The following is a 223,260-nucleotide window of genomic DNA, read 5'->3' on the forward strand; positions in this document are numbered from 1 at the left end:
GAACTGCTTTCATGTTCCAAGTATTTTTCAAGCTGGAACTCCTAGATTTTACTAAGAAACTTACAGGCTTTATTCTGGGAAAATTTGATACTCTGAAGACATCTGGAAATACAAAATCTTCTCTGACTCAGAAATGTTGGTCCATTTATGATACCCCAGAATATTCTGAGAAAAATTTTCTTCATGTGAGCTCTCAAACCATTTGAACAGTTTCATTTCTACCACGGAATCTATTTTGTTAAATAAAACTAATTAAAAGTCTAAAATGAAAAATAACAAAGGCCTTAGCAGTCTTAAAATCCCTGACATGAATTTATACTGAACCAAACAAAGCATATAAGCTCTTGAAAATTTGGCTAGTTATTACTATTATGGAAGACTTGCAAAACAAATATGTAGGAACAATTCTAAAAGGTTATTCCATGTTCTACCAGCAAGAAAGCAAGAACACCACCAGAATAATCACAACCTTGAAAAGCCTGAAAAGACTGAAAAAGTTAATAAACACCCCATTTAGAAATAAGTACCTATCAAAGAGCTCACATAATTACCGTGTTTAAAAGGATGTGATTAACCTTGGTCAGTATTGAAAGTTTTGCAAAACCAGACCCCAAAGATGTTTCTGATCTGGGGAAGGTCAGCAGTGTTTAGTAAGTGTGCTACATTTTGGTATTGGCATAAAATGCATTGCTGGACTTGAAGTTGTTTTAAGGGAAGTTCAGCTCATGGCACAGAGTCCAGGCTTAAAGTATTACTAATTGTCATGGGAAGGTCTTTTATCAGATAAACAGCCATTGGAATTTTATTTTTTTGAATTTTTTTTTTTTTTTGGCTGGAATATGCACCCTCTGGTTTCCTTTGCTTTCCATTTCACATATGTGGCTTTGCTTTGGTGCTACACATGAGAATGTCCCAGTTTGCTTCCTAATGCAGTCAGCAGCATCAGCAGCCCAAGTGACAGAGAAGACAGCTCACACACTCCCTACCACACTCAAAACTAAGCAAGGAAAAAAACAACCACCAAGTTGTGTGGGACATAAGTTTGTTTTTAAGACACCCTGAACTGCTCCTGACACTTGAATGGAACATTGTGGCAATCTGCTTTGACTAGAATCTGCTGTTGAGATTTTAGCTGCCAATCTGTGAAACCAGGGGTGCAAGCAGTGTGCCCAGGAGAAGACCCTGCCCTCACCAGACCCACAGCAGAGTGCAGGTACCTGTGTGCCCTGTCCAGAGGTGTCAGCCCTGCCTGTCAGCAGCAAGCCTGGGCTTTCCTAAGAGGATCAAGTTGACTTCTGGGCTCCTTTGGCACGCCCTGAGAAAGCCTTGCTGTGTTTTCCAGAACCGCGTCTTTTCACGCTCCGCGTTAAGAAAAACAATCTAGAAAGTTTAGCTCTGAGCACAGGGTTTTAAAGATGTGTAGCAGCTGCCAGTTCATTGCATGAATTCCCTGCCCTGCCAAGAGCAGTGCACAGCTCTCTCCTGCTCAGTGCCCCAGCAGCCTGTCCCACCAAGGGAGAGGAGGGAGGCTGATCCCCATGGGGCTGCAGGAGCAGCGTGGGCACAGACCAGGCTGCACACACAAGTTTGTGCCCACGAGGAAAACATGAGCAAAAGCACACATAGCTGTGGCTTTTAAAACAGACAATTATCAGTTTATGTGCTATGGAGAAACCTGAAGGAACAAAGAACGGCAAGCTCAGTTTTGAAACAGGAAAAAAGAATGTCAAGACATAAATTAAAATCTGTATTACTGTCAATTACCCACCAAGAGAAAAATCCCTGAGGCTTCCCTTTGGTGTTAATGTAAGTATTAAAATATTCATTGTTCTTTTCATATACAGCATGTTTTCTTTTGTACTTTTCTTCAAGAGAGTCACTGAGATAATTACTTAATTACATAAGCAAGAACTTTAAATTCATAAGGGCTCTATTCTTGCAATGCTAATGCGAGAGATAATCTCGATTCTTTTGTCATAATATGTCAGTATTTACTTACAAGCAGCTATTTCTTAATCAATTAATTAATTGTATCTTAATCTGACACATCATTGGTTTACACTGGTTAATAAAATTCCTCATCACAGATCAACTATTCACAGAGTTCAAATGAGGAATCATGGCAACAAAACTTAATCCATCTGTAAATTCAGCAAAGCTAGAAATGTTATTAATGCAATCATAAGCAGAAAGTAAAATGTCTAAAAAGAACTGCATTATAGTCACTCACTTGAAGAAATTCCATTTATTCAAACAACTCAAAATAAAAGGGTTGTAATCTTTGATGGGAAAAAATTTACATTTTCACCAGTAAAGCAGTTTGAATAAAAAAATTAAATTTTAACATTGCTAAAATTTTGAACATTTACCAGATAAAGGACTTTTCCTAATACTTATTCATGTAAGACCAATCCAATTAAATTTTTAAATAAAATCCAATTGCTGCAATGTGATTGATTTGGACTATGAAGTACTTCAAAAGATGCACAGCAGGGTGGCAGAAAATGTACACCATCTTCACTGCAACATTTAGCACAATAAAAACAAGTCTGCTTTCCCCTCCATATCTATCCCAAGTAATGGTTGTGTCAATCCAAACACCACACCACAAACACCTCTGTCTCCCAGTGAGGTTCATCAGTATGCACCAGCTTATTACCCTATAAATCCAGCAAGCTCAGAGCACATCACCAAACTGCAGTACATTGCAAGCCCAGTAACTGAATGTCTACTTAGAGGAGATTTGCTTTGTTCTAATATATCCTGGTAATGGGGCAGAGAAGAGTCCAATAAAGGCAGGTTAGAACAGAATGAGCTTTGAATCCAGTAATAAGGCCCCTGGTTTTTACATGCACACTCCAGAACCTGCCTTTAGTTCACTGACAGACAATGTGGCTGGATGGCAAAGCTGGTACAATGACCAGCTACAAATCATCTCACCTGAAAAAAGGGCTCTTTTCAGTTTGTGAGGAATCACCAACAGACTTGTACAACCACACAGAGTGATGGTGGCTACCAACACAGCCAGGTCACACCCTATGGGCTCTTCCACCTCACATCCCTCTGACAAGCTGTTCTGAGCATGAATGTTGCTTCTTTATTGCAGTTTGATTGCTACAGCACCAAGCCAATCCAACCAGCACCAGGCTGCTGCTCCTGCTCTTGAAATACTAACTGATGAGATGCAGACATTTCACTAACTTCAGTAGCACTGTTAGATATCCTATACTTTACATATCTTGCTTGATTAAGTTGTACAACCAAGATAAAAGTAGCTGCAAGGCAATGCCAGCTTCATTTAAAGTGGGAGTGGTGATAATGGAAAGAGTGTTCCAAGGAAAAACTAGAGAATAGCCAGAGCAAAGCTAACAGGTGCTAAGAAGGAATAACAAGAAAACCCTCAAGTGTCATAATTGTAGATTATTTTAAAGATGTCTAGTGACACCTGTGTGAGATGTTTTTCATCATACTCTCTGATAAAAAAATATCTTTTTTAAGGTTGAACATCCCCTTTATCCTGAGGTAAAGGAAACACTTGGAGAGAAGAGGGGAAAGGGGGGAAAAAGCAAACCCTGAAGTGTTGCAGCACTGGCAAATATTCCACTAACAAAAAAATAATACACACTTAATTTGTTGCTAGTAAAAAGAGCACTATCTTCCCAACCTCGCTTTCTCTTTTTTTTTTTTTTAGGGTGAGGTATTTATGAGGCAATAAGAAAAAAGTGCCAACCAGACAGGCATGGAATGACATATGAGCATCTAGGTAAATGGAGTAGGTTGAAGAGAGGAGATTTAGTGGTGGAACTCACAGGCAGCAAAAGACTGAAAAAAAAAAAAAAAAAGAAGCAAACCAATCAGGGGGAAATATTTAAATTATTTAAATATTTAAATTATTTGCAAAATCAGGCCTCGAGTCATGGATCCCTATCCCATGGGAACACAGGCAGTACTGGAATACTGCCTTGTATATGGGTTTTCTTCAAAACGTGTTGTGTAAAAACAGCCCTTTTCACTTCTTCCACCCTTATTTCCAGAGGAGGCAGTGCACACAGCATTTCCCAGTGACAGTACTGACCTGGCAGCAATGTCATGCAAGAAAATGCAAGGTCACCAAATTACTTCCCTGTACAGAGAAGAAGTGAAGAAAGATAAAATATAGATTTGGACAGGCTTAAAAAATTGGCAAGTGAGGATGAATGCATTAGGCAATAACAGAATATGTTCTCTGCTCCATTAAAGCACACCAATCCACAGATGATTATTTCAAGCTGAAATATTCAAATAGCAGTTGGAAGCCATGGTAATATCTTGATTTTAGTATCAGCTACTGATTAAATTTCAGGAATATTGCACTATTTAGAAAGACTGCAAGATCTAACAATCAAAAGAGAGAATGCTTCAATTCTTCTCACCCTAGCAGTCCAAGGGCAGCTGATTTTATCATGGGAGGGAGGAATGTGACTATATGCCCTGGGGGATGGTCCAAGATAGAACAGAATATTTCTTTCAGAATCACATGAGCTAAAGAGGAACAGAAGATAGGATATTTTAGCTTAAACAGATAACTACAAATTAGTGGACTGAATTTAATGTAGCTTAAAGTGCTGTTAGAGTTCCGAAGATAAAGTCACCATAGACTCATGCAGCTTTGTACATATTCTGTATTTCTGATCTTTGTACATATTCTGTATTTCTGATCTGCCCAGGAGAGAAGTCAGACACAAGCATACATATATGTTGATTTTTCTTATTCAAACACTGGCTCAATATTGGAGCAGAATGCCAAATTGGATTATAATTTCTTTCAGTATCAATAGCAGCTTCTGAAAACCAAATTATTGTTCTAAGTTTTAACTCTCCAGCAGAGCTGCCCTTAGGGTGCTCCTTGCTGTTGCAATGGTATATTCTGCTGGCAGCAAACTGCCACAGCATTACCAAGCATGTAATTTGGAGCCATCACAGTTCATCAAGCATTGCATTGAAACATTATTAACACCTGAACGGGCAAATCATTATCACCTCTCTAGCTCACCCAACTCAAGGTCTGCTTCTGCAGGGCTGGCAGTCATACATTTCATTTTAATGACCATTAGGGTGGATAATGATAGGAGACTGAGGGGACAAGCAGCCCAGCTGAACTCACAGGTATTCAGGAGGATTCTCCTCTTTCCAAGATTCATCTTTTCTCTCACAATATTTGTGCCTAATGATAAGGAAAACATTCCATCTTTCATCAGGCCATAGAGAAAATCCTACTTTCAATGCTGATGGCAAACCTTAAAAATGCTGTTCTCCTTTTACGAGTAAGGCTTCTGCTGCGTGGACTATTTTAAAACACTGCATTCTTTAAAATAAGTTTGTTCTTGTTGCAATATTCCAGATTTAGTGAACCACCAGGCCTCATCCTTTTATACCATAACTGCTTGTAACTGCTCAGGAGACATAAAGCAGTGAAAATCTGGTATATAAAGTGTTCTATTTGTATCTGATAGGATGTTATTTAATTACTAGAAATATAAGAGAATTATGATTAAATTAGAATATTCTTCAGGGTGGTAATATCATATCATAGGGGAGATCATGTTTTTCATCACAGTAAATCAGGATGTATTCTGTCAGTTTGAATTAAAATTGATAGCCTTTTTTATTAACTTCAATATCTCTCATACCTCCAAGAGTTATTCTTGGTGTATCAATCTAGAAGTTTTATTAAAGGTGAAAGTGTGTGAATGTTATAAATCTGTTTTTTATTTCCAAAACATAATTAACTCGTTCCCCTGCTAAAAAATTTATCAGAGAACCGCATGTAGAAAAAAGAGATTATACTGAGGAAAAACAGATTCTTCTTTTGTATCATATCAATGTACAAAGCAGTTTTGTTCAATGCATTTCAGTCAGCAACAAACTCCTCTCTAAGTTTTTATAAAGTTCCTTCAAAATTTTTTAGTATTTTAGGGGTTGGGGGAGAGGGGAAGCCCTCCACAGATGAGGCACAACTTCTTCCTTGCAAAATTGTGAAAGGAAAGGTAGACCACTATTACTCCATGTCTGAGTTCCTATTCCAATTCTTTTCTGTCTCCCAAGTGATCACAGTCCTGGTCTACTGATCAGGAAGGGGTTTATTGCACAATTATTTGCCTTGGCCTACATCCTTGGGCACAATGTCTCCATTATCACATTAATGTATGTAGAGATTTCATTGCAGAGAGATAATGCAAAAAACATAGAGCAATCTAGATGGTTAATGACTTCTCCTTAATATGCAGGCTGTGTGTCTCTAGTGACAAACACTGATAATTCACTTAGGAGAAATGTGACAAGATGTAGGGTGATTTAAGTCCAATACAACAACACAAATTGTCCTTGCTGTTAATCATCCAGCATCTTAATGCCTTACCCATTTTCATACCGGTGTTTCAGTAGCTCAGTGAGATTGGCTGCAGGCAACCAACATTTCCAGTCATCCCAAATATCCTTCCCACTGCTACAAATCTGCCTGAACACCCTCAACAAGAGATGTGCCTCCTCTTATTAAAATATTTCAGTATTTCATTGATCTGATGTTTTAGATCATGAGGAACAAAACCATGACAGACAAGAACATCACTAAAGCAAACTCCACAACAGGGTTTTCTGCCTAGTGTTTCAAGGAAAATGCTCACAGCAAAACTAGCTTTCAACACCACTGACCATCTTTCATTCTGAAGTGCTAACTGAACAGACTTTTTAAAAATGAACACAGATTATCACTAATATCAAAAGACCCTCCACAGTATAATTACAACAGCTAGAGGTGTAAAACCAGCCTGCCACTCTAAATTCAGACCAGACTCCCTCCCTTTTCACAGGAACTTCATTTAGTACAAAAAATAACCAGACACATCTATTTTGAAAAACCAATTTGAGTCTCTGCAAGGAGCAAAGAAAGTGCAGCACTTCCTGAAAACCTAGTTTTTTAAAACATTCTTTTCTTTTCTATGGCACATGAGATGAAAGCAATCACGTTCAAACACCTTTTAAATTCTTGCCCTAGAACCTCCAAAGACTCAGTACCATGAAAATTATTCCGCAGCCACAATCCAAACTAAAATTCTGGTAGTGCAAGGAATGTTTAGGGGCTGCTGGACCTTCTGTAGTGAGATGATGAAGCTGCTGCCTTTGTCACTTTTCTCTGGTGAAGTTTGGCCCAATTCCTAGTGAAGGCCATTGTCTGCTGGCAGGACTTTACTCAGCAATATACATGGGACTTGCCCAAGGTGTGCACAGCATCCTGCTGAAGACTGCAAAGCTTAGTCCTGCTGGATTGAGATCTTCCATCTCAAAGCTTAGTCCTGCTGGATTGAGATCTTCCATCTCAAAGCTTAGTCCTGCTGGATTGAGATCTTCCATCTCAAAGCTCAGCAACATAAAAAAGACCATGTAGGAACACCTTGCAATTGAATATTGTTCTTGAATAAATACACATTATTTCATTTCCAGTACCACAAACCTTATATTTTTTATGAGGTAGAATGTTAAAAAAAAGAGTAAAAAAAGAGGCCTCTGTCCTGTCTGAGCAAAGAGGAATTACTCCAAGAGATTGACATAGTATATTGATAGGATTATTTTCTCCTGAGACTTTTTTAATTCATCTGGCCTACAGCATAGTGCCTTCAAAGTTCTCTCCTTCTTTTTAGAACATCATCCATTCTAAAGCATATTTGCCCTGTAACCTGATATGTGCCCTCAAGCTAAGGAGTCAGAAAGTATTTCATCTAAAATATTCTTCTCAGTCATTTTCTCCTGCCAAATTGCACAATGTCTGGCTTTAGCATGACTCACATAGCCAGCACTCTGCAGTCTGGGTTGTGCTGTTGCTGCTAAGACAATTACAGAGCTGCAATATTTTGGCTGGGACCATGCTAAAATCAGAAAAGCAAACTTCTCTAGTGTAATACACTAGGACACTCTAGTCAATGACCCAAAGATTCCCAGACCAAAACCCAAAAAAAGTCCTTTTTTTTTTTTGTTTTTGTTTTTCTAACAAAGTAGATGAGAAATGAAATCATTTTTGTGTTGCAGGATTGTTTTCTTCAGGATGAAGAGATAATGACTGCATAACCCTTACATCTCCCTCACTCAGATTATTTGATTTGGGGCATTTCCTGCTCCAAGCATCACATCTCAATATTGCAAAACAATTTGCTTTTTCTCAGACTTCACTATAGTATAGGAAATTGAACAGATCTGGGAGATTATGACATTAAAAATCTGAATAGAAATATTTGTGTAATGTTAAATATGGATTTAAATGGCATAATTTAAATAGCATAGTCAAAAGAAAGCTAAAAGAGATTAATCACCAGCTGGATAGCCAAAATTTATTAGTCAGCTATTGTTGTGAAACTAAAGGTGGATCACAAAAGGCTTTGGCACCTATGGTTGTTTTTGTGTTCCTCCCCCATCCCACAGTGGGAAAACAACTTATCCCACTAACATGACATTAATTCCTCTGTTTCAATTTAGGCTTCACTACATCTGTCCAAACGCTGGTTCTGCAGCACCTTTTGAATGGTTTTCAAATTCCCCCCTGGCTGAATAGAATTCATCATCAGAAACCAAAGAAACTCTTCTGATAACAGCTGAGAAAAATGGGACAAGTTTTGAAGTTACAGGGAAATGGTGGAAGAGGAACTGAAGGTGACCATTGGTTTGGTCTTGTCATGTGTGGCCAATACATTTATGGAGCAATTAGCAGTAACCTGGTTGCATGAGTGTGGGTTTTTGAGCTATGTGGAGAGTTCAAGGAGTTTTTTTCCAAAACATTCCCTCATGTCGCCAGGAAAGAAAATGTAATTCTATATTGAAGGCCTAACAATATCATCTAGTTAGTTTTAAACCCTTCCATTTCCCTGAACTACTATCCTGTACACTTGCAAGTAATAAAGAGATGAATAGCTTCCTAATTTGAAGAATTGAGGATGGAGGAGGTCCAATCCTTGTACATAGAAATAAGGGAGAGAGTTTGGAGGTGTGTCATCTGAGGACCAAAATGTCTCTAAAAATTCTCAAGCTGAGGTACTGCTACCCTCAGATTCCACACATAAAACCAGGGAGCCACAGCTGGCTTACATAAATATGAGCAAGGCAATAACCATTAATAAATAAAAGACAATGTACAATCTAGCAATTTGATCTACCAAATGTGAAAGCTTAGACTTGCAGGTTCTGTTTGAAAAGTAGGGATATCTAAGAAATACTTGAGAGCTAAATTGCAAAGTCATTATTTACAAGAAAGGCAGCAGATTCTCCTTTTCCATCCAGTGTCTCAGCCAAGAAACCCCTCACACTCTAGGGCATATCCTCAGCTGCAGTAAGTTAAAATAGCTAGGGGGGCACAGACACAGATTTAACATGATGCTAATTTTCCCCATTGAGAATTTTGAATCCTCAAAACTCATCCCTCTGTACCCATTACTAAGAGGCTTCCCACCAGTGCTCTCTGGAGCATGCACAGCCAGAAACATGCCTCTAACATTTAATTCCTGAAGTTAGTTCAGCCCATAGGTGGCTTCTACAGAGGAAGCAGGAGTGTGCAGGGTTTCTTGAGTCTTGAGGTCTTTTAACGAGTTTTAGTTAACCAAGAAAGCAAAACTGGTCTAAGTTAATGCCAAGAGGACCCTGATGGTACTGATGCAGCATAAAGGATCCCTCCCTGACTGGGAAAGAAGAACATCTGCACGAAGAGTGTCTAAACCCATACAAACATGACTTAACTTTTTGAGAGACCAAAGCACTGAGCTCTACAGACAGCAAAGTGAAGCTCCTGAGGGCCACAGAGAAAGCAGAAATTGATGCACAGGCAAGTCTCCTCTGCCTCTGGACCAAATGACACTGCTTCTAAATGAGCAACAATTCTTCCTCTTTTTAATTGCTGACATTTGTTAGCATGGCTACAAGAGTTGTATTTGACCACACAGTTTTACGTCGCTACGATTTTTCATTTGAAAAATAGCACGGTAATGTTTCCCAAGAGCTGCAAAAAATAGAGCTCAAATTTTAAAGGAAAGTCGACTTCATGGATTTCTTCAGTATTTCCCTCACATAACAATTAAAGCAAAGCAGAAAGCTGCTTGCATCTTTAAGCAAACTGCTGCGGGGGAGGAAGGGAAGAGGAAATCATGTAAACACTCTTTAAATGTTAATTCCAGAGTTTAATTGTAGCTCACTGCAAGCCTATTAAACCCTGACTAAGTGCACCTGACAGACTGACAACAGCATAATGCTAATGCATGCCAGTGAAGAGCAGTAATTAGCTTCTTTAAAAGGGTGAGATTTGGGGGAAACTGCTCACAGAACAAAAGAAAATGGGGGGAGGGAGAAGGAAAGGAACGATAAGTTTTTTCCCTGTTATACCTTTCTACATCTTATGTAAATCTCTGCAGAACTCAGGCAACTCTCAGAACTGTGCTCTGAAAGCTCATGAAATGGCAAAAAGATCTCCAGACTACTGGGCTGAAGACAAGGGCTGCTTAGTTTTTATACCATGATTTTTTGCATGGACTGTGAAAACAAACTAAGGTAACAGAGAAAGCGATGTTTAAAAAAGACACAGAAAGAGGGTGACTGGCCAGTCTGATATTTCTGCCAACTCCAGAGCACTGGAAACTTACTTATAATCTTCTACTGAGCAGTCTTTCTTTCTTGCTAGCTCTCTTGCATAAATATCTATAGACAGAACTCCTTCAGCAGAATGGGAGGGAAGCAGAACTGGTTCATGTCAATTAATTCATGTAAATTAATATCTCATAGCAGGTCATCTTCTTTCTCTGAGTAGTTACATTTAATTAGACATCCAACTTAAGAGCCAGTAACTGTGCTTCTGTGCTTTACAGCACAAGCTTATTTGTTTAATTCTAACCAAAGATCAGATCCCTTCTCCAAGAAGAGGCTCCAGAGGATTAGAGTACAAAAAATTTTACAGGGTTCAAGTGTAGCTTTTAAAAACAATACAGAAGAATCTCTTGTTACCTGTACATTGCATCCAGCCCACTGTAACACTGAAAACATGGGAAATTCTAGGAGGAGTCTGAGCTAATATTGTTAAATGATACATTTGATTAAAACTTTTCACTCTATGTTGTTATTTCAAAACTTGAATGGAGAATTTCACATTATTTGTATGTTTCTTCCAGACTGGCCATTGCAGCCTCCTTCCTATTGGGTACACTCTCAGGATGTTTAACGATAGCAAAAAATAATCCTATAAAAATCCACACCACTTCCAAGATTCCAAATGCAAGAAGTATTTTTGGTCCTGAGACTGTTTAAGGCTACAAATATTCTTTCTCATATCAGTACATGAGTGGTCTAACAAAGGCATCATCCTATTTTGACAAAAAGCTGTGGCAGAAATCTGTGGCAGTGAAGAAACTCCAAAAAGTCAACAAGCTGAGACCAATGAGAACATAACTTATCTGCCATTTACAGCAAACATTTCGTTAAGACCCAGGAGCACATTTATGAAAAGGAGTTCCAATATCTTAAACCACAGTAGACTGATTTCCCACTGCAGGAACATTTTTGTGCATTTGCTTCCTTATTTAGCTACCTTAGTGGAATATACTTAAACCACATTTAAACTAAAGAAATTAGACTTCAGGAACATTTCTACTTTTATTAATCTTGCTCTGAATTCTTGCACATATCAAAGCAAACTGCCAAGGAAACTTCAGTATCTCAAGTTATGGCTCCTCTAGACCATGGTCCTCTCCCTGGCTCTGAGGTTCAGAGGCAGAATGAAAGCAATTAGCTTGCATTTCCTTGGAAGAGTATTTTGTGCACCTGGTGGGAGACCTGTCTCTTAAATGGCTGCCCCAGGAAAGGGGGCAAGTCCAAGAATTCAAGTGCCTCAGCAGCAATAACTGCACAAGCTGTTCCACTGGCTCTGTGCTTGCTCTTTGTTAGACAGCACCTTGCAAAAGAACAGAAGGCAACAGAGCCCTAGGAGATTAAAAATAGTAATGAAATAAAGACCTAGATTGTGTTCTACACGAGAGGATACTGAAAGCTCATGAACAGGGTTTTCTGGGTTTTTTTCAATATTCCACTCCACCTGTTTCAATTTTTTCAATTCACTGTAGGATACAAATTCCACATTGGAACACCAGTTTCTTAATTTGAGAATTCTTGCACAAGTGGATAATACATTTGTAGTTTTCTATGAGCTGCACTGCACACTGAAAGGCACTGAGATTTTGTAGGTCCATATGCCTCTCTCTCTGGTTGGTGGCAAAGCTCATCTGTAAGCAGGAATCAGAGGACTTAGCCTGCCTTCAGTTGTTGTAAGGAAATTTCCTCTAAAACTGATCCTTTTACTGTTGGACTCATTTTGTACCTTTAATGATGCACTAAAAATTGGAAGCTTTTGTTCACAGCTGCCTCTGTCCCTGAATCTGGACCTTTTCCACCATCTCAGACACCTTGCAGGGGGCTGTGGTAATTCATTTGATCATGCCAACTTCCTCACTGTGCCACCATGTGTCCATGGCAGAGCAGCCACTTGGCAGGCCTGGGGTTTCTCTCTCAGCTTTCTCAGTTATCACTTGAGCCACGCGGCAAACTGGCAGAAAGGGAAGACATTTGGCCTTAGGAGAATCTCTCAGTGTCAGGTGCTCTTTGGCATTGGTCACCTTCCAACTGAGAGACTCCCTAGAAACAGGTAGAGAAATTTCAAATGGGATGGCAAGGCTGCCCATCACTCCTTTTGTCCCTTGGAATAATAATTTTTGGTTTTTTGTACTAGGAATGATTGCCACAATCCTCTCCAGATAGCAGCATTCAGTGCCCCATCCCAAGAGCCAGGAACCAGCTTCTATTTGTCACAGCTAGAGGGGTCTGAGCAGCAGGGGCACCTAATATGTCCAAATAGGATCTCTGCAGTAAATTACAGATCACCACAGTAGACACAGCCATCCTGCCAGATTTGTGAACAGAACTCCTGATCAAGTCAGCTGACTTTCACCCACCATGTGCTGTACTCTCACTCAAAGCACCAAGCTGAGAAGTCTCTCAATCTCTCATTTTCTATTTTATTTTCCCATGACACCTGGGAGGACAGCCAGAGAAATCTAGCCAAATTACTAGAACTGTGCAGGAATAGCACTGAGGAGTACTGTAGTTTTCCAAAACATGTCTAAGGACAGCATGTTACAGTTTTCTGAGCATGAAGTACTTAGGAAGCTTTGTCTTTTCTCTTCCTCTTGAAGATTTCCCCCATTTACTTTTAAATAAGATCACCCCTTTAAATAAGCTGTGACTTCCAGCCTTAGTCTTGTAATGAGACAAATCTCTTGCCAGGTTTTCCTACGTACACCACATACTTATTCAACTCTGTACTTTAGAGACCAAGGAAGAATACCATTAGGAAGAAAAAAAGTACCAATCTGAAAATGAAGGCTATTATCCTTTTTTAAGCATGAGATTTGATTTCTGATATCACAAAGTATGATATCCTCTGGGGACAACAGACAAGGTGGTTGATGAGAACATAGTTAGTTTGGGGAAAAACGTCTTCTAGAATTTTTTTAATGAGCTCTGCCTTTTTAAAAAGTACCTTTATAATGCTCTGGTGCAATTTGCAGACAATAGTAAATCAGAAAGACTTGTGAATATCAGTCAGAGCTGAGAAATGTTAGTGACAGAGCCAGAGGCACTAGTGGGCAGAAAATGACAGCGTGAGTTTCAATTTAGAAAAATGCACATAAAAAACACCTAGGGACATAGAAATCAACGTGTGACTGGCTATTCACTGAGTGGAAGAAATCTAGAAAATACAACAAAAGAGAAGTGTGGGTGATAGAAACTCCCACATTGCAGAAATACCAAAAAACAACACAGAATGAGTGCGGTTCCACACTAAAATCCATGAAGACAATGCATTGCAGAAATGATAATTGCCTGACCTTTGGCCCATTTTTGGCATGAACACACTACAAAGAATTAATTCAGTGCAGGAAATAATGTTAGCTGTAAGACTGACAAATTGCAGTGTGTTAAGAAAAGACCAGCAGAACAGATTAAAACATGGAAGAAATGATTTATGACAGAAAATTTATATAATTAAATATTTATCAACCTGGGTAGCTGAAAATGGAGACAGGATGGGAAGACATAACATTCTGAAAGGGTATTAACAATGAAAAGAGAAGATGAATTGCACACTCCCATGTCTGCAGTGTGCTGGCATGCAGGACTGGGTTCTAGCCTTAGTTTTCAATACTGAGCCCTAGGGCTGTTGCTTAGGGAGGCAAAGAATCCTTCATTCCTTGAACTCCCACCATTTTTCCCATCTCATTCCTCAAACATCATTTAACACATTGAGCCCTGTTCTGACTCATTTTACTCTCCCTCAACTCCTTTGCTCCCAAATTCCCACAGCTTGACACCGTCTCTATGGTCTGGGATGGGGTGGCCACTCAAATTTTCCCACTCCAATTTTGTTCTGTGGAAACTGCAGAGCAAACTTCTGTAAGGACACTTCAATCCTGTCCAGGTCCAGATGCAAGCAGGACACAACCATTTCCCTGTCTCCCAGAGATGAGCCATGAGAGCAGAGGGGCTGATGGCACAGCTGTGGATGAGAGAGGGCAGCTGTGCCCAGTGCCATGGGAAGCCCCTGTCCCAGGGTGACTTAGAGCAGAATACTCAGTGCTGTGCAAACATAGCAGAACTTCCACTCCTACTCCTCTGTTAGACCTTTAACCAACTGATGGAAAAACCAGGAAAGTTAACCAAGTTCAACCTTCATCAGACATGCCATTAAATGCACCAAGGATGCTTGGCTTCAATGTTTCTGATATTCCACTCCAATATTTCAAATTTTTAATCATTCTCACACTTAGTACTTTTCTGTGATAATTCAGATGTACATTCTCAAGGTATGAGATATATGACACTAACTTACTAGGCTTCAGCTGAGAATCCCCTGTATTTACACAGATATCTTGGAGGTGTCCTAAAAGAATTAGGTTTATTGAAGAATCTATCCAGAGCTGATAACATTTGCTCAAGATTTAGAAAAAATTCTGGGAATCTTATATTCAATATCTGAGAAAACTGATGAGTGATGATGCTGTCTTCAGAAGGAGATTTCTTTTTTATATAAGAATTACAAAAATCCTTGCACTACTCCAATTCTCATAATGTTCACAATTGCAAGTAACAAGTCCTCTAATGATGTATAAAGTACTTCTGATTATCTTGCTCACCAGATATGGGATAAAAAATGCCCCAGATTGTCATTTCCATTTTTTTAAGGCTCCCTACAGACATATTCCTTGGCCATCTGTTCTCTGGACCTGCTGTAAATGGATGTCTGTGCCATGCCCAACCTGCTGAGACAGACAGCTACCCCTGGCTTCATGGCACTGCCCTTGCCTCCCAAGGAGGGCATTTTTCAAGGAATTAATGACTGGGAACTGTCACAGAAAGCCATACAATTATGAATAATACCACAAAAGCAAGTGGCAAATTAATATTTACTATTTCCCATCATACAAGGCATAGGAAAATCAGTGTTATTGCGAGGCAGCTCACTAAAACAATCTAAAGAATGTACAAAACAAGAACATTTTGAAGCTCCTTATTCAGATAGCACCAAGACTCAAAATACACATTGATCCAAAACAGAAGGAGAATAACTAATGGAAAACACATCCAACAACATCCACAAAAAATTATTCATGCGCAGCTTCTGATTTGAGATATCCAAAAGTACTTCCCAGAAGCAAGAAAAATATCCCAAAGACAGGTTTTATATATGTGTAATGTTTCTTACCTTCACAGGTTACTGGCAAAAGCTGGATGCTGAGCAAGGAGAACTTTTAATCAAACTCAGGATCCCAGGATTTCAAAATTCTATACTTCAGCGTGAAATACATTAACTATCACACCATCACCTCTCAAAAAACCCCTCCTCTATCCTAGGAGTTAAAGTGCTTTACTGTACAATTATGAAAGTATCAATCCCTGAACAGAACCATTGTATTCAGCCTTTTGAGCAATTTTTCTGACAGCATTTGACTGATTTCCTCCCTTTTTAAGCATAACACCAAGGAGCTCTTTCTTAGTCACACAGGCCATATAAATTACAATGTCTGCACCTGAACACACTGAGCTGAATCCAATTCAGAACCACATCACAATTTCCAGACCTTCTCTACCTCTTGTTGTTTCTTAGCTTTTGAGAGTATCTCTTGATGCACCACTTCTCTCTTGCTTTAGCATCTGAACCCTTTCCACATTTAAGAATTTGTCTTTTAAGTTGAATACCTTGAAATTACCCATTTCCAAGTTCAATCATCTCCCTTATGCTTTGAGCCTACTGTTCCTTTGCTTTAAAGAAACTTGGCTACCAGACAAATCAGACCACTGAGGCCAAGAAGGGAAAAGAATATGAATTCAGCAGAAAATATCATCCTATAAATCTAGTTCTCACTTGATAAAAATCATCTAGAGAAAAAAAAAGCTGAAAACACTTTACTTTTTTCTAACAATACAAAGATTAATCCAAAGGATAATACCTACTGCAATTTATGAATTAGTATTATGTCAATCTACAGCCAGAAATTATTTTAGAAGAATACAATTTTTATTAATTATCTTTAAAAAATACTGTACATGTGCTAATTATTAATTACTGTGCATTACTAAATTATATTAAAATGACAACACAATCTCTTTAAAAAGAAGGTCAAATTCAGTTCCTTGCCTACTACTAAAATTATATTTTGCTTCACATACGGAGCTGTAAGAAAAAAATCTAAATTATGTGTTCCCATTAGCTGCAGATGCTGATAGATTAGCACTATCAAAACAAGAAATAAAGATGTCAGTGTTGCTAGACAACCACTTCTCTTTTTAACCCTACCAATGACGCAAGCTGTAAGAGCAGTGAGAAAAATTTGCTGTCATGCTTTAGGAACCTCTGCAGTTATATTTGTGATGAGATTATTTTTTCTAGGTTTTTTTAAATATAAAAACAAACATTCATAGTCCACTTAAGGGACACCTTAGATTTGGCACTTATTGATAAAAATGCTATACATAAGGTTTCTGTGCTATAACAATTTCATTATGGTATTAAATTGATGCAATACCAATTAACAGTATGGGGCTTAAAAGTCAGTTTAAATCTATTTTTATTAAAACATATGTATGGGACTTGAAAACATGTATTCTGGACCTACCTGTATTATTTCTGATTATCTAGCTGATAGTAAACTACTGATTTTGCTAGTAGCTTCTCTTAGTATATAAGGAAGCATGATGAATTCATAGGCAAACAGAAATCCTGATGCTCTCCAAGGTCATCATATCTATTTCTAGCTCCCCTAATAAAAACCCTGTTAGTGGAGAAACCAAATATTCAAGAGCTGAGGAATGTTAAAATTCCATTATAATAATTATTTTTACTCATCCCTGCTTGGATGAAATTGCTACTGGTACTCTATACTGTGGAATCATTTCAACAATGGTAAATATATTGAGTAAATAGAGGATCAGCTCTGGTGGAAATGTTATATGTGATATATATAACCACAAAAGGTTTAAGTGCAGGTATTTTGTTCTCTAGTATAGCTTTTTATACATCACTAAAAATCGTCTAGAATTTTCCATTTTTGCTCCAGTCTCTGTCAGCAGAGACATGTCCAAAAAACGTGTCCTACATCACTAACTTGTTTCCCTACCCCTCTTCCAGATTTGCATTGATCAATAACTGTAGGTATTGAAGAAAATGCACTAACACTCCTTCTCTCCCACAGGAACACACAATAAAAATAATTATTTAGTTAACTCAAATGCTAATGTGGCTCAAACAAACTTTTAGAAGCAGATTAAGCAAAGCATTCAAAATCAAGTGATGCAGCAAATGTCTCACCAAGTTTGAAAAATTATCTATTTCAGCCATTTATGATGGGAATTGAAAAAGATTGACACCTTTGAGTAAATGTGAGGGCAGAAAATATTGCAAAAAATTGGTTGAAATTCACACAAACTTTACAACCTTTGCAATATATCTTTAAGTGATGGTAGGGAAATACTATTCAAATCCCCCTTTATTGTAGATTCTCTTGCTGGTTGGAACAATCCAGTTAGAAGGAAGCCCAAAAGCAGAAGGATGATGGGATCAATCTCAGAGGAGGTTCTGATGTCTCAGATGAGCAGCTGAAGAGCCCAGCACCCAGCAGCCATGCTCAGGTAAATCCTGCAGCACCAAGTTTGGCTTTTTCAGCTGCATCATGTCTCTGTGCAGCTGAAGGGCAAGTAGCAGCACAGAGGGACTCAGCAGCACTAAAAAGATGGAAGAAAAAACTCCTAAAGGGTTCTTATTTTCCTCCAGCCCAACCTGTTGAGTTTGTGAGGGTTTCCAGGATGAGGTGAGAGATGGATGAATTTGACTCTATATTTTTAGAAGGCTAATTTATTATTTTATGATATTATATTATATTAAAGAATTTAAATCTAAAACTATACTAAAAAAAAAAGATAAAGACAAAAAGCTTAACAAAAATGAAAATAAAAACTTGTGACTGACTCTTCAGAGTCCAACACAGCTGGATGTGATTACTCATTAAATTAAAACAATTCACATGTTAGAGAAAACAATTTTTAGACTACATTTTAAAGTAACAAAACATGGAGAAGCTGAGGCTTCTCAGCTTCCCAGGGGAAAATCCTGAACAAGGAAATTTTTACAGAAAATATGACAGTAACACCAACCTTTGGTGGCAGTGCAGTGCACGTTTCAGAATAATGTACAAAAGGGAAGATGAAAGACAGTGTTACATGGAACCTATGACAAATTTCAGACTCTTGTCTAAAATATGTTTTGTCTTGCACGTATTTTTTTCCCAGTCTCATTTTCGCATTGAGATTCTATTAGTTTGGTGCAGGCCAAATCATTCAAGCAAGATTTTATCATCTTGCTGCTCATCTATCTCATGAAAATACTGAACATTTACCTCTCCTGCTTTAGTATGCGAAATGACCTCAATAAACACTTTAGAAAAATAGATAAAAGTGCATTTTCATCTTGAAACTGGCCAAGAAAAATCAATTCTGCATAGATCAGGTTTATTAGACACAGGGAAACTGATAGCATGTGGGTTTAATCTATGAAATTATACACACTCAAACATGCATCTCAGACAGGAAAGCAACTCAGCCAGGGTTCACAGGGGGATTTGCAAGTGCAGATTTTAAAGTTCTGTGTTAGTATCTTCTTTCATAATATCAATTAAAAAAAATATTTTCAAATTATAATCCAAAAATCTGTCAGTTTTATTGCTGTTTCCAGCCCATATTCCAAAGCTGTGGAAACTTTTTCACAAGATCAGCTAGCTGGGTTTCAGCTTTCCTTTGGTGAAGAGCTACATGCTCAGTACTAATGAGTACATAAAGGCTCAAAAATTTCATCCAGCTGAGACAGGCATACTACAAAGAGAGGTAAGCAGAATTTTGCAATAAATAGCAATAAAAAGTTCATCTATTGAACTTCCATGGTTATTTTTCATTGTGGAAATAGAAGTGAAGTTTTTACTTCTCAGCACATAATTCTGAGATGTTTGTTCTGCTCCCGTATTCTGGTTCTGCGAGGTCACCTGAAGCATTGCCAACATCTTTAATAAAAGCAGGTTGTCACCTTTCATGTTTAAACTGATGTAACAGTGATAGCTACTAGGGGTCATTTATTCAACTGCATGACTGGAAAAATGAACATTAGAGCCTGTAGAAGGCCTAATCTCCTAAACATCAGATACAATTTTCTCACATATAAACTGCCCTTTCGGTTTGAAGAAAGGATTTAGGTGTTGATTACTCGCCTCAATATTTTTCATAAATCACAAAGCAAAAATCATTACAGAAAACAAATTCCCAAATAACAGGATGATTTATTGCTGTGTATATATATATATATATATATATATATATATATATATTTAACATCAAATGTGAAAAAAGCATATTTCCTTTAAGACTCTTTGACAGTTTTTGAAACCCATATTCAGATGTTTTATGCTGTTTTGCTGATGAGATGGAAGACACACATGGTTGTGAAACAAAAATAATGGTAGCTGACCCTTGGATCTTTCAGAAAAATCTTTCCTTCACAAAACAGACTTTCAAACAAAATGAAATTGATAAATAAGCAAACCAAAACTACTGTTATTTGCTGACATTATTATAAATGAATTGAACATTCAGGTATTTGAAAAGAAGCAGACACCAAAACAGAAATAATGTGATGGGGGTTCTTGAAACCTCTGATTCAAACAAGCAAAGAACATTGAAGCAGAAAAAAAATGACAAAAACCTCCCAGCCAAACTTGCTAATCAGTTAATTGAGAAATACTCACAGAGAAAACAAATTTTTCCTTCTAATCAAACATCATTTGCAGAAGAAATGAAATCACATTTAACTGAAAAATGGCACAAAACCAGGTGAACAAAAAGATAAATTTGAGATAATTGAAAAGATAACTGCAAAGTCAGGGAACAGAACACAGATTTGAGGTCTAATCAGTTTCTTGGACATTTAGAAGCATGGAAGAGTTGGTTCAACAAATTGACAAGCTAAGGTGGGGTACATGGAGACTAAGATTGGTAAATTTTATATCAATGTATTTTAAAGTTGCACATATTTTAAATTCACACAGATCCTATTTGGAAAAATAGCAATATTTCTTGCACTGGAAAATATGACCATATTCCCTCCTTTTTTTAGAAAGACTGTGTCTTTGAAGTCTTAAATGCTGATATTGTAAAATAAATATTAATGACATGTTTTATTTACAAAACAAATTCTCTTTTAAGTAAACAGATTGAAGCTTTCATTGTGTTCTGGAGAAATATTAGCTAGTTGGGGAATAAAAAAAAAAAAAAAAAAGATTAAAAAAACTAAACCAAACAAAATCACAAAAGAAAAATCAAGAACCCAACCAACACCTCTAACCCAGTTTGTTTGGGCTTTTTGACAACGCCCTGAATCAAAGAACCTCTCCTGATTTATACTTTCGAACTCTCTCCTGATTTATACTTTCTAACTTCAAAGCCTCTCCTAAACACACTTTCTGACCAGAAATTGTGAAATAATTTTTAATGTAGATGGACTGAATCTGGAATACAATGAAGCAAAGTATCAGTCAAAGAAAAGCAATGAAAGGGAAAAGCAATAAATTTTCCAAAAGCCTACACTGAAAGAGGTTACCCATGCAAGATGTTTAATTATCTCCTTTTATTAAGTAAATTTATTTGATAAAGTAAACTGTTCACAGCTCCTGCATGTCCTGTTCCCATGGGATGCTGATTCCCCAGCACACAGAGCACAAGCAGGACAGCAGCTTGGTGGCTGGGGCTGTCTGTCAGTCCCTGGAGAGCAGCACAGCCAAAATTCACCAGGACTGCTACAGCCCAGTCTTACAAACTGGGACATGTTCAGCAGCTCTAAGCACAGATATTTTTGGTGGCAAAATTGAAAGTAGTGCTAATAAAGGCTTCTTAGCAGCCATGTGATTTGTCTATGGCTAATAAAAGATGGTTTGATTCAAGTGGCTCCCTGGGTGTAGCTCTTCCTATACATCTGTTCTGCTGAGCATCTGCTGTCCCTCCCCTGCAAATAAAAGGCCTGCTGACAGCTGATCTTATCATCTTGGATAGAAAGATATCTTTATAGCCATCAACCAGTCAAATTATTAACTATTATTTCTGAGTTATGTGCAAAACCAAAACTTCTACAAATCCAGCACATGGACCTGTTGCAGTGAGTCCAGAGGAGGCCACAGAGATGCTCAGAGGCTGGAGCCAGGCTGAGAGAGCTGGGGATGGGCAGCATGGAGAAAAGGAGGCTCCAAGGACACCTCATTGCAGCCTTCCAGAACTAAGAGCAGCTTGCAGTAGAGGAGGGAGAGGGACTTTTTACACGTGCAGATGGTGATAGGACAAGGGGGAATGGTTTAAAACTAAAAGATGAGGGATTTAGAGTAGAAGTAAGGAAAAAATTCTTTATTCATATGGTGATGAAGCACTGATGAGGCCCCAGCTCTGGAAGGGTTCAAGACCAGGTTGGATGGGCTCTGAGAGGAACCTGACCTAGTGGAAGGTGTCCCTGCCCATGGCTGGGGGGCTGAAGTCGATTATAACTTTATAACTTTAAGGTCCCTTCCAACCCAAACCATTCTATGATTCTATTGTTCTCTGGTCTGGAAAGAGCTCTGGCCTGGCCAGACAGAAGGACTCCTCAAGTAGTTCCCAAAGCTGGATGGAAGTCCAGAGTTACTCAGTTTTAGTTATTGCTTCTCTCTGACCAGAATAATAAGAGGAAATGGGAAATATTTGCTCCACTGCAAGCCTTGGATGTAAGAATAGCTCTACTTAACATTAATATTATGATTATTTTTCCACTACTTGAACTATTTTGGAAAGAGAATACAATGTTGTTGCATGCAGAAATAGCAGACAGATGTTTGGGTTAAACTTCTAAAACACTGAGGCTTATGTAAGTTATCAGCATTTAATTTTATAGTTTATTCTTCTGATCTGTATTTGCATGATCACCTCAGGGTATGAAGGACAAGGACCAGACAGAATTCAAACTGCTGGATGCCACACCTGAGAAAAGTTGATAACTGCTTTGTTCATTTTTAACTGCTATATCAATACCAATGAAAAGATGTACTTTAAAAATTTTATCAACAACATCCTAAGCATGGACGTTCAGATTTCAAGTTCTGCTGATATCAAAATTAGCACATGATCTGACAAAACTCTTCAGGTTTCTCCTTTTAGGGAAATTACCCAGATTATTTATTTTTAAACTTTAAAATCTTACCATACTTAATAAAATAGTGATTGCACTTCTGCATTGAAAAAAAACTAGATGCAAACTTACTCAGCAGCCAGGGGAAAATATTTCTCTCTAGCTCTCAAATATGCATGACAGGAATACAGTTGCACTTAAAAATCTCTCACCATTCAATTAGGTAACTGAAAGAAACAGCCATGGCTTGTCTAACATATGTACAAGTCTGGTCTTGATGAGGTTGGAAAGGCTCACACTACCATGTCTTCTGGGTCAAATTTGGGAAAATTAAAAATGGCATCAAATGTCATAATTGGGCAAGGCTAAGAAACAGCACACTCAGAAATGTCACCATCAATCCAGCTGTCACCCTCTTTACGCCTCTCTCCATTTCTGCCATTATATAGAATTATATTCTACAAACCACTTCTGACCAATATATGTAACAGTTAAGCATGGGACCTTTCAACAAGATTTCCCAATTCACAGCAAAAATAGATGCACTGCACTTGGTTTAGAGTTAATTGCATGAACTATTATCAATTTTTGCTATTACTCATATTTTTAATAGGGTCACTGACTATTATAGTACATTTTAGAGGACAAAATATTAGAAAGACAGAATAAAGCTTTCTTCCAAATTCCCCATTATAAGACTAATTTTCACCTTTACCAAACTCTAATCAGCTTGACTGATTTTCTAGGCTGAGCACTTTTCTGAAAAGATTTTGTGTTCATGTATGTTCATGTGCAAGGGGAAAAAAGAGAAAACACAGTTTTCCCTTTTAAAAAGTCATATTATAACTTTGACACACACCTAGTCTAGCAGACCCATCATGTGCATTGCAGAGTAGTCGTTTTGCTTTGATTAATAACTCCATAAAAATGAACCTTCTATGAACCTCACGGCTTTTCAGTTAACAGAACTCAGTTTACGTTTGCAAGTGAACTTCCCTGAAGAAGTTTTTTTCCTATTTATTAGTCTCAGATAGGATTTACTACCATATAAATAAAACTTAGAAGAAAGTTAACTATTCTAATTAGATATTTAATTAATCTGTTCTTGAAAGATATTTTAGGAGCATGTGCAAGGAAGTTTTCTCCTTACATACAAGCTTATTCAAGCTTAGAAACAAACCAGTGAATTTGCAATGAATAAAATATGAAATTATTTTGACATAAATATCAATACAAAAAAATAAATTATGTAAAAGATGACAAATATAATTTGATTTATAAAAATATTAAGAATGAGGGAACATTTCTACTCCTAAAACGACACTGTGGATAAACCAGAGTCAATTTATAGAATAGGCCCTTGGGGAATGATTACATAGAGGTGCTTCTGGAGGAAAACTGAGACAGCTTTACATATCATCAGGACAGAATATAAGCACCTAGATATCTCTGTATTATAACTAGAGGCACAAAAAGAACCAAGATTTGTGTTCTAGAAGAATCATTTTCCAGGTGGAAATGAAATGAAAAAGAGAGCAGAAGGAGGGGTAAAAATTAACAAAGCAAACCCAGATATTTATTTATTTTGAAATTGACAAATGCCTTTCCTTTATTGTTAGACTGGCTTTGAAGAAAAGCAGTCTTAAGCTGGAAAATATTTTTAGATGGAGTAATAGCAAGTTGGTTTGGAAAAAAAAGGAGCAATGGTACCCTTTGGATGTCAAAAATGTAGAGACATATACCACATATTTTTAAAATTGCAATAGGAAAGATAATAATTGTTGAAAGTCAAGCTAGAAGAAGTCTGGAAATTATACTGAAACAAATATCAGTAGTCACACATTTGGAAGATGACCAGGAAAAGTTAAATAAATCCTTTGCCTTTTTTCTATGGACGACTGGTGAAACAGCAACTGGAGCATCTGTGTACTGAAATGGAGCCATCCACATGGAGGTGGAAGCAAAATTTAAAAAAGAAGCATGAGGGTAACAGGCCTGGATGACCCCTGGCCCAGATTGCAAAGGAACTAATGTATGAAATTATAAATGCATAAACAAGGTTTGCAAATAACATTAACTAACCTGTTCTGCAGGTCTCCAGCAGGACTAGAGAAGAGAAAAAAAATCACACACTTAACCAACTTAAAGAAGTGATAAAAAACTGACTGGCTGAAGTCTGGCTTCAATAATACGTAATCTTCAGGGGAAAGCAGGATTTAGGAGTAAATCTATAATTTAAAAGGGTGAATTATTTCAAAATGGTATTTTACCCTAAAACCAAAAACCCTTTTGTCACTATGACTTCAATACATCTATTCAGTGAGCTTGAAGAAAATTCACTCCTTTAATGAACACATTAAACCAATTATAAGATATCCCATACTCCAAGCAGATCTTTCTCAGTCCTGTGCTTCGTGTTCAAAAATCAGATTTTAAGCAGGTAAAACCAGAATCATCTGGCACATGAAATTTTCCCAGAAATTTCACTTGCATTGAAAAGGAGCCTGATGCCATGGTGACTGGACTATGCTGTCACTATGATGCCTAATGTATCCAACAGGAAGGGAGGGAATCTTTAAAAGGCTGAGCCACTGGGAGGGATGGAGGAGGGGGCAGAAAGAGAGTGTCAACAGAAAGTAAATGAAGGGCAGACAAGAAAACCAATGTGAACTTCACCAGGATTTTAAAACAAAGTCACAGCTAAGTCATAACAAAGGGTGGGTTTACTTAGAAATAACAGCAAGCTCTAACCACTGCTAGTGTTGTAAAAATAGAATATCTCTTTCAGCTGGTTACCCTATTTCTGGACTTTTTTTTAAACCAAACCCAGTTGTTCTGTATTGCTGTGACCTGGGAGGCCAGACTTCAGCCAAAGCAGGCATCCCTGTGTGAGTGCTCCAGCTCTCCTCAAGTCTCATGCAATTAAAAGCATCAATACTGACACACTTTAATGACAAAAGTTAATGCAAGGGCTAATTGAGAGCATCTCCCTCACAGGCCATTTCCCAGCATTATTAGCACGGAAAGCAGCCGTTAATATGTAATTAAATTTCCAGGATGCATGGGCTATCAAACCAGGTAGCTGGAACCCTTCTTCACACCTTTTAACCTCTCATTACCTCTGGAGCCCAAAATAGCCACTGTGCTTGGCAATTCTGTGTTAATACCTTCCCCTACAAAAGCAAACTGGCCAGCACCAAGGACAACTCTGCAGCAGCAAAAGCCAGCTGGGTGAAGCAAGCTGCATTTTCTGAGCTTTACTTGTCAGGGAGATAGCAAACAACATATTACTAACTACCCTTTCAGGGGTAAAGGTATGTAAATGTTTTGCTAACAGCAGATACCAACTCCTCAGAATTTCTGGGCTCTGAACAACTAATTCTAATGTACAATTATATTCCTCTAACAGAAATTAACCGATTTCATTAACAAAACAAAACACTGACATTTTAATTCCTTCTGAATCTGATCCCACACTGCATGAATCAAAAATGATTCCAGGTGAAAATGGCTAGTGTGGGGTCGAGAGGGATGCTTCCACAGTGTTTTAGGGAGAAGACCAAGATTTTGAGAGACAGGTCCTCGTGTATATCACCATTACAAAAAAGGGAAATCAGAGGTACACTTTCCCATTTTGGGCACACAGTTTGAGCTCCCTCAAGTTTCTGGAACAGTCAGCACTACCCAAATATCAGTCTGAGCATTCATCAGTAGGAGTGCACTCGCCACAGGGCTCTTCTAATGCTTTTGAATAAACAGCAGACAATCACTCATGCCAGCCTCTGATAAGAGCAAAGCCAAAGTGTACTGCAGAGAAAAGGCATCCAATTTATCCCTGAACCCACATAAATACTCCTTATTGAAATATCTGTTCCCCTGACAGCAGACTCCTTGGGCTTTTGGGGTTATTTTAAACTTAAGATTTATTTGGGTTTTATGGCAATCTGAAATGAAACCTTTTAGTATTCTGGAACAACAATTGACATGGCAGACTTCCCTCTCAGTCTCAGTCCTCTCCTCTCAGTCAAGGATGGACTCTTTGTCGTTCAATTTAAGATATAAATTTAAAGTCAGTTTCCAGGAAAGGTCTTGACTCCAAATACTAGCTGCATCTGAATCCATCATTCAGCTGAAGCAAATTTTCATTCATCTAGATGAACTATTTCAACTATTTCCAAACTGGACACATTTCTGGTGTGAAGAAAAGGGGAAGAAAGAACTGCTAGCCTAGCGTTTGAGTGGATTGTCAATTTTTCAGTTAAAAAAAAATTGTTAAAGAATTTTCAGCCTTAGAGATTTGTATCTTTCTCAGTTCCAGGTAAATGTTGGGAGTTTTGGTTTTATAACCACATATTAGTTAGTCTTCTAAAAACACCAATGGCCAATTTTTTTTTTTTTGGTCCCAATTAAATAGAGAAAGAAAAACTAAAATTAAGGCTCAGGTCTTTAAAAACAACTGAACCAAAGGGATCTTTTTCAGGAATGCTTCAGACACCAAAATACTGCTTCACAATGGAAACTTCAACCAAACTAAGCTACAGTATTAAAAACACTTCATAAAATCTGTTGTCAAGGGCTCAGCATCCTTGTAAAATCAGGTAGTGCACATTATATGTCAAGGCTATTGCTTTAGAAACCTGAGATCATCTCCTTGCTGAGCAGGGAGATTGAGTCACTGGTACAGCACTGAAGAATTAAGTTCACTTGAGCACTCCGTAGGAAGGAGCATCCCTCTGTTTTCCAAAGTGTCCTCTCATGTGAGACAGAGTGAGAGGCAAATGGTTTTGGAGATGGGTTTCCCACCTCATAAGCTGAGATGTGGGCAGACACAACAATTGCTTAAAAAGCTGCTGCAGGAACAGAAAAGAATTAATCAGCTCCCCTTACTCATGCTGAGGACAAACAGAGACAATCAATGTATTTTGTCAGGGCTATTTTGATGAGGTATTGTGTTAGACATCAGGAAAAGAAACCAACCCCAAACTTCCTAATAACAAAAATACTAAACTGCTGCAATAGGATGATGACAGAAACTCAGGAATCCATAGCACTGGAGCATTCAGAGAGTGCAGGCAAAACCAAAATCCAGAGGTTGAGCTGCATTGTGGAATAGGAATGAAATCAATCCAATTCAGTACCTTTTCTCTAAACTGTGATTTTAAAAATCTTAATCTTTTCACAAAATGGAATTGGAAAAAAATATTACCATTTTCAGCTTTTCCACCAGCTTCATTCTCCCCAGTTAATATTACAGCTTATTTATCTACAGACGAAATGTCCTTGTTTTTTTAACATGGTCCTGTGTTCTATCTTCCATGTGGTTCTTCACATTTCAAAAGTAAATAGAAACACAAATATCTACACACAGCTAATGGCAGCTGTGTGCAGCCACCTTTTCAGCCAAAGTAATCATTCATTCTATTTATTTAATTGGTTCTGAAAACATCATTTTTCTTCATAACAGACATATGGACATCATAACTGCCAGTCAAAAAAACCCACTGGCATTACAGTAAGTTCAGATTCTTGAATATAAGTACATTTCTAACAGCAAATGTAATATTTTGGGCTGCAAACTGAAGAAAGAAAAGATACAACTTTTGTAGTGGTTTTGCATTCTGGAATTGAACATTTTAAGTCACTGATTTCTGTACACACCAGATCACCACTGCAGTGGGTTTGCCCTTAACAGTCAAGATTAAAGTTACGCTCAAGTCTATTTTACTTTCCATAACTCAAATTTCATTACTTTAACCTCAAAATAATGCTTGAGAGAGAAGATATAGCAGGTCTAATGCTTGGAATTTGGAGTTTGCTTGGAATGCTTGGAATTAGTGGAGTTTAAAATAACAAAATTTTCAGCACCTAAACTGAAGTGCAAAATTTTGAGTTAAGAGTGGAGGCTTAACAATGACTAAGCACAGAAGCATAGGTCTGTAAAAGAAAAAGGCAAAATAATAATGAAAAATGCTTTGTTCTCTCTTTATTTGTAACAAAATAGGTATGAGGGGATGAAATGTGGCAGGATATGGGAGGGTAAGAAATAAGTACATGGGTTACATTGCTTCAGAAGAACTCAGGAAAATCACTGCTTTGCACAGACTTTGCCCATTTCTTGGAAGGCACCCAGCCACTCAACAGATAAAACTGACCCATCTAAAGCATGATCCTGCAATGATGTGATTTTCACAGAATCACACAATTAACTAGGTTGGAAAAGACCTTTGAGATCATCAAGTCCATTTTGTTGCATTCAATGATAAGTCAAGGAAAAAGACCATCTCTGACCTCATTCCATTTGTATATTCTGTGACTATTTAGCATGTGGGGAAAAAAGAAAATCACAGTCACCATATTCTAAGTAAAAATACTTTTTTTTTTTTTTTCTGGATGCCCTCTTGTGTTCTTGTGTTTGTCTGGGATGGTTTTGAGTGCTGCAGTGGCAGAGATGTCACAGCTTCCTCAGGCAGCCTGGGCTCTGTGGCAGCTACAGGCAAGTGCAGTTGCACTGCAAGTTTTTGTATGCAACACTGCCAACTTCTGCCTTACAATTCAATTAGATTCTTGACCTCCTCCTTGACTCTGCAGCAGAGACTCCCAATTATTTTGGCAATAAGTAACCTAAGGACTACTGGCATATGCAAATCTTCACTATCTGATCTGAAGAAGTTGTCAATCAACTGCTCCAGAAAATAATGCTCCTGTCATCAGCTAGAGCTTCTAAATAAATAGACATCTGAGAGAGTTTTACTCATGCAGCTTCTGTAATATGTAGCTTTACAAGTTTAACTGGAATTGGAATTTACTCCATATTTACTCTGACAAAAACAGTCATTGACAAAACAATAGCAGCAATCCTCCCAGCCAAACTGGGTCTATTCTTCCCTAACTTCTTGCATTGGGTCAAATTTCAATGGAGAATGGAATTTGCAAAGAACTAATAAAGCATCCCCATTGGAATTTAAAGGACAAGGCTATAGAAAGATATAAGGGAGTCCTTCCTATTTTTAATAAGGCATATAAGGGAGATATAAGGGAGATATATTTTTAAACTCTTTTCATGATCACTTTTATAATAATGTTAATGTCTTATTGATATGATCATGAGTGGGCGATTTAGTGACATTTCTATCAATGTGAAAGGTAGAAAGAACTGTACTAAAGAATGAGCTACCAAGACTGTGGTTCTCTGAATGTGCAAGAATGTCAGTCACAGTCACTTTAGTTGCTCTATTCACTCCTATCCTGCCGTGCAGGACACCCAGCTTCAGCCACTGCCATCTGCCACCTCAGAGAAATGAGTTTTAAAATTTGATTATATCCTCTGCCATTGATACCTGTCCCTGCCCTCTCTCCACTGAATATTCCCAGTGGTGCAGGACCTTAAGGGACAATTCCAGAACCACAAAGAGTGGCTGAAGCATACCATTTGTTACAGCAGGTGTCCTCCATGGCACAAAATCTTTTTCTTCTCCTACCCAACCATTTTCCACTTGAAGTCTGTTGCATCTTGAATACACTTTCAATTCTGGTTGACTTCTAAGAGACCTGAATGAACCCTGGATAGACATCCTAAACACAGCTGATTATCCAGAATGATGCCCTTCTCCATGGCCACTGCCCAGCAGTACCAAAGATTATTTCTCCTGATGAATTTAGGGCCACAGAGAGTTCAGATTAAATTCTCTTATGGATATACTTCATGCTGTTCACTCACAGGCTGCAGGAGAAATCTCCTTATACTCTACAGCAGCACATGGCTCACAGGTATTTACTATTCATGCCACCATGCAGAGTAAGATGTGGGAATTAATGGGGTTAAAAGAAGGTTGCCACATTGTTTCAAATTTTCAGGGGAAAAAACCCCAAAGTATGATTTTGCCTGCAATCAGACTAAGGAAACATTTCCTAAGCTCTTGGATATGGGCTGCAGTTCTGCTTCATTATGAATTAGAGTCCAGAAAATCCCTAGTATACCTTTAGCACAGTCAGAAGTATATATATAATTAAATAAAATGAAAAAAAAATCTGAAGAACTCATATCTCACTCTCACAGGACCATCCTTATCCAATAAGACCAGAATAAAAAAAAACCAATAATTTTGCACTCTGCAGAAGGAAACACAGGCAGAACACCTAATGGATATTTAAGTGGTACAATCATTTGTACTATCCTTCATTCAGTTTTCTAATCAAGAATGTATACCTATCTCAGCTCTTTCACCTTTTGCTGTAATTCTTTTCCTAGTTTTCTTGGGGAATTTTGTGCCAATTCATCAGGATTAAAATCATCCACACACAGTCATATTGCAGGAATATAAAATATGAAACACCACGACCCTTTTTAGACACAGATAAACTCGGCAAATATTCAGAGCATCTGAGCATAGCTTGACACAAAGATAGTAGTACAAATAATTGAATAAAGGCCATTCAAAAGCCCACAAAAGCCTTCCAGATTTAGCAATCAGTTAGCCAACAGTGAAAACCAAAACATTTCTTCCACTTTTCTAGTGACACCAAAGTATTTACAGCCCTCACCAAGTTCTGTGAAGCTGTCCTCTATTAGCTTCCTAAGAAAATATTTGTATAAACAAACTTATGCATTCAAGGGGTGTGAGTGTAATGAAATGATTAAGCCATACTTTGGAGACTTACAGTAATTAGAAACTAGCTGTGTTTGCCCAGAGAAATCTTTGCCATTTAGTGCAAGCAACCCACTCTAACAGCTTCACTTTTCCTCCTGAAAATTATTTTGGGAATCCCCAGGAGGGGTTCTGTCTGTAGCACCAATCTCTGATCTGCAGAAACCTGAGATGATAAACCAGAGACTCAGAAATTATCCCAACCTTGTTGTGTTGGGAGTAACCAAGAAATGTTTCTGTCCCCGACAAAATTGTGGCTCCAAACATCTTTTCCTATTTTTCTCTCTCTGATGCCAGAATTACCGCCCTTGCCCTTGGTTTCCCACTCCCAGATACACAGCCTATAAAATTGCTGCAAGGAGCCGAGTGCTGCTTTTCACACAGCCACAGGCAGAGCATATTCTGCACAGAGCAGCCTCCAAAGGAGACAGAGGATCATGTAATCGCCGAGATGCCGAGGAGCTCCTGCGAGCGCGGACTACAGAGGAGACACGAGCAGGGAGGAGGCTCTGTAGCCGGAGAGCGCATCACAAATTAAGAAGTAACTTCGGGCAGCGCGTTGCGGGGCCGGGCAGCACAGGGAAGGGAGCACATGGTACATTCCTGCCTGGCCGTGCTCCGTGCCGCTCCTCCTGCCGGCTCCCCGCGCCGTGCCGTGCCCCTGCCGCAGGCTGCAGGATGGGACGCGCTCGCTGCCCGGCCAGCCCGCGGCTGTCACACGGCGCTGCCAGCCCGCAGCCCCTGCGAGCAGCGAGCCCTCTCTGCCGTTTAGGATGACTCACTGGAATCTGCCGCTAATTCCTCTTTTGCTGATAGTGGACGGAGAACAACCAAAAAGCTACACTGGACTAGACCAAGGTAAGAGATTTAAGTGTCTTTTTTACCCTACGGCCACCTGAGGCTGTGTAGGAAAGCCGGCAGTGGCACTAATTCGGTGGGTGTCTGAACACCTGGCATTACATGCCATCAGTGTGTCTTTCTGGTGTTAACCCTGCGTGCACCACCCAGCCACCCCCGAGGGGATGGAGGCAGGTCAAAACACAGCCGAGTGACTGCATTTTCTCCCCTTAACGCAACTTTTGCCGCTGCACTACCACCTGCTCCCGTGGATACGAGGGGCTTCTCAATATTGCTGAACGATGAGGCTTTTGTGCTGTGCTGCTGGGAATGGAGCGTACCCGGCGTCTGTCATGGACTCCGGGAGGATTCATTCCCACAGCAGTTGTTTCATCACTTTAATGAGTTGAAATTCCACAGTCCACAGAAACGCTTCCCTGTCATTGCCCCTCTCTCTGAGGGCTTCTCAGATAGATGTGATCCATTTTGGGGCTTTTCAAAAGTAGTGCTCGCTGAAAGCACCAGGGCAAGTCTGCTGGAACACAGGCAGTGCTGCACTACATATTCTGTCTGCATTCCTCTCTGCTGCTTCTGCTGTGAATCAAAAATTCAGCCTTGCAGGAGGGTTTTTGCAAGGACAGTAAATGTCTCTGGCACAACAATTCAAAGTAAAGGGAGAAGCTGTTTCTCCCCATTCTGAAATCCTGGCGAAATATTCTTCCATTTTCCGAGGAGGTACGATATTTCTAGCAGAGTTATCTAAGCAGGTTTCTGCTGGGGCTGATTGACAGTTTTTAGTTGTGATTTTAATGGAAATCTTTCACTGAATGTCTACAGCTTCATTTCTGTCAATCCAATGCTTTTTAGCAAATGGCATTCTTTGGAGGGTGACACCTTTAAAATTAGCCCAGGATCATATTTTTCTAGACCTATAAACAAGAGTATCAGACCAGCCAGTGCTCATTGCAGAATCTCACCTTTGGATTTTAATGGTACAACTGCAGTGGAAGACATTTGATTTGGTTTCCAGATTTTCTGTACTGTGGAAAGAGTCACAACTGCAACTGAATTTATCTGTGTTTCCTGTACATTTTTATGGTGTTTCTCTGCAATATCCTACGTGTTCTATTTGTTCAGACCTTCTGTGTACTGGCAATAGGTTTATTAAGAGTTGACTTTTAAACCCTTTTAAAAAAACTGCCCTGACATTACTGCCATGAAAAGGACTCTGTGCTCAAGGAAGATGACATGTCCCACATTGATCCCACCCCTGCAGGTGACCAAACAGGTACCAGCAATTAACAAGAAAAACACCACTCAGCTTCCCAGCAACCACCAAGACCCACATGCCATTGACCCAGCATGAATATTTTTGGAATGAACTCAAACATGACGCCCATAAACACTCCCCTTAGCTACTACCCTCTCCATGCACTCTTTAAAATAGATTAGGGGGAAAAAGGTTCTTCTTTCAGAGAATTTTCAGGAATTTAAAACAGAGCTTCTGCAAGAGGTAGGACATCAACATCTTGACGTGTCAGCACGGATTCTACATCATTTTCCATCAGAATATGGTACAATTTTCCACTTGTAAAAGTGAAAAGCATTTACCAACATTATGTTTTAAGATTATTTCTAGTCATTTAGAGAAGTGCAGAGACTTTGATACTTTTTTTAAAATTTACCTCTTTTTCCTAGCATTTCAGTATGGTGCCTGACTGCAAGGGTATCAGATTATTTCCAGGAAAAGTAATTCTAAAGTACAATTTAGACAACAATAATTGTGATTCCATTAAAAGTTGATAATATTAATCTAATTTATTTTTAAATTAGCACCTATTTATTGTATTCCAGCTCTTAGCCACTTGCTAGTGAAGCATATGTCATAGTCTCTGGGGTCTGAGCAGCTATTTTTGAGCCTGTCTGGCTAATGTCTGGAATACAAAATTACCCTGTTCACAATTTGGCTTTTCTGTGTTATTTTCCTTTCTTCTGAGACATCAGTATATCATCAATTCTCATCTGGGTGGCTCCTTTCAGGTGGAATCTTAGTCCATTTAAATGCAGACAATTTACTGTGATAACAGTTTATTGTAACTTAGCAACAAGAGCTAAAAAAATCAAGTTACAGCCATAACACATGCAAACCTTGTATTGCACTGCCCTGAACTCAGCAAATTAAACCCTTGAGATAAATTACATTCTAGACCAGTCAGTTTAATATCATTAGCTGGGCTGGCCAGTTGCTCTAATTACAGAAGTCAAAGAGTGCAGGAAGCAGCTGCCAAGTCAGCACATGTGCAAGGAGCTGTTTGTAAAGCAGAAACACATGCTTTAGCTTGAGTCTTTTTGTTGCAAGATGAATTATTAAGGACACGTATGGCATTTAGTATCACTGACAGAAAAATGGTCTGGCTGGGGTCCAGGTGGCAAGACTTGTATGAGTGGCATGGGGTTATCACTGGTCTCTCTGTGAAGCTTCATTTCTGGCATAATATTTTCACCAAAATAAACAAACAAACACTTCCAATGCTATTTCTCTGTGATCAGACTCTTGGGTCATTCATTACTGGTGAGCTGGGAGGACAGCACAAGGAAAATCAGCACAATGCTGATAGGTGCTGTCCTTCCTATTTTACTCAAAATAGAGAATCCATTGTCAGTGAAACATGTTCAGGGAGCAATAAGAGGCAGAGCTGGTACCCTGGAAATGGGAAGAAACATCCCTAAGACATAGACATGGTCAACACTGGAGCTCTGCTTGAGTCTAGAAGATTAAACCAGCCACAAACAGCTGAAAGTAGAGTAGAGTCAGGCAGCTGCTCTGATGGGTGGCCAGGGATCCCCTCTGCTCTGAGTTTTACATCCCTCCTGGCATTTCGCCTCCAGAAACCGAACTCAGGAGAGGCAGGAGTTTTGCTGTGGTTAGTTAGGTGGATTCAGTCTTATAACTGATTTCATTTAGAAAAGAAAAAACATTCAGCTAAGTTCTTCCCCTCAAAAAATCAGCTTGAATAGAAGGTTCTTCAGTTGTCTGGTACTGCTGTATATTTCATTTGAACATAAAGCTCCACCCAAAATGAAGAGCTCTAAACAAAACAAGGTTTTACACATTAGGAATGAACAAGCTCTTGATAACAACCTCTAGAAAGGTATCAAAAATCCATCCCAACTGCTTGGTAAAGCACATTCTACACAGACAACTGCAAAAATGGACTAAGTTTCATCTCCTTTGAAACAACCATACTTAACCACTTTCATAGTTGTCTGTTAATGTCACTGGAGCTCCAGCAGCAGTAGATTTATTCCCTGCACCCTGAACAGAGTTAAGGTTACCTCCTCCCCACTGCACAGTACTTTGTTGTAAGGTAAGCCAACTGCACTGACAAGTAACACTTTGAAAAGTTTTGGTTTTTTTTTTAATTTGACTAGATTGGAAGAGACCTTAAAGATCATTGAGTCCAACCCATGCCCTAACACCTCAACTAAACCATGGCACCGAGTGCCACATCCAGTCTTTTCTTAAACACATCCAGGGATGCTGACTCCACCACCATAATTAATCATAATTAAGATGCTATTTCAATATAGCCCTATTTTTAGAATAGGAAACACTTTGCACACTTTATTTTGCTTTCCACAACCTTCTTGTAACATGCTCTCATCAACTGATATCAAATCTAATCTCAGTCTAAGACTGAGGACATTTATTGGGGTTAAAGTAAGGCACACATGTGATGCAAAACAGGCATCCAACCCTCATGTTTAGGCATTACCTTCTGAGGAGAGCATTTTTCTTTAAGTAAAAAAGTCTTAGAATTATAAGATAAGAGAATATTCTGAATTGGAAGGGACCCATCAGGATGGGAGTCCAACTCCTGGCCCTGCACAGCACCATCCCCAAGGGTCACACCACATGAGAGTTGTTCAAGCACTTCTTGGACTCAGCCAGGCTTGGAGCTGTGCCCACTGCCCTGGGGAGCCTGTTCCAGTGCCCAGCCACCCTCTGGGTGAAATACTCTCTCCTGGCATCTTTCAAACACTCTGTGAGTTAGTGATGAATGTACTTGGGTGTAAGAGCTATTGCTTTCTTTACCTTCAATTCTTGCATTTTCCAACAAACTTTCATCACACTCTTTTAGCATTTTCAGTCCAATAGAATTGAACCTTTGACCACCAATACTGGTGAAGGGTTCATCACACTGAAACAAAAAGGAGTAATGTAACAAACGTGTTGTGTATCTCAGTATATATGTATGGAAATAGTGTCAGAATCTATTATAAAAGCAAGGTAATTTGTCCAATTTTATTCACAACTGACTTTGAACAGACTTCTTCAAAATAAAATCAGGAATTTCAGGTTTGTGTTTAATTATTTTGTTAGGACTGATTATTTGCCACTAAAATATATATTATTTCTGCATTTATTTAATCCAGTGGTCTGCATTTTTTCTACAATTAAATACAGATGATGTAGATTCCAAGGCACCCTTTTAGTTCTTTCTTCCTCAAACAAAATAAAAACAATATTGTGTTCATCACAAAGTAGCTTTTCCCATACTCAAGCTTTGTCAAATAATCTGGATTTTTGAAAACTGAAGTCTTTAAAATCTGAACCAACAGGAAAATAACTTTTTTCTTCTCTTTCATTTCATTAACATGTGAAAAGACTTTTCACTCAATATCAGCTTGCTTGTTTGTATTCCTGTGATTGTAATTCAAATCTCAAAAATGATGAGGAAGCTAAGTATGCTGACCATGTATTCTCCTTAGGTTTTGAGGCAATCTCATTACTGAGTTGTTGGCTAGTTTAGGAATGTTGTGTTAAAGACAATCTGTGTGAATAACCTGACTGTCCAATGGGAAGCACTTCTGAGAGCAAGGAGTACACTCTAGAGCAGTTCTCCTGGATGACACTTCTGAAATGGATGTTAGACAATCTGAATTTTCAGTTCTACTCAGCAAAGTCTGTGTGGCTTTTCCTTCTTATTTCTCCTCATGTCTTTCCCAACCTTTTCACATTAATGGTATGTATTTCAGAAAAATGTTCTTACTCCTTGGGGCACCAGCAATGTTGGGTAACATTTAGTGAAACATGCATCATCCAAGTGATCTGTAGGTTATGCAGAGGGCAATGGCAGGATCCACATGGTGAAGCAACCAGAGTAAAAGCCAAGTAAATTGTTCATTTATAAGGAAGCTTGGAGCCTGGAGCCACATGATACTCAAAATCATGTAGCAAATGATTTTTTATGTTTTAAAGATACTGAAGGTTTATGGGCCGAGATCAATGCATCAAGATGTACAAGAGCACAAAGTGTGTGGTGGTGACAGAAAATGAGATACATAACTCCCTGTTAAAGACTTCTTTCCAACTTTTGCAATGAAAATACTCAAGTTTTTTCCTAAGTTTCAAACATTACAGATTCTGTCATGAAACTCAAAACACTCAAAAATCCTATGAAACTGTGTGCTGTATACACATACAGTATGGTACATGTGTGACACCATGAAGTTCCAGAAACTAAAGAAGCCAAAACCTACTGTCAAAACAGAAATACAACCACAGTTTTACTAATCACATTTGAGGCAAGGTTCTAGGAAAATAATAAATTTAAATAGGTATCCTCACATAAATAGAAAAGAACATGGAATCTTTGAGCTGAGTAGCCTTTCTTCAGTTCCTAAACACCTACAAACTCTGCCTTCCTCACAATTTTACAGTCACTACTGTGTCATGCCTAATATACTGAATATATAATAAACAAGAAAATATCCCATTAAACTCCAGGGCACAGTTCAGGTCATGAAACACATAGGTCCTGCCATGCCAGGACATGGTTCAGGGGACACCTGGGGACACCAGCGGGGTGTGTGCAGCAGAACAATGCCCTGCCCTGCCCGGGGCCACCTGGAACTGTGCATATCCCATCTACTGCTCTTGGAGAGCAAAACAGAGCAGAACTGGGCCAGGACAGAACTAAAATAGACAACCTCCATGTCACCAGGAACTGCAGAAAGCACCTACTATGTTACAGTTGTTAACTTCTTTATAGCTGGTGACTGATTTGAGAGGAAAGGAAGCAATACAGAAAGCCCTGCATGTCTAAGAAAGCCAAATATTGCTACAGCTAGTTTCTTCAGGAGGGAAGTGAAAGAAAGAGTTAATTAAGCTTGCTGTCTGTGGTGTGAAATATTAACCTGACATTGGTGTTTATCCCATGTGAAACAGCTTTAATGATTTTATTTAAGCCTTTACATTTCTCTCATTGTTTTGCTCACTGTCCTCTGTTGCCACTAGTATTATTACACTTTCAGTAGTAGTAATAAAACAATTACTGAGCCTCTCTGCTGTTTAATGGGCTTGAAACCTCAGGAGATGTAAATAACTAAGTTGGATTTTTGTGCTTGCAATGAAGTTTGATATTTGATGGAAAAAAAAAAAGAAAATAAAAACAAAACTAGCAGAAAGATCCATAAATATTAAAGTCAAATGGGACCATTGAATGAGTTTGGCTTCCAGCATACCACAGCAACCCTGTCATTTCATCCAATTTTACCTATGTCAAACCTAGTATCTTACATACATAACTCCATTATTATAAAAATAGTTTCAGATCACAAAAATGATAATACAAGCTGCAAGTGCAGGACCTTACAGCTGCTGATCACAACAGAGTGGGATCATTCCTGTCTCTTCACACCAGCTAACCTCAAGCCCCCTACCTTGCAGCACATTCATCCTGTCTGAATGTGGCAATTTAATCTTAAAATGCATTTCTCAAAGAAAACTACTGTAAGAAGAAAGGGAAACTGGTTAGAAGACCTGAGCTAGAATTCAACAGAGATGACGGGTGCTTCTACCACTTGTTATTAAGAAAAACCCCAAAACTTATCATTTCAGAAGTCTCAGGAAAATTGCAGCCACATCACACTACTAATTTTGGGAGTTTCCTGCCTGAATAATGTTCTTTTTCCTGAGCATTGTTTCTTGGATAACCTAATGGGGAAACATGCATAACTGCTAGGTTCAACATTAATCAAAAGATTATCAGTGTTGCACCTCAAAAGGTAAATGTAAATGTTAACTCTGTGCAATCTCTTGCAAAGAGAATGTATAAAGTTATCAGGAGCCAAATGCATACATAACATATAGGATTTAACAAATGAAAGGATGGCTTTTACACAGTAGAAGATAACAGGACAAAGAGAGACAGCCCTGCTCAGCATTATAGTGGGATTTACAGAGGAAACTCCTCAGTTCCCTCAGCACTCACTACAGCTGCCTGAAAAATCTGTTTGCAGGATTGCTTCTGCACATGAATAAAATGAACACAGCTGGGGCAAGAAAGGGAGCAATAGGGCACACATGGAAATGAGGGAAAGAAATAAGGGAAGGAAAGGGAGAAAGAAAAGAAACAGGTATTTTCTCCATCATTACTCTCAGCACTTCTGACATTTATAGTGGATTTAGAGGCAAATCAATAAAGGAATAAGGATTAAGATACAGATGAATGCAAAAGAAAACAAATACAAATTACTGAATCATTAAGGTTGGAAAGACCTGCAAGATCATCAAGTGCAATCTTTGGCCAAACACGACTTTGTCAAATAATCGTGGCACTGAGTGCCACATAAGGTCATTTCTTGGACACTTCCAGGGATAGTGGCTCTACAACCCCACTGGGCAGCCCATTCCAGTGCCTGACCACCCTTTCAGTGAGTGAAGAAATTCTTCCTGATATCCAGCTTGCCCTGGTGTAGCTTGAAACCATTCCCCCTTATCCTGTCACTGGTTGTCTGGTAGAAGAGACTGAGACTGATCCCCTGGCTCCAGCCTCCTTCCAGGCAGCTGTGCAGAGTGATGAGATCTCTCCCAAGCCTCCTTTTCTCCAGGCTAAACACCCCAGCTCCCTCAGCTGCTCCTCACAGGACTTGTGCTCCAGACTCTTCACCATCTCCCCTCCCTTCTCTGGACACACTCCAGCACCTCAATGTCCTTCTGGACACAAATGGAATGGAGCAAAGTTCCAAATACAACATTTAGGTGATGTAACAGATGCCCCCTACCCAAAAGCCAGGTCCATTACTGTGGGCAGGAACTGGAACACAAGTCTTTAGATCTAATCCCTCTGCCAAGGTACCTGGCCCTTCAGCTCGCAGTCCTCGTGCAATGGGAGCAGGGATAATGCCTGCTGGAGGTGGGCTGGGGCAGGGATGGGGGCTGCTGCTGTTGGAGCCCAGACACCACAGCAAAACACGCTTGGCACTCTGACTTTAGTTCATGGCACACTACAAAATCAATGCAACACCTTTCATCTCCTGTCAATCACATTCCGAAGCGCTGCAGGACAAATGGATTTCCTCTGTGACACTGGGATGGGGATCATGAATTCTGATCCTTCTGCTGGATAGTTCAGTACCCACAAATTGTCAAGACAGCAGAAACCACACAGCATTTTAGTCTCCCCTTGTGCCAGTGCACAAGGGTGTCCATCCAGAAGGAGCAGATTACAGCTCTGCCCTGCAGTAGTACAGAACTGTAGTTTGCTGAAGAAAGAAATACTGCAGAGAAGAAATGTGGGTGCCAGGATATCAGTAGTATAAAAGTGGAAAACTGTAGAACTAAGTGGGGATTTGATTTTCACCTGTTGTGACTCAGTGCCATGCTAAATCATTACAACCTCTTTTCACTGAACATCTTAGATTGCCAGAGCCAAGCTTTCTATGCCAGTTAACCTGCTGGGGATGAGAACTTCTGTGATACTAGCTGAGCACTTCAAATAAGGAAAACCAGAAGAAAAATCAACAGAAATGCAACCCAATATGTATTATTTAATCTATCATCAACATATAGTCACTAAATAACAGCATTGGTTTTATCTTCAGATCTGTACTGTTAATTCACAGTGATTAATATCCCATTTATATCACTTCTTGAGATGTTTTGACAGCCAGAAAATCACTCTTCTGCCTGAACTTAGGAAACAATTTATTTTCTGAGGTGAAAATGTAAATACAAGGCACAGTAGAAATAGCCCAGTCATCCTTTGGTAAATATGAAGGTTATTGTTACATACACATACCCCTCATTAAGAAACTTGCAATCATACATGTTTGTGAGTACTAAACTGCTTAGAAAGTAGAGCCTAACATTGCTAAAATGTTATTACTGTTATGACAGCACAAGAGGGACAGGCACAGAAGAGAAGAATAAACCAAACTTTTCCAAAACACAGATGGTATGGGAATTGTCCCAGAAATAGGGTAGAAGTAGTAAAGAAATTAAGCTTAAGGTCCCCACTCTGGAATGTAGACTGATGTCCTGTAAGTGGCATCTTATGCAGTGAGTCTTGTGTAATTCAGTGTTAGTAAATCCTGTGCTTTCCTCACCCACCCCTCAGTTCTGATCACTGCCAGCTCTCACCTCTGTGAGCATAAATAACCAAATGTCTCCAATAGGCCAGGCAGCAGCTGACTCCAGGCTTTTAAAGGTCAATAATTTCCTCTTAAAAATCAATATATTTGTAACTAGTGTAAAAGCCTTCAGCCTAAAAATGTGCTTAAATGGACAATCCAACAGGGCTTTTTTCCAAGCCACGTGAATTTTAACAATGCTCACACTTGTCAGTTTTCCGATTGTCAGAAGGTTTTTTATAAGGGATGGGGAATTCTGAAGATTAATTCTGCTCCTTTCCAGGAAACCACCACTTCATCATCCCCTATTCACAGTTTATCACAGACAATGGTTACTATTCAACTGTGATGACTCAGGTACATTGAAACAGGACAAGTGTGGAAGCAATAACCAAACAATGGCATTTTGCTGTGCCAGAGGGAAGGGGGCACGGTGTGCTTAGCTTCCCTGAAAGGAGCACTTTCTTTTAGCTCACTCTGTTCTCCAGCCATCTCTGTAAGAGTCATCACTGCTTCAAAAAAAGGAGGGATTGTCTGGAATCCAAGAGAAATGGTTCAAGCTAACACCCTCCCCCACTTGTATAAATGCTTGTGCAATAAATATCTAAGTGAGTGGAATCACTTGCTCTTCTAGAAACTGTTTGGTAAGTTATGATACATTTAATTTATTATTTATAGACCTAAGCTTTCACATCATAATGAGCCATATCAAGCAGACTTGAATACTAGCACTTGAAATACATTGAGAAATGTATTGGGTTGAAAAGAATTCAGATAATTTGATTTCCCTTTGTGCCCCATCTTTTACTGCATCCACAAGCAGCAATAAATCAGAATACCTGTTACCTAAAGAAAGCCTTGAGAGAAAGGTTACAGCAGGGTAGAGCTCATGCAAGCAACAAGTGCCTACATGAAAACAGCTCTAAGTGTTACCTTTGGTGAAGATTTTTAGAGTCCAAGACAAGCCTCATAATTCCCTTGTAAAAGGGGCTCAGAGAAAACAGACTAGAGAGTAACACAGGACCCATAGGAACTCAGTTTCCTAAAATTAGGTCAGCACTGGTCTAAAATTAGATTCAGTGTTCTGCTGACCGAACTGAAAAGAGGAGGAGTAATTTTTAATCACAAATTCTTGAGGGTAATGATCTATCTTGCTGGAAGTCACCAAGTACAGGCCACAAACTTGCACAGTGGTTAGCAACTTCCTCTTCCCAGCACTGCTAAAACTCATTGGAAGCCTCAACACAACCAAAACTTATAAATTAACAATGAGGGACAAATTGTTTCAAGTCAAACATGCAGCACTATTTAGACAAATGATTACACTCCATAGTAACATGGCATTCACTATAAAACTAATTTATCTACTACAATTGATTCCTCAATTAAATTGTCTGATGAAATTGTTTTTGTTGGGGGGCATGGGGGGCTGTGAAACTAAAAAAAGAAAAAAGAACAACACATAGAAACCATAGTGTGCTTCAATTCAAATCACCCAAACATCACAAATAAATTGGTGGAGATTGTAATTATAAAAAAGTATGAAATAGCAACCTTGGAACATAGTGAACAATGATCTTGAACAATAACTGTCTAAAATTCATTCTAACCATCTATTGCCCAGCAGATTGAACCAGCAGATCTGAGGTTTAGAAATTAAACTCTGGGGAGAAGGAAACGTTGCATTCTAGTAATGAACAAACTGACCTTGTACTACAGAATCACCTGAGCAAAACATCTAGACTCAAGCAAGAAAGAAGGCAACATTAAAAACAATGCCCTCTTCTACCTTACCAGTATTGCAGGACTATTTCAAAATATTTTATTATAAACTTGTTTGACAGAGTAATTGTCTGATCTGCAGCAAATTGCATTCCTACCCACTCCACTGCTCAGTCCCACTGAGGTCACATCCCCTGTGGATCTCTCTGCAGAGGTGCCTGGATCTCTGGGGGATCCTGCTGACTGCAGCCAGTGAATACAGAAATCCAGAATGATGTCCAGAGCAGCATCTACTGCACTAAAAGTCCAGAAAAGTCATTTTGTGGATTGCCATAATGTGTGAGGATACTGGAAACTGCCAAGGTTGTAAAGCAGACCTTGACAGCTCTGGGACAGAATTTCCCTGTGTACCTGGGAAATAGGCTAACTAGTGAAATGTAGGATTTTTTTGGTTTGCAGACATAGTTACTCCAGAAGATCAACATGAAATAATCTAACCTGAATGTATTAAAGACTTGGACAAAAAGAATTTTCCAATTCTTCCAGCATCACAATATGGCAAAAGAAAGGCCTACCCAGTATAAAAGTCTAAAAATTTCCTTCTCTCAGACATCTAGCATTGATACTAGTTCATGGTTAATAAATGATAGGTTAGGAAATAAGATCCTGGGCTACTGGCCTGGATCAGCCTGGAATGGAGATTCTTAATACTTCTGTAAGCACTGTTCAGCTGGAACAGTAAATTGCAAGGAGTGTGCCTCCCTCATTGTGCAGAGCTTGTACAGCACATCAGAAGAAGGTTAATGAATGCCAGGGTGAGAAGCACTAATGAGCTAGCAAACAGTGCTTTGAAGAGATCTGGCTTTTGGCAGCCAGAGAAACACGTACTTTCTTTTCATATGATCATGACTGGGAGCTGAATTCCCAGCCAGGTCTCTGCTGAGGTGCAGGGTTGTGGGGGAGCTCCTCTAGCCTGTGCTGCCATAGCTGTTGAGGCTTTGCCATCCAACTTCAGATCCAAATGAAAAATCACATTATTTCCCTTAGCGTTCTCCAGGGGCAGTATAATGGGTACTTGCAATGCTGATTCCTTTAAGCTTCCACAGCAAACTTCCCTGTGCAGGCTCATCCCCTGCTGTGCTCCAAATAGCTTATGTGAAACCAGGAACAAGCAGCTGCCTAGGGAAGGGACAGCCAGTGACAAGGGATGCCAAACCAACCCGTGCCAGGAACAGCACAATGTGTGTGTGCATTTACTGCAGGTGTGACAGCCTCAGTGGGCAACCAAGTGCTACAATGCATGCTGCTTTATCACAAACTGCTGGGGATCTGAAGTGCCAGTTGTGCTTCTTTTCTAAAACTTCTTGGGGGAAGAGCTTGGCAATCTGCATGGGGTATTTTGTGGCTGATTAATTTTATAGATAGTGCTAGGTAAGAACCCTCTAACTCACTGAATCCAATAGCAATTTTAATCAAACTCTAGTTGCTTGCTGATTTGGAGACATAGGGTGCCACTTTATTGGCTTATATAGACTGCTTGCTCTCCCTATATTGAAGTAGTTTGGAGAAACCTTCTGGCATACCTGTTTCTTTCCAGAAGAATGGACCTACACAAGGGCTTGACTGCAAACCTCAAGATTTCATACAAAAAGCAATTTAAGTACAGTGCAACTAATAGATTTATACTCCTTTTTTCGGTAACTTTTTAACATGATAGCAACTACAAAAACAAACTTCAAATTTGAAAACAAATTGCAAACTGAAACACAAAAAATCTAAGAATGACAAAAACATTACTTGTCATGTAGACTACTGACCAGAGCCTAATTGGCTTAATTGGTTTGTAACATTGTGGAATGTTACAAACAATCCTATCCCATAAGCAGACAGCTAATATTCCAAAATATGTGAGAACTTGTGTTTATCCTGTTTGAGGAGATGTGGAACTGAATGAGGACTTGTAGGGAATTCTGTTTCAGCATCATGATCAACAAATAGTACTGTGTGGGCTCCTGGGTCTGCTCCCTTTCTATAATCTGTTTTTCTATAATCTTACTGTGTAAATCAACAAAAGCAGCTTCTGAGCCCCTGTTCACAGCATGAAACAGTAACTACAGGAATCCAGTGAATCTCTGAAAGTCATTCTCCAGAAGGGAATTTCCTTTTGTTTTCTGATGCAGCATCTTTGTGCCCAGACTCATTTGAAGGTGTCTATGCTTCAAATCTTACAAAAACTTTACAATTAACCATTTTCTTAATTCCAGATTTAGATTCAGTATAATTTCCCCTATATAGTCTACACAAGCCCATAGATTCTTTCAAAATCAGGGCTTTTATCCTCTTGAGTTTGTAAGAGTTTTGGGCAGGTATCTTTGTGCTTTAGCATTTGCTACTTTTTTCTACATGGCATATTATAGGTCAGAGACAAAGAAGCTTTTCTGAAGGGTTTTATTTATTAGCTTTTCTGAAGGGTTTTATTTTGTTTTTCTTATTTGTTTTAAGTTGCATTGTCCACTGACACGCACATTATGGAGGTGCTGAAGTAGGGAAAAAAAACTGTTTCAAACCAGGACAATGGAGATTTTTGACAACACAACACATAAATGAAAAGCTATTTTTCTTATCACTGGGTACTCAAATAGCAGCCTTGAAATAAAACTTAAGAACTCAGAAAAGCCTACAAACAGCAAAGGACTTAATTTGTTAGTCAGCCCTATAGAAAGAAATGGGAACAAAGCCTTGTGCTCACTAAAAGTGATAGATATAGGTCATTAACTATGCTACACTACCTCTAAGAAAAGTACAATTTTTTGAATTCCATGCCTTTCCCTAAACTAGAGCATATGATTCCATGGATATTGTACAGATCATGACATTGCTTTGGACACATTGGCTGATCTTCCCTTACAAGTCCCAGAGCAGAGGCAGCCTGGAAATTCCCATGCAAACGCACAGGTTGTGCCAGCCTGCAACATCCACCACAGATGTTTTTAGTAATTTGTACTACAACTCCAGCAAAGGACTGCAGGCTCCAAGAGGCTCCAATCCAGCTCTCTCAAATGGATTCATACTGTCTTAGCTATATTTTACTTTAAAAGCACAGGTACAAAATCAAGTCATCAGCTGAATGTGTATTTGCTGGCTTTATCCAAGCCCCTGTTCCACATGCATTGCCTGTGATAAGCCAATTAGGCTCTTTTGAGACCTGATACCATCTGTTGGAGCCACTGGCAGCCCAGCAGGCAGTTGTGTCTCAGTCCCTCAGTGGGTTTCACATTTTTTACCACTCAGAACTCCCAATTGCCCTCCCCAGCCCCAGAATGAAATAGAAAAGAGAAAAGCTTTAGTCTTTCTCTACTGTGAAATGAGGAGTAAGAGACAAAGCAGACATTTGTGTGTGTGTGTGTAAAGTCAGTTCTTGCATTTCCACACTCACCACACTTCTGATTTTACCTCAAAGAGATGAAGGTTTCTGTTGCCACAGCAACCATGTTAACAAATAGCAGCATAGCTTTTACACAAATGATGTGATTGTCAGGAGTTGGAGATAGTCTAACAGGCTGTTTATTATATCCCCCAAAATACACACTTTTTACCTAAAACAAATACATCACCTTTTTTCCCGTATTGTATATTTCTCATTTCACAACAGCAAAGGTTTTTGTTTGTATAGGATACACCTTTACCAAGAGCTTCTAAATTTGATATACCTTATCTTTTGTGCCTTAGGAAGGCATCACATGACTGCAGCATTCTTTAGAAGGCATAAACTGATTTGCATTAATGCTTCTCTCAGTGAGGTAACTGGGGGGCTATAAATACAGCTCCTGTCTTCTGATTACTTAGCAATTTTGCTGCTCTGAAGGGGAAAAATAAAAGCAGAGGAAGGGATAATCTTCACCATCAGATAGAAGGGGGGAGAGATTGTTCTGTACATCATCCAAAAATTAATGATGAATCTGTTGCTTCCTTTAAAAAGCAAATATTTAGAAAAGCTAAATTCTGCAGTCTTCAACATTTGAACATTTCCATTGCATGGGTTTAGAATAAATTACTAATATCCACTACGACAAATATTAACTTTGGCAGATTTTACTTCTAAAGAGAGCAAATTTTGGTTTTAGCTGAAGTATAATAGGAATAACAGTTTGCACTTCTTTGGTCTCTTCCTTCTTCATACTTTCCTTCAAAGCACTTCAAATAGCAGATAGAAAATATCAAGTATTAATTGGAAATATGGCCCCATTTTAAGGATTAATAAATTAAGATTCCACCTCAAGGGGATGGGAAAATTCTGGGACATAACAAACCATAGACCATGGTAAACAAGAAAAGGTGATTAACTATTCTGAACACCTAAGCACTTGCTCAGCCTTTTATAAGCTGAAGAAGACAGAAAAAGTTCCCCAAACAATGTCATATTTAAAAATTTATGGATCTGTTTAAATACAACCACAGTGTATGTGTACAGACACTTGCTTCAAAACCAGCCACAAAATTTAGCTGGCTGAAGTATCTTTTTTGAATTCACATCTCATCTCCTCAGCCAAAGCAATGACTTAGCTCCTGCATTAAATTTATTTTCCACTTCACACAGCTATTATACCAGCTCAAAAAATGGCTTTCTTCCAAACTCTTGACTAACACCATGTCAAAAACTGTTCAATAGGACTGCTCTCTCCTGACACCCAGCAGTGTTTTAGACTCTACTTACATATTTCCACTTCCCTGTCCATTCCTACCTGAGGGAGATACTGCAGTCCCAAGATACAATTATACAGCAGAGAGAGTAGGCAAATTAAGTCCTGTTTTTACTTATTTGGTATCAACCAACTACAGAGAGGAAGGGTCTACTCTTGTTACATACAATTTCTTTTCACCTCTACAATAAATCCTGTTTCTATTGGGCAACTTTCATCCATATCTGGTTGTTTTGGTAAAACAAACAAGCTGTAGATAAACTTCTGTTCAGCTGCTTAAGTTCATTTTCCTCTTTTTTACACACATGCTACAAATCCAAGATGAAATAGGTGTTGCTAGGAAGACATATTTCTGAGAGTTTTCTCATTCCTTCTCATATTAGCCTCCCAAGTCTCTGTAAAGGGTCAGAAAGATCAGCTTCAACATTTTGAAAATTTTAGCAGCAAATGTTCCTTGCCAACAAATAGTAAAGGAGCCACCAGAGCAAATTTCCTTTTTTTATATCTTTGCAAGCTATATCCTTGCTAGGGTAAGCAGATGCTTATTTCACCTGCCCTTAGAGCTGACTGAGCTCTTGATGTGTTTTATGTGTCTCTGGTAGGCAGCACCTTGCAGAGCCTGCACGAGCCAATCACTCTGTGCTTATTTCCATTGGGATTTCTCTCCCAGTATATTCTAATTATGCCTAGAACATTTCTAGAACAGCTTCCATTTTTAAAAAAGAGCTCACAAGCCTAATATACCTTAGAGCAGATTCACTTCACCTACACCAGGCACACAGAGCAGTTTGACAGCTTTCAATTCTACCACAATGAGCATTTTGAAGATTTCTGTGAACAAAGAAAAAATATGCCCACCTAACACTTCAGAGAGAATTTATATATATTTATATTTATATATATATATATATATATATTAGGCTATAACTGTAGAATATAGGGTGATATTCTGACTATAAGGACTAAAAACTACCAACGGTGTAAAGACTGTCAAATGGATGTTAAATGTCCATCAGCTTAAACAGTATTGATTCTATATCTTATTAACAGTAGCTTTCACAAAGTAGCATTTTTCACCAGTTTTGCTATAAGGTTAGGGGTTATTTTATATTCTTTGTTTAAAGAAATTGAACTTCACATTTAATTGAAAAAGCTTGAACTTTTTCCAGTCAAGAATGAACATTTTGATTTATAACAAAACATGTTCACAATAATTAGTAGGCCAAGGTACATCAGTGGGACAGGTAAGTCTCTATTTCAAAGCTCTAAAAAATATCTCTGGAAACCACACTGCCTCTTTTCAGGAAAGTTCCCTTCCTAATTTGACAAGTGAGAGAGGTTTTCTGCCAGTGCCTCTGTGCTGCATGGTTCAGGTTTAACTGTGGTGTGCATGAGATGCAGCACTTTCCCTGGCTTTCCTAGGAGTTCCAGATGGAACTGGCTGGATTGGAGGAGAGCTGGGATAAGTCTGGAGGGATATGGCTCAAGGTTTTCACCTCTATTTACTTTATACATATTGGAATTGCAAGGCAAGTGTCTGAAATAAAAGCGTATGAGGACAGGGGGGCCAGACCCATTCAACATAGGCAATAAAAAGGGTTTTCTGCAGCTGCTTTTTCCACCATACAAAAGCAGACAATCTCAAGCCAGAGTTGCAAGCAAGACCTAAATATTCAGGTTTTTGAAGCTCAAGCAGAATGTCATACACTGAGTAACTCAGAGACCTTGGCAGTGGAACATCAAAACTAAACCACAGGAGGATTGAAAGTGTGGCTTGACAAAAAGTTATTCTTTAGATGTACCATGCTCTTTCCACATTTCCATTACCACATAATGCAATGCTATGTAGAACACCCAAACCTAGCCTAAGCATGCCAGCTAATAAATTAACTGAAGTGCCTTAACCTTAATTACTTGCCCATCCTAATTCATGAATTCTTTTGAGAAGCATCTTGCAGAAATGTTAAATATAGGCATCTCTGCATGACACTTAATTATGTCCCAAAGATTTAGAGCAGCAGGAAGTTTTGGCAGATTTCAGATTTTAAGAAAAATGAAGAAAAAAAATAAGCCCTTTGACTTTTGTTACTAACTGCCTGCCCACTCAGATCACACTCTATATGAGAAGTCAGTTAGTATTGGATTTTTATTTATTTGAGAAATGCTGTTATGGTAATTAAGTAAAAGTGCTCATGTGTTCAAGCAGCTTTTATTGTGCTTGAGAAAGAAGCCAGGCTAATACAGCCATGGAAATTGAACCACTCCATTAAAGCAGAGACAAGTACAGCATGGATAGTAGAACTGCAAACTGCCTCCACAGCTCTGACAGCCAAGTTACATCAATCACAGCCCTGAGGGGGTGGATTTAAGCACAGCTCTGCACCTCTCCAGCCATACAAAACCTGGCCTTACTGGGTGCTCCTCAGGGAGTGCCGGCTGCATGGTGAGGGCAGCTGCCCACCACCCATCCGGTACACCCATCAGTCTACTGAACACAAGGAGCCAAGCAGATGACAGATAGTAACACATTTTTGTCATAATAACCAGAGGAAAAAAGATTCTTCATGCCATTACCAATCTTGTGAGCCCTTTTGTTTTGTTTTTTTAGCAGACACCCATAAGAGACACCCATATTTTAGCTGGCACCCAGTTTCATAGTTTGTTGATGATATGTGGAAAGCAGAACTTTATTCAGCCATGTACAGTCCTAAACTTTGCTGCTATAGTTTTCTGCTGAAAACTTTTAAAAGCCATTAACCCAGTTCAATACTGCTACTGCCCAATTCTTGTTGTTCTCATTCCTGCACCAAGAAAAAGGAATCACCATCAATGTTGCATGCCTTCCTGCTATCTCAACATGCACAGAATGCAAGACCTTTTGCAGAGGACAGCAATAATATGAAAACAGAGAGAAATTAGAAGATTCTTTGCCATTCTATCTTGTTTTTCATACAACAGATACTTCTGATTTTTGTAAACAGTGACATTAAGACCCTTCCTGGAAGCCATGAAATAGAACAGTCATTTTGGTGGATTCAGAAGTGGAAGCTGAAAGAAGGTACTGCACCACCCCACTGGTCTCAATCTCTCTCACACAGGCAAAATTCTGCTGACAGTAACACCCTGAAACACATTGTGATGCTCACCAGCAAGAAGCAGCCTGGGAAGGGGGGCTGGAGGGGTTTGCTGGGGAAGGGTATAGGATCAACGTGGAACAGCTGCAGTGTTTGCATCATTCTCTCAACACCTGGGTTCAGGTCCTACCCTTGTGACCTTGGGCAAAATATGCCCAAGCTGGGCCTGACATGAACTGAAATTCTGGTTTTTAGGCTAAAATCAGTCACTGCTGATAAGTATAAGCATCAACGTGGCCAGTTTGAGCAAGTGGTCAGAAAGGAAAATAGTGCAGATAGAAGGGCAGCCTAGAAATTATTGCAAGGCCTTTGTTCAGTCTGCAATGTTTTGGGACTTTTGTAATGTGTACAAAGTGCCAGAAACTCCAGAGGAGTTTATAAAGAGTAAGCATCAGGCAGGAAAGCTGATAGTTTTATTTAAGACTCCTGCTTACTAAGAGTAACAAACAGTAGAGAAGTCATTGCTCAACAGAGGAGAAGGTGTAACAGCTGTAACCTAGGGGTAGGTCAGAAAAGTTCTGGTTGCTTGGTTTTGGGTTTTTTTAATCTGGAGGAGAAAAAAAACAGTATTAAGATAAACAGTAATCCTTGAGAAGCTTATCAAGAAGATGGAGCCAGGCTCTTTACTGCGGTACTGGATGTGAGACAATGGATATAGTTTGGAAAAACAAAAAAGAGTTTCAGGCTGGGTATAAGAATGTTTTTTGTCATGAAGGTGGCCAAGCAGTGGAATAGGCTGCCCAGGGAGGTTTTACTATTGCCCTCCTTCCAAATTTTCAAGACCAGATCAAATAAAGCTCTGAACAGCCTGGCTTGTTCTCACAGCTGACCCTGAGTTGAGCTGGAGTTTGAACTAGAGACCTTGTGAGGTTTCTTCCAGTGAGATTTAGCCTGTGATCCTAGGATCTGCCAAAAATAACCCAGAGGTAATTATAGAAAAGCAATCCATGCATAGGAAAGATCAATGAATAATTCAGCCAAGGGGAGAAGGCATGTATAAATCAGAGAGGAAAGCCTTACATGTAACTCTCTCAGATGCATTTGGAGACATATTAACTTTGCTTTTGCAGTGTATAAAAGTTTCTATTTGGAGAAGATATGCTACCATACTTGTGAAGAAAACAAAATTAAAGTACTTTCTCATCAAAATTGTCCCACTACAATAACCTTCTTACAAAGTAGAGTGTTTATTATGAGTATTATTTTTACCAAGATAATTTATACTTCTTTCACAAGAGAGCAGAATTTATTTATATTATTTCAGGGAAAATTTACTAAACCAAATGGACAGTAGAAGTCTCCACCCTATGTCAGCAAGGATTAAAATCTAGGAAAACTCTTCTCCTTTCCATTCCTTAAAAGTTTAGTAGCTATTCTCCCATCCTTACAATATTCACCAGCTTCTTTTTCTCCTTTTATCTCAGTCAGTGGGTAAAAGGCAAATTGCACATTGTTGTCCCATGATTCATGCTGAATGCAAAACCTCCCTTTTAGTATAACATGTGGTGTTAATCACCATTTTCCTGTCACTTGATGTCAGAGTTGGCAATTTTCTAGCATCTTCACTGGGTGGCCATGTGTACATCATTCCCCATTTCTTTGCTGCATCCAAGCTTGGGTAGCAAATGCAATTAAGCCCATGTATTTCAAGAGGGTTGTTTTTTGTTTTTTTTTCTATTTTATATATTCAGAACCTGCCTCATGTTTAGACAGTGTTATATTAAACTGCTCTCAATCCCAGTGGATATAAATCAACACATCTTTTAATACATGGGGTTTTTGTTTGTTTTTCTTGATCCATGCCAGTGTACTCCTCTAAGCTATTTATTTGGATGAGAGGAAGGCCAAGTACATTTTTCCACCCCTGCCAGTAAGCTGATTGCTCTTTGGCTCAAGCTGCTCAATATACTCCAGACTAGAGAAGGGAAGTTTCTTGTCCTCAGCATCTTGGCAATGCTCTGTTATGTTAAACAGATGCTTGTGTTTTACACCCAATTCATAACTACTTATCACTGGTGGACTTAAGGATCTTATACATTAGTTTTTCTTGACTCCCAGAGGTCAAGATGTGCATTAAAACACCTCATTTGTTTCTCTTCTGTGTTTGTGTTTTGTGTTAATTCTATTGGAAACCTTTGTTTAGCTCAATTTGCAGCATTAGGATTTGCATGTGATTCTTGGAGCAGGTCCTTCTGAGTACCCAAGGGTTCTCAGACAATACCCAAGGTTTCTCAAACTCCTTGTGTAAGTTCCCACCAGAAAGCAAACTCAAGGAGAGCTGTGAAAACTGCAAACAAGTAACAGCAATATATAATGAAGTTGTAAAGGAAATGTTCAGTCTTACAAAAGTGTTTATTTCTTGGACAACTGTCTATGAAATGAGCAGTTCAACATTCCCTGTTGTAATTCTACAGCTAATACATCTCAGTCTCCCTGTAGCACCAAGGGTAAGTGGAAAATCTGTTTTGAGTTCATAAATACTCTCTTAAAATAAACTCTAAATTCTAGAAGTGTGTGATGTTAGGAATTATCTTTTTGCCATCCATTCACTCATTCCCTAATAACACAACTTCTCAACCAACTCACTGTACCCTCCACACCTACACCATGCATTTTAATCAATTTACATACCATTCACTCAAAATTAATAATAAGTAAAATAACTACCACCCCATACTAGAACATTTCTGCCTAGAAAGTGATGAATTTACACAACGCAGAACAATATGAACATGGAAAAGATTTACATGAACACTAATGCACAGCTACTGTAGTAAAGTATCCAGCATAACACACAATAGTAAGGATGCTTTCATTATCAGGGTTAGGTCACAATCCCAATTGTTACAAAGTTACCTCATATAGAGAAGGTAACAAGGGAAATTTAGATTGTGGGTATTATTGATAATCAAGGAGCAGAGCAAAAAGATAATATGAAGGAGACTGAGGAGAAAAAGGAAGGCACTAATAAAAGATGGTATAGCACAGCCAGAAGAAACAGAACATAAGCATTATTTGAATAGCATAAAAAAAGTATTCTTGGTAGTAAAAATTCACTAATTTCGAACAAAATAGCTCTAGTTAAAAAATAAGTACAATTCTGTAGAAAAGAAAAATAAACTTAGTGATAATGCTGTATAGTATTATCCCTAGTAATAAAAATTGTGATTTTAATAAGAACCAAAATGAAAGAGTAGTCTCAGATAAATGTGAATTTTTTTCCATGCTTTCACTTGGCACATTTGTTACCCTTTCTATCCTGGCCTTCATGAACAAGTAGAAAAAAAATATTTGTAAAGAGAGATGCAGAAACCCCGTTACTGCTACATAAACAATCTGGGTTTGAGGCCCCATCCACCATTTTTATTGTTCAGCTATGCACCACTTAACAGCCTATCATGTTCCTCTTGTGCTTCAATCCAGAAGCCTTAACATCCATGCATACAAGATGTTCTAACACAAAATTTTCTAAGTGTTGATTTATTGAAGGTGTATTAGCCTTGTGACTAATACTGGGTTTTTGGAAATGTAACTCTACTATCCAATAGGCCTTTTGAAAAGCCACTGCCAGCTTTTCATTACTGCTATTTTAATGTCTTTCCATAGAAGCATGATCTCCTAATTTATAGCTGTCCAATGAGTTAGGAATATAAGTAAAAATCTTGTTCATACACATTAATCTCTACATTTCAGTGTAGGCAGTGTGTTCCAACAAGATACACTGGACAAGGAATATGTTCATTATGATTTTTAGGGGGTTTCATTCATATGACACCTCTTTTAAAATGTATCTGCATACTGCTAATTGTACATTGAGAAAAACATGTTGAAAACAGACGTTTACAGAGAAGTAGCAAACTAAATATTAAATCCAAACCCAAAGGGCCTACATCAGATTTTGTATGCCAATGGCTTCAAACCTTCCTTTTGCTGTTCCAAAAGTATTATTTATGATGTCAGAAAAGGCAGTGTGAATCCAGGACTCTAAAACTTGCATTAGCACTTGAATTTAGTCACAATTAAATTCAGCAAAGTGAATCATGCAATTTGTGCTACTCCAAAAATCTAAACTTATTCTATAGGATTAATACTTTTATTTAGTTCTCTAATTCACCTGCCTCTGCCTGCAACTAACCCATGCCTCACTTTCACTTATCTTACTTTCTACATAGCCAGGTAAAATTGCCTCAGCATTCAGAAGCAGAAAACCAATTCCTGTATTCGAGGAAATTGAAATTTGGAAAGATAATGAATATGGGGTATCCTGGTTATCAAAATCCCTGAATAATTTCTCAACTGTAGGTCACAACTAGATCAGGCAGTGTCAGGTTGGACTGCAGTTTGATTACCTCTGGCTTTCCCCTTGCCAGTTTTGTCTAAATTGGATTCTTCCCCAGGTGAAGCCACACATGTTTTTTAAGCAGTCCTTGGTGCCTCTCTGCTGCCTGACCTATGTCAAGCCCTGTAATTCCCCACCAATAGTTACATCACCTGGTACCCCACCAGAAACAGCAATTTTGGGAACGCTGACCCATGAAGAACACCATATGGCTGCAGATGTTCCTGAGTGCCATGGTGTCCAACCCACCTTGCACTGAGCCAGATGCCATGGTAATTAGAAGCTGGATACCAGCCAGAGGCTACTGTACAGCATACTTCCAAAATTCTTCACTATGTAGAGATACAATAATTTTATCAATAATTAACTTCAGGAAAACAGATTTGATGAGAATTACAGCAACAGAAACAAATATAATCTAGGATGTGCATTTGCAGACAGAACTATGGCTCATCCCCACACACACATTGTTGGTCTCATTCATGTTTAGATATTCTCTAACCAACTATAGTGCCCGGAACAGTCATGAAGGTGCATTTACTTTCACTCATCTTTTACTCATTGAATTCCATCTTTTTTGTAATAAAAAAGCTTAAAAATAATTTTCACCACCAGTATGAACATTTATGCTTAATTGCACAAACATTTGTGCTAAACAAACCTCAAAGGAGTATGTCCTTTACCAAAGAAATCTCATTAAAAAATTTAAATGCATATTCAAAGGAAAACCTTCCCTAGTATTTCTCCCTTAGCTCAGGGAGCACAGAAGATACATTATATCCACAACTTTCAGTCAAACATTTTTATGACCAAATTAAATGAAAAATATTGTGAAGTGGAAGACCCTGTACAGCAGCTCACAGACCTGACAAAAGTGCAATACACTAGCCAAACTTTTTTTTATTCTTACAAAAGTCAAGACATATCTTCTTTGCATGCTCTAGAGAAAATATCCTTATTGATTATCAGTTCATCTCCTTCAAGATTAAAATTACTGACTGTTTCTTCATTACAGAACATTTTTATCTTCAACACCCTCAATAGGTATCATCAAAAAGGATATTTTTACAAAGAGACAATATTTTTTTCTCTCTGAAGACAGGAAACCTACAGTAAATCTATAGAGTATATTTGCATTTAACATCATCAGCTAACTGTGCCCATCTTTTGTCACACATTCACATTGGAGCCAGGCTTTTAGTACCACTCTAGCTTATGTGCTTGGACACAGCCAAAGCAAAAGAAACACAACCATAATTGTTGGACTAGTTTTGATTTTACTGCTTATTTCACCTCTATTCATTGCATAAACATTATAGCAAGAGGAACCTTCATGTGAGATTATCACCTAGATTATTGCAGTAAGTGATTGAACTTTGATCTCTTTTACTGATTTCTATAGAAATATGAAGTGATTCTTCTAAACTTAAAGTTATTTGTTTAAGGAAAGACAAGAGGAAAAGGGTAAGAAAGAAATGTATAGGACCTACAGGCAAGTTTTTCTTGCAAGTTTTGGGAGGCCCACTTGTTCTAAGTACCTGCCATAATTGGGAGCAGATGAAATGGCTGTCCATAAGCCTTTGTCTTAACCTGATTTAATCAGTGTGCATTCCTCTGAGCTCACAGGCACTGTTTCATTCTTTGCAAAGTTTCTTTGTCTGGTCTGGGAATTTGGAGCCTGTCCAATCTGATTAGTTCATCAATAAAGGTATAGAGGACAAAAGTACTCTTCTACAAAAGAGTATGCTATTCATTCAGCAGCTTCATTTATGTTACTATCCTGGACACCTTCATGCAGGTCTCCCTTAGGACTGATTTGCTGTTTTTACTTCTGAGAGAGTGAAAAAGAAATAAAATCAGGCACGCATCAGTAATATCAATTAGAAATAAACACAATTATGTCCCACTATGGCCATCAGCTACTCAGAACAGATATGGGCAGGGATAACTGAGTGTTGTACTGACAGTTTTCTAGACATCCCACTGGAGTCACCCAGTGGCCCTCTGGAGCCAACACCCTGCTGCTGCCCTTTCTCTGTGGCTCAGGGCAAAGGCACAATCACAGAGGAGATAAGTGCAGTGTGATATGAGCTGCTCAGATACTGTGGGAACAGAAACCAGGAACTGTCCTAGGCAGAGACATTAGCCTGGACAGAAAATAATATCTTCCCTAATACGTAGTAGCATCTATTACAAGGAATATTAACTAAATATAAAAATACTTAATATCCCTTTGGACTAAAAGACAGATTTAACAATTTAGTAAGTGGCATAAGTCTGCCTAGAAAGAACAAAATGACAAAGCATCAACTTTCCAATGTTAACACTGAAATTTGGCTATGCACAATTCACAATACAATCTAAAACTGCAGTCATGAGAACAAAGCACAGCCTTTCAGCACTTTTTGGATCACAATTCACATGTGCAGATGAGGTCATGCCAGCCCTATGGTTCATGGCAAGAGCATGACAGTAACCAAGACAACAGCACAAATGCTTCCTGCCAATTCCTCCTGTCAGAGTGCAGAGAACATGGTGACCAGTGTATTCTTTGCTCCAGATAAAGCCCAGTCATCTATCTTAACACAAGTTCTCATTAAGACTGAAGCTTGTCTCAGCTAATCAATTAGTTCTTGCTTTATGATGTCCAGTTTTAGACAGCTGGTGCATATTTAGGGGCTCAAACTAGGGAGCAAAGAATCCATAAGTTGTACCTCAACACTCAACTGAAGCAAACCTTAAATTCCTTGTGGGAAATTGCACAGGGTGGAAATAATTTTTGTGAGAATGGGATACAATACACAAGCATATTGCCCTGCCACTGATATTCTTCTGCTGCATTGCATTCTATTAACAGAGCACTTAAGCACACATCTTTATTCCTCTTTACTTCTCTTAGATCTAAATGCAATTAAATATTTCAATTTGTGGATTAGCATTGCATTTGAAATTTGATGCCATCTTTAGGAAAGGATAAACAACTCTTTCATATTAATCATTCTTGAACTCTAGCAACTCCAGCACAACCTGAATAAACTTCTGAACTTTGAAATAGTTTTCATTAAATTTCAGTGCACCTCTGCTCTTATTGCTTTCTAGGCAGTTGAATGCTTATTTGTACAAAACCTTCTGAGTTATGTTCATCATTACTTTCAGGTTCATGGCTGCTTTAGTTTCCCTGACAGCAAGAGAATGAGTTCATTCTTCACATTCATTTGTTTTCCCACCAATAAATTTCTCAGGTCACATAAGTTCATTTCAAAGAGGTGTCTTCTTTTGCTAAGTGCCATAACATGTCAGTCATCCAGATGTGTGATGGTCTTCAGCTTCCTAATTCTCCTTGGGCTGGCTCAGGACCCACCTTCCCTTGGCACAGACCCCCAGACACAATCCAAAGATTCCTGATACCTTTTGTCTTTATAGCATCCTTTAGATGTGCTGTATTTTCTAACCTGAAGTTCTTGGTACAAAAAATTGCATTCAAGAAAACATGCTTCTGTCTATTCTGGTAACCAGCCACTATCAAATGCAAAGTAATTCTTCCCTTTTGAAGACAGAGGTACCATCTGGAGTCACAATAAAAATCAATTTAATAATTATTTTTTAAATATTGTTGCTGTTATCTCTTGCTTAATAAACTGCAAAGTCATAACAACTTCTTTTAAGCAGAAGGGCTGCAAAATCCAACCACCCAAAATTTCCCACAGGTATGTGTACTAAAAAGACACCATAAATTTAGGACTTGGTTCTTAGTAGGATTTCTGTATTTTATCAAGCCACTGCGATAGTGCAGAGAGAGTGAAGAAAATACAAAACTTAATTTCTTCTGTAAAATCAGTTCCCTTTCTATTGATTAAATTTTTCTATCAACAGCTAATTATTTTATAGTACAAAATCTCACAACTGAACTTACAAATTTTTTTTCTGAGAATCCTCATTTTCTTGTGGGCTAGACTAAGCTACTTCAGTATTTTTTGGCCTATGTTTTTGAGAATTTTTCAAACTTCCCCAAAAATATCTATGTTCTCACAGTAGGTTTTATGGAAGAAATCTTATTAACATTTTATAATATGATGAAGAGAGAAATTTGAGGTTAACTAAGAGACATAGGGCATCCTCTGGGGAATGTTATTGTTGCCATTAAAACTGCAGAGCCATATTTTTTTTCTCTTTTATTTAAAGATCAAATAAACTTTTAAATAAAAAGAAGTTATGGGTATGGAGCATTGCAAGCTTTCCAGCTATTAGATAATTGTACCTTGGCACTTTCCACCCTAATGATTGATTTGGAGAGATGTAACTCAGTTATGAACAATCACTGAAGTTGATTGGATATAAAGCAGAAATAAAGTGGAGTTGTTCCTATTTATCCAAGAAAGCTGTTGCTCATTTTAATGTTGCTGTTTGCCCTCATACTCTTCTGCTGCATTTTGATTAAATAAAAAGGCCCAACAGGCAGACAAAATGAGGGAAGTTATTGCACTTGCATAACCTATGCAGAGAATTTAAAAAGAGTAAGACTTTCTTAGCATTCTCCCAGGTTTCAAAAGAAAATAATCTACAGTTCCTTCTGTAATGACAATTAGCAAATCAAATTCATTAGTGGTGGAAAAGTGTTTACAACAGGTCAAACCGATATCCTCTTTCATAGTAATTAAAAAAAATTATAAAAACTTAGAAAGAATTCAAAAACATTTTAACAAGGTATACTTTGTTGCTACACTTCTAACTAGTTATCAAATTTATCAGAGAAGCTTGGGTTTAAATGTATGATTTTCAGCTTTTCCATAGATTTCATGCAGATTAAGAACCACACATCTGTACATGTCCACAACTACAAAAATAGTCAAATGTCAGGAAGGATTTGAAGAAATTTAAATTTTAGAAGTGAAATATATTGGGAATTCTCAAAGAAAACAAATTTTTCTAATAGGCATGGAACATCTTAGACAATCAACTGTTTCTTCCTCTCTCCTTTCAACTCATTCTTCTAAAATGTATCCAAACTGTACCATTTCTAACTTATATCAATCTTATGCTGTTGATTAAATCTGCATGCACATTCTTTTATTATGATCTTTTAAAACTGCCAATGTTGTCAACCATTTAACTAAGCTAAAATTAAATTAAGGTACATGGACAAAACAGCCTGCCTCCACTAATGTTTTTTAAGGATACTCGAGCTATTAATAAATTTGCAAGAATTTTAAACTAGTGAGGGCATTAGTCATTAATAGAATCATCTTTCTTTTCTTTCATTAAAGATGAAATCACTAGACACCTAACTGCCAGATTGCATTTCCTTCTGCTTATTCCTTAAACTGGCTCTCTAGTTACTGCAGAAAGGCCCCACTAATAATACTTAAAACTGTCAGCCTTATTTTAGATTTCATAATGGAAAGTTCTAATTTTTAGATCCTGAAATGTAAAGATGCACCAAATATAAGATCTTTTCTATGCACAGGTTCAAAATGTGATTTATAAACACCTCTGTAAAAAGATGGCGGATATGGACAATTATAAATAAAAATATTTTATACTTATATATTTTACATGCACCTAGTCTTCACTTGGCAAGTGGTGTATTAAGAAATATGTTCATTAATATTTTAACTCCATAACACTGAACCATATGGCACTAGCTGGATGCAGGCTTTCTCCAGATCATGCACTGGCCATCACTGCCAGCAGTCATACCTACAGGAAACACAAATGGGTTTCTTGTCACTATAACTACTGTAAATTCACTATTTATCCTTTACCTGAAGCACTGAACACATTCAGGGAGAGGGCAACAAGCAATGTCTGAAGGCAGCCAGCAGCCAGTGCAGCGTGTCACCCACAACAGGAAACCATCATTCCTCATCACATGTACACCCAACCACAACTCCAGCTGTAAGGCACAGCTGGGACCTTTCAGAGGTCCCACACATTAACTGTTCAAAGTTTTCTGAAGACATCAAGTGAGACAACCTGAGCTAGATTTGTCAGAGTAATGCCACAGGATCTCAGCGTGCCAGGGCCAAGTTCATGCCCCTCATTCCTCCTGGCAGTGGATTCTGCAGAGCCATGCTGGTTCCTTCCCTTGCAGACCCCACGTGGTAGAGATGCCCATGTGCAAAAAGCTCACAAGACTTTAAAGACCCTCCCACATGCTCCTCTACTTCTCAACGAAATGGAGAAACAGACATTTCACCAAGTGATGAATTCTCTCCTAAAGCAGTGGTAAAGGGGAAATAAAGATGGTCTCTAAATTATACCATTAGTGCACAAAGTGTGACTCAGAATATTCTCTGCTTCTAAGACATCACATTCAGCCGTACACCCATTGGAATGGTTTCAAAACCCCTTTGCTTTTGTCATATTTTCTCTCAGCACAGGCATGTCAGGCATTTTGCAGTCTGGGACAACTACAGTTCACTTCAGTGATCCCCTACCAGTGCACCATTACACGGGTTAATTGCTGTGACAGAGATTTTGGCAACAGCAAGTAGAACTTTCAACAAGAATTTTCTAGTGAAATAATCTCATTTTACAACTGTCATGGTTTAACCCCAGCTAGCAGCCAAGCCCCATGCAGAGATTCACTCATCCCCCCACCAGTGGGATCAGGGAGAGAATTGGAAAGGTAAAAGCCAGTGGATTGAGTTTAATAGAGAAAAAAAAAATCTGCACACACAGGCAAAGCAAAACAAGGAATTAATTCACTGCTCCCCATGGGTCGGCAGGTGTTCATCCATCTCCAGGAGGGCAGAGCCCAAACACACAAAACAGGTGCTTGGGAAGGCAAACACCAGCACTTCAAATGTTCCCTCCTTCCTCCTTGTTACCCTCAGCTTTATCTACAGAGCATGATGTCACATGGTCTGGAATATCCTTTGGTCACTTTGGGTCACCTGTCCTGGCTGTGTCTCCTCCCACCCTCCCAACTTCCTCACCAGTGTCAGTAGGAAAAGCAGAAAAGACCTTGGCTCTGTGCAAGTCCTGCTCAGAACAGCAAAAACATCTCTCTGTTATCATCACTGTGCTCAGCACAAATCCAAAACACAGCCCCATGCCAGCCACTATGAAGAAAATTAACTCTACCCCAGCCAAAACCAGAAGAAGAATATAGCTTGAAGTCCTCAAAAGCTCATGAACCCATAATAATTATTTATTCAATAATTTAGCAACCATTTTGCAGTTCTATGTCATTTTTCCCTATGTAACAACATTTTGGATCAATATGCCATTAGAGTGTCAAAAATAGTTTAAGGATCAATGAGCTATAAAACTCACATTTCTGCAAAATCTTTATTTTTCAGTGAACTGTAAAAGCTGGTCCTTTGCTTCACTTGTTTTATTTCTTTTCCTTCTACCTTAGGCCTTCCTCTGATATGCCAGTCACTCATGGTCCACAACAGACAGGAGTCCCTATGACAGGTATATGAGATGAACTTGATATTCATTTGATCTCTGCTTGCCAGTTATTTACACCCCCATCCTGATTCTTCCCCAGCTTTTTTGAAAACACCATTAGTTAATACTTGAAAAATCACCTTGTTTCCAAGCCCAGGCCTTATAAACAGCTGTACCTCAAAAAAGGAGGGAAAAGGGTCTTTAACACCAAGGGCTTCTGTTATTTCAGACATTTTTACCAGGGCTGACAGAACTACCTGTTTATTGCCACAGGCTCTGCCTTCCTAAAGAACACTGTGCACTGCTGCAAGAGATGAATAAGAGCTGTGGAGGAGAATATTGCCATGGAAATACTTACAAATGCCTTCATTTCTGAGTCACACTACCACAGGGAGTTTCTGGCTTGCTGGGAATGACTCAAGTGTTTACTGCCCAGTTGCAAATTATATCCCAATTATGTCTGGATTCTCAAAGTATCCCCTTTTCTCATAATTTTCTCTCAAGCTGAGCTCTACAGCTCCTCCTCATGAAGCTCCTGTGTTTATTGGTTTTGCTTTTCTGTTCTCTTCTCCAAAGACATCCAATGGATGTCACGGATCCCAATATAGATTGCTAGACTAAAAGCCTTTGCCCAAACATCTTTTGATGCTAAAAGGTATCCAAACAAAGATCAATTTTTTTCAGAAATGTTCCCTGTTCCTCAGCTCCAGCACAGATATTTATAACCAGACCTTCATGAGCAACTATCATCTACTTTCAATATATGTTCCAGCTGCAGGGCAAAGATGTGCAGCTTTGCTTGTTGCCATCATCTCCCCAATGCAAATTCATCCTTTGTTAGGACATAAGTTACTAGGTGGTATTTGAGAGTTAGTTGTGTTTCTGTGCACAAAGATTCTCCAAAACTAATGCACACTTTTTGTATTTCCTCATCTTACATGCTACCAATTTCTTGGTCTTTCTGAATGGTTCAGGCTCAGTGGGCACTAAGTATTAAAATTTAGTCTTATCATATGGATCTTTGTTTTCAGGTCTGTGAAATCTAGAATTTCCAATGGCTGTTCCATGTTCAAAATGTAATATTCATCAAAATACCTTTGAATACTTTAACCCCACCTACTAAGTGCTTTGACTAGCAAATGCAACAGAGGTCGGTATCTTGCTCTTTGCCTTTCCAAGTATTTTGCCTTTATCTACATAGTTTCATGATTTTTTTTTAAGTAAGATGCAGATTATTTTCACTTTGTAAGAGGGACAATTGGCAAATAACCTCCTATATAATGAAGCAAGAATGACAATATAAAGGCAAATCATTTGCAGGCAGTCATGTGCTGCCATACTAATTTGCAACTTAACTGTGGCTGTCAAGAGATAATCAGAACTACATGATGAGTTGCCAAGCAGAGCCTACTCAGTCTATCCCTTGGTCAAGCTCTAATAAGTTACATAACTTACTGTAAGTTCTCTGAGCAACAAAAAGTGTCCAGTCAAAACACAGCCATCACCTTCCCAAGATTATTGTGGAAAGCCTGCATCTCAATTTATCCCTGCACACTTCACTTCAACTTAGATTCCCTGGATGCTATCAAAGCAATCGTAATTGGGTGAAGCATAGTTGTCATTAGGAAAGGCAGAACTGCATGTTATTGATCCAGCCATGCCTTTGTCCTCTCCCTCCACTGCCAACCTGTCCCCTTGCCTCAGGATGCTCTTGGTGATAAAATACTTGTTCACTTAATTACTTTCATTAATGATGAACCTCAAGCTTCAAAACATGCAAGACAAGACACTAATTAGGTATTGAATTGTCTTTATCAGATTAAGCTCAGTTAATCCATGATTGTTCCCATTTAATTATTTCATGGAGTGCATCTTTTCTTCTTAGAATTACTGAAACAGCCATCTTTTAGCTCCAGTACAGTCAGCTATTTTATTATGACATCCTTGGGAGATGCATAGAAGATATAAAACTGAAATATTTTCAAGCCAACTCAGAAGGGCAACAAGAAATCTCAAGAAATCTGCTTCTCCTTCTGATAAAAGGGAAAAATCAAAGGCATAAGGAAAAATGCTATGTTTTAAAATTTAGTAATGCATTATCTGTCTTATAAAATTATTTAGCACCTGCTGATGTATTTTCTAACCTCTGTAGCACCATATAAGCCTGTTGGTCTTAACCATACTGCACAACTGTGAAACCCTGATGGGCAGATTTCACTGCTGTGAAGCTGCTGTCTCCCTTCTTCCCCTTCTTGTGCAGAGCTGCAAAGTTATCTGTGGCACATCTCCTCCTCATAGCACTTTTAATACAGCCAAAATGCTGATCCTGTCAGAGCAAAGGTACTCAGGTTCCAGAAAAACAAATCTTTTGAAATAACAGCACAGCCTTGTAAGAATGGATAAAATGTCCTCCATGAGGAGTAAAAACATTCCCACTTAGTCCGTGAGCTCAGAATTATGTTTCCTCTAATAGTTACCTGCTCACAGAATTCCCACTACTTCACAGATAATGCTTTCCCTTGAAGGGCAATTCACTGCAGAACTGCTCCCAGTAGAAAGCACAGGTCAGGCCAGGCCAGCTTATCCATTTTTCAAACCTATACTGTCCTCCAGATGCATCCTTTAAGCCTTGCACAGTTCAGATAACCTTGTGTCCTAAAGCATAAAATTCTTACCGCTAAAAATGATGACAAAATCAGCACTCTGGCAAGCCTAGAGCTCTCCCATTTAAACAGTTGGAATTTAAATAAAATAGTGATGGCAATGAGGTCAGAAGCACCACAGAGTACCAGTAGAAAGCTGGACTGAGGTCTCTAGATCAGATCTAAGCAGTGTGTGGAGGAACCTCCTGAACCATCTGGCTATTCCTTGAAGGAGTGTCAGTAGGGATGTGGTTTTGTTCCTACATCTCCTTGGTGCTCTTCTTCACTTGAGGTTTTTTGTCTAATAGCAGCAGAGGAGTTATGACCTGACTATGAAGAAGGAATTAGATTAATGGCTCTTCACCACACGGAGATTTATGAATTAGCTGCAAGTCTGTCACCTGTTTTACCACTATTTCCCATCAAACACATACCACCAGCCCTTACAAAACACCAGTTTTATAAGACTCAACACAAGTGATATACAATTAGTAATCTTGTGCTTATAGTAAGGAATTGGAGTGGTTCATAGTGCTACATAAATATATGTAATCAAAATCTTAAAAGGAAAAATGTAATCCCCCTTTAAAACCAACAGATCTATGTTTCTGATATAATAGTCTCTACAGGAGTAGGAAATAAGTCCCTTCATATAAGAATAGGGTCCTAAATTACAATGGAAACAGTTAATAAGGAAAAAACTTGTCATGTCTGACTACAAAAGACTTTTCACAATTAAAGATGAAAACACATGGAAGGTATCAGTGAGGAAGACTCTAAAGTTTTTGGAATGACAGCAGTGTTTAAAAATCACCATAATTTTTTTTTTTTTCTGGTAAAAGAGCAGCCCAAGTAACTGAGAGCTCTGACGGGGGAAGTGACCCCCATTCACAACACTTGTGAACAGCAGGGCTCTCTCTGAGTGCTCTCAGTTCAACTAACACAACCCAGAGGAGACACACCACTCGTAAAAACAAAGTTAGTTTCACTTGAATCTCTTAATTTTCCTTGGATTAACAACAAATACGTGGCCAACTATCAGGCATCAGCTCATTCAGGCCTTTATTTGCGTGTCTGCACTTTATGCCACTGAATTACATAGATGGAAAGCCCCCCAGCATGATAGAAGCAAAAAGGCTTCCCTACAGAAAAAAAAAATAATAAAAGGTTAATCAGTTGAAAATGCAGCATGGTTTCTATCATAGACTCATTTAAATGTGGTATGTGCAGTGCAGTGAAATGAGGCAGATAGAACTTCAATTCCTTACATTGTAATTTTCTTCTTATTAAATGTTTTAGCTGTTCCTATCATGGAAATAGTTCTTTTTTCAGGGGCTGCCCTACTTAAGGCATAATATGCATATGTGGCTCTCTTGAAAACCAATACCACTTCCTTTACCTAAATGTGTTGCTATAAACCAACACATCAAGAAGCGGCTGAAATTTTTTGAGTTAGAGTCTTTTGGGGTTTATTTGTACAATATCCTTTCACCTATCCTGTTTTATAGTCATATTGACAGTAATTAATGCACCTTTTTGGCCTGACAATAGTGATTCATTAGCATTCATAAAATGCGGCAAAAAAATCACCTCTCATCCACAAACATTTGAGAAAGCTTAATGGATATTCTAATGGAAACAAAAAGATAAGGTTTGTCAGTAAGTAACAGACATGTTAGAGGGTATGCCTTAAAAAGGCTGCCTATAACAGTCTGAATAAAGCTCCAGAGAGTTAAAAAAACCAAACAAAACCAGCTTCATACAAAAAAACATCCCTCTAAGAATTTGCTCATAATAAATATAGGCAGCAAATCCAAAACCAAAAAAAGGATACAAATTAATTTTGTGTCTCACGACCAAAGCTGCAGGGAACAGTTTACCAGAAATTCAAAGTCTGGTGAATAAGCCCCTAAAGGCTCACTTGGAAAAGCTTGAGAACTGACTGGCATTTTCCCATCAGGCATGGGATGAAAAGCAAACCTGAGAGCTGCCAATAGTTATCTCTCTGCATTTGGAGACTGTGTATTTTATCTGTGGAGGAAACCAGCTGGGGAGGGGAGAGGCAGAAAGGCTTTGTGAAACCAGAACAAACACTTTACAGTTCCATGTTTTTTCCCTCACAGAGATTTCCCTGCTGACATTAATTAAAATTTCTTTAAGGTTATGCACTTGGAGAGTTTGGGAATTTTTTTTTTTTCTGAAATAGCTTATTAACCACATGACAGGTTTTGTTCTGCACAGTGCATTGAATGCTACAGGACCAGCACAGCTCCATCACCTTCAGAGCTTGCTCCTGCAAAGGAAAGGCTCTAACACACCAGCTGCAGCACATCCTGCTGGAAGCAGTTAAAACAACACTAGCACAGGTATTTTCCAGGTTTCTTTGCCCCCACAGAGCAGCATCACAGGAATAGTACTTGCATAAATAACCATGTATCCCCCATTCACACCGAGTCAGTCCTGCAGGCTGCTCTCCACTGCCCCTCCACACTGACCCTGCACCATCCAGGCCTCCTTTTCCAGATTCTGTGCACGAAATATTTCTGTTTATACAACAGAGTTGATACTGATTTAAAAGATGTGTGCTCTCACCATAGATGGCAAGTTGGCTATCTGCCTACTTGCTGGGATTCCTGGTTAGAAAAGCTGGACGGCTTTGGGTGTGTGCTAACAACCAGCACTTTAGATTGGTAGCTAGAGCATTTTGAACAGATCATGAGCCCAGGGATGTTTGGAATAAATATTAAAAAAACCCAAAAAAACAACAAGAAACCAATGTGATGTTTCTCCAGGTTTTCCAAGACTACAGAACTTGGGAGCAAATCTTGTGAGAAAACATTAATATTGCCACTGTATATATAATTTTTGCTTCGTAAAAAGAGATCCATGAAATAAATCCTTGTTCTGCTGCAACTTGCTTAATAAGTGTCACCATCACACACCACCACCACATGTAATACAATAATTAAGGTTCTCTGTATCACTGTCTAAAATATGCTTTAATCAAACCAACACAGGTGACAGACGAGTGTTATCTGTCCTAATTTACAGCACATCAACTGGAAAGACAATTTTCTGCTTATTGTTAATTGTGTCTGAACAGAGCTCACCAGAAGCTGTCTCAAGACAGAGGCCTTGTTTGAAGGCAGATGTTTCCATTGCTAATTAATTAAATATCAACACACACACCTTGGAAGGGGTGTGACTGAACCCTCCAGCAGCTGGCTGCTGAAAGGCATGATGAGGTTTTGACAGACCAATTCATAATCCATTGTAGCTCAAGGAGATAAATCTCAATTTCCCAGATATTTTGCTAGGCAAAACTCCATTTTTCTTGATGTTTTTATAAATAATTCCTAGATTTCTCAAATAAAAGGTATCAGCTATAAACTCTGCAATTTGAATTGCATTTAATCTGCAACTTCTCAGATATGCAAAAAGTATCACTGGAAGACACTGAAAGACAATACTTCAAAGTCCTAACTGAGAGTACAACCACAAGATATAGCAGGAAGATTTTTAGGCTGAATAATGGGTAAGAGGAATTTGGAGTTAAGAAAGGAGAAGGAAAAAAACATCCACAATTTACTTGACCTCTAGTGCTGTGTCAATGATCTGTGAATTAACTGCATAACTTTACCTTTGGGGTTTTTTATTTCAGCTCAGGAGCTAACAAAACAAGAAAACAAACAAAAAACCCTTAAAAAAACTACTGTCACCCAAGACAGCTACCAAATTATGTCACAGTCTAAGTGGAAACCATCTTAGCCTGTAGAGATCAATTTTGGCTTAGAAAAATTTCACCATGAACTTTTTCTACATTACTTCACCCTTCACAATTTAGTCACATTGACATGCCACAAACTACTCAGGAATTATTTTCTGGGTATTAACCTCTTCAGTGGGGAAAAATTGTCAAAAAAAATTGTCAAAAAAGGGAAATTATTATCTTTTTTGATGGCATACATGCAACTTCAGTAGCAACAACTTGTTTCTATCTGCTAACACAGAGTGCAGAACTTAGCTGAAGTAATAAGCAAAAGCCCATTAAGCTTCTCATTGAGTTCACTATTGCAATCATAACACAAATGGGCTAAAAGCTGTAAATATTGGCAGTACAACTATTTTGTCATATCTGAATATACTGTAAGGAAGTCTGGGTTTACTTGTTTGTAGGCATTTAGTGGAGAAAGTGCTTCAGAATCTGAGCAGAAGGAATCCATTTGAGAGAGAAATCAACTAGTATACACTTATAAAAAGAACAGAAGAAGAACAGATGAAAACAAATGAATTTTTAAAAGGGGACTAAAAGAAATTCTAATATTTTGGTTTGTACAGATGAATACTGGGAAGATGAAATAAATCTATATTTTTAAAAAGCCCTAAATTCAGAAATGTTCCCAAAGCACTTGTCTTTGACCAGCTGTTCTCCACGTTTCACAATACCATGGTTTATAATTCATGTTGAAAGGGCATTTAATTATGAGAAGTGTTCTGTGGGTTTGCTACACATTTGTCAGTGAAAAGAGCTGTTGAGTAAATTAAGCGATCTCCTGGTTGTAATCAATCATGAACATGGGTTACACAAACTGTCAGTCACAGAAAGCAATTATTGAGACCCCCACATGATTGAAGTTGATTAGACACAAATGTTTTCAGTGCATTCAATGGAAGTTTTGAACACTCAGCAGCTCAAAGGGTCAAGCCTCAGCTTTATGTGAACTGGCTTTTCCATGCACATCACACCAGCAGAAGAGCTGCACTGCAATCAGTGCAATCACTACAGACAAAAGGGTATAACTAAGATTAAGCAACACACTGGTTTTGTATAATGTTTTTTTGTCAGTAATCTGCACCTGTTTGTTTTATTCTTATTTCTTAAGAAGAGCTCTCAGTGGGAGTGGAAGAAAATATCTCTTTAGTGAAGGCCACAATCAAACCTGACTCCATGTGCAAAACCCTTAGATAAGCTTATCTTCAGTACAGTCTGAAGGAAATGATAACAAGGACCTTGCTCCTCTCTGTTCACATTCCTACTGTATCACTACTTGTTTTGTGGAAATTAGCTCCTGATTAGATGGCTGGAGAAACAATACCTACCAATGGGATGTGAGTTGCATTCACATTATCAGAATTTAACTTTTCCTCCAGGTCTTTACAGGTAAAAAACTCAGCAGTATGATAGTCTAATAAAATTAAAGAAACCAACCCAATCAACTGTTATAAAAATTTCACCTTTTTTTTTCCTGCAAAGCCTTTCCCTATTCCCTCCTGGAATGAGTAGATTACACTGGCATTTCTGGGGTATTTTTTCAAGTAAGATAATCATTCTTACAATTTAGCTAGGCCCGATTTTTTAAAATGCTAATTGCAGTGTAAGACTCCACAGAACTGACTTGTAATGGTAACAGCATGGCTTTGAAGCATGAAGTTACATCCTCAGTCTCTAACACATTTAACACAGCAACACATGCTTGCAAGACTTCTTCATCTAACCACAGGATTAGTTTCTCAGGGAAGATATATGTGGTAGTGTAAAAATTAAATTAAGAGGTGCATAAATACCTCTTCTTTAAGTATTGCTTTTGCCATACTTTTTTATCCTTATTTTTTAAACAGCTGCTAGCAGTGGCAGTAGAGGAAAACCTCAGCACACTTGGTTCAAGAACTAGAGCTTTCAGACATGCTGGTTTCTCAAACTGCAAAAGCTTATTGTTACAGAAAGAGCATCCTAACATAAGTAAAATAGGGGTCACTAATCCAATAATTCTCTGCTTTGAAATACTAAACCAAAAGAAAACCTCAAACCCAACCCTCACACAAAGACCCTGAATCTATAATGGAAACCACAGCCCAGCCCTGCCTTCACTGGTTCTGAGGTTTATGTCCTGCTCCTCTCCAGCAGTAAAAAGTCTTGTTAATGCAGAAAAAATAACACTACCATTGATCAAACTGAGATCTGTTTCCTCCTGATCTGTGAAACTGAGATTCTCACTACTTTTATTTTCAATCTTAACCCCACACTTGCTTGAGCCCTTGATATCTGTTCTGCTCCCTTCTCTTTCCCTTATCCCAGACACCTTTCTGCAAAGCATATACATAAAAAAAAAACAAAACCAAAAACTTAAGTGAGGTAGTGTTAGTTATTCATCAATATTTCATACCCGTGGGTAATTAATTTCATGACTGACTATAGCGACAGCAAATTGCACTATTACTTTGTATTAAATGTCAATTTTGGAAATGGTTTTATTTACAGGTTACTGTAAAATGAGTTTGTTGTTCCTTATGTTCCTGCAGCACATTTGAAAGTTAATTATGAGATGAAACTAAAGCTAGTGAAACAATAATTCAGTGCTGTTGAACAAGGACAGGCCATTTCAGAAAAGGCACTTTCCAGCAAAGTGTGATCCATTAACATAATAGGAACCAAAAAGCCAAGGCAGCATTTGTCACCACAGATAAATCATATATTTACTTTGGGAGATAATTCAAGTATGATGAAGACAAACCTCAGCTAGGTTTAGGAAAGGTGTGAGATTTGTGAAATAATACACATTCACCTAATATTAGCTTTTAACATAAATCACACAAACACCAGAGAACCATTTCCTCCAATATCCCACCTGCAAAACTACATCCTTATGTCCAGATTGTAATGATGCAAAATAGGCTGCTTCAGGATGAAAGTATAAAATTTGAATGTGCTAAATGAAATATTCTAGGGACCTGGCAGTATTTAGATTGTAAGTATTTATCTGAGATTTAAAAGACATGGAATTTAGTCTTTTCTCTTAAGCTTTTCTCTGTCTCTTTTCCGATGTTACCTTTAGAAAGAATATAAATCTATTTTTTGCTTAGATTATTGAAATTTTCTCCTGAGAGATTGTCTCTTCCTACTGTATTAAATCTCCCAAGTATAGAAGATAAAAACTGAAATCAAGACAACTCAAGATAGCAATGTAATTAATGTACATCCTCAATGTCTATCAGTCTTGGGGTGTTGGCAGACTATCTCATTACTGAGACAAAAGCTGGAAAAAGGTTTTCTACTCAGGAGAGGAGACAGATCCACCTCTAGGTGTTCAAGTGTCATGCACCAGGAGGTTTTTTTCAGTTCTTTTTGCTCCTGCTTTCAGAAAATGATATGTTGATGGTAATTCAAAGGTACTCCCACCTGGAGTGGACATTGCCCCCTGAAGATGGCAATGAGGAATCAGGGTGGTGGCAGCAGCCCAACAATTCCACAAGTCTGGGCAGACCCTGAACTGGAAAGAGCATGCCAAAGGCTGAGCAGCTAAATCAGTCTCACCTCCTCCTTATTTAACTAAAATTAAAAAAGCATTTGCATTCATAAATATGCTTTCATGCATGCTTACTTATGAGGGCATAGTTTAGGAGTTTGATCACCAAGGTCAGATTAACATGGCAGAATGTTATAGTGGATAGACAGAACAAAACCATGTTGCACTGTATCCAAAAAACACATTTAACACTACTTCCAAAAAAATCATGAAGGTACACAAAGAAATCTGAAATGTGGTGTGTTTTCAGAAATGAAACTTCCAAAGGAAATTTGCTGGTCTAGTGTAAAACTTTAATATTGATTCAGGCTTCAAAACTAGAAAAACTGGAGTGTGGTTCCTTTTTGGGTGCCTCTTACCTCAACACTGATGGCAAGAAGTGGGCCAAAAAAAGCTACTGCCAGCACTTCTTGGGCATGATGTGTGCATAAAACATTCACAGTGTCTTCTTTGGAAGATTAATGTGTCAGGAAAGGGCAGAGGCAGTTAATTTGCTAACCTCTTCATGCCTACAGTTCAAGAGACTCAGCAATCCAGGTCAGTCACCCTGCATGCTTGGCTTTCAGCAAGTGCTTGCTGGTTTTACACTGTGAAGGGATTAATATACTATAGCTGAGGCAGTGACATGACACAAGCCACTTAGCTTTATTCTTATCAGCTGCATACAATGGCATATTCTTCACAGCTAGATGATTTCTCCCTTCTGATACTTTATAGGGGTCTATTTCACAGGGTATCATTTGTTGTTGTGCATCTATCATGGGAAATGAGGTTCACTAAAAATAAATCTTTCCAGCATTCTTTTTAATACTGCTGGAGGACCAAAGAGATGGGAAACAAACTCCAAGAACTGACAGCTCAGAACTTTTAGCAAAATTAATTTATGGCAAGAAGTTGCTGTCTACACCAAAATCCACTTTTTAAAATCACTGCATACTACAGTGGTGCACATTGATTATCTGTTTTGAAAGAGCAACATGTCTCAAACATCTTCTAGCCTTTATTCACTGCTCATTCTGACATGCAAGCACATAGTTTAGTAATAGGATTATATTTATATCAATCCTATTACATGATGGGATTACTGTTCCTGATCCCAGGAATGCTTTTCAGCCCTAACAGGAATTTTACATCATGCAGCTTTAAGGACCAGCAGTTTCTGTCAGTGAGCGTCTTAGCTTTGAAATATTTGCAGGTATCAGTCAGTACTGAAAAAGGCAGCAGAGATGGATCTAGCTTGCATATATGATAATTGTACTAATTTCATGATTCTGCTAATGTAATTTGTGTCTTTTATACTGTTGTTCTGCTCTAATGAGTCAATTCAGGAAATTAAAAGCAGCATTTGGTGGGCTATGTTTCAAGAATAACAGACAGGGCACTTGAGAGACAAAGCCTCCAGTATCTTTTCCAAGACCCTTCAATTGTGATAAAGAAAAATTTGCCCCTTGTTCCTATATTTCAGTCTCCAGCTTGCCAACTTAGAGTTTATATTGTCTTCACCTTGGAGGAGTTATCTTTTATCATGTCAAAATATGGTCCTTTTATGGCATTTAAACAGATTTATTTCTCAGAGCTGTGTGTCAGTTCACAGAGTGAAGAGTGGTAAGAAAGGCCTTCACTATTTTAGACTGTACTTGAACAGATAATAAACATTCACTTTCATTAAATTTTAAAACCTCAGTGCTATCAGGGCTGTATTGTCAAGATAGAACAGGTATAACATTCTTGATGTTTTACTGCTGCTTGGTCTGGCCCATCTCAAAGGCACCACTTTACCATAAGCATCCTATCAATCTTCTGGAGAATTAATTTTTACAGTGCTAGGGTAGCATTCAGTCATCTGTTTACCTTCCACTGACAAGGGTTAAGGGAACAATTCAGTGTGATTACCAGGGTGGCTTTGCTTTTACAAACTAGTATTTCATTGCATTTACAGTTAAAAGGATGTACTCTGATGGGAAGAACAGGAAAGGATGTAGGCTGGTGATAAATCTCAGTGTTAGCCCATTTTGAGTCAGTATCAAAAATAGCTCTGAATTGAGGACAAAACTCTCGTTATGTGTCATGAAAAGACCCACAATTAATTACAAGCACTCCCTATTGACATCATGCCCATCCTTCCCTCCATGGCTCAGAGAGGAAGGTGCTACAAACCCTTTTCTCTTTAACACCAACTCAACTCAGGCACTGAAAAAGCCCTAACATACTCTGCCAGACTCAGTCCTAACATAAAGAGGCATCAAGCACAATCTTCTACCTCAAAACAACAGGACTCCCTTGCAATCTGTAACATATTCAGTTGCACTTTGCAGGAATTTCTATCTCTAGTGAGAAAAAAACCTGTAGTGTTTCAAAGCGACATCCATCAAGCAAGCTGAAAGATTTATGGACAAGTATCTCTTTAAACACCAGAAATTAAGTCTTGTGGAGCCTGTGACTCAAATTTTGATGCATTTAGTCTTTGATTTGGAGTTTCATGAGATTCTTTACTTAGAAATGTCAGAGAAAATTATAATACAAAAATAAGTGTTATGCAACTGCCTTTCAGGTAAGCACTGTGAAAATATTTTTAATGCTAGTCACTTGACATTCCTAGTTTTGCCCTAGTGTAGATGGGGAATGGACACAAAAAGAAATTCAAAAAGCAGAGGGTATTTTTCCTCATTTAGGTGGATTTTTTGTTTGTGGGTTGTTTTTTTTTAAGATATGAACAAGAATTTGTTTTATTTTATATGATTTTATATGCAGAGATAAATGGTTCACACATCAAAAGTGTGGAAGATCCTCACAAGAAGGGCTTGATTTAAAGTCTAGTGAAATATGAGGAAGATGAATCCAGAAAAGTATCATTTGCTTATGAAAGCACCTAATGAAAAAAAAAAATGGGACCACATTTTCCCTGAGAGCAGTGTTCTGGCATTGCAGTTCATTGAATTAATTTAGTCAACTTTTTCCTTAAATATTTAATCACAAAGTTCAGAATCCAGACTCTTTTAAATTCAGTATCATTTGTTTAAAAATAATCACACTGCTGATTAGATGTGGACAAAATTTGCAGTCACTGACAAATTTGCACATCTGATACTTAAAACATTTTGCTTAGGGAAAAAAAAAAAAAGAACCAACAAAAAATGGGAGAGGGAAGAGATCTAATTGCCTGCCCAGCAGTCTCAGCTTGTGTATGCATCCCAGAGTCACAAACTGAGCGTTGGATGTATCATGTCCATTGCAAGGCAGCAACCATAACTTCAGAATTTAACAGCAGAGGATCAGGTCAACACATTTTGGGGGTAAAAACTGCTCACAGTGCAGAGCAGTGAGCAGCCATGATGACTTGTCAGATGTGATCCTGCTTGCTGTAACATATTCCCCATATCAGCACTTACTATTAATCAAAGGTTATAGGAAGCTGCCTGCAACACCATTCTGCAACCATGATTAATTAACCTGTAGGTTTTAAAGGGGAAACAAGTCACTTTTTCAGAGCCAAGGATCTCTAGATTAAAAACTTGTAAGTACAAATGTAGGACTGCAGCATGTCAGCTTCTCAGCTGATTTTGTCCATCATGAGTGGCAGAGGAGCATATCAGGCAAATTAAATGTTCTCTCACCTCACTTCCAGAAGTATGGTAGAAAAGCAGCACTACATGGTGCTGAATTACCTCTGAAGAGTCAAACAATGATAATGCCTGGCTTTCTGCAAAGCACAGGCTCTCTAGAGAGAAGACAGAACCCAAACATTAGCTAGTAGCAAACGTCTGTAATTCAGACCAAGTTTTAACTAAATTGCTTATCAGAAAAAAAAAAATCTTAAGCGAACAAAAATGACAATTCTCTCTCCCTGACATGTGCATGAAAACCCACCAAGCATTTGACCTCAATATATTGCTGAATAGCCACACCCTACTGGAAAAAAAATTATTAACTGGGATTTAAGTAACACACATATTCTAGAAGCCATTCTTATTGATGGAGAAAAAAAAAGTATGCCACTTATACTTCTAACAATTATCCATTCTAGTTCCACCAGCCAATCACATTAGCTCCATGTTACCATTAGTGTGTGCTCGGGGGTCGAGATGGGGAAGTTCAGGACAGGACAAAGTTGCAGGAGCAGAGCTTTTGGGGGATGGTTTTCACAGAGACTGCTAAGCATGGGCTCTTCCAAGCTCTGCCCAAGCAGGCAAGGGAATTTGTAGAGCTCCTAATAAATAATTCACATAGAGATGCAGCAATACATGCAAACCTGAACATAGTAACACCTATTGTGACACTGCCTGAAAAAAACCCCAAATCCATATTCTGAAGTCCCACCTTCCATCCAAAATGCCCCCAGCTGGTTGCCAGGCAACCAAAATATATCACTGTGCCTGTGAATTAGGCATGGGTAAAGAAAACACAAATGTGCAAAATAAACGTTCCTTTCCCTGAATGGCTCCAGGACTTAGGTGGCCCAAGCCCCTCTTGGGTCCAGGTGGTCCTGGGCAGGGGACAGCAGTGGCATGCAGCAGCCTGCAGCCCTGAGTCCCCACCAGTCCTGCTCCAAATCCTTCTCAAGGAGCTTATGAGAAGACAACACGGATCAGGCAGCTCAGTTCAGCAGTGAGACCAAGCTGCCACCCTGATTAAGGGGTGTGGCAGAGCTTTTTGGAGGAAAAGAGCAAGCACAGGAAGTCAGATACGATCTGGCTGATTTTGCTCCAGCAACCAGCACTTTCTTGCAGTTTCTCTGCTCTGGAAAGGATAAATCTAGCGAAAATGAGTGCTGGTGAACTTGGAACACTAAGTCAGGATCTGTGTTATGCCCAGCAGCTAATGCCACATGGGTACCACACACATACATGTGCACATCCCATATTTTCACCAAAGGAAATTCTCTGCTGTGGAAAAATCTCTGCCTGCCAATCCATTAAGTGATGACAGTTCAGCACTGAATTTCAGCATGCAGGTAGAAGAGATACCACAGCAGCAGCAAGCTGAAAATGTGGTTCCTGATAGAGACACACAGTGGAGAAAATGGCACTGAGAGCAGAATACCAGTTTGTCATCACTGTCATGATGAGGGGGGATACAGAGGCAGAGAAAACTTCTTGTCTCTTCTGTAACAGGACAAGCTCTGCAGTCAAGTTATTTCAAGATGTCCATCACACAAATGTAACACCTTGGAATAGCAAGGTTTACCACAGAAGAGTAAAAACATTATTTGGAAGACATCGAATCCAACCTCCTGGTCAGTTTGGGGCTGTAGATTACATCAGCCACAGCTCTGAGGCTTGCATGCTTCCAGGGATGAGAGCCCAGAGCCCCAGCAGGCAGCCTCTCCTCATGCTGAACCATCCATCCAAGGGAGAAACACATCTCCTGTCAAAGCCCTGCAGGGAGGGGACTGCTGGCCCCATGCTAGGCTTGAACCAGACTTATAAAGATGACAGCCCTGGTGTCCTATTGCTTGTCTCCAGAGACACTGATTTTTCTTTATTTGATATAATGCTGTTATTATATAATCCTTTATAGCTAGTGAATTAAAAAGGTTGATTTACAAAAAAATCTCTTACTTGACAGCAATACTGCTAGAAACTGACACTATTTGTTATGATTGAGGTACTTAAGAATATCACTGAAATTGGCTTAATTTCCAGTTAGACTGAAGAGAGCTTAATTTTCATCTTAGTCACCTTTTTCCTACAAATATGTTGAGTCTGAAGATGAATTCTGATGATATAGAACTCAAATATGCATTTCTGTAAGTAAGATGAAAATGGATTTGCATTTTGAAACAAGCCAGGCAAAATTAGTTCTTTATAAATCATGCTTTTAGGCACACAAAAGTGAAAACCTGTGGGTTTAATCTGTGAAATTCTGCACACTTGGACATGCCCCTCACATAGTAAAATAACCCTGCAGAGCAGCTATTTTGATTTGAAAATATGCATCCACTGTTCTTGACACACAGGTGAAAAAGGGAGAGAGAGGAATGATAAAGTTACCACTGAATGGTCAGTGCTTCAAGGACAGCACTTGTTTCATTCCTGAGCATGAGAGAAACAGAATAAAGAAAGAAAGTACCACATAGATTTCCCTGCATTGATCTTCATTGATCTTCACCTTCAGACTTGCATTCTTTTCATCTGTGTGTGACTCCATACAGTGAGGCATCAGCTCAATATTTTCATGGACTCATTCCGTGGGAGCTACAAAATTATTACAGTCCCTTATAAATCATCCATAAGCAGCACAGGGCTCAGACAGTCTGTGAGGAATTGCACTCCAACCTTTCAAACCCAAGACTAGCAGACCTCTACAGATACCTTCAACTAAAATCTACTCCATGAAGATCTAACCAATCATCCATGTTATAGCCTTGTCCACCCAAAAAGAAAAAAGGAAACAGTAGCAATTTCTTTATTATAACAATATTTAAGCTTCATATATGTTAAATACATGTAGATCCCAGCAAATCCATGGGTTTGGGGCCTGCTTCTGGGGTGTTGGGAGTTTTTTCCTCTTAAAAGAAATCATGGCACTATAGGAGAATACAGTGCAGATTTCCCCAGGAGCTTAGAATCACGTCATGAGTACAGAAGATTATGTGCAAAGATAATTACTTCCCATAGAAAAAAGCATTGCATTATTTCCTTAAAATGTAGTGTGGTAAGCCCTTAACACCTATTAGATGCACTTCAGTTCTGCCAGAAACCTAATACCTGCAACTGCTTTGCTTAACCACTAATTATCCTGACAAAAGACACTGTTGCCCCAGCCTTGCTGCTCCATATTCCAGTGATGTCACACCAGATCCTAATATCCAACATATACTTCCCATATGGATGTCTCTGCCTGACACCTATAACCACTACATGGAAAATGTCCTCTTTTCCAGATTTCCTGACAGCATTACTTGCCAAGTCCTCTCTTTTCACAGACTTTCCACTGGGATTATTGAAAATATGTGGCATTACCACCAGCCTCAAATCCATTTCAAGGGACTGATTTAACAAAGGCTGAACTGTGTCCAAAGAACAGCAATGAAGTGTGAAGGGTCTAGAGAACAAAACTTGAGAGGAGCAGCTGAAGGAAGTGGGGGCTTTAGTCTGGAGGAAAGAGGCTCAGGAAGATCTTCTGGCTCTCTACAGCTCCCTGAAAGGAGGTGGTGCTGAGGGCAGGGGGTCATTGCTCTCTTCTCCCAAGAAAAAGCTACTGGACAGCAGCTGCTTCAGAGGAGGTTTAGGTTGTATATTAGGGAAAATTTCTTCTTGGAAAGATTTATCCATAACTGCACCATGCTGCCCAGGGAAGTGGTTGAGTCACCAAGTGTAGCTGTGACCCTCAGGGACACAGTTTAGTGGTGGATTTGGCTGTGCTGGGTTAACAGGTGGCCTCCATGACCCCAAAGGTCTTTTCCAAGCTAAAGGATTCTGTGACATCAACACCACATTCATCCTCAGATCAGAGGACACATTCCAGCTGAGAACATGGCCACCTCAAGCCCACCACCCTCCAAAACAGGCAGCAGCTTCTGCTTCCAGACCTGAATAAATGACTAAAATAAAAGGGCCTGTGGCTGTTGTACACTCATGAGATATAAAGAATATTTGTTCATTTCCTAACCATTGCCCAAATAATTTTCACTAAGAAATGCTTCTCCCACAATGGCAGCATCTCTCAGCATGCACCACAAATAGCCTGTACTGGGTTTTGAGCCTCCCCCCTGGAGCAAGCCTGCAGTCAGTTTTCACCCTGTTCTGCAAGAATCCCTTCCTCAACTCTGTCATCAGTCTGTTCTACTGCCAACAGCACCTTTAGTGTTTTCAAGGTAATCTACACAAGAGAAAAGTAATTTTCCACGCACACTGACTGACATTTAGCTCTCACCACACAGGCAAGAAAATCATCAAGGCAAAAAACATGTCTGATGTAGAACAGATAAAATAAAGCACGTCAAGAGAAGAATAAACTGTATGCCAAAATGTTGAGAGAGACAGACATGTTTTTTCTTTCTAAGACATCTGCAAAGGAAACCTGGTATCAACTGAATCAAACTGCCTAGATTAGGACATAATAAGGAAATTAACTTCTATATAGCACAGAGCTCTCCATGTACCAGAATTGTCCACGTGCTAAACAAGCCTAGAAAGCCTCTTTTGCTTTTTTTACTACCACACAGAGCTAGAAGTCTGAAAGGAATAACAGAAGAGAGCTCTCCCCCAGAGACTGCTTTGCAGATTAATTTGTATTTAGTATTTTCCTAATAAAAGAGGTGTGCCAGGTGGTACCATGACCAAGGGTTTATGTATAAGAAATAACTTCCAGAATGGCATTGTGCATTTTGGGACTATGTTGATTGCTCTGACAGGAAAGATCTTTCCTCAGAACTACAGGGACATGTTTCAATACATCTTGACAACTTTTGTTTGTGTTCTTCCAGAAATTTGTTGGCAAATTCATAATTTTAAAAATTACTATTTTACTTAGGAAGAAATAACAAACTATTTTCCCCACATAACACAAAGAAAAACACAGTACAGAGGAAATAGGACAAGAAGACCACCCTCTTCCATAGGGAATTGCAAACCCATCAGTAGTGACTGCATCATACAAACAGATTGCCAAATGTGTCTGGGGATTCACCAATCTGCAATGAATCACTTGAGAGCTAGTGAGAGTCAGGAGCAAGGGCCACTTCTCCTTGGCAAGTGTGAGACAGCCCCTCCTTCAAAGAGCAAGCAGTGGGTAGAGAAATAGTTTATGAGCCCAAGAAAACCATTGGGTGCTATAAATCTTCTTAGAAATTAAAGCAAATATCTGTCTTCTTAAATGAGTCTACCTTGAAAAAGAGTGAATCAAAAACTAACCTAGAGTTTATAAGGCCTTTTAAAACCTACAGAGCAGTAACATTTTAAATCCTACTAATCTGGTATTTATACTGGTATAAATAGCTTCCACATCCCTGTTCATGCACAGGCATGATTCATTTTACTTCTTGTACTCCCCTTCCTTCTTCCTCTCCCTACAGGCATCTACTCTAAGTGTAAGTGTAAAGGAATGAGAAAAAAGCCTGAGAAAATTTAGAACTAAAGTACTAGTTATGCAACAGAAAATGCAACAAAAGGTGGAAAAATCCCAGGATAAGAATAAAACTGTAGGCTTTGACCTAGGTTAGAATTCAATCCTGCAGCAGTATTGCAAAGGCTGAGGACTATAAAACTGTAATACTTTATTTGCAGCATTGCCAAGAGCTGCTTCCAATATACATGTTCTATTCAATTTCTTAAAGCATGGGTTCTGCAAAGCACTTGAACATACAATTAACATTAAGTGAATGCTTAAGTCTCTCTGATTTTAAAGCAGTTTAGACACTGAGAATTTGCAGAATCAGAATCAGAGGTGTCAGAGCCTGTCAGCTGCCTGCACTGTTTCAAGTGAGGCACTACATACTTCAGATGGAGATCTGCATTTCAGAGAAAGGGGGGAGAGAGAGAGAGGGAGGAGAAAAGAGAGGGAGAAAAGAGAGGGAGAAAAGAGAGGGAGAAAAGAGAGGGAGAGAAAAGATAGAACAAGTAACTGCATTTCTACTAGTGTTACAACTGGATAGATTTATTACAGGAGATAGAGAATAAGGGACAAATAACACCCTTGCAAACTTGGTAGGGAAATCACTCCAGTCACAGAACTCAGAGAAAAGGTGAAAAAGAACCAGAATACACGGGGTAAATATTTTTCAAGTCTCTTACACCAGGACAAACTGTACCTGAAATAAACCTCTAAAAGTTGCCAATCTTGCCAAACATTTGTTCCCAGGATCTCATTAGCTTTCCAGTCATGCTGTCAGTACCCTTGCTGAGAGCACTATCAGTGGAGGCTGCAATGCCAAGCCAAGGTTCTGGGTTAAGTGGCTGTTAAAGGGGAGTTATTAATAGAGCACTCATTCTGTATATTATCACTGCCATATCAAATACATCACTTGGATGTCACAAAAAGCAGGGCAAGCTGAGATATCCTAACCTGAACCAAGTCCAGAATCTCCCCCTACTTTTATCACTTCAGAGAGATCCTGCTGAATACTGAGCTTCCCCAGCTGTGCCACACATTTGAAACATCTTTGCAGAGAGGATCAATTTACATCCGAAAAGCAAAAATGTGCTGCCTTTAATACTTGGGGTTTCTGCATGGCATTACAGTTGTCAGCATTACTGCAGCACAGAAAACGAGGAGAGGCTTCCTCACTGCTGAAGAAATGCTGCATAGTTAATCCGTGATGAAGGGAAAGCCCCGGGCACCAGGGGAATGGCTGTGTCCTGGAAGAGCCTGAGGAGCAAGGACAGTGTCCCCTTGCAAAGCCCAGGAGGAAGCGATGGTGGCGCAGCAGGGAGAGGGGGACAGCTCTGGCTTCAGGCGCTCGGGAATGGCGATTTTCCAACAGAGGCCGCTGCAGCCTGCGGTACAGCGGGGAAAGGAGAGGGGGACAGGCAGCACCTGGGCATGCCTGCCTGGGGCTCCCCACAGAGCGCTCCCAGGAAAACCCAGCAGCTTGGTTTTCTGGAGCACAAGCATGCCTCACTAGGCAGCGACTCCAAGAGGAAATTCAAGGTTTCTGAGTCTCTGCAGAGGACTGCCTCAGTGCAGCTATTCCCTGCATGGCAACCTTGCACTGTCCTCTGCCATCTACATGTGGCAATATTGACTAAATATGCCCTGTGTGCTACATTCATCCTCTTTTTTTCTTCTAGATATATTTGCTCCTTAACTTTCCAGGCAATGTGGATTTTTACTGATGTGTAAAGCTCTTATATGTTCATCATCATCCAGAAAGGTAATTTTAAATCCTACTATATTAGTAGTCATTCCCAGGTGTGTAATCATGACTAAATGTGAACATTCAGAAACATTTTTGATGACTGCTGCAAAAAGTAAATCCACTACAAATGCAGCTAATATGTTCACAGCCAAATACACATCACTAATAGAAAACCAAAAGACAATTTTGTAAAATGCAGATGAGTGAACAGCATAGCCACATATATTCACTCTTTTCAGTCACATTGAAGCTCATTTTGTCACAGCAAGTGGCGCATCCTTCTCATTTAGTCAAAGCCATAGCTGTATTTTGTGATCCGATGCTTGTGTAGAGCAGAGTTCTGCTCTTTCCAGCATAGCAGAAACCTCTATGGGGCTGATACCGGCTTAACTGAGATGGTCCCCAATGGAAATGCAATAAAACTAGATTTTAACTGAAAATGCAGGAAAGGACTTCTACATAAGAGCCTTCTTAATCAGTGAAGACATTCCCTAAATACAATGGGTGGAAATCCTTGCTTCCCTTGCTCCCCAGTATCTGAGCACAGATGTGGCTGCCCGGCGGAGCGAGCGCAGCCGAGGCCCCGTTTCCTCTGCAATGTTCCTTCCTCCAGAGGACAATGACAGGCATATCAGCAGGCCAGCTTACACTGGCAGGGCACGCAGAAAACCCATTCCCTCCAGCAGAGATGGGAAGCACATCCCAAAAGAGCCCGAGCCCAGCTGCAGCCAAGGCTTCCACAGAGTTGGTCTGGGTGCGTGCCAGCACTGCCACAGGGGCTCGGAGACAAACACCTACACAGAGGTCTCTTCACGTATTTTACAGCAAACAACACTGATTTGAGAGAAAGCCAGTAAGGATGTGCTCTTTTCTGGGTTCCCTCCTACTGTTTCCACCATGCAAAGGAATTATTTTGGCGCAGAATATTGCAAGTTATCTTACTGCAGTGTTCTGGGGCTTGGGATGAGCTGGGGAATATCTTTTGATTAATATTACCCACCTCACTAAACACTCTAATTTCAAGCAAGAAATGAGATTAAAGTGTACTCTATGCAGAAATTTTCTCCAAGCCTTTTTTGACTTTTTGTTCAACAATTTACACCTAATTAAAACTACTTTGAATGGTAACGGTGATACTAAATAATAGTGAGACCAAAGTGAATCAAAACGTCAGCATTCTAAAACTGCACCTTATATGCCCTTACAATAAAATTTCAAAACAGTCCAAGTGTATTAAAACATTGTTAAATCCATCTTTTGCACTTGAAAATATCACTTGCTGATAACACTTGGTAAATGAGACATGGACACTGGATTGTGAATCTTATTAATCAGTCAGTATGTGCAAACTCTAAATTATGAACCTGGAATCATCAATGGTGATTGAACATTTTTCCTTAAACTGATTGCAGAGAACTCATAGGGAGACCTATCCATAACTTTGACACTCCCACTCTTGCCTTGTAGGAAAAAGTTAGAAATTAAATTAGAGAAAGAATGGAATAAACTGGGAAAAGAGCAAACCTATTTGTCAAGTCTTTGACACACACACAGAATGTGCAACAGAAATACTTCTACACTTGTGAGTTTCATGAAACTATGCATATTAAGATGCGTTTCTAAAGCTTCATTGATGGATCATTAATAGTTTAATTAATGGGACAGTTAAACATGCCCAGAAGGATTCATCTGCTTGCCTGATCATGGCCTTTTTTTCACCTACTCACAGAAGGGTATATCATACCTAGGCCTGAAATCTCAAAAGATGTGGTTGGTCTATGTCAACTATTTCAACTAAAAAAACCCATTTTTGAGTTCAATTGGAGTTGTTTAGAGTTGTATTGGGTAGCAATTTCTAATAGAGGTGAGGGGGTAGAATCTGAAGAATAGCAGAGAGAGGCCAGGATCTGAAGAAGAATGCCTGAAGGCACACCAGCTACCCCCTGGATTCTGTTCTTCTAATTTTTTGTTATTCTAATTATTTTGTTACTAAAGGACAAACTTTGAAATTCTAAAAGAGAGAAACCCTATCTTTCAACAATTTATCAATATATATTGAAAGCTTAGACTGTACTGTTATCTGGGTCATTTTGTTAGAAATACTTGGAAACACCCTTTTTTCCCCCCCTGATTGAGGTTAAAAAGGCAAGTTTTTCAGGAAATGAAGTTACATGCTGACTGTTCTTGGCACCATAACTCTGTCAGTGTTTCCAAGGGGTTAAGTTTGAAAATGAGTGATTTTGAAACTAATTGTATGTCTTGCACATGAAAACATTAATTATGATTTCTCAAATGAATACAGAAAAACATCTTTTAAAGAACCATATGCTTCTGCTTTTAAAATGAAAACAAATTAAAATATCCACAGGAGCTTTTATAGTGATTAAAATCTGCCAACCAACAGAGCTAAGTAAGTTAATTAGCACCAAAGAAGCCTGGAGTGATCTGCAGTTTTAGTCACAATTCTTTTGTCTAAAATTTAGATGACTAAAGTTACTTTGTATGTGGAAAAGATTTATGTAGCATGGTACAAGAGACAGAGAGCAAACTTGGAATGATTTTCACCCAATTTCTTTTCTACCATATTTCCTGTGCCTGTCTGGAGCACAGAGCTATCAGATAATAGCAGCCATTTTACAATCATCACTTTAGCAAATGTAAATGCCCACGAGGTTACTATTTAATCAAAGTCAAAAGGAAAGATCTGATAGACTTAAATTCCCAATCATAGACAAATTTTAAATGAACATAAAAAAGTGCCCTCTTCGGTACCTTTTGGGCCTCAAACTGTTTGAAGCTCTTCATACAGTTTAAAACTATCTTCTAAAATAGTATAACAACTTTTCCCCCCAAAACTAGCAAGCTTTACTGAAAATAAATCCCTGGCATTTGCCAGGTGCTCTCTGACAGTGACCAAGAGCAAATGCACAACATCCATTGCATCCAGTCATAATATCACCAACAAGGAAAATAATTTTTATTTTACTACTGCAAATAGGTCTGCAAAAATACTGCAAACACTTTTTGATGAATACTAGTTGAAATTTTAAATTAATCTCCATTGTATGTATGAGCATCTGTGTTTATTTTCCCTGAATAGTCTATTTACTGGCAGAATTTCTAGATGAATAAAGTTACTGGCAGCAGAATTCACATAAACAGAATTCACTTCTTGTAAGCATTCAGACCAAACCAAATCGAGCAAGGAGCTCTTCCAGCAAAGTAACAAAAATAATAAATGTAAAGGAATAAACCTTATTAGAAGTTAGTGAAACATCTCTTATGTGAAAAGAGGATCTAAGACCATGCATCTGGGACAGAACATCCAGCCTATCCTATACCAAATATCCACAATTGCTTGTTAATGATCTGATGAAATTATTAGATAAATTCTCTGTGAAATATATTTGGGAAAAATTCCATCCCTCAGTGATAGTTTGAAGACATGAAAAAAAGAGAAGAAATTAGTCAAATAATTACTACCACATTACAAATAGAGAATGAATTTAGACAAGCACTTCAAATGACCAGTGGGCACAAATAATGAACATTAGTGACAGTGGTCGAAATGCAGTTTCTGTGCATTCTACAGGTGCAGAGAACCAAATGGTTTCTTTGCACACAGATCTTGATTTCTTTTTGCAATTCGGGAAAAAAATTGTGTTTTCATGTACACCTTCCACCCCTCAAAGAAACAGGGGTGAAGGTGCCACTGCAGCCCAGAGCCCTCAGAGCTGTCAGTGGGCTGAAGCAGGCGAGGGTGGAACCATCATGGAACCATCAGAGCTCCTGCCAGGCATGCTCAAGGTGTCTCACTTCATACCAGGTTCTGTAGGCTGAATTCTCATCTCACACAAGAATCAAAATACTTGGGGAAACTGTCATGTAAAGTTTTTGTCAACAATTTTTGTCATTTTTCCTGCCTCCAAAATTCATCAACAACCTCCTTCAACACCCTGACACACACCCCCTTTTGCTTAACAAAATGGTATTTTACCATCACACCCCAATTGGTAGAACAAGCTGTTTTTTCACTCACATTACTATAACACCATGAGGGAAGAACATATTTCTAATTTTACCAGTATCATTAAACTCCTTTTGCAGGGTTGCTTTTGCATTTATACAAGATTACCTCCTCCTTTATTGCAAGTCAAGTGTTATCTGAGCAGTGTAACTACTCATAGTTCAGATGAAAGATCACAGATAAGAGCAAGATTCATGATTATCAAACCCAGTCAGGACAATTTCAGTCTCACAACTCTGTCATTAAATCTGTGGGGGAAAGGGACAAACTTACTGCTTGACTAAGTCCTAGGCATTACTGATGGCACATTTGTTTTTAGCAAGAAAGCCTCAACAGCCCTTTGTGAGAAAGGCTTCATCTCCCTTAAATGTGATCTAAAGTTGGGGAGCTCTAAACCACTTCCACAATCCTTTGTGTTTTGCAAACTGGGTGAGTCTTGCACTCTTCATGGGCTACTATGAATATTTTTTGCTGAAAAAACCTGAGGCATCTAGTTATGGAAGCACAGAGCATGGAAAAAAGGGTACAGAAAATGCAGAGTCTTTTCCTAAGCCAAGCCTGAGATGTTGGCTCAGAGAGAGACACCTCCCTGTGAGAATGTGCCAAGTCCTCTAACCCCTGAGAATTAGGGATTTTAGTGTGGTTATCCACAAAAGGAAATGATAATGCATTTGGAAAACCTGACTGTGATGGGAGTTTCCTTCATCTCAGTGAGATTAGGGTCAAGTAAACAGTCTGCTACTGTACTAGAAGTCATTAGTGTGGAAGCAACTGACAGAATTCCAGTTGGTGCAATACAGAAGAATCTCTATTGATGGATGGTTGTCTCATTTAATTTTTTCCCCCCAGCATATAGTTTGTGCACAGAAATTATTAATTTATTTTAAATTAGACCATCTGATATTTCTTGGAAAAACAGACAAGTTTTGTGAAGCAATAACTTTAAGTACCAGCTGCATTTAATTATACTTTTAGTTTTACTTGATTTTGTCAAACCACTGATTTGATAAAGACTAGGGAGAAACACCTAAATTAACAGGCATTGATGGAATTTTTCTGCTAATAACTGAGACTTTTGCTGACATCAGATGCTATAGATAAAAGAAAGGGGTCCTGATGCATCCTCTCCCATAATAAGCGTTACACTTTTTTTTTTTTAATTTTCCTTCATAAATATGCATCACTTTTCTAATTAAGTAAAAGATCACCCTTGTGCTGCAATATGTCTGTGCTGCAAAGGTTTAAATCTTAAGCAGACACAATCCTGTGTACCAAACTCTAAATTTAATAGAAAATCTAAACAAGTTGCAGATATATCTAGTTAACAATGGAGTAAGGTCCACCTCCAAGAATATGTAGTAATAAGAGGATAGAAAACTAGAGCTGCTATCAAGAGAGTAACATCATTAAAGTTTACTGAAATGAATAACTTTTTTTCTGAATTGTCACTGTAAATTATCAAAAACCACTGTTGTCTACAAGTTCCATTCATGGATGCCACAAAATTCCACTACTTTATTCAGAAAATAGCAAAGCAATGTATTTGTTCAATTCTCTCCACTGTTCTGATCCAAATTCAAGAACTGACACCCAATAAAGACCTATGCAATGAAAGCAGAAGCATAACTGTGATAGAATATTTGCTCCTGTAAGTATCTTCTTTGGGTAGATATTTCTGGAATTTAGTAACAGAATCAAAATTGATTCTGGGCAAATGCAGAAGGGAAATTCTAATAAGGGAACTGAATATCTCTTCAAAAAATATCTCTTCTCTGAACACCTCTTCAATTTTATACAATCATAATCATTCTCATGGACAAATAAGGCCTATACCTCACCATTAACAGTCTATTGACTGATGTAAAGATTCAGTTTTTGTTCAGGGGATGTAATCTCTGTTTAGAAGTGAATGCTTTAGCTAGGAAGTCAGAAATACAGCTGTGGAAATGGCATTTTGAGTGGCAGAGAAGAAAACAAAACAGCAGAATCAATCATGAATAGTAGCAGGGAGATCTGCACTATCCAGCCTGGGGCCTTCCATCATTAGCTTCTCACACTGGAGGGTGGCACATTTCAAACACAGCATGCATACAGAATTAGAGAGACACCAGAGAAAGAGTCAGAAACACTTGCTTGAGCCTTGGTCTATACCTTAAAAGAAAATACACCACTGAAGGAAAGGCAACATAATTTGAGACAACTCAGCATGCTCCAAAATAATTGTTTTTTCGGTAATATATTTATGAAACAAAGATAACAGATTATGAGGAAAAGAATGGATTAATTAAAAATAATGGACTGAAAATGTAGATGGAGTGCACTAGAATTGAAAATGAACTTCCTTACTTTTCCTCAGTAGCAAAGAACCTAACCTGCTGCATTAACTGATACATCTAATGGCGTCCCTATGTCACCAAAAACACATCCCAAAGTTATCATCACTTCAGCAGATCTAAGAACTCTAAACCATGAACTTCAAAGTACTTCCCATGCTGCTTTGGATCTCACTATCATACAGAAACACTGAAGCATGTTTATATCTGGGAATTTGAATTTTTCTGTCTTCCCACCAACCAGAGCCTATTTGGAGAGGTTCTGACCATGACTCATTTCTCAAATGTACATAATGGGTCAGTTTGAACTAAGAACTGGGGCATCCTGTTCCTGATTACAAAAATAAAGGGGCCAATTTAAGTCCCTTTTTTTTTCCTTGAAGTGATTGCTGTACAAGTGAAAGATGTCAAAATGACGGCTCCATAAGATAAACTTCACCATTAATCACAGGGTGGAAACAGTTCAGCACAAAAGTCAGCAGAGCAGGCTACAGAAGCAGCTGTGGCAGTTCATTTGCTACTGCATCTGAGCTAGCAGTAATTCCCCAAGCAATTGCTTTCCTTGCTTTGTCTTCTCAGCTGATGCTCCAGCTCATGCAAACAGTGCTTGGTTTGGTTGTCAGTTGTTTTGCTTTGTTTCCCAAAGGTGGAAAGACATTTTACTGATGCAAATATATGGTATTCATAGCCCCAGAATGATAAGCCATTTCATGTAGCTTAATCAGATAACAACCCATCATGTTTGCTTGATTTTGTGTTCAAATCCTTATTGCACACCTATTTTCAGCTCTTGAACTGATTTCAAGGCAGTGTTTCTAGGGTAGTGTGCCAAACCAGCTTGCAGTCAGTAATAGATTCATAAACTAAACTTTAACAATGCTCATGTTATTCAAAATGGGTTGTGATGGAAAGAGGAGTTTGCTGAATTATTCACCTTTCATGGATTTCTCTGTAACAAATTAGCATTGAAATTTCAACCTACTTCTTAGCATCCCAAATGACAGAAGTTTGGAGAGCTACTGAAGGACTCAGAGCTCAGAAAGAAGTCTTGTGATCTGATAACAGACAGGAAATCTACAACTAAAGGGATGCAAAACAGCAATAATTCTGCTGAAGAAAATACATGAAGCAAAATGTTAAATCACAATCCATAGCAAATTTGTCTAAATGATGAGCAGTTCCAGACCAATAGCCTTAGGCTTCAAAATTCTTTCTGCTCAGAAAATGAAAAGAGACAAACAAAAATGGAAAGAAAGAAAAGCTGCAAAAATGGAAAGAAATAGACAATTAAAAACATCTAAGTGATAATGCCTTTTAATGCCTCCTAGGAACAGAATGTCTAGAAAACTAGATAGATAATATTAATGAAGAATTGTGATAGAGGAGCTATAAAAAAAGCTATAAGAAAAGCAATAGAATTTCTCTATCTGGACCCAATAGTTACCCTAAACAAAACATCTTTTCCTGAATTGGGAAATATTTGGAAATCTTTGGCCAGATTCACAGGTAACAGCAAAAGTATTAATTTCTTAATATTAGACTACAGAAACACAGAAGTACATGATATTGGATGATGTTATTTAGATTTCAAGAAAGACAGCACTTGTGTGTGTTTTAAACCCAAATCAGAGGCAGATGGGATACGGGAGCTGCTTATTCATGATGTGGGAGCTGCCAAGGCCAGTGAGAGAGGCAGTCAGAGCTCAGCAGAGAGAGGGCAGCTCCTAACAGTGCAGAGAGCTGGCACCTCAGACACACAGGGTGAGCAGGGCTGGCAGGGAAGGGCATTCAGAACTGCAACTCAGCCTGCAAAGGGGCTTAGCCTGCAGAAGGAGCAGAGGTTTGCAATATTCCCCCAGAACACACCAGTAATAACAAAAACTTAGCTGGTCTGGAATCTCACTGGTCCGCTCAAATGATGCCCTAAGAACATTGTCTATTCATCTGCTTTCCCTCACCATCTAAAGGCACCTTGCTCACTTGAACATAGAAAGGGTGAGATTTAGCCAGACTTTCCCTCTGTTACACATAAAGGGATCCCTGTCAGCATTAGCCCCAACTCCTTTTTCCTATTCTCCCATCCCTTTTACCAAATCATGCCATAGGGTCTTGTCTACTCACTTTTCATTTTTACCAAATAATAGCTGCATTTCAAGGGTGCTTCACAAATATATTCTTGGCCTGTAAAGCCCTTTGAACAAAATTCCCTGTATAGATGTACAATATGCCACAATTATTGTCAAGGCAACACAGGCTCAGAGAAACACAGCAGTTGCTAGGAAACACCACAGCAAAGAGAAATGGGGAGTTGTTTACTGACACATGTTTGAAACATTAATTATTGTTATTTGGGGTTTTGAATCTCAAACAATACCTATCTATTACTAGTAATAATTCTAATATGAATTCTGCTACTGAAAGAATCCACATGTATGTCAGCATTGCTGAATTAAATTCCCCTAAGATCTAAGGCCATAAACAGGCTGAAAATCCAGGACTTGTGTAGAATCTGTTGATGGTTTTGAAACATTTTTAGGAGACAGGACTCTACCATGCTCATCACAGATCACCACTATCCCAGAAAACCAACTAACCTGCAGGAATTTATTTCCATTTTTCATGGGCTCCAGCAGAATTTTTATCAAGCCATTGGAAACAGATGTCTAAAAATAACACAAAAAAACTTTTCATTTACTTTCAGGCAGGGGAATTATTTGCATAGTTGTTTGAACAAAGCACATAGAGGAAATCAACATTCCTGAAACTTTTGCAAGCAATAAGCAGCACAAAAAATAAGCCCATACAGTATTATGTAAGCTAGTCAGGTTAACAAAAAAATAATATCAGAGCAAACACTCTCATTCTCTGAATTTATTGCAAAATGGAAAGAATTTCCTCAACATAACTGAGACAAACAGTAAATGAGATTTAAGTGACAACAACAGAAAAAAAAAAGAAGGAAAACCAAAATTTTATAAGTGCAGTTATTCAGTCATCCATTATAGGCAACAACAGGAAAAAGCGTGTTAGAAAAACTTTGCTAAGGTTGCCAAGATAAACAATAGGAAGGTGGAACATTATACAAAACAAAACAAAATCCTACAGCCTTTCCATCTAATTTTTTAGTGCACATAGACCATGATAGCATGTGCATGGGATAAAGAGTGAGGAAACCCATTTTTCCAAGAGAGCATTCAACAACTTAAAATGTTGCATTTCTTAATTAATTTCATTCTCCAAAAAGATAACAATCCAAAATTTCACAAAATAGTCATGTTCACAAAGAAAAGCTACTGTAGACTTAAATGAATCAAAGAACCCAAAGAAAAAAAGTGCTTCAGTAACTAGAAAGTATTAATAATATACATGTGAAAGAAACAGAAGTTGTAAAAGCTATTCAGCTATAAAAGTAACATTAAAATGGAAAGTCTCAATTTATCAACACTTGACACTGCAAATGTAATAATATGTATAATGCAGCCCTCACACTTGGAACAAACAGAAAAAGCCCCAGAAATTTTAACATGTCACACTATACTGAAATCAGTGGCAGCAGTGAACTAGTTTATTAAAAATTGTGATAACTTACTCACATTGTAAAACTCCATAGAAACAAATCGATTTCAAAAACCTCTAATTCAATACAAAGTAATAAAAAAAAAAGAAAATCCACAGGAGGCATTTCAGTAAGATGAAATGCCTTTCTCTAAAGTTCATTTTTAGACTGCAATTTATATTGAAGAAAGCAAAGCAAACACCCAACTGTGAATAAACCTTTTTGATTTTGATTGAGAACAGAGCACTTTGTCTGACAAAGGCAGCTGCTGTCATTCTTTCTAGGGCATCAAAATATCACTTAGCTGGACTCAGAGATAGCCCCAAATAGTTAGGGATAGGGTATGGCTCATGTGGAGTTTCATAAGCCCAACAAACATGTATTTTCCCCATTCCAGAGCCTCAGGGCTTCCCGGGCTCACTGAGCACAGGGTGTGAAGCCCAGGCTCCTGTCCTTCCACCTGGAAAATCCTGGAAAGAGAAAGTCAACCCTCTTCTAACCCCAGTATAGAGGCCTGCTACAAATTGTACTGATACTACTCTAGGAAACAGCCACTTGAATGTATTATCACAAGAAAGATCCTGTATTTCTGCTACTGAATTTATTATCAGAAATAGCTGAAATTAAAATTAAACCATGTAGAAATACATCCATAACAATCATCACAAGCTGAGAAATTGTCCATCAGTAAGTACACAAAGAACCAATTTTAAAATCCCTTCTTGCCAAGTTTTGAGTTTTTGATGTCATCATGAGTAGAATTACATTAAGAGAATTGTCAGGAGGCCAATTATTATTCCAATCCATGTGCATTTTCAACAGCAAATTAAAATGAAAAATACAAATTTTCCATCATCCATTTTTTATAGGCTTGATTCTTCCTCATTATTTTGTGATTATCTGTGTATAGAAATTGTACACTGAAAATGTTGCTTTTAGTATGACTGATCATAAAAGTGGGCACAAATAATAGGATCCTAAATAGCAGTAGAAAGATTCATTACATCTGTTGGGGACAGATAAGCATTCATGAACAGACTCTTAAAGTGCAGATGAGTTGCAAGGAGCATGATCTGTCAATCACCCTGGTGGTTTGGGAGACAAGTCTGCTGAATCATCCAAATAACTAATTTTAAAAAGTAAGTGCTCTTAATCCAGCAGTGCTCTATTGGAGTTTATAGGGTAAAGCCAGGATAATTTTAATGCCTCACAAGGTTCTATAAAGCAAAGAGATCAATGAAATTTACTTTTCCCATTTATAGTCATTACCCAGACAATAAACTGGCACATGAGCTAAGAACAAGTGTGTCCTACTGTGAACCAACTCAAATTTCCACACCAGAGCACAAGCCAAACTTAGAGAAGGAAATGAGTGATTTTGGTCTGCTCTTGAAAGGACAAGTTGTCTGCTCAAGGCAGGACCATGGAGAGGTTCTAGTCAAGAATGCAGCTGAAAGCAGAGTGTAAAGCTCAGGAAAGTACCTGCCTTTTGGAACTCTTTCCCACATCAATGTCCATACTTACTACAAAATTTGAACACCTGAAAATTTTCATCATTACTTGCTTTCTTAGTAAAAGGATATAAATCAAGGGGATTGCAGAGTTTAAAATGTGCCAAGGCAGTAACAGTTTTTAGGGATCAGCTTTCTCCTTTTGCCTCAAAAGTGATTTGTAACAATTCTAGTAGCCTTGATTTGAGTCTTTAAAAAACTCCATAGGAATATGGTATATTTTCATCAGAGACTGAAAATCAGACATGGATGTAATTTATTATTGTATGATGGGCAGTAGGTGGGAAATAAAACACCAATAGAAAACTAATAAAAATTAAATGCAGAAGTAAATGAACTCATGAGCTATGCATTAGAGAATGTTGTGCTCCAGAAATTAAGGTCTCATGCTATTCAAAGACCACTTACTGATACCTAACAATACACAAGCAGAAATATTTTTCCCTTTTGTGTATGTATCTTTATATCACCTAGCAAAAGCAAATATACCAAGATAGATGGTACAGCAGCTGTCAGTTTAGTGACAACTGCTTCAAAAATATGAATCCTTCAGTGTCCAGTATTATCTCCCTAGCAACTTTCTTACAGCTATAATTTACTGATAGGAGCTATATGGAAGCAATATATTATCATGTCTCCATCAATGGTGTAGCTTTAAAAATATTTCCTTCCTGAGATCATCTAGAGGATTTCAGCTTCCCCCAAACATTTCACAGCAGGCAGAGCTGTAAAATGTGTACTATATATCACCTGCAATTTGATCATTTGATCATCTGTGTCAGCCAGCATCAACTCTACTCCAGTTCTCACTCCTGCAACACAGCTCCTGCCTGTGCTGCAGCTGCCCGAGGTGGCCAGGATTGATGGAGATCCCCCAGGAATCCATTGCATAATGACTGCCCTACAAGTCACAGAGCTGATAAGCAAGTCAATGAAACCCAAAGCTGCTGGCAGGTCACCTGTGAGTTCCTTGCAAGCTCTATATCATTGCAAGGTTACCAGAGCGCAGCATTTCTCAAATCAGATAAAAATATCTTAACCAAATGTAACAATGTCAATAGGAAGGCTAGATCATAAATGCAATCTTCACCAACAGAAATACGGGCTTTGTATTTATGAAGATTATGTTTGAGCTCTTAACTACTACAGTTCTTGAACTGGAAACATCACTGGAATTGTGCTGGACCACTTGAATCAGAATTCTGATTTTGCCAGGAACTGCAGTCATTGCCATGCAGGCTTACAGAAATTGTTTCCAACTGCTCAGATAATTGTTTGGTGCCAAATATGGTTTATATAGATGAACAACAGGGTACAGATTTAAGAAATATTGCTTCTCTTGGCTCTCACAAGGATTCATAGAGTTGCCCACCATTCAGTTTATGCATTTGGTACTCCTACATTAGTGCTTTGTTGAAACAGAAAGACAAGCACAGAAAATCTGCTCTGGCTACCTGAAACCAGACTAGAATTCTAGCAAAGCAAAAAAGTAAAACAAGTGCACAGAAGGGAAGACCATATGGTTATCTGAGGTTCCTTTTATCATGAGTGGCCAATAATCATTCATTCCTTCTGCCCTCCGGCCCCCTGTACTTGCCCTGTGCATAACACCATTATAGGAAATCTAACTGCAAATTTCTGAAACAATCCAGATACTGAGCCCTACAGTCACATACTGCATTGGGCTAATACTGAATTCAAATCTCAAAATTAGAACAAAATTTCAGAGATTGGCTAAAATGGTTACACTTCCTGCATTATATTTCATGGCAGTCACCTCTCTTGGAGTGTTTTTCCTCCATCCCACTGCAACACTAACTTAGGCTACTCAAGGCTAAAGCTTCCTAACTCACAAAGGTAAAAAAAACAACAAACAAATGGTATCTGCAGAGGGATTTGCTGAACAGAAGATGCAGGAAAAGAGGATTTGTTATTTCTATTTTGTAAATGTGCTAATTCTGAGAGCAAGTGACATTGAAGCATCAACCTCTTCCAGGTCTGACAAGTCCACAACAAAGAACATCTACCACCCTCTGTTCTGCTAGCAAGTGATTCTCACTCTTTTCCTCATTAAGGCTCTTCAAATAAAATAATCTCTGGCTTCTTAAACTCACATTGGCCGGGATGAACATAATGTCTGTCACCAATCTTGGCTTTCAGGCTTTATTAGTCACACATTTAATCTGCTGTCCAAGGCTTCAGCTAGTGACTTTGTTCTATTATTTTATGTGTCAGACATGATATGTAGCTATGAAGAATGATTACTGTAGCTATTTTTCAGGAGGCTCTTTATTTAATACACAACTAAATTCTCAGTTTAACATCTGAACAAGGTGTATGTTTGCAGGATGAACTAACAGCTCAGGAAGGAGTTATGGACTGCTACACAAATAAATTCATGCTCCAAGTCATCTGTTTATCTATTCAAATTATTGAGGCATTTCAGGTCAATGCAGTATAACCATGCCCTAAAACATTTTGAGAAGACAAACAGGCACTCATCTTGGCAAAATAACCAACTTCTCAGCAAAATCCTAACAAAGATTAAATATAAAATCTTTCTTAAGAAGACCAACCTAAAGCCCTAAGATGTGCAAACACCACATACAATTGTAAAGTTCTGCTTCACTTACACAGTGAGCAATTCCTTGTTCATTTGGTATCTTGAGCTGCTACTCAGGGGCAGGAAGGGCAGGAAATGTTTGCAGAACAGCTGTGGGGGAACAATCAGAGGAAGAAGTGGCGTGCGGGTGTCAGCCCTGCGGGACATCCCCGCTGTGTCACACCTTCCTTGGGGTCCAAAGGACATGGGAGGAGGCAAGGGATGGACTCTGAACGCAAGGACAGCTTGTGCATTCCTTCCAAGATCATTGTGCCTCGCACACTTGGGCAAATGAGCAGAGGGTCTCCACCCTGGCCTTTGCCTGAGCCCATTGTGAGCCTGCCTGTAAAAGGTTTCAGATATGAACAGAGAAGTTTTGTCTCCTAGGGAGGGAGGAGGAAAAGCAGCCAGTAGACTGAACCAGCTTGTTTGATGGCTTGTATTGGCCTAAGCCTTCTGTCAGCTCAAGGAAAAAAGCTTCCTGCAGTGTGTACTGCTGCTACCTCCAGATCTATTTATCCTCAGGGTCAGAAACAGGCCCCTTTCCATGCAGATAACCAGTAAAGATACATGGGACAGTGTGAGCAATGCAATTTTTAGATGACAAGAAGCTTTGCTGGCACAATAAGCAGAAATGGATCAGAACCTGCACAGAACTATCTTAACCACCAATAGGCAATATTATAAAAGCAGGTATTTTCATCTGTGGCCTTCAGAAGATTTTATACTTCAGAATATTTTATATATTTTAACCATCATAATTCCTAGGTGACAGACGCTTAAACAATCTTAGAAAAGTTACCTGGTATTTTGCAGATCATTGCCATGCCTTTAGCAGTGCTCTCACACGCATTTTGGAGGCACCCATTAAATAAAAATTGGGGTGAGATGAAGCTAAGTAAGCTTTTTGATGGCATCCTCACACATTTCTCTTTATGACAGCAATATTCAAGCAAAAAGGCAGCTCTCCACTTATTTCAGCAGCTGATGATTTCTTAGACCCTAAAATTGTTCTAGATAGAAATACAAATGATAGTGCAAAGACAGGAAATGTTTTAGACATAAGTGCAGACAGCCACAGAAATCACTGAAGAGTAAAAATTGATTCCATTTGCTAAGAAAAAGCAAACACTTTGAAAAGATTAGACTGGGTTATTCCATTAGAAGGCTGATGAAGTTTAAAGCTCTGCAGTGGCATTCAGATTAGGCCTATGAAGAGCTCGTTCTGACAGAAACATGCTGACTAAGAAAAATCCCCTTCTATATTTAAAAATTGTAGCAGATGGTGCTAGCAGTAGGATGCTGCATCAAGTTGCTATGACTGTGGGCACTGTCATCTATCACTGAAAGTCTCAAAATGCCATCACTCAACTGCAGGTCTCAACCTGAACTCTGCAAAATGCTGCAAGTACTAACGTGATTTATTTGGTACCAGCGCCCCTGGGTCAGGCTTCTCTGGAAAAGCTTCAAAACTTACATTCCCTATGGCTTAGAAGGACTTGCTATGTTTTTAACACAGTCAGGATATTCGAGATCTGTACCCTGAATTCAAAACAAGGTATTCAAATACCTTAAGTAAAAATGTTGCCCCAGTTCCAGCATAAAGCCCAGAGCTTTTGATAATCTTGTGTATTTGTACACAGAATACCACAGGGATATTCAGGCCCACTGGATGCCAGAAGGGGGGTGAGCTGGGGCCTGGCACAGAGGGGACAGCTCAGGTCAGTGAAAGATGGTGACTCAGAGGAGGCATCTTCAGCCTTCCTGGAAGCCACCAGCCATGTGGGCTCAAGGACCCTTCCCTGAATAGGAGGCTGCCAAAAAACTCATCCTCAAGCTGAAGAACGTGGTGCCCTTGTCTCTCCTCCTCCTCCTGCTCCATGCAGAGGAGGCGCAGGGGAGCAGCCGCCCTCTCCTCCCAAGTACTGCCCCTGCTGGAGCAGCCCTGCTCATCCCCTGCCTGCACGGCCACGGGAGCAGCCTCTGCTCTCCTGAGGGTCTCAACCTGCTCACAGCCAAAAATCACCCATCACCAACCACCCCTCACCAATGGGGGCCCCCTCTGCCCCTGGCAGTGCGCGCAATCAGCTGAGCAGGACAGGCAGAGACCTGGAGAAATTCCCTCGCAGCCCTCTGAAAAACGCACAGGATTTTTTATGAGTTATTAAGCACACAGCCCTGCTGAGTGATGATTTTGGAATTATAAAGGTATTCTCTACAGGAATTTTTTATTCTTTTTCTCCCTTGCCATGGCAACCAGGGTATGGCAGTACTTCAGAGGAAGACAGGCACAGCACACAATGTGTTTGCAGCTCTGCTTCTTTATACCGAGTTGAGCATTTTTAAAGCTCTCTCGGAAAAATTGGTTGAATAAAACAAAAGCTCTGCAGCACAATATTTTCCTGCCTGCTTCAATAAAAGGATGTGGATATAGTCTGCACTTCATAGAATTGGGAATCCAGAATTCTAACCAATGGCAAGGGATGCAAAAAGGGGCCTAGTTTGTTTTTTTACAGTTAGGAGGCATATCTAAAAGAACTGACAAAAATACCAGGGGGAAAAAAAAAACAAAAGCAATTTGTCTTTGAAAGACTGATCCGTAAGGATTTGTGGAAACGCATTGATTTTTTTTTTTCCATTGTCAGTTCTCAAAATTCAGGATCCTGCTTCTGCATATCTTATATGCATGTCAGTAGCTGATGTCTTTTGTCAGTTGTAAAAGACAGAAAAGAAATAGAGGGGAAAATTAACATAACTAAAATAATACACGTTTATAGAGGGAAGGAACTGATAGCTGAAGAACTCCTTTATCCCAAGACAGTAGCATTTATCCCAATCACATTGAAGCAGCATTTTTTCTCATTCCTAAAATAGTTAGAATTATTACTGTGCCACTAGGAATTTGATATGCCTGTTGGGATCATGACACAATCAGTAGACATGCAATAGTAATGATGAACTTCTTCAATTAAACAACAATTCTTTAAAAGAGTTGTCAGAAATCAGACTGACTTCCATATAAAAACAGCTCTTCATTAGCAAGAACTGTCTTGCCTTCCTCTTGTTATCTTTGCTGAGGCAACCAGAATTGTTTCCCTAATACTTATTTGAACACAGAAAAATTACTTGCCTTAGGTAACATCTGATGACAGCAATTTCAGCCAGTTAACTAGAGCAACAAAATTATTATGTATACTGGCTTTTCTATCCATTTATTCTGATACAGCAGAGCACATAAAACAGGAAGAATTAAACATCTTTCCCTGTTTTCTGAAGTCCAAAACCCACTGCAGTCAACAAACAAACTCCAAAGTGTCTTCAGCAAACTGGAGAATAAAATTGAGAACATCTCTGCTCTCATCCTTCTTTCAGTATTCTTAACATGAAAAGAAAGTGAGACAAGTTAAACAAAAGAAACTCCTTAGAACTGTCTGAAAACAGCTTTTAAGCTTTCTAAGCAGTGTGACAGAAAATCAGGGAAAGAATTTTATTCTCAGACATTAGCAAATGGAATTCCCAAGAATGAATTGCATTCCAATGAATTCCACTTCCCAACCACTTGTATTGATCCTGTATCCATTTACTGAAGAACCACAGTCATCTACTCTTACTCAAATTAAAAACCAGAAGGAAGAAAACAAATAGCCCAACTGTATAAATTATTACAGACTTTTTAGCTACCATTAATTACTTATGATTTAGTTAGTGTGTAATATTCAAAACTTATTATATTATCCTAATAGATGGTAGATACATTTGAAATCTGGTGGCAGGGGGGAAGTCCCACTCTTTTTCAAAGTATTGAAGATTTCTAGGACACTGACTTTATGAAATGAATTACAGTGTTCCAAACTCATATTCTTCCCTTCTTCACCAAATGAGTTTTGGAAATTGTTCAAACGCATCCCATAATTGTGTTATTGCCCATTGTAGAACAAATGCAATCTTGCAATCCAACCCCAATATCTTATTTCAATATTCTAAAAACCATTTATTATTGCCTACTGCTCAAGTAAGTCCATTTAATTTTTTTTCCCTTTTTCTTTTTTTTTTAATATGCTTTATTAGTAGTTCATAATGCACAATAGGAAGGAGGCTCATTTCTTGTGAAGAACAGAATTTCCATGGCAATACCCGTCACACACAGCAACAATCTCTTATCTTTTCCCAACACCTACGACTGCTGGAGCTCAGATTAATGTTATATAATAAAACAGTACAAAGAACACAATCTCAGTGGTGCCTTTAGTGCTTCCCTCAGGTATCTTAGATATTCTTGGTTTTATAAGAGCCTTTAGGTCATAATGTTCCTTAAGCAACTAGAAGCTCTAATTAGAAGCAGGTGTATGCAGTTTTGGCTCACATTCCCCAAGACAAACTCACCTGGATAGACTCTTAATGAAGCAACAGAGTGGATGACAACAGCTACAAGACCAGATGTTTGCTCTTGCTTCTTTTGCAAAAAATTCTGATGCAAAAATTTTACTGTTGTGAAACCATTCAAATGACTGGATTTTATTTTTTGCTTTGTTTGAGGCAGTGGGGGGTTGCTGTTGGTTTTCATTTTGGGTGAGTTTTTTTTTAATTCACAGTGGTTGCAAAGTAAAAGCACATAGTAGGACACATAGTAGCACTATTTGCTGGTAGGTTTATAAATGTTATTACATCAGTACATTTCATGTCAATAAACTCATCTTGAATCTGACATCTGGAGGCAGACTTGCTGATCTGCCTCCAAAACATGCAACTGTCCAAGTCAATTAAACCTATTGCATCTGAGCATCCAAAGTTAACACTGAAATAATAATTCTGGTCAAACTCCACAGATGTGGATGAGAAGATGGTGTAGATGGTTCACATGTCAATGTTACTCTGAAAAAATGAAGATAAATAGGAATTGAATATTTACATCATGATTAGTCTCTGTTTTAGTGGGGTGTGCTTAAAATTTTTACCAATGCAAACCTTTCAGCCGTAATACCAGCACAGCAGCCATAGCTGGCAATATTTCTTCTAATTCCCCTGCCCACAAGGCAAAATTACCAATTGCTAGGGAAAGGTTGAAGTTTGTTCATTGTGCTGTTGCTGTTAAACCCAGAGCCAGTTTTCACTGTACCAGAAAGACAGCATGACTGACATAAAAATGAAGATATTTTGACATGTAAACTGATTATTTTATTTCTAACCCTCACTGATAATTATCCAACTTTCAATCTGATCCAGCTAAGTGGGAACACAAAAGCCTATTATAAACTCAAGCATATGGCACTGATCAAAGGAATTCAACTTTCTTTTCCAGGCTAAAATTATTTTCTTTAGTAAAACCAAAACCCAGTATTGATCTGCTGCTTTCCTCTTAATGTTTCACTTCAGCAAGATAACAGGAACTCAACTGCATTGTCAACAATGGACATTATCTTCAAGAGGAGTGACTTCAGTCCTGCTACTCATTTAATAACAATACCATTTCTTTAGTAGGAAGAAGGCTGGATGATTGCTTATGTGCAAGCAACAATTAAATCTGAGAAAAAGACAGCTTTTGTAATAATAATCTGGAAAGGCATTATATCATTCCCTGAAAAATGAGTAGTTAATGGGTAGAGTGCCTCAAGAAAGAGTTGGCATTGACAAGACTAGAATTTAAATTGTATAAAGTGAAACTAAAATTCCAATTCATTCTAAATAACATCTCCTACAAAAGAAACATCTGGTGCAAAGGAAAATTCAGTGATCTGGCTTTGCAGTACTGCATTAAATATCAATACTGGTGTTGAAATGACCATGCTGCCTGTGCAAGAACATCATGTGTTGGGATCATTCTACATGGCACCACACTGAAAAGGGGCTCAGCCTTGCTGCTGAATTGTCATTTCAAGCTTTGCAGTGACATCCAGGAGCAGTCATGGCTCTAAGTGAAGCCTTGCTGAGAAAACAGAGTAACTTTAGTGAGTGAGGAAGGGGAGGAGGGGATATGGATTCAGTCTAAATCAGTCAGCAATAACCACTTTATGCACTACCATTCTGCACATACTGATCAGCACCAGTCGAGAGATTTCAACCTCCTTGCATAAATACATGTCTATACATCAAATACTTCATGCTGCTGCCACATCAGTGGCAACTGTTATCTTTTAATATATTCATAGACCTTCAGTCTTTTGATCTGGAAAATATTCTGACTGCCACACCATGTAGTAAGAACTAGAAACTTTTCTCAGTCCTTTCTTCACTCTGGATTTAAGAGTGTAACACACTATTTTCCTGTTCTTTCTTAAAAGAAGCTTCTTTGCAGTGGTATTTGTCAACAGCCCAGCAGCAGTAGCCCATGAAGAAAGGTTCCAAGTGCTTTTTGCATTTACCTCCTCTCATATGTTTGCTTGGTCCCTCACAGAATGCAGAGCTAAGAGGAGAAATACACATTGATTGCAGCACATTGCAGCTCCAAAGAAAGACTCAACTATTACTGCTCTCCCCCAAAAAAAATTAAAACTGCCTTTTCAGAACATCCCACAGGCAAATGTGCCCCCCTTTACTCCTACAGGACTGCATCTGAAATAATTTCCTGCTATTGGTCAATAAAAACCTCCAATCTAGATATCAGAAGCTAAAGGAAATAGAAAGGCTAAGCTCACAATCTTACTTACAAATTACAATGCTTTAGCATAACAGCAACCTACTCTTCAAGCTGTTCAGAGAGCTGTTTCCATAGCAGATTTTGTGCAGCATTTGGTTTAGTGTTAGAAGTCTCTGTGTTAAATTGCTGGAAGAGGAACACTGCATCAGTAAGGACAGTTATCATGCATTTCTATTTTTTTGTGGACAATGCCAAACAAAATAAACCATTAAACAAACTGCAGCATTGGGGAAGATAAAGACATCACACAGACTGATGGTGCATGCCAAAAACTCTCCTCCCCTGAAAAATGTGAGGAATTTGCATTGATAGCTCCAAGAGTTTACATATGGTTCAGTGATATTTTTCATTCCATAGTGATCAAAAATTGTTGGGTGGAGGGGAAGAAGAAAGAAGGGAAAAGACAAATAGCTAAATATAAAAACTGAACTAATAAATATTAAAGAGGTAATTTTTTTTTATAACTTATGCATGCAAGCACGTACATGAATCAAAGAAAAAACAAAATATATACAAATAGTTTGAGTCTTCTATTCATGTACTGTGGGTCATGGTTCCCAGATTGCTTTTTTTTTTTTTCTCATTTAATTAGACTGAGGAATCTGAACAAACTGCTACTGAGCAAAAACCCATATCTTCCTGTGTGAAAAGGGGATAAAATATAAAACCATAATTAAATGAGTATGCTAAAGAGGAGGTTGTTAAGGCTGCAAAACCATTGAATCAATAATTGCACATACAAGTAAAGCATTCCAAAGCTGGGGAAGGTCATGATTAGAGAGGTCTAGATAATCTTGGCTTCACCCTCTGCAGTGTTTTGACCCAGCCTGAAAGTGACATAAATGATGCCATGCTCGCTCTGTGGTCACAACAGGCAGTGCTCAGTGAACCAGACAGCAACAAAAAATTTGGTTTGGTCTCTGTTCAGGGTAAACTGCCATGGGCTGGCCAAAGACATAATGACAAATCACATAATGACAAACCAAAAACTGCCTTAGGACAGCTCTGTCTGCCAAAACTTCCCCTCACTGCCAAGGGCTTCACCCAGAGTCTTCACTGCAGCTCACATGGAGGAGGAGCTCCTCTCTCCTCTTTGCAGCTCTCGAGTTTCTTACTCAGCACTGAACTTTGGAGGGCAACTTTGAGAGCCAGAGTAGAAAATCTCTTAAGCCCATTTCCATTAGACCAGCAGCAGTCACCTAAAACACCTTCCAAACAAAAAGCATGTTTCTAGTTGAAGCTGTCCTGTTCCAAAGCCAGGCAGCTTCCTCCTTAACTTTCTACAGAGCCTTTGGAGAATCAGAGACATTGAAGCAAATCTGAACTTGCATGACACAAAAAAAGCCTCTGATTCTCTCAAAATCCTCCTGTCTCAGTCATTTTCTTCAAAGCTGGCCTTCCTCGCACTGGGCTGGAGTCAAAAGGTTTCTCTTAATTTCCCCATAGGTTTTGACCAGCTTTTATTCTTTCCTATTCTGAAAGTTTTGGTGATATTCATCTATTTTCTACACTGCTTCTAATGCAGTGAGAATCAAGGGAAAAAGAAAAGACATTGGCCCATTCAGTAAGCTTCTGAAGGCATTATTTAAAATTCCTTCTTTTGCCAAATATTTCAATCAAATGATTTTGACTTTTTTTTTTTAATAGAAATAACTTCTCCCTGTGACCAAATGGAAAAAAAAAAAACTTACAAGCACTTCTATATGAAGAAAAAACTGAATTTGAGCTGCATAAGACTTCTTTAAAGATGAATATCCCAGCCTTGTGACAAAACTAAACTGTGTGACCCTAAACATTGAAATAACTGCTGAGAGATTAAGCAGAATATAACAGCTCACTCAGAAGGGTCAGTTATAGGGAAGATACAGGGATTCTTACTCAGCACACTTTTTTCCAGTGTTTTGTTACAGAAATTGTTGAATTATTTTTATATAAGGAAAAAGAACAAGAAATATCTTTATAAAAAAGAGAAAGTTAGAATCCTTGAGAAAACACATAAGTCCCTCTTATAACATATATCCTTGCTTTTCAATGACAACAAAAATGTGCCTTAGCTTCTCTAAGAGGTTAAAAGAACTGCAAAAAGTAACTTGCTTATATATTCATGTATTTTCCTCAGATCTTGGAGGAACTCCTGCAAATGTAGACTTCTCTCTTAGGGATGAGTGGACACATTAACAGGCATATTTCTCTGGCATGCACTGACTATAAAGAGAATAAAACCAGACCAGCTAGCACAGCAAAAGTACCTGTAATGGGAGGGGGAAAACCAAGCATTTAAAATAAGCAGTTAAGACACAAACTCAGAGTCTGAGCCCTCAGACTGGAAGAATTCTTTGGAGGTCTCAGTCCAGGCCAACAATGCTTCTATTATGCTTCTAATGCTCTTGAAGACAGCACCTTTTACACCTTTCCTTGTTACAATCACAGAATGTTTCTTTAGAAACATTTAGATACTGGAAGCTAAGGGAAAATATGTTTATATAGCTGAAGTTGTGGAAGGATAGGGATTTCTCTGGTGTAAAACTATCCAGGAGATTTTATTCCTAAAACAGGAAATACCCTTACTCTAATCTAAGACAAATCATGGTTTTAATCTAAGACAAATCAATGGAGACAGAAACTGAGGAGGACAAACCAAAAGAGTGTAACACAAAAGCCACTGAGGCTGATATACTAGGCCATGTAACTTTTGGGCAACATGGTATTTCAAGGAAAAGAAAACAACAAGATTACACCCATTTTAGGACCAATTTTCATAGTGATTTAAGCAGCAAATTTAATCAAGTGGTTGGTTGCTAATGGAATACATTCACCTTAGCAATAGCTTATAAACCTCCAAAAATTTTGAAAACCTATTAGCTGTTCTTTCCTTGCAAGTCCAATGAAGCAGAAGTTGTGTACATTAGAAATTAAGAAATGGAAGAAGAACATAAAGAAGGACATCTGCTTGTACTTTTGCTACTAATAAGGCAATTTCCTGAAGAAAGCAAAAGGTCAGACATACTTGAGCAGCGACTGAGATACACACAAGGTACTTTGTTAAACAAATGTGGCTGAGCTTAAATGGATCAACTTCATAAACCATGACAGAACTCAGTTTCAAGGTCAATATAATCCTTGCCTCCTCTGCCTAATCCCACGATAAAGATGATGGTTTTGGAATCCTGGCCTTTCAAACTGTGTTGAAGCAACCATGGACACACTTTACAGCACTAAGACTTTGTTGTTTTTATACTTGGCCTACAAGCAAGCGCTGTGCACATGGAAAAACATCATTCCTCAGCCATAAGTGGCTCTTCACAGCAACCTGGCTGACCTCACATTCACTTGTATCTTTGCCTTGAACACCAACAGAAAGAGTTGCATTTGTTTTACCACACAGCTTAAAAGTGACCACTTCAGCATTAGTTCTTAAAAGTGGTTTCTGGTGGAAGACTAGCATGTACCACTAGATGCATCTTCAAGGTCTGAACTTTCCCAAGGATAATTGGGGTGTGGAGAGAACCACAAAAGTAAAGCCACTGGATTAAAGGAGAGAATACTCCTTTTTTTTAATAGTGGAGGAGGAGAACTTGTCAGCCTACACGGCAGTACTGCTGAAAACTACCAGAGTGCTGATATGAATCATAGTGGAGTCAATTATGTAACACTGCAGAAAAAATAAAAGTGATCCTGGTGGGTAATGACAGGAATACTACATGCAAGATTGGAGAGGCAATCAACCCTTTCCTGTCAATGCATTCAAAGGGGATACTGGGCTCAAGCTGCAGTTCTTCACAGCAGAAAGGACACAGACCACACACAGTGCCCAGCAGAGAGAAGCAGAAATTAAAATCCTTTTTTTGGGGGGAAATGCACATAGATGTCCTAAGTTAAAGAGCACCAAATTGTATTTTCCAATAAGGAAAATATTTCTATAAAAAGGACAACATGAGTTGTTCTGAATGGCCACATGTATGTTGAGGGTTAGGAAGGGAGGGTAAAAGGAGGCTGCAAAGAAAAAATCTCTTTTTGCAGCAAGAAGAATTAATATTATTATATTGTTAAAATGTTAACCTGTTCTTGAATTGATGTAGTCTTGGTCTGACAAAACAATGCTAACTTTGCAGAATACCAAGGTGGACTCAGCAGTGAACATTAAAAAGTAGAAAAGGGATACTTAAGAGGAAGAGGCTTTTTACAGAAAACACACACTAATTACATGACAGTGGCAGACAAATTTCTTAGAAAAACTCTGAGAGGAATAAATATGCCAGGAATAATGCTACTGTTTGATTTACCTGAGCATACCTATTATGTGCAGTCTTGTGCAACTCTCAGCAACTCATCACAGATGAGTTGCTCAGCATTTTTCTGTGGGTGTTTGAAATAGTTTTCTAATACACTCTGACACTAAAACTTATACCAACTGCACATAGCACTGTCAGTTCTCTCACCATATCTTTTAGAACATGAAGTTTCAAGCACTGTCTGTTATTGTACATATTATACTCTGCAGCAGCTATTTTTAAACAGAGCACAGCAGAAAGTTTCTGTGAGCATGTTTTCAAGCTTTAATATAGTTACTTGGAGAAGGAGTATTAGATTTGACACATTTTACACCTCTCCATGTTGGTTTTCTTTCCAAAAGAACGAACTACATGAGAGACAACAAGAGAAGCCTGAAATATAGGCACAGGGGGTTTTTACGTATATATTTAGCTGCTGTTTATGCTTTTGAGACTTCTGATTTCCACACTATCTCTGATTGCCAATTACAGCTGTGTGTGCAACTTGCACAGTCCTTGCTATGCTTTATCACTGCCATATGGTCCTGAGTTCAATGAATTAATCTATAAGGTTTCCAGTCAAAGCATTGGTGTTGGGAATAGCAGGGAAGATTCAGTTATAGATTTTTAAGGATCTCCCACATCACATTAATTCACATAACCTTTATTACCACAGAGTGCCCTGCATGTAGATGTGAAATGCTTTGTGGGGAAAAAGCATTTACTAGTCCACAGCAAATTTGTGTCATTAAAGAGGCATTTATAATGGGATTTGACTTAATGGAGATGGAGGCCTACAGACACCATGTTAATGCTTTACAGCAGTAAGCTTGTAGCAAGCTTTTAGCACAACATAATGATTCACCAGCCTAAAATTATACACTGAGCAGTGCTTGCTTGAACCAGCACATTATGTTTTCAGTACATACTCGCACAACTTGGCAAAACACAGCTCCTTCAAATTGCAAACATGATTTATAATAATTGGCACTATCTTCAAATTGTGTTCACACTAAAAGTTCTGGAAGAGAAAAGGGTTAAACTTTCCACACACCATCACTGGGCAACTAGTTTTATGGCTCCCCTCACAGAGCTTAATATTAAAACCCTTGATACCTTTGTTTATGGGAAATTCATAATGAATAAAAGCGAAGTATAATGCTGTTTTCAGCAAGAGACTGTTTACAGAACAGGTTCTTATCAGCCATGTACAAAATCCTTTTATATGACCTTGTGGAATGCCTTTGTGGAGCACTGAGCACCAAAAATTATCATAAGATTTTTAGCAGAGTTTACTCTGCATTAGCTAGAGACTTTCATTAAATGCAGCACATAAAATTATCAGAAGGCTACTATGATGTCTAAGGTGTTCTTACGTTTTTCTTTTTCACCTATGGGCTTTCCCAGAGCTGAAAAGAGCAGCTCTTTATATATATTTCAAGGTGAATTTTAATATGTATGAGGAGCAAGAAAGTGATGGCTACTGTGAACAAGCCTTCTGTTTATCCAAATGACAGACATGTCACAGGCATTCTGAGGACAAGCTGCCCTTAACACATGCTGCCCTCCTGCTGATCTGAACATTTGAGAGGGTATCCTACATAGAATTCCTCCTTCACCTCTCTGCTAAGACCATGAGCAAAAGTCTTCTCCTCCTCCTGCAATGGGGACACCTCTGCACCTGCAGATGGCTGAACCCAGTACTCTTCAAGCCAGGCTGCTCAGACAGAAAAGGTGCAGAGCAACGTGTGTCAGATGGCAGTCTGTTCAACACAGGATGCAAAATCACATCTCTGTGAATTGTATGAGTGTAACCAGGAATAGGCAGGAAAAACTAGCTACTAAATACAGCATTAGGAAAGAGTTAGAAATACCAATATTCATTAACCACATTCCCATGCTACAGTCCTACTGCACCAAAAGTTACATCCAGGGATGGTACTAAAGGCAAGTTAGAGATTGGGACATATCATTAAATCCCAGCACTATTTTAATCACAGGCAGTGACAGATGATGAACAAAAAAATAAAATCTGAGAAAGACCCTCAAATATGTTTGGTTATCAGGCACATATCAAACTGAAAATTTGTATGGAATTCCAAACCTTTTGGCAAGCCTTACAGTATTAACTTTGTCAAAAAGCATTTTTATGCAAGATGCTTCATTGCTAGCATGCTCATTAATAAAACTTGTAGAACACTCCTTTGCTCGCTGAAGACAAGAAAAAACTTTATCTAGAAACAAAAGACAGCTGGAAGAGATTGCTTCTAGACTTCTGGAAACTTGTAAATAGGAAGAAAACCAGCAATAAAACCACAGGATCTCTCTTGCAGCCTGCAGATGAGCTTCTGCTCACAATCCCTGTGCAGCTTTTCAGTACAACTTAATCGAGCATCCAAGCAGTGAATTGAAGTGACAACCAACCTCTGAATTTAAGTGACAAGAACAAAGGAAGATTTTCCATTTTGGAAACCAAATCTCAGAAATGAACACCTGGGGCAGCCACTGAGGCTGCAGTTTCACAGCAGACCAACCCTGTCTGATTGCCATCCCCTCCAGACCAGCTTCTGCACCCACTCACTCCTGGCCACATATTTCAAGCTTCCTTTTACATTGATTCCCACCACTGATCACACTTTTTACAAAGCTATTTCAACATACCAAGTCAGTGGGAAGCTCATCAAAGTACCAAAAGCAAATAGTTCTCTGACAACATTCTGTATAACAACAAATGCTGAATAGATGGTAATAATACCTGAAATTGCTCCTGCCCATCCCACAGCAGCAGCAACCAGAGGAAAGAGGCAGAAATTGCACTTACTGTTGGCAGCAGATCTAACTGGAGGCTTCTCAGATGCCAAGGCAAGTTCAGAGTGAAGGTTTGTCCTTTGGCATTGTCCAGAGTATGAACTGTAAGAAAAAGCCAATCTGCATTTTAGCAATTTTACCTCCTGAATCAGGAACCAAGAGCAAGTCAATGCACATTTAGCAATATCTACATTTGCTATTTGCCACAAAATATCAAAACACACCCTCTAGCAATACATCTTAAAGAACCAAAGTATTCTCACAGCAGGAAGAACTTTTTATGTTACAAGAAAAAAAGCATGTGTTTCTTAGCTTTACAACAGAAATACATGGACTAACAGAGCAAACTGACTGAGTTTCTTCTCTATGTGCCTAATGCAGGGAGTATCAGTTTTGCTTTGGAAGACAGGGAAAGGACACTCAAGGACAACCACCATGCCAGAAGGAACCTCATATTTTTGGAAGAGGAGGTTACCAAGTCAGCCAGGAACAGTTAAAAAAAATTTAAAAAGGCATCTCTTGAATGCAAATATGATTAGCCCTTTCATTTGCTTCTGTCGCTCAAACTGTAGATGCAGATTTTTTTCCCTGTACCATTTGAAGAATTCAATGATTCTTTGTGTTGCTATTTGGGACAGAGAAGATTTCCAATATTCAGTTTCTTGTCTGTGACAGAAATGTTACAGAGATTGCTAACAGCACCACAGTATGGCAGCACTCAAAAGGCAAATAAGATCAGCTTCAAAGGCACTTTTCTTTCCTAGCTCTGTAACTTTTTATACTCCCTGGCCTGCAGCAGGGCTGAACTTCTTCCCAGAGATCAGCTGTGACCAAATGACAGGGCTGCAGCCTGTCCTCCCTCACACCAAAGGGGGAAAAGCAAAATTGCCGAGTGACCAAAGAAAATACTATTCTGCACATGTTAAAAACAAAATCAAAATAAACAAAAAAACCAAACAAACACAATAAATACCAAAAGGGCACAAAATCCAAATCCAGCCCAAAGACCTAAAAGCCATCTTGATGAGCTAATCAATTTTACCTTTAAAGATCACCATTACTACAGCACTGAGAAAGGTTTACAGCTGATTTAAAAACTGAAAACTCAATTTTCAAATAAACTTTTCTGAAACAGAATATAAAGGCAATTTCCAGCAAGAATAACATTTAAATGAATGGAGGCAAAAGGGGTGGCAAGCCTGTCCAAATGAAGAATGCTTCTTTTAGAAGATGATTTTAAAAATTAAAAAAAAAAAGAGGAGACATTTAACTATGTAGTTACAGAAGATTTTATTACACAATGAAATATATCTAGGACTGAAGGTATAAAAGGTATTCTCAGAATTGATTAGGTGTGAGTTAAAGTAATGTTCCAAAAGGTCACAGAATATGAATTTGCACTCTAAAAGGAAAAGCTTGTTTTTAATAGCAAGTAGAGAATTTCTCTCTTTACACACAATATTTTAAGTAGTAACTCTGCAAGTTCAGCAAGTTTCTGTAGGCTACTCTACCTTGAGCATTTCTCAAAGGACCTTCCCAGAACCGCGAATAGCACACAGTGATATTTTTGCTATTATTTCCAGAGCAGCATGAATAATAATATAAATTTTTCTCTTAACACTGCAAAATAAATTCATAGCCTAGTAAGCTTCCCTGTGATTCTCTGCTTTTCAGAAATTGGTGTAATGTTATAAAATCTCTGCTCACGAGTCATCACAGATGTTCTTACTGGTTCTGTTCATGAGCCTTGCACAGGTAAATGCTTCAACTGAGGTTGTCTGTGAGTAAAGCACAGGAGCAACCCCATTTATTCTAGACTGAGAGCACTCAGATTATCTTTAGCCCATGAAATCTCCTCAAAGATCTGACTGATTTTCCCCTGATATCAACAGAAATCGCCCTTCCAACTTCAAAAGGAGATCAAGTCCAGGAAAGCCACATCCAACCCCAAGAGACAGAAGCTCAGAATAACTCCCTAACATTTCTGAATTATATGCTTCCCTTTTATGCTTTGTTGTATGCAGCTCTGGAAACAAGAGGCCTGGTCTCCTTGGCTGACAGAGAATCCCTAAAGATACAAGTTCTGTAATATAACTTTTACTTCTCTTGATCTGGGTCAAGCTCTTTCATAGCAGGCTTGTGAGGTGTCAGGAAGAAAGCTGACAGCAACTGTCTAAAAAAGCAATTCTAAAACACAGTTGACATTAAATGACACAAATTACTTCTTTCTACAAATGTAACCCACACAGTTTGCTTCTAGAGAATATCTTGATGATTTTAGTAGCACTAAGGCAGTCAGAGGGTCAGTTAACCTAATCTGTAGTCCTTAAAAAAAATGAACACTGGGATTTTTGAGGGTTAAAAAGTGCAGGTGAGCATTACAAGAGGGAACAGGAGGACCCACCAGTTCATGAAACAGGATATGGTGGATGAGTGTAAAAAGACTCATAGGATTTTACTCTTTTAAGTGCTGTCAGTTGAATTCGTGATAACAGTCACAGGAGATGTAGCAGATTTCCTGGAAGCACATTCCTGTGACTCCTTGTATGTTTATTGCTAAGCTTAGGAATAATCTCTCCAATGTGAATGGAACAACAAATGTTAAGTGGTTATATGCATTCTTTATAATTAATGACTGGAGAAAGGAGACAGAACACAGAAATGGGGGCTTTGATGCAAATATGGAAAAGGACTAAACCCCTGGATTATGACATTTTGAGTTACAGCCCTATTTTACTTTACTTTTCATGCACATTTAGGGCTCAGAAACACAAAAAGATTAGCATCAGTTTTTGTTGTTAGCCACTTTTGCCAAAGTCTTTGGACTTTTTGAGCAGCGGCGGTTCGGGTGAGCAATGGCAGACATGCTTCCTCCAGGAGCTGGAGGCCAGGCTGGAGGGCAGGGTACCTGGGCCAGGGCAGCTCAGCCTGGCAGTCAGTATGGTGGGGCAAAGCCAGCACAAGCTGCCCTGGAAACCAGCTGCTTCACACCCAGGATTTGTTGTTGCTGGAGTTTGTGTGCAAAAGTCATAGCAAATTTAGCATAATAGTATTGTCCATGGTGTAAATCTGGAATTCAGTTAGCTGTAAACATTTGATGTTCAGCTAATGTTTGTTCAGCTAATTAATCCTCTAATAGCTGTGGTATTCAGATGAGAAGCTCATGAGAATAGAAATGTAATTAGTTTTCCAATATTCCATTTGTGCCAATTCCATAAGGCTGTTTTGCAACCAGCAAAGAGCATAGAAGGGGAGGATCCTAGATGGCTGGAAAAAGATGAGCAGAGCATTTTCCTCAGTAGAAGCAGGAGGGATTCACTGTATTACATCCATGGATGCCAACTGCAATGCTCAGGAGTAAAACTATTTATTTATAAATTCTTAGAGCACAATAAAGCAACGAGAAAGAGCCAATACAAGCCTGCTGAGGGCAGATCATATCAAAGCTGTCAAACTCCCTTCTTAGACAGGATAAGTGGCCTCACAATGAGGATACAGCAGTAGGAGTGACACATCTAAAGTGTCCTCAGCCATTTGGTTTGTCACATTCTCCAATGGACTCTGGGACAGATTCCCCTGCAGAGAAACTGCCTGGGCAGGACCACAATCAGCCAAAGAATCATAAACAGCTATCAGTGACTGCTCCTGTGTCAGCCAGCTGTCCCCAGTGGGGTTATTATATGGTATCTACACTGCATTCTGCCCAGTCTATTCAGTAGTCTAACATCATCAAAAAATTGCATAAATTACGCATGAGAATTTAAAAATATTACTAAAGCAGGAGGAGATGTACTTGGGAAGACAACATTTAAATTCAAACTGCCAACTCCTGGCAAACTAGAATTTAAAAACCACAGGACCAAGTTCAAGGTAGACACATGCAAGGTGAGCCCAGAGAACTGGTGACAAATCCACTGCCACAAAGAGAGGAGCTCAGTAGGCAGCAGGGGCAGCAGATCACAGCACAAGCCAACGATGTAACTCAGTGTGATTGCTAAAACAAGATTTTAAGAGATGAAAGGGATTCCAGATGCAAGCAGTAGTGGTAACTAATCCACTCTTTTTAATGCTAGTGTCTCTCAGCTGGAATACAGTACCCAAATTTGAGCTTCAAACTATAAAAATGCATGGAGCATCCAGAGAACAGCAAGAGAGATGAAAAATACCAGAAAATATCCCACAAAGAGACTCTATTGGTTTGCAACACTCACAAACAAATCTTCTATGGAAACTTTTCAAGGGTCACTTCAAATCCATGCTCCATGAATACTGTGGACCTTATCTTGGGTGGATTTCAAGTGATACCTCAGGTCACTTCCAGGCCCCATTGCTATTATGCTTTTTCTGAAATATTTCCAACAAGCTAAACCAAACTCCAGCACTGCTTTCATTGTATAAAATAGATGTAAAAGAAGAAAGGCTTAGTTTTGCAAAACTGAATTACATAATCTCTATAATTCAAAAGTAAAAAAATTAAAAACCTACTTACTCTATAACTAAACTAAAATTAAAGTTTGTAACAATCTCCTCAAGAGGAGCATACCAAGTCAAAGAATTCAAGAAAGCAACCACTCCTAGTGTCCCTACATGCTACAGCAATCAGAGAAATTAAAGATTATGAAGGAATGGTACTTTTAATTCAGATTTAACATCCAGTATTTAGGGAAAAAGTCCTTTTACATTTGTAGAAAAACGTGAAATTAATAACAATACCTGCGTTCTAAATGAACCAAGATGCATAGTACCACATAATTATAATGAAGGACTTAAGAAGATTCAGAAAAAAAAGACATTTAAAAATATTTTGACACTCTGGCATTAACCTCAGCAGAAGGAATTGCATTAGGCTTGTTAAATGCCAGCTAAATCAGCTTTCCACAGGAGACCATGTGCTTACATTAACCATATGTAATAAACTGAAACTCACTTTCATATTGCTATGATTAATTACAAATAAGCTCTACAATACATTTTTAATGAAATGTCTTTTCAGTTCAGTGAAAGCTGAGAGATGCTTGAAGTGTCTTTGCTTGTACAAATGCTACACATTTGCTCTACTGTCAACTGTGTGAAAAAAAGAGTTTTCCCCCATGTATCCACAAAGGAGTGATGAAAGGTCAAAGAAAGACAATATTGCTATGGTTTTCTTTGGAGGTTTTGTACCAATAAATGAGCTGAGTGGGTCACAGCACTGGATGCTGTGAGGGCTGCATGGTTTGCCTGGCTTTGCCATTAACTCAGAACAGCATCAGACAAAAATCACTGGTCAGATACCCAATCCTTTCTTTGAAAAACAAAGTTACTGGCACTCCTTATCTTTTCTGAATCCTTCCTTATCTATGAAGGAAAAGTGCTATTTTTAAGTGCCTAATTTTAAGCAATTCAACATCCCCTAGCCAACAAACTTAACTGCTCAAAAATAATCAAATAAAGTGCAGTTCCCCCAGGAAAGATGAATTTTCTACTGTTTGTAGCACTGTTACAGTCCTGAGACAAAAGATGCCTCACAAATGGCAAGCATTAATTTCAGGAACAAAACATTTCCACAAAGCCTTTGCTTTAGCACATCAGAGCAAAAGGGAACCCCTGCAAATGACAGGTGACGCATACTTGGTGTGTCCCTGGTGACAGGACCCAAGGGTGGGGTAAAAGTAGCCTAAATCTGTGTGAGCAGGGCCAAGGGTCTCTCAACGAGTTGGGTGCTGGCAGCTGCCACCTGCAGTGTGCAAGGCAGGGGCATTGGGAGGAGATGGCACCTGACCTGCACCATGTGTCCCTCTGTGCCCTCAGCAGCAGAGCAGAGCTCTGCCAGTGCTCTCAGACTGGCCCTGCACCATCCTGTATGGCACTGAGCCTCAGCTTCAGCCAGTGTGGTGATTTTAACAGAATTAAGAATTGTTTCAGCTGACAATCTCATATATTGTCACTGTCTTGAACCTCAAAGTCAAAATAATAAAATGTGACTAATGATGACTCTGCAGTTTATTGCTGAAATTTGTCATTTAGATATGCTTCAGGCCTGATACACTCCAGGAACTACAGCAGTAGCCAGAACTACATTGTACACTTGGTACACCAGCTCATGCATTAATAAATCAGTTGGACAATGCATTTTTGGTGGCCAGGTCATTGCAACCATCAACATCAGCTTGATTAGCTTTAATTTCAGCTAAAGACTGAAACTGATTGTTTGAAGCATTGTGAGCCATTCCAACTCCAAATATTCTGTGATTCTGTAAAAAACACACACACTTCTGTCATAAACCAACACATGGACTGATGAAAATAAATGCTTAAAATAACCTAATGGGAGAGAAATGTTTTTTTGTCACCTTTAGGGCTGATCAGTCCAGTATGTATTTACTCATGTCACACTTAAGCTCTCTTGAAGCACAGATGAGTGTGTGTGACAGAGTGGATATTACACTCTGCTAAACAAGCTCAATGACACCTCCCAGGGTGCCTGGTCACCCCTGAACTTCACCATGTCTGTCAGATTGAGGCTGACTCTCTTAAGATCAACTATAAAACAGAAGGATGGAAGAGCAGGGAGGGCATGTCTGCATGGAGGCAGCACACACAGCACACACCAGCAGCCAAGCATGGCCTGGCCAGCCTTTTCCTTGTGTTGCTGCTCTTGGGAAAACCATCCCTGGGTACCCATGTGCTCATCATGCTTGAATTGCACCTCCCATGTAACCAGAAACGGGGAAAAAATGTCCAAAAAGAAAAGAAAAAGGCAAAAAAATCCACCCCAAAATCAAATTAAAAAACAATCCCACCAAGCATCCAAAAAACCTAAGAAGATACCACCTTGCATAGTGGGAAAAGCTAAATGCAAAGAACTACAAGTAGGTGCTAGTGACAGATGCATAAAATAATTGCTAAAACAGAGGAGGAACTTGGAAGCACTGGTCTTAATAATTTTCAGCACTTAATAGTGATTTTTCTTTTATTTTATTCCTGTGTCTCTTTGTGATGATGACTGTCTCATTTCTGGAATTACCAAAGGTGTCTTTTGTGGTCATGTTTTTCTCATCACAGCAAGGGTGCAGTGCTAATGACTTTTTCTAAGAAACAGAAATATATACACTGGCAGTTTTTCAAACTGTAAACTGGAATGAAGCATTTCTGTTGTGAGGAAATCTCAGCACCAAATCAATCTATCCTGTCTCACTGGTTATGAGAAAAGGAGGGTAGAGAGATGCAGAGTTACTTGAAGGAAAGGTTACTGTTGCTTTTGGTTTTTCCTTAGATCACTTTTCTAAATTATTTTACTCAATTTGTCAATAAAATCCCTAAAATGTTTACAGTGGTTTGTAACAGCATCCATTACACTGCAGACAAGATAGGAAAAAAAATCTTTCATGAAACTAATTTAAAAGCAAGCCATAGATTAAAACAAAAGAATGACTAGGAATTGGTAACTTTTCAAAACCTTGAATCAGCAACACATTATCAATGAGGCCACAGCATGTGAGACAGTTCTCATAAGCTGCAGACTATGATCAGCACAGCATTAGCTTCCAGTCCTTATCCCACTCTTTTATCCAGCCTGATCTGGGATGTAAGATGGTGGAACACAGAATTTCTGATTCCCTCTAGTTTTTTGCTTTTTGTAATGTTTTGCTACCAAAATGATAGAGCACAGCCTAATATACTTATGGTTTGAAATAAATAAATATATAAAAGCACCACAATGCAGTGTGGGAGATTAAAACAACCCAAAGAAGGAGACAGCAAAGAAAACTTTTTCCAGGAACAAACTGTAAGAGGCAGGGAATGCTTCTACCTAAATTACATGACAAAGAAATGCCAAAGTATACACACATAGAATATACTCAAACAAATTCTCAATAAAGGAAGGATATCCCAAAAAAATCAGCCCTTTAGTATTTTGATGCTACACTCCTTGCTTTTTCTGATGCCACCTCATGCTGATTTATGAGAATGGTGCTCTCTCCTGTGCATGGCACATAGCCACAAGGTAAGAATCCACTGCCTGAGCTGAGGTTTTCTTTAGGGTGTGCAGAATGGCAACCACCAATGGCACAGTGCTTTCCCCAGTCTCATTTGTCACAGCAACCTTTATATATTCTTTCAAGTCAATCTTCCCTCTATATCTACCAGGAAAACAACATGTCACTGAGACAGCAACATGGTGATTCAGGCTAGAAGCAGAGGTCACTGCCTGCTGGCCCTCAGCCCAGATCCTCAAGAGCCCACTCCTATTTTGTGGCCTACATTACCATAAAAGCATTATTTTTTTAGCAGAGGATTTCAAACTCTTAATGTATGTCCTGCTTTTTATGGCTTCATAATGTGTGCAAAATTCAAGTTTTTCTTCACTTCCTTTTCACTTCAAACCAATGAAACACATCCTGGCTGCAACACCAGCACCTCTTCTTCCCAGAAGTATTCTGGCACTCTCTTTGATATTGTCTTTTTTCTTGGAATAAGGCCTGCTTCTCAAACCTGTCCACATTCTTCCACACTATCACTTTCAGACACCTTTTATAACAATTTTCATACAGTGACTGTATAAACCATTTTGAGATGAAAGAGTTCTGAGTTGTCTGTAAACAACAAAAATGCTGGAAATTGATGTGGGAAATTTCTGGTGCTTTCCAGCCTGGATTTTTTCTTGAGTTGGTGGGTATTTCCTCTCAGAATTAGGGACAGTTGCTTTTTCCACAGCTTCTGCTTTGGTCACATGAGGTGGCAGCCTGAGGCATCATGCTCTTGGGAGGATCCTCATTCTATTCTGGGACACCAGAAAAGACAAGGCTGTGGCCACAGGGAGCAGCTGAAGCACCAACTCATACACTGAACTTTTACTGAACAGTGAAGCTATAGAGAATCAGCTGAATACAAATAAAGCAAAACACAGCCCCCAAAACATGATAAAACTACCGACTCTTCTCCTTGATATGCAATTTTTCAGTTTTTATTAAGAGACAAATAACGGTTCATCATTAATGCAAATACCAAGTGATTCACCAAATGACAATTTTTTTGGAAGAAATTAATGTTCCTTTGTGATGTGACCACACGTATTTGTGTTAAAAAGGATGACTAAGAGTGGATAAAGGGCCCAGGAATGGAGATAGGCCAAGGAAAACTCGGCTTAAAACTTGCAAACGTTGAGCTCATGCCAAGTAATCTGCTTAACCAAGGAAAACCCCAATAAATAGCCTGCTTCCTGAAAAGTGTACAGCAGTTGTACAGTCAGAAGTTCTCCTTCTAACTTGCAAATTGAAACACTTTTCAACAAAATAACAACAACAAAAAAAGAAGCAGACTTGGTGCAAGTAATTTGAGCTTGTTATTCAGCATCACCAAGAGTTCTACACAATGAAACAGTAAGACATTGGATAGCCCTGCCAAATAGTTGCCAATTTCCAGTTTCTAATACTGAAACAAAAGCACTCATCGTTGGAAGTGATTGGTCGTGGATGGAGATGATTAAGAAATAGACAAATTTTCCATCTTCCATTTCCATACTTGAGAAAAATGAGAAGAACCAAAGCCAGTACAACCACATATCGAACCAGGCACAAGGGAGGTAAAATACATCTCCCAAAGGAATCTGCAGCAGAACCAGCAAATGGACTTGGTCCCAGATTGTGTCTTCAGACACTCCCAAGATGAACAGATTTTAATCAGATTTATTGTAACAAAGTACAGCCAAACTGTCAAGAGTTCACACATGCCATACTGTCCCACAATTATTATAGGCAGCAAAACATTGCATTTCTTTGTAAAGGACCAATATTGTGCCATGATCTGTTACACCCGAAGAACAGGGGATTGTAGTCTTTGCAGCCCTGCCAACATGGGCAAAAATCAGGTGACCAAAGCCTTTACTGCCACCCTGCAAGGTTTCCACAAATGGCCATGCTTGGCTCTTGCCTGATGAGTCCTAGCAGAGATAGGATCATGTGGTCTAAGGTCTGCATCTTTATTTTATATGTAGTACTTCTGAGAAGCATTAAATCTGCTTCTTTATTTTTCTTGCAGTACTGCTAAGAAGCATTAAAAAGTATAATGTAATAGAGACATTTAATATCATCTAGATCAGTATGACAAGAACAAGAAATTGCAGAAAAAGCAGTGGAAATCACTTAATCCATAGTCCCTGCTTAACAACAAAAGAAAAGAGGTCACTGGGAAACCACTGTGGAAGAAAACATTTTAGTTTTCTCTGTATCTTTCCATGCTTTTAAAAAATTGAATCCATAATTGCACAGGTGTCACAGGGAGGAACAAGTGTTTGAAGTCTAATAGCAGCTTTCTGCATGAAACCAGCTATAGATAAAGCCTGAGGTTAAAACACAACATCCCAGGGTCGCTTTCCAGAGCACCATCCAAAAAAGCACCATCCATCTTTACATGCATAGAAATTAACCATGGAAGTGAGTTTAGCCCAGTATGTTTTGTCCATGTCTAAAGGGTCCAAATGCTGCCATTAGCTCTACGACCCAAGCCCCACTCTGTGGTGTGAAGCCCTGGGCTAATGCTCAGCACCACTTCCATAACTCAGCGAGTGCCTCTGACACCGTGGACCTGCAGGACCCAGAGCAGCACAGCCAGGGGCACCTGCAGCACAGGGAAGGGGAAGATGTGCTCTCACACACCTGTGAGCTGTTTCCAATGTTCACTTCCTCTGCTTGACATTAACCTATGGTCATAGTACCAGGGAGAGCCTAAGGGAAATTTATCTCAATTTTAAAGGAAAAAAATAAGATTGTATCCATCATAATCTACATGTTTTCCTGACATGTTTTCACATTTGTCATATTTTCAAAGTTTAATTGACAAACATAATCAAATCTGGCTTCCATTCTAATGTCATTGTCAGAAAAAAAAAAGTCTTTTTTTTTTACAGATAGGAAGGATTATTTCAAGCAGTTTTTCTTTCTCATCAGCACTCTCTTAAACAAGTTGCATTGAGCAATCAAAGATAATCTTCAGAAAGCCACAAATCAGACATCATGAAATTATATTCTGGGTATTTTTCTAGAGTGCTTCCTCTTTCCTACTTAAAATAAAACTGAAAGGGAAGTCAGTTTTATTCATCCAAGAACTATTTCCTCAAAATTTTTCACTACTTGCTAAATGATTGTAAATAAAAAAAAATTAAAATTCCCATGTATTCAAAAGCCACAGCTATTCTTTTTCACTTTTGTTTTAATCATTCCAAGCATATATTAAAAATAAATTTTCAACATGAAATAATGCTTAATTCTCACAACCCTTGCAAATCCCCTTCTAGAGTAATAGTATTAATAACCACCTTTCCAAGGGCAGATTACTGCCCATCTTGTATCAGACCATGCCACCTGGTACTTACTTTCTCATGGCAAGCACCTGCTCCCTTTCAGTAAAAAGTAATTAAAATCCTGTAAGAGTTCCCTGTTCCAGGTCAGAATCCATGGCACTGACAAATGATAGGAACAAACCAATGCCAAGCAAGAAGAGACACCAAGATAACTTTTAGCACTATAATGAAGTGCAAGTCAAAACACAGCCACTCTTCAGATTAAAAAAAAAAATAAATTAAATCCATATTCATGTGTTGCAGCAGCCTTGCCAAAGCTTTGAGAAAAAGCACAGCAAAACTAAGCTGCAGTAGTAACATTCAGAAATTGAATTTGTTGCTAAACATTTGGAACCAACCTTTACGCACGAAAAATTGAGGCAAAACAAGTGACTCCTTCCAAAGTCAGTGACTTCCAATGGCAAAAGAAGCCCACAAAAGTGTTCACAACAAGTGTTCACAGAATTAGAAATATGAATTACAATCTAACCCATCTTTTGTTCAACAGCACTCTTACAGCTTTCTAGGAAAGTGTAGTGCCTCTAATTCAAAGCCTGTAGCATAGAAGGGTTTTTACATTAGGAAAAAACAAAACCACTTGAACTCACCAATAAACAGCTTTCAAATAGTGAAAAAAACAAATTTGGGGCATCATTAGTATTATCATAATATCTCAACAAGGAATATGCAGAAGAGACCTAAGTGTTATATCCTCTAATACCAAGTTTTGCAAAAATGTCCTCAAATTCTGTGGTTTCTATGGGATTTTATCAGCTTTTTCTTCTTCCCCTCCACATCAGTGTATACAAGTAACTGGGTGAATGATGAAAAGACCCCATGAGAACTTTTTTACTCCCACTTTCAGTAGTTTCCCACTTTGCCAAAATTAAACATACCATTATGTTTTCACACTTGCTGCGGGTTCCACTACGCTGGGAGGGGTGGGGGTTTCCACTCTGCAGTGTCAGTGCTAGCAGGAAGCTGCTCTCCTTACAAAAAAGGGGAAGCTGCCTGTCTGCAGGGTTTTGAAGTCACTGCCTACTTTAACCCTATATGGGCACATCCGCCTCCCCCCAAAGTCAAGTGTGACATAGCAAGAAGCTGAACGAGGAGAGAGTGTAAGCACTGACTGCATCCCAACCTGTGCCTAACAGAACTGAAAGCACATCCTGCCAGTGTTGGAAGGCAAGACAAACTCTGCCTTTGAATGCTTTTGGCATTTAAAGAACATTTAAAGCACATGCTCTACTTTACAGGAAAAAACCCAGTCTTGATGTAGAAGCTACATAAACATAGTGGCCCCCTGGTAAACCAGGTTTACTAAAAGCCAAAACTAATCACAGCCCTCTGCTCCTGCTGCTTTAGGTTCTGATGGCATCTGCAGCAGAGCTTGGAAGGCCTGACAGAAGGTTTCCTAATATTTATAGAGAAGCCATGTTCATCCTCATAACTGTTGGAGAAGCTCTCCTGAATGTGGAACACACGTAGGGTTTCAAAAGAACCACAAACAAACACAAAACCAGAAAAACCCCAACATTTTCACTTCTGTTTCAGTAGGAAGAGGAGAGGCATTTCTTCAATGATACTATCAACACGTGAAAATCTTGCATCTCATCAAAGTAACAGAAAAATATACTTCCAAGTCAAAAATGCAGTTTTGGTATTTCTTGCTTACTTGCTTTCCTTCTCTTTTGATGGTAAAAATCTAATAGATTTTTCAAAGTAAAACAACATTTGGCTTTGAAAACTTTTATTTTTAATTAAAATTAACTCTAAGTTCAATTAAGAGTACAGGGACCCTAAAAGCTATTAAAAAGTTGGTTTAAGCTAAGAGTTTGATCAAGTACTAACTGAAAACAAAATTTATCGATAACATCAAAATGCTCTGGATAATTCAGGCTTGAAGGTACAAGTATATGAAGATTAGTCCTTAATTCCTTATGGCCATAAAGCCATAATCATGCTCATAACTGACACCTACCCTACTTGGTGTATTAGTATTTATACATTCAACCACATACTATGTTTTTGGGCAAATAAGTGTCATTTTTTAGTCTAATTTTCAAGGCAAGTGAGTTTTGTGTGCTTATTCTGCTTGTCTGTCAGGTTTCCTCTATATCTAATTCCAGCAAGTAATTCAGATTTATAAAAAGTAGAGGTCTCAGTGCTAAAGAGGTATCTGCTCAGAGAACAGCTCAGGTTAGTGCCATGGCTAAAGTTAAAGAGCTTCAGCTGTAACAGCCCCATGTGGCTGGTGCCAGTCAGGATGCTCACAGCTCTGGTTTAATTTCATATTCAGAAAAAAAGAAAACAAAAGCCTTGAAATGACAAACTGCTCCCAAATCAGCAGTATTACATCACAACATAAAGTTAAGCTCAGTAATGCAGCAACAACGAATTTCCTGTAGAAAGAAAAAAAGGAAAAAAAAATGCAGTTCCTACTAAAAGTCTACAAGATGGTTTTCAAGTTGTTCTGTGGTGAATAATCTCTGTGTTTACAGTGTGTCTTTGAACAGCTCAAACCTGGATTCTCTTCAATCCATTCTACCCTATGTGTCAACAGAATAGCTGCCAGTTTCTCCATATGCTTTATTTTTGTGTCACATTTAAACATATATAGTTAGGGACGTATCCATCATCCTGATGAGATTTGATTGTGCTGTCATTTTTCTTTATGCTGTGATAGTACTTTTCAAGAAAGAAAAGAAGATCTCATCTTCTTCTATGATCATAACTGCACTAAGGAATAAAATTCTCAATTCCAAGGTTTTTGTGAAACAGTTTAATGACTAGTCAATTTATCAAGATAAATATTAGTATTTTCCTAGAAATAACTTCTTAATGACTATTAAAAAATTTCTGTTGCTATTAAAAAATGTGACTATTAAAAAATTGCTGGTGGAATTTAGCTAGGGTGGTTTAACCCTTCAAACTCTTCCTATTGCCTTTCTCTTGGCACCTAGTATTTAAAATTCTGGCTTTTCCCTTTCTTTGTATACCATAATTTTTCCTATTTCCTTCTTATGATACTCCCATCTCTGAAAATATGTATGTCAAATTTTATTCTGATGCTACAATGCATTTTCAGTGCAAATTAGTAGTGTGTTCTAATAGTAATCCATTGCACCCCTCATTTTAAGGGGAAGGAGGCAAGACACATGACAAAAATCATAGAGTGAAATAGCTGGAATTCCACCCACTGGGAAAGGCTGGATGGCAGAACCACTGTGCAAAGCTGCTGTAAAGAAATGCAAAGTAAGTATTATTTTACTTTATATGAGTCTTACATAAAAGATTTTTTTTTGAATTTGAAAGCACCAGTGTAGGATAATTTATAGTTAGAGATTTGTATTGTTCAGAAATCACATTGGGCAGTCTTAGACTTGAATAAAATTTAGTTCAGACATTAGAGAGCAGAAGAATGCCTCTTGGAAATATGTTAAGCCAAACTGTGCACTAGGAAATGCAGGCAAGCACACTGCAATAACAGTTCATTGTAAAATTCCATATTGTTGATATGTGCTGCCAAAACACACTCCCCTGTCCTCCCATCCTTCCTTTCTGTGGCTTCAGACAAATCTCTGATTATGGGACTCATTCTGTGCCCCTCAGTCACCCACTTCTGAGATCTCATCTAAACACACACATCACTTGGTAAAGTCAAACCATTTTTGTCCATCAGTAGTGTCCATTGCAGAAACCTCATCCTCTGCACGCCTACATTAAGTGTATTCTACCAACCTCTTCCAAAAGCATCCTACTAGCATATAATCACATCCCTATCTTCTCACCTTCTCATTCTAAACTGTTCTTTCACATTTCCTCTAAATAAATGTCAGTTCCATTTCCATAAAGTTATGTCATTGTCTTCTGCTTTCTTCCTCATTCTTTACCGACTGTTCTGTTTCCCCAATCTACTTATTTCTACATCCTTATTAAAATTTCTATACTTTTACACAAAACCAAACCCACTTCACCACTAACATGAAGTCTTCAGTAAGTACAAACTAAATTACCAACGCAGAATATTGCTTTCACTATTTACTGATTTGCCTCTGCTTGGAAGATTTTGCACTGTAGGCATATATGGAACAGGGAGAATGTCTCATTTCTTATTATTACTGATTCAGGTGTCCAAACAGAATACATCTACAATTCTTGCTGTATGATTTAAGTGAGCTTCTGAAGAATTTCTAGTATGCATTGGACATTACTATGCAAAAATCAAGTACAAAGAATGGTCAAACAAAAATTTATATATAAAAAAAATAAAGTCAACAAGTTTAATTCCAGAGTGTTAGTTCCCAGCTGTCAGATTTCCATTAGAATACATTATAAACAGTTTCTAGGTAGCACTGTAGGAATTTTATATTAAAAATAAAACCAAAACAAAACTGCTAAAAAACCCTAACCAAGAGAAACCCCAGAAAACAACAAATTATGTCATACTACACCACAACAGGATTTTTTTAGTAATTTTAGCGACAATGATATAAGAAACCAGCCAGTAAGGAATGCCCAGAACCTGCTAGCTTTCCTTCACACCATCAGCACAGTGCTCTTGACTGCCCTGCCAATTCCCATAGCCCCAAAGGCAGAGGGAGCCGCGGAGCTGCGCTGCTCTCGCTGGGGCTCGAGGGCGGCAGGGATGGAAGTCCCCGGCCGGTGCCAGCACATGACACCCACGTAACGGAGGCTGAGACTCAGAATTTCCTCTGGGGCAGCCCCTCCCGCTGCACTTTCGCTTTCTGCGGCTATAATGGTGACGGGGAGCCCGGAGCCCGCACTGCCCGCACGCCGAGCCCCAGCGGCGGCTCCCGGCTGCGGCGGCGGCCCCGAGCGGGGAGCGGCTCCCCTGGCAGAGAAGATGGTCCTGCAGAGCCAGGTGAGTCTGCACCGCGCTACGGGCTCCTCTGTCCCGGGCTCCTCTGCTGCTGGGATTCCCTACTGGAGCCACGGACAGCTGCAGAAAAGCTGCAGTGACAGGAACTCTGTACGAACCGGGTATGGCAGAGCTCAGCCACCCACGGGCGCACAGCCATGCGGGACACAGTGCCCGAATGTCATGCTGCAAGTCTAAAATTGCGATGCAGGCTATGAATTCATTGACATTCTGGGCATTAGGTCATGATTAGATCACTTGTAACTAATTGATACCACCCAGGAGGAAGATTACGTGGTGGTAGCTTTATGCAATGGAGGTGCTGAGAAATAGAAAAAGAGGTTCATGTTTCATGCTACTGTGCTAAGTGAACTTTTTTCTTCTCTGGAGGGGAGTAAGGGAAGAGGCAGAAACATAGATTTAAATGAATATTACCCAGGTGAGATGGTTTTAGTATTGCCTAGGGAAGTTTAAAGTGATGCAGAACGCTGCATCATAAATACAGAATCAAAGTTTACTTGCAGGGATGTTTGAATTTGTCTTTTGGAGTCAACCCCTCCCAAACTCAAGTGATGCTTTCTAGAACATCAGTAATCAAGTTTCACATTTGCAGCAAAGATGGGTACTTTTTCCCAAAGGTGTCTCTCAGTCCCTCTTTTTCCAAGTTAAGCAGCAATGCTGAAATTTCAAGAGTAACAGGACATTTGCATTGCGACATGGATCTTCTGTTACCTTATGCAACAGGATAAAAAATATTTTCTCTAAGATAAAAAAACAGGTTTTATTTTCAAAAAAATTGCAGAGATGTCTTCATTTTAACTTCTGCTACATCAAAAATACTCTCATAGTACTTTACAGGGAAGTAAAGATTTCTGCTGCAACAAATAAGATCCAATTCTGGGCTAAGTTTCTCTGGTGCATTTAAGCTTTAAGTGGATTGGTAGGGACCTGATGCACATAAGTCATGCAATCCCTTGAGAAACGATTTTCAAATTAACTAATAAGATATTGCACTGTGTACAGCTTATTAGAAAGAAACACTGAGCAGCAACAGCACACAGCTACTGTGCCTGGGATTTAAAAGCTAGATTTAGCTGTCATGTCCACAATTCTTAGTGCATTGCTTATGTAAAGGAGTAGGTGAGAGGAGGGTTTAGTTTCATATTAAGGAAAGTAAAAAGGCTCTACAGAATGTAATTGCAGGATTAGTAAAAAGCGTAAGGCAGCTTTGCTCCACTATTTACATATCAAGGCAATTTAGGGAAATCCTCACATAGAAAACTTTAATAATTGAAAATGAGATTGAGAAACACCTTGGTCTTACATTAAAGGATAAAACATATGTTTTCATATTTAAAAAATTATATGTGTAGAGAATAATTTGGTAACTTTTCACAGGAAACTTTAAAGGTTAATTCCCCAATGAGATGAAATAATATTCAAGAACTTTTGTCCAACACTGATAGCTACTTTGGTAATATCTCTGCAGCTTTCCAGATATGCAAGAGATCTACATGTCACAGGATTTCTATGCATGAGAACATTTTGACAGTAATTGCCATTCATCTTGAGGGGGAAAGTTAAAGTTAAAGAGACAAAGCAAGTAAATGCCTCAAGAATAACTTTTTAGAAAGAGCATCACAGTATGGGGCCAACACTTAAGAACAGAGACCCTATAAAGGCAACAGATGAGAGGAGTAGTTGAACCTAGCCGGGCAGAGAAAGAGGAATCATAAGAATTAAGGGTGGAAACTTGTCAGTTTTGGTACTATGTACAACCCTGATCACAGAAAATTAAGTTATAAAAACAATTTTAGCAAAGCTGCTGTTCCAAAACTAGAAGGACACTAAAATTTGAGATTGTGCACCAGAATGCATTAGTGAAGTCCACCAAGGTAGCACTACACTTAGGGTGTAAGGAAGTGCTAAGGGAGGAAATCCCAGGAAAAAAAGTAATCATTGATTTTAGCCTCATGCTAAAGTCACATACTGGGAGACAAATGATCCTATTGTATGTGACTGCAAAAAGGAGCAGTTAAAAATAAAATTTAAAAACATTACAAAGAACTGGAGTGAAAGTGCTTTGCTTGGACTACATATAAAGACAGTGGCTACTGCTTTCTAATTTGTGGAACCAGCTTCAGAGCATTCCCATTGAAACAGAACAAGTTACTGGTTTTTAACGCAGATAACACATTAGAGGAACTGAAAATATAATAAATGCCTGAATGATTCACTTGCAAGTGAAGGTGATTAAAACAGTTATTTAATGCTTTAACTTGTAAGGACCCCTAGTCTCAACCTTTAGCTGCAATTGCCATGGACTTGGGTTGCCCTTTGTCACACAGGCACCCCTGCAGCAGCCCTTGCACAACTTCTGTCCTGTCCTAAGGAGACACAGATCAGCCTCGCTGTCACATCCCATTAGGGGCAAAGCTGATAAAACCTGCTGGGATTCCAAGGTGACATCGTTTCTTTCATTACCTTTGTCACAATATTGATTAGATTAGGTCTGAAGCCCATCTTTGGCCTGCTACTGACCCATCACATCTCCTGGGAAATTCTGCAGAGTGGGAAACAAAATTGAAAACGACTGGAACAATAGAGATGTTCAAGATGGTTATAGCTCATGGGACTCCCCCAGATGTGACAAGTGCTGATTTTTACTAACTATGCATCCTAATACATTAATCCCAAACTTGACAACTATGTATTACATTATCTCCTTCACAGTAGTCAGCCTTCAGGAGCTTAATGGCATGAAAATAACCCACCAAATATTTTCATTTCTTTCCCTGGAGTAAATGACAACATGGTCAAAGTGCTGCCTAGCTAATTTTCCCTATCAAAATTTTAAAGAGTAAATAAAGAGCAGGTTGGCTTGCTGTCTGTGCAGCAAACCTTGTATCAATTGTCTCCCATGCCATGTTTAGTTTAAGTGTCTCACTCATGCAGGACAGCTGAAGATTCAGTTCAGAGAACAGCACAGCTGAGCCATATGGCATCCACATAATCATAGTAGTTAATAGCTAAAGACCCCTACACCTGCTCTTATGTTTGCAACGGGCTTTACTTACTGGCATTAAATGCTTCTAATATAATACATGCTCTGTGTTGGTCTAGGCTTTCTATGTGACAGATTTGATAGTTCCAAAGGAAAAAAGAACTAGTCTCAACTGCCAAAAATATTTTTAGATTTATACAGAATAAAAGTTGGAGATTTCTTTTTTTTTTTAACCTTTTTTTCAATGCTAGGTCAGTTTTTCCTCTCTCACATGTGGGCTGCTTTACAAATACCATCAGTAGGCACAGCTGAACCACAAGGAGCCTGAGCAATAAGTTCAGTAAATGTCACTCCTCTTACCTACACCTTTACCTCCCACATCTAACACCCACTCCCTCTGACAGCACCAAAGCTATGGTTTGAATTTGCCTTTCTTCTACGCATTCTCTCCTTCTCCTTATCTTCACACGGCTTTGGGAAACAGGACAGCTCAGCAATTAGTATCCCATAGGTAAAATAAACATTCCTATTGGCAGTGGGGAAGCTGGAGCACATCTGTCTCACTCAGTAACACCCATGGCAGAAAATCACACACTGTGTAACCTGGAAACCTCAGGGTCTCACAAAACAAGAGCTTCCAAATTTGATTGTTGCATGCTTTGAAGGATCAAGCAAAATGAAGCAGAACAAGAACTGTGTATTTCGTTCCAGTTGAGCATGCCAGGACACTGTATCTAGATGCTTGTTTTATTTCCATGGGAGTAGAAAAAAACATAACAAGAGGGAAAAGAAAAAGACATCTAAGACTTTCTTCTATATAAAATGTTATCTCTTAAACATACATATGAAAATACACATTCTAGGCTGCTGCTATTATCCTTTTCACAACTTCTAAGAATCCTTTAAGTCCTAGAAACTCTCTCATCCTGTTCTTGAACTAGTCATTCTTTTTTTCACTCAGAAAAAAAAAGGAGCAGAATTTCTCTTAATATATTTCCAGGTACTTTTATAATAGAAATTTTTTGTATATTACTGAAAGATTTGACAAGCAATTAAAATTGCATTGAAAAAGACTTCAAAAATTAAGGATGTGCAGAGAAAGAATAGTACTTGATTATGGATTTATTTAAATAAACTTGCTTTAAATACACTCTAGGATATTTAAATTGAATGAGATTCATCTATCTATACCCATAAATATTACTCCAAGCCCCAATAAATTCACACAATATATCTTCATGCTCTGCAAAATCTTACCTGTAGGTTATTACTGTGCAGATTTTAATTAAGATGTAATAACAGCTATTACGTAAAAAAAATATGGTTTTTTTTTTAATAATAGCTATTACATAAAAAAAACTTGAGGATATAAAAAAAGCAATATTCTGAGGATTGTCCAGGAATAGTGGATCAATTTTTTTATCCTTTCAGGGCTAAAAATTGTCAGAGGAGGTTTTAGCCAGAACTAGAAGGGTTTTTCTTTGGAAGGGTACAGTTCATCACCCAAATAAAAATGTTCAGAAGATCCCTTGCTGCATTATCAAACAATATCTTCTAATAATGTTACACTTTTGCCCTTGCTTAAACCATTAACCAAGTGATACAACAGCTGTACTCTTCACACATTCTAAAATAATGAAACCCTGAGCACAAACCAAAAGGAAAGAGTAACCATTCCTCAACACCATAATATAGAATTAAAATAAAAATAAATTAAACAGATATTTTTGTTGTACACACTTATTTTTTTTACAAAACCCCACAGCCATTTATTTTTGCCCACAATATATATGACACAAAGCTAAGAGGACATTTGCACTGAAATCTTTCATTCATATTAACATGGGAAGAACCTTTCCTTCCTCAAAGTAATACACAGTACACGTGTGTGAGGAAAACAACTTTGCAGAAGTTTTAAATAGCTTCAGTGCCCAATAGACCTTGTCCCACTTCTGTGTTCCTAATTCTTCACCCTCTTTTCTGCATTGCCTCCTTACATGCACTACTTTCCCAGCTGCCCCAGCCCTCCTGCTGCTGCCCCAGCAGGTCCACGTGCCCTGCCTTGATCCCTTCTCCATGCTAACCCAATGTGTGGCCCAGGTGCCTTTGGCAGCAGTAATTACATTCCTCTCCTGCCCCATCAATTGCTGGCCTCTTCACTACCACTGGAAGTGGCTTTGATTACCAGGAAGAGGATTTTATTTCCATTCCCCACTTGCCTTCACTCCCCATCACCTTCTGCTCTAACCACGAGATGCACTGCACTCCTGCACACAAGCCTAAGCCCCTCTCCAGCTCTGCCACCTGGTACTTTGCAACCCAGAAAGAAGAAACCTGAGCTGAAGGCTGAGAGTTCTTGCTCTGTGCAGATCATAGGCTGGCAGAAATGGACTTGACACCGCTGGTTTTGTTTGATGGTTTCTAATGTGCCTTCCCACCAGAGGAACAGAAAGCCAAGACACCTAAAGCTGGCTCTCAGCTGTAGGAGTTTGATACTGTGCAAACTTCAGAGGGAAGAGGGTGAAGATGAAAAATTTTTGTCAGTCATTTGGACTGTGCCCAGCTGGCTTGTGCCAGGGTGCTTTCCTCTCCCTGGTGATTGCTTCATCCAGAGGCTAAGGTATAAATGTGTCTCCTACCCAGATTGCCTCTCACCTGCAGAGAAAGAGCTCCCAAGCCAAGTTTGAAAAGTATTTCAGAGCATTTCAGAAGAAGTGTACAGGAACTCACTTCTTTGAAACTGCTGACATTTTAGAGGATGAAAGAAGCTTCAAATCTCCAGGGCTCCAGCCTTACAGGCACTGAGAAAAAATAAATCCCTTAAAAAGAAAAGAAACAGAAGGAGGGAAACTGCCTATCAATGTATTTAGAAGTTAATATATTTAAATCCCTTGAGGAAGGAAATAGTTTGGGAAAGTGACAGTAAAAATAGAAGACTGAAAATAAGTCTGATTTTTCTGATATGTTTTAATTTTATGTTTTAATGAGAAACAGATTTTGAAATAAATATAATCCACAAAAGCAATACAATTTATTCACCAAAAGGCAAGAAGTTAGGAAAATACCATCTAGAAATAGTTGGATAAAAATTTAATTTGTTTTCAGGGACTGTACATGTTTATCATCAGCAATAGCCAGCCCATTACTGCTTTTGCCCCCAACCAATAAGAGAAATGCATATTGCTTTTTTTATTATTCAATAATAGCCTTCCTTACAAGACAGAGTAACCGAATCCCAGAACTGGTACTGTAAATCTCAGTCATCCATGCAACCCCTTTGGCCAAACTGGATGTTTGAAAGTAGACTAGAATAGCTCTGCCACACTGAGGGCAGCTTTATTTCACCTGCTGGTGTCTGCAAACACAGAGCTGGACAGCATCTAGCACTGGCCTTCACTGATAAACACTTGAAATGAGAAGAATAATGCTGCCCTACCTGGAGTAGATGGGCAAGCTAGGCCAGCCAAGCTGCAGGGAACACACTAAGCTGGGGTGGGCTGTGACCAGACCCAAGTTCCCTCTGCAGGGAGCCCAGGTCCATGGGCAGGGAATGGGGACAAATTAAAGCAACTGCCAGCTTTCTCTGCCTTGTGCCATGGGGCATCCATGCATATTTGAGGACTAAAACCAGACAACAGTAGTGAATGCTTTCAAATTGTAACCAGAATCTAGATACATTGTTTTATGTTATCTTCTGACCTTGCTTTTGCCACAGGAAAAAGAGCTCTGAAAACCATGTTTGCATACTTAAATGAGAAAAGGAACTGGTATGCCCTTGTATTTTTCATTTCTGAAGGTCTTAAGGGAGGAGTGAGAACACACAGTAAATAAATAGCTTAACAGACTGTAAACAACTAAAGCTTCACCTCTTGCAAAACTATAGTCCCTGTGATTAATGTTTCAGGAATTATATTAAAGTGCAATAACTTTCCCTGTAGACTGGTGGTACCCAGGAGAAAAGATTCTCTGCCTTGAATGACACCATGAAATTTGATTTGTTTATTCTAAAGAAAGAAATAACAACCTGTTAATTTAGATAGATTTCTTAACAAAACCAGCATCTTCCCGTTTTGATCAAAAATTAAACAATAAATAGGAAGAAGTCAGGCTGTCTGACTGCATGAAAGAAAGGGAGAATGTGCATGAAACAGTCCTGTCCTGTAATTAATAATAAAAAATTGACAGATATTACCTCTGCTCTGCACCTTCCAGTATTGTGACTCAGAACTGTGCTGTAAAAGCTCTACAGATTGCTAACAGCTCCTTTCTTTAAGGGTTGTTTGTGCTAATAAAAACTTATGAACTGAGTAAAGAAGAATTTAGGGCATCAGTCACCACTGGATTAAGATAACATCTCAGAAACTTCAGGAGCTGTGGAGTTTGCCCTTACTCTCTGGTACTTTCTCACCACTCAGACCAATAATCAGGTATGTGCTGACTGACGTTAATTTTTAGGGCACAGACTCCAGCAGACTTGTTAAAGGAGAGAGGGAAATCCATCAATTGAGATGCCGTGCAGCATGCCCACACACAGATGCAATCAGCACCAGAGCAGTGCTCCAGGCAGAGGTGCCCTTACCCAGCTCTGCCCCTGGCAGGGTCAGGCTGGCTCTCCCCAAACGCTGCCTTCCCCACTCTGTTCCCATGGCAGCAAGCTCAAATTTCACCACGGGGTTAGCAGCTCTGTTCTGCACCACAGTCACTGATTAATGCCATGACCCTTGACTCCTTAACCTCAGCAGTGACAAAACAGAAGGCTCTGGGCTTACAGCCCCAAATTTTAAATTGGTTTAAGGATGGTCCTTCCCGTGCAGCAAGGACTTGCAAAGATGTTTTATATGAATAAACAAAGATCCTTTTTACCCCTCATAACCTTTTCTGAAATTTAGTAGCAATAGAAAAGTAAACAGGTAACTGCTCTAGCACAGCTTTAAATAATTCAAAGGATCACACTCTTTGCCTACCTGAAAAATTCAGAGCAGGCCCTGTAACAGTAAAGAAGTTTTTAGTCAATTCTAAAATCATAAGAATACAGAAGACAGATGACACTAAAACTTAATTTATTTTCTATTTGGCAGAATTTAATAGAGCCTGAATGCTCCTCTCAGAAAACTGAAATTGGAGCACAAGTTTTAAATAAACTTCTTCTGGGCACATCTGCAGGGAACAGTTCATGATCAAGCAGCCCTTGAAATTTCTCATGCCATTTGCTGTTACTGCAATGCACAAGTTTTAATCACTGCAAGGAGCTTCAGCTGTGCCTAGGAGTTTTGTTCTTCCTAGTGATCCTAACTGGGTAAATCCTGAAAAAGGCAGGTCATGGCACCAGGGGGACTCAAACAATCCCTGTGCTTCCAGAGGGGTGAGGCCAAGCAATGCTGCAGAGTGGAAGTCAAATGTTCAGATGGCACCTGGCAAGGAAGAAACTAGAGAGAAAGGTGTGGGCCAGCCAGGCTGTCCTTACAGCCCCCAATTCACCCAGTGCATGGCCCAGGACAGCTGATCCACATCTGCCTTCCCCAGGCTCCCCACAGGCAACAGAGAGCTCAGGGACTGCAGCCAGGCCCCTCTGTGCCTGGCTGAAGGGCACCATGGCACTCCTGGAGCACAGGGACACACACCAATCCCTTGGGACACATCTGCTGGCAGAGACAGCCCAGAGTGGCCTCTTTCAAGCACAAGGCAATACTGGCTACATTCCAAAGCAGTACTGGTACCATGCAATGAGAGAGGAGGAGTCTTATACTTTAAACTTTGATTTCTTCATTTTGCAAAGGGCAGAGAGTAGCAGGCAGGACTGAGGTGGCAGGGCCATCTGGGCAGCTCTGGGCTGTGGGGCTGGGCAGGGAGGCTGGGCTGCCCAGGCCACCCTGGGGCTGGGTCACAGAGCCCTCCGAGGGCACAGCCCAGCATGGCACAGCCCAGCAGGCAGCAGCACCCTGCTCTGCCTCGAGATGGTGGAGACAAAGCCTCCTGGTATGAAACCAAGCCTGGGGAGCAGAAGTACTCTCTGCCCCTCTACTGCTGCTCAGGAGGAGCCTGCAGCAGGCACTGCCCCCCAGCTGGAAGATCAGGCACGGGCACAAGCACAGACCCTTGGGGACATTGACTGCTGGCACCAGGATCAGCTGCTGCCTGCTCATGTGCCAGTGGCTCAGTCACAACAAGCTGACACTGCTTGGCACATTTCACAGCCACTTGCTGCAGTCATGGCCCTTGGATGCACGAGCAGCTCAACTCACTGCTACAGCACTGCTGCTACCCTGAGCCCTGGGTTCTGACCCAATTACTGTCAATTGTCAGTGAAGTTACTTAAGGTATGAAAAACCCCAACAACCAAGTGGAAGGGGAGCAGAGGGAAACTTAGTTGGTTTTGCCCATAATCTTAGCGCTACATCTCTAATTCCAATCAAAAATTGTTCTTTTACATGATTGTCAGGCAGAGAAAGCTACTGCCAGCATTTGATGCCCTGGTTCTGAGCACTCACAGTACCTGTTTAAATTAGCAAGCAATCAGCACCCACAGCAGTTAACATCCCATGGACAGTATTCCAGTTGTGCATTCTTTCCTCATCCTCCTCTGCCATGGAAATCTTTATGGCACAGGGCTTGTTTTGACGAGATAGCTCTTCTTTATTCAGGAATTCTATGTACTTTTTGCTCAGCTTTTCAGATTCAGTCAGTCACTCTATCCTCGAGCTGTGTGTAACATCAACATAAAATAACAAACAGAACTCAACAATCAAAACTGTTTTCTCTTTCTTAGTAGAAAAAGTCATACCACATGGCTCCACCAAGAAGATTAACAGAAACATGTTCACTATCAGTTATGCATTAATAGAAATTACAACTCTTGATGTGGAATGGATCTAAAGACCAAAAGAAGTCTGAATTTGGCTATTCGGTCTGAAGTTTGAGCACAACTGTTTCCAAATAAGAATGAGAACTGAAACTACCTCATGTCAAAGGCGCTATTAAAACCTAAACCAATGCTCAGTGACACTGCATCTATAAAACAATCATTTCTTATCAACTCCCACATTCCTTTTCAATTCACCTTCCTACATACAGTGCATCTCTCCCCACACCTGTAACAAGAAAAGTCACTGTGTGATCATAGCAGGGGTGCTACCAACACATTTTTCCCCAGACCAAAGTATTAAGACCATCCACAGAACAACAAATGGATACTTGCTCTGTGCCTCTCCCAGAAATCATGTATGGTGGCTTTCCTCACTGCTTCATTCCCCTTTATTCCCTCATTGACAGTAACTATTCCTTTCACATTACAAACAGCATAGATACAGACACAGCAAAAAACCAAGCATTAAATCATGACAAAGAATGCTTCCCTATTTCTGAAAATATGTGAAATGAAATTACATAATTCCTGATGTGGTGCATACTCATATTTATGATATAGAATTACTTTAAAAATTACCTAATACATAAGCTAATAAAACATTCCCAAACCAAGCAGGTACCATGCTAGGTGTATGAGGTTTTTACCAAACCTGAGGTAATTTTCAGGAGGTAAGGATGATTTTAGCATCCTTTTTTACCATTTTAGGTGGTAATGTAGTTTGGACCAGAAGAAAGGACAGCAGCTGTTTCAGTTGAGCTCTGCATTTGAATTTCCAGGGTTTGTTGTAACTGCTATAAACTCAAGACAAAACTCAGCTGGTGTGAACTGAAACAAGATGTTTGAGTGAAAAAAACTGCCAGTGGAAACCACTGAGCCTGAGAATCAAAACCAGTGTTTGGACCTGCACTGCAAGCCTGATGCAAATGTTATTTTTTCTTGCACAAAATTCTAAGCCCAACTATATTTTTCACTGAAACCAAGGATTTAGGGTGCAGGGAAAGAAATTAATTTGAAATGGCATCTCCTAATGAGCAAAGAAAGATCACGGACCCAGCAAGAGCAGGGAAATTACCTTTGCATATTTAGTTTTCAAGAGCTGGAGGAGAGGATGAGAGAAATGGGACTGTGGTCTCAGTGGGGAAGTTTTTGAGAAACACAAGTGTGGCTCAGGCAGCTTGGGGGAGTGCTGGAAGATTTCAGAAGGTGCACAGATTCCTTTCTCATTAATGAAGGGGCCCTGACTCCAGCTCTGCTGAACTGGCTCTGAGTGCAAGGCTATTCAGCTCCCTGCTTTGATTGAAAGCATGAGTCTGTTACTTATGAGCTCTCAGAAGCTTTCCTTTTAATAGGAACTGGGGGGAAGGGGCAAGAAGATGGCTGGAGGAGGGGAAGGAAAAGATGGGTAGCAAAAAATTCTGGTAGCAGAACATGGGACTTGAAGGGATTTGCAGGACAGGCCTTTGGGGAAGGGTTAAAAGCTTACAAGGTGAGTGATGCCTTTCCTGAGCTGATTTTTCTCATTATTCACCAACATTTTAAGAAGTAAACTGCATATTCAATCAACCCTTACCCTCTTATTTTCTCATAATCTTACAAAATTATTTATTCCGCTAGCCTGGAACTAAAAAAAAAAAAAAATAATGATGGTTTTCAATTTCTTTTTTCTGGTAGATATCAGCTGTATTTTAATAATACTAAAAAAAAAAAAAAAAAAAAAAAAACCTAAAAAAACCTAATCCTGACATCTTCCCTGCTGCAACAGGGAACATGCAGCCTGCTGTTCCAAATTGCAGACAGTCACGAGCTCTCGTCAGACTTTGTGTGGGCTTGAAATGTTCTTTTAGTCCTTTGCAGCTGAAAACTGAGCACAAATTATCACTGAAAGGATATGAAAAATTCTGCTGGGACATTTGCCATAGCTGTACAGGAATGCTCCTCAAAGCAATCAGAAAAGGGAGCAGATTACCAAGGTCAGATTTGAGGACTGCATTGACCACTAGCTGTTTCTAACAATTTTTATTTTTTCATCTGGAGAAAAAGACAAAAACTCACTGATCAAGCTGTATTTTGCTATTTTTAATCTCTTGCCAATGAAGAGATATCAGCCACTTCTGGTCTGTAAAATCTTTGCTTATCTTCTAAACTGAGCAGAGATCTTGGCAGGAAGCTGAATGGGCAACTTCAAGATAAATCCAAGTACTTCCTGTGTGCATCAACCTGGGATGCAGCTTCAGTGCTGTAACATTTGGAGTGCTGTGCTTGAGCTCCTAGGTCCTACTAGACCATTAGTAATCACTTTTACAGAGATAGCATATCCAGAGTTTTAAAAAAAAATAATTTAGCAAAATCTTTAAATTTTTGCTCTTGGTGAGGTAATTTTTATCTGCATTGAAAACACAAAATATATGCAGAAACAGACTTTTAACCAAGTATATCAATACAATATAGAGGAAGGAAAAATAGTAATGATAAAAAGATAAGATCATTTTGCTCAGTAATGAAAACAGGGACTTGTGATCACAAGCAGCACCAAAGGGAAAGGAGGGATTAAGTAACACTAAATATCAACCTTTTCTTGGGGTCACTCAGATGAGTTCTGTTGCCTCTAACAAGTTTTGTGCTAATACTCAGATCTGCAGCATTGGACATGATTATCATTTATTTTTGAAAGAAGAAAGTGGACTATCCCAACATCACTAACCAAACAATATTTCCTCACTCTTTAAAGCACACACATACATAGACCACAAGAACAATGCTAACTTCTGAACTGATGCTCTTGATGTGTGAACATATGAGACAATTGCAGACATTCCAATTATCTCCAGTTCAAAGTTAGGCCAAAATTAGAAGCAGTTATGAATAATGGATTAGGTTTTAATAGAAATGGCAATGCTGCACAGAAAAAAGATGAGAGTTTAGCTTAGCTGTGATTATGTGAACCAGGTGAGCCACACTGCTTCCTTAAACAGACACCTTGGAATTGCACATCCTCACAAGTTCAATTAACAAAACACATGTCAAAGCAAGGGGTTTGTGACAGATTATCAACTGTTTTCAGATGCAATTCTGATGTTTTCAGGATAAAATTAGAAGCCAAAGTTCCTTATGAAATTATTTTTTGGAGGGTTTTTATGAGAAATAACCATGCCAAAATCTTGTCATTTACCATTGCACCCTAGGAGTCACCACCCAGGCAAAACACATATCTTGAAAGTGTCATCAGCCAACATGGAGATAAGCACCAGCTCAGATCAAAGGGTGCCTAAGCAGGCTATTTCCATTCACTGGGAAATTTTCCTGACAATCTATCATTTTAGCTAAAGAATAATAATCTTCCAAGTAGTAATGCTTCTATAGCTGGATAAGTTATTTTTGCTTGGACGTCTATGCTACATTGCAGAAAAAGATATGGGATGAGCAATCGATTGCTGCATTATATTCCTGTAATTCTACTTTATTTTGTGGATTCTGTGAATATTGGAGCTCAGCTGATCATCATGATAGTGCCGATTGTAGGAATGGGGAGATATATGTGGCTACTTCTTTGGATTTGCACTCTTATCAGAGACCTGTTTTCCTTGACTTACTTTGCTGTCTCCAGAGTTGTGTGCAAGTGTGGGCAGTGCCAAGTTAGCCAGTGGTTGGCACTCAGGCTCAGTGCCTTGTTATTCACAGTTTTGACAAGGGTAGCAGACAACAGGCCAGAGATGATCTTTTATGGTTTGTGCCCCGGTTTCTGTATGGTTATTTACAGATGCCCTTGCTGAAATCCTGTGTTAACCCTGCCTTCCTTCACCAACCTCAGTTTAAGTCTGACAGTATTTTGCAAACTATAAAAATGAAGTGATTACATAAAACAGTCAATGTTCTCTAGATTTTTAGTAGCAGTAAAAAGCTTTAGCAACAATGAAAAAAAATATTTTGCTCAATAGACTCACTGAGAACTGCAAAACATAAAGCAGCCATTTCACCAAATTCATAGGACATCCATTGCAAAAGTTAATTAATAGCTAATATGAATTATTATGTATCACGCAATGCTAAGGCCATTCAAGACTTTCATTTACTTTAGAAAATAACTACCAATAAAAAGCATATTCAATGCTTTTCATCTTTTGCTTTAAAATTACAATTCTGTTTCTAGAAGCAACTGCTCCGCTTGAACAAACCCTTCTTTGCCTCAATAGATGTAGGTGTGAGTGGGGGTAGGTGTTTAACTTCATCTACCAGGGACATGCAGCAAAACTATGCTCAACTTGCAACACAGGGGTTTGAAATGCCAACACTGGAGTGCCTCTCCAGTCTCAAATTTCTCCAGCTTCACTGAATTTTTATCCCAGAGCAACAGCAGATCCAATAAGGAACCTGGTAGTAGTTATAATGTGATACACCCCCTTTCCTGGACTGCACAAAGTATAATATGACAAGAAATTCCTCAGTCCTCTTATCAAGGGGATTTGATGCAGGCTGGTGGGTAATCATGGGAGAATTTTGTATATAATGTTTTTTATTATGGTCCTAATTATTCTTAAAACAACATGAAATGATAGAATATAGGATCTCACCAAGAAAATGGTTGTGATATGTAAACCTATAAAACATTTATGCTGTAAACAGACAAGAGAGCATTTTAGATCTCCCTAATTGAAATTGGGTTAGATTTTATTAAAGAATTTGCAAACATAACTGCTTAAATAACTTAATGCGTTTGCAATACTTCATGTGAAACAAGGTGCATTTTTTACTTTGTTATTATTAGGTCTGAACCAGCTGCCAGTGGGATGCCTTGTAAGTTTAGGATTTCTAGCTTGTCTTTGCCATGCATATATCCTGTGGGAGCCACAAGTGAGAAAATAGGAAATTATAAAATACTCACAGGGAACTAGTCTCCTACACAAGAAAAACAACGTGCTTTTCAGTGAACATTCCCAAATTAACAATCAGCACTGCAACACTGTTAAGTCATTTTGTTTAAGCAGCTTCATCTGGGGGAAAGACACTTTGAAGCTTTTTTTATGTATACAGATTTTAAAGGAGTGTAAGAGTACTACCTGGTCAAAAATCTCATTAATTAGGAAAGTTAAAGACATTATGAATAGACTGGCCAGGAAATCTCCCAAGACATGGAAAGCTTTTACTTTTAAACCACCAGCTCAAATACCAGTCAAACAGTAGGTAACTATCAGTTCAGGGTACATAGAAGCACCAGGGAGGGACAGGATGGCAGGGAAATTAAATAAATTTTAAAAATTGTTTTCATTCTTGCTATCCAAAATAATTGAAATATTTGTTTCATATTTTAGTTTTTATGCAATGTGTGTGTATATGAGCTTTACACAACATTTTACAGTTTGTATGTAGAGTGCTGTCTGTTTGCTTCAAGACTTTACAGAGAAAAAAACCAAATAACAGAGCTGAGTATATTTTCCTGGGCAAAGGGAGACCACACTTCTGAACTGCACTTAGTGCTTCATTACAATTACTGCATTACTGCAGCCATGTCTTAGTGACAGCTATTCATTCCACAAACCCAGCATACATCTCTACAGCTTCTCTCCTCAGCTATATCAACAATCTGCATTTTGTTTGTCCCTTGTCTAGCTCTGGAGAAAAAAAAAGGTGCTTAGGAAAGTAGGAAATGCAGGGAAAATAGCATCAAGCACTACAGCACTTCCCAATTCCTACAGAGATCACTGACTTCTGAGATCCAGTCTAAAAAATGTTTTACTAACATGGCCATGGATTTTAGGGAGCTTTGGTATCCCTGCACCAATGAAAATAACAAGTCAAAAACAAACAACAACAACAAAAAAAAAAAAACCCAAAACAAACAACTCAAAACAGAGAAATCCACCCACAGAAAATCTTTCCACAAGTCTCTAAACCTGATCCAAGCCAGGCTGTGCCCACGGTGTGCACAGCTTTTGCTGTGAGAGAACAGAGCCTAATGGGGAACACAAGTGAGCAACAGAAGGAACAAGCTTCCCCAGGGGAAATAGGATCAGTTTTGAGTTTCCCACATGCTCATGCCTAGGGAATCCCCTTTGAAGTTGCTGGCTGACATGACATCTGTTTGATGCCACAGCAGCAGCTGTAGGGTTGAAATCCAGACTCACCAAAACATGCATGGCTCTTGAATTTACACCATCTGATTCTTCCTCTGGTAAGAAGGCAGAAGAACACCAATTGTAAAATTTAAGTAAAATAACAAAACTACCTCCCTAAATGATTTTTAATTCTGGCACAACAAACTTGAAAGAGACAGAGAAAAGGGTGAAAAATCCAATAATATCCTCCTGACAAAAAATATAAGTGCTCCCCCTGCCCCTAAAAAAATACAACTATTTATAAGAAACTATTGAAACTTGTTATCCTATGACTTAGCCAACTTTTAGGTGAGTGTCAAAGCAAACAGGTTCAATGACCACAATGCTTTTTCACCATCAGCTATTTGGATTGTGGCTTGACTGGCACAGACCACAGGGAAAATAAAAACTCCAGGAAGACAGGAAATCTTTCCTTTATAGTACATTTACATTTATGTCCTTATAAAGATACTTTCATAAAGGTTTGGGCCAAAGTAGCTCAGTCATGTGAATTCTTTGACTGATTCATGTCAAGATGCTTTAGTAAAACAGAAGATTAAGTAATTGATCACTTAATATCACTAGTACACAGATAATTTTTTTAATTTATTTTTTTACTTTCAACATTTATGTATCTACAGCTGGGAGTTTGTTCACCTGCAGAACAGTGCTCAGCCTAACCCACTGCAAATTTGGCCACATAGAGCCATGCTACTTTAGAGCTTCAGGTTCAATAGTTTATGCTTGAATAACCTGAGACTGTGTCCTAGGATATGTAAAAAGGATAAACATACATATATATGGAACAATAACCTCTGTTCTGTACTAGCCAGCAGCAATTGAATACAGTTTGTGATGTGATAGTGTCAGTCCTTCCCAAACTATGCTAAAAATCACTGTAGGTGAGAGAAAAGTACTTATGGATAAACCTAATTAAGCTTGGGTGCTCATCCATTTGTTCACTAGCTCTTGTTAGTCATCAGAATGCTTCCTTAAAAATTAATTTTGATTACTTAATTTGATGGCAGCCTTTTGCTAAAATTATACCATATTTAACTATTTTTGCAATACTTCTCCATATATTTTCCTCAAGATACTGTCAAGATTACCACACCTCGATTCTATTCCAAATAAAGACATTAGAATTAAACCAACAGCAATTAAGAGCCCTGCAAAACAAGTAGACTTCAGACTACTGTAAAACTCCCCCCAAAACTGCTGATGAACTTCTTGGCAGTGTCAGCAAAAGGAGTCCAAGCAATAGATGTTCATGGGAACTGAATTACTTGCAGTAATTCAGGTAAGACAAGACACATCACATATTTAATAGAAATGCTTTTAAACTACTCCAGCTGCAGATGAGTTACTGCAAATGAGCTCATCAGCCCAGAACTTCTCTCCATCAGCTCAAAAATGAAATCTGTAGAACCAAAGAGAATGAAAACTGGGGGAGAAAAAATGGATCCCATAACTGATTGTAATGAATCTTCCAAAATACCTGTGGGAATGCTAACAATGTCACTGTCATAGCTGCTGCTAAAGCAAACAGAAGGTTGACTAATCAAACTGGCAATTTTGATCTGTTAATTGTGATGCCCCGAAGCTTATAACACTAAAAATAAACTCATTTTTTGTTGAGCTAGTTAAAAAGAAATAGCAACCCACGTGCATTTACAAAAATACCATATCAAGAAGATTGACATCAGCAGACATGCAGATTTTTCTTCCCCTGGGCACCAAATTGCTGATGTATGTACATGCTTCCTCTTTGGCATAATTAATTTTCCCTTTCTGCTCAGTGGCAGTGTCTTGGAATTGCTGGTGTCACAGCAAGCATGAATATGCAAGTAAAGGACACCATAGCTAGGATAAGTCCAGGACTCCTTCATCTTGAACCCAGCCTTGAGCCCAATTTAAAATAGAATAACAGTTGTTTTTAAATAGTCAACTTAAAAAGGCCTGAGATAAAATTAATATAAAGAGTGCCAATTAAATTAACATGCTTCTGTTATTCCTTGCTGGAGTCAAAATCAGACTGAATCATAAACATTAAAAGCATTTAAATAGGGGGATTTTGCCTTTTCTGCCCTTTCTTTAAAAAAATTGAGAAGGCTCCATCAGCTCCTGAAAACACACAAATTGCCATTTATGTACAACAAGTTCTAGCAGCTCCTTTAAGCAGAGCAGGCCCAGCCTACATCCTTCTCTGCCATCTTTTCCTTTAGTTCACTCTGACTAAATCTCCTCTGCCTTTAAATGAGCTGAGGTCCTCAGACTCCTGTAAGGGATCTCTTGTTACATCCTTGATGCAAAGCAGAAGTATCAACCCTTTATATTTGTATTTTATTTAATCAAAGCTGATTGATCCAGTTGCTTCCTAACTGAATGTTCCTTAAATCTTAATCAGCAGGCAAGATAATTCCTAAAAACTACAGATTTCTGTGACTAGAGAATCTATGAAAACCAGGAATTAAACAGCCTAGTGGAATTCCTTTGGCAGCAGTGCCAAAATAGCCATTAAAATCTCAGTTGTTAATTAACAGCCACACAGCAGTAACATAGGCAACTCATGTCAGGTTATGTTAAATCTGTTATTTTGGCAGAGGCACTAAAATACCTGGGGATTAGCACCATGTCCTCTCTAAATCCTGGGGAAGACCTTTCCTTTCAGTCCAAGGAGGAGCTACAGGACCCAGCATCAGGGAAAAATCGGTTTCACCCTGCCCAGCAAAGAGTTATTGTCAGTGGTGTCACAGAGCTGCCCTTATGGCAGTGAAAACACAGTTTGCTCCACAGATACAGAACAGAATTTTCACAACCAGTTTCCCCTTTCAGACAGAACTGAGAACAGACATAGCAACAAACCACATCTTAAGTTGCTCCTGTATTTTCATCTTGGTTTGCTCTTAAAATTGCTGGATACCTAAGGGGTAGAGCTGGTCAGGACCCCTTCAGCAAAACATTTTCAAAATGGAAAATGCCATTTTCAAACTACAATACTCATCGGCTCAGACAAAACTATTATGTGGAAAGATTCCTCATGCCCCAGGTCAGAGAGAGGGAGACAAAGGCATGGTCAGTAATCATCAAAGACTGCTGGCTAGCATGCTCAACCCTGCTTCAAGCTTATAAAGCTTTGCTCAGTTCAGAACCACAATTTGAAACTCTTTCCTCCCACTCCCATCTGCTGCCAAGTTATTAATGCACCATCAAGTTATCCTGCAGCATCAATCTCTGAAATTTAGAAGTCTTCAAATTCATCGAAAAGTGGTTTGAGAACAGCTTTTAAATCTTAAAATTTGTGTACAATAAGGAAACCTTGAACACTTGTGCAGCCCTATGAACGAGACCAGAACCCAAAAGCTCTTTGAACACAGCCACCTGAGGCTTTGAAGCTCTAACTCCATTCTACTCCTTTAATTATGAAGTCTTACAAATGATCCCTATTAACATGTGCCCATATAAAAACCCTATCTAAGGCCACTGTTTTGGAGTTTAATGGCACTTCCTGGACAAATTCCTCATCTCAAGTCCAAATAAAAGGGCTCAGTCTACAGCCAAGGCCATCAATCCATAAAAGCCATGACTATAACACCCATTTTTAATACAGCATTATTTTGCTGTATTAAATGACAGTACCAAGCTGTATATGCCTTAAAGCCTTGCACAATGGCAAGAAGCAGAACCCTGTGCTGTAACCTGCAAAGGTGGTAGGCATGCAGCAGGGTTTCTGCACGGCTCTGTGGGTACAATGCACCAGGGGAAGAGGATGTAACATGCACACACTGTCACCCTCTGTACCCTGGCCACTTGAAAAAGCTCTGGAGAGCTCTGGGGAACAGCTCAGACATCCCCCAAGTTAGAAACAAGGCTAGGCATAAACCCAGCAGTGCTTCAAAGACCTAAGCAATGTGCTGGATTCATCCTACTGTGTGCATAAAAGGGTGGGAATGGACAGATGAAGACTCGACCCTGTGTTGGTATTTAATCAACACTATGAACAATGCCATACAAAATTAGGTTCATTTTCAATGCCAATTTCTGTGGCTTTGTCCCTCTTTGTTTCCTACAATGCAGATGCTGGGGCTTTAAAGCATGTTGACACACTCTGTTAAACGAAACCAAAGATTCATTATTAACAGACTTGTGTGGAAGTGACCAAGTGAGGGACTCGAGTAGCTTGACAATGAAAGCTCCAAGGACAGCATTTCTAGGAGAGTCCCTTTATAATTGACTTTGTAGCCTCAGATCAGCATTAATGACATTTTTAATGACTGACTTTTCTTAACTACAATTACATTTTAAATGCACACACAGGCACATTTGAACAAGTTGTTTCCAAAATGTTGTCATCTAAGACCAGTAGAAAAAACTCAAATTTCTTCTTCCCTGACTCTCTTTATAGTCTTCACTCTCAAACTGATCTCTCCTTTATTTTCATCCATTTTTCTTTGCTACAACTCCTTGTTTTTACCAAGCTATTGACCAGCAATTTTCCACTGAAGATGAGATGTAACTGTACTGGAAACTGTATCCCAACACAATAAAGCAAAATCTTACCGCCCAAATATAAAAACATACAAAATAAGTGCAACAGCATGAAAATACCTTATCAGCATCTCACAGATGAATACTGAGGGCACAGCGAGATTAAAAAAATTTGTCAGTCTAATGTCCACAGCACGAGCAAGAACAGAACCCAAATACTGCAAGTGTCAATCCAGGCCATTAATCACAAGGTGATGGAACGTGCTGGGGTGGTGTTGGCCAGTGCCAGAGGGGCTGAAGCAACCTTGAAGGGTGAGGCAGGCACGGCATGGCTGCTGCTGACTCACTCTGCAGCAAGATGCTGCTCTGCCCAGCTCAAGTGAACCACAGCATTGTCACCTCAAAAGCAAGCCACAGAACGAGAACAGGCTCTGCTGCTGATTAAACTGCTCTGGGGTTCACCCACCAGCAACATGAGGCAATGCCTGATGGAAACATCTTCGAAATGCAAGCAATTTGCTGAGGAACAGAACTTACATAACTACAAAAACAATTAGACCTCAGAGAGTTTCTGTATCAACAGATTTCAACACTCAGAATATAGATAGCTAAAGGTCATCATCCACACTTTACAGAAGGGAAATGAAATGAAATAAAATGATAACATGATTCATCTGCTACATGCTGTACAAGCTGAATTTAGGCCTTCAGCTCCTCTGATTTGTAAAAACTACCTTTCCAACAAGACTGCACAACACAGTGTCCCCAAAACCAAGCATCATGTATCCTAGGAAAGGAGAAGATATTTTACTGAGCTTTTATCCTAACACACCCCCCAACATTTGTATAAACATACAAATGTGTATGTTTATATGTGTATGTTTAAATGTATATGTTTACATTTCTTGTTTATATGCTTATCAACAAGAAATATACATGCATATGCTCCTTTACATACACATAGAAAAAGTCTAAACAGCCTCTGCTGGACTACTGAATGTAGAAATATGGAAAAACACCACAGAATAGATACACGTCTCAGAGAAGAGAGAGCATGCCTAGCTAGCATCGTTTTCCTTAATTTTATCTTAATTCCTACATTTCTTAGTTCCACTGACAAGACAGATCTAATTTCTGATGTCACTAAAACCAACAAAACCCCAAACAAACAAAAAGATCAGGGGTTGTTTTTACAACAGATTGAATCTCTGACTAAAGCTCAATTAACTAGGTATGTTTTGCTAAGATTAATGGACATATTCTTCTAAAAGTCTCAGCAAATGTTTGAGTAAGGCTGGAAAACAGATTAGCACAGAAACAGAATGAAATCCAATACCTGTTTTTCATGCATACTTATTTGCAGGCTTGCTGGTGTTGCTCCTAGCCATAAATACTAGAAGAGGTATTGAAAGATATTCATAGCAATCAGAAAGAAATACTACCATGTTGTACAGTGAGAGCCTACAAGTCCTTACCTTCTGCTTTTGATAACTTTTTATAAAGAATTTCAAGGTGTTTGAACAAGACTTAACAAAATTTGTCTCTCACTCTGCTGTGGGTTACCCTTACATTTACCTGACCATTACACAGTGGCAGTGCAGACACCACTCCCTGGATTCCAGCCCAGGACTGCTGCCTGGAACTTGCTCAGTGTCCACGGCAGGCAGGGGGCTGTAACTGATCAGAGCCTCACCATAAACAGGCATCAGATCTGCTACAGCACCTGCACACTCTAAAGGCTGTGGAGTAGAGCTAAGAGCCAGGATTGAGACTAACAGCAAAGCAGACTTGGCAGGAGGGGAAAAAAACGTGACTTTTCTAGTAGTTGTTTAAAAGAAAAACTCATTTTAAATAAGGAAAATAATCTCTATAGCAGAACTGTTAGAATTTGGAAGCCAAAAAGGAATTTAGTAAGCAAGCAGTAAAGATGAGTAGCTACATATCCTTCTAAAATTAAGATGTGTTTAGGATGGATGACAGTGCTTGTCCTCAAATCGTGAGCAATCATGAATCTATTCCTTACACTCCCGAGTACGTGCATGTGCCCAAATTCATTTGCCATGCCCACCTACCTTGAGTGGCGTACCTACTTCCAAAAAGGCTTTTCCTACATTAATCACCATGGAAACTAGAGAAGCCTTCTGCTACATATTCAAGCTACATATTCAAACACGGCAATTGAATAAATAATTTGAATAACAAAAATAAACCTAAATAATGACTGGAGACAATGTAGCAACCACTAAACCAATCCCGATTCAAGTAAAATTGTCAAGGACAAGAAAGATTTGCTTGTGTGGGGAAAGGTTGAAAAGATGGCAGCCCTCAGCTGCTCCCGTGAGGGACTCTGTGGGGCAGACTGATGCACCTCGGAGCCTTTCCGAGGGAGATCAGACTCTTGACAGGCCCCGTGCCCGTGTGTGACACAAGAGGGGCATGTCCCGCGCCAGCCCTCCGGCTCGGGACAAGCCCAGGACTGGCTCAGGCACCTAGAAGAGAGAAACTCCGACCGAGAGAGGAATAAAATCAATTATCAGCGGGCAGGGCTGGGCGGCCGCGCTCCCGGAGCAGCGCGTCCCGGCCCCGGGAGCGCTCCCTGCGCACCGGCACACGCGGGGGCAGCGCGGGGAGCCGGGCGGGCTGGCGGCTGGAGAACGCGTGTCTGGGGGGGAAAACACAGAAAAGGGAAAAACCAAACAAACCAAAAGACAAAAGCGGGGGGGAGAGGGAACCAACCCTCCCACCCAAAACCACGCGGAAACACCGAGCGTTCCCAGCAGAAAGGTGCTCGGCCACCCCCGCCGGGCGCGCCCTCCCCGCGCGGCCCCGTTTGAACGGGCGCCGCCGCCGCTCAGCCAACGGGGCCCCGCGGCCGCCCTGACGTCAGGCGGGAGGGCGGGAGCGGCGGGCGGGCGGCCGGGGCTGTCAGAGCCCAGAGCCCGGGCCCGGTGCCCGCCCGCCCGCCGGGAGCGCCGCGCCAGGAAGATGAGGGTGAGCGCCGGGGCCGGGGCCGCCGGGCGGGAGCCCCCGTAAGCGCGGAGGGCACGGGTGGGTTTGGCGCGGAGCTGCCCCTGCGGCGGAGCCAGCGCCCCGCCGGGTCCCGCCGCACGGAGAACGCCAGCGAGCGGCTCCCGGGGCACGGCCGGCGGCAGGGAGGGCACGGCCGGCGGCAGGTGCGGCGGGGCTCTGCCGCAGCGCTCCCGCCCCAGGAGCGGGGCTGGGGGCACGGGCAGCGCGGAGAGCGCCCCAGGATCGCGGGGTGGCGGCGGCGGAGCGCGCCCGCTGTGCCCACCGTGCCCCGCTGTGCCCACCGTGCCCCGCTGTGCCCGCTGCCCTCCCGCAGGGACAGCCCCGGGAGCGCGGTGGCACCGCGGGATGCGGCAGCAGCCCCGGTAGGACAGCCAGGGCGGCGGGGAGCGGTACAGGCTGCGCCCCAGAGGGGTCTTTAAAAACCGAACTGGTGGAACAACGAGCGCCTTAAAGAGTTAAAAGGCTTGGTGGCAAAAGCGGGGTTCGTTTCCCGCTAAAGCATCGTTTTCAGTGGGGATTTGTTTAGTGGTTAGCTTCGCTTAAAAGCCCTGTGCAACTTCAAGTTGTTGGCCAGAAGTGCTCATCACAGCCAGACCATCCTGAGCAGCAGCTTGGGGCTGTATTGCTATGGACCTTAAAAGGGAAAAAAGCAAATTACTGGCGAGTTACATAGTACAGATAGCAAAGCCGTTAGCTTCAGCCGTTTCTTGGTGTTATGTACTGCAAAGCTCAGGCCTAACAGATAAATCTGTAAAATACCAAGTAACCTTAATGTGCTTTTGTGCAGAACTGTCATTTTTCATTTCTTTTGATATAACATTTGATCCTGGATTTTCTATTTTATTGGACTCTATGTCCTGAACTTGTGAAACGGAGCTCCATTCCTCTTTGTGGTCTCCCTGGTTGCTATTAAACAGCTCCTATATTTATCTTACAGGGAATTACACTTCCCTTATGCCTCTTATCACGTATGTACGCAATGGTCTTTTGGTAAAAGCCACAAAACAGTTCTACTTATCAGCGTCACACAAGTAAATCTGTCACTTTGATAAACAAGTTCTGTTAATACTGGTATTTTTTTCCTCACAGTGCACCTAGCATTTATCAGTGCCTAAGAGGAGAAAAATGTTCTGTATTCCAGTTGTAAACATGAATGATTGACTTTGGAGAGTTTGAGAGGGAAAATATGCCTTGCATTAAAAAATTGCTCAGGAGAAGACTTAAGTGCAGGAGATGAGCGCAGTTAGAAACAGCTGTCAGGTTAAAGGTGCCGATAATGGCCTAATCCTTTTCATCTACATAAGTGCTTTCCATCTATGTCAATATCTTGTCTCTTTCAGAGACAGTGAGACAGCAGCTCAAGAGTTAATGCTGCCTTCTTTGCACTTGATCTCCTAAACAGTCTTGACTATTTCAGCAGCCAGGGGGAACTGTTTTGATGCTGAATAACATTTTCAACCTTTACATACAGCAGCAAGATGTTCTGTTTAGCCTTCTGCAAAGATTTAAGCTGTAGCCAATTTAAAACAAACAAGAACCCCCCTAGAGTTTACTCAAAGGCTGCGGTACAGCGATACAATTGTGGTCAAGGGAAGGGAGGTGCAAAGCCTAAACCTTCCTGTGGTTTTTGTGTTGCAACAACAGGTTTGTATCCTAAGCAAAGATCTCCAAAGAGACTGTTTAAATTAGGCTTGTATATGACAGTATATGTCACCCAGTTCCTGGTTTCATGTACATGTTTTAAAAAAAATGGCAATTTTGATCAGACAGGATATCCCCTGCTGTTTCCAGTGATACCTACATGCACAAGATGCACTTGCGCAGAGACTTGGATTACATCTAGCTACAGAAGTGGTGAAGGATTTATCATCACAAGTGAAGTATTTTGGCCAAAGATCTGACTTCAAAATGAGTAAAAATGGGAACATTAAGGCTTAGTATTTGTTTATTTGCTCAGCAAGGCACCACTTGAGTATCTTGGAAATTCAGAAAGCATTCTGTATTTTCATCTCTGTCTAGTTTTATGCATCAAGAACCTGGGAAAAACTGGGGAGAAGGAAGAAATGAAGTGCAGTGAGGAAAATTCTTATAACTCATGCATCTACAGGTTTAGAAACATAGTTTAAAGTCCATTTCAAAGACCAGCTTGCAGACTGCTTGGATTCAGAACTCAGCTCGAACACTGAGGCTGCCTTCAGTCAAAACCGTAATTGTGTTTAATGTATGCCTCTGTAAAACCCACACATCAGACATCCCGCAAGAAAGCTTAACCCTCTCTCCCTTTCTTTGCCCTTCTGCAGGAAACTATGCCCCAGACGCCAATATTTTCCAGCATGCTTGGTTCCAGTTGTAGTGGGCAAGTGCAGCCAGACATGGGAGAGAGATGTGTGGACCCTGTTTACCAGGATGGGAACCTTGTTTCTGGATCACTGGAGGCCTTGATAGAGCGCCTGGTGCCCACCATGGACTATTACCCAGATGTAAGTACCCACCAAAAGGTTTTTTTTTTTTACTCCCATGGTTTAGTACTCCCATACTGCATTAATATCTGAGTTGTTGCTTTGTCATGAAATACTACCTCTGTCTGATTCAAGATTGAGATGTAGGCTAAAGATGCATTTATTTTACTGGCAATATTCATTCATTAAAGATGTTGCTCAATAGGGATATTCTGTTTCTAAATGAGAGCACTTGTTAGAAAGATAAAGCCATCTTGAACTCAAATGGGTGCCTTAAGAACCAATTAAAAGCAGCATTAGCCACAGAATTTTCATAGTTCTAAGCTGCTTTAGCTCTAATGCAGCCAAGATTAACTACTAACCAGGTCCTACCTAGGGAAACAGACCTGAAAACAGCTCTAGTATTTTTCCCCTTAATTTTCTATGCATATCCTAGTTAGGCCATCAGAAAAAAAAAATCACAACCTAAAATAGATTTTAATTAAAATACTCTCTTTCCAAAGACATTTTAATGGGCCAGTGCTGTAATAATGTATGTTCTCAAGCCTGAAAATGATTTTGCAACTGGCTGAACATCCTCAGTGCAGTCCTCAAAGTGAATCTTACCTATATGGAACTCTAGGGTATGCAGTAAGAATTTGAACCTAGGGTATTAAGATACCACTTCATCACTTAAAATTATTCTTTGTGCCCATTAATGAAAGATGCTATTGGAACAAGTGGCCAAAGATCAGAGGGTCTATATAATTTATATTCTATTTGAGCTCTGAAAAAGCAGCAGCTATTACAGAAATATCACAGCACTTTGAAAAACTAACAAGGGAGCAGGAAACTGCAGTCAATAAATATTAACTTGTATGCCAAACTTAATGTTTATTGTAGTGAGCCATGCTATATCTTGTATATTTCTCAGTCTAATTTGTGCAGAATGTTTTATTGTGGTCTCATTTAAATCACAATAAAGTCCCTCCAAGTTCTCACAAATAACACCACACATCCTCACAATCATCATCATCCACAAAAAGGGACTCTCTATGTGAGAGTTCAGTGGGAATGTGCAAAATTGCCATCAATCATCAGTCTAGGATTAAAAAAGCAAAACAAGCATGGTTGACTATTCCAGTTCAAAAGTAATCCTAAACCTTATATTTAAACATGGCTAACATACAATTGTGCTGCTAGTACCAAATCCTTTCTAAGACTCAGAGGGATAACCATTGTTAGACATTAAATCTCCATTCCACACCCCAAATACATATTGTAGAACAGATGCACAGAAGAAACTAGTGGGTAGAGCTGGTGTGGTATAACAGTGGAATGAATAGCTTTAGGATAATCCAAGGAGTCTGTTCCTTCTCTTTCCTCTGATACACGAATCTTGTTACTTGCTACTTGTAGTTCAGAAGTGTAGCAAAGTTTTTTAGGTAGCTGCTAATGCACATCTCTTATTGTACCTTGCAACATGAAATCTATTTATAACACATCTACTCTAAAAATGGTTCCAGGAAGTGAGTAAGGGGTCTACAACTTTGGAATGCTGCTAGTTTCTGTGATGCTTTCCCTTCATATGCCATGCAAGAGTGCATTCCAAAGCAAGCAGCCATGGACCCCACCCTGCAGGTTAAACAGACTGCAGGCTCACAGCTGAACATCCAACAGAAGCAGTCAAGGGTAACTCCAGGGAAAGAGAGATGAACAGCAGCAATGAACCAAATTCATCTCCTCTATAGCACAACACATACCTTTAGTTAAACCACATCACCCAGTTTAGGTGAAAGGATTAATTATAAAATGAGTAGACAATTAAGCTCTGAACAACATAAAAAAGAAGCTGTATTTGAGTTATCTTCAAGCCCAAGTTTTCTATTTCCCTTCAGTTACATGTTTATACTTCATTTCATGCTCATTTGTGGTTTTAGGGTAGTTGCCACAGAGGGTTGGGGGTAGCCATTTAAGCTGATATCCTGTCAGAAGAGCAGCCAGTCCTGTATGTTCAAGAGAGAAGTATCAAAACCTCTTAGTCTTAACTCTGGCTACTCATCCAAAGAAAGGCAGCAAGGTATCACCCAGAGAAGCCAGTGGCAGTATTAGAGCAGGGGTTACCTTCTTTCAGAGTGACACAGTGGGAAACTGTAATACTCACCCAAGTTTTCTGATGACTACACCTGAGCACAGTGCTCGGAAGGCATTGCTGCCTGCGTGCACACTGATCACAGCAAAGAGGGAGTGGGGACAGAGCAAACACACTGTGTCCTTCTGTGCTGGTTACAGAGGCAGAACAAAAATGTGTTTGCCATGTTGGCAGAGCACGAGACAGGCAAGGGAGGACAGGAAAGATAAGTGCCTGCATTAGTGTGCTGCTCTTCTGGGTCTTGTTTGTGTGCGGGGACTTGCTCTGCACATAGGGAAATGTATGCTCATGAGACAGAGGAGTTCAGGAGGTTAGGAATGGAATGTACCAGTCTGCAACCCTTGTGCCCAAGCAAGAAAATATTTGAAGAAAATATTTCACAAACACAAAGTTCCAGAATGAGCAGTGAGTGCACACAGAGAAATTTTATTTTTTTTTCCCCGCCTCGAGAAGTCATCAGTGCATTCTTGGGTCAGAGAGTAACAATTCCTTCTTTAGTCTTGTGCACTCACACTCTTCTTTTTTTTAATATAATTCAGCTCATCTCTTAGCAACAACTTTAGGCACTAAAGGAATCTGGCTTCTTATTCTCTTGCAAAGCACAAGCCCCTTTTGTGTCTACTTACATTCTCCCAACTGCAGAAAGGATTTTTTTTTTGCCTCTCCTCCCAAATACCTGTCACTTTTAGGATAAATGGAGCTTAACTTTCACTCTTATAGCTTATGGAAGCATTTTTTAATCATTCTGTATCAAACTAGCTAGCTTCAGAGGTAAATTTCCTTCTCCAAACCATCCTCTTCATGGCTAGAGGACTGCCTGAGAAGCTGTAGGTTTTTACACTGTTATAACATTTAGCTTCTGTACATATGACATTAGTATGAAATACTAATTAGTATGAAATCTTTACTATCCGAAACAACTGTGTTCTAGCCCCTGAGACCTAGCACTAACCTTAAATGCATGGCTTAGTTCAGTCTGAAATTTCTTTATTGGATAAGGAGTGGCTACTAGCAGAGAGACAAGGAAATGGGGGGTCAGTACTGCTGTCATTTTTCATTTGGTTCTTAATTGTAGTCCTTGTCTGTGTCAGTAATAAAAGTATCAAAACCCCTCCATTTGATACCAATATGGTGTAAACCAGCATATCTTGATTGACCACAGTAGAACAATTTTGTTTTCCAAAGTAATGAACCTAGTTCCAGTCAAATGACTTTTAAAATGGAATAAAAATAGAGTAGATGGATTCCAGAAGGAATGATAACTTGTTTCTGAAATCTAAAAGTTTGATGTTGTCTGAAAAAGCGTTGCATGGGTCCAGTACAGCTATCACTAATTACAGAGACACATCAGCAAGCCTAAAATGGAAAGTACACACTGTCATGGCCTGGATCTTCCTGTATCTTGCCAGTTCAAAACTTTTATGGACATCCTATAAAACATTATCAAAGGAACCAAATAAAAGCACAGGTCACGTGACACTTTTCTTGCTGTGTGACAGCAGGAAAATGATGCTGTGAGTGGCCCTTTCTCAGAGTCCCTCTGGATAAACACTGTGCCACATCACACACGCTTCCACCAAGGAGACCAACTCTAGAATTACTGTGAGAAGCAAAATTACATCTTTGCTTAAAACAATGTGTTCCAGCTTATCAGAGCAAAGGTCACTGCCAGGGCAGTGTGGCTGAAGTTGTGGTTCCCTGCTACTGACATCTCTCAGCCAGGCCCTCGCAACTCCCAAAGCAAGAATGTGGGGAAGGGATCAGAATGTCACCTCCCTTTTTTTTTTTTTCCTCCCCACCCATCTCATCTCTCAAATGCAAAATACAGTAAAAAGTGAGGGCTGCTTCAAGTCTTCAGTGCAAAAAAAAAAAAAAAATTCACACAACCCAGTGACAGCTGACTCACCCAACAGCTAAATTCCTGTTCCACATAGTCCAGACTCACAGCTTTGAGTTCAGGGACAACAATGAACACATGAGATAGAAAGTGAAACAGAGGATAGTTAAAGTAGGCATAGTTAAAGACACACACCCCAGATCTCACAACCCAACACAGTTCTTTCTGTTGTTTCATTCTGAGTAGGGAACACATCAGTTTAGGAATCACTGCTGCTGTATCACATTGTACATTCTGTACTTTCATTACACTCCTTCAGAAGGACAGAGTTGTATGTTTAAATATGTGTTTAATAATATTATACTTTTCATTCACTCCCAGAACACTGTGACTTTTGGTTAGTGTTATTTATTTTGTTTTTAAAAAATTCCTTTTTCCCTGATAATTGGTGATTAGTGCTAAATTTGTATTATAGGGCATGCTGAGTACTAGAGAAGTGAAAACATTTTTCATTAACAGCATGTTTTAGTCTGATTAAAGAGAGATAGCACATAACCACTTTGGGGTCATAAAGATACCATTCTTGTTTAATTATAAGCTTGTTTTAGAGACTACAAGCTGCAGAATTTGGTCACAGATAGTACAGATATCATATTTTAGACAACTGGTCCTAAGATTTTAACTCTTCTACTTTACTTGCCCAGCCAGAGGTGGTACAAGCTCACAGTGACTATTTAAATGCACTTGGCTGTGTCCTGCAAAGTCACATCACTAGAACATGGAAAAAGTAACAGTGCACATTTCAAACATAACAAAGGTTAATTGAAATACAATGTCAAGGAGATCCCCTATAATTTCCCTACTCCAAATTTTACCAGAAAGCCTGAGGGAAAAATGGAATTACTTATGAGGTGCTACTGTCATTAGGCAATTACAGCCCAATGCAGCAGCCCAGCTTCAAGCACTGGACCAAGACTAGGACAAAAAAATCATCCTCACTTCAATTAAATGATCCAGAATATGGTACAATGGATACTTGTCCAGAGTACCATACAGTGCATCACAGCTTTTAAATTACAATGGAGAGGCTATTTCTAATGAGACAGCCTCATTGTTGGTATTTATTAGCAGTGTTCATATTCTGAAACAAAACCCAGATAAATAAAGTCAAGCTTAAAAGTAAAATATTGTCCTGTGCCCCCAGTCTAAGTGAAAACTTTTGTCAGTGATTGTGGGGGAAAAGGAATGAAAATCCCCATACATGAAGAAATTACAGCTGTGGTTTGGAATATACATGGTTTTCTGCAGCTCAGTGAGATACAATCAATCACTCTTGAAGAAAGCAAGCAGCATTAAATAATGGTGTTTAAGAGTCAAAACACCCTTCATTAGATGTATTTCTGTTGTGGCTTTGGTAAGTGATGACTAATTAAGCACAGAGTCTGGCATTTTAAAAGGAAACCATTTGATAATTGGAAAACCCCACAGTTAACAGCCTTGAAGCCTATAGCATTTCCTCTCAACAGAGCTAAAAAGGACCTGCATTTCTCTGGAGACAGGAAAAATTATAGAAATTTTAAATGAAGCAAAGTTACATTCATCGTTTACAGATTACTTTTTCCAAGGAAGACACATTTGTTTTGCTAAAGCTTTTCAACTTGTTCTTTTCCTTTCTTTTTTCTCCTTGCACAGAGAACTTACATCTTCACTTTCCTACTGAGCTCACGAGTCTTCATTCACCCACACGAGCTCCTGGCTAAAGTGGGGCAGATCTGCATTAAACAGAAGCAGCAGCTGGAAGTGGGGACTGAGGCAGAAAAGGTAAATGGACCATTATGTCCCTCGGTTACTTGTGGTGCTGTCATTTATTTTCCACTCTCTCCTCATTGTAAAGCTAAATAGACTGATAAAGAATAATATGAAATCATAACTGGGATTTGTTGATGGATGCACTTGTATTTGGGTCTCATTCTTTGAAGTATCTTTACCTCATTTGCTGGCCACATTTGCTGGGCTTATGTCCTGCCTCACCAGGCAGCTGCAGGTCGGTGGAGCAGTGTGTGTGTGCCATGGAAGCTGCCCATCAGCTGGTTTGCACTTTTGGGCTTTCACCAAGTAAGGAAAATCAGATTCCAGAAAATCCCTTTCTCCATTCAGCCTCACCATCCTATTAGAGTCAACAATAACCTCTGCTGCTGGGGTGTTTGAACTCAGTATAGCAGTAAATCAAAGAGTTACCTCTCACAAAAACTAAGAGATGCACTTATTTAAAATGGTGACCTGCACTGACATATGCTCCTCTTACATTCTTACACCTTCCCCTTCTGCTGGCACCTTGGACATGGGCCTGCAGGAAACTCAGCAAGCAGCAGGGTGACAATAAATCACTTCTGGGAGGTGGCTTTAATTTACATGCTTTTCTGGCTGCCCTTTCTGTTATGCCCTTGATCCCTTCCTACCTCCTTAATATAAGCTGCAAATTTTTCCTGCCTTCTAAACACAAACTTCTTGGAAAACAATACATGAACTTCTGACGTTCCTCTCAAATTACTGCTTTATTGCCCTCTACTGCCAACACCTGTATGTTTTACAGAATAGTTTGGCCACAAGCACTTACAAACATTTGTTTTTCTACATGGCAACAAATAAAATCTCATTTCACATACAGCATACAAACTCTTAATTTGAGATACTCTCAAGTATTCACAGTCATAATCCATTAAGGTATCATCAGCTACCAGCACCTTCTAATTAAGTGGCTGCAAAGCACAAAATAGCTGACAAAAAGCAGTTAAAGCATCTCTGATTGAGTTTGCTTATGCAAATCTCTTAAGATAAGCTGTGCAACTTGGTGCCTGGATAGCATTTGAACTGAAAAAATGGCAAGCAGGTTTTGAGGTTACACACCACAATCCTTATCATTCTCTTGGTTTTGACATTACTGGCTAGCCAAAGAGTTCTACAGAAATACAAACCAGAAAAAGTGGATTGCAAAGAAAAACCCTCTGGGGTGTCTTGGAGTCTGCCTAGAATCCTTTTAACTACTCACATAAAGCAAGAATTTCACAGTTTAAGACATCAATTATAACATACAAGTCAGTAGTTAAGATTGACCATAAAGGAAAAAATTTAACTCTCCATAAGTGCATTAGAGATTGGAAAGTATCAAGCAAGATTATCAGGGGAAAATCCCTTGTATAGTATTATTGAGTGGGTAAAAACCCTGTTGTTTCACCTGTGGTACAATTTTTCTGCAGCTTGAGTATTTTATATGGCTCAAGCTAAAGAAGTAAGAAATAAAAAGAGAACATAGAAGTTTGTTTTGCCTGTCTACATATATATATAGCCTTCAAAAGGATGTATATGTATATATAGACAGGCAAAACAAATATATATACAAAACAAAAACATGTATATATATATAAATAAAATATATATATATAAAACAAATTATATAGATATACAATCCCTTTAAAAGTTACTATTTCTTCTGGATCTTTTTGCCAGTAAGTCCTCCTTTTTAAAAATGGAAAAATACGTATAACCAGGTCATTGCCATTAAGTCTTTCCTATTGCCCTCCTTTCTAAATGGGAGTTGTTTTGTCTCAGGAACAGGGTCAATCCACAGAACACTTAAATTAATAGAGTTATTTCTCTTCTCAAAGAAATGTTTGTGGGAGAAGTATTCCCATGGACTCCAGAGAACTCTGTCAGGCCTCACAAGGGGAGGCTCATGTCTGGAGCAGGGCTGGAGAAAAGTGGGTTGTAGGTTTATGGCAGCCATGGTAGAAAGGAAACTGAGCTGCTGCTGCTGCTGCCCCCAGATCAGTGAGGTTTCCATCTGGGCCACCACGTGCCCTGAGCCTGTCCCGCTGCTGTGGCTCCATCAGAGTGCACATGGAACAGAAATGCCCTGCTCTGCTGCACTGAGGCCTCCTAGCACTGCTCTCAGAAAGTGTACACCTTGTTGTCATCAGTGTTAAAGAGCATCTGATGAAACATTGAGCTTTTTAAAACCTGAGGAGTGCAGTTTGTCTTGCAACATGCCTGGCTTGGCATAAGAAGAGGGCAAACCATAACAACTCAAAAATAGACACAAGAGATGTGAAGTCAGTGTTCATAAATCACTGTGTTTTAAGCTGTACATGGAGTATAATTTGGGGTAATTTGGCTGAGTACTACAAGAACAAAGCTTCATTTTTCTCCTTCAAACCTTTTCCTTCTATATCAGTGCCTAAAAATACTGATGAAATATGGCCTGGTGTTATGCTGCACCCACTTCAAATCATGACAGCTAATGCTCCCTCTTCAGTGGGCTCCTGGTCTTTAAGGAGCAATCTTGGACATAGCAGCATTAAAAAAGCATCAGCTATGACTGATTTAGTCTCTTCAGCTTCTGGGGTCAGTCTAGACAACCCATAAATTCTTTATGAACTGAGTGTTCATATGGAGATGCTTGCCATGGCCCCAAAGTGAGATTTTTAAACCTTTCTGCCCTTACTACTCCTATTTCAGTTCCAAAAGTTAAAAAGAAAGGATAGTCAAGATGATTAATACTAAAAAACAGTTCTGTAGCAGCTTTTGGTAAACAGAAGTGGAGTTGGCACATACCTGTTCATTTTAATTGAATGGAAGTGCACTCCCTGGCTAATTAATCATCCATCACCACCTACAGATTATTCTTTTAATAATGTCAGGCTCCATGCATTTCCTGGCAAATAAGTATAAATTGTCTTCTCCCCAAGGCAGATGACAGTGGGAGCTTGGAGTACAGGCAGCTGTAATCTGGAACTCTGTCCCACACTGCTGAGAAATAGCTTGAAGCTCCACACAAGGGGCACTGACAGACACTGCTTTGCAGGAATGCAAAGGCACTGCTGGCAAAAAGAGTGGGGATGTTTTGGTTTTGCCCTCCCTATGCAGCTATTCTGTGTTTGTCTCATTAGCAGCATCAATTAAATGCTGTCAACAAAAACAGGTAGGAAATGCATGCTAGCAGTTTGCAGGTCTTAAAAAAACCAAAACAATCCAAGAAAATTCCCTCTAGACTTAAAAGGAGGCATTGGTTAATTGTCAGATTGAGGATTGAAGCATGCATGGTTTAACTTCAAAGTTCTTAGCAAAGATTATTAGTATCACTGACTATACAATGGTGAGATGTTAAAAAAAAGGCAAAACAAAACCAGCCTAATTTCATTGACCTTTGGTTTTGATTAGATAAACTGGAACATGCCATGATGAGATGCTGTTTTGGCAGCAGCTGCTAGCAGCATTTGGAGACATCCTCTGGCTTTCAGCAGTTGCCTGAGGTGGCAGTGCCATGCTGAGTGCCCTCCTGTCCCCAGAGGGCTGGGCAGTGCTGGGGACCGGCAGCTGCTGCCTTCAGGGACCTCTGCATTCACACAGCTGGGCAGGGAACACAAACAGAGCTTCCTCTTTTTCCTCTGTGCATCACAAGCTGGGCAGGAGGATAAATAGAACCTAAATTAAGGTTTGATTCCTCTTGTTCATTACAAGTTCTTAGCACTCACACTCCCCATTTTACAAGACTGCTCCCTTGGATGTGTTGATGCTGCTGTCCATTGATGCAATGGAGAGGGGAGTAATTGGCACCCAATTCAGGTCTAACTGATCAAAAACCTTACAAGATTCACAGGTAACCAAAAGAAAAAAAAAATACTCTCTGCCCTTTCTGTGGTTGATAGCGTTTTGAACAGAAGCCAGTACCTTTTATTGTCAAAGTCTGTTTTGACTGAGACGTCACGGAGAGAACGCACACGTCTTTCCTGTCATTCATTTATTTCATATACAGCTCAGCCTGGATGGTCTGATAAATTCTATAGAACTGAAATGTCTTTGTGAATGTTTCTCATGAACATGGTTGGTAGAGTACTGTGGTCTGTACACATTTGAATTCAAACACTGCAGTACTGCTGCCTCAGATGGCAGACATCAGCTTAAACCCCATGGACTTCAGTTAAACAAGTCACTTGAACTGTTCTGTCATCCTCCTGGTTTTAAAAAACTCACCTTGAAAATGTCTCCACAGTGTTTGGTAAGAGACATCACCATGAAAGGAGGTTAATGATACTATTTAGGAATCTAGTGCACAGTCAAATACGCTCTTTTTTGTCCCCATCATTTACTATTAATGCAAAGTATTTTCAAGGGTGTCTCTAGATTTCTGTGAACCTTTATCAGCCAATTAATCTGCAGTCAAACAGGTCTGTGATCAGTAATCAACTCATTGTTTCTTTCTAGGCAAAACTAAAATCCTTCGCTGCCAAAATCATTCAGCTCCTGAAGGAATGGACTGAAACTTTCCCCTATGATTTCCAAGATGAAAAATCCATGAAAGAGTTGAAGGAGATTGCTCACAGGATCACACAATGTGATGAGGTAGGGGTGGGAAGGAAAGAAAAGTTAAGAGCTAAAGCAGCATTTGTCAAGTGTCCCATGAACTGTGCCACGTTCTGTGCAATCCTGCAGGCAGCATTTCCTAAATGAACCACAGCAGCACTTGCTGGGTTGTCAGGGTAACCACAGGACACAGGCTGCCTGATGGACTTAATGGTGCATTAGCAGGAACTGTCTACATCTAATCACCACATGTAAGAAGAAGAGAGAAAATAGTCCTGGCAATATGAAAAATGACCGTGGTGCAGAGGGAGAAAGGACAGTAACTAGAATGGCTCAAGAGGATTTAATAATGAATTACAGACCATCCTTTGTACATTGTACCTTACATACTTTGTACACTCCAATCCTTTGTACATTGTCCCTACTCTGTATGTCTAAGTTCTGCAGGACACACCAGCTAGTTGTATCACACGTACTCTTGGCCAAGGTGAAGGTGTTTATTATTTAGCACCTCATTCCCAGCTTCTAATAATAAAAAGTTTATTGCAATGTTTTAGGTGACAGGCACAGTATTTTCACAAAGAAGTTATCTTTGAGCTCTGCTAGCTAGTCCATCACCAGTCTTAAAAGCTCTGAATTTCTAGCCTGTGAAGAAAACTAGGCCTTGAAAAAACCTTCTAAAGCAAACAGATAAAGTGAATTGGAATAAAACAAGGAGTGTTAACTTTTTGGAGGGAGGCAATGGGGCCAGGGGAGGGGGGGTTGTTGGAGTTTTTGGTTAGTTTTGGCTCTTTCCCAACATTCACAAAGCCTACACTTTTTGTTCATTGAGAAAGTCACTGCTAACAGCAATAGACAGAAGGAAGAACATAATCAAGAACTGCAAGAGAATTAGTTGTAAAGTGCTTGTACAAATGTCAAGTCTTACTTCTGTAGAAGTAGAAGCTTATTGTTTTTAAACCCACAACTTCAAGATATTTTTGAGAACAATCAGGAGGAACCAGGAAGACAGTTGTATGATGTGCTTTTGTTGATTCAAGTAGAGAGAAAATGAAGAACAACAGGTCTGACAGCAGGGCGTGAGTCAGGGCTAGGACAGCAGAGTGAGGTGAAGGAAGTTCATCAGTTGTGTTGCATCAGCAAAGATGTTTATGTGGGTGCTGGATGAGAATGTCAGTGCCTCAGGAGAGGGGGAAGAGGAAACAGGACTCCAGCCTTCTCTTCTTCTTGCAGACAAGGGGTGGATGCTGCCAGAGACAGCACTGTGAAAGGGGACTTGGCAGAGGTTTATTTAGCATCTCTGTCTCAGTATTTAATTTGTCTGTTACTTTGAACTAGAAAAGAGTTGTGCCCTTTCTTTCTCCTTTTTCCTTCCCACTCTTATGTATGAATAATGGCCATTTGAGAAAAACCCATCTTCATGGAATGGCTCTGTGCTGTGGTGTCTGAGGCATCTGATGGCATCCATGAATTACAGCACCACCTCATTTACCCCCTTAACAAGGCTAATCAAAGTTCATCAATGGACAGCTGTGCTTCATTTGACCCCTAGGAAATACTAATTTGACACTGACAAAAGCAGCTCTCACTCTAAGTTTTTGTTAGCACATTGAATAATGCTTCAGCATGGAATTATGGTAAAGGTTGGGGGTTTATTTTGTATTTTAAAGCCTTTTCAAATCCCCTTAGGACACTATTCTTCATACATAAAAGTAGAAAGTCACCTGAGAACTCACACAAAGCAGTCAGGCGTTGTCCTGGTGATAGCAGCATACCAAATAGCTGCAGCCAGGGTTGCACCCCAAAGTTAGTAAAAATTAACTCAAACAGGTACAAGTCATTGTGTAGTCATTGACTTATCTTCCAAAGTTGTAGGGAAAATGAGGGTAAAACTAGTAATGAAAGGAAGCTGCTAAAACTCTTAAGGACATTTGTCTAAGCATTAAGATGCTAATGAATTCATAATAGCTTAAGTAAGCCACAGCTTTTCATGTCTGAGTTTCTTTTCTCACTTTTACATAATATCTGCAATACTCTCACCTATCTTCAAGTGTCATTTTCTGCAATCCTGTCAGCAGGTCTGCTTCCTTCAGACACCTGGGCAAGTCAGGCACAGTGACTGAAGGCAAACCATTCACAGTGGAAAGCTCAGCATAAGAGAGGAGAATTCTGCTTTGTTTTAGTCCCCTCCACCAGGCTCCCTTGGCATTTCTGAACACTTGTAGCACAGTATCAGAAATGACTCCAGACAGCTGCTGTTCAGCAGTAATCCAGCCTCAAGATGAGCTACACTGCCTTCAGCTTTTCATTTGATTTCACTTGGGAGTCAGATTATTGCCTTGTAAAGCACCATTCTGACACCATTATTGCTTAATTATAACAGGCAATACACAAGTATTTGGTAGTCATCTCCCACATCTGCTGCATAATTTCAGTCATCACTGCACAGTAGTGGCTCCTTTGAATGGTCACAGATTCATTGCAGTTCTGTCTAGTGAGGACTGGCAGAAGTGAACCTTGTGGTTAACTTCAAGAAAAGTAATTTGCATGAAAGCAAGAGAATGATTCTGTGAGGAAAAGGACTGTCTGGTTGAATTAATTTTCCTAGCAGAAGAAGAAACCTGGGTCACTTAAAGCAGTAGCAGACAGGATGGAGGGGTAGGCAAGCAATCAAGTTAGCTCTTTAGGGGTGATCTCACAGAAATGTCTGTAGGACACAATGGCAGAAAAAAACAATCACCTTAGCTGTCAAAACACTGAGCAGATGGATTGTGTTCCTGTGGCTTTACCTTTCAATGAATCCTTACAAATCTTGTGTTTAAAATCTGCACACAATAAATAGGAAAGGCATTTCAGTTTTCTGAGAACATGATGTATATTGTGCTCCTATATAAATATTTGGATACTTAGCTGTTCAAAGCTAAGTTAGGATATTGTAGGGGTATATTCCTGGACATGATGTGAATTCCCCAGATTCTGCTTGGGCTAGACAGACTGGATTCATCAGTGGGTCTGATCAGGATGAGAGTTTTTGGCCCTTGGTGCACAGAGGGTCCAGGAAGCCTTGTGCAAGCAGCTGCAGCACCTTTCACATGCCCACTCCAGCTGCTGACACAGATGCCTTTGAAATGGGGCACTCCCCAAAGGAGCAGACCAGCCAGCCAAGCAAAGCAGAGCTGGGGAGGCAGGCAGGCAGAACAGGGTCATTATGGAGTTTTGTGGGTATTTAGGACAAGGTCATTTGTCACAGAATGATCAGCTCAGAAAAGATGAAAGAAAATGGATAATAGGCATTTGTTTTTCCCAGGCAGAAATTCTCTGGTGATCCATGTCTGCAATAGCTAAAGGTTTTCAGCAGTTGTTGTTTCTCCCTTCTGCTTAGGAAAATGGAACAGTGAAAAAGATCATTAGCCAGATGACACAGAATCTCCTGATGGCCCTTTCTGCACGGAGCCAGTACCAGGAAATCAGAGAGAAATTCCGTCAGCCTGTCACTGACAAGGGCACCATCCTCAAAACCAAGCCCCAGTCAAGCCAGAAGGACATCCTGAGTGTGTGCTGTGACCCTCTGATCCTGGCACAGCAGCTGACCTACATCGAGCTGGTGAGACTGACTGGGGTGGAGACTTCTGCTTGCTATTTAATAAATATTAACATTATTAACATACTCATCAATAGGAATTTGGCTATGGCTTCACTGAGAGCCCCCAGTGTTTTAATAAAAAAATACCAAGTCAAGCAATGAACAAGACCAGTTAGGTACACTGATAAAAGCACCTTGCTCAAGGAAGATAAAGTTACCTAAATGTTCTCCTAACTTTGTCATTGTACAGACAAACAGTTCTGTGAAAACAAATCAATCTCTCCTCTCTCCAAACACAGGAAAGGGTGAGCAACATTTATCCAGAGGATCTGATGCAGATTGTCAGCCACATGGACTCCCTGGATAATCACAAGGTACAAAAAGGTGTACAGATGAAAAAAGAAACATAGATGAACCGGGGTAAAGAATAATAACTCCATAATTTGACTATACCCTGTGCAACAAAGACTGACATTTCCTAAGCTTCTTTAAGCTCATGCCTTAAAACACACACAACAAGATTTTGTCAAGATATGAAAAGGAATTTTATCCTTTGGTAAACTTTGACTTTATCATGCTACAGGAGAGGTTTAATAGGTGACCTGTTCTCTTACAGTGCCGAAGTGATGTGACCAAAACCTATAATTTGGAGGCCTATGACAATTGGTTCAATTGTCTCAGCATGCTGGTGGCTACAGAGATTTGTCGGGTAGGTGTGCATAGAAAACAAGATACCAAAGGGATCCTGCCTTAAGGATAAGAGGCAAGCAGTGGTCTAAATGAGATTTAAACATTAGCAGTGCAATTAAAGATAATAGCATTATTCAAGCATTAAATTATTTGCATGCTCAGATGATTAAGAGTTCAAGGCTATGTTTGACTTTGCATATATTCCTTAATTTTGTGCAGCTGCATTAGTCATGCAGTGAAATGGAACTTGTGTGGACTGAGTTGGGAGCTCTTTAGGATTTATCTATTTTTAAATACAGCAAAAGATTCTTAAAAATATTCCTCTTTAAATGCAGATTTACCAATAAACAGCTGTCCTTCCACTGCATTTAGATAACATTAGCACCGTAATATATTAATTTTTAAATTTATATTCATTTTATTCACACAACATTCATTGTAGAAAAATCAAGAATAAGCTTTCTTTAAATCTGAAAAGAAAGTGTACTACTGGAAAGCTAAAAAAAAGTAAAAGAGGAGGCTAAGGTAACTTCTGTCATATAATAGGCAAAGAAATGGAAGAAAACTGCCCCAGAAATCTTTTTTTTTTCTTTTCCATGTATGGTCTCTTTTAAGCTTCTTATTATGATTTTTTTAGATTTCTATTAATTCCAGTTCTAGCAAATTGGAATATTTTTTCCCTATTCCTGGTTGTTCAGGCACCCTTCCATGGGAATCCCAATGCCTGCTGCATGTTCATGAAGTCCAATGTACTGACTGATCCTAATCTCTTAACATTTCCTGCCCTCAGAAATATATTGCAGAGGCACACCAAGACACTTCCAGAGCTGGCTGGTAGGGCTCATACATTTAAGAAACCATCAAAGAAAGGTTTTAGCACACTGAGGGCTAAGCCAGGCCTTTGACTACTGAACCATTTTCTTTTGATATGACAGAAACTTAAGTACTTAGATCAGAGATTGTGCAGTCACTGCTTAGGAGTCATTTTTATATAAGCCAGAGAGAACTTTTAGGTTTAAACAGGGAAAATATTTTCATGAATGAATGCAATCCAGGCAATAATTAATTTTGCTTTGTAGTTTATAAAAGAATTTGCAGATGAGGTGCTCAGCATCAGTTGCTTGTTCCTGTGCACATTTGTGTGGGTGGGAATTTGTGTATTTGCTCATCCTCACTGCCTGCTCCCAACAAACAGGTCATTCAGGAGTACATGCAGCAGAACCAGAAAAGCAGGATGTGGCAGTTGCTTTCTCTCATTTAGGTTCCATGCCCCTGACTTTAAGCCTGTCTGATGCTTTCCCCCCTTCTTGAGAGGTTTAAATGTTTTGCGTATATTCTGATGGCAGTGTCACATTATCTTCCTTTTTCAGTAACAGGAAATTGCTGAAAGTATCCAGCTTGTTTATGCAGAATTGCCCAAGACATGGACTTCTTTGTATAAACAAAGATGTGCACTCCCTCAGAACTACACAAGTAGTTGGTAGTAGTCCCAAATATTTCTGCTGTTTTATTAAAAATTATTCTTAACAAAAAATCCTGAGGCCTATATTAAGATTTAGCTGGACAACGTCTTGAAATGTCTATTCACTGAACCTGCTACAGTGCCTTTGACTGACATCCTACCCAAAATTCAAACCATCCCTTCCCTCTTGGGTTTTTCTCCAGGTTGTAAAGAAAAAGCAGCGTACAAGAATGGTGGAATTTTTCATTGATGTGGCAAGAGAATGCTTCAACATTGGAAACTTCAACTCCATGATGGCTATTATCTGTGAGTATCCTTAGCACAGATGGCAAAAGGCACTCCATTTCACAACCTGACTGGCAAGACTGCTCACACTTGCCCTGAATTGGCCAAGCACATCAGCAGGCACACTTCCCCAGGGACAGTGTCTGCCAGGGACAGATTCATGTGTGGGTGGGTGAGCTTCAGTTGCAGCTTGTCAGCCTGAGACACCTCCCAGAATGTGTGGTGGTGATACATAAGCCCAGTTATATTAGCCCAGTATTTTTTTCAACTCAGTTGTTTCTTTGTCTCCTCTCTCCCTGCATTCAGCCGGCATGAACTTGAGCCCTGTGGCACGGTTAAAGAAAACCTGGTCCAAGGTCAAAACAGCCAAATTTGATGTTTTAGAGGTATGTATAAAGTTTTGACTTTGTATAGAAATCCACCAAATAGTTTCATCCACACCTCTGCTAGCTACTGTGTCAGAGAGCAGGCACCCCTGTCAGTGGTCACCAGCACATAAACGTTATCAGAGTGTTTCCTCCATTTCAAACTCTCTGCTTGGTTGCAATGCAAAGTAGATGCCAGCTCTCTCTAGATTATTTCTTCCTAGAGTATTTTTGCCAGTTTAACTTCGAGGCAGTCTCCACTCCAGTGAATGCTGCCCTTAAAACCAATTGGAGGACTCCACCTAGTGGGGACCGGCATGGAAACAGAACCTGATTGAAACCATCATAAGAAATAGAGGTGACAGCAAAGGAGAATTTTGGTTTTTCCCCCACCACAGAGAGTCATTTATGATTTTCTTTCGGTCTGCTTTGTTCATGGAATAGATGCAAAGCCAGTACAGAGCCCTCCTTCCAAGCAAGGTAGAAGTTACAAAAACCTGCACCCAGACCTGATCAGTATAAAGCTACCCTACCTTGAAAACCTTAAAAGGGACCAAATGAAGTTACAAAGAATAAGCTCTGATGGCTAGAGCAAAGCTTTTAATTCCTAGAAACATGTATTACTTGTCTCCCTTTCCCCCTGTATAAAACCAGCACCACATGGACCCATCCAGCAACTTCTGCAACTACCGCACGGCGCTGCAGGGCGCGGCGCAGCGCTCGCAGGGCGCCCACAGCAGCCGCGAGAAGATCGTCATCCCCGTCTTCAACCTCTTCATCAAGGACATCTACTTCCTGCACAAGATCCACACCAACCGCCTGCCCAACGGGCAGATCAACTTCAAGGTGGGCCCCTGCTGCTGCCCAGACTGCTCTGACACCCAAACCTGCTGCGCTGCAGCCTGGCCCCAGTGCATCACCCATTCCTCCGTGCCCACGTGGGCTGCACCAAGTGCTGTCATACCCAGGGCAGCTGATTGGAATCAGATTCTGGGAAAGCCAGCGGTTGCTTTTCTGGGGCAGCAAGCCTTCATATCTGATCAAATTTAACAGGTCACTTCAGGCTGAGTCATCAGCCTTAGCTGATTTCACCTCATCAGTTTGGCTGCCTGTAATGGGGTTTATTCAGGTCTGCAAGGGAGCTTCTACAGCTTCTGGGTTCTCTCCCCAGTTAATGAACATGCATGTACAAGTGGCCACAGTCTGTCAAAAGTACATCTGGACAAAATCTTATTGTCATCATGTGAAAGTGAGGGGAGCACACAGAAGATACAGGGCAAACCCTGAGTAATGACAGATTTCTTAAAATCCTAGGAAGGAAAGGGTATCTAAATGTTTCTGTATGTTACTGTGACTTCCCAAATTTAAAGAGTGCTTTCTGAAAAGATCAGATACGTCACATTACATTTAAACAGAAGCTTGGAAATGTAAAAAGTAAAGCAAATAAACTATTTGCTGTCCAGTTCCAGTCACAGGAATTTAGACACTCCACACAGAAAATAGACACTATTATATAGGAAGGAAAGGTTGATGATGAAAAGCCTGAAGGCAAAAGATCAGATGGTGGGCTGAGATAACACTGTCCTAAACTTGAGGCTGGCAGCAGATGAGGAACTAGCAGCAAGAGGGGGAAATGAGGGGAGGCATAAGAAGATAGGATAACAAGGAATCACAGAATTATGCAGAGTTGGAAGGGACCCACAGGGATCACCAAGCCCAACTCCCAGCCCTGCACAGCACCACCCCAAGAGTCACACCATGTGCCTGACAGCATTGTCCAAATACTTCTTGAATTCTGTCAGGCTGGTGCTGTGACCAATTCTGTGTAAGTCTGAGTAAGGGACAATAAGAAAAGCAGCATAAAGAATAAGACTGGGAGGCTCTGAAATAGAAATGAACTAATATTTCACAGAAAACAAGTACTACGTTAATAATACTTTTTTAATTCCTTCATGCAGAAGTTCTGGGAAATTTCAAGACAGATTCATGATTTCCTGACATGGAAGCAGGTTGAGTGTCCTTTTGAAAAAGACAAGAAAATCCAGACCTATCTACTCACAGCACCTATTTATAGTGAAGAAGGTAAAATCCCTTGCTGAACATTATAGTGGGTCTTTCTACACGTTAAAGTACAAAATATGCAGATGAAAAATATACACATGCAAAACCCTATTTTATTAGTAACTTTCCAAGTGTTATCACTTTCCTGTTGGCTTCTGATGAGAACAAATTTTATAATGAAGACTGACAAGTTACATCTGCTATATTGTAACCCTTAGATTTTTTCCCTCAGGTAAAGAACTCATGTATCTGATTGTTACTACTTTTTTTTACCAGCTCTGTTCATTGCATCCTTTGAAAGTGAAGGTCCAGAAAACCACATGGAAAAAGACAGCTGGAAAACACTCAGGTATGAAGCTTCCTCAGAACATGAGTCTTTCTGCAGACACACAGAGGCATGTAACCATCAGCTTCTTCTGTCCTATTTGCATACCCAGCTTAAAACCATAATACTGTTCTTTTTCCTTCAAAATTTAAATCTGAAAAAATCTCAGTGGGGCTTGGATTTTGATACAGCTGTTCTAGCCAGATCTGTTGAGGCTGCAAGATCACTGCTGGGGCTGTGAAAAAGAATATCCTTTATTTAGGCTATCAAATACAGTAACATAATCTGCATTTGTAGTAGTGTTCAGACATTATTTTCTCAGGGGAACAAACCTATAGAGACACTAACAAAGTGCTCTCATCACAGCTATGCTCTTACAAATCATATAAAAGGATGAAAATTTCTAGGAATATGGTAATTGTCAGCCTACCCTAAGGGATAAAGTCTCAAAGACTCCTCATCCTCCTGAGAATGGGAAGCACCACTCCCCTGTACATGATGAGATCAACTCATTAGAACCTTTCCAGCACTGAACCAAGGCAGAGAGGTTTGTGAATTGTGCCAAACATGAAGACCTGACACACCTGTAGCAGACAGGGCACGAACACAGCCTGCATGCCCTGAGCTCTGTCAGGGCACATGGGGACTGCATTGTCCCAGACAAGATCCAGTTTCCCACTGATCCCAGCATTTCCTAGGATGTCGCTGTGAGCTTATCACTTACAGCCCCATGCAATGCACCCTGCACTAAAGCCAGCACTGCTCTGCTCAGCCTGCAGAGGTTTGGGATGACAGACACACAACGTGTGTTACAAGCCTGAGCTGATCCCAGGGGCCTGGGGTAATGTTATGCAAGGTAAATTTTCATCTCATTTAATGCCAGCATCTCTACTGAAATGCACAGATTTATTCCAGTTTCTAGCAGTTGAAAATCTATCCCTTGAAGAGAGGCTGTCAGGTAGTGATGCCAGATAGATCTATTGCCAAAAATTAAAACCTTTTCATTGGGATAGAAAATAGATAAATTTATTTTTTTATTGCTTTGTCTTTTAGGACAACTCTGCTTAATAGAGCCTGAGAAATTTGGATCAGATTTGCAGACTTCAAAGCACATCTAATGGACATGTTTTTACAACCTGAATGAAAGACTTGGACTGAGCTAAGAAAGACCTCACTGGATGAGGTCTGTTTTGTACATACAGTAACTTTTATGAAATAAAATGTGGTAAATATTTCACATGTCAACCTTAAGGCACTTACTGAAGGGTTTTGGTTTTTTATTTTAAATATAAGGGCAGGGCCCTGTTCTCAGAGATGAAATGTATCATGGGAGATGGTATCTTATTCTATCCGCATCCAAATTTTTATTTTTTATTACTTCCACCAAAACAAATACAAATTAAAACACACATCCTAACTGAAGCCAGTGTTCAGGTTAAATACCCCATTGGACCAGTATCCTACAGAACACTCAGTATGTCTCCCTAGCTTTGAAATGAAGGGCCTCCTTCAAATCAGCAGAATTGTTCACAAGTGTTTGTTCCTCTCCTCCATCAGCAAATAGTGCCTTACAAGGTACTGAGCTTGTGTAGTTGTACCTTCTGACTGGGCTGGAAGTAAGGGAAATAAAAATATGGATGTCTCCAAACCAGCTACAATGTACTTTTTAAATAAAGTGGAGAATTATGGCACATGAAGTAGAGTATACCTGCCTGTAACACTGATGGTGCAGCAAACCTATTTTTGTTACGTGATGTAAAGAGATGAGAGGGGGTAACTGCTGGGTCTGTGTGTTTGTGTGTGAGTATGTGTGTGTGCACATGTGGGGATGCACACATGTCTAAGTGTTAATACTTCTGGGAACTATCCTTTACATTCTGGCTGTCAGAATAGTTTGTGTTTTCCTTTTGAAAAATCAGGGAATATTTTTTTTTTTGTTATGTTTGAAGAGAAGAATGTCTAACCTAGATTATAATCTCTGCAAAACAGGCCTAATATGCTTTTCTAAAAGGAGTCTTTGGAAAACAAAAAATCAGCATGGGCCAGGGAAGAAGGGGAAGTAAACTCAGATGTCCAATTTGAAGTTAAGACTAAAGTTTCCAAAAAGCTTAAGAAGAGTTCATTGCCGTGAATTGGTCATGTAATTCCATTGGTTCCTTTGAAAAGTCCAGTCTGCACTTAGAGACAATTAAAACAGAGACACACTTGGAATGTAAGTTTTTCTAGCCTTTTGCAAGCCATGGTTAATTGTCTGGGACAGCACCCACTGAAATCTAAGGGTAAACACTCTAAGAAATTAGTCAAACCTTTGAACAGGTCAGTACCAAAATTAGAGGTGATCTGCAAACCCACTGATGCTTGCCATTTCAAATTTCTCCTTTTAGTACTGAGTTTATACCTAATTTGACTATCTATGTACCTGAAGAGCTTCTGTTAAGAAGGGAGAAAAAAAAAATAGTTAGGACTTTTGTCAACTGATCTCTGAGTTAAGAAAGAAAAACAGGCTCAGATTAAAACCTGTTTCGTCTAATGAACAAATTATTACCCACAAATGCCTGCTTTTCTTTTCCAGTAATTTTCTCTCTGAAGGCTTGAGGGCTGAATATAAGGTAATAACTTGAGCCAGATTATTAGGCTGGTTTTTCTTTTTTGTTCATTAAAAAAATCCAACAAAAACAGTCCCTCTGAAGCTGGCAGTGGTCACAGCCTCCCTAACACAGCCTTGCAGAGGACCTCTGCAAGGACTTCTGAAAAATGGCCAGCCCTAGGTAGATGGTGTTTATCTTATTCTGCCTTCTGTTGAAGAAGGGGCAAGACTTGCTGGACTGAGGGTCTGGTTTATTCCAGCCCAGCAGACTCTCCTTGCCTGAGTGCCTACAGCCAATTGCAGTGCCACTGTTTGATACAGCATCTGCAAGCACCTAGCAGAAATTTGCTTTATTGGCCCTGGAGCACAGTGAAAAATTAAAATGCTTTCCCTCTTTCACTTCCCCCTTGACAAATACTTTAAATTAGAGGAGTAAGTTGATGTAGGGAAGGGAGACAAATCAACATTTTACTATTCTCATAGCATTGGCATGAAAGAGAAACAAAAGCAAGTTACACCACGAGGAAAGAAGTAGTAGAATACTAACAGTTAACAAGAACAGCCCAGGAAAGGGGAAGGGATAATTCTTATGACCTGCTGCTATTTTTCCTGTGCTGAAGTACTGGCCTTCAGCCCTGGATTCCAGTAAGAATATTTATACTGTATTATTACAGTGTTTTGCACTTTCAGAGATGTTCTAGCTAGTAACATTGTCAGACACTATACGAGGGATTGTATATCAGCTTTGTTTATGTAATTGAAGTTTAAAAGGGATGCTTAAAATTTAAGGAAAAAAATATATATTTGAAATTCAATTTTAGAACACTTAATGTATGAAAGAGCTTTCACATGAATGTGCACTCTGCCGGTCAATCAGTCCAAGCATATACTTGAAATCCATGCAGTATCTACATTGGTTCCTTTTTATTTTCCTCCCCAAGTTTGATACATTCCTTAAATACTGTGTTTTGCTATTCTGAGCTGAAATGCTAAATATAAAGCTGTACCATAAAGCAGGATATTCTGTGTTTGACTGGATGTGCTTGCATTAATAAAAAAAGAAATTGCTTCAACCATGACTAACTTTTGCCATAGTTATTTTTCACTCGCAAATGTATCAAACCACAAGCCAGAAGCTGAATGAGGTGTGGAAGGCAATATGGTCACAGTGAACCAACTGGTCACCTTCTGACTTGAAAAGCTATGGTATGAAATACTTCAATTTCTTTCAGCAAAGGCAAGAGCAACACTAAGCCAACAATATACTGCCATTCTTATGTTCTTTCTGTAGTAGCATTTTATGGATTTGATAGGGTCTGTGCTACACAATACTTTTGTTCTCTCAATGGAAATGTTTTAACAGTTCCACTGTGTAAAACCCTATTGTGTCACAAGAGCTGAATTTCATTTTTTCCCCCTGTATTTACCCTTTGAGCAGCAGAGTACAGAACGTTTGCTGGCTGCAGCAGGGTTTCCTGTGGCAAGCTTCTGTTGGCATTTCAACACCCCAGCACCTCTGCTTGCAACCACTGCTCTTTTTCATGCCCTGCTTGAAAAAGCCCCTTCAGCAGGGTGACACAGAGAACAGACAAGCACAGAGCTGTGAACAAAATCCAGCTCGGCTGCCCCAGGGCCACTCCTTTCTCAGGGATATAAGCCTTGGAAAAAGAAAACAAAATTACATCTTGGAAAGGCAGGAGCTCTGGATGCCCCCATAAGCATTTCTGATCTGTTGGCAACTCTCTAGGGAAATGGTTTTGGTAACCAGACACCCACACCACACTTGCAGAGCTGAACAGGGCTACCACAGCTCATTAGAACAGATAATGATGTTTACCAGCATTAAGGGGATCGAGCAGATAAGAGTCTTCCTGATGGCCAGTTCACACTCATAATTAATATGAATATTGCATCCTCGAAAACTCACTTCCAATTATGTCCCATCCAGTCATTAGGATAAATTAGCTACTTACACAGGCATAAGAGTAAACAATAAAATGGCTTTCCAGGCCCTTCACTGCCATTAGAGCACAACACAGTGGGACAAGCAGCAGCTCAGTGCCAGGAAGGTATCCTTAAGTTACGTTAGCAGCAATTTGATTTATCAAGTTAATAATTACCAAGAAACAACTTTCTTTTAGCAAATAACTCACAGGGCAAAATTCAGCTGAGCAGTTAGCTGCCAACTGATACTAGCACATCTTTTGGGGAGAAATCAGTAATTCTCCTGAGGATGTGCTGACAGATCTTCTCTCTTTAGCCTTCAATGTATGTAAGGGCAGCCCCAGCTACCCAGAACAGCTTACAAGCAGTGTGTGGAGGCACAGTTTTGACCTTGCTCTCTGCAGCAATTGAATAGGGCTCTGTGGACAGCAAGATACTTAAATAATTTAAAAAATCAAATTGCAGAAAGAATTCATCTGCAGTTGTTAATACATGTTATCAAGGAAGTTTCCAGACCAGTAAGCATGCAAGTATTAGCAATGGCTTCTTTCATGCTTGTCCCTGGCAAGGCAGGGATAACTGGGAATGTTTTGAGGTTCCAGCATATTCCTATGGGCTCTGACAGAGGTTCCCTGACAGCACAGAGGTTTGCTGTCCTTCACTGCTTCCCAAGATGGACCTTGGGCTTTGGAAGAGAGAGAAACCACATTTGGGGATATAGTTCTGCAGTAACGTGGAGGTACAACAAAAATTATGACCATCTCTCTAACACGTTAATAATAAATAATGGAAGCATTTCTAGTGTTTCCAATGTTATAAGCAATTTTTCACATCAATGTTCTTATGGCTTCCTGATAGCACATTCAGCTCTTGCACAGAAAATGAATGCAGATAATTGCTGTAAGGTTACTTAAGGATAGTGGTTTATTTCTGTAAAGAAGTATCAGGAGCAATCAAGCTCTGTGCCAGGCAGGGAGTGCTGGGCATTCTGAGGCATACTGTGCCCTGCCTTCAGATGTGTGATGAGGAAGATATTCAAACCACCAGGAAATGCAACAGCCAATAAATGCACTGTTTCTGATCTATTAGGATGCATACTTCACAGTACTGGTTACTCAGCCAATCATAAAAAGCACTGAAATAGAGAAGTCCTGTCACAAACACTGCTTGGCAAAAACAGTGCACAGTTACTTGAAACTATTAGTAGCACCTACCAGGAAACCAAACCTCCCCAACAAACCAAAACTAAACACACTCATACAAACAAAAAGCCAAAGCCCAGGTCTGTGGGCACACAGAGGAGTCCTGTTCACAAACCTACTTCAGCACTAGGCCTGGAGACCATTTTACAGGATTGAAAGGAAGCTGAAAGGGAACACAAACCAAAGCACCAGCTTCAAACAGCCTCATCTCATCCAGGACAGAAAAGAAGAAACTTGAAATTTAGTGGAAATTTGCTTCTAATATGTCTAATCTTATCTAGCTACTTCAGATTAAGCAGCAATCTTAAAAGTAATGTAATTCTGTTTGGGGGCAGAAGTCAAATGAGTTCCAACAGAATCTCATTACAGAGAAAACTACTTAACATCTTTTTAATCCCTGTCACATGAGCACACTATGGCCTCTTCTGATTCTGTGGCATATTAAATTAAATATAGCATCCTGCTATCCATCAGTGTCAACACTCTAAGTTTCCTTTAAAATATTTACACAACATTGTTTATATTCAAATCAAAGAAGATACTGCTAACAACACTCCACCTCCACAAATATCTATCAAATCAAAGAACCAAGTACAACATGTCCTCAGTAACAGCAACAGAGCACTGAGGAACTCAGCAAACACAGTTGTAAGTGATGGAGTCGAGTGAAGTCTTGGATGTTTATGGCAATACCAGAATTTCATGAAACAGTGAATTATTCTTGTCTGGGCACATAATAGCTCACTGTTGATGACTTGACCTCAGTTTGGAAAAAAAAACAAATCACTTCTAACACATTTCAAAATCCAAGCAAAAAATGAATAGTTTGACAGATGCAAACAAATCCATTCTGTTTTTCTATACACCTCTTACTTCACTTCATGACTTAAAAAATTCGAGTACCCAAGTATTCCAAAAAGAATTTCACAATAATCCAGCAGCCAAGAAAATCACTTTGACAAGATTTTTAAGAGCACACAAACACCCCCCCCCCAACATCTGTTCCATGGATGCATTTACAGGCCAGAGCACCATCCCAGCTGCTCCCCAGGAAAAGCTGCGAGTCACAACCTGAGAGTAGCCAAAGCTGTCTCAGAGCTGCTCTCCAAAGCCTTCCTGAGCACCAAGCAATCTCAAAGGGTTTTATTTTTTGCTTTAACACAATCATTTTCCCCATGGATTGTAATGAAGTCAGCAAGAAGCCACTTAAGCTTGCACAAGGCTGCAGGAACTGTGCAGAGCTGAGGCTCTCACAGGGCCAAAGCCATGCTGTGCCTGCTAGCTCGTGTTTCCACAGCTCTGCTCAGCTTCACCTCCTGTCTGTCCCCTCCACATCCATCACACTGGGACAATCTCATTTTCCCCCTTTTCCTCACAGGAGAAGCTTCCCTGTTGTTTCACAGCTGTGACTTTGCTGCCTGGGCACATTTGCCACCGCCCTCAGCAGGAGCCAGGTCAGACAGCACATCTATGAAGGCTGTCCCATAGCCTCTGCCTTAAATTCCACTTCACTCCACAGATACAGCCTCGTTTAAAAACAGCACTTCTACTCAAAGTCTGAGAACTCACAGGTTCTGGCAAAGAGCACATGCTCCCACCTGAATATGCAAATGACAAAGCAACGACAAAGAAATCCCAAAACAAACACAAATAAATGAGGAATGAGTTCATGTCCTCCTTCACCTGCAAGTCAAGTACAAATGCAAAGTAGTCTACCTATGAAAGAAAACTCTAAAGCCCTTTGCTAAATTCTAGCCCTTTGTTAACTTGCATCAGCAAAGGGTTTTTACACCACTTACAGAGAAAGCTGAGAGGACATAGATCAAAACACTTCAGTGATATGCCACATACAAGGTAGCTACAAGGCAACCTTAAAGCTGTAAGAACTGAAAATGCTCCAGAAAAACTCACCACACAACAAACACATTTAGAGCAGCTCAAATAAACCAGCTAAATCACCCCAAATTCCAAGTTCAGGGGGACTTCTTTACCTTCCCCTGGAAGAAACTAAGCTAACCAAAACAATGCTGTATTTTAATAAAACCTTATGCAAACACTTAGACTTAAATATAAAAGGGATTTATTTAACATTCTACCTGAGGTCAGAAGTACTTTTGCTGCACAACACTTGCATGCAAATCCCAGCTCCAACCCCTACCCTTTAGGCCAATCTCTACAGAAGCACATAAGGTCTCCTAACAAAAAGGTGGAAGCTATTCCCTTTCTAGTGCAATCTCAAAAATAAAAAAAATAATAAAACACTCACCCGAAGCCAGGAGAGAGACACATTTCGTGGAAAAGCAGGAGAAGAACCTTTCCCTGCCAGCTCCAGGTCCCAACTGAGGGCAGGCAGTCCTAGCCCAGGGCTAATTGGGCCCAGCTGCCTTGGTTATTGCCAGCACCTGGGCCAGGGCAGCCCCTCAGGCCTAACAAGGAAAAGCTGAGCATCGTTGGGGCATGAATGAGACACAGCTTAAGCTCATTAGCCTCATTTTCCTCCACAGCTGAGTAAAATTGCAATGATTTTTCTCCTTAAGATGTATTTGGGAGTCACAGTCAGCAAGAACACCTCAGGCAAATGAAAGCTACACTTACTTTTAGTACACAGAAATCTTTTATCATTACACTGATGCATCAGTGAGTTACTAATTTATGCTGAAACACCATTTTAAAGGTTATTTGAAGCTTTATTCCTTTCATTCATGGGTCTGACAAGGCAAAAATTTTGTTCTAGTTTATATTTTGGCATGAACTAAAAGCATTTAAATGTCTGTATTCAGATACAAGTGGTTAGGGCTCACCTACCACTTCTCCTTCCCTCCTGATGCCATTCTCTTCTTGATCACAGTTTACAAATAAGTTTTGATTTTCATAGGTGTGTGGATCTCAGAGTCCAAAGACCTTTATGGAACTAAAAAAACTCAGTATTTTCTTCTGGATTCAGGAGACCCAGAAGTATTTCCCTAAGTTTTTTCCAGTTTTCCATCTGTATCTGCTCATTCTCTAAACCAATATCTACTAGTCTAATTGAATAACATATTTTTAAACAATTTCAAAAGCACAACCCACATTCATTCCTGCAAGGGTCTAAACTAAAAGTCCACCCTGAACTAATCTCATCTTGACTTCCTTCAATGAAAAACACTTCTCTCTAGGGAAGACTACAGCTTGCAAATTCCTTGGAAAAGGTTACAATTTATGTGAATAGCATGCAACAGAATCAAAAATTACCTCATGATTCAGTGGAGCACGTTCCTATTTAAATAAGTGTTACTATATTTACTACTCTAGCACTAAAACACAGTGACTCCTCCAGGAAATCACTTGGACCACAGCTCAAAAAAAGTGTGTTATGTAAACAGCATCTGTCAGAACAGGAGGACAATGCCCAGCACTTGGCCATGTAACCCAAGCACTGACCCTAGGCACACAGATTGTGACTCCAAAGCCTGATATTGGTCACTCTTTGCAGCGCCACAAGCTAAATAAACCCCCCAGTGTGGGACTTATTCTTTCTCTGCAGGCAGAGCACACCTTGGGAAAGCCAAGAGCAGGTCTTGCTCCCAAGCAAGAGATTTTTGTATTTGAGGCACAAATAACTTGCTCCCTTTCTTGGATGAAGTAAGGAAACACATCCAAGGAAGTGTTACCCACGTTAGTGGGAAAGGGCATTCCTGCCCTGGGTCACAGCTCTCAGCAGGAACTGGGACACAAACACGTGCTTGCAGCACAGTGTGGCTGTGCCCAAAGGCACTCAGAAGCTGAACACACTCAGGTAACTGAAATCACTTTGTTTTTAATAAAGGCATATCCCACTATTGCTGTTCTGGTTCCATTACAGAGGAAAGGCAATGGTGTGCATTCAAACATGGGGTGCACAGAGCTCCTGTGTGCCACAGCAACACCTACACAGGTGGGTATTGCAGGGAGCTGAACTCAGATAAGGCAAACCCCAGGCCTGCAAGGGCTCCTGTAAGATCAGAAATCCTCAGCTCTTGAGCCATTTGGAACACTTGGGTATGTTGTCCAACACGCATATTAAATATTTCCAAGTGTTCTGACTTCCTTTTAACTCCAATGCATTTGCTTCCACCTTTTGGGATAATGAGTGGAAAAAAGTTTCCCAAGTGGTTCCTGGTTCATCTCCAGACCTTCCCCATCACCACCACACTTTGGTTTTCATCACCCAGATGGGGGCAGCTGACACTGATCTCCCTTGCTGTTGCTGATAAGCACAACCACGCAGTGGAAAACAGCAGAACTTGAGACACCTGGGTGATTATCAGCACTCTGCCATGTTTCCAAAACATGAGAACTGGGACAAGTGGATCCTCCTGAGGCAGCGCCTGAGTGCTGAGAGCTGAGGTGCAGCAATGCTGGGCCTGTGCCCAGCTCTGTGTCCACTCCAGGGCGTGCCAAGCAGTGCTGGTGTCAGGGAGAGGCGTTTTTGGATGCTCATTCTTGTGCAGCCAGGACAGCAGCAGCTGGCCTGAAGTTTTAAAGGCTGGAGACTCAGGAGAGTGCCCCACTTGTATCTACATCCCAAGACATGATACCAATGTGTTTCATCTTGTCCTCACCAGTACCCTACAATTTTTGTTAACAACAACTAAGATATCCAAGTAAGATAAATCTGGTGTAAATTTAAGTTGTCCAAGGAACCAACTCTGGTATCTGGTCTGGGTAGAACCTGAGATGTAAAATTGAACTGGTTGAACTTCTCACTGCAAATATTATTTGAATCCAGTGTGTTATGCTCTGTACAATATTATTGTACAAACATATTTCAAAGAAACAGCTTAAAACAATTTCTAAAATGCAGAAATTCCATTTATTATATTGAGAATATCAATTGCAAGAAGTCCTGCAATGCATTCTCTTCACTCCAAGTACAATACAGTACACTGTTCTCCACAATAAGTTACATAAAGGCGAATTTTATATACATATAAAAAAGGATCAGTGCCCAGAACTATTTGCACAGCATATCTGCTATTCAGAAATCAACCATTTAAATCTTTAGTTGCCTTCAGAATTCTTGAGCAAAATAAATCCATAAACAGATCTTAATTACCTGGTTTGAGAAAGGTTTTCAACTAACACGTAAATTCAGCAGAAACCATGCAAATGGTTTAACCACTGAATTAGCATTCTGTGCATTCATTCTATAAACAAATTTATTAAAAAATGAGGCATGCCATATGGTATCATATAAGACAACATGGAGTAAAATGACTTGCCTGCATTTGAACTGTTTATGCATCCCAAAACACCCAAAAGGTAAGTACCAAAGTAGTAGTGCCACTGTACAAGGCACTAATGAGACCACAGCATAATTCTGCTTAAACATGCTCAAAAAAACTCAATAAACAAAAGAAAAACCAGAAGAAAAACCAAAAAAAAACTGACCCAGAGGAAAAAGAACCAAAACCAAAACCCTAAAACATCCACAAACTGAAAATGTGTAAGGCTGCTAGGATGATCAGTGTAATGAAGAGCATGGTATAAAAAAAGACTGTAATAGCACTTGCTTTTTCAGCCACTGAAACAACTACGAGTATATGACACCTTACAAAAACATGTCAGGAAAATGCCCAAAAGAGTAAGAATGCACAAGGAAAATATTGACATAATAGTAAACAGGCCCCTAATAAATTAATATGGTAATGAAAAGGTGGTTCCTCAACTTAAAGGATGAGATACATAGGCAGGGCCTTGGAATAAGAAGGAGTGAAGGCCAAAAATATTTAAGCAAACAAGTTTAATAGCACAGCTCAGTTTATAGAAGGGATATGGCATCTACTGTGGGAAAAGAGCAGGCACAGAAACACCAAGCTGGAATGTTCCCAACTTCCATCACTGAAATAAGAAGGTGGCGTTTCCTTCACAGTGTGAACTTCCATTATATGCTCTAAAATCCCACTTAAAAGGATCTTCATTCCCACCCCCCAAATTATTCTCTCTTCAACCATGTCAATGTCTGTTAATACAGCAAATGAGGCACAAGCCCTTGCTGTGGAATCAGCACCCTGCACAGCTGCTGTACTGGTCAGCATGTCCATGTACCTTTCATGGTGAGATTATTTTCCCACACCTTTCTCTTGTTTCTACAATGGAGTCTAAGTATAGGATCCTTCTAAAGTCACAGTGCAGTGAGCCATACAGACTGAAAATACTCAAGACACGAAAGATTTTTTCATTTAATTCTCAAAAGAATGCAAACATAAGAACAGAAATGTACCACATGGAAAAGTGTTGAATTGTACATTCCAGAGATTTTTCCAGTCGACACTGAAGACACTTTCCTTGAACTACATGGGCCGTCCAATTTAGCTGAGGTGCTTGAACTCACACCTCAGAGATGTGGGTATCAGTCAAAGGATTACTGGGAAAACAAACACGAGAACCAAAAACGCTCTAAACTCTTCTTCACTGAAAAAGAGAGGCACTGTGTTTGTAAGCTGCATTAAGGCTGTAGAAGGGTGCTGGTTGAGAGTGAGGTGCAGTGCCCGGGCTCAGTCCCTCAGCCCGCGGCCTCGCTGTTAGTCCTGTAGGCCTGCTTGCGGAGGTGCGCCTCGATCTCCTCGCGGAACACCAGCATGCCCAGGTGCGAGTGCGACGCCTCGTTCATGGCCTTGGACTGGATGCACATGCGGTACTGCTCGGGGGTCAGCTCGTCCGCACAGTGCTTCTCGTGCCACAGGTGGAACAGCCCGGGCACCGGCGTCCTGACCACCATCAGCTCCCCGTGCAGGTACTTCCTGTACAGGTGAACGTCCTCGCCGCCCCAGCCTTTCACTTCCAAGTCAAAGCCCCCTACAGAAACAGCGTCAGAAATCGTTACCTGGGCACACAGGCAAGGAGAGCAACACTTCATGCCTAACGCGTTACCAGATCTGGCATGACGTCCCAGAAATTCTGCAGCAATTAACTAAGCTTCCCATGCCATGCATGCCAATCTGAGGGACAGGAGCTTCAAGGATAGCACATCCTTTGTGGTGGGAACTGCCCAGGACACAGATCTGCTGACTTCAGAAAGTCTCTTAGAGCAGTGTCTCCAAATTGCATTATGCATGACATCCCATGTGACAGCTGCAGAAAACTGTAGGCAAACCTGACTTGCTATGCTTTTGAATTATTTTTAGGAAGCATAATGGATTTTAGCAGCTGGAAAAGGAAGCAGCCATGCACCGTATGAGAAATCCTCTCAAACAATGCCAGCAATTACTCCACAGGTCACAATTCAAAAGGCTAGATTAAGGAAAGGAACATGGTTCACCATTTTAAGTTCTCTTGTTTTTCCAGGATCACAGTGAAGAGCAATCCAGGCTCTTGTACTATTTCAAAACTCCAGAATTATCAAGTCTTCATTTAGCACTAGCATACAGATGGCAATATGACTGCTCTTAGCAATCAGCCTGCTTTCAAGCCACCAGACAGCATGCAGGGCTGTGTCATTACATCTTCTGGCAGATTTACATCTTCTGGCAGACCATGCTCAGCACTATCTTCCACATTTAAGCACATCAAGCTGTTCTCAGTTTTAAGAACATGCCACAAGGGGGGGCAAAGCACATTGCTAAAGATTCCAACAACTGTATTCAACTTCTCTAGGTTATTTAAAAAGAAAGTATTTGAATGCTTGTCTATGTGAGTGGCTTATTTGAGTGACATGTTTCTTAAACTTGAATCATTTGCTTCAGACAGACACAAAGTACCAAAAAGAACCCCACCAGTATTCAAAAAAATTCTAGAATGAAATGTTTCTACTAAAACTCAACAGATGGGACATCAAAATCCAGAAAAGCTAATTAATCTCATTGGTCAAACTTGTCAAGCAAGTCTGACTGCTGGGCTTGGGGAAATAATACAAGAAATAAATGTATTACTTTCCTGTCATTAGGTAAGACCAGAGAATCACTTTTTAAACACACAATTTTTTTTCTTTAGTCTCATCTTACCAACAGTCAGAAAGTCTGTCCGATATTGACAAGTCATCCCAAAGCCAAAATCCCTCCAGAAACCAGAATCCTTCTTGTGCACCTGCAATTTTAAACCAATTTTAAACAATTTTGAAATGTACAATACAACCAAGGAGGTACACTGCACTTGGTTTTGCAGAAAGCTAAGCTCTTCCTATCATTTGTTCAGGACAGGATAGAGCATGATACCACTTCTGGTATTTCTGTGTCATGCACGCATGTGGGGCTTCCCAGTGACCTGCTGCTCACTTCACCCTCTGCCTTCCAATTCCACTCAACCTCATTGCAGTTTCCACAGCAGTTTCTGCCTGCCCTGCACCACTATTTTCTATGTATCTGCCCAGACCAAGGAGTAAATCAGCCCATGGCTAAATCATCTGTTCCCAACAATCCATTTCCTACCCATTTTCTAAGGCCACATTTGTCTCTTGATCTGATATGATGTGAAAAGTAAGCTTTGTGGTTGAAGTCCACAACCACAATAGTGTTAAGTTTAAAAGAGTGAACAGAAGAGCTGTCAGGCAGGGGCTCACTCCTCTCTCAGCTGTGATTATCCAAGACTACATGTAAAACCTTGCCTCTGGCTTTCAGCAGGATCCTTGCAAACAACGTAGGGAATGAGAGCTACTATGTTTTTCTTTTAATACAACTCTTCTTCATACTACTCTCTTCTTTTCCTCTTCTAAACCTGTCCATCTCAGAAGCTTCAGCTGCAAAACCCAATTTCATCCATGCAGTCTCTCCAAAGAGTCAGACTGGACACATTGTTCAGAGGTTTTCGCCTTTCACCAATGCTTTGTTTGCTGGAACATAAGATGAAAGCTGCTGCCGTGCAATGCCACCATCCTCCTAAAATACTGGCTTGTCAAGCCACAATAAGCAGCAGATCAGAACCACCAACTCCATTTGGTTAATTGCAATTACTTCTTTTAAACTAGGTGGAAGGTTTTTTCCAAGTTCTTTGTCCATAAAGGAGAGAACTGTTTAGATACACAGTGTCAAAGGTCATAAGATATCCCAAACAGACTATTAAGTTAGACTTAATTTTGTTTTAATACAAAGCACACCTAATTCTACCCAGAATAAAACAAGCTGCTTACCAATTGCTGCTCCACAGGAGGTGGTATATCTTGATTGGCATAGACAATAGCAGGATTGTAAAGGCTGAATACCACAGGATAGAAAACTTTTTTCCCTGGAAGTCAAAAGATAATTGTTACTCACTGTGGGCATACTTTCTGAAGGCAAAAAGAAACCAGAAACACTCTTTTTATGTAAGAGATTACCTATTAGGCCTCTAGTGGAAATAAATAAAAACAAGTTCTAGCTGTTAAGATTTCCCACCTAGGAAGCCTGTAACATCCAGTGGGCAGAGCCCTTAGGATTAAAAAAAATACATATGTATGCTTACTATACATATTACACTGGATTAACTTTTATATATAGTTATACATGCTTATATAAAATATTACATATCTCAGTATCATTCCAGGTGACTGAAAAATTCCTGCAATAATGATATGCAGTAAAACTAAAAATAATCAAATCCAAGTAACACCTTGCGTTGTTGAATTTTATGAATTTATCTCTGTCCACAAACATGTAAAAGCAGGTACTCCCAGGATATCCTGCAAGGGCACCAAGCATCATGAGAATCCTGACTATGCTGAAAACACCAGTTCTGTGTCTCTTACAGAAGCCAGGTAAATATTTTTCCACAAATGTCTTGCATCACCAATGCTGCAAAAGTATTGACAACAGTCCACAAGAATATTCACTATCCTGACTTGGGCATGAACTCTGAAGGAGGGAGCAGCATTTTCAGATCTCATTTGAAACATAGGTGACAACCTGCTAGTACGAATTTCAAGCAATCTCTTGAACTCTCTTTCTTGTTAAAGCTCACAAAATACTCCTCTCCAAAATTTTTCCCATTATTTATACAACTTGTTTCATGAAGAACAGGAAAGAAAAATGAAGAAGAACGAAAGAAAAATCAAGAAACAGAACCCAAATAGCTGGCTTCTGAAAAATTTTCTTGCCTGCTTGTTAGGTGAAGAAAAAACATCTATTGATTCCAAATTGACATTTGGAGAAAATGGTTTCTGACTGCAACAAATTTGAAACAAAAGTAAGCCTTAAAAAAAGAACCCAAACAGTTTGACAGAAGGAGATCTTCAGTAGCATGCTTGTTAACTCAAGCAAGCTTTACCCTTCTTGGCAGAAGCTTGTAGAACAAGCAAGCATCATACAAACTCAGAAAAACAATCAATATTTCAGAGCTTGGGATGGAACAGTGAAACATGAGCTCAGTCTCCATAAGGAGCACACTGTAGCTCAAACCATTCCTTTGTGACACGTCTTGGACATACACGTGTGAGAAGAGATAAACCGAACTTTAGTTAGAGATTTCAGCATAACAAAAATCATCTTCCACTCCAGAGTGTTACTCTGAGTTTTGTTATACAGATTTACATGCAGTCTAATTGTAAAAGCAATTAAGTTGAGCAGGTTTCTTTCAGACAACTAACTCTGAAGAAAACATGAAAATTGTACGTTGTACAAGAAAGACACGTTCTTAAAACAAGCTACACTAAGGCAGAAGTTATTTCTCAGTCTAAATATTATTGCCTTTTGGGCAGAGTGTGATTCATTTTCCAGGGTGTGTGGTACTGAATAAGCCCCACGATTCCAGTTGAGTTTTCCTTGTTTTCTATATGCTCAGCACAGGTCAGCTGAAGTCAAGCAGGGTGACAAGGCTCCCTTCCAGCACCAATAGGGGAACGTACCGGGCTCAGCGTTTAAGCGGCAGCTGTTGAGGAATTCGGCTGTGAAATAAACATCAACATCACAGAAGAACATCAGGACCTCGCCCTTTTCCCAGGCTCTGGCACCCATGTCAAGCCCTCGGCCTCGGTTGAATTCCTCATTCAGAGAGACAAGCGTGTAATTGTGGAAGTCAGTTTCTCTACAAGAAAAACAGAGCCAAACCCAAAATAAATCTGTGGGGAGGGGCAGACCATTGATAGGTTTTTTAGCGTTTTACAGGAATTTCATTCCAGAAATTTAAAAACAGTTATATGATCAGAATGAGAAAAAAAAATATGTTACACTTAGTTGTCTATTTTAATTTTAAGCCTTGTAAAATGATAGAAATCAGTCTTTGTAACTTCACTTCGTGTTTCATCACTCAGACAGATTACAAGGCCTTTTGTTAACTGACACGAATTGAAACACTCTATGAATTACAATGGCATCTAAAATTTGTCCCCACAAACCAAGAAGTCCTGACCAACAGAAATATCTGTCTTCACTAGCTCAGAGAACAGGGCAAACAGGAAGCTGGCATGACCAGACTCATGGGGCAAAGGCCATCTGTGTGCCAGTGCCACCACAACCCAGGCACTTTGCTTCTCCTCGCTAGCACTAGCACACGTGCCTGTACTCACAGCACAAGAGGGAAGGAGCAGCCAAAGGAGACTGGAAACACACTCAGAGAACATCTTCAAGCAAAGTTAAGTATCTACTTCAGAGACACTTCAGAGGACAATGCTTGAAGAGAACAGAGTGAAGATATTCAAGAGTAGCACCACTAAAAAGACAATGAATCTGGTAAATGGCCAGTGAGCCTGCAGCACTGACTCAGTGCTCTGAGGGACATCTCACAGGGAGCAGGGCAGGCAGCAGAGGCCTCAAAAATGCAGGGGTACAGCACACAGCAGGTGCTAGGGAGACTGCAGCAGAATTTGCAGAAATTCTCTCCTCCCTTCCTATGAGATGCCCATACATGTCAGGCCAGCTCTCCATCCCACGCTCCAAGCTGGTGACAAAGCAGCCTGTGCCCAGTCTGTGTCATGGGCAGGAGCCTGGCCAGCATCCTGAGACAGGGATCACACCAGAGCTCAAGGAGAACTGGCTCCCAGCTCAGGGATGAGTGCAAGAGCTCAGGTGGTGAAGGAGCCCTTGGCTATAGGGTAAAGGATGCTGACACCTGTCCCATGTCTCTGGAACAAAAACCATAAAAGACACGTTTGTGAATTTTACTGATGTAATGCTGGGACAGCCATGATGAACCGTGCTTAAAGTTGTTTTACAGCTGAGAGTAAGTACAGGCCTACCTTGACTACTACATTTCTCTTCCTTATAATTAAATAAAACTGTTTCTCCAGTGAGGTATTAAAATGTACACCCCAGTTCCAAAGAACTTAAAACTCTAATCAATCTGTTAGCATGACTGAATATCCACTGCAAAACTCACCCCTTTTGTTTTTTGGACTGTCAGATAGAAACCTCAAAATTCTTTTCTGGCTATAACTTGATTTTTAGTAGTCTTCAGGAAACTTTTGCAACCTGAGCTGTAAAATGGCAACCATAAATAGCATACAGTAAATAAATAATGAATTTCCTAGTAACCTGTAATGGAGTATAAACTTTATTTGGTTTATTTCTTCATTCTTTTTTAAAAGCTGTTTAAAATGCCACTTTTACTGACTGATGTTGGATTGTCATACTTACCTAGCCACAGATTCTAGGATGCTTTTCACTTCTGACAGACCATCTTGTCCAAAGTACACCACTGTGAGGTGAACACGCTTATCCTGATGAATGCACACATCCCTATAAGCATAAAGATAAGCTGATATTAGTAAATACTTGAAACACAACAAAAAACTTGAGGTACTTATAAGCTACAGCATTAAAAAGAATTAGCAGATTCAAGTATTCTGGCCATCATCAAATGGCTTCAAAGAAAACAAGAGATGCTTTCCCCTCTCCTTTCCCCACCTTGCCCATTTACATCAGAAGGTTCCAATACTGTGTGTCACATTCCAATACCTTATTTTATAAACAGGCACTCCTCAACTGATGCAAATACACAAATTATGTTCAAGATCATCTGTGTCCAGGTTCACAATGACCCTGACTTTTGGTGCAAATTTTGCTGCAATTAGAGAATCTCTTAAGCCCTTTTAGAAGGAATGTTTTCTCCATACAGTAGGTTCAATTACAAACATCCCAAGGCAGTTGCACACATGTTGGAATCATTGGCACTGTTGCAACTCAACCAGAACAGGAATTCACTTTGAAAACAAAACAAAATACTGAAAATCAGGAACACAGCTCACTATATAATCTCATGCACCTACCTAAAGTTTTGCATAAATTGTGCAAATGCCTCAGTTCTTCCAGCAAGAGGAACAATAACGTTAATGATCGATCTAGAAATATCGACTGTTTCACTCTTCACTTTCATGAGGGGTCCAAAGGGTCGGAACAAGGTGACATGCCTGTACTCCATGCCATCCATCTTCTTATAAAACAGCTCATACTGTGTCCCCTTATCTCTCTCTGTACGATAGTAACCTGAAGAATAAGTCACACAAGTAATTTGTAAAGTCAAAGATCCCAGCAGTTTTATTTCAGACACACTGGTTCTCTTCACAACTAAAGAAGTGAGGGCAAAGCTTCTGGATTTCTCCTAAAACTGTATCAAATTTCCACAAAGGGTTATCCATCACAGTCACCCTTCTACCATTTTAGGTCAGACCTGAGAAACAATCCCAAATTAACTCCAGCTTCCCCTGCTTCTTAGAGACGGGTTTCATGGTCCTATGACAATTCCTCTATCGAAGTTGGGTCTTCCCAACAAAAATTCAGCTATTTACTAAGGAATTCAGCTATTTACTAAGGAAAAAAATGGCTGCAATCTAATATTGCCTGTTCTTAAGCCCTTCAGTAAGCATCTAGCTCTGAGCTAGCCCACAGTAAAATCTGAGATCATCTGGCCAGTAATCACCAAAAGAAAAGCAAAATCTGTTCTGTGGGCAGAACAAATGACAGTAACTTGCTTGACAAAGTCTGCAAAATCTGACATGTGGCATTTAAACCCAACAACTGTGTGATAATGCTGGAATGCTTTTAAATTGTTTTCACTGCTGACCAGTAATTAATGTTTTCTATCTGATAAATAAGTGGTACTTTACTAACCCATAGTCTTCTAAGGACATAGGCAGAAGTTTTTCTATGTGGCTGTCACACTTTAGGACAAAAGTGCTGGTCCCTCCAGGAACAGGACTATCTGTTGAGAGATATTTTACTCCAAATGGGTAGAAAAAAATCTGTCCCTTTCAGAACATGGGCCTTTAACTTAAGGACCATCAAAGAAGGAAGTTAAACCAACAGACTCTAATTTTACACCACACAGAAAAGGACTGAAGCTCATCATTCCATATCTATGCTAACCTGAGAGTAAGAAATGATGATGGGAAAAATCCTCCAACAAAAATGCCTTACATTCATCCCATCTCTGCTTTCCTCTCACCAGCAAGAAAAAGATGTTTTATCCAGAAGAACCACAAGCTGCACCACGAACTGGCATTACATTCCAGTTAAGTGGCCACCCAGACCATAGAGAAAGTTACAAAGTGGGAAGGATGCACACCCCTGCCCTAACACAATGCATTTCCTTGCACCTGGCTGCCCTGAACTGCCCCTTCTCCAAGCCAGGCTCCTCAGCAGCTGAAATCCCTCCCAGGCCTCCCACCCAGAAAGCAGCTGGTGGCAGGCCACAGAGCAGACAAACCATACCAGTGACACAAAAGGTTTTCTTTTGTACCCAGCATTGATAGTGTCCTTTTTGTTGTCTTTTTGTGCAACTGAAATCAACACCAGACAAAGTATGCAAAGGAAGCAGCTCTCACCTTAGAGCAGCTTGGCTTTGACTGTCCCAGGAACCAGAAAGAAGGGATGGTAGAGCTTTGTGTCTCTCCCTCTGCCCAGGCAAGTATTCTCCATGTCCCCTTCCCTTTCAATACAAGAAGCAAAAGAATGTGCACACCACCTTGACCTAACTTCTTCCTCTATATCCCAGATTCCATTCACAAAGAAAGAATCCTCTCCCTAAATCTACCTCCGCGTTCCTCTGCTCCAGTCTCCATCCCCAAATCAAACCCAGTTTCATTCACTGATGTTCCCTCCTTCTGCCCAGCAGTCTCTCTTTTACAGCAAGCTCCTTACACCCCTCCCATGCTCAGCTCTGTAATCCAGCCTGTCTTGTGGACTGTGCACTGGCAGAGCCAATGGACAACGTGGATGAGCACCACTGAGGGGCCGTGGGACACATGGTGTAGCAGAACGAGCTGGTCCATTACACTGGAACTCAGTGATGACTGAAGCTCTCAGCTGAGAGGCTTTTACCCTTTGAACAAAGATCTGCAATGCTCTCCTTGAAGAGACTGAAATTCACATTTATGCCTTTGTCAGCACAGAGATGCAGAAGTACCCACCACATTTTAATGCTTATTTTCAAATCATTATTAATTACAAACACTGAAAATGGTGTTTCAAAAATATGAAAGCCCACAATGCTGAGTGCCAGAAGCAGCACAAGATTTTAAATCCCTCTCAACCCTTTTCCATTCCAACTCTTTGTGCTCCAGCACTGTAGGCTGAAAACAGCATCTTGGTTAATGGAGTAGCTGATGCACCACAGTGCTCATACATCACACTTTCATGTATTAGGCAGCAAATACTTTGTACCAGGACTCCTGGGGAAATTAATCAAATTTTATATTTTATATTTTATTATTTTCTCTGCTATCCAATAGCTGTTTACAGATAAAAATACCATTTACGACATAAGTGAAGTTTTTTAAAAGCATACCAGCTGCCAATAGCTTATCTTAAATCAAACTATGAGCTTAGTCTACAACAGAAGGCTGAAGTACAGACTAAAAATTTATACACTAATTTTAAAAAAATTAAACTAAAGCAAAACCCACTGCTATAACTTCATAAAGACCTTAATATGCAAATTCAAATAGTGCCTCGCCAACATTCAATTGTTGAAATACAAGATTCCAAACTTTTGAATCTCAACATGCTACCAGAGCCACATTTCTTTTAAATAGTATTTACTCCTACAGTTATTCTCCTGCTATGAGCTAGCTTCTGTTGCTAATCTACTAATTTGAATACTTTTATGGGACTAAAGTCTCTATGCACAGAAGCCAGATTTGAGAACAGCCAGAAAAAGAACCCATATCTGGTTTACTTCTAAGTGTATTCAAGTTTTTAACACTTGGAACTGACTCATTTAATAAAACCTGTTATCTCACCTTGCAACTAGCATACACTGGCTGCCAAGCAAAAGAGAACTCCACAAGCAGAGGTAAAAAGCAGCAGAAATAATCTAACAGCTGCTATTCCTGCTCCATGAAGCTTTACTCCCTTTGCAGAAGTTCTGCTTCTCATCAAAAAAATTAAACACAGGAATCCTGGGGATCAGTTACTATCAAAGCCAAAAAGCTGTTCTTCTATTGCCTTGAATATTACTTGCTTTACAGCTAGCAGGAAGTGTTTGGTCTCTGGATTGCAGATGGATTTTGTGTGTACTAGAGTTCTCCACTGAAGCTCCCAGGACAGTGGCCAGTTCCTGCAGCACACAGGCAGGGGCTGTTTGCACGACCAGCAGCCCACACTGTTCTATGGATGGCAAGCACTTGGAAACTTGCAGCATGGGAATAAAGGATTTTTACACTCCAAGGATGGGTGGGGGTGGGAAGTCTTCCTTTTCAATGATGACCTAAAGAAAGTTCCCTGATTTTGCCCAGTTTCAATTGGAAACACAGAAGCAAGCTAAATGGACCCAAACAGCACTGCTAGACATTCAATAACAAGACCTTTATTAGCAATTAGCTAATTGCCAATTAGCTTCTGAAAAGACACTAGTCCTTCTATTTTCCAACAGTTAATTTTAAATGTTTGTGCAATGGAAGAGCTTGTAATCTCTTGATTAAAAGAGCCAATTACACTGATAAATGTAAACCCAAATAAGCCAGTTACACTGATAGTGAAGTGTGTCCATGAAGGCTCCTCAAGGCTTCTCTATCACCATTCAAGACTCAATGTCACATGCTTCTGGAGAAAGGGAACAGACAGAGGTACTATTATCTCCTCTGAATTACTCTCCATTTCTCAAAATTATCAAGTACTGATCTCAAAGAAATCTATTTTTAATGGAGGACTATCTTAGAACATGCAGCTCAGCAATTAGGTCCATTGCTCATAATCCTAAATCCATTCATTTGTGAAAATATGTAAAATTGCATCTTTTATCCTGTCTAGGGATACTCTTCATCCAGGGGGAACAGGATACTCTTGTTTCTCGTACACTTAGATCTAATGTAAACACTAAGAAAAAAAAATACTTCAAAGGGTTTCTCAAACAGTAACAGCACAACAAGACTTTTTTCAGGTCAAATTTTTCTTCTGCTAATATTAGAATTCTGGAAATTTCATTATGGGTTGCTACAAAGGAAAACAGGTACAGCAAACAGAGCTGAGAAATTTGCTGGTTTTCCCTTCATCAGCAGAGCAAGTCAACTGAGCTTTGTGAAAAACAATTTGAAGTTTTCAGAAAGTTACCTTTGTAGTTGTAATATACACTTAGAAATCTTTTCTTTACTTTGTGTTATTGCTCAAAGCTTGCACATAACCATGGTGTGGTTGTGACAGATCTGCCTTATCAGAATTCCAAAGCAGATTTGGATCACTGCTCTGTTTTGCAACACTGAAAAAGTAACGTGAGTTGAGGAAGCAGTTGGCCAGAGTGCTCCCTGCTGTGGACACAGCTTCCCTGCACCACCACAGAACATCTCTGTGCAGAGCCCAGAGGCTGAGCATACAGTGAGGCAGCTGCATCAACAGTTACATCGAGCACATACAGCAAAAATGCACAGTGGCAACAAGAAAGTTGGCATCCATCAGCATGCATGTGGAACTTGTTTGGCCTGCCTAGTATTAAGAGTAATAAAAATCAGTAGATTCAGACTACCATAAGTATTATGGGCTAATTAAGTGTACTTTTTCAGAAAAAAGTTTATTTAGGAAATTCTTATTTTTAAAACAGAAAGCACATCGATTTTAAATTCAAGTTATTAGTATTAGTTGTCTCAAGTTACTCCAATATAGATAAATCCTAAAACACAGTAAGAAAAAAAGAACTTGATGTTTTTCCAAATGAAGACAATGACACTTAACTGACTGGGCAACAGAGGCAACATAAATTCTGGGAAAGAACATAAGACATATTCAGCAGACATTAAAAGACACCATTAAGTCAAATCATCTATAAGAAAAGATATTCTAAACTTACTTAAAGAGTCACCAAATTCTCCAAGGAGAGCGTAACTGAAAGTACGTATCACAAAAATTTACATGGTTCAAAGTTTAGTCTACTATTTCACAAGTCTAGGAGAAGAGCAGACATAATTCCCAGAACCAAATATTGACCTATATAAAAATAGCTTTTTGAGGTAACAAGCTTGAAGGCTTCAGAATAAAATTTTCTTGTAGCACAGTTTTGTGGGTAAGTTTTTGTATATAGATATGCAGTAGTTTTGTCCTACTAGTTAGAAGATAAAATCAACTTATCTATACTGAGCATAAAACGTGATGGTTATGTATTAACTAATGCAGTACCATGTTTTCTCTTTTGTCCCAGAAGTGAAAAAAAATAATCCACACACCAAGTTTCTCAGCCTCCAGGTTCAAATTGCACAATACTCTAGGTTTTAGTCACAAACCCCTTATTACAAAATAATTACCAACTGAAGAGGATGTAGAACTTAAATTACATGTCTCAACTGAAGCCAACTTTAAAAACTGTTTCTCTAAATGAGCAACACTAATCCAGCAACAATTTGGATGTTCTCTTAAGACAGTTACAGGACCTGTTCTGACTTCAGCTGATATCCCAACCTGCTAGGCAATTTGATCCTACCAGTTTAGGACAGCTTAAGGGACTAATATTTTATAAACAGAATGGCATCAGCTTTCCACCTGCACTTCCATCAAAAGGGGATGCACAGGCAGAGTGCTAGAGCCTGTTTACAGGGCTGCAGGGCAAGGGACCTGTGTGTACCAACACTGGCTGGGTCTGCTTCTGGAAAAACAGGGGTGGGGAAAGATATGCTAACATTCAGAAGATGCCTTTTTTGCTGGCTAAATTAGCCAGCAGTATTTGCACATAAAAAACCCACAGAATACCCACACAACCCACAACTTCTGTCTGAAGAAAGATACTAATAGATCTAGATAACACTATGGCTGGTTGCTAACACACCCATATGCAGCATACAAGACTTGTCTTTCCCTATAGTTCCTGTAACCCTGTGTTTGAAGTTACTGCCTTTACAGCAAAAGGGAATTAGTTTGATTTCCAAAACCAAATACTGGGGTGTGAACAGAGGCAGAGGTATGAAATGTAATTCTAAGATGCTAAAACTACTTGCTTTCTTCAATGTCTGTCATTAAAGGCAGTACACTAAAAAATCAACAGCTATTTCAGTCATGGTAAAATAAAAATCCACTTGCTTTAGTGGATTTAGTATTGCTTTAGTACAAGCAATATCTAAAACAGCAATGGAAAAGCAGCTGAATACTTGATGTAGAAATAGAGCCCAAGAATGATAACCCCTGGAAAAAATAATAGGGTTTTAAATGAGAACTGTACTAAGAGCCCAGCACAGGCTGTGTTGCATTGACCCAGCTGAGTGGATTCCATGGCCTGTACCACCTTCTAGAATGAAGAAGAGTACTTGCATCAAACTTTAAACACAGTAGCTGTTAAAAACAGAGACTGTTTGCACTACAGACCAATTACATCATGTGAGACTGAAAGAACCCATTATTTCAAGGCCAATGGTACCTTTGTCCAGCATGTCTGCTTAATAATACAGATATCAGTGCTAACTTCAGAATCCCTTCTATAGTAATGGTCTTATAACATGGTCCACCTTTTGGTCTTTAATGGCAGCATGAACTCTATTTATTACTGTAACTATGAAGAAGAGGTACTAGAGCAGTTTTTGATAATACTTATCTCCATTGCAGGAGACCATACCTTGAAAGCCACCTGTTATGGGATTTGTCACTACTGCACCTTTTAAGGGCCTAAGTGTTGAAAATTTAACTGCTACATATGCCTTTATAATCATATGTGTTCTGCAATTAAGCTTACAGGCACTGAGACAAAACTTAAAAGAAAACAAGAGAACAGTTGAAGGCTGCACAGCTTAGCAGACCCCATAACTGTGTACAATGAAAGGTCTATTCAGGACACCAAGTTCTTCAGCTGGCAGGCCTGGAACATAGCCTACCTCTCCCTCCAGTATAACTGTGCCAACTCTAAGAAAGTCAAATGCCTGACTATTAACTAAAAGTGGCATAGAGATAAGTGAAGAAAAACCATGTAGCTTCATCCTGGATTGCTTAACTAGTCTGGAAGGGGAGAGATGAATCAATTTCTCCCTCCCAGTGCCACCAGTTTCACTGAAATTCTTTCAGTTATTTAGTACCATGAGCAGCTGTGTCACACTGACTTTGGCCACAATCAATTACAAATGCATATGTATTTTAAGCAGATACAGCTTCCCCAGTAGACCTCTTGTGGTGAGTCCTTCTGAAATGCATTTGTTACTCCACGAAAAACACAAGATAATGAAGCAGTAATATCCTTATCATCAGAAATAAAGGCTCTTATGTGCAATTACTCTTCAAGACTCTATTCAAGTACGTAAAACACCTAAAAGTACAAACCCCATTAAATGCCTATTGTGACATTCTGCTAAGGGACTAGGAAGCATGTAAACATACCTTCTACAAAATCATTTTCACTATACAGCTGCCTGTCTCCTACTCCATCATCTTCATCTTGTCCATCTTCTTCATCTGGATTATTGATAACTTCTAGGCCAGCCTCGATAACTTCCACCAACTCGTCTCGTTTATCCTTCCTAACAGGTTTCTCTTCTGGATGCCGAGTGAGCCCCATCTCCAGCTGGAATACTTTCATGGATGTGAAGCTTTCAAAAGGAATGACTCCATACTCACTAGGCAGTTTGGCCCCCACGCTCACCTCAGCTTTGTCAATCTGGGAATGAAGAAACTCTAGGAGATCATTGGATGTTTGTTCTTTGGTGCCCTGGTAGTTCATGCCATTGACCTTTGGGCTCTTTTTTTCCTGCAGGGACTTGAGTTTGTCACTCATTTCCTGAAGCTCTTGCTTTAGCTGGGCAATCTGACGTTTCAGACTGGTAGCTCGGTTTTGATAATGCTCTTCTTGTTCCTGCAAGAGAGCTTGATAGTATTCTTTACCCATGGTTTCACCTACAACACCAGGCAGAGATCCATTGCCATCTGTTTGTGGAGCACACTCCAGCAAATACATGAGCAAGACTAAACTGAATAGTAAAGCAAGGCCCACCAATAGCCAACGAGTCCTGGCTTGAATTACTAAGCCTCTTCTGGGCATTCTCATATTATTTCTGCTTCCAATCCTAAAAGATTAATTATCTGCTCTTGCTTTCCAGGGGACATCACCCCAGACTTCAAATCTTAGAGAAAAAACTCAACTGTAACAGCTACTACGAGTTCTGGTAACATAGCAGATGAGCAGCTTTGCCTTAATCAGGTGTCATTGCAGAGATGTAAATCTGAAGTTCCTGTGTCATCCATAACCATGAATGCTAAGTCTGGCTGACGCCATACAATTTGTTCAGGATTTCCTACCCCAAACAAAAAAACCTGCAAAGGTGGAGGAAGATTGAAGAAACCAGCAAGGAATCATATTTCCATTTCCTAAATCAGCCTTAATTGAAGGAGCCTAGCTTATTTGAAGTTTTGTGAAGGAAATCTGCATAAGTAATTTTGTAAGCTTTGAACAGACAGCAGTTTTCCCCCCCCACTATGTGTGAGAGCAATCTACAGTTTAGTAATAATAATTTTCATTGGCTAGTCCTGCTTTTCCTCTGGCACTTGAGTATTTTATTCCACTTCCCCTCCTTTCCTTGGAATCTGTGGTTTGAGTCATCAAAATGAAGACAGAACCTAAAATTAAAAGAAAGTGCATATTAGAACTGCAAAGCAGACAGTCATTTGAGAAACACATGAACAAAGTTCTAACACATGCATGCAAAAGCCTGATGGTAGAAGGAGTGATAAAGGGAGAATGAAAAAACATTTCTTTTTTTTGCATTACCTATCAGCAACTCCCTCTGACAGTGTCTGGAAAATAGTAATATGGACAGTCCAATAAAATGCATTTGTCACACAGTTAGCCAAAGCAGTAACGGTTCTTATAGTCTCATCACAGTTTATTTCACATTTGCTCTAACTCCCCCATTCCTTCTTGGGTTTTTTGCATTGTTTTACTCTGTGGGAGGAAAAAAAGATACCAACAAATCCCATGTCTTTCCTACTCCTCTAAACTACCTAAAAAAAAAAATAAATCCATGAACTATTTTGAAGCAGCAGAAGCTTGCAATTTCATTTGCTTTTACTTTAAGTAAATACCTTTCAGGGTATAACTGTTCACTCATGAATAAAGTATTATAGATTTTAATATCAAAGTTTACAGAAACCGCATTTCAGATTAAGTCTAATTAAAAAGAAATTAAAATTCAACACCAATCCCTGATTGATGAAAGGGATCCTGAGATTATCCATCTGCTAATATTTCCATCTTCTGACATGGCTGGGCTAGCATGACGAGGCAGGGACCACTTCATGGGTCACACTCTCAAATGACTGACCAAACCAGCCTAGAGGGAAAGACCAGAGAAACAGCCCACAGTTATGCAAGAGGGGGATACCAACAGTCCTGCTCAGCACTGAGTCAGCTAAATGTTTCATGGGCCTCTCCAATGACAGCATAAAAGACTAAGAAGTAAGCTTAATGCATGTTAGTCTACTTTCAACATTAATAAAATACTTTCATTTAAAATTTGCTTGTATAAAATAAGTGAAGCTCATTAAAATTTATCCAGGGACCTATTAGCTCCACATCCATTTTGACTGTGTTATGCAATTATGGTTTGGGGGAAGTTCTGAGACTCCCAGTTTAGTTTCACTATCCTTAGGAGACCAGGAAAAAATAGCTCACTCCCATACTCCTTCTACATGGGTTAGGCAGACTTATCTGGCACTGCCAGCTGCCACCCAGCCCAGCTTGTGCTGACCCTGAGAGTCAGTCAAGATGCCACAATGCTCCCTGTGTGTTTACAGCAAACACCTGCCACTGTGTCTCTCTGATTGAGTCTTTGTGACACTCCTCCCTTCCCACTCAGCTTCCAGCCAGGATACTGCTCCAGTGTGAATCAGGTACCCCTGATCAGTGCTATTGTCATATGCAGCATCTTCACTTGCAAGAGAGTTCCAATTTCAAGGCCTGAAAGACTAAGTGACTTATTCATACCACCAGCAGCAATGCCTGCCACAGCCACACAAAGTTTGTAGGCATGTCAGCCACACCAAGTTTGGCAAGAGCTGCACACCTTGGAGCTGTCCAGCTGAAGTCTATAGGACTGCTCAAAGCAGTTTTTAGTATTTGTAGTGCTAAAGTCCCTGTTAATAAATAATTTACACAGATTATGCAGAAATTCTTAATACAGCAGATTCAAGGCAATTACTCATCTGAAACTGAAACTTCTGGAACTCATGGAAGGCTACTGGAGACTTGGGTACAAAATAAGTAACAGTTTTATCAACTGAATACTAGATAACGTCCTTTCAAGTCCAGACAAGCCAGAATTTAGTCACTCCTCACTGCATAAACACAATATTATATAAATGCAAGTAGAATATCTATAAAGAGTGATTAACTCCAGATGTATCCTCAGACTACTGACCAGTGTCCAGATGTGATGAATCAAAGGAGACAAAAGAAAAATTCTACACGATAAAACCACTTCACAGAAATGATACAATATCATCCCAAGCTTTCTTTAGTACAAAGATGACCATATGATGGTTTTTTACATTTCTTACTGAATTCTTGTTCTGTTAGACTGCAAGAGCTGAAGCCACAATTAATAGCATAAAGAATCATAAGTTTCTTTAAAACTCAGTAAATGTTAAACTGTACTAAAGCTACTCCAGGCAGAAGCTGACCCATCTTCAATCAGTAAAGGCATACTGAAAAATGATCAAACTATCTAACTTGAATAAAATATCAGTAACTCAAGCCCCAACTATGCTAATAGTTGTTAACTGACAAATCAATACCCCTGAAGATGGAGCATTAGTTCTAGCAGGCTTTTGTAGTCAATTCTTGCTCCACCAACAAATTGCCCTGTGCTCAACTTTGATGAGTCACTCAGTTTCTTTAGGTTCCATTCATGTCTTAGAAGCAAGGGAGAACAGATCTCCTGATCTGTGGTATCAAGAGGACACAACGTACCAGGAGATCACGATCCCCTCAGAGAAGAGCAAGGGGCAGTGAGAGAACTCTTGCTCTTCCCACCTTTCCCACTGTGGCCCAACATCCATCATTACGGTAAGCTTGGACTGGGGAAGCCAACAGACCCCGTGGGGACTCACTGCTGGGCACCTGCAGGCTCCTGGCCCTCCCCAGGAGCACTGCACCTGCTGACAGACAGCACAGGGCTGAGCGGGGCCCTGCCCTGCCCTGAGGGAACACGTACAATGACCCCTCCTGAAGCAATGAGAACTACACCCCTTTTCCTTCTAGGCTCTAATTATCCCTTCATGAGCTGAAACCCTTGATCTCTGGGCCAGTGACAATCCTGTTAACAAGACAGCCTTCTTACAGAGACAGGCAGTGCCTATTTCTGTTTGACCATCCTTTCACCATGAAGAACAGGCGTTTTTCCCACTAGAGCTTCACCGTGGCCTTTAAAGGCCAGGAATATTTGCGCAACCAGTTATGTCGAACATGAAAATTTTAAATTGCACATGGAGAACTGAATGGGTAAGTTAGTTTGCTAAAGCAGTGGGAACTGAGCCAATTGACATCTTTTTTTTTTTTTCCTTCAGTATTACTTCTGCTGAGGGAAGTTACCATAAAGGAGTAAGACACATTTCATCTTGAATACTTCACAGAGTGAGTGAAAGCAGCAAGAATCTTCCTTCCTTCTTTTCCCACTGGAAAAGGAGAGCTTATGAGCACTCTATTTCACTATCCTCTCTTTTCAGAGAACAGGGGGAAAAAAAAGCCCTTGTTTTGCATATTTGCAACCCAAATTTGATCTGAATTTGGTCTGGCACAGCCCTACTTTAGGAATTCCAGTAACTAGTCTGTAGAACATGATTACAAGAGAAAGCAGGCTGTGAAACCCCAGAAGAAGCAAAAGCACATGGGATCCCAAAAATCACAATAGGGAAATTAATTGGGTTACATAGAACATTCTGAAGTTTATAAAAAAGGACAGTAAGATTACCTGGTAATTAGTAATCACACACCTGGAATTTCAGAGCTTAAAGATTAAGTTCCAAAACTTTAAATTGCAGCTGGTATTATTGCATGCTGGTATTTAACTGCCTATCAGTTTTTCAGAACTAGTCTATCTGCAGTAGTCTTTATGATCTCCAAAGAATGAGACATCTGAGGCTCATACAAGTCTTATAAAATCTGCAGGTTTTCCAGAGGCACCTGGTTGTTAATACTTTCTGCATTTCCAGGGCCTTCTGTACATTCAACAATGGAAATGTTTCTGTTCCTTACAAAAAAGTTCACTGATTCTCTAAGCAAAGGGAATAGACCAGCATGCTAACTGAAAATGCTTGACATTTTTAGAATTATATTAGCATTCTGTTTTTGTTCCTTGTTGCAAAGGATGAGTACATCTTTCTGAAGTGAGGAAACATTGACACTTAAGGCAGTGACCTAATTCAGTATGCACCTGGCTACATGCCAGACTGTGGGGACTTTCCTTGTGTGAGCATGTTTTACTTTTGACATGTCCTTTTCATTCAGCATGCCCTAGATGGACGCTGTTTAGCTGCTCATGAAATTCCAGCTGAGAGTTATTTTATTGTTCATAATTTCACCCAGATGCCACAGATATTCACTGTCTTAAGCCTCCTCCACACACATATTTCTCTTCTTGGCAAGTTACACAATGAAAACAATAAGGTCCAATGTCATCCCTTGCACATTCCCTTCTTATTCTGAAGAACACTGCCACTGAGAACAGGATAGCTTGGAATGTTAGAGGAACACTGGGCACACCTTTATCTTCCCACTGGCTGAAACCAAACACAAAGCAAGTTGGGCATCAGCTGTTGCAGAAACCCCAGAGTGAAAAGGCCCAAACCATACCCTAAGCACACATCACTTCATCTCTGCTTAGACAGTCTGCTGAGGTATATTGTCAGAAAAGGAAAAAGAATTTGTCCAGGGTTTTACTACACAGTTCTAGTTGAGTTAGTACTTAAGTAAGACTCGTCAGCTATTAGGAAGAAAGGAAGAGGGGAAAAAATTCACAAGAATTAACTGCTGAAGTTCTCACTTTCCATGGAAAACTAGTCAAGAATCTCACCCTCTTCACTGACCAAAAAACCCCATCTTTTTATTACAGTTCTGCCACTGGATATGCTTCCAGCTATGGCTCTGCCTCCCAAGCATACACACACAGGCACTGCTGGATGGGAGAGAAGTTAAAAAGCACTATCAAATTATGGAAACACAACATGCATTCCATAAAACCAATAGGAAAGTGAAAACAATCACAAAGTATTTTAGACCTTCCCAGTTTCACACTGAATTCTGAAAAACCAGAAAGTTTTGCTTGTACACATTGCAACCACTGCCCAAGGTAAGCACATACAACAAGCACAAACAGCAGCTTATTTTCAACTTCTTGAAAGTTTAGAATATGACATACTATTCCAATTCGTCCCAACACCCCCCTTTGGTTTATCAGCACTGAACTTCAGCTTTGCTTCAGTTTTGTTGCTTACCTGGTTGACACCAAAAGGAATTTTTCAAGCTACCTCTTGATTTTCATCAGTTTCCTTGGCCAAAGCCAGAGTCCCATAGGGGAAACAGGGGAACAATGATGACTGTGCACTGATCACCGAGCATCTCTCTTCATTTTCAATAAAAGACACGGGAAAAAAAAAATGAACAGTCGTGAACTGTCCACATTAAAATTCATCACAGGCTGTTCATAAAGTGCTCTGCAATAGGTAATGTCAGATATTTCTTTAATTTCTAATAGGAAGGGAAAAAAAGTCATGCCTTTGGCAAGAGGACTATTCTAGAACTCACAGTATACCAGGAATAAGCAGTTCAGGCATGGGAACCATAGGAAAAAGTTACTTCAGTGAAGAGTGCAAGAATCACAGGATTTATTACTCAAAAAATAATATTCTCCATGCAAAGAGTTTCTCCTACAAAAAGCAACATCGTTGTTTTGCCAGCAGAAACGCTGTGCTCCAAAATACAATCAAGACCAAACCTCCACAAATTTCCTCTGCAACATTAGAGGCTGCAGTATACAGGGAAGATATATCAGGTTTCTTATCTCCCTTGTTTCATGAGATATATCAAATCACTCTCAACACCAGGGAGAGATAAAATCAATAAAAAACCTGCCTTTTCCAAGGACCAGATCCTGCTTATTAATTACATCTTTTCAGGATATGCAACTGAAGCAACAGACTTTGTACTAACTTGTAAAACACAGAAACACAGAAAAGTGTAGGGTTTCATTTTAATAGCGGTGCTATAAAATCATAGCAATCAAGAACAATCCAGCAGGTCACGCTCTTTACAGCCTGCCCAAACTCTCTCTTGCAATTTCTGCCTCAGTTTCAAGTTCCCAAGAATGTGTTTTTACAACAGCAGCACAGCCTTGGGGCTGCAGGAAGGACCCATCCTGCTTATGCACCACACACCCCTTCCCTGCCCCATGCACACGGCCAAAAAATAAATCAGCTTGCCAAGCTGACAGAACAGAAAATACTGTGGGGTTTATTGCCTCTGTTCTCAGAAAAAGCAAGCAGGAGGTGATATCCAACAACCTAGAAATGGTGGCATTTTTGCCAGGACAATGCCTGGAAAAAGTAGTCACACTGTCATGCTTGAAGGAAATATTAACTGTACTGTAGTGGTTTAAATACAATTCTTTCATGATCTACTGTGAAATAACAAGGAAAAAGAGCAACCTTTTGCTGAAGCAGTTTTATCTCCTATAAATGAGACAAGCAAGCATGTTATCTCTTGTCCTGGCATTTCTTGTTCCTAAACAAAACTAAACCCATTACGTAGTTAAGTGGACAAATGAAAGAACAGTATTATTCACATTATTTACTTTATAACTAATCCAAAGTAAGTAATGATCTTATGAATAGAAGCCCTGCTTTGGCTTCAGTGAATCCAAAGCAAGTCCAGTTGTCTGGAAAATTTTGAATTAAAATTGAAACCCAACCAGCTACACCTTAACCACACTGGTCAGTATTATTCCATTTCAGGAAACAAAAGTCAGCTCTCAGTCACTTTACTGTTTTTATGAAGAGACACATCTGTTTGGCAAGAAAAACTAGGTAAAATGTCCTAGATAGGACCAGCTGAAGGAGTGTCATTTGCTTGCTTGTTTTAAAATTATTACTGAACATCTGTCACAAAAAGCTCTTCTACCTTCAGCTTTCACAAGACAGTAGCTTTTCTGTATGACACAACTTTTCCTATCGTTTATATTATTCAGCTTGTGGGTTTCTGCACTGCTGTTGGTGCTATTCCTCTTTTTAAATTTGGCAAGAAAACCACAAACTCCAAGTTTGGTGAAGCATGTCTTCTTCCCCTTATTGTCAGAGAATTAAAGGAACAGCAGTTTTATATGACTACACTTACTGCACCTATTTTGCTGGTTGCCAGAGCTCAACCTGGAAATAAGAACAGAAGCACAAGAGCTACCTCAGCACAGTTATCAGGGAAGATCTTTCTCCTGGTATTCCCAACATCTCCAAAGTAATGCTGTTTTTCACATGAGCATTGGGCAAGAACCCAGCCTGCTTTTACAACAGGCTGTGTTAAACCCTTATTAAAGACACAGTCCCCCATAAGGAGCTGCATAAATTATAACACAGCAGCATTTGGGTTCCTGGGCACAACACCTGAGCAGCCATACCCAGCAGCCTGTCCACTGCAAGGTGGCAGAGCCTCCCAACAGCCTCTTTAACACTGCACACCCAATCAAGGGAAGAAGGCTGTGGAGGACAGCTTAAGCAAAACTAAATCCCACTTACAGCAACTGCAGCTTATCTTCAAGGATGCACAGTAGTCTCTGATAGACCACATGCTGGGAGATGTTTATACTTCTTTCTGTAGGACAAAGCAACAGCTGCAGCAAGAGGCACAAATTAAACTTAAGATTCCCAGCAGTCTTCAAAAAGGGAATGCTGTAGGTAGGGGTTTTTTGCACAGAAAGCAGCCTGCTTCAGAAGGACAGAAAAACAGTTACACTTAGAAACACAGCATCACCCTGAATCAAAGTGACTGAGGAAAGGTGAAACATTCTTTGTGCACCCTAAGTGTCTAAACAACTTCAAAGGGCCCAGTAAATATTTCCCCCACACAAGATGAGCCTGCTCCCTCAAATGCAACAGGGCAGTAAAAGGTGATCCCAGCCCACATGCACAGCATTTGCACAGCACACCTACATTTTCACTGATGCTGTGCTCTATTTATTCAAACCAGTCACTGAGAAGGGCTGCAGACTTCCACTGTGGAATGGTAGCTGGCAAAACCAAAGAAATGAGAATAACGTGGTTTTCCTGCAATTGCTTCACCTGAGCTGCACATCTAACTGCATTCCCAGAATCAAGCTGTCTTCTGTTTCCTCCCATCTCTGTCATCTACTTAGCTATACATGGAGATCAAGATAACACAGCTACTGTAACCTTACCTAGTGAAAATATAAATGCCAACCTATGTCAACTCTTGAGCTGTTTTTAAAGGGTAATTGTCATTCAAGTTCATACATGGAGCCGGTGAGGGAGGTAAGAACAAAGGTCATACATGCAGTTTCCTTGTACTGCAGAGCAAATCTAAAAATGCTGTAGAGCAAAACAGATTGTTTGAGCCACTCACAGGTGGCTCTCACATGGAGATTTTCTTTTTCTTAAGTAACGAAATGAAGGGATGGAAAAGGACAGTCCATACCCTGTTCTTTCTAACAGTTGCACAGCAAATTGGCCAGCATTTAAAAAAAAGTTAGAGACTTCATAATGTAGAGAAGTTAAACTTTTTCCTTTTCTTGGAATTTTTTTCTATGGTAAGAGTGACACTGTTTTCAAGGATGTAATATTCCAGACTATGATGCAGTTATAGCAGTTGAAGTGGAAACAGAAAGAAGTTAAAGTCTCAAGTGCGTCCAACTTTCTTAAAAATACTTTCAAACCTCTATTAATATCCATGTTAAAACCAGAAATGTTTATAGGAAATTGATTTAAATTCAAGAAAAAAGTTTTGTTGGACAACTATGTACCACTGCAATATTCTCACCAAAGTTATGATTTATTGCCAAATTTTTTGAGGGTTACCTGGACCAGGGAATATTTGTACATAAGTCTCCTCAGTGCATGCTTGAGGACTCCTGAAGTGACCACTGGAAGATATTTCTGTGCATTTTGTCCAAGGGATAGTCTGGCCTGAGATTTTTAAACAGCTTAAAATACTACTTATCCAGAAATCCTGAGAAAATGCTGCTTTGAAAATCAAACACGCTCAAGTTTTTCTTAAATAAAACTGAATCAGCTAGCTTAAATTCACATGTGGTTTTGAAAACTGTGCTCACTTTGCTATTTCTCAGTCCTCAACTGAAGATGGAAGGAGAAACACAAACTACAAATGTTTTTAGAAAGGCTAAAATTCAGTGTAATAGCTCAGGTTCCACTTTCAGCACAACAAATCAGCCACGAATATGTCACCAGTCATGAAAGCTGGATGCCAAACCATTGAGAAACATCTGGTGCATTCCAGAAGCACAGCTAATGTCATCTGTAATTTTTCAGTATGACATTATACCTAAGCATTAACTTACTCTTAAAGGACCAGCAATACCAAGCTTCACCGGAAGCAGAAAAGCCAGCAGCTTGTCAGAACTGTCTATCTTGGTATTTTCCTGGTATTGAAAGAGTTGCCAGTATGAACAACTAGAAACCTCAAACACTGAACCCTTGGCATTGTGCTGCTTCACCTCTCTTGCTTTGTTTTTCAAGTCCCTGAAGTCAGTCTTTGGACCACTTGAACTGCCTTTCCTCCCATTCTCTTCAGGAAAAGATCCTCATGGTTTGAAGGGCAGAGAAGCCAAGAGTTTTTGCAAACGTCTGCTAAGTTTTTGCAGGCTCCTTGCACTCTTCTTTTGCTGTGTTCATATCTCACTACTTTTATGTTTTTCTAATTTTTTTTGCTTGTTTTGCTTCACAGCAGGGACATAGAGGTTGTTACCACAGTCACTTGTCACAAGTGCTGTATTTAACACATGGTTCTACTGGCAACAACTTCTATTACACTCTTTGAACACTGGTCTGGAGTTGGTTTTTTCCCTCCCTTCTTGTCCCCTCACACAATTGATATTTCCACCTGTCCATCTGCCCAGGACCTTAAACTAAGGAGGAATTCTGAAGAGGTAAATGCAAAAGAATTCAAAATCACTGGATTCTGCCCAAACCCTAATTTAAAAAATCCAACATGGAGAAACATGCATAGCAGCACTTCATAGCAGAATCTAATACAGTATTTTGGATGTTAACATCCCAGTTTGCCAAACACTGGGGGCACTGGGGCAAAGTCTGCCCTGCAGAGGCATCTTACTGGAGCAATGATTTAACAGTGCTGGGAAGAAACCTGCCAGGCTCTGTCCAGCCAGCATTGATTGCAACCAATACTCATCCTCCTAGCTCACAAAATTGTATGTCTCCTCTTCAGAAGACAGAAGTCTTGTACAGACAGAAGATGCGTATCAGGAACTCACAGAGCACATGAAAGATGGACTATACTACCATCCCTCAGCAGTCTCAATTTTCACTCTGCCAGAGCACTAGACATGCAAGGCATCTGCTGCCCCTGGGGCAGTGAGCAACATCAACAGTGCTGTCAAGTGCCATCCTCTCTGACACCACTGCTTGGGGAAGCCTTTAAGAGACAGAAGTGCTACCACAAGACATCTGAAAGCTGTCACCCAAAACATCTTGCAGGACATATTTTATTTCACAGAAACTTAGGCATTAGCCTCAGAACTGTGGGTTCACTCTGAACAGTGCTCAAGACTAGCACTTGGTGTTTTCAAAGTGTGCTTCAAAACACAAGTTCATTTACATCATTTCCTCTGCTTTAATTCAGCTGTGCTCCCAACAAGCTCCAATTGCTTCCTGTGCATGGCTGCTCAGCACCTGCCCCTGCAGCAGCAGCAGCACAAACCCCACCCAGAACTCTCTAAGTATTATTTCTGCAGTTTCTACGGAGAGGATGCAAACACCACACACCAGCATGGGGGGAGCAGAAAATCCGCCTGGTTACCGATCTGGCTGCAACTGACTACCACACACAACACACTACAAACACAACAGCTACACACAGGATTAGCTCAGAACCTCTGTACAGCAGCACCTCAGCCATCAGCTTTAAATTTTCATGTCTTCCTGCAATTACACACCTGAAAGCCAGAAACTGTCCTTCCGTGTCTCTGGCAACTGGCATCGGAAAAACTATTAGGGCCCTTTTCTTGACACAATCACCTGGGGCTAGCCAATACAAAACTGCTGTAGGTTCATACACAACTTTTTTGACAACTCAGGTGTCCTGTAATTTTGGTCTTCGATGAAAGCATTCATATATTGTCCTGACAAAAAGCACAATTAACAGTGCAGACACACTAACCTCATTTTGTGGTTGATGTTCATTTATAGAGTTAAATACAAGAAGTGTCTACATAAAAGAACCTCATCTGCTCAGTAATTTTACTTGGAAATACAATAACTGCAAGTACTGTATTTCTAAGCTACTTTTAACTCCTACCTGTTCTGCATTGTATTATTTTTACTCTGAACACCTGAGAACCTGCCTGGAGCTACATTCAGCAAAAGGAGACGACTGCTGCCAGTCACAGCCCTTAATAGTATGTGGGTAGGACCCATCTCCAGAGGATTTGTTAGCCATGAGAGAATTTTACTTCTGCTCTACAACTAGCACATGGATTTCATTGAACAGAAATTCCCTCAGAATGCCAGAGAAGAGTGAAATTACTTTCCCTAGCTCTTGGGAGAACAGTGCCAGAAGTGCCTCCCACCAAACCCTCCCCCAGCAGCAGCCCAGCCACCCCTACGCTGCTGAGACAGCTACAGCACTTCCATTCTGCACTTCTTCTTCAGTTGCCAAGTGTGTACTTGTACTCAGGCTGCCACAGGTACACACTCTGACCCCTCCATCTATTGCAGCAATGCATTGATGCATGACTGACATTTTAGGCCACTTCTGGCTGTGGTAGAGGAGCTGATGGGAAGCCTCACTTTTGACAGCAGGATGCACATGGTGGCTGTTGGGTGCTGATCTGTGCTTTCTGGACAGCTGTCCTTAGTGACACCCCTACCAGAGAGCCCAGTACCAAAAGAGAAGGATCCACTGCCAGGAGCTGCTTCACCAGTGAAACACCACCAGTGGGTACAGGGAGGAGGAAAGGTAAGAACAAAAGCCAGACAGACCTGCCCTTCACCACCCACTCACTCCACCAGTGAAAGAATTAAAGGGGGGAAAAGGCTGAAGTAAAACAGAGGCAGCTCTGGCCCTGCTGCCACCACCCTCCTCAAATGCACCTCCCCAAGGAGACATGGGCACCCTCCACTGCAGGCAGGGCAGGGAGATGGGCTCCAGACCAAAACCTTCCCAGGAACACAGGAAGGGCCACAGGAAGCAATCAGACCCAAGAGCACTGTGCTGGAAAGCACCTACACTGCAGGCAGCTTCAAATCAGTAAACAGGCCAATCACTACAGTCACTTTGTATTACAGCTGGAGATGACTCTCAGGAAATAAACTTAAAAAGTACATACATGATTTCCTCACAGGATAGTTTCCTCATGTCATCTGATTTAGACTCTCTGAACTTCACTCTGAAACACCAACTCTTCTGATGCTCTTTCCAGAGCTCACATTTGCACTCACAGCTTGAAGTAACTTGCCAGTTTTATCAACTTGATTTTAGAGGATTTGGTATGTGAATGGAAAGAGCCTTTAAAACAAATAAGGTAAAGCAGAGATTGTTTCAAGATATTATTGCACCAAATCCCATTCAGAAATGATTGTGGAGCAAGTGGCTCCTGCCAGCCTTACCATAACCCAGAGCTGCAGCACAGACAGCCCAGAGCCAGCAGACAAAGTGCAAGCTTCTCACAAGTATTTTACTGTGCCAGGTTTGCATATGCAGCACCTTCAAGGACTAGGCATAAAAAGCCATCTTCCTTTTTCCTTCAATCTCCCATCTTTAGTGACCACACACAGCTTGCAATGATTACCTTGTTACTCTTTTTTAAAGATTTTCTCAGCTATCAGTGACCATCAGAATCACCAATTTAGACTATACACACCATAAAGTATTAGATACCCAAGAAATACTAAGCTGAATAACTTGTCAGTCTACATTTTTAAGTACACACAAAATACTTGCAGCCTAACAAATTTTTTTTAAAGGCCTGGATAAAAGCAGAAGCTAGCTGCACCCAAAATGGGCCTCTAAACCAGGCTCTAAAACAGTACCCTATTCAACTACTTTTGCACCAAAAGGCACTCATGACTGGAGGGCTGTAACTTGCAGAATTTCTCCTGCCCTCAAAAAAAAAAATTCTAAGATCTTAATAAAAAATAAATTAAAGATATTAAAGTAACTGCACACTTCCAGGTTTTTTTTATGAACTATAATATTAATGGATGTGCTGGTCTTTTCTAATCATCATTCAGAATGGAGCTGTTCTGGCAGACAGTAAGAAGTGCCCTTCCACAAATTTCTTCTTATAAGCTGTGGTTCCAACTCAGAAATAAAACTATATTCCAATTCCCTTCATAAAGCATTATATTTCTTTTATCAACACCTTGTGAGTTCTGGTCTCATTTCCCCACTTCTAGCATTAAGCTTAAAAGAGTATAATTAGATACGTAGATAAAGCAGTTATTTGTGGCTTGGTCTTTTTTTTCTAAAAACAATATGCTCCTGAAAATATTTTTTTCCCAATGTGCCCTTTGGGAATGATTTTTTTTTTTTTTGAAGAAAGTCTTGTACTCTTGAAACCCCTGCCTATTTTCTATGTTATTTCTCCAGAAGCAAAATTATTATGGCCTTTTTCCATGCTTTTATTCTGAAGGGCTGATCCTTTAGAGGGCAGATGAGCCAACAAAAAGCCAAGGACATTATCAGCTCCAGCACTTATCCAAAGCCTGACTTTGATCCCACCTCTGTGATCCTGTTTCCGCATTATTTAAGGAGAAAATACTGCAAGTCATGAAGCTTGCTTCATAATGACAGGCTGCTTCAGAGACAAGAAAAATATTGTGCAATTTGTTTTCTGCAGTGAAAAAAACTGACCTCATATTTCTCATACCCGCCCTCCTGGGAGTTTAGTTTTATCTCTTTTAAAAGTTCAGGTGATTCTGATGCATTCTTTTTATAAAGAGGTCCACAGAACATTTCTGGCAAGCATGAAGTAGCAGACTGTGATGCAGGGGTTGAAATTCTTGTGCCAAATATGGTTGTGGGTTTTCTTGGTAAGAGACCACAGCTACTTATTATTTAACCATGCCCTCAGATGATGTTTCTCACTGACTTGGGAAGACCCATATCCTGGGCTTGGATCATAAAAGCAAAGAATTTACATTCAAGAGTAATTTGGTGCAACTTCTACCACAATGCAGCAGCTGTACCAACAGCTTTGGGGGGTTTCTTTTTCTCCTTTATTCCTTAAGCCTGAGAAAAACGCTAAAACAAAGTCATGGGATCAAGAAGGAAAAGAACTATTCAAGATCACCTAATCTTAATCATACTGAAGTCCTCACATGTTTTCTCCAGCAACAGACAAGCTAAAGAATGTCTGTTTGGGCAGTACAGTCATGTACTTCAATAGCCACTGCTCCTCCTCCCATGTTCAGCTGCTGATGGTTTAGGACAGTTTACTGATGGTGCTGTAGCAATGCTCAGTGCAGTCTCCTGATATTTCTGATAAGGACTCACTGGTAGAGCCTCCCAGTGTAATTGAGCCTCGTAGCTAACACCCCTCTGCAAAACACATCTACCTCCACTGACAGCTACTGGGAATATTCCCAAACTGCTGTCTTTGGTGCTCCTTGGAGACCCTCTATCTAGCCAATAAATAAAGGGAAACCAGAAGTTTCCCTCAAACACACTAAAGCAAGGTAGGAACTTGCAGCTAGTGCATGCTGGAAAAGAAGAAACTGTCCTACGAGGCCTAGCATTACAGCCTCCAAGAAGAAGGGGGGAAAAAAGGTATTTTTACTGTATGACCTTAAACTGAGAGATACTGACTCAGTGTTGAAACAACCTCTCTTTTCTGCAGTTGAGTTACCGGAGAAAAGACAATAAAGTTAGTCCTTATCCATCATCTGTGAGTTTAGCAGAAGAGATCAGTGTCTCAATTTCCACCTGACAGAGGGACTTGAAGAGAAAAAAGCACAAACAAACAACAAAACCTCAGAATAAAGTAAACACTGATTACACTTCACTGAAAACACGAACTACTAAATTTAAATTTCTACATACTCAGGTTCAAAAAAGGTCTTGCAAACTTCAACATCCTCCGTTTCTGCTTTAGCATTTCTGAATTAATTGACTGGTGACAATCACACAATCTATTTTTATGCTCAACACCAAACTCTCACAGTTTGCGAGAGCACAGAATTTACCGAGCAAGAACGCGTCTGACAAAACCGAGATGTAAACCGCAGTTTAAACAAGGCTCAACATTCCACTGAGGATAATTAAGCACCCTCATCATCATTTCCCCTGTTCTGGGGGTTTGATGGAAGGAACGGGGGGTTTCTCGCGGCCGCAGCGAGCCCGAAGGCCGCCCCGCAGCCCGGCACAGCCCGGCACAGCCCGGCCGGGCGGGCGCTGCCCCCGTGCCGGCTCCAGCGCCGCGCTGCGCCGGGGGGGCCGCCCGCTGCATCCCGCTGCCTGCGGCTGCACAAACGCGCTCGCAGCACGCCTACGGCCAGCGAACACAATGGAAACGCAGCCGTGAGGGACACATTCGTTTTATTGTTGAGACAGCGCTACGGTACAACCGAGTGGCCCGGTGTGCCAGGCCGCCGCGCCAGGGCGGTCGGGGCAGCCCCCGGCAGCCCCAGTTGTGCAGACCCGCGGCCGCTCGGGGCGCTTGGTGCGGGCCGGCCGCAGCCCGCTCCGGGCCGGGACACGGGGCCGGGCCCGCCGCGGTGCCGCTGCCCGCGGCCGGGAGGGCTCCGGGGCGCTGCGCGGCACCTTCTGCCGGCAGCGGCGAGGGGCGGCGGGCAGGTGAGGGACGCGGGGCCGGGGAGGAGCGGGGCGGCGGGAGGGCGGAGGGGCGCAGTGCCGCCGTACTCACCGCGCGGGCCGGCGCGGAGCCCGCCTGCACTTCCTGCGTGCTCGGAAATGAGCGGGCGGGACCCTCCGCCGCGCCGCTTAAAGGGGACGGGCCGGCCGCCCCCGACCGCCCCCGGGGCGGGACCGGGTCCCCCGCGCAGTGCCGTGGGGGAAGCGGGGCCGCCGCCACTCGGCAGCAGGGAGGGGCCGAGGGACCTCCCTCCGTTCCCGCACCCCGCCCTGCGGCGCCTTCGCTCCCCGCTGCCCTGAGGCGGGGGCGGGCCGCGCTCCGATGAGCCCCGGGCGCGGTGGGAAGCGCTCGTCTGAGGGCGAGAGCGGAGCGGATCAATGCACCCTCCGCAGCTGTGCCGGCCGCGCCCGCACCGAGCGCGCACGGAGGCTCCCGGCGGCTCCCGGCCCCTGCGCTGCCCGCTCGCAGCGCTGCCCAGCTGGGCACTGACCCAGCCCCGGCACTGCCCGGGCACCGACAGCACGGCTCCTCTGCCTGCCTTGGATGGAGCTCCACGGCTCGCAGAGGTCCTGCAGCAGCACAGTGATGCTGATTCTCACAACCCTGAAATGTAGCCTTTGTGGTGGAAACATGAAGCAGAATTTCCCAATAATTATTTTTTTATATATCCAAGTATTTATCTACAGTTCTGTACTTCTAGAACATTTCATTACACTATTAAAAAAAAAAAAAAATTAGTTTTCTGCAGGGCTTGACCAGAAAGAAGCCAGGCTTGGGAACTCATGCAGCTTCCAGCCACGCGCATGAATGGTGGCTTGTAGCAGTTTAAAAGGGGAAAGCTCAGGAAGCTGGTAAGATAGGAATGTTCTTCCAAAGATATGTACCAAATAGTTCTGGTTCTGCTCATCAAAAACAGAGTCAGAGAAAGCCAGTAAAGGCTTATTAGGTACAGGCCTGCACCTCCTAACTTGACATCACTGCTGGATTGCCTGGATTGCTCACCTGTCTCAAAGGCAGGCACTGAGGGCATTCCAGAACAGAGCCCCAGTGGTGTGAGCAGCAGAGGCTGCATCCTTTGTCACACTACTGTTCTGCTGAGACCTGTCCCCCATGTAGCACAGAGCAGCCCTTTGTCTTCAGGCAGGCATAAGCCCATTTGTTCATGAATAGCTGCACCACACAGCGTGGGAGGGCCTGGGTGTCCAAGGACCAGATCTGTTCAGTCTAGGTTTCAAGCCCTCAGACAGCAAAGGTCTTTCCAGGGAATACCTTAAATGAACAGGGAGAAGACCCTTGGCTGGTGTTACCATCCATCCATCCAGACACTTTCCTATCCATTAAAACTTGTCATAATGCTAGATCATCATTTTAGGTATCCCTCCAAGATATACTTAAAATGTATATTCATAGAAGAGAATTATCAGAGGATTTTAAAAATTCACACATGCACTCCTCAAACTAGGCAAATGTGGGTTTATTACTCTTTGAAAACAGTTTGTAAATGTACTATTTTAAACCTGACCTCATGCAAAATTTCAGTAGTGCATATTACAGATGACTGTTGAACGTCCTGCTTGTCATCTTTGTTGTGGATAATGAGTAGGAGTTTAGTAGACACCTTCACACTGGGGGCTGCAGTGTTCTGTAGACATAATATTTGTGAGTACAAGAAGATAACGGAATGGTAATAACTGAAATTACTGATTTTGTTAACTAACCCTACATTGTAGATCTGAAAGAAACTCTGACAATGCTGCAGCACCCACTGGTTGGCTTACAGAGAGCAACCAGACTCTAAATATTGTCCTTCATGTTTCCCAGGTACCACCTTTCTGCACATGAGCTTGATGCTGCTGTGTGGGGAGAGCTATAGAGGGGCCTTCCAGGGTATTATACAGAGAATACTTTTTCTCTAAGTGCCAGTTTCCTCTGCTTACCAGAATTTCTTCTCTACCAGAAAGGTTGTTTTTTTTTTCCCAGACTGAGAGGAGGAAAAAATAGATTTCTTAACCTTTCGTAGGAACAACATGGGTATTCATAGTCATCTCTGTATGAAAGGTCTTCCATGTCAGGAAAAATGATGGGTTTGCAGTGATGTGTATAATTTCCTAATTCTTCTATCAGAACAAGCTGTTCTAAGATTAGATATTCCTTCATAACTCAGACTTATATTTATGCAGACAGATGTTATAGTTCCTATTTGGTATTAATCTTACAGGTGTACAGAGGAATTCCCACGTTGTTTGTGAATAAAGCAGGGAATAAAACATTTAGGAAATGTCTGTGTTTTAAGATACAATTCATTTCAGCCTCGGGATTTTTCTTAGGCAGTTGCAGATTTCCTAGCATCTGAGAGCAATAGTGTATATATTTATATATTTATGTGACTCAACTTTTAATTTTCCTAAAATATTATGATAGGATGGTTATTTAGGAGACAGACTTTAAAAACGTTTCCCTAAACTTTGCTAAACACTGTTTTTAAATTGGTACAGTTGGGGGAAGGAAGTGGCTGGCTGGCAATAGCTTATTCAAAAAAGAAGCATTTTCCAGAACAGCATTAGCTCCAGCCTCTAGTGGTTTTGGTTTTCTTTCTCGTGCCTTTTTTTTTTTTTTTAAGCATATGTGTGGGATGGAGGAGAAGAAACAAAAGAAAAAGAGAAAGAAGAGCTGATCTGAGAACATGATACCAAAGTGAAGGAGTAATGTAAATGAGGCCAAAGGAGAAAAGAAAAAAAGCAATCCTTCAACAAAGGACAGTTTTGTTCTATTAACCTCTTGAGCCAAAATGAAACATGCATGTAGAATAAGAAAAATGGCCCATTATTTTGCCTGAAAATTCTGAGCTTTAATTGTCAAACAATAGTCATTAGTTTGCCTTGACACAAGGCTTTTTGTCAAATAGCACAGCTCAGTTTTACTGATGGCACAATTCCAACATGATCCCATGTGAAACTGCTTGCTTTTTCCTGAAGTGTTGCAAATGATTTATGACACATACTGAACAATGCAAGCAAAATCATGAAGAAATTTTAATAGCCCAAAATCAACCCTCATACACTATTTTAATCATTGTGATTTACATCCCTCAAGATGCCCAATCTGAGCTTCTCCCCAAGTTCCCCTCTGTAACCCTTTGTCACTGCTCCTGCCCAAAGGCATCCTGTTGCTCTTGAGCAGCATTAACTCACGCCTGCCTGGGGCAATGCAGGCTCCAGCTCGGGCTCTGCTGGCACTGCTGCAGTGTCAGCACCAGCTGGGCACTGAGAGCCCAGGTCAGGGCCTGCTCTGGACCTCTGAAAGGACACAGTCCTGTTGCCATGGTGGGGCATCAAGGACACGTGTACCAGCACTTGGAATGCCGGGATGTTTCACTGCGCTGCTTTCAGAGACTGGAATCCCTTGATTTGCCTGAGCTTTAGGAGGGACAGCTCATCTGTGAAATTAATTTGTACCAACATACCATGCAAAAATCTTCCTGTATTTATTGTTACTGTGCCCTTTATTTTGCACTGAGCAACATTTCCTTTTCGTCAATGCCTAGGCTTTTGGCCTCTACATCTCTGAATGCTGAAGGACTGCATTTTTTTCATGTAGTGTTTTGGGATCAAATAAATAGTAATTCTTTGGTATTATAATGTACTGAATTTTGAACTCAGAAGCATATAATTTATATAATGTTTGGTAAATGAACTGCTATGGATTGCTCATTTCCTGTTGTTTTGGGATCACAGTTGCTAAATTACTTCCTTTCAAAAATTCTCATTAGAAAACAGTATCAACTGACTTAAAATTTACATGGAGTCCTTTCATACATTAAAGCAGACTCAATAATTATGGTACTAATTCATGAAAATAGATGTTCCTTATCATAAAAACATAATCAATACAATCACAGCTCTAAGTGAATGTAAATAAGATTTAGTTTTATCTACTATCTGGAAAAGCTTTCTTCTGATAACAGAAGTGCTTACTGTAGTCCACTTGCTTTTTTCTTTGAATAGTGATAGTTTAGCATCTGGAAAAGTGTATGGAAGGATAAATCAGATTTTTTTGGATACAATCTCTTCAAATAACTTTTTCTCTTTGAAACCAACATATAGTTGCTGTTAGCAACAAATGTTTACCAGGCTCTGTGACAGCAGCAAATGGACTGTGGAAACATTCCTGTACCACCGGTACAGTGTCGCTCTGGCTGGTGCCATGGGGGAAAGGAATACAGAGGTGCATTAAATGCCTGGGCTCTGCTGCTGCTCCAGCTGAGAGCAGCAGGCCATATTCTGCACTGGTGGCTGAGCATTTTCCTGCCCACATGGCCTTGTTTTTCCTGGCAGGAACAATGGGTTGTGTGCCCACTGTTCCACTGCTCACTCACAGCTGCACCAGGGGCTCACATCAGAGTCAGCAGTAACAGCCTATATGGAAAGTAATCCATTAGGTACTGCTGGAATTCTATACTGGTTTATTTCTGACCATTCCAAAACACCTTTACTATATAGCTTCTGTTTAATAGCACCAAGAAGTGCTGTAGGCATTTTTCTAAAAAGAGAAGAAAATTTTGTCACTAATACATTGACTGCAAAGCAGTTGTGAAACAAAGTCCAAGCAACCATATTCTGTGCCTAGAATGGAAAAAAAAATAGGAGGGTTTTGACTGGAAGATTTGGTGTTATGCAAAATATACTAAAAAATTACACATTCCTTTTGTTTTGGTCCTTCAGTACTGCAGAACATTAACCTATGAATACCATAAAGTAACATATTTAAAATCAATTCTATTAAATTACTTTTTTAAATTGTAGATTTGACTACCTAGGATGCAGCAAAAGAAGTAAGTTAGAACATTCTATATATGAAATTTAAACCAGAAAATCTTTCATGAGCACTCCTTGTCCGATGAGATAACAATATAAATGATCAAGGTCTTTGGCTGATTATCTGGTTAGGGGGTTTTTCTGTGCTTGAAGGCCACATGCACCAAAGCTCAAGTTATTCAGATAAATATTTACAGTAAGTGCAATCTCTCTAGAGAGAAATATTTGGCCTTACTTAATCTGATGTGCTTCATGTTTTACACAAAATATTCAGTATATCAGTATTTAATACATGCTACTGCATGATCAGGTGTACCCACTGACCCTGCCCAACAGTCAATAAAACCACCACCACTTTCCACACAAAATAAAAGCAAAACTGTAGAAAGGCACGGGACAGAGATGATCCTCCATGCTGATAGTTTAGCAAACAGTTAGTACAAAGCCAGTGTTCATTTCTTCGCTCACTAGACAAGACCAGAGACCAAGAAACTTCTACTGTTCATTGTACTGTGCTGCTCCATTGTTTGCAATATTTCTCTACTCTAGTTTAGGATTTGGGTTTTTTTGCTAGTCTTAAGACTTGTCTGTCACTGCCCAAAAAAGATCTCCCTCCATTTAAGTAAGAACTTCAGCCAGTTCATAAAACAAATTATTTGTTTCTCTTGTTTCTGGTACTATTCATTGTTGCATATACATCATTAAAATGTTTTTAAGTGCAGCATTTTTAATATTTTTAAACTCTTCCCATAAATGATATGGAAGTAATAATAAGTCACCTAACTACTTTGATTTTATTAGCTGTACTTTTCCAATGACTGAAAAACTCTCACAGAGCTGTAACAGTGTTAAGAAAGGGCAAAAGGAAGGTTCCCTTGTCAAGAGAGAACCCTCCTGGGTACCACAGAATATCAACAGACAACCAGAAAAAAATACCATACCTCAGTTGAGCAACTTGGTTTAGATTTTCATGCAAATTGGTTATGTTCCTGTGGTGCATAAAAGCAGTGGCTGATTTTGGAAAAGTGTTTAAGTATGCTGTTGAGACTTCACTGCTATCATTGTAAAACCAATGGGTAAGGATGAACTGAATTGCAAAGTCAGGATCAAATGTCATTGCATTCCTAGCAGTCTCACAAGCTTCTCTTTAATTGCTGACTTGTAATGATTGTTTTATCTTTGTGAGGAAAAAGTTTTGCTAATGAGCATCTTACAATGACTCACATCTGTTGGCAAAATGAAACTCCAAATCAAATTAATTCAAAGCAAGATTTTGCATTAGAAATGCAATTACAGGAGAGCTGAACATTTTGAAAATCACTTGAATTTGTTCCCACTCCTTCTCAAGAGCAAGGAAAATGTGTTCTTGCTTCTCCTTTCCTGTCCCTATTTTTAGAACTAGGATGAGAAAGACCTCATCTGGCAGCCTGCACCCCATTTAAATTATGGAATATCAAGTTCAGAAGTATTTATTAGATGGAGCCGAATCGTTATAAATGACATTTCCATTTCTGTTTCATTCTCTTTTTAATTTAAATGTAAAGAATGTCAGTTACCAGATCTGGCACTATGCTAGACAAGCAAGGATTTGCACTATTTTAAAAAACAAATCATATTTATGACAGGATAAGCACAGAGATAAAATTTTTTCAAACTGACTTTTTCTGCAACTCAAGCATCTTAGAAGCTGTGTGCAAGTTGTGTTTAAATTACTGATGTTCACTCACAACATGAAGATGTTCATTATGAATGCAGACAAATGCAAAGAGTAAAATTTGGCCACGTGTAGGAGGTGAGAAAACATAGCTTAACTTGTAAATGCTAAAATGCTGCTGATAATTTTATGTATGTTTTCTGCTCCCCCTGAGCTATGCTTAAACCTTATATGACAAGGTCTTCAGTGTAGACTTGATGCCTTTCATAGCAATAAAGGTAATTTGGGCTACTCATATCACTGTGTTTCAAGGTTTAATTCCCTTGAATAGTGTTCTGCTATGTATTGCCTAGGAAATATAATTCTCATTTGAAATCATAACAATTAGAAGCAATCTCTAGTTTAAGGTCCAGCATTTCAAAGCATGCATTTCATCTTTTCTAACATGAGGAAACCATAATGGAGACTCAGTAAGCAAATAGAATTGATTCCATAAACATTATTTCTGTTGGTTGCAAAGTTGTCTCTCATGGTAACTTGTTGTAACCTAACTTGATTGCTTACTTTATCTTTGTGCATGTAAAACTGGGGATCAATAGTCTGCAGCATAAATTAAAGTATTCTTCGTAGTATTTCTACAAAAACTTCCACCATCTGTTTTTCCTTGGTATTTAACAAACTGTCACAGCTCATTTTAACAAATGATCCTGGAAGAACAACGCTGGGTTACACCTTCAATTGCAATGTTTTCAAATAAAAATCCCTATAGGCAGCATAAACTTCATGCCTTTCTGTTTGCTGGCTGAACCAGGGCACTGTTCAGAAAGCCTGTGCACAGGAAAAACAGTGAAGAATGCATTGAAATGATTTCCTGACTCGATGCTAAAATCTCCCTCAATTATTTATACCCTGTACCAGAAAGAATAATTCTTGTCTTCTGCTGACACTCTTAACCACAGAAAAACTATCTTGGAAAACAGTTAACCCTGTTTGTTTCTCACTGGCTGGTTCTCAAAGCTCTGTACA

General features: G+C 39.8%; 2 protein-coding genes across 4 annotated transcripts; one reads left to right on the top strand and one right to left on the bottom strand.

The window, feature by feature from the left end:
* The first annotated feature begins 31,615 nt into the window (after nt 1–31,615).
* On the top strand, nt 31,616–176,378 carry RASGEF1A (RasGEF domain family member 1A). 3 transcript variants are annotated; one of them, XM_071438760.1, is made up of 14 exons: nt 31,616–32,301; nt 125,937–126,051; nt 153,455–153,634; nt 159,274–159,402; nt 163,843–163,980; nt 167,324–167,545; nt 167,824–167,898; nt 168,141–168,233; nt 169,880–169,982; nt 170,268–170,347; nt 170,981–171,172; nt 172,285–172,408; nt 172,664–172,736; nt 173,766–176,378. In XM_071438760.1, the coding sequence occupies exons 2-14, from the start codon at nt 126,010–126,012 to the stop codon at nt 173,788–173,790; spliced, it is 1,476 nt and encodes a 491-aa protein (XP_071294861.1). In that variant the 5' UTR covers nt 31,616–32,301; nt 125,937–126,009; the 3' UTR covers nt 173,791–176,378. The 3 variants fall into 3 exon arrangements, with proteins under 3 accessions (XP_071294861.1, XP_071294863.1, XP_071294862.1); XM_071438762.1 differs by lacking the exon at nt 125,937–126,051; XM_071438761.1 differs by lacking the exons at nt 31,616–32,301; nt 125,937–126,051 and adding an exon at nt 150,960–151,115.
* Nucleotides 176,379–183,253: 6,875 nt separating this feature from the next.
* Nucleotides 183,254–215,981, bottom strand: CSGALNACT2 (chondroitin sulfate N-acetylgalactosaminyltransferase 2). The gene is made up of 8 exons (XM_071438763.1): nt 215,818–215,981; nt 199,085–200,317; nt 191,575–191,791; nt 190,943–191,044; nt 189,217–189,395; nt 187,528–187,622; nt 186,407–186,488; nt 183,254–185,261 (listed from the first exon to the last, which is right to left on the bottom strand). The coding sequence occupies exons 2-8, from the start codon at nt 199,746–199,748 to the stop codon at nt 184,969–184,971; spliced, it is 1,632 nt and encodes a 543-aa protein (XP_071294864.1). The 5' UTR covers nt 199,749–200,317; nt 215,818–215,981; the 3' UTR covers nt 183,254–184,968.
* Between the last annotated feature and the right edge of the window lie 7,279 nt (nt 215,982–223,260).

This window comes from Agelaius tricolor, unplaced genomic scaffold (assembly GCF_023055355.1).
Source record: "Agelaius tricolor isolate 1412-34295 unplaced genomic scaffold, bAgeTri1.0.p SCAF_13, whole genome shotgun sequence".
NCBI lineage: Eukaryota > Metazoa > Chordata > Aves > Passeriformes > Icteridae > Agelaius > Agelaius tricolor.

What these genes read in the sequence shown, in the direction of transcription:
- RASGEF1A (XM_071438760.1), top strand. Translation starts at nt 126,010, where the DNA reads ATGGCAGAACCACTGTGCAAAGCTGCTGTAAAGAAATGCAAA. An exon ending in CTCCATGATGGCTATTATCT is followed by an intron (nt 169,983 to 170,267) that starts GTGAGTATCCTT and finishes CCCTGCATTCAG; the next exon opens with CCGGCATGAACTTGAGCCCT. An exon ending in ACGGGCAGATCAACTTCAAG is followed by an intron (nt 171,173 to 172,284) that starts GTGGGCCCCTGC and finishes TCCTTCATGCAG; the next exon opens with AAGTTCTGGGAAATTTCAAG.
- CSGALNACT2 (XM_071438763.1), bottom strand. Translation starts at nt 199,748, where the DNA reads ATGAGAATGCCCAGAAGAGGCTTAGTAATTCAAGCCAGGACTCGTTGG. An exon ending in ATCCTAGAATCTGTGGCTAG is followed by an intron (nt 189,396 to 190,942) that starts GTAAGTATGACA and finishes TTTTTCTTGTAG; the next exon opens with AGAAACTGACTTCCACAATT. An exon ending in GACAGACTTTCTGACTGTTG is followed by an intron (nt 185,262 to 186,406) that starts GTAAGATGAGAC and finishes CTGTTTCTGTAG; the next exon opens with GGGGCTTTGACTTGGAAGTG.